Here is a 288,358-nt window from a genome sequence, read left to right on the forward strand (position 1 = left end):
TGGATGACAGAGAGTGATGAAAATAAGCTATACAAAACCATCATTTCTGTAAATGCTATTGTTTCACCTTGCCCAAAAGGTGTCTGTCAATGTCACTTTGTAGGATGACACTAGACCTACTCATTAACACCATGCAAACAAAAACTGGCTTGTCATTAAGCTTCAGAGCCGAGCACATTTTCCCCCATTTATTCAATTCCCTTATGTATTTCATGTGGAGATATATTATTAGGAAAACCATAACAATTATAATGTGAATGGTAGCTCCTCCACAAACAAAAAGGAAAGAGTTGTGGCTCAGTAGATATCTGCTTTCTCTGTTGACCAGAGAGAAAGTTTTGATTGTGTCAGTTCTGCCTGTTTTTCTTATGTGCTCTTTAAGCTGGCTGGAGTTGGCTGGAGCATTGGCTGTTGGTGACCAGACACTCCAATCACCACTGGGTGGAGGAGACAGGATAGAGAGCCAGTACAGTCTCATGGAGAATCTATAATTCCGATATCTGGCAGCATCTATTGTTCTACATCCATCTGATAGAGCTTTGATATGTACATAATACATGTTTTTATACAGTAGCCATTTTCAGGGCTCACCTTGCATAAGTGTAGGCTGATATATTGGAGGGAAATATAGATAATTTACATAAATGAAAATGATATGGAATTAGATACATTTAACAGCAAAAAGAAAATACAATATGTACTTACCCAGTATTTTTGTGACGCTGTCACAAAGTGGAGTCATGCAAAATTAATTTTTTTACAAAGAAATTACAAAAAATGTCAAAGTTTAATCTATTTAAATTACGCATCATTACAATTACAAACTGGAAATACCAGCAGAATTAAAGATTCAGGTCTACAGCAGCTCATTGCAGTAATAATAATAATAATACAACACTTGGACACTACGGATAATAGTAACACAGTCCATTAATTCAACTTGAACAGATATCATGTAGGGACTTCTGTGCAGAGACTGCAATCAGTTGATGAATTGTTCTTTTGAACTGTTCTTGAATTGTTCTTTGTTCTGTGATTTACATGGATGTCCATATGAACCAATTCACTCAAATTAATCAGACTTCCCAGTTGAGAGTGATCTTATGAAAATGATGTGACTGGTGACATTTTTGCAAAATTATATGTGGTTTCTTAAACTTATTGTGGCAGTTCTGATGTGAAATGTGCTAAAATGTAGTTACATATTTTTCCAAGACAGACAAGGTTTTTACGGGTAACGCTCTATCAAGTTGTAAATCAACAAAACCTACCTCCTTATCAAAAATGTTAAACATAAATCTAGGCTCACTTGCGTGCATATTAGAACTCATATACAGGTCCTTTACATTGGAAGTGCAACACTCTATCAGTTAACCTAACGTGAAATTTTATTTCACTCGAACAAGCTTGTTATGGTAGTTGGTTATAACATGCAAATGTTAAAAGTTTTTAAATGTCGAAAGATAGAGGTTGGAGGGGGGCATAGGTGCCACAGATTATAGAACAAGTGGTTGCCACTTGCGGAGGCAGCCTCATGCATAGGGTCTGCTTGAGGGATAGGAAACGTCTGAGAGAGCTGCAGGATAGGTAGAGAATGAAAGTGAAAGAGAGTGAAAATAGGCTAAAACACTGAAGAAATAGTGGTGGATACTGCTACATAGAAAAGAGCTACCACAGGAGCTGCTGTTGCGTTGTAGGACTCCACAGCACCTGTAGCTGGGAGGCCACCCCAGGGAGGGAGGGGGGTAAAATTCATACCTCCTGGACAGGTCTGCCCGTGACGAGAGTGGGCTCCTGCTGCTTTAGGACTGCCGTCCTAAGACCTTAATTTCACCTCCAAACACAAGTCATTAGACACGAGGGGACCACGCACCGAATGGGCAAACCCCACTGATCTGGTGCTCGAGCAAGTGAGCCCATCCTGCAATTGAATGGGGGCCCTCACAGCTCTTTGAACGGGAGAGTCCATGATACAAATAAATCCGAATGGGAATGCCCTCTTTTTGTACAGACAAGTCTAAGAGATGTCTAGATGATTAGGGCTTTGTGCGCCATTTTAATGTGGAGATGGTTGGGATGGATGTAGATATTGTATGCGTTGGATGACCAATGGCCCAGTGAATAGATTTGCTGTTCGGGCAGACTTTTTTGTCATCTGCGAAGAATGGGTACCATGGGGATTTAATTTGGGAGAGCTGGACAGAAGTTGGTAGGTTGAAAATATTGTAGGACTTTGATGCAAAAGATTGAAGTTGAAGTCAGAAGTTTACATACACTTAGGTTGAAGTCATTGTCATTTTTTAACAACTTCACAGATTTAATATTAGCAAACAAGTTTTTGCAAGTCATTTAGGACATCTACTTTGTGCATGACACAAGTAATATTTCCAACAATTGTTTACAGACAGATTATTTCACTTTTAATTGACTACATCACAATTCCAGTGAGTCTACATACACTAAGTTAACTGTGCCGTCATGCAGCTTGGAAAATTCTAGAAAATTATGTCAAGCCTTTAGACAATTAGCCAATTAGCTTATGACAGGAGGTGTACTGAATTGGAGGTGTACAGTGCCTCTTTGCTTGACATCATGGAAAAATCAAAAGAAATCAGCCAGGAAGTTAAAACTTTGTCGAAAATGGGTCTTCCAAATGGAGAATTACCACAAGCATACATCCACTATTGTGGCAAAATGGCTTTAGGACAAAAAAGTCAACATATTGGAGTGGACTTTACAAATCCTTGACCTCAATCCAATAGAACATTTGTGGGCAGAACTGAAAAAAGCATGTGTGCGCAAGGGGGACTACAAACCTGACTCAGTTACAACAGTGCTGTCTTGAGGAATGGGCCAAAATTCCAGAAACTTATTGTGAGAAGCTTGTGGAAGGCTACCCACAACATTTGACCCAAGTTAAACAATTTAAAGGCAATTCTACCAAATAATAACAAAGTGTATGTAAACTTGTGACCCACTGGGAATGTGATGAAAGAATTACTAAAATAAAGTAGTGATCCTAACTGACCTAATACAGGGAATGTTTTCAATGGTTAAATGTCAGGAATTGTGAAAAACTAAGTTTAAATGTATTTGGCTAAGGTGTCTGTAAACTTCTGACTTCAACAGTATATATATTTATATGTAGCGTATTTAGGGGTTTCAATAAAATTTCGCTAACTGGTTAGGTTAGTGGTGCTGTGTTATGCTATTAGCTTAGCTGTACTGTGTTGTAATATGGCATCGGCAGGTTGCGCATGTGCGGTTAGTTGCCCCGGAAGAGTTGTCCCGTTGTCGCCATCGCAACCAACGCCAGTGATTTGTGATCTGGGTCAACACTAATGAAAACAGTTTCATCGATGCATATTGTTGTGTGTTACAATCTTAATCAGTATATATGTGTGTGACAAATTTTAAACAATGTATGCCTGCTAAAAAATTATAAATGATGTGTTTAACTAACTAGAACAAATATGTTAAAACCAGAAACGCTAACAGGATAAGTGAATGTGAAGATGTGATAAACTGCAGCTGCATTTCTGACACAGGAAATTCTTTAGGCAGGGGAACCTGGAAACAGTTTCTACATTGGAAATTTTTTAGGCAGGGGAACCTAGAAACAGTTTACACATTGTAAATTCTTTAAGCAAAGATCTGATAAGAGAGAACCAATAGGAGGCAAAACCAGTAATCTGCGGCAAAAACGACCCAACGGAATGATTGAAACTTATCTCTTAGAATATTGGAGATGCCCCAGCGGCAAAAATAAGCCAATTAAAAGAGTAAAAACCTGAGAACAAAGGAATACACCCTGGGTCATAAATGTAGGAAAGAAGGGAACACAGGAGAAACCGGGTCTTTTTGAGTGGAGCTTACGGGTGAAGCAGACTAGATCCCCAGCTGGCTGAATGATTTTTGTACTTATTCTTTCTTGTTAATAAATACAATTTTTACTTTGAAAACTTGACTTTGTCTCCTCAAAAAAGAACATGACAGAATTTGGTGACCCCAATGTGATGCAGAGCGATTGAAAATGACACCAGGAGGCGGTGGCTGATTGATACCCATACGTGGGCCCATTTAAAAAGGTGACCAGAGCCTGTTAAATCAAAATCTGCATAGTTTAGATAATATTTTATTTAGGTGTGGGTGTCAACCAACTGATTGACACCCACCTGTAAGTAACTACATTTAAACATTTTTTATTGAGAATACAGTAAAGTAATGATCGTTACGTTATATCTATAAGAATGCAAATTGTTACATATGAAGGAATAAGTACATAAAATTATTTGTATGAATGCTATGTTTTTGAAGACCTCTGGGAGGCCCAGTTTTACTGGAATAAATTAATAGGGAAATAAGACCTCTGGGAGGCCTGCTCTAAGGAGCAGAATGGTTAGAACCAGTTTGTATGAATGCAAAGTGTTGTGTGATATGTCTTAGAAGACCTCTGGGAGGCCAGTTTTTACGGCAATAAATTAATAGTGTAATTATAAGACTTGGGAGGCCTGCCTTAACGCCTTATACCCGCAGGGGGGCATGGGTGGGCCGTGGGGGCGTGTTTATGATTTTATTACCTTTGTTTTATAACAAATATTCAATCAACTATCATAAACTATGCATCATTTGATAGCTAAAACACTCAAAAATCACGTTCTGAACTTGTTTTTGCAATCAATACACCAGAGAGGAAAGGGCTAAATTAAATGCTGACAGACCGACCCTGTAAATATGAACAAAATGAACGGCAATACTCATCTTTCATTTCCTATGGTTCAGATCAGTTCGGACGAATCCAAGAAACACCAGCATACATTTCAATGTAAGGGTCTACTCTTCAAAATGCATCCCACTTTTTAATCCAAAACAACAAAAAAATAGGGAAAAAAACGAAATATCCTCCTCAGTTTTCATGAGCGCTTCCAGTTAGAGTAATCCATCATGTTCACTTTCAATGAAATATCGATTCTAATTTGTATTCCAATGTTCAAAAACCATCTCTCCCCCGTAGCTTGGACTGTTTCCGATAAAATGAGCCATTCCCTGTTTCTCTCCTTCAATCACAGGCTCTGTAATGACCAAAATATGAAGGGAGCGCAACAACAGGCTGCGGGACCTGTCACTCTCGCACCTCGGTTTTTGATTGGATAAAAGCCACCCAATGTCTGGTCAGCAAAATTTTGATGGATGGGAGTATTAACTAACTAAAGCACGATTGCAGTGATTGACAGTTTGCTTAGTTTACCTCAGAAGATCTGTCTAATACATAGGTCTAATACAAGTGCGTCCACGTGCGCTCTTCGTCATTTTACGCACAGCGCGCACAGTTTTTACCATTGTTTTGCTACACGGAGCTCGTTTCAACGCGCGGATTTATTCTAACATTATATCTAACAACCTACATCATGGATCGTCGACTGAAGAGGAGTTTTTGTGGTGTTGAGAGTGTTTTGGAGGAGGTAATGAGGAGTAGCGATGAAGAACAGCAGAAAGACGCAGAAACAGACATCTTAGACAGAGAGAGCACGGTGTCGAGTGTCGATTCGGCTGAAGAGGAGATGTTTCTCCATGGACTCGATCCCGTATTAGATCGGTAAGTTGAAACACATCGTCTTGAGTTTTTATGTTTATGAAGTATTGGCAGTTTTTCTGTTCATATCATGTTTTTGATTATAAAATGACTAGCAAAGACACGAGGCTACACGAGTAGATAGGTGATAGCTGTATATTATACATAAAGACATAATATTTATATCACACACACACATTATATTTATGATGCATATAATATAACAAAAATATCTTTATCTTTATCTTTCCTGTCTTTCAGTGGCTTTGGTTTCCAGTTGGTAACAAACCTTGTTAGTGACTGCCTTGGATCAACATAAATACTGTAAATACTGTAATTGCTTTTTTTTCTTTAGTAATTGGATATTTATTATAATTATCAGTTTATTGTAATTTATTTGAGTAAAAAACACTGTTGCAATTACAAATGTTGTTTTCTTTTTATATAATTTATTAATTAGTTGTAAAACGATCACTTTTGAAATGCATACATGAAGTGAGTTTTTTTTTGTTTCACTGTTTTTGCTATCAGAATTGTTCAAAATAAAGAGTATTTTGTTAAAATGTTAAAATGTTGTGCTGAAATCATTTTTTCTTGTGTGGTTTGATGAGCAGAACAGTTCTGAATTGATATACATGTATGTAGTATGTAGTGTTTACTCCTTATGTCATTTGGTTACCAGATGTCCATTTGGAGTCTCCAAATGGCATTTTGGAAAGGACGCCTAGACTTTCCCTGAATAAAAGCTTACAGAAACTACATTTTTGGGAGTATCATCTTCAAATTTGAATCAGAACATGGTCAGACATTCAGTTTTATCTTTATGGTGTCTTCAGGCCTTTAACATAAAAGTCTGATACATTTTTCCCTAAATGAAGTTCATTCATAGAAATCGTGAGTCACTTTCATGTAAATTTGACCTTGTTTTACTCTGTTCCTATGCTACTTTTGAATTAATATGACTGTTGGGTAACAAAGTTTCAAGTGTCTAGTTTAAAAAAATATCAGAGTTATGAAAGTGGAACATATGGTTTAGGAGCTACAGACAGTTGTATTTGGGTATGTCATTTTCAGAAAATTCTCAAAAATAGGGGTGCTGGTTAAGAGGTGGAGACAAAGACCTGGGAGGCCTGTTTGGAACAGTGGAGCCAGTACCGGATTACAGGTGGAGTGTCTGACGAGTGCCACTTAGTCCCAGGACCCTGAGTTTCCGTCTCCTTGAACGTACTTAGCAATAAAATAGATTCAATTGGTAGGGACATTGTGTTTTGTTTTCGCGGTGGAAGAGTGAGTGGAAATCTCACTAAGCAGTGTGTTTTAAACTTGGGGTGTCTCTGTCACAATAAATCCCGAGAGTGGTAACCTAATGGTGTAAACAAACTCAAGGGTTGCGACAGATTGAGTCATTTGCTCGGGTGTAAACCATACAAACTGACCGGCCACAAGTAGTGAAGGGAAATGTGGGAGGAATTATAAAAATTCTAACAGAAGAGTGTGGTTGAGGTAAATAATCCCAATTTATGACTGCCCGCTCACTTGTGAGTAGAAGCTTGGCTGCTTAAAGAAGGATTTAAATTGAAACAAACACACGCTTGGAATCTACTGTTTGATGGGGAGGGAATATACAGGTCACTCAAATAGTGTGATTCTGGGGACACCAGATAGAAGTTACCTTCTTGCATCCCCTATATTGTCTGAGGAAGGGACCCTAAATAGCAAGAATTTCTCACAACTGATACTAAATGTTAATTTTGTATTATTTTTTATTTTAAATAAATAAATAAAAAACTAAAAAACCTGAAAACTCACTTAGGAAATTTCCCCGGCTAAATTAAAATAATGAAACCTCCAGAGTAAAAAAAAATATATATAAAAAATAAAAAAAATGGCAGAAAAGGTGAATAAGAACGAGAGTGCTAAACAACTTACCATGGCTAAAGTAAAAGACAAAACACTGGATAGAATACCAACAATGACAGACCCCAAGAACAGGAAAAAGATACAAAAAAAATGCTTAAAACCATGAATGACTGGCAACTAAAAGAGCTCTTACCCAAAGACTCTGAAGATGCACCCATTTGGGATATGCAAGTGGAAATTATACAATTTGAAAGAGCAGAACTCACCAAAGCTAGAACCTTATGGGAACAGGGTGGTCAAAGGAAAGTGGGAAGAACAAAGAAAAAATTTGAAAAGGCTGAGAAGAGGATGGCAAGAGCGAATAATATCCTGGCAAATATGAAAACAGTGACACCAGCACCAGTTTCAACCCCTGAGAAAAACAATGAATACATTCAAAAGAAACAACAAAGTGAGAAAGTATGACAGGCGCATCTGATACATTATGATAACAAACACCGTCAGACACAAAATGAAGGAGACGAGGAACTAAAAACCCTTACCAAAAGGTTACTGAAGATGCAAGTCGCAGAAAAGGATAACGAAGCAAATAAGAATAAAAAAGAGAAACGCCAAATGGCAATGAACACGCCCCAGAGCTATAACCAAAGACTAGGTGCCCAAATACAAACTTCACCCCCTATACCGCAACAACAGGATGAATGGCAAACATGGCAAGGGCCGCTTGCTGGAAGCGGGCCCCCTTACCTTCCCCAACCAGTAATTCCCAGCAACCTACACAATGTCTATAGAGGGCAATACAGAACAAGAAGAGGGAATATAATGCAATATGGTTTCAATTGTGGAGAATCTGGACATTTGTCCAGAGAACGCCCGGGAGAAAAACAGCAGTTCAATAGACATCAAAGGGGTGGCTTTAGGGGAAGAGGAAGATGAAGAGGAAGAGGAGGAGCACTAACCTTAAACGGTTATGCTTACCCACCACAGGAAAACAACCCTTCACATACTCATCAAATGATTGTGGAAGAGTGGACGCAGAGCCCTGGGACAACCCAGGAACAATGAGGAGGCCCAGAGAATTTAAACACAGGTGCAACAATACCAGCAGAACAAGAACCAATGGTCACCTGTGAAATAGAGGGGGAGAGAATGCAACTTATGGCAGACACAGAGGCAATGGCATCATGTATTACAGATTTGAGAGGGAAATCCCCCCCCCCCATCTCTGGCAAAAGACTAAAAACTGTAGGATTCTCAAAACCAAATATACAAAACCATTGGGAATGAATATTAGCAACCAGAATCTGACACATTAATTTTTTATTGCACCCAAATGCCCTGTGAACTTGATGGGAAGATATTTACTGATAAAAATAGGAGCTAGAATAATATGCTCCCCTGAAGGGCTTATATTAACATTCCCAGGACAGCCAGAGTAGTGAGAAAGGAGGGACAGCGGATAAAGTATATGGGAACAGATACGACAGCAAGAAATCAATGTGAGAGCACTAGAGTTTTTTGGTCACTGTTTTTTGGTTACTGTTCCCAGAAGTGAATAGTGCAAAAGTGCAACAAGTGTTTTTATCATGGAAAAAATGGCTACAGTCACTAAATGCCTATGGCCCTCCTATAGACCCCTTGCATTGCACGTACAACTACCTTAGTGCTCCCGATGAACAATACGAAGAGGCATGGGAAGAGGAGAAACAAGAACACAACGAAACACTCAAAGTTGGTGACATATTCGCAGGACCTCAAGGGGTAGCAGCACATGCACAACTGACCCCAGAACAAGCACAGTGGTACGTGCTGGGGGAGGACATGAGGCACGAACATTGGGGCCAATGATTAAAAAAGCTCTGGGAATACAGTGGCAACAAACTGCATCACCTACATTACAAATTTCACCAGACAGAACCATGTGGAAAATCATTCACGCCAGTACATGCATAGGCCACCTATGTGGACCTGAACAGGGACCATGGCAGGGAACTAACTAATCACGCTAACACAGAAGAATGACTCAAGTGTGTGCCTCACCACCTGTGGACAACCGGTCCATACAATGTGGGCTGTGTAACCTCCAAACCTGTTACGCTAATACTGAAAAAAGGAGCTGTACCCTGCTGGAGGCCACAATACTGCCTTAAACATGAACAAATAAAGGAAATATCTGAAACCACTGAAGGACTTCTGAAAGCAGGGGTGTTAAGGACTACACACTCGCCATGGAACACACCCATCCTCCCTGTACCAAAAGCTGAACACAAAGGATGGCGCATGGTACATGACCTAAGGGCAATAAATGATGAGACTGTGACTGAGAAGGTGCCAGTGCCAGACCCATACATAGCACTACAGAACCTTAACCCTGGGCATAAATATTTCACCGTGATTGATTTGGCAAATGCATATTTCTGCCTGCCCCTGCACCCATCTGTACAAGATATTTTTGCATTTACCTATAACGGAACCCAATACACCTACAACCGACTGCCACAAGGGTATAAAGATAGCACAGGAATATTCAACCAGACGCTCAAGAAAGAGCTGGAGAGATTACAGCTACCAGAAGGGTGCATACTTATACAATATGTAGATGACTTGCTGCTTGCTGCTCCCTCGGCGGACGATTGCTTAAAAGTGACCTGTGAACTCCTCCTTTTACTTGCAGATATTGAATACAAAGTTAAAAAGTAAAAAACACATGTGGCATGAAGAACAGTTACCTTCCTTGGAAGGTTAATTTCTGCAAACTCACTAACCCTCACTGCAGTGCAAAGAACCAACATACTCTCACATGGTAAACCCAAGACATTTCAGCAAATGTTGGGTTTTCTAGGACTTACTGGATAGAGCAGAAACCATGTACCAAACTATATGGAATTAACACAACCCTGAGGGATATGATGGCTGCTACCCTTTCAAGGACAACAGAAGCTGATGAGGCATTGACCCACACAAAACAAGCATTGGCACAAGCGGCACATCTCAGTACATCAGATATAAGAACCCTTTCTTCCTGGATGTTTCTGAAACAGGAGGGGTGGTGAATGCTGTTTTGTTTCAGAAAAAGGAGGGAGAAAGGAGGGTACTTAATTACCACAGCTCAAAGCTGGACCATGTGGAAAAAGGCCAGGTGGGATGCACAAGACATTTAGCAGCACTCTGCAAAGCAATAGAAAAAAACGGCCCACATCGTTATGTGCCATCCACTCATAGTGCACTAACACCTTGCATGGAGTGGTGGCATACCTAAACTCAGCAGCCTTCACATTTTCAACAGTAAGAAATCTAAAGATCGCTGAAATGTTGAAACAACCTCATATTACCTACACCACCACAGGGGTAAACATGTCAACAGGAATGAACTCTGAAGGACAAGAGACACATGACTGTGAATTCAGGGCAGCAAAAGTTCTGAAGATAAGAATGGAACTACACACCTGGAGCTTTACAGCAACGGATGTTGTTATAAGGGAAATCATGAGAATGTGGCCTCCTATGCAGTGGTTAAACAAGAAGGGAAAAATATCACCACAATGGACGCTTGGATTATCTCACAACCGGCCTCAGCTCAGCTGGCCGAAATCACCGCACTCACCAAAGCACTCGAAATAAGTGAGGGCAAAAGAGTAAATATCTACACCGACTCTGCATATGCCTTTGGAGCAGTACATGTTGATGAGCCACAATGGATGAGAAGAGGATTCATAACCACGCATAAGACCCCTGTGAAGCATGCTGAACAGTTCAATCATTACTAAGAGCCATACTCATGCCAAAAGAGGTGAAAAATGCAGAGGGGCCCGAGGAAGAGACCACGGAGCCTCCTGTCAAGTCTGGTGACTGGTACGGGTGAACAAGAAAAAGTGGTCTGAACTCAGGTGGACAGGGCCTTGGGAAGTGGTGGAGTGCACCCCCCATGCCCTAAAATTAAGGGGTAATATAGGAGCTAATTGGCACCACCTGACACATTGTTTACCCTCACAGGCCCCCTCACACACAACTGTGGAGGTTAGAACTGATTTGTCTGGGCTGTATGAAAAAGACAGATGTCTAAAATCTGCAAAATACTTCAGAAGAATTAGAAGCAGTGATAGGGGATGATTCAGAATCCCCATTTACTAAAAAGTGGGAGGAAAATTTCCCTTATCCGAGGTACCACACCCAAAGGGAGAGAGTGGAGCAGAAGAAGATAGCTGGTTAGCTTAAGTGCGGCGAAGTAGTGAAAAAGTATCCTGTCAAGAACAGTGACTGGCATTAAGACTGTATGACACTCCACGACAGTTTTTCCTCTTCACACAGCAGATATGAAAGCCTTAAGTTTTTTCTTTTATTTTGTAGCAAAATGGGATCCCAGGACCGAGGGGCCAGCTGATCGCTTGTATAGGCGGAGTAGATGGCCCTAAGGGAATGAGAGACCAGTGCAGGTTTAAGAGAGAAAAGTGCTAGAACGAGTATCACACCTAACAAGGTTTAAGAGAGAAAGAGTCGGCACAGAGTATCACACCTGACGAAGCATCAAAGGGACAGTGGTTACACCATGAATGGTGTAAAAGGAGGGAATTGTTGTGTGTATGCCTGCTAAAAAATTATAAATTATGTGTTTAACTAACTAAAAAAATATGTTAAAACCAGAAACGCTAAAAGGATAAGTGAATGTGAAGATGTGATAAACTGCAGCTGCATTTCTGACACAGGAAATTCTTTAGGCAGAGAACAAAGTAATACACCATGGGTCAGAAATGTAGAAAAGAAGGGAACACACGAGAAACAGGGTCTTTTTGAGCGGAGCTTCCGGTGAAGCAGACTAGATCCCCAGCTGGCTGAATGATTTTTGTACTTATTCTTTCTTGTTAATAAATAAAATTTTTACTTTGAAAACTTGAATTCGTCTCATCAAAAAAGAACACGACAATATGAACGTCAGCTCGTTCCACAATGCACAAATACACAGTAATCAGTTAAAGTGCCCAAATTCTCACACCAATATATGTAGAAAATTTGGTATGATAAATGTTCACTGCATGTGTTAAAGTGTCATGTACATTACCATTATTTGTAAGGGAAACAGTATATGTGAGCTAGGAATTGAATTAACCTGTCCTATTTCTACATTAGTATGTAAGGAAATGTATAATGGTATCAGTCATGTTTGACAACCGTTATAATTTAGATAAATGGCAAATAACTAGATTATTTGTCTGAATAAAATTCTCCACCATTACAATCGTAATACAGCATCTTATTGTATCAGCTCACAAGTTCAACTGTAGGGAATTAGCTTTAACTCTTTCCCCGCCAGCGTTTTTTAAAAAAAGTTGCCAGCCACCGCCAGGGTTTTTGCCGATTTTCAGCTAAATTTTAATGGCCCGCAGAATATTTTCTTCCATGAATATATGAAGATGCTATATATCACAATAAATATCTGAGCCTCTGCTTTTAGGCAAAAAAAACGATTTTATTTTATCTTCATTTGTTCTTTTTTTATTGCGACTTGAACAGAGGTCGGTTTTGTCAAAAAACAACATTTCAGACAAAAAGCTGATAAAAAGGCATGTTTATGTCTGATATTTTGAGCTTCTCAATACTCCACTTCTTCATGTTTGAGACGATCGCAGTCTGTTTCTTTGATCAAAGAGTTGCGTATTCTTTCAAAACATGCGGAGGGGTCTTCCTTACCGTATAACACCTAAAACACGGAAACCCGGAAAAGTCCGTGTTTGGCGGGGAAGCGTTTTTTCATAAAACACGGAAAATTCCGTGTTTGGCGGGGAAAGAGTTAATAAGAGAATTATGATTAATTCTCTTATTGGAATAATATAATTCTCATGGTTTATTGACAATAATATTACACATCTAGGTATAGCTTTGAAGCAAAATCTTTTAGAAACAGGAATGAGATTATTTATCAAAATATAACACAGTCAAAATGTCTTTAAAAGGGAAACATGAATAATTAATCATAACTCGTTATAATTAATTATGAACATTTGGATCGGTTAATACAATTAACTTGAGGTAGCTGAATTAATATTAAAATCAATGTATCTGTTCGTCCAGCGAACACTCAGTTTTGATCGTCTATTAATTCTCAGAAAGTATATTTTTCGTGGCCACACAAAAATAACTCTTTCATAGCATGTAGCTGTGATTGAATCATTACATTGACGTTGATTTACAAGCTGACCAGACTCAACTCGCAAGAATGTACACAAATGTTTATTTAACTAAAATACAAATACATAACTAATCTAAACAAAAACATACACACGAAACACTCATACATGGGAAAGGGGAAAAATTAAAATAAAGTTAAACCAGAACAGAATAGGGGAAATTAAGTTATTAAAAGAGTCACTTATTCATCTGAGAGAACCATCAAGTTCTTAATTTAAAAATCACCTTTTGTTACAAAGGGGTTTTCCTCTTATACTAAAGCTAAGTTCAGTTAGTTACTGGTACGATACTTGCAATTGCCTTGGCTGTTGAGAGAGCCCGGATGCAGTAGCATTAGAACGTCTTGATGGTTCCTCGAGTCGATGGTGTTCAAGTTGCAATCAATTTCTTCCATGTTGAATGAAGAAATTATGCTGAACTGTGGTGTTCATTGACTCTATGGTTGAGGTAGTTGCACATGGCTTGATGTGTTGAGGCCTGCCAGCCTGCAACCTCAGTGTCGGACCAGGTGGTCCCGGTCACACACGAACAGCAGGAGAGAGTAAGGGGAAAGAGAAAGAGGCAGGATGTATCTTTTAACTTCTGATGAAGGTCCCTCCTCTCGAGTCTGGCTTGACCAATGAGAAAGGTGCAATTTCCAAGCTGGAAATGTGGAGTGGTGGTTGTGTAGTGGTCTAATCCACATAACTGGTAATCAGAAGGTCACTGGTTCAATACCCACAGCCACCACCATTGTGTCCTTGAGCAAGGCACTTAACTCCAGGTTGCTCCGAAGGGATTGTCCCTGTAATAAGTGCACTGTAAGTCGCTTTGGATAAAAGCGTCTGCCAAATTTTTTTCAGATCCTCAGAGAGTAACTTGCCATGAGGTGCCATGTTGAACTTCCAGTAACCAGTTTGAGGGAGTGTGAGAGCGATGACACCAAATTTAACACACCTGCTCCCCATTCACACCTGAGACCTTGTAACACTAACGAGTCACATGACACCGGGGAGGGAAAATAGCTAATTTGGCCCAATTTGGACATTTTCACTTAGGGGTGTACTCACTTTTGTTGCCAGCAGTTTAGACATTAATGGCTGTGTGTTGAGTTATTTTGAGGGGACAGCAAATTTACACTGTTATACAAGCTGTACATTCACTACTTTACGTTGTAGCAAAGTGTTATTTCTTCAGTGTTGTCACATGAAAAGATATAATCAAATATTTACAAAAATGTGAGGGGTGTACTCACTTTTGTGAGATACTGTACATGTGAATTTATAGTTTGTCTATGAATGAATGAAGAAAAGTCTGTGTTCTTGGCTTTATGTCCACGTCCTATGGGGGAAAGGAGTGAATCAATCTTTCTGGATTATTTGCTCTAGCATGCAGCTAACCTCCCCCCTCTTGGAACGTTACTGGGGGTCCACTATTTGCTGGTCCATTGACAGCAAAGGCATTGTAAAGGCTTGATAATGGAGTCTGCTTGGGCCTACTTGGATCTTTGCTTGTTACAGTTGTAGGGCCTTGCCCCACTGAAAATGGCTGCATAGACAGCATGGCCCTTTGTTCTATGATCAAAGGTGAGACACTGAACTCGATTTCCCTGAATGCATCGAAGTCCCGCCCATGGACTCAATCTCAGACGTCATTGTTCAAAACCTTCTTAACAAAACTAGCGTGCTCATTTGAGATCTCTCTCTCTCTCTCTGCAACCAGCCTGACTGTTACAGCTACAGCTTCGCTGTGCTCTAAAGAGACATATCTCTCTCTGCATCCAGCCTGACTGTTACACCTACAGCTTCGCTGTGCTCTAAAGAGACATATCTACACCAAGGAATTTACCTCCCTTTGGACAAAGAAAGATCACGTTTTTCTAAACCTCACCATTTGGCCACGGTAGAGTAAGATTAACTTAGCTTTGTTCCAGTCGTGTAGTGTACAACCGGTTCATTTCATCTTCACTGTGAAACAACAGTGAATTTATATAGAAAACGGAAAAGGCGACCAGCTTCCCTTCTCAATCGTTTTCCCTCAACGTTGACTACCTTTCGCTGACGAGCTTTGAGACCAAGGACCGAATCCAGATTGTTTTCTCCTGACTGCTCAATGCAACAAGAATCCAACAGACAAACCTGATGAAATCACACAGGATTTCACAAGTAAGGCTTGATATCTGGGCAGATTTAGTTTAGAAACTGTGACTTTTCTTATAAACCTAAATCATATTGATTGCTGAATGTTTGATGTTTTGTTTTCATTTGTATGTTAACTACGATCACTGAACGTTTAATGTTTTGTTTACAACTGTACATTTAACTACGATCGCTGATTGCTGTTTGGAGTTATGAGATCGTCATTTTTGGGGAAATGTAAATTTATTGAGTGATCTGAATCAACGATTCAATCGCGCTGTTACCAGCGTGTCTCCTCTGTTAAATTGCATGAACCCCTGTTTGCTCGCTCTCTCTCTCTCCCTCTCTCACACACACACATTGAAATTCACGAAGCGAGCAGCACCGCAGTTTATGTGTGAATCAGGCTGGTGTTTTTCAAATTTTCCCGCCTGTTTCGTTCAGTTCCTTTGTGTGTCTGCTCATTACCACCCGCACGTGGTATTAGCTCTGTTGTGCTGGACCTGATCCAGCCATCTTGCTTTCCCTACACCTTCACATAATCGTTGGCTCCGCCCTTTCCGGCCTAGCCTTCCATTTTGACTAGTTCCTCACGAGGAGTTTAGTCTGTCATTTTGTGTCTTGGTTACTGACTCGAGACACACACCCACACACACATACACTAGCATATAGCTCCACCATTTAGTTAGGATTTCCATCTTATGTTTTGTGTTATATTCATTTAGTATTGGCAGTGTTCATTACTGTGTGATTATAATAAATCTTGTTATATTATAATAAGTATTTCTGGTTTGTTTGTTTGAATATTGTGTTGAAGCCAGCCTCTGCCACGTCAAGAACTCCTGCATTACTTCAGAATTGTTAAATTGTTGTTAGAAGCCAACTGTAACCAGATTACTGTTGGGTTCATATATGTCAACAATTTGACTAACCTCTTCCCCTTTTGATTATTTTGATTCTCAATCAAAATACTCAATCTGCAGGGTAGAATTTTATGAGAATTGATCAGTCACTTACTATCATTTTACTCTTGTCAAAGAGTGGTGCCCCGAGGATGGAATTTAACTAACTAAATTCTATTATTTAATTTAATTATTAATTAATAATTAATAAATATGAATTATTAATTTATATCTGATAGTAAAACTGATCTAACCAACCTGTGAGCCTACATAAATTGGTGCCCGTGTAACATTGATTCTAATCAATGTTCTATTAATTAATAATTGATAGTTGTCTATGATAATTATTAATTATTGCTAATAAACACACCCGCTCCAAAACTTGTGAGCCTACACAGTCTTGAGACATCCGTTGGCTTATTCATAAAATAATGAATAATTGTGTCTGATTGGTCCATATGCTATATATATATATATATATATATATATATAGAGAGAGAGAGAGAGAGAGAGAGAGAGAGAGAGAGAGAGAGAGAGAGAGAGAGAGAGAGAGAGATGTAGGCAAGTGGAGAAAATTCATGTATTTTAACTCATCATAAATTGGACGTGGCCCCTTTATGGACCTTTGTTTCACCCTCTGATATCAGTGCATGTATTGTGCGAGATAGCTTCCAGTTTTATTCATCGGTTGATAAATCTTTGGGTAAATATCAAAATGTACACAAACTGCTCAAAAGTGTTCAGAAGAGTTGTATGTTAAAATTGAGTGTTTGATGTTATTTTTGAAGGATGCATATGGATTGATGTTATTTTTGAAGGATGCATATGGATTACATGTGTGGAGTTTGACCACATTCTGGTACACACATGTGATGACTGTGTATGTAAATTTAGTATTAATCATCTACCACTTTTTTTAAACAGCCGTCAGAATAAAACCCCAAAAATATACATATTTTTTATCCAGTGTTGTTTCTTTACAACCACCGGCTGTATAGATACTGCATATTTACAGTATAAAAAGTTATATTTACGTTCTCCTTGATCATTCGGTGATGGCAATGTCTTCCACTGGGGCTCAGGGCCACATTACAGTGGGGAAGGAGCTATATTCCATCTCAACAGCCGTGGACATGAAGGAGATGAGGAATGCTGATCTCCTGGAGGCACCAAGAGGGCTCTTGCAATCTGGAACACGCAAATATACAGCCCTGTCCTGTCTGTTATTGTTCCCGAAACTTGAACAGCTGGGAATGCACAATGGAGAAGTATTATAGAAATGTGTCCTGTTAACAACCTTCTGAATGGGTACTCAGGACAAAGGTGTGGTTATCTGGGGGATAGTTTTATACCTTCCTGATGAGGAGTTTTCAGCATGATGCCTTCCTGTTTCAGGGTTATGACTGGCTACTGACATCAGAGGGGCTCACATAGTGTGGCTCACCCTCCCTTTTCTCTTTGTAACAAATTTTTATAGTCTAAGGTTCACATTTAAAACAGCGTCTTTAAAGATTTATCTATGCATTGTTCCTTTTACAAACCTGGTTCATTTAAACACAGATTAAATATTATGCATGCATTATTTATACCACCATAGTTCAGTTTGTCTGAACTTTTGTTCTAATTAAGCAACTGCAATTTACATAAACAGTTCTGTGAATAAAGTGGATATGTTGCAGTTGGAGTCCATGTTAAGAATAAAAGTGTGTGTGTGTGTAAAGATTTGTCTTTGTGGCTTCTTTGTTTCAGCTTTTGGCACACAGTAAGTTAATGCTGCTTCGAGAGGTCTTAAAATGTTTTGATGGTCCTTCTGGGGATGGGGGTGTTTGAGAGGTTGCTAAGAATCCTCTCATGTACCAATAATAAGTATTTTCCTATGTGTTGGAAGATCCGGGGCCTTACTTTCTGAGATATCTTGTAGTTGTCCGAGCAGCTTATCTGATGGCTGTGCTTGGTATTTTTTTGTGTTGGTCCTGCCACGATCCAATCAAAATGGAACCACTCTTCTTTGCCTTGAAAGTGAGGGAGGGGCTCTGCCATAAACAGGCTCCTGAAATGTCATCTGGTCCGATTTCATAAAAAAGTTTGAAAAAAAATTTGGTGCATATTAAAGTATCAACCTAGCTTTGATGGCTACATGCTGATATAATAATCAGCGGTGAGATTTGAAATGAATGAATAGCAAAGAGATATAAATGTATTCCTTTATATACATAACTATTGATTATTTACATAAAAGACATACATAAACGATTCTATGTATGTGAAGGATTATAAAGGGTTATAAAGAAAGCTTTGAATTGTGGAATTTAGCAGCCCCTCTCACAGGGCTCAACATTAGCTCATTGTCAAAATGTCCTTGACAGGATCGGCTTTGAACAACACGTGTGCTCAGATCTTCTGTCTGATGTTTATCGAGGGCTGATAAGAAGCCCAGATATTTTCATTAACAGATGTAAATTACATCAAGGCTATTTGCAGCACAAAGTCTCAGGTCAACTGTCCAACCCTTTTCTGACTGCAGGCAAAGGCAACTCAACATCATTAGTTCACACAGAAGTAATTTTACAGGGTGAGGGAAAAAAGAAAATCTGTGAAGTAAACAAAGCAGCAAACGTCTCGGGTTACATGTGTAACCCTTGTTCCCTGAAAAAAGTGGAACGAGATGCTGCGCTTTTGCTAAGCGCTACGGGGAACAATCTTGCATTGTGAGCAGCTGTGAATTTGTGTGAAACACGTCAATGAACATTGACCTGAATTTATAGCCTCGGCTGGTGAAGATCATTAGATGCACCTGTGGCCAGGCTATAAAATAGAGGCGTCACCAGCATGTCGACAGATACCTTTTTCTGAAGAGCAGTCCTGGGACGTCCCAGTGCGGCAAAAAAGTGCAGCATCTCGTTCCGCTTTTTTCAGGGAACAAGGGTTACACATGTAACCCGAGACGTTCCCTTTACAAAAAGCTTCACTTTGATGCTGCGCTTTTGCTAAGCGTTACAGGGAACGCAATACCCACGCTGCCGCACTGGGGCTGTCCGGACCCCTACGGTTGTGAATTGTGCTCACAAAGCGCGAGAGGTCTCAGACATGAGCTTGATGTCGACTCAAGGGCATAAGAGCCCGGAGTAGCATAAACATCTAAACCATTCAATTTTGATGAATGTGTGCGGAGAGGACCAGCCTGCCGCATCACAAACTTGTTCAGGCATGAGCTGAGATGTCGACTCAAGGGCATAAGAGCCCGGAGTAGCAAAGCATCTAACCCATAAAGTTTGATGAGTGTGTCGAAGAGAACCCTATCGCAACACAAAACTTGTCATAAAACTGATGAATGTGAGCGGAGAGGACCAGCCTGCCGCATCACAAACATGTTCAGACGTGAGCTTGAGATGTCGACTCAAGGACGTAAGAGCCCGGAGTAGCATGAACATCCAAACTATAAAATCTGATGAATGTGTGCGGAGAGGACCAGCCTGCCGCATCACAAACATGCTGCAGAGGGACCCCTCTAGCCAAGGCTTTAGAGGCGGCGACCCCTCTGGTGGAGTGAGCCCTGACACCTACTGGCGAAGCTTGACCGCGCGCCTCATAGGCCAGGGCAATAGCATCCCTCACCCAATGTGACATAGTCTGCTTGGTAGTGGCTGCCCCCCTGTTGCGGCCCCCAAAGCAGACAAACAATTGCCCAGACTTACGCCACTGGCTAGTGCAGTGGACATAAGTTTGAAGGGCACGGACTGGGCAGAGTCCGTGAAGACTTTCCTGCTCTGGCGTTAAAAACGGTGGGGAGCAGAAGGCTTCCAGAGTGACAGGGTGTAGTGTCGAAAAAGGCACCGTAGGAAGGTAGTCAGGATGAGGATGCAGGATAGCTTTGGCCATACCTGGGGCAAACTCTAAACAGGCCGGCAAAACAGACAGTAGATCCCCGATTCTCTTACGAGAGGTAATCGCCACAAGAAAAACCAGCTTGAGAGTCAGAAGTCTATCAGACGCTGACTCTAGTGGTTCAAAGGGGGTTTCGGCCAGACCCTCCAGGACTATTGCTAATCCCATGAGGGAGTTCTGGTCCTAACAGGAGGCCTCAGTCACCTGGCTCCATGAATGAAGCGAGCGAGTAGAGGGTGCCTCCCCAAAGGCGCCCTGTCCATCAAGGCGTGGCAAGCCAAAATGGCGTTATCCCTGGGCCAGTCTAATTGAAGTCTGGCCACAGCACGAGTAACCACATCGAATAACTCCTCAGAGGATTTTGCATCATGTTTTGAGTGCTCTGATGTGGGTAACTCGAAATCTATAGACCCAAGGGAATCGAGGTCCCCCTCCTGAACTGAAGAGGCGCCGGAGCGCGCTTCAAGAACACGAGAAGGACCAGCCAGATCTGGGGAGAGAGCGAGCGGAAGGGACGCACCCGTCTATCGCTCCTCAGCCAGATCCATACGAGAGCCCCACGAATGAAGTGCGGGTGCTGGCTCTCGGAAGTAAGCGAGGCGAGCGCGAAGCATCCCGACAGAAAGAAGGTCACAATGCGCGCACCCGCCCCGCCCCAACGCGAGAGACGCGTGCTCTTCCCCCAAACAAACAAAGCAAAACTCATGCGTGTCCTTGTCCGTCATGAGACGTTGACAAGGAAACACGCATCGTTTGCTCCGTTTCTCCGTCATTCTCTCTTTTATTATTTATATATATATATATATATATATATATATATATATATATATATATATATATAATCTCTTTCAGAGCAGAGAGAAAAAGTAAGAAAGTTCTGCGCACTGCCTAACAATTTCTAACTCCTAACAAAGAGGGAAGAAAATTTTCTGAGCAGGTTGTGAGACACACAGCATAGTATGCTCTGAATGAAAAATATCTGTCGACACGCTGGTGACGCCTCTGTTTTATAGCCTGGCCACAGGTGCATCTAATGATCTTCACCAGCCGAGGCTATAAATTCAGGTCAATGTTCATTGACGTGTTTCACACAAATTCACAGCTGCTCACAATGCAAGATTGTTCCCCGTAGCGCTTAGCAAAAGCGCAGCATCAAAGTGAAGCTTTTTGTAAAGGGAACTGTAGTCTAACAGTTTTAGTGTCTGTCCACTGTCTCGCTTTTCTCAGAGGGAGCTAATATGCAGGGGAACCAAAGCTGTAACAAAACAGTAAACTGTACAATGCAAACTTACTGCCTGTTCCCACAATCATGTTGAGATTTCGAAGAGATAACAGAGGAGGAGAGATATAATTATGTTTATTAGAAAACTAGGACCAGCTGTTTTGAACCTTGAGAACATTGTGTACTTGGCACTGTCACAAAATTGAAACAACATTTTCAAGTTTTTTTTCCTGCTTATGTTTTTTTTATACTGATGAAGGATGCTGTGAACATCTTTGCTGTTTTAGCATTCAATGTTTGCTTGATCACATATGCTGTTTCACTTGCCAAGTTTGTGCTGCCGATTGGATTTTTCAGGCATATGAGAAAAATTTAGATTTTTAGTCTATACTCGCATATATGTGGCCTGATTTTTATGGACGAGAGTTTCTATTAAAAACAGGCACTGTATTTGCATGTCACTGACAAAAGTCACTGTCTTGTGTTGACATCATGATATTTGTATCTGTTTTAAATAATCCTTTTTAAAGATTCATTTAACCCTTTCCTGCCTGAGCCCAAAATTCAGAAAATTCCATTCTGTGCCAGAATATGATATTCATATCCAAATTCATATCATATTCATATAATTTCACACACCTGAACTGCATATACCATATTGAAGAGAATAACTAGGGCTTTCAAATTATATGAATATATGTATGGTTATTTAAGGCTAATCATCCTTTATCAATACGACATTTCTACAAAAATCTTCTCCGACCACTATACTTCATCAGACATCTGCATTTTCAACCATTTTATTTACAAGCTAGAGGGGAAGAGTGTATGCAATATACATAATTTTGTCGGCAATGCAGAATAGCAGACAGATTAGAAATATAATCTATTGTTTAAAAGTTATGACCATTCTAGTGAAAATAAACATTTAGAATGTTAAGATACATTTAACATGACCACTCCTCAAATACTCCTTTTGTGCACCTGCAATAATAAATTGACATTGCATCTGAAATTGTAGGACACATTCACTGAAATATACATTTTATGTGTTCAATAAAACACATACTTTATTAGAATTACACACGAAATACACAGCAAAACATACAAAATCAAACTTAAATAAATGTACAGTAACCCTAACCCTTTTTAATAAAGAGTGCAGGAACAGAATATATATAAATTCATAAATACTCAACAACTGCAATACCTGTGGAGAGAAGAGAAGGAGAAAAGAGGGGAGGACAATAACACCAGTAAACACATCCCAACCTAGGCCTCTTCGCGAAACTGGTCACACTCAGCTGAGTGGCAACACTGAAAACAGTTCCTATCTAAGTTCCTACTTAAGTTTTATTTTCAGCCCTACTTTTCCAATAGCATAGACAACATCTCTTAAGCTGCATTCACACTGCCAGTGACAAAAGAACCTCAACTCATTCATTTTCAATGAGAGCTGGCAACTTCCGGCAACAAGAGCGACGGCAACCATTAGCGACCGGATGTGGGTGTGTCCAGCAACGCGACAATGTTGAGAAATTTTCGGCAGTGACAGCCAATATGTGACAGCCAATATTTCGGCAGTGACAGCCTCACATGATCCTAATATTTTTATAATAAGAGGCTATCTGCTAAATTATAGAAAGTTATCTAAAAAAACATTTATTACATGGGAAAATCAACAAGCTAGATAACTTATCTAACTAGCAGGCCAGTTTCCAGGCAGGTCTGACCAGCGTAAAAAAACAGGTCTGACTCATTACTACACATTACTTAGGATTTTTCACAAGTGAAAAAATTGGCAAAAAAGTTATTGATATTTAGCTAAAATACTATTTACATAGTATTGCTAGCTAATGTTTATTTAGCAAGTTTAAACTAGCTGCCTGTCCGATGAACGCTGATGGTCATGTCATTTTTTACTACAAACAAATGCTTCGTAACTAAAACATTTTGACTTTCAATAGACAATATTGACAACACATGTTAAAATATTAAGATCGCCTCAGTTTTCAATTTGAAGCAGTAATTCCAACACTGGAGGTAATCACAGCATCAAGAAATACAAAGTAAGATTTAAACATGTTTAATTGTGTTAAGTATAAAATTAATGTTAAAACAAACATACTTTCATCGCCCAAGACTATCTCTTCAGTCTTGGCTTCATAAAAATGTTTAAAAGTTAACGACATCCAAGCTTTGATGTCATCAAGACAACTCACCAGTGGTTCTATGGAATTTGTGCCCTTACGCTTCAGATATAATGAGATATTTAGATGTAAATTCTTTTAATTTCACTAGGTTTAAACAAATATGGATAAGCAAGAGTACTTACATAGTTTATTTAACTAACAGACATATCTTAAACTATGTTATTAAAGTTTATTCATCTCTCTACATTTCTACTCACACACACACACACACACACACACACACACACACACACACTGTGTTTTTCACAAGTTTCTACTGTGGAAAGAACTGCAAAATCTCTTGGTCAAAGGGGCCATATAACATGTTCCCCTTCCAGAGAGAGATTCAGGTTTTTACAGCAAATACTTCCTGGTTCCCAAGAAGGGTGGAGGGTTGCATCCGATCTTAGATCTTCGAGGCTTGAATCGCTCAGTCAAGGCGTTCAATTTCAAGATGCTAACTATCAAGACGGTCGTGTCAGAAATGCAACATCACGATTGGCTGGTCACGATCGATCTCATGGACGCATACTTTCATATAGAAATGTTGCCACAGCACAGGAAGTTTCTGAGGTTTGCTTTTGGGAGCGAAACCTTCCAATATTGGGTTCTTCCGTTCGGCCTAACCCTATCACCCCGCACATTCACGAAATGCATGGATGCAGCACTGGCTCCTTTGCGACTCCGGGGCATCTGCATTCTGAATTACATAGACGACTGGCTGATACTAGCACAGTCTCAGGAACTGGCAGTTCAGCACAGGGATACTGCAGTTCCTTCTGTCTAAGGCACAGGGGACGATATTTCATCCCCAGCCCGAATTGTGGAAACTTCATGTTTGGTCCCTGAAGGGTACCAACTGAGGGACACAGGGCTGTCACCTGAGGTTATCGAGACCATTCTTAGTGCTAGGGCTACCTCTACCAGAAGAATCTATGCCAATAAATGGGGTGTCTTTGGAAGATGGTGCAGTGCACATAGTGCAGATCTAGTTAACTGCCAGATTGTTTCAGTTCTGGACTTTCTGCAGGAAAAATTGCCCGCAGGCATATGCCCTGCCACTCTCAGGGTCTATGTGGCCGCCATTTCGGCATGTGACTGAGGCCTCCTGCTAGGACCAGGACCCCTTCATGGGACTTAGCAATAGTCCTTGAGGGTCTGGTTGAGACCCCCTTCGAACCACTAGAGTCAGCGTCTGATAAACTTCTGACTCTCAAGATGTTTTTTCTTATGACGATTACATCTCTAAAGAGAATTGAGGATCTACAGGCTCTGTCTGTCTTGCCAGCCTGTTTAGATTTTGCCCCAGGAATGACTAAAGCAATTTTGCACCCTCATCCTGACTACCTGCCTAAGGTGCCTTTCTCGACCATACATCCGGTCACTCTCGAAGCCTTCTGCTCCCCGCCGTTTACAACGGCGGAGCAGGAAAGACTAAACAGACTTTGTCCAGTCCGTGTTCTTCAGACTTATGTCCACCGCACTAGTCAGTGGCGTAAGTCAGGGCAACTATTCGTTCGCCATGGGAGCAGCAAAAGGGGCGGCCGCCACCAAGCAGACTATGTCGCATTGGGTGAGGGACGCTATTGCCCTGGCCTACGAGGCGCGTGGTCAAGTTTTGCCAGTAGGTATCAGGGCTCACTCTACCAGAGGGGTTGCCTCCTCTAAAGCCTTGGCAAGAGGTGTCCCTCTGCAGCATATTTGTGATGCGGCAGGCTGGTCCTCTCCGCACACATTCATTAGATTTTATAGTTTGGATGTTCATGCCAATCCGGGCTTTTATGTCCTTGAGTCGACATCACAAGGTCATGTCGGAGATCTCTCGCGCCCTTTGAGCACACCACACAACCGTAAGGGGTCCGGACATCCACAGTGCGGCGGCGTGGGTATTCTCGTTCCCAAAGCACTAATTCAGCGCAGCATCATAAGTGTAGCTTTTTGAAAGGGAACGTCTCGGGTTACTTGACTGTAACCCTTGTTCCCTGATAAAAACGGAACGAGATGCTGATTTTCATTGCTGCACTGGGATGTCCCTTCAGACAAAATACCTGACGATGCACCTGTGATGCATCTATTTATAGCCCTGCTACAGGTGCATCCAATGATGTCACCGGCAGAGGACATAAATTCCGGTAAATTTTAATTGACGTGTTGCACACATATTCACAGCTAGTCACACCTAAAGTTGTTCCCAAAGCGCTACTTCAGCGCAGCATCTCGTTCCACGTTTATCAGGGAGTTCGGAAGAAGAATGTAATCCTGCTGTGAGGATAGCGTAAATATATGTGGCTTGCCATCCCTGGCGGAGGGCTCGAAGCTCGAGACTTAACCTGAGCTTGAATGCCTGCCAAAAGAAACCAAGGAATGGAACAGAAAGCCGCTGGCATCATGGCCTTATGAGATGATGAAGTGATGTGTTGAAAGGAATAAGATGAATTTATTTTATTCGATGGTAGAAAAGTTGATTCTTGAGAAAGTGAATAAATGCTAAATATTAAAGAGCTCCCTATGTGAAACGAAACAGGCTGAATCCTAAAGCATGGGACCACGCGGCATTTAACCGGAGGAGCCTGTGTTTCATGCAAAAGGTTTATGCTGCATATACACAAGAATTCACTCCGCAAAACGAATTGGATGAGTCATCAAGCACGGTATTCAACGTGAGGGTGTATGGTAGGCTATGTTCGAATGAAATTGATTGGTGTAGAGGTGCGGACTTATGGTGAAATGTTTAGGGATGACCTGAAATGGACCGATTGTGTCACTGGGTGGTAATGGTTTGTTTCGTATGAGTGACACGATATAGGTAATGGGGCCGTGGATGCTTAGACGCATAGCTTAAAAGATATGCCGTGATTGTGGCCTGTGAACGGCGCATTGCACTGTTTGCAGTGTGGTAGGATTTTGTAGCGTGGCACTAAAGAAGTCTTGGACGGTGCATTGTGCTGTTTGCCTTGTAGAGGTTGTCAGGGCAGGGCACTTCAGCTGCAGTATAAAATTCAATTTAGGTACCGCTGCGGCAGTATCGAGTGTGGGTGGGTACAATATATATGCCTGTAAGGAAAGCAAAAGGTGAAAGAAAAGACGCTGTGAAGGCTAATCGGAAATGCTAAGAGGCTTTAAAGATTACTGTACCACCACTGGTGGTACAGTGGTGGTACAGTGGTTGAGGCTCAGGGTTACTGACCAGAAGGTTGGGGGTTCAAGCCCCAGCACCACCAAGATGCCACTGTTGGGCCCTTGTGCAAGGCCCTTAACTCCAGGTTGCTCCGGGGGGATTGTCCCTGTAATAAGTGCACTGTAAGTCGCTTTGGATAAAAGTGTCTGCCAAATGCATAAACGTCTGCCAAATGCATAAACGATTTCGGACAGGAGAGCCCACAGAGTGAATGACATGAAATCTCACACTGTATTTAAATCTTTCTCCCATAATCTTGAGAGTGGTTGAGTCTCTGTCCCCCAGACTCAGAATTAACAAGGAGTAATACACTGATGCCTCATGGCCTTTTCCAAAAGCAGTAATCACCTCTCCAAGAGTATCTGCTGCTTTGGGGGTGTATGCTATTCCAAAAATAGTCCAGAGCAAGTGGTGCAGCTGTAGATAACAAAAAAAATCAGACTTGGGGATCACAAAATGTTGAACCAAATTTTCAAAGGATCTCAACACACTACTCTTATATAAGTCTTGTAGGGTCATAGATGAATAATAAAATATAATCTGCATAAAGCAGAAGCTTATGCGCCACACTTCCGGCCACCACCCCTGGAAAAATCATCTTCCTTTCTTATCACTGCTAATGGTTCCAGGGCAATAATTTTAACTGCATTGGTGAGTAAAGGGCACAAATAGAGGAGGTATGTATACGACAAAGGGTCCTTGACCATTCCTCATCTGTAAAAACATGGTAAAGACCTGATTCTCAATTCTGTTTATTTTAGAAAGGTGTACAAAGTCTGAACAAAGCGCAAAAAATAAAATTAAAAAATGTAAATATTGGAGACAGCACCTTTAATAGATAATTTTGTTTCCAAAACTTGATCAATCTCTTGCTTAGATGGTGCCTGGGGAAAGTGAGGACATTTCTTATTTCCTTTATTTCTTAAAGGTTCTTATAATTTCGTATAATTTCATGTGCCTGGACATATCGAAAGAAGTGACTTTTTCTGATAGATATGCAAAAGTTAAAAATTAGTATTATCATGAGTTCGAATCCAGGGCGTACTGAGTGACTCCAGCCAGGTCTCCTAAGCAACCAGATTGCCCGGTTGCTAGGGAGGGTAGAGTCACATGGGGTAGCCTCCTTGTGGTTGCTATAATGTGGTTCACTCTCCAAGGGAGAAGAATATAAGAGTCCTGATTTTTTTTACTGTAGATTTGAAAAGCCCAATCTCACAACCAACAGCTGATCTGACCTTCACTTCAAAAAAACACCAACACCTTCTGCAACTGCCCCCTGCTACTCAATATGCACTTAAGATCTATGAAGAGGATGTGTGCCGGATCTTCCAGAAACAAAAGACAAGGAAAGCACAGGACCAAGATGGTGCGTCACCCACTTGTCTAAAAGCCTGTGCTAACCAGCTGGCCCCCATCTTCACACAGACCTTTAACACATCACTGGAGCAGTGTGAATTTCCCAGCTGCTTCAAATGCTACATCATGCAAAAATTGTATTCTTGATAAAAAAAAAAAAACAACACTGCATAAAATATTTAGGTTTTTCAGAGAATGTATTTTTATATTGAAAATTGACCAGTGCTGAAAAGTAATCCAAAGTATTTAGCATGTATTCTGTAATCTGTAGATGAATACATTTTAAAAGTAACCCTCCCAACCCTGGATTTAGATCTCTGTTCGTATAAGTTTTTAAATTTTTTTTGCTTAAAATGGTGTGTTTGTGTGCTTATCCTGGATGTCTCAAACTAGAAAAGAACGTGAGATTACATCTGTAACACGCCAACGCGAATGCGTCACACAAGAGACCAAGTGAACTCAGCTATCTTGTGAAGCTTACCAGAAGCGATGGATTATAGTTAAAAAATATTCGCACCACAAGCGATTTGATCACTTTAGAAGACATTCATTTAACTGCTGAAGTTGTATGAATGACATTTGTGCTGACTATCAGTTTTGGGGGTAACGTGTTACAAGTAACATGTGTTACGTAATCAAATAACTTTTTTCGAGTAATGAGTATAGTAAAGCAATATTTTTTTACATTTTATTTTAGACCATAATATAGGAGTTACTTTTTAAATAAAGTAACACCATAGCTTTTTTACACCTCATTGTGAGAAATCAGGAGTAAAAGTCTTCATACTTTGGGGAGGAGATGTAGTGCCTATATGAATTATTAGGCATTAAGTCGATTTGCACCAGCATTTATCACCCACAAACCGACGGGTTGGTCGAATGATTTAATAAGACTTTAAAAACATGATTAGCAAGTTCGTACACGAGTATGTTAAAAAGTGGGATAAGTGGCTCGAACTCCTTCTGTTTGCAGTACAAGAGGTCCTGCAAGCCTCCATCGGGTTTTCCCCATTTGAGTTACAGTATGAGTGCCGGCCGCGCGCCGTGCTTGACGTCATACGGGAAGGACCTTTAAATAGTAAAAATCTAATTCAATATGTTCTTGACCTTAGAGCAAAACTCAACACTTTGGGGGAGGTAACACAGGAGAATTTGCTCCAAGCTCAGGAACGTCAACGCCCCACTTGGATCACGGGCTGGTGCGTCCACAGGTTGACAAAACCACAGCGATCACAGCCTGCCCAGTGCCCAAGGCCAAAATGGGGGTAAGGCAGTTTTTGGGGCTGGCTGGCTACTACCGCAGGTTTGTGCCTAGTTATTCTGATGTCACCAGCCAACTGACAAACCATACTAAAAAGGGGGCTCCCGATCCGGTCCAGTGGACAGAGTCGTGCCAACAGGCCTTCCTTAAGGTAAAGTCTGCACTGTGTGCGGGGCCGCTTTTACGTGCCCCTGATTTCTCTCCCCCCTTTATTTTGCAGACTGATGCATCTGACAGGGTGCTGGGTGCGGTGTTCTCGCAGGAGGTGGTGGGGGGGGGGGGTCGGCCAGTGCTATTTTTTAGTCGCAAGCTCTCCTTCAGGGAGACAAAATATAGTACCATCGAGAAGGAGTGCCTTGCGATTAAGTGGGCTGTTCTGACCCTACGCTACTACCTGCTGGGGCGGGCCGTTGCCCTCTGTTCCAATCACGCTCCTCTGCAGTGGTTCCACCACATGAAGGATCTATACTGAGGTCCATACATTTCTTCAAATGTGTTCTGCTGAAGAAAGAAAGTTATATACATCTGGGATATCATGAGGATGAGTAAATGATGAGAGTATTAATTTTTGGGTGAACTATCCCTTTAACATTTTCTGCCTTACTTGTTTTGGTAGAAAGCCACAGAAACTGTCTACAAAAACTTTGAGCAGTTTTAATACAAAACTAATTTGAAGTTAAAATGGTCTCTTTTTATTAGTGGAATACATTTTGTAGGATTTTCTGGATAATTCTGGAAGCCTTGATGGAACAGAACACATATTATGCAAGAAATGAAACCATCAACAATGAATATTGGTCTGAGCTTGCTTTTTTCAGGCCAAATACACTAAAGTGTTCTGCAATTTCAGCAGCTGGCAGATGAATTCCATGTCAGTCTGCAGAATGAATATTAGAATATTTACACTTTTTTTTACCCCTTTCTCAGAGCCGGGGTATGTCTTTGACTGAATGGAGCTATTTGCTCTACCCCTATGATCTGTTAAACAAACCAGCTCACCTCTGCATGGGAGAGCAGACGGCCCCCTCTCTATAATGAATTTGGCCGGTTTCTCAGTGAATCATCAGAAGCAGATTGGCCCTGCCAGCCTCCATACAGGCAGAGATATTTCAGCCGGCCATCATCACTGTAGTGCCAGCAGATGTTTGAGCCTCTTTGGCTCATTTTTCCATCTGCCCACTGATTACATCTCTGTCCTTGTCAACCACATAACCTTAACCTATAAGCCAAACTGTTACATCTCAAGTGTTAAGAAGAACAAATGCATTGCACCATTTCATCTTGAGTGTTAAGAGGCATGCATGTTTACTCTTCCTGTCAAATCTCCAAAAGAGTAAGCCCTTTACATCAAGGGTCTGCATGTCCGTTGCTACACATTCCTACCAGACTTGACCTACAAACCTTCCCTACTATAGTGTACTGCAAAGTTGCACTGTAGTGCAGAATGTATCTGTACATATATAGGTTTCAAAGCATTGTGCCATTTCTGCTGTGACACATTTTAAAGAACGCCACGTGTGCATTTTCCTTCTGACGCTTGTCTTATCAATGTCAGTTAAAGCTGATTTTCTGCTCCATAATAAACCATTTAAGGGGAATTAGCAGGCATGGGAAGACTGTTGTTTTTGCATTATTAGTATGATGCATGACATTTTTTTTAATGTTTCCTATGCATGGTAAAAAGAGACCTCTTGCACATCAACAGTGTAGCACTCTTGTGCAATGTTTGTCATCAAATGCTTTAATTTAATGTAATGAATTGCCATACTTTATATTCTGTACAACATCAACAATATACTCAACATCGACCAAAACCTTTAAATAAATTCCAGCATTTCTTGTAAGGAAATTGTAATGGTATGTTATCTAGATAAAGGTAAAAGTCATACAGTAGTACTAAAAGAAGTTGTAATGCAACAAATAGTCAAACAAAAACTTATGTCACTTCAATGCGATAAAACCAAATCTTGTTACTGTCATTTAAAACCCTAACATTTTGTTGTCCTACACAATGATTGGGCCTATTCAATTAATAGTGTTAAATTCTGTCCAAATACACTGGACATGTATTAGTTTGCATGCTCTTTTAAAAGGAAGTGATCAATTTCATGTTCAAAATTGGTAGTAAAGATTCATTTTTGTTTTTTTGTTTTCTTCTTTATTGGTTATTTGTATTTTATCGTAGAACTTTTATCATATCAAAAAGATGGAAGCTATTCACAGAAATTGTTACGAATGAGGACGGAGGCAGACAAAGGTTGAGGATCCAAATGCAGGTTTATTGATGAACAGACACAACAGGAGCAAACAAAACAACCACGATGGGTAAAATGAAAGCAAAACACAAAAACGCTGGAACACTGGAACACTGGAACACTGGAAACACTGGAAACACTGGAAACACTGGAAACACTGGAAACACTGGAAACACTGGAAACACTGGAAACACTGGAAACACTGGAAACACAGGCATGGGAGCAAACATCAACATTCAACAAACGACAGAGAGTGGAAGGCAAACAGGGTTAATATGCACACGAGGCAGGATAATTACAAACAAGACACAGGTGAGAACAATGACAGTGAACACGAACGTTAACAAGGAGACTATGGAATTAAATAACGGACAGAAGTGAAAACTTAGGAGCAAGGTGAAACACGACAGGGTAATACATGACAGAAATGTTAACATGCAAGAGTGTAAGAGCAAATGACTGCCACAGTTGATTTAAGTGGTAAAATGTCACTTTCAAGCAATGTGTCTGTGGCAGCGGGTGCATTGTCAAGTGTCCGTCTGGAGAGAGAGAAAGCATATGTGTTGTTGGATTTGGAACTGGAACTGGTTAGCTCTGGTTCCCAGGGCTAAAGTTAGTTTCCCTGTATGTGAAAGCGATTGTTTGCACGAGACTTGTGTCGACCTCGGTGCCTGACTGCTACCTTCCTCTAGTCTGCTTGTGCCATGGGCATCTGTGGCTGTGTCTCGTTTGGAAGGCTGCATACTAGGTAGGACATGTCCTTTGAAGGCTGCAGAATACGGAGCGTCCTCCTTTAAACAAGTCTCATATAAATGAGACGGCCTTCGTAGGAGGAATGGAAGCAGAATGTAACATGGTTGCTATGACAGCACACCACTCTTTAACAAGTGCTAGGGCTCTGAGTGAGAAGGGAACAAAGTCCCTTTGTAAGGGAATGTATGAGGTAAATTTTAGGAGAGTTATAATGATGTAAAGAGAAAAGAAAATGTATTTTACAGGTGGACTTTTAGTCTAATACTTTATTTTAATTATATATTAATATAATTATACATGTTATATACTCTGCACCCATCTACTGAGGTATTTCAACTTGGGAATTAACATTCCTTGCGTTTGAACATCGCAATTACGGGCAAATTGGCATAATCTTTTTTTTTTTACGTTTCCGTTGAAGCAAAGAATTGTGGGTTGTGAGTGCCCATGAAGGATAGACCTCATGCATCCTCCAAATTCCTGTGAAAGAGGGTCGCATTAGAAGGCTGCATTTGAAGTGTCCTATTCTCTTTTCTGAAATGAGACAGCCTTGATGATGTATGCGGTCCACAAATGTGACCTTCGGAGGATGCAGCCTTCAAAACGAGACACAGCCTGTGTATTCGTAGCCGTATTCATGGCTGTTGCTTCAATATTTCCGGTATGTAAACTCGTTAGTCATATACTATGCCAATTTTAGCTTTTTGTAATTGTTTGTCCTTTTCAGGTGAAATAATCTGTACATCAGAATGTGTCTGTCTGCATTAATGTTGCAGGGCTGAAGTCCTGACACTGCTATTTTGTTTTGTTTTTCTGTCTGTTTTTGCGGTTTTGTTTTGTTTCTTGCATGGTTTCCCTTCAAAACCCTGTGCCTGACATTGTTTTGGGACTTGTTGAGAATTGTGATAATTCTCTCTGGACGTTTATGTCTGGGGCCTGTCAGATAGTCTTGAGTTTGGAAATGGTGTTTATTTTGTTCCGATTGGAACTATTTACTTTTGTTATTGTTTGTGTGAAATTGATCGTAGCAGGTTGATTTGTCATTAGCCTCCCTCTCCCTTGCTTTTCACGCTAACATATTATGTTTTGTGTGGGTTAAGACCCTCGTTTAAGTTTTTTACTTTTTGTTTTGTTGGTTTATTATGGTGCTCATTGTTTGTATAATTTCAGGACCCAGAGTAGGGGGCTAGCCGTTCGTCGCTTATGGTGGTAGTGCCCCTGTCACAGAGTACTATGTATTCACAACTGATTCACCTGTGTGAAATTTTACACCTGTGGGTGATGTGTCTTTATGGGGGGGATCATGCTGTTGGCTAGCCAACCTGCTCCTGGTAAGCATCAGCCCTCTGTGAGGTACAGCAAATATTTCTTTTTCTTGTTTTTTTGTCCTTTTTGAGTGTGTAAAGCCTATTGTGAACCACACAATAGATTGCCTGTACTCATTTTATATCACTTATAAATGAAGGAATGAGTGTCCAGTTTCTTTCGGTTTCATTTGTAGGTAAGATAATAATCCGGACTATTTTTGTACATTTGTATCCCCATATCTTGACCCTTTATGTTTGGAACTTTCGAAATTGTGTGCCTTTTCTGTTTTTCTGATTGGGTTAGTATTTCCCCATGTATAATAACAGTGTGGCGTAGTAAGCTTTCCTTTTGGGATTCCCTAAATTATTTAATTTCTCCCTCACATTGCTTTCCCTGTATGGTGCTACTTTTTCTCCCTTTTCTCTCCCTCTGCACTCAGCCACACTATTTTACACAAAATTCTTGCAGTCTCCAAATGATTATCAGCAATTGGTAAAAAAATATATATATATATATATGTAATTTAAAATAAAAATGTTATATAAAAACAGCAAAACTCCTAAACAGTGAAACATAATTCACTGTTGGAACATTCACTAAGAGGGAGATTATCCTCTCGAGTGAGTCATAATTGCACAAACACACATACCACAGACACTCTGAACTTGAAAATGAATCTACTAAAGGAGTGTCATATTATAGAAGAGTAGAGACTCCAGCCAGGCTATAGTGAACACATAAATTGGCCCGACACATCAATGCTTCATCCTAAAATTTCTGCATTTATATTCAAGTTGATTATGTCTCAGACTTCTTGAAATCTATGTACTGAATCCATTGTTTAAGGGCTTACTCTTTATGTGCTATTTGGTGGAAAGGGAGAGGCAACTAATTGGATATGCCAATGACGATGAGTTCAAAGAAGTGTTAATTACTCTGATATAAACAACATTATAGAGTCCTGCTGAGAGCCCCATCCCTATCATTCAAAGTGCGGCTTCTTTCTTCCTTTGAGGGCAGATATAAAGGACTATAGAACATGGAGGAGATATGGAATGGAGGCAAGCAGAGAGTGAGTGTGAGAGAGAGAGAGAGAGATACACTGGAATTACTAGTAAATGGGTTACAGAAGGGCAAGAGAGAGGATCAAGGTCTCAGAAACATTAAGCAAATCCTGGTGAAAATAAAACAATAAACGAGGTGGCTATTAAAGCACAAAATGATAAAAAGAGATGAAACGCAAAATTTGAGTAATGGCACAGAGTGATTGTGCAATGAATAGGGGAGTGGCCATAGGGTGACTCTGGGTTCTGTTTTCCTCCTTTCTACTTTTGCCTAGAGGATGACTCAGCTGTCGTTTTCTGTTGATTGACAGGATTAATGAAGCTCTTCACAGCCCAACCAGTAGATCAGCGCCTGCTTGTGAGAAGACAAAAGCTCATGGCACACAAGAAGGAAGAAAAGAGAGACTTAGGTTTATTATTCTCTAGCCCCCCATGTCAACCTCACTCTCCAGCTTCACTTCAGAGTGAAGAGTCATTTAGGCTCCATTCTTGGCACTCGGTTTGGGCATGGTACACACTGCCACATGCAGAGGGTTGCTTTAATGGGGCTTTCAAAGCTCCAGCTGCACCATAGTATGAAAGCAGAGATCAATTTCCCCTAATGATATGACAATTTCTATGTAATATCTAATTTCCACCTATTCTCTCTCATGCACATATCAGAGGGCTTGGGTGTGACAATAGGGAATCTCTGTGAATTTCTCCATTCTTGGCTTTTAAAGCCCACTATCATAATGCACACAGAGAGATCATTTTGCACTAAATTAGTCTGTTTAAGAGTCACTTGAGATAAGTTTATTAGGCTTGTTATTATTTCAATCTAATAAGGAATGTTGCTATTCTATAACAATAATTTTATTTAGAGTAATATATAAACATTTGTTTTGAACTTCCACAGAATTTCTCAATGCCAATGATGCCTTGTGAACCTAATCAACCCTTGTGCGAACTTCATTTTTGTCTTTTAAATGTTTGTTTTTTCCAACTGCCATTAATTTTGCCAAAGGTGTGTAATGTTTGGGGAATTTTTATATTTCAACCTCAGTTACTATATGTATCTATAATACACTGTGAACAGAAAATAGTTACACTCGGGATCATAAGGAAAAAAAGTTGCCATTGAAACACATTAAAACTGCAATATTTGATCCCAGTGCCATTAATGCATAATATCATGAATTATATGATATTATGCTTCAATTCCGGAACCCTGGCTTCAAAATTAAATTATTAAAAACTTTCCACCAGATGGCGCCATTTGGCTCATGGAGCAAATACATGCTTTTTTCCTATTTTCTGTTTGCAGCTAAAATTGTGTGGGTGTGTTTTGTATGTGTGTACTGAGAAATCTGTGTGAGTGTGTGTGTGTGTGTGTGTGTGTGTGTGTGTTTGTGTAATAAACAACAGTGGCATAATGTAAACAAACTGGCATCTAAAGGGGTAAAATCCTGAAAATTAATATTTGGTAGTTATGATCAGGACTGATGTTGCTTAAAAATAAAAGTCAGTGAAAGTGGAAAATAATATTAATATGTAATATTTTTATGGCAGTTTTGTGATGCAGATATTTTTTCCTCTAATTACTGAGTGTTTTTTTATTTTATTAAATTTTTTTAATCTGTCACTGCACAAAAAATAATAATGAATATTAGCAATATTAGCATTTAGAGGGTTAAAATCCTGAAAATGAATACTTGGTAGTTATGATCAGGACTGATGTTGGATAAAACATTTAGTAACTGAAATAATAATATTATTTTTATGCAAATATTTTGGTCTTCTAAGGACCTCTGTGTAACTTTTTAAATGTAAACTCTTCATTGTAGGCTTTAATAAGCTCAAAAACTTCCTCAAGGCTATGTAATGAAGATTTCTGATGTTTATAACCAAGATCAGTTCACATCATGAAATTCGGGGCACTGATAAATCAGTAAATGCTTCTGTTGGTTTCATTCTTTAAGGGTTAGTTCACCCAAAAATGAAAATTATATCATGATTTACTCACCTTCATGCATAACAGGTGTATGACTTTCTTTCTTCTACAGAACAGAAATTAAGATATTTATAATAATATTTCAGCTCTGTATGTCCTCACATTGCAAGAAAATGGGTGCCAAAATTTTGAAAAATCCACATAAATGGAGCATTATAGTAATTAATATGACTCCAGTGGTTAAATGTATGTATTCAGGCATGATTCTTGGAGTATAAATTCCAGTTATTTGTCATAAATATATGTAGGTTGAATAAGACATGTGCCAGATCATTTGTCACTTGTGAATAACACTTTTGGTTTATCAAAAATAAAGTCATACTTTGTCATAAGAGAGGGCACAGATTAATAAACAGATTTAATTATATGTGTGGAATAGATGCATTAGCAGCCATTCTTAATAAAGAAAATAAAAACTCATTACTATTTTAAATTATGCAAAACAAGGGGAGCCTAATAAATCTTTCATCGTAATCTGATCACCCCAGAGACAAATGGGGGATTATTACATTAATGTGACACACCAGATAATAGGAGAGCAAAAAATAAGAGAGAGAGAGCTTATTTTCTTGGTTTTCTTGTGCCGCTGTCACATATCCTTTTTAAAAAAAATTACATTTCCAGTATTTTAATCACGTGACGCTTTTCCACTAAGGAAGACACGGGAAACAGCGTTGGCTTCAAAGGTAAGATTCTTTAATTTGAATTCTTATAGACAATGTCACTATACACTATGTTCTCTTCTTTTGCCTTGGTGTCGGGTTCTCCCTCTCGAGGCTCCGTCGCTGCTGCTTTTTATGCCGCTCTCCTCATGCTACTGCAATTAGACACAGGTGTTAGACATAATTTAGCTCAGGTGTGAGCGCCCTTACCGCTTTTCTCTCCCGGACGGGCGCTTGACCACGCCCCCGCTGCCACATACCCCCACCGCCCTACTCAGGCCGGGGCGTCATCCGGCCTGCCTACCACTCCCCCCCCCCATTTCTGGAGAGGAAGTCAGCGGCAGCCATCTGCACTCCCGGTCTGTGGACCACCTTGAACTTAAAAGGCTGGAGGGCCAGATACCACCAGGTGATCCGGGCGTTAGTATCTTTCATGCGGTGGAGCCACTGGAGTGGGGCATGATCCGGGCAGAGGGTGAAGGCCTGCCCCAGCAGGTAGTATCGGAGCGTGAGGACCGCCCACTTGATGGCCAGACACTCCTTCTCTATGGTGCTGTACTTGGTCTCCCTCAAGGAGAGCTTCCGGCTAATGTACATCACTGGGCGCTCCTCCCCCTCCACCACCTGCGAGAGTACGGCCCCCAACCCTCTGTCTGAAGCGTCCATCTGTAATACAAAGGGGAGAGAGAAGTTAGGTGCATGCAAAAGTGGCCCCCCACAAAGTGCAGCTTTAATCTGTGTAAATGCCTGTTGGCACTGCTCCGACCATTGGACCGGATCTGGAGCCCCCTTTTTAGTGAGGTCAGTCAGCGGGCTGGTGACATCCGAATAATTAGGCACAAACATTCTGTAATAGCCAGCCAGCCCCAGGAACTGCCTCACACCCTTTTTGGTCTTGGGTAAGTCGTAATCACCGCGGTCTTGTCAATTTGGGGATGCACCTGGCCATGACCCAAGTGGAACCCCAGATACCGTACCTCCACCCGCCCAACCGCGCACTTTTTTGGGTTTGCCGTGAGCCCTGCCCGCCGCAGCGATCTCAGGACAGCCCTCAGATGTTGCATGTACCGCTGCCAATCGTTGCTATAAATGATGATATCGTCTAGATAGGCAGCGGCGTAAGCAGTGTGCGGTCTGAGGATCCTATCCTTGAGACGCTGAAACGTGGCTGGTGCCCCGAACAAACCGAAAGGAAGTGTCACGAATTGGTGTAATCCAAACGGCGTGGTGAAGGCCATTTTTTCACAGGATATTGGTGTCAAGGGGATCTGCCAATAACCCTTCATTAGATCTAAGGTCGAATAAAACCGAGCAGTACCTAACCGATCGAGCAGTTCATCAACACGGGGCATTGGGTACACATAAAATTTAGACACCGCGTTGACTTTTCTATAATCCACACAGAAACGTACAGACCCGTCGCTCTTGGGAACAAGGACGACCGGGCTGGACCAATCGCTGTGGGATTCTTCTATTACTCCCATCTCAAGCATCGCGTCCAATTCTTCCCGAACTATTTTCTTTTTATGTTCGGGCAAGCAATAGGGGCGGCAACGTACCAACACGCCTGGCTAGGTCTCGATGTGGTGCTGTATGATGTTTGTGCGGCCCGGTAGATGACAAAACACGTCTGCGAATTCGGGGTGTTAGGATTGCAGGATTTGTTTACCTCCGGTCCGAGCTCCGCCCTCTCCGGAACTACCGTTGCCAACGTCACAGAGGCCGCCTCTTCTCTCCACAATTTCAGGAGGTTGAGGTGATATATTTGACGCACGCCCCCTCTATCGGTACGTTTAACCTCATAATCGAGATCCCCTACTCGTCGTGTGACCTCAAAAGGTCCTTGCCACTTGGCGAGTAATTTCGAGCTCGATGTTGGGAGTAATACAAGCACCTTATCTCCCGGTGCAAATTCCCGTAGCTGAGTACCCCTGTCATACAGCCGGCGTTGGCGTTCTTGAGCCTGGAGCAAATTCTCCTGTGTTAATTGCCCCAGTGTGTGGAGTTTTGCTCGAAGATCAAGAACGTATTGAATTTCATTTTTACTATTAGAAGGTCCCTCCTCCCAAGCTTCACGGATGACGTCGAGGACCCCGTGTGGGCGTCGCCCGTACAGCAGCTCAAATGGGGAAAACACAGTGGAGGCTTGCGGAACCTCTCGTACTGCGAATAACAGGGGGTCCAGCCACTTGTCCCAATTCCTAGCATCTTCATGCACGAATTTACGAATCATATTTTTGAGCGTTTTATTAAATCGTTCCACCAACAGCGTCGGCTTCAAAGGTAAGATTCTTTAATTTGAATTCTTATAGACAATGTCGCTATACACTATGTTCTCTTCTTTGCCTTGGTGTCGGGTTCTCCCTCTAGAGGCTCCGTCGCTGCTGCTTTTTATGCCGCTCTCCTCATGCTACTGCAATTAGACACAGGTGTTAGACATAATTTAGCTCAGGTGTGAGCGCCCTTACCGCTTTTTTCTCCCGGACGGGCGCTTGACCACGCCCCCGCTGCCACAAATCATCATGCACCTCAACCATAGACTTTGAAGGGATCAGTTCAAACTATGAAGAGATGATAAACAAAGCAACAGAAGTGTGATATGAGTGTAGAATAGAGTGGCAGATTTTGTATTGAATTATGCAGTCCAACTCAAATTTAAGAGCACATGTGCATCTCAAGCCAATGAAAACCAATCCTATACTGACATACATTTATTGTAATCTATTACAATTTCAATCAGCCAATCAGTCAGTGATGGATGGCCCCTGAATTTGACATATGGCTAAAATTGGCTTTTCAGGGGGAAGGTTTGCCCAGAAATTAGCCCAATTAAGAGATGTCTATTGGTTTCTAAACAAGTGTGTTTGGACCAGGGATCTCCATGATTTCTGGCTTGTACACAACATTTTCCTGACATTCCCTGTGATATTATCATTCTGTCAATGAGGTCTGTATGTCTGCCAATGCGAATGGCAGGCAGACCTGGCACAGTGTTGAGGGCAATAAGACAAAGCAGGTTGCATGTAAAAAGTGGTGAGTGCCCTTGGGCACAAGAAGTGAGTAAACATGAAAATCCAGTGTATTAAATTTATTAAAATACCCAGAGTTGCATGTTGCTGTCAAAGACATAATAATGATTATTAGGTATAGCAGACCATTGCCCTGCTTTAAAAACGAAATCACTAAATATGCTGGGTCCAGGGCGACTACCCAAACACATTCAGAAAATGTAAACATTTTTAAAAAGACTAGGTAGTAATAGAAGTCATTTCTGAATCTAGCATTTGTTAAACTACAAAGAATGGTTTGGATGAAGCAAATGATTTGTGCCTGTGCCTAGTGGCACCAATGCTGTATGATGGTGTCACCTCGACTGTCTTCCGAAGCCCTGGCTCAGGAGCATGTTGACTCTTTTAACCTGGCATAATGTCTAAATAAATATACACTACATATAGAAAGCCACAGAGAGTCATTTATTGGAAAATAATAATAAACATAACATTTTCATAAATGGGAAAAATTGTGTCCAAGGGGAAAAGAGTTAAAAAATAAAGCTGAATTAGGCATCCTCACTGTGAAACAGTTGCTCAATGAAGGTCAGGGGTATGTCCATGGAGTGGCCCAGGCTTAGGTGGGGTCTGACGGCCGCTCCCTTCCTGTATTCATGGTGCGTGGGTCTGCGGCATCATTAGCGGCCAGTCTTCCCAGGCCCATGGAAGGTGTGAGGGGAAGCACCCTGGCCTCTTTCTGTAAAAAGCTGTCTGCAAGTTTACCCACAAGGCTGCTTAAAAATGTTAAGAAATCAAATGGAAAAACTATCCCGTACTAAGTTGCTTTATCTATTTGTTCAATTCTTGCTAATTTTCTGACCAAAGAATTGTGGTTAAGACCATTTAAAGCTTAAGGCAGATGCTATTTACACTGTAGTGCAAATAGTGGCAGATACTCTTACACCCCTTTTTAAATACAAACATACAGTAGAGTGGCATCACTGCAGCATTTTTATTGTGCTTATTTGGAGTCCCACCGACAACCTACACAAACTCCTAACCTTACAAAAATGAACCATGGTTTTTACAACAGTAACCATAGTATCACCATAGCCACAACCACACAATTAAACATGGTTACTATTAACAACATGTTACTGGAGTAACACTATGGTTAGCACATCAGAACTATACTGTTTCCACCAAAACACACTGTTACTACAGTAAAACCATGGTTCATTTTATCTGTATCAAATCCACCTCTCAACTCCACAACCTTCACTGTGACCAAACCACTGCATTTAATATTTTATTTATTACTATAAGTAGTATTATAGGAAATATTAAGAGTAGAGACATGGGGAAAAAGTACATCAATGTGTTGGATTTGAACCCGGATCTCCAGCGAGACAACTCAAACACTTACCGTCACTAAACCCAGAGCTACTACAGCTGCACAAGAGGGTACGTTTTGTCATAAAATCCTGTGTTTCCACCAGACTATTGGAGCACAAATAGTCACTTAGTTATCCAATCTTTTAATACACGAAATGTCTAACCCATTATACAGTTTAATGTCTCTGCCCCATTGCAAAAATTTTTAATATGCCTGCCTTAATTTGATCAGCAGTTGACCCCAAATAAATCTGTCATGGCTGCCTTCAGTTTGGTCTGAGCAGTAGTGGGCGGAGTTAGAGCTCAACCCTGAGCTACGATAGGAAACCACTCACATTTGCAACCAAATTTCCTGCTATGTGACTAAAGTGAATATATTTGGCAACTGACTGGTAAATGTTTACATTTTACTCATCAGTAATTGTGTAGTTTAGTCCTGAAGCGTTCAGTAGCAAAGATCCTTTCACAGCGTGTTGAGAGTAAAAGTTGTTCCATGTAATGTGTGTCAAAGACGAGATCCACGCAACCCATTTGTCATGGAATACTCACATAATACCATTTCTGTTAGTCAGCTGGTGATCAAAAACAACTACAAAACACATTTAATCCTAATCATGCATCGCACAGATGAGGTAAAGCAATTCAGATCCTCTCTTGTTAACATGAGCTCATTTAAAGGTGTTGTTTATCGAAATGCTTTTTTGTTTGTTTGTTGAGACAGGTTTTAACACATGTTCAACAAATCAATGTAAAAACTTGTAAATAGTACAAATTATGCAATTTAACAAATATGTAACAATAAAATATTAAATATAATATCTTATTTATTGATTGAATCCATGTACAGTTGAAATCAGAGGTTTACATACACTTAAGTTGAAGTCAATAAAACTATTTTAACCACTCCACAGATTTCATATTAGTAAACTATAGTTTTAGTAAGTCGTTTAGGACATCTACTTTGTACATGACACAAGTCATTTTTCCAACAATTGTTTCAGTGTACAGATTGTTTCACTTTTAGTTGACTATGTAAGGCGGGGTGCCAATGTGTTTACATTCAAAGGCAAAGAGTAAATGTATGATCTTTCAGAAAATCAACAAATGAACTCACAATTAGCAACTCCTTTTGAGGCATCACACCCCACTGAGCGAAGACTGTAAAATCACACCTCGTTGTTGCCCTTACACATCTGTCCCATTCTCTCCCCTCTTCTCCTCATCCATTCCCCTTCAGCCCAGAATCACCTCAAACTCACCTAAGGTCTGTATGTAACAAAAGACCATATCTGATGTATACAAATCATGTAACTTGTGTAACATGTTTGGTATCATTTAAAATATCTCGGTGTGTCTGGTATAGTGTTTTGTACCCAGGTTTGTAAAATTTAATGACAACAAAGTTATAAGGTCTTTGCCAAATACTGAATAATTCCGGAGGTCTAACCCATCCTTGAAGGTGTAACACCAGGAAGCCAAGAACCTTTTTACCCCCAAATTCTCATTGATCAAAGGATAATACCATTTGGTACACAATGTGTATTCCCTCTGGGTATTTAAGGAAAGCTGGCCCAGAGCTCAAGGTTCTCTGTAGTCAGATGATCCCACACCTCGATGTGTGTAACTGTAATAATAGGAATCTGCATTCAGATTTCCCATGCTTTGCAATTACATGTACTTTTCTCAACTGCCAGGTATGTTCTTTCACTTGTTTCTTTAACTTGTGTTTTAAATCCTACCTGGCAAATAAATTGTTACTTTTTGATTAATTCTGTATTCCTCTGAAATCATTTATAGCAATACTGGGTCTTTAAAATAGGAGAAACCGCTCTGGAGGAACTGAGCAGGAGAATCCCATTTTAAGAATCATTTCTATCATAACTGAAGCTTTAATGTAGGAGGAAGCCACTTAAAGACTATCAGTTTAAATCTCATTAGAAACTGATCAAAAGGTAAATGAATAGAAGAGGATTCAGAGTAATCAATAACTTAAATGATTAAAATAAAAGAATAATCAGAAATAATTTAGAGCTTTAATCTAAATCAGAGGTCAACTTAAAATTGGAGTCAGATTAATATAAAATTGGAGTCAGATAAAATTAATAACGGGATGAATTTGTAAAGTGCAAATTATTAACAATAATTGCTTTACTTCAGTGCTCAGAAAAGACAGAACAACGCAGAGACCTTCAAGAGGCAAATCTATGTATTTTTAGCAGTTTTGCCTGCCATTTTACAACTATCACAGTTCCAGTGTGTCAGAAATGTACGTACTCTAAATTAACTGTGCCTTTAAGCAGCTTTTTTGTATTAAACCACAAATTGATGTATTGTAAGGCCTACCTTCAAACTCAGTGCCTCTTTGCTTGACATAATAGCACAATTATCAGCCAAGACTTAAGAAAAAAAAATTGTCCTCAACAAGACTGGATCATACTTGGGAGCAATTTCCAACTGCCTGACGGTACCACATCATCTGTACAAACAATAGTATGCAAGTGTAAACACCATTAGGCCATACAGCCATCATACCGCTCAGGAAGGAGATGCATTCTGTCTCCTAGAGATGAACGTAGTTTGCGGCGAAAAGTGCAAATCAATCCCAGAACAACAGCAAAGGTCCTTGTGAAGATTCTGGAGGAAACAGGTAGACAAGTATCTATATCCACAGTAAAACCTATATCGACATAACCTGAAAGTCTGCTCAGCAAGGAAGAATCCACTGCTCCAAAACCACCATAAAAAAAGCCAGACTACAGTTTGCAAGTGCACATGGAGACAAAGATCTTGGTGAAATGTCCCCTGGTCTGATTAAACAAAAATTTAACTGTTAGGCCATAATGACCATCGTTATGTTTGGAAGAAAAAGGGTCAGATTTGCAAGTCAAAGAACACCATCCCAACCGTGAAACATTGGGGTGGCAGCATCATGTTGTGGGGGTGCTTTGCTGCAGGAGGGACTGGTGCACTTCACAACATAGATGTCATCACGAGAGAGTAAATTTATGTGGATATATTGAAGCAACATCTTAAGACATCAGCTAGGAAGTTCGGTCACAAATGGGTCTTCCAAATGGACAATGACCCCAAGCATACTGACAAAATTGTGGCAAAATGGCTTAAGGACAACAAAGTCAAGGTATTGGAGTGGCCATCACAAAGCCCCAAACTCAATCCGATAGAAAATGTGTGGGCTGAACTGAAAAAGCGCGAGTGAGCAAGGAGGCCTACAAACATGACTCAGTTACACCAGTACTGTCTGGAGGAATGGGCCAAAATTCCAGCAACTTATTTTTGAGAAGCTTGTGGAAGGCTACCCAAAACATTTGACCCAAGTAAAAAATGTAAATGCAATGCTACCAAATACTAACAAAATGTATTTAAAACTTCTGACCCACTGGGAATGTGATGAAAGAAATAAAAGCGGAAATAAATAATTCTCTCTATTATTATTCTGACATTCCACATTCTTAAAATAGTGATCCTAACTGGCCTAAGACAGGGAATGTTTTCTATGATTAAATGTCAGGAATTGTGAATTTAAGAGTTTAAATGTATTTGGCTAAGGTGTAAACTTTAGACTTCAACTGTATTTGTTAATTTTTAAAAAGCCAAAATGTGAGAAATGATGAAAAAGTAGTAAAATATAATTTGTAAAATAAATGTTTTCCTACTGTACCTAGTTAAAAGGTCCCCTGTATAATTAATAGCATTAGCTGGGAGATAATTTATTTTAATTTTAAGCAAAAGGAACATTATAAATGAAATAAATCCATATGAATTGATATTGAATCAAAAGCTTGTGAATCGGACAATCTATATCAATACACAACCCTTTTCAAAATAAATCAACATTTCGAATCTTAACCATCTGTTTAATATTTTTTTGTAAAATGAGGTTGTACAACAGGTGTTGCACAAATGAACACAGCATCAATTCATCCCTTCTAACAAAGTGTGAATAGAACCTTGATTAAACAAAAAACTAAACTTGAGAGCATTAAAGCATTACTTGTCTCTCCTTTGCTCTATCAAGAGAGACATCAAGTACTTCTATTCATGGATGGTTTACTCAATGAAGTCTGGGAATGACAGCCATGTTGGCCAGGTTTAACTTCCTTAATCACTACTGCTCATGTTAAGACAGCATGAGAGGTATGCACATTTTCTCTACTTTCCCCTAGGCACAGCAGATGTACAGATTTGAACCTCCAGCACCATATGATGCCTCTATATTAATAAAAAAAAACAAACAAAAAAACACTTTTACTCTAGATAAATCTGGACGAGGTGATGGAAATTTCTAAATTAGTAGTGAAACATTAATATCTGCAGTTTTGATGTTAAGACTGTTTGAATTTTCTTAAGCTTACAATTCATTATCTTTATCAAGTTTTACTTTATATTTGCAGCATTCTAATACTAGTCACATTCTGGTGATCTGTTTAAGTTTTAGGTGTAATTTTGGGAGCTAATATGTGTCCCTAAAAAGGCCTTTAAAAATGTGAAGTTTATATTGTTTGTGTGAAGCTTTTATTCAGTTTACATCTTAGAGCTCTTTCTTCTCACAGTTTATTAGGAATAGATTATGCAAGTATATTTTAAAAATCAATAAATATTTTATATTTGCTGTACTTAGGTTCCTATAAAATCTAGCTATAATCAAAAAATCGTAACAATCATCACTGCTTGTGAATTTATTCTTGTGAAAAAAGTATGTTTCACAGTATCACAGCAATCTGTCACCTTGAACATTGTATCATTGCTGGAGTTCTGCTGAAGTAATTACATTTTGTTCACCTACAAATGAAAAATACCCTGCTGCAACCATCCCTTATGAGTTTCTGCGGTTAAAAAATTTCCAAGGCTTTGACATTTTTCTCTTCATATTATGAGTCTATAGCGGAGATCTAATTTCCTCCTTATGTGGATTACCTACATTGCATAAAACAACCATCCCATGTAATTGTCAAGAAAACTTGATTTATATGTTGAGCCTGAATAAATAACACTTACGGAGGCTTTCTAGAAGATAAAATACACATTTATTTCTTACAATTAAACTTTCTTAACCACTTAGTCAATGTAGATAATTTGTGTCTGAAACAAGATGGGCAAAAACAGACCAGGAAAGAACAGATTCAGTGTTGATCATAGTTTTGGAGCATAGTCCTTTCCTTTATCCTACGATCACTGTTTCATCGTCTGGGAACTCATAGAAAGGCACCTCCAGATTGAGTGGAGCGGGTCCTTTTCTAATGCGACCAGATGCATCGTAATGTGAGCCGTGGCAGGGGCAATAATAGCCACCATAGTCACCAGCATTAGCGATGGGCACGCAGCCAAGGTGGGTGCACACACCGATGACGATTACCCAGGATGGGTTCAAAACTCGGTCTTTGTCATGCTGGGGGTCTCGAAGCTCAGCAAGATTAACATCAGCCTCAACTGCGATCTCCTTTTCTGTTCTATGGCGGACAAACAGGGGCTTCCCTCTCCATTTGAAGGTCATGTTCTTACCCTCAGGGATGTCTGATAGCTTAATTTCAATCTTAGACAAAGCCAGCACGTCAGCTGAGGCACTCATGGAGGAGACAAATTGTGTGACGACTGTCTTGGCAGTGTAGACTCCAATCACAGCAGTGGAACCTGTGATCAGATAAGAGAAGGCCCGCCGGGCCTCACCACTCTCTTGTGAGGACTTCTTTGGGTCCAAAACTTCAGGCCGACGGTAGTCAGAGAAATCAGGGACCTTGATGTCTGTGTGGGCGAAACGCACTCCACAGAGAGCTAAGAAGAAAATAATATGAGTGAGACACTGCATAGAAGAAAAATTTAATATGAGATGCATTGACACGGCTGATTATTCAAACAATATTTGGGCATTTCCAATTCTCAAATATTATTGAATGATTTTAGAATAAATGTTACGTATAATAAATGACCATTTAATTTTTGCAATTTTGCATATGCCTCGGATGTTATTACTCAACTGTGTGATATATATATATATATATATATATATATATATATATATATATATATATTTTATTGAAAAAAGTATTCAGTAAGAACGAGCTGAAAATTACAAACCAATCAGTAATATTTTTTTCTTCTATTTTTTGTAGAGAAAACGACATTTAATGGATAAAAATAAATGCTTGCAAATATGTAAGGACACATACAATATAAATTGCAATATAATGTTAAATGTGTTATAAATGTATATGTTATGTCAGTGAAGAGTTTATTATCTAGAGGGTACAAAGCTGAAGACTAATGGCAATGTGCAAATATCCACTAATTGTAGCTGTACTCTTAATTTTGTATCTCTTTTGACTTTTAATCTATTAAATACCATTTTATAACATTCACTACAAACACTAGTTTTACTCAAGTAAATTTCACTTGTCACAGGTCTGCCTATTTTTGGTAGGCAAGTAAGGTCTTGTAAATGCTTTCCAACTTTTTTTATAAATCATAAAATGCTATCATTTATTCTTAAACCCAAAATAACAGGTCTTAAAAGTGCAACTGTTTTACTCATCCACACACACCCCACAGACTGCAGCTACTCCAGCCAGCCATTAGCGAGACCTCGGCTACACAAACTGCGCTAGCATGTGAGCTGCTGCTGTTTGTAACTACAGATTAAATTCTGCTCAAATTAACAATTAGTCCAAATTTATTTCAATACAACACTACAAGCGCCTTAAACCTTTTTAGACACACACTAAACACAAAGTACATTGTGCCCTTGAATGCGCTCGCTCTAAACGGCCTGCTGTCGCTCAGATGAGACCGGGGCTCTCGATTTCACAGTGCGCCGCGATGACACTCACCGTTGATGCTGACGGACACGGCAAGCCCGGATTTAGCGCTCTGGCTAGACAAGGACTCGCGACACAGGAACGGTTTTTTTGTGTCCATCAAGAGTTTATCGCTCTTCGTGACGACGCCCGGAATCAAAGCCTTCAGTGGACCTGCCACGGCATGATTTGTAGTTAGAAGGTAAGGGGGAAATGCACCCGAACGGGCGGCAAGGGACATCATGTTTGTCGGCTAAAAGGGCTTCAATCGACCTTCCCGAGTTGATCTACCGGCGCCTCTGGCGCGCAGGCGCGCAGGCGTGCTTCCGCCGTCAAAGTAGCGCCTGCATGATGTCTCACTCATAGCTCATATTAGCTCATCGCTAATAGTTCTAAAGGAATATTCCAGGTTCAATACAAATTAAGCTTAAATGACAGCATTGGTGCCACAAAATGTATTACTGACAAATTAATTTCGACCACCTGCTTTTATTTCTCTTTTTTTTTATCAGAATTTAATATTCCTTTTAAAACTTTGTGTGCATTAAAGGGTAACTAAACCCTAAACCAACTTTTTTTGTTAATGATCTGTAAGAATGGGGCTTTATTAGTACTGGTCATTGATTCAAGTAATTTTTTTGACATTTGTGTATAAAGTGTTTTAATTCTACAATATATGGTGTAAAAACGTCTGAGTGCTGCCCTCTTCAGGTTGAACGGTGGCTACTGCAGTTGAATTTTCCTATTGGCTGTTTGCGGTACTTCGTGACGTTAGCGGTGACAGCTGACATAAGCAGGTTCCAGCTCACCACGCCCTTGGTACGAGCTACCACGCCCATGCCAGTATAAAAACCATCTCATATCGTCAAAACCACTGTAGCGAGCCAGGAGTTGGAATTGCGAGTATTGAAAACGATCAGGATAGAGTATTTTAGCATCTATTTAGCATAGCATTTATATAGTTATTTAGATTATTTCGTGTAGCCTAGGTAGTTAATTAGCATATTTGTTAGTGTAGTATTGTTAGAAGCATAGTTAGTTAGTAGCATAGTATTGCATCAGTTAGGATAGCTTCAAGTTAGCGTAGATTATCTGTATTTAGTACAGTGGTCAGGATGGTACGTAGGTGTAGTGTTTCTGGTTGCAACAGCACTGCTGGACTGTATAGCTTTCCAGCAGACTTGGAAATTAGGCACCAGGGATTGCACGTCCTTGTTCTGGAAGACCGCGAGTTCCCGCCTAGAGCTGGAGAAGTGTGCAAACTGCATTTTACGCGGGATTGCTTCTCCAACGCAATGGAGGTGGAAATGGGCTTCTCCAAACAGCTCGCGCTGAAAAGCGACGCAGTGCCAAACGCTGCTCCTCCTGCATGGACTCCACCACCTCAGCGGCGTCTTGAGGTGAGTGATCATATATATTTGAATCACAATTTATGGTTAGGCTAAAGTTAATCCTCTGGGGTCGACAAACGCGTTAGCGATGCGGGAGTGTTAAACATATTGCACCCTTATACATTGTATTACGGTATTGACTACCTGTATAGTTTTATTTGGAGGTATACGGTTTTGTACATGATGACGTTACGCTTTACGTCACATTCATCTAAGTTGAGAGAACAGCTAACTGATGTTATGTTCAAGTGAAGCTTGCTAAATAAAAATCCTGCTAAAAGGATAAACATCACTGAACAGCGTTTCGTTTGTTTGTCCTGCACGCGAGTGAAGGTGAATGCGCACTCGGATGCTCAACAGGGAGTTAAAACCGCAGTTTGAGCCAGCGGCTCGAATTGATATGGCTCTGGCCCTGTGTCCACAGACAATTCACCCTCCTCCACTTCAGGTGAAGGTGGGGGAGAAAGGTCCTCGACTTCAAAAGACCGCTCTGTGGCAATGCTACTTGCGTCACTCCAGTCACTCTCCATTTTAGAGTCTGACAGCAGCTGTCAATTAATCTGTCACTACGGGTCTCAGGTGCACGCCCCCCCCCCCGCTCAGCCCCGCCCTCGGTTCGTCCCCTCTATCCCCGCTGGGGTCTGCCCACTTTTCGAGCATTTTTAAAATATTGCTAGTGGGTGGAGTCAGACTCTGAGCAGGGGTTTAGTTACCCTTTAAATCCAAAACATTTTGACTTCACTTAAAGGAATAGTTCACCCAAAAAATAAAAAAATTCTCCCATCATTGACACACTCATGCCATCTCAGATGTGTATGACTTTCTTCTGCAGAACACACATGAAGATTTTTTAGAAGAATATCTCTTCTCTGTAGGTCCATACAATACAAGTGAATGGGTGCCAACATTTTGAAGCTCCAAAAATCACATAAAGGCATCATAAAAGTAATACAAAAGACTCCAGTGGTTAAATCCACATTTTTGTTGACTTCTCCCTGCCCATTGGGGGGCGTATGCATGAAGCTGCATTTCCATCCAACTAATTTTATGCGCATTTTGAAAATTGTAAGGCGCAATGGCAATGCACTCATCAGATGGTATAGGTGTGATGTGACTGGCTCAATGAAAGACCCAACCATGGCACGCAATTATTCAAACATTGCCCTGGTTAGTCGAAAGTGCTTCACCCACAGATCGTCGTTAAAGTGTGTCCTCACAATCCGCCAGAACTGTTTTGAGTGCGGGTGCTCCCAGGTTTATGGAGGCTGTCTGTGAATGGGAATAGCCATTTAAGCCCTCATTATGTGAGCTATTGCACTTATTCTGTGGCGTCTCCTGGCAGCATTTAATATCATAATGTGCAATTGCTTTATTACAGCAAATACAACTCTCTCTGAAGCAAAGAGGTCATTCAGCTGCCCCATATCAAAAAGGCTGGCTTCTTCAAGATAATGTGAATTTACAGTTCATGGAAACACACAATGTTGTGCATTTTCTTTAGTCTATTTTCAGAAATGTGCATTAAAAATGTTAAACATTTTGATGGAAACCCAGCTACTGTGAATCACAAAAAAACACAAGCAGAGTAATGTGAAAGTTAAAGTGGACACTGATTGAGCAAGGAAGATAATTTATAGTAAAAATCGACTCATATCTGGTTCTCACCCACACCTAAGATTTAGCTTCTGAAGACATGGATTTAACCACTGGAATCGTATGGGATATTTTTATCCCGACTTATGTAGTCAAAATTTTGGCTCCCATTCAATTATTCTAAAAATCGTCATCTGTGTTCTGCTTAATAAAGTAAGTCATACACATCTAGGATTGCATAAGGATGAGTAAATGATGAGAGAATTTTCATTTTTGGGTGAACTATTCCTTTAAGACTGTAAAGTGATTGCTTTACATAATTTTTTATAAGTGATGTACATTATTAAATGCATACCTTTATTTTCTGTTGTACTAGTCTGGTAATAACATTGAATACAAACACTAATAAATAAATACAAATAACTTTGGTTTAATATGCCATTTCATGAGAATAAAACATTGTGATTGATATCAGACCTCTAATTAATCATTATAGATTGAATTTATGTTCTGGATAATTGACTAATATTTCTCTGTAGAGATTTCTAAAAATGATTTAATGTGGTAAAAATCACAGGTTGTAAATATATGCTATTTGAGGCTGCAATTCCTTCTTATATAACAACTGAAAATATTGATATTTTTAATCTATGAGAACGCAGTTTAGCTCTGGCCTTCTCCATACTGTATCCGCTGTATAACTCTTTACATTTGGCGCTACTTTTTCCATAAGTCTGCCTATTAGTTTCATTAGAGAGGGAAGGGATGTCTAGACTCTGCTGTGTGACTTTGCCCTGCCAGTCAATATACTTCTTCAATATAAGACAGCAATAAAACCTTATTCCTTTTTAACGTCTGCAACAAACAGGGCCAATATGGTACAGTAGGCAAATAGATGAAGAAACCTACTGTTACTGTTTGATGTACAATGCAATTTCCCCCCATTTATACTGTGACCCTTGCACGTATACTTTATATAAGCCATGATCAGACACATGATAGAAGGACACGAGGCTGCAGTTTGTAATGCTGCATCTCTATAAACTAGGCTTCCAGAACATGTTCCTCCCCCAAGGCCAGGCTCAACTTCCTGTCCTTTAGTTGCGACAAGTTTAATCTCTAAGAGAGGTAATCCCAGAGGGCAGTATAGGAGAGCAACACTCAGAGCATAGGGCACTTTAGCGGAGACATATTAAGTCCCTTGTATCCTGCCACTGCTTCTACACTGCTAACAGCACATTAAAAGCTGACAGGTGACCACTGACCCCTTGCGTAAGACCCAGCTCTCCACTGATGTATTCTTCTAGCACAGCTGGAAACTGGCTCTATATGAAGGGGATTTTGTCACAGGCATTTTATTACAAATGCCATATCTGGTCAGTGCCAGAGTGAACACACACATTCTGAGATATATACCCACACACACCCACACAGAGAGAGTTTGCATTGATAGTGTCACTGCCAAAGCAAGTGGTTTCTTTAAGGTTTCAAATGATGTGAGGATTTCCAGTGTTAAATGCATACTTCAAAAACACTTTGCAATGCCAACATGAAGACACTGAGAGGGATATGCCTCTCCAAACAAAACTGCTACTATAACGAGGATAGAAATTAATGACAGAGTTCCCCTTCACTGACACTTAAGATAAAAATGAGAGTGAGAATCAGGTCAGTGCTGCTTTAAAGGTGCTATATGTAAGGTTGACAATGAGAGATGTCTGCCCTGCCCCAGACTCGATACTCATGCGGGTTGCCAGAATGTTGACACGCAAATCAACCAACTCAGCATCCGTTTTAAAGGATTTCTGGGCTTTAAGCTGTCTCCATCTTCGAAAGGCATCTCCAATATTTATCCTTGTTTTACTACGCCTCTGGTTATAGTGTTTTTTAGACAGATGGCGAAGATTTTAGGTAGTGTGGAATCTGTTATCTCTGATCCAGTTTGTTTGCTGGCTTCCATGGCTGCAGTGTTGTTTGCCTGCAAACTTGTTCAAATCTGGCAAACCGGCAGCAGGGCTGGAATAGTAATCTGGTATACTGGGTATTTTCCCGGTGGGCTGATGCACTTTGTTGGCGATCCGGGGAGGACTGGCCATCGGGAGAACAGAGAGGGCTGGTGGGTCGTCCGCGAAACGTGCCGAACGGGTCGCGATAAGCAAAAATGAGCCACCGATTTATGCAGAACGGACCACAAAACGGCGCCACGACATGCCGAAAAGGACAACTTTTGGCTCACCATGCGATAGATTGATTTTCTTATTCCAGCATCCACAGACCTAATGAAGGCCCTTGATTTTTTTTTATTGTGTAACCTTTCCATGTTAAATATGATGAATCATATATATCAGAGGACATAATACATTTTAATAAATTGCCTTTTTTTGGTATTGATTAGAATCAGAAAGGAAGAAGCTCTGGCATTTGGTCTTACAAAATTGGATAGAAATGGCATCATATTTGATTGTTTTGTACAATTAAAGGGTGAATTAATGAGTAGAGGTAAGACACCCTCCTGGACCATGGTGACCATATAGTTTGTGTCTCATCCACGCCCCTTAAGCTCAATATACAACTGCTGTGCCCTTGAACAAGTCAATAAGCCCTCAAATGTCTCATGGACACTGATGTTTTGTTGGCCTTGTGCTTTTATACAAAACCTGAAAAACTCCAGCCAACTCACTAAATTGTAAAAAGTAACAGAATTCAACAGTCCATGCCTCGAAGTTATAATTATTTGTAGTCATACCGGCTTGTGTTATCACAGGAAAAATTCTTGTCTTCGATCTTCAATTTACAGGAAACAGATAAACAGATTTCACTTTCGGGATGTTATTTGCCTAATACAAATGAACAAGGCAGTGGCAGCACAACAGCAAACGGCAGTAAGTATTACATAATTACAGTATAAGAGCAAATCAGTTAGATACATTCAGAGACAATACTGGATGAGATGAAATTGTAATGCTGAATGTTGTGGCTGTACAAGAAGTCTGACCTTACAGTGAAAAGATCCAATCTCCTTTTTGATAGAGACTTAGCCTGTCAGTTTACTCGAGAATGTGCATGTGCATTAGCTAGACCAGCCTGAAAAACAGATTTATATTATTGTAATTTTGTCTAAGCTAAAGAAACACAATTTATAGTACCATTGTTTTGAGATTTTACTGCTACTTTGAAAAATGTTAGTTGAACACAGTCTTGACTTACCATTTTGGAGATGTCAGTCTTTCTCTATTCAAGTAGATGGGAGCTCTAATTTTATCCTGCTTACATAGAAAATGGCTGCCAGGAGGCCTCACGAATAACCTTACTTGCAGTGTCCTGATATGCCTAAAAATGAATTTGGAAAATTACACTGCATGAAGAGTGAAAACGATTTCCCTGCACATATAAACACAAAGTACTGTATGTGTCATTCCATAAACAATGATAATAATATAGACTCACAGATCATGCTGACATACACAAACAAAAAAGTTGCCAGCTGCTACTTTTAAATAATCTCTACTCCTCTGCATTTATTAAGATACAGATACAGAGATTATGATCAAGGGCAATAATGTACATCTCTCCCTTCAATATCACATCACCCACAGACCCAATAATGCATTCACATCCTATTAACTGGGACTTAAAAGTGGCTTTGTAAATGACAGAAGGTGTGGCGACATCGAGATGGGATGCTATTATCTAAATGGAAATCTTAGAGACAAAGCTACAGCTAAAACAAAGATAGTGATAAAACAGTTGAGTTATGGTCAAACGAATTGTGATTTTTTTTTTTTTTAATCTCAATATGAATTATTCTCCCTGACCTTTTTTCCAACCCTATTATACTGATTAATGGGTGTGATATAAATTAGTTTAGTGAATGCACTGTTGCATCATAAAAATGTATGCAGTTGCATTGCCTCCATCCGTTATAAATCTTTAATATATGGCAGAATTGAAAATTCAGAGTTGTTCAGAGGCAATGTTCTTCTATGAATATTTATTATTATTTTTTTGTTTAATGTTTATTTTGCATGGACAGTTTAAAACATTACCATATACTGAATTAGTTATGCAGCTGATGCTGCTTCACTCATCTAATATGTTCTTCCTTTGTCAGCACAGGTGACCGATCAGTAACACAAGGACAATGTCATCAGATGCTCCAGGAAAAGAGAAAGCAAGCAGAAACCCAGATAATGTCATCCCTGCCATTCAACAATTTTGCAACATGCTCAATTCAGATGTCACAGTCCGATAAGCTGTCTCCGATGCCAGTTCTTTTAACTCTTAACCAGATGCTTGGCTGGTCCCTTCACTCCCTCCCCAATACACTCAGGATATCTCAAGCAGCACAGTGATGGGACAGGGCAGCACTGCCTCTGGGACTTTCTGCACTGAAGGGAAGCTGACGGCCTTATCTCAGGACAAAGGTCTTTGTCTTTAAGCAAAGTCTGGGAACTTTGTTCACTTTATCAACTCTGTCTGGGGATTGCAAAGAGACAAGGATGTCTGGTGAAGGAGAAAGAATAAACCACATATGAATAGCTGGAACAATGTTTTTTAGCCCTTGGGTTAGACAGGGTAGACAAGGATATGTACAGTTTGGGCCCATCCAAAGGCTTCAAAGGAATGAAGCATAAAATAAAGGCTTTTTGGTAATATTTCCTCATTGAATTTAGGTTCTAATTATTTTTATCTTGCATTAAACATTCTACATTTGTTAGAGCGACATGCTTTTTTTTTTTTTAGGACAACTTGCTTAGCACATCCAAATGTAGCAGTAGGTGGGTGCCATGCTTTTACTACAGAAGTGGATAGAAATTTTTTTTTGCTCCATGTGGGTATAAATAAACTGTATGTTTGCCACCTGGGAATGTGTTACCATCATCACATTACTGCGTTTCCGGTGTAGCATATGGGTGCTTGGTAAGAGCTGTTAGCTGCTTCGCTATTTTTCAGCTAGCTTTGGTGTCTGAATGGGATGATATGGATTATCTGTTTTAGTGGGCTGAGGAAATATCCTGTGAGGCATTTGGACTGTCCTTTTCCACACGGAAGAGTTATCATCTGCATTTGTGTAAAAGGTAACCATTCCCTCTATGTATGCTCTCTCTCTCTCTCTGACACTGAATTCCCTCTCCACTCGTGGCTGTTCGCTGAGTTAGAGTTATGTATTTTCTCTTCTATGTTTTCTTTTAGTCGAGATTGGGGTGTTCCTGTATGTCTAAAATGTCACAAATTGACCTTTGGCTGACTGTGTTGCTGATCTTACCAATTCTCTGGCTGTTTTGCGGGCTCACTGATTTACTGGGCCGATTAGGATGACATAGTGAATTAAATACACTTGTGCAGCATGTTCTTGTGCCCTGTTGGATACTCATCTTTGTCCAGAACTTCCTGGAATGAGTTTGCTTTTTTTGTATAATTATTTCCCATTTTTTCTGTTTGTTTTTCTGTATGTGTACTATCTCACCTAGGTGGCTCTGATTTATTATTTTGAGCTTTGTGTGTTTGTTTTGTTTTTGTTCATGATTCATGTGAATTGTCTGGTTTATGTGTTTCTCTTTTATTTGTCTTTATTTGGAAGCATTGTGTTTTATTCCAATTAATTTTCTTTGTGGCTTCCTTGATTATGTATGTGTTAGATAATTAATCATTTGGTTGATTATTTTTCTTTCTGTCTCGGAGTGTGTGTGTGTGTGTGTGTGTGTGTGTGTGTGTGTGTGTGTGTGTGTGTGTGTGTGTGTGAGCGTGTATTTATCACTTTGTGGGGACCAAATGTCCCCATAAGGATAGTAAAACCCGACATTTTTGACCTTGTGGGGACATTTTGTCGGTCCCCATGAGGAAAACAACTTATAAATCATACTAAATTATGTTTTTTGAAAATGTAAAAATGCAGAAAGTTTTCTGTGAGGGTTAGGTTTAGGGGTAGGGTTAGGTTTAGGGGATAGAATATAAAGTTTGTACAGTATAAAAACCATTATGTCTATGGAAAGTCCCCATAAAACATGGAAACACAACATGTGTGTGTGTGTGTGTGTGTGTGTGTGTGTGTGTGTGTGTGTGTGTGTGTGTGTGTGTGTGTTTCTCAGCACTAGGTAGTGCACTGAGCCCGAGGCCTCGGAAGACGATCTACGGGCCAAGAGCGAGCAGAGGAACTAGGGCTGGATGATTGCGTTCTAGCTCGAACTAGCTCGGCCTGTAGATCGTAAGCCAAGGCCTCGGGCTCAGTGCACTACTCAGTTCTGACAAACACACACACACACACACACACTCCAAGGGGAACAAGGGTTACAGCAAAGTAACCCGACATGTTTTGTTTTTTTGTGATTATCATACTTCTCTGTGATTCCCACATACATTGATTTTTCTTCATCATGTGAAGTCATTTGAGTATGTGGAGTGTATTGAGTATATGCAGGTACATGTGAGCAGTTTGTATGCATGTAATTGATTTTGTTTTTGCTGCTTACAATGCAGAATTGGGCCATTAAGAGTAGGGAGACAGGCTTCTCCCCCCTTGTGTCTCAAGTAAGGGCGATTCTCAGGTAATAGGCCCCTTGGGGTTGGCGTAGTCAGACCATTAAGGTGCGGTGTCATTGTTACACTTGTCACACTGTTTTCCCTCTTTTACCATTCACATCCCATCTCATCATTATTTTCCCCCCTTTTGTTTATTTTAATGCTATTATTGTTAATAATAGCATTATTGGTTTTTTGCTCCTTTTTCTATTTATCCCCCCACTCGCCACACATATATGCAGTAGATTAATCATAGTGTAATCCTGTAAAACTTGAAAGTAATGAGGAGTTGCCATACCATACAAGGCAAAGACATATCAGTTTATTGGATTAATGATCTTTCAGTAAATTCAGCATCTAAATTCAACAGATAATCTGATTCAGATCCCTTCAGCAGTAGTGCTTAAACCAGAGGATGTATTTTTAATTCCCTTTAATTGTTTGAATGTACAGATATATGATTAATTATGTTTATTATGCACTCAGGGACGAATATTTGTGCAAATGCACAAATATTCTGACACTATTGCAAAAATTGAGGGTATGTTGCCATACAAAGTCTGCCTGCATTTGTCACAAATTAATTTGATTCTATACACATAAATCACACAAAGCAATGTTTACATGTTAGGATCTTGGATTACAGAAAATAAGAAATTTCACTGCACAACACCTAATTGCGAAACTGACAGTAAATTTACATTTAGTCATTTAGCTGACGCCTTTATGCAAAGCGACTTACAAATGAGGAGTGAGTTAAAAACGAGGACTTCCAAAAAATGTACATGAAACAAATAATACAATTAAACTTAAATGCAGACAAAAAAACAAACAAACAAAAAACTACATTTATTTTATTCAAAAGAATAAATTGAATGGACAAAAGTACTGCAAGTCAAGTAAATTATGTTATGAAACCAGAGTTTGAATTGGTGTAGGCTGTGTGGGCCATATAACAAAACAAATTTAACTTAGAGGGTCCCGGGACCTTAGACTCTCTGAAAACGTTCAAATACTTTCTGCAAAACATTTGTTTGATTCTTTCTGTTTGGTCTAGCGAAAGTCCATTGCCAGTGCCAGGCATTAAGGCCCTCTCCACACAGATTATCCAAGCTATTAAGTACAATACGGCTAACATTAAAGCTGTAATTTCTTCCTCCCTGTCTAGTCATTTATCTTACTTCAGCTCTGCCCATTTAAAGCTCCTCGTCTGCATATTCTGCCTACTAATCGAGTAAAAATACACACCAATTACAGTCTGATTACTACATATCACCTCTCAAGAGCAGCTCTGTAAATCAAGTAAGATTGCTTTATTGCATTTCCAAATGTAAATCTTCCTATGCTTTTTCTTCTATGAGATTTATGAGGGAGTTCTCTGAATCATATGTAACAGGTTTGTTCCTGAGTGACTCTTCTTGCATCAGTTATATAAAGTTGCTTCACTTAAAAATGGCTGCTTAATGACAAGTTTTCAAGTACATGTGTAGGCATATATCACTGACATGTAAAATGTATTGCATCCTTTAAAAAACTAATAATAATAATCTACATCAAATATGTAGTAATTCTCAGCAGTACTTATGATGATGGTATGCTTGATGTAAAATTGTTCATTTGTGCAGTAAGAAGGGTAAGCAAGCAATTAGTAGTAGTAGTCCTTTATTGTCACATAGTAAACCAGTGAAATTGGCCATCAACCTTAAGAGCATGTTGGGAATGCATCTATACACTCCTTGCAATATTAATAAGGATAATAAAAAACATAATATTGTTGGGCCTCATGTACAAAGATATGAGACAAAGACAGGCCTACATACAGTCATAAAGCCTGACTGAGCCCTGCATACATTCATAAGTTAAAGTCAAAATCAACCACACCAAAATCAAACAAAGGGAGTCCTAAACAGACTACAGATCCATAGAGCATTGCTCACTTTACACCTATGTTTGAAATTCTGAAGGATCAAACTCTCAACTCCTATTGGATGAGGTGCACGACCATGACATCCTCCACCATGACATCATCGATAGTATAAAAGCCTCAGAGATGTTTCTGGGCGTTGCTTCCAGCGATAGTATGTGCTGCGACTAGTTGCAGCTCTGCTGCACCCAGGTGTAGCCTCGTTGCCCAAGGAAGTAACGTATGTACCTGAAACTTTAGCCATACAATCTCCATCTTGCTGGATGAGTTGAGATTTATCCCTACAGCACTGTGGCAGCAGTGGAGTCATTCATGTTCCTGGGCACTACCATCACACAGGACCTGAGGTGGGTGACAACATTGACTCAAAAAGGCCCATCAGCGTTTGTACTTCCTTTGCCAGCCGAGGAAGTTTAACCTGCCACAGGCACTGCTGATTCAGTTCTGCTCGGCAGTAATTGAGCCTGTCCTCTGCACTTCAATAACTGTCTGGTTTGGTTCGGCTATGAAATCAGACATCAGAAGACTACAAAGGACAGTTTAGACTGCTGAGAGGATTATTGGTTGGCACTGTTATGTGTATGTGTGTATGTATGTATGTGTGTGTCTGTGTGTGTATGTACGTATGTGTACAATTATTTTGTATTATTATTATCTGTTTTATTGCTGTTTTTGTACTGTTGAGCACTGGTAGCTCCTGTCACCAAGACAAATTCTTTGTATGTGTAAGCATATTTGGAAATTAAGCTGATTCTGATTCCACTGAGCACGCTAATGGATCCGAATGAGACCACAGAGCAATCCGAGTCTTCACCCTTTTGCCTGCAGTATTGAAGAAATAAGATTTCTCTTCCATCTTCAACTGAGTCGACTTCGCTGGTTTTCTCCGCTGACCCGCCAAGAATCAGCTGCTGTACTGTCTGACGTCAGAGCGAGGAACCGTCATCACCTTAGCTTCGAGGAACCTAGTCGGAGTCAAACGACGGCCGAACACACATTCTACCCACGTCCTCACATGACTCAAGTAAGAGGTTTACGTCTGGGCAGAGATAGATTATTATAGTGTGTTATTCTTGTGTATCAAGGTTATTGCTTGTAATAATACTCAAGGTATTACTGTAATGTACTGTTAACACAAATGAGATTTGCTGTGTTGTTGTCCAACAACGTTGGATTGTTTATGCATATCCGCAATCTCGAGTGAGACCGGCACAACGACTAACCAACGAAGAACCATCAACTGAGGCGGACAGATAACAAGCTGTACACCACATCTCTGAGTGATGTACTGACAGTTGCCTTCTCTTCCACAATCGCTAAAATGCTTCTGTGCTGTCACTCTGCTTTCTCTCTCTCGTCCTAACCACACACACACACAGACACGACCCCTTACAAACATACCCGCACACACATTTAAGAGACACACGTTAAACAGGCAGACGCCATTAACCAGTCTCTCTGCCCACATTCATGGCAGGACATTCAACCTTCTCTGGCAGGAAACCTTGTGTGACGTACTCTCCACGAAAGCCATGTCCTTAATTTTGTGTGCTCCACTCCTGACACACACACACACACACACACACACAGTTGTGTTTCCATGTTTTATGGGGACTTTCCATAGACATAATGGTTTTTATACTGTACAAACTTTATATTCTATCCCCTAAACCTAACCCTACCCCTAAACCTAACCCTCACAGAAAACTTTCTGCATTTTTACATTTTCAAAAAACATCATTTAGCATGATTTATAAGCTGTTTTCCTCATGGGGACCGACAAAATGTCCCCACAAGGTCAAACATTTCGGGTTTTACTATCCTTATGGGGACATTTGGTCCCCACAAAGTGATAAATACACGCTCACACAGACACACACACACACACACACACACACACACACACACACACACACACAGGACCTATACACTTTTATTAGCCCTGGTTCCAGTGGATGTGTAGGGGGGTGTACAGTGTGTGGTCATTGAAAATGTGTTCTGACCAATGTGCTATAAATGAGCCAAGGCCAATGAGTCTGAGTTTGAGTTTGAAAAAATAAGTAATTGTATAATTTTTCTTTTATTAAAAAGGAAAACGGGTCCCACAGACCCGAACACCATACAAGTTTTAAGTACTGCAGTGCATCTCCTTCTCATGGACTGCATCAGATTTGCCGTGAGATGTTATCCCACTCTTCCACTATGACACTTGCAAGTTCCCAGACATTTCTGGGGGGAATGGCCCTGAACGAGTAGTATGGCTGGTGGCATTGTCATGCTGGAGGGTCATGTCAGGATGGGCCTGCAGGAATGGTACCACATGAGGGAGGAGGATGTCTTCCCTCCCTCATGTGGTACCATTCCTGCAGGCCCATGCTGACATGACCCTCCAGCATGGGCCTGCAGGAATGGTACCACATGAGGGAGGAGGATGTCTTCCCTGTAATGCACAGCGTTGAGAGGACTTTCCATAGACATAATGGTTTTTATACTGTACTGTACTGATATATTCTATACCCTAACCCTAATCCCACCCCTAAACCAACCCCTCACAGAAAACTTTCTGCATTTTTACAATTTCAAAAAACATAATTTAGTATGATTTATAAGCCGTTTTCCACATGGGGACCGACGAAAGGTCAAACATTTTGCGTTTTACTATTCTTATGGGGACATTTGGTCCCCACAAAGTGATAAATACACACTCTCTCACACACACACACACACACACACACACACACACACACACACACACACACACACACACACACACACACACACATACCTTCCTGTCATGTATTATAGGCTTATTTGTTACCATATCTAATCATGTTACTGCTTAGTTTGCAGTTGGAAGTCAAAAATGTATTGACTGCATTGTATTGATTATTAATTGACATTACTGCATCAATAAATTATACTTTAAAGAGAAGTGTTTTGGTATTGTTCTGCATGCACCTGTGTCAAGGGCTGAATTTGATAATTGATGGTTATCTTCGATGATTGTTGATATAAAGGATTAAAAAGATAATATTGATTTTAATAATTAATAATTATCTTTGATAATTATTAAATATTGCTAACAACCAAATCCGCTCTGGAACGAAGTGACCAACAATATAATAAAGATTTATGTCGGCAAGCAACAACAAAATGTGTGCACAGAATGATGACATTATGGAACAAATAAAAGTGATGCTTATGAAACAAATGTATGCATTTCCCCTACATGTCCCTCTGATCTTCAGAGACATATGTATTACATTTATTTGTATACATGTTTATGAAATGGAAAATGAAATATTGTGCATATCGGCAGTACTATCAACTTGTAATATTTTTATAAATACTTCATAGTTTTGGATGTAATTGATTACAAAACAGTTAGTTACTGCCATCAAATTACTTTTTAAATAAAAATAGTAGTGCAACATACATTCTAAAATAATATTAATTTATGTAGAATACATTTTAAACATTAATTATGTTTATATGTATGTCAAGGGAGAAGCATGCTGTGCTAAGTGTATGACTTGCATGAGACAATGAATGAGAAGGAAATATAGATATTATTTTGAATTTGTTGAGTGGAAATTTTTGTAGAAAGTAAATTAAAAGTAATTCAAATAAAGTAATAAGTACAGTAATCAGATTGTAATTTTAAGTAATTTGTTGTGGATTAGTTTTAAAGTAATTTACCCAACACTGATCATTACATTATCTTCAAATCTTTAAGACTGACTCTTCCCTCTTCCAACACACTCCAAAATCACTAGAAAGCCTGAATTTCACTTTAATCATTTCAGCATTGACCTTTTCCAAATAAAACTGATATTCTGATGTTTGTGGCTCTTAAAGGAGACCATGTAGGTTATGTCTTTCTCACAAATGTGACTTTGCCTTCGGCTAAATATTTTTAAATGGTACGTACGATGATTTGGAGTGGGACACACTTCAAAGAGTTGTGCAGTGCTCTGAGTGATGCTTTACTCCTACACATGTATAAAAATTTCTCCATATCTCAATTTACTTCTTAATATTTGTTGGGTTTAAGATGCTTGCAGAGCCCTGGCAGAACACTGGTGATGAAAAGCCTTTTTTATCTTAAGGAGTGCTAATTAGTAGATAAACTGCCATGTGCTTGCATAACTCTTCGAACACACACACTTTGGTTTTCTCAAAAGTGCAGTGGATAGGACCTCCCTTTACAAACCTTTAAAGTCTTATACAACTCTGAGACACAATAGGGAACACTTTTAAAATTAACTTCACAAATTGATGTCTAAAGGAAATTAGATATTGGGGTGTGAATCTTCACCGGTCTCACGATTCAATTTGATTACGATTATTATGTCTTCGATTCGCCCCGCGACCCTGTACACAGGATAAGCGGTTGACAATGGATGGATGGATGGATGGATGTCTTCGATTCGATTCAATATCACGATGCGTTACATCCTCAAATTCAATATTACTGCACATGGCTACAATTTCGTCAATAAATACAAGCAGTCAGATATATTATCTCCCTTTTTAGTTTATCTGCTTCAAGAAAGTACACTTCCTGAATGTAGCACACATAAAACAAACCTTAAGTCTGAACACAGCAGACAACAGGAGCATTTAGAACTAATTGACACTAGTAAATACTAAAGTACAATACTTGACAGTTTCATGCGATTTAATACTTATATATAGTGCAGTGTACTTCTTCATAAAATATTTAAATGTTTACAACTGTATAACATTAAATTAAATTATAATCCAAAATAAATAGAGGCCGAGCCTACTTATTGTGTGAATATGGTCAATCTTCAAAAACAAAACATTCTGCAGTGCTCTAATATACAAAATAAAAGCAAATAACAAATATAAAATAACAGCACTGAGAACAGGGCACATCCTGAATGTGCCAAACATCACAAAGATGAGTCACTGCTCAGCATTTGGGAATTTGTAGGTTTTTCTGTAAGAACACTAATTGATCCACATGCTCTGGTTTGAGAGTTCTTCATTTAGCAGTGACCACATCTCCTGCAGTAGAGAAAACCCGCTCTGCAGACACGCTTGTGCCTGGGATACACAAGTATCCTTTTGACAGCCGAGAGAGAAGGGGAAATGTGACCTCATGGACCTGCCACCAGTTCAAAGGGTCCTCAGTAATGGGCAGAGATGGGGCTTTACAGTATGTCTCCATTTCCTCCTCAGCCATATATAGGGGGTCTTGGGTTCTACTGTACCTTCAGTGTCAGTGAAAGACTGTCCCAGCAAACTCACGAGCAATGAGGCCTTTCTTTTGGGAGCAGAGGGGCTGTCCTCCATGGGTGTTTCTTCTTCTAGAGTTCCTGTTCCCCCATGTGCTTCATCCACTTTTGTCCTCCTAGGTGTACACTCATGCTGTGTTTGAACTAAGTAATAGAAAATAGCATTAAACTAGTAGGCAGTGTACTCAGTCAATGCAACAGCTCACATATATTAGGATAACAGCTTTTTCAGTATTAATTTAAAAACAAATTAATAAATATTTTACTCTTTGTAGCTATTAACTATTAAAATTAAGAGTGTTTCAAGTTTGTTTTAACAATTTACAAAAAACATGATGAAATTAGCTCCAAGATGCAGCCTCCTCAGTTACTCCTCTGTATATCTCCAATCGCTCCTCATCTGCTATGGATCCCCATTTTAAAGGAATGCCTTTTCTCACAGAGGCTGTATGAAGGATCTTCTTCTCAGCCACACTGCTGTACCTCTTCAGGAGATCGTTTTTGATTGCATTCTGTCTCTGATTGTGTCCGACATATTCTGGACTAGTTGCACATTTAGAAGAGCAATGAGACACACTGTTGGATTGCGCTCTTCTGACATCAGTGTGGTTGTATCCTTCATAGGCTTTAACCCTCTGGGGTCGACAGACGCGCTGGCAATAACACGCTCACAATAACAACAAAACCTTGTGCTTTTGTAAAATAAAGAAAATGAAAAGGGTGAGCTATCAGACGTCTCTGTCTTCATGAGCATATTAACTGAAACTCCATGAATACTTATCACACAAACATGAAACATATGTCTAAAGAAAGCTTAAAATTTCTACTTTTAAATAAAACTATTCAAATTTAAAACAAGTATGCTCCTGCAATGTAATATGAATGAAATGAAGCGATGTACAGTTTTCCTGGCTCAGCTAATTATAGCTAATGTGATCCCACCCACCAGCAGAGCACGCCATTCATACGCTAAAGAGACAATCAAATCAAATGGTAAATGCCCCGACAGTGAGGTTTGATGTAAACACAATTCATTCACTTTTCTGCACATTTGTAATGATACACAGGCGAGGAAACTCCTGGATAGTAAGGAAGAGTTAACATTTTTCTCAGAAGAAGAGTGGCACTCCAATGAACGTTTGCATTTTGAAGAGAGACTTGATCCAGCCGAGGATACAATTTCGGACAAGTAAGTCATTTAGTTTTACTTACACTAGTTGACATGCTATTTTATATAAACATGTACATATTTTACTAGTGGGACTGTTTCCAGACTTGCCAGCCAGGATTCAGTATTGAAATTTGAAATATGACTCCTAATAGGCAATTTTTAGTTAAATGTATATGTTGTTTTGGCTAAAGCAGGTATTTAAATTGTATGCTGTATGATATAAATATGATATGTAATATGATATAAAATTATATGAATGTTTAGTATATATGTTATCTAGTATTTATGCTGCCACATTATCACCAATGATTGTGCTTGCAAATATCTGTTCAGATGTAAATGAGTAAAATTCACTTTAAATATGCCCAGATTAGAAAATCACCATCTTATAATGATTTCTGAAGGATCATGTGATACTGAAGACTGCAGTAATGATGCTGATTTCTATTTGATATTCAAATAGAAAACTGTTCTTTTAAATTGTAAAAAGAGTTCACACAATGTTTTACTGTATTTTGGATCAAATAAATCCAGTCTTGGTGAGCAGAAGGGACTTCTTCTAAAACTTTTATATGGTAGTGTAGGTATAAAATTAAGTAAAGTCTTTATGTAAAGAAAATGTATAGTCAGATTACTTTGTTTAACTTAAAACTTGATTTTGATCATCAAGTCTTTCTGTCACATTCCTCAGTGATAGGCCCAGGGGAGGTTCTTTGTCTCATCAGGTGTGAATCACCTCAATATTCATGATAGTTCACGCCTCCTCGCATATGACCTTTCTAACACAAAAATGGTCTTACATAAGTTAAATTAGTATATTGTTTTGTATGCATGAGTGATCAGGATGGTTTTCCCATCATTTTGTAGCAAAAACTCTAGGCTACAAGATCCAGTTATCAAAAGTATTGTGGACAAATGTTTGTATGTGTTATATGGCCTTATTTCAATGACTTAAATATATATATATTTTAAACCATTATTGTAGCCCAGTTTGTACTGAATGCAGTATTATCAGACTTTAGCCATTAATATGTTTTTAAGCAACTGAAAAAAGCACAAATGTCAGGGCATGTCAAACTTCTCCAGGGCCCAAAACACCCTCAGATCCCAGAAGGTCAATGCCCTCACAGCGTCCTCTGCATTTGTCACATCTGTTTTAGTGAGAGTGTACAGGTCTGACTCTCCCTTTATGACTTCTGGAGACAGCAAGGTGGCACAGATTGCAGGTTGTTGCTGGTTGTAGCTCTGGTTATAGTCTTCCCTTTCTCAGAGTTGGGCGGCAAAGTTGATATCGTTTGATCTATTTTTGGCTGAGCTGGGTCCGCCCTTGCACTGGCAGGCGATAGCATCTTAGGGTGAAAAAGGCTAACGTGGTTTCTTAAGTTAGTGGTATACACAACATTTTTTATTTGTGTGTATAAACCAGTTTGTTTATAAAAGCCAAAATGTGCCCAGATGTCGGCTTTTAAAATAGTGGGTGCATTTTTTATTACTCGCTTTTGTGTTTCGCCTCCCTCCGCCATTTTACGCTAGCGCAATACGCGCATATGCAACAAATGACGTCAGAGAAACGTCAGTAGGCTATAATCGATTATGGTCTATTACAGCATTGATGCAGAATCGTCCTCATCCATATCGTGATGTATCGTAGAATTAATTAATTTCTATTAATAAGTATTAATTTCAATACCCCTAGTAGATATAGTCTATAATATATGCCTAGTACATTGTGTACTGTAATTCAAGGAGCATCTTCAGCGTAAAACATTAGAGGCATTTCAGCAATGCACGTTAAAGCAAGTTAAAGACTGCTTGAACACACACACAGTTTTTTTCCCCCCTGTGAAATTAGTGTAATAGCATGTAGATACACCTGAGGTCCAAATGAAAAGGTGCAGGAAAAATGTACCAATCTCTCAAGTGAGATGAAAATGAATAAAAGAAAATGAAAAAAAGAAAGAAGGAAGGAAAGGAACAAAAATCAGAATGATCCATCAACATAAAAGGAATGCAGTAAAATGCTTTTAGATCCATGGAAGCTGGTCTTATTAGTCTATCCTCACTAACTGGGGAAGGTCTGCCTCTGACAAAGGCATACACACAATGTGGGAGATTATCAGATCTTACTACACCGGTGAGACTGTGCTTATTTAGAATCAGAATGAGCTTTATTGCCAAGTGTGCTCACGTACACAAGAAATACATTTTTGGTGATAGGAGAAACAAGTGCACACAGAATATTATGGTGAGACACAGAATATAAAACAAGTTAAGAGGATATATACATACACATAAAATAGGACATATAGAATGGCGTATGTACATGTGCAAGTGGTAATATATGTGCAAGGTATGGGTATGTACAGTTACTGAATTACACAATGGTTAGTCCTTACAGCAGTTTGATTGTTCATGTAGTAAATGGCCTGAGGGTAAAAACTGTTATTGTGCCTGGATGTCCTGGTGCTGAGTGCTCTGTAGCGCTGGCCAGAGGGCAACAGTGTAAAGAGGGAGTGAGGGGTCCAGAGTGCTTCTACTTGCACATTTCCTCACTCTGGTGACATACAGGTCTTGGAGGGTGGGCAGGGGGCACCAATAATCCTCTCAGCAATCTTGACAGTCTGTTTTAGTTTCCTTCTGTCTGATTTGGTCTGAAAGCCCCAAGTGAAAAGCTTTATAGACAACATGCTTGTTTTATGTGCACATACTATATTTGTACAGTTGTTGCATATGCATGTTTTAAATTTGGTAAGTATCTATAACTTCGAGAAAAACATAGCTAGAAAAATCCCCCTCTGTTTGAAGACATCTCCAGCCAACTGGTAATGATTTCAATGGAAAATCTTTCCTTAGTAAATCAATATCTGTCTAAGGCACACACTGCATACCAATACTTTCAGGTTTTAAAGCCAGCACTGCTCTCAGGTTTAAAAGCCAGCTCAAGGAAAGTTTTATTTGAAAGAAAATGTGTATAATGCAGAGGGCAGGTTATGTAAGGATACATACATACACACACACATACAGATGCGTAGTGGAAATCTAATACAAATCCATTATATAAAGTACAAAAATGCAGTATGTAATGTACAGTGCAATGTATTTAATGGCAGAAGAGGATATGTATACACTAAACTACATAAATTATAAACTATATATATAAACTCAGCAAAAAAGAAACATCCTCTAATTGTCAACTGCTTTTATTTCCAGCAAACTTAACATGTGTAAATATTTATATAAACATAAAAACATCAAAAGTAACAGTCAGTATCTGGTGTGGCCACCAGCTGTATTAATCCTTGATCAGCCAGTGTTCGTGGGTCTGGTGGTGCATTTTTGGGTTTTTAATTTCATAAATCAGAATTCATTAATATACTGCAACAGCATCACGCACTTACTTAAGGCTCTGCAGATGGTGGTTCTGTAGGTTGGGTGGATGGGGCACCAGCATTCTCCTGCTGAATCCTCATCATGATGGCTGCAGTGGCTGGGGTTCTTGGAACTTGTTGTCTTCTCTGGATTTGAGCTTTCACCAGTGACTTTCCCAGTTCCTCGAGAAAGAGGTGTCTCCTCTGGAGCTTCCCTCTGTTCCATTCTAGGTTCAGTGCCATCCAGATGACAAAGGCATTGTACACTGGCATTACAATCCAGGATGATCTCTGGTTTTTGATGCTCCTGGCCACATATTCTCCCATCCCTGTGCAGTGTACTCATTTTTGCCTTTCTTTGGCACATAGGATACCAGGGATGTGTCAGCCATGTACACAAACTTGGAAGATTTGACAGGCCTGTTCTTTGTAGTCAGCAGTTGATGTGGCAGCTCAGACTTGTTTTTCCGTATCGTTTCCACCATGGTCAGCTTCCTCTTTAGGAGCTCCTGTCCCAGCTTATGCAAGGTAAAATAATTGTTGCATGTGATGTTGTGTCCACTGAGTCCCTGAGTCCATTGAATGGCATTCCTTGATTTTTACAGGGGCTCGTCCATCAGGTTTCCCTGTGTAGACTTGTAAGTTCCAAGCATAAGAGGAAGTGGCATCACAGGCAGCCCAGATCTTTATACCATATTTTGCAGGTTTATGGATGGTATATACTGCCTAAAGGGGCAGCAGCCCCAACATGGCATCAGCTGCTCATCAATGGTGATATTAGGCCCAGGGTTGTAAAACAAGGGGAGGCGGTGCATCCATTTGTCCCACACTGTCCTGATGGAAGCTAGCTTGTTGGTTATTAAAGTTTTACAGAGACATTGTTGCATGGAAAAGTTATCTGCCAGTTTCGGCATCCCACAGGGTTTCTGTGGATTCCCCTTTGGACCGGAAAACTCCAGCAACCCGGAAGTAGGCATATAAATGGGTTTGGTCCATCTCCTTCCACTTTTCTCCAAAAACACGTTTTCCTTCTAAATTAGTGCAATCCAGAATATTTTTCTTGAGGGAATCTTTGATGAAAAGCTCAAAAGAAGACTTGATGTCCTGCAAATGAGTAACTGCCATCCGTATTGGCCCTGGTTGCATTCTTATCACATTGGCAGCAATGCGGGTGGCTCATTTCTTGGCCAAGAAAACCATTCAATTTCAAAAAATGTTTACATCCATATTTCTTCACTTGCGAGCTGCTGACAGGCTTGTTCTGGTCCTGGAGCTGAAGCTGACAGGCTTGTCCTTGGGTTAGCTGCTGACAGGCCGGTCCTGGAGCTGGCTGCTGACGGGCTGGTCCTGGAGCTGGCTGCTGACAGGCTGGTCCTGGAGCTGGCTGCTGACGGGCTGGTCCTGGAGCTGGCTGCTGACAGGCTGGTCCTGTGGCTCATCTTCATTTTGGAACTAGCTGATGCTCAATCTCATCTTCTTCTTCAAAGTCACTGTCGGACTCAGAATTTTCAGAAATGTGATCCTCACATTCTGAAACCTCTTCCTCTGCATCATCAAAAGCTTCTCTCTCTTCCTAAATCAATTGCAAGGCCTGCTGAACAGCAAATAATTTGGCCATCTTGATCAGTTGTGATAAGAAACCACACTGTCAAAGCTATATTTATTGTTTCCAACCCCCAATTTGCAGCTGGTATAGAGTATGAGAAAAAAAAAATTGGTTCCTGCAAGACAGAAGGTAAAATGTGTGAGAATTTGAGAGCAGATGGTGTTGGTGCTTGAATTTTGCAACACACACACACACTTACACTTACTAACAGCAGGCCCAAACAGTAGGAGGACAGAGTGAAGGTACACAGGACCTACACTTTCCACACTTTTATTAGCCCCGGGTACAGTGTACAGTGTGTGGTCATTGAAAATGTGTTCTTATATATGTTCTTTACAGAAAATAAGCTAAGGCCAATGAGTCTGAGTTTGAAAAAATAATTAATCATATAATTTTTATTTTATAAAAAAAATGAAAACGGGTCCCACAGACCCGAACACCATACAAGGTTTAAGTACTGCAGTGCATCTCCTTCTCATGGACTGCATCAGATTTGCCCATTTTTGCTGTGAGATGTAACCCCACTCTTCCACCATGACACTTGCAAGTTCCCAGACATTTCTGGGGGGAATGGCCCTGAACGAGTAGTATGGCTGGTGGCATTGTCATGCTGGAGGGTCATGTCAGGATGAGCCTGCAGGAAGGGTACGACATGAGGGAGGAGTATGTCTTCCCTGTAATGCACAGCGTTAATATTGCCTGCAATGACAACAAGCTCAATCCGATGATGCTGTGACACAGCACCCCAGACCACGGTGGACCATCCACCTCCAAATCGATCCCGCTCCGGAGTATAGGCCTTGGTGTATCACACATTCCTTCGACAATAAACGTGAGTCCGACCATCACCCCAGGTGAAACAAAACCACAACTCGTCAATGAAGATCTCTTTTTGCCAGTCCTGTCTGGTCCAGCAAAGGTGAGTTTGTACCCATAGGTGACGTTGTTGCCGGTGATGTCTGGTAAGGACCTGCCTTACAACATGCCTACAAGCCCTCAGTCCAGCCTCTCTCAGCCTATTGCGGACAGTCTGTGCACTGATGGAGGGATTGTGCAATCCTGGTGTAACTCCGGCAGTTGTTGTTGCCATCCTGTACCTGTCCCGCAGGTGTGATATTCGGACCCTGTGTTGTTACACAGGGTCTGCCACTGCGAGGACGATCATCTGTCCTCCCTGTCTCACTGTTGTGCTGTCTTAGGTGTCCTTATGCCTCCATGCAGCATGCCTAAGGCATGTACACACAGATTAGCAGGGACCCTGGGCATCTTTCTTTTGATGTTTTTCAGAGTCAGTAGAAAGGTCTCTTTAGTGTCCTAAATTTTAATAACCTTGACCTTAATTGCCTACCGTCTGTAAGCTTTTAGTGTCTTAATGACCATTCCAGTGTTCCAGCATATTCATTAATTGTTTATGGTTCATTGAACAACCATAGAAAACATTGTTTAAACACTTTACAATAAAGATCTGTAATGTTATTTTCTTTTAGTTTCTTTTTTTGCTGAGTTTATATACAGTATATGCATTAAACTGAAAGTGACCCGGTATAACTGATGTAGGATATTATATATATATAATTTAGAGATAGGTGTTGTGACGAGGCAGGTAAGGAATAAGGATCTAAACACAGGTTTTTTAAAACTGAAAAACAAACAAGTTAACTCGGAACAAAAGGAAAAGAAAAACACAGGGAACCTGGCACAGCGCATAGACAAAACATTCATACATGCAAGAACTGACACAGGAAACAGGGAAACCAAGGGCACAAATACACAAGGGAACAAACAAGGGAACGAGGAACATGTGGGGAATAAGAAATAATCAGGGAGAACCAATCAAGGAATACAACTACAAAGGACTACACAACTAACAGGAAACAGGAACAAAACAAGATTTTCAACATAAAAGTACAAAAACAAAAGACAACAGGGAATATGACAGGTGTAGACGGGGACATTTAGTGTCCGCATTCTCACCATAATATGTAAGGGAATTTGGGAAATATGTGAGCTATGAACTAAATAAAACTGTCCTTATTCTACATTATTATGTAATGAATTATATAATGGAATTATACCATTATAAATTAGGGAAATGACAAATAACTAATTATTTGTCTGAATAAGATTCTCTACCACTGAAACCGTAAAATAATGATTTCAAATAATAAGTCTAGTTTTATCCGCTCACACTTTCTATTGTAAGGAATTAGCTTTAATAATGGAATTATGATTAATTCACTTATTGGAGTAATATTATTCCCATGGCTTAATGAGAATAATATCACACGTATTCAGGTACAGCTTTGAAGCTAAATCTTTTAGAAACAGTGACAAGATTATACATCAAATATACCACAGTCAAATCATCTTTGAATACAGACAAACTTTATTGCTTTTCTAAACATAAATCTAATCTAACACATATATACATGAGACAGGTTGGTGAGTAGTGACAGAATGTGAAATGAAAGGAACTTCATTTAAAAACCATTTATCCTCATTTGAGACTACATCGATTTGCTATCGGATTACTCTGAATATTTCATCAATACACCAGCCCTTTGAGCACAAACTGGAGGTAGACTTGCGTGTATTTGGTATGTTCAGGCATTCTTTACGTCGAAAGTTTGTGGTTGAAAGGTTGTTCCATTGATGTGGTGAGTTCTGTATGGTCTAAATTTATTGTCTGGTATGAATGATGTTAGCTGTGAAGCGAGGCCTTCTTACTCCTTCTCGGGACGTCGAGTCCCAAGTTCCCTTGGATCTCACATGGGAGGAAGAGTGTTCAAAGAGCAACTGAAATGCAAGATGCTGCAAGAGGGTCCAGCAAGAGATAAGAGGGAAGCCAAGAGTGTGGGTTCTTCCTGTTTGGAACTATTTGAACTGAGATTCGGAGCATCCCCCAAGGGTGTCCTGCAGCAATCAGAAGTGACTTTTCAGAGTCACATGGCCGACTGGGCTGTCCTTGCTGACAGCTGATTTGTGACCCTATTTTTTGGAGTCTTACAAATCTCCCACTCAAAAATAGTGCATACTTAATCATGAACTCTCATATCTCGAGAATGGTACAAGATACATGATATTCGTTGTCATCAGCTTTCTCTGCATACACCCGTGAATGTTTACATACTTACTATGACATTGTTTCATGAATATTGTACATGTAGGTAACAAACATTAAAAATCCTTTGTTACAAAATCATACTGGTTAGTTCCTTGGTTATACAACATGGATAAACATTGCACATATTTTAAAGAGGTACTACAAGAGTTAGAAAAAGGGCTATAATCCTTAATTTGTCAGGTATGCAATTTACCACAGTTCAATGCAATTGTCAGAATTACCTAGAAAGATTAGGTATTGTATAAATCTCGGATTTGAATGCATTCTGTACATTTTAGAAGGTTAATCCTGTAAAGTACTGTGTCTTTCTGTAAAATGTTCCTGGATTAAGATGGAATGTCTTAGTATTCGAATGCAAATCTGATGGACATGCAAATCTGATGGACTTTTGGAAGCCTTACAAAGGTAAGTCTGCTTTAACCTCTGTGTGGGGGTTCCTGCCGAGGTCAGGCTACGGGGCCTTTCTGACCAATGAGGACGCTTGAGCAGCTTAATTTACCGACGGTGAAGAATTCCAGGATTGCAAAGGTTGGGTTTTCTTAGAATCAATCATGTCACTGCAATTCTTCTGCATGTATAATACTACACTGACATACTTCTTTATTAAATGACAATCACTATTCCATGTACGTATGTACTGTTTACATTCACACAGTACTGTCACAGAAACCACTAGATGCAAACGAAGCCTAGAGTTATTTGTTACTGTAGAACTAAAGAGATTTTGATGTTTAGAGGAAGGAAGTTCAGGGGAGCTGTATACAGTAAAATAAATTATTGATAATGTAAATGGTGAGAATCCTTTTTGCAGTAACAAAGAGCTTGGTTTCATTATCTCTGTAACTTTCTCTGGAATCTCTGTCCTGGATTGTCTCTGCACAAACATTTTCATCTCAGGCAGCCACACTGGAAATCAATACCATCCATTGCATAGCCAGTTGGCTCATTTATTTGTGGAAGACATACAGTAAGCCAACTGTATATAATCCCAATTCAGCTGCCAACAACAATTTAATCTCTTATACAGTAACTTAAATGTATCTCTTCACAGAAGTTTCCACTGCTCCAGTCTGGGTAGCATTACAGCTCCTTTATCCTACAGCACGTCTGTCTGGCCCGATTAACTGGCAGGCATGGAGGTTGTTATTGTGCTTTAATGCAACACTGCTTCAACTCACCTGATACCCTGGAACTCAAAGGTCAAGCCAGGGCCAGATATCTATTTGACCCGGGCACTCCTCAGAGCTCCTCTTCTGGGAGATCAAGCTGTGCACTGAATTGAAAATAGATGTGTTGCAATGGCTCAACGCTAACTTCAAAGCAGAGCCTAAAGGTTGAGTTTGACAAATCAGAAATCTCACTTTTTTTTAAATTGACAGAACAATGACAGGATGCCAAAGGGGCCGGAATGGAATACATGCTGGATTTCAGAGAAAAGGATGGGAGCCAGCAGGGATTTATGTTGCTATTCTGAGGTCAAGGGGTTACAGGAACACAGGTGGCAAGTGCTATGACTGGTGTTCAGGGCCAATGATACCTTTCTCTGTTTAGCTGTCACGTACCTTACTAGCATGTTTCTCACATCGGCTTACAATCATCATCCCTGACACCAGATGTTAGAGTGACATAGAAGAAACAGACAAATAAGTTAAATGCATAAAAACAAATCTTGTCCTGATTACAGGTTAAGACATTGTTAGATTTATTATTATTATTATTATTATTATTATTATTATTATAATGGTTAGACCAAGTAGAAATAGATTCTTAATGGAAAAATTGCACATTTCCACATTGTTAATTTTATTAATTTATTTTTAATTTTTGTAGATCTTTCTAAAATAAATAAACAAATGTGCATAATTGCGCAATATTTTACTTACTGTCTAAACTAATTCTTAAATCTATTTTAATTTACTTTAAATAAAGAGTATCTTTTCTAAATTAGAACTTGACAGACAAACTAATCAGTATATCATATAAATCATCAGGGGGATTTCAAAATTGCATTTTTTTAATTGCATTACCACTGACAATTGCTTTTTGCCTGTTTGCTGTGACTTAACAAATCTTTCATTATCAGGTAGTTTAATTGAAAGTGAAAAGGTAATCTCAAACCCCTGCCAAGTGTATTTAACTTGTTGGCTAATTAAATATTATACCATAATGCTTATTAATACTCACAATACTACCAAATAATACATTAGGTCTGTGATTCCAAAAGACAGACATAATTGTAAATTGGTACAGCAGTTCCTAATTGTACAGTAGCTGCTGCTCACTCCAACATTTTCTTTGTTCAGGCTTAAATGGACTGTTGGAAAGCTTTGTGAACACTACTGAATCCATTGTGTTTCATTCTTCTTTAAAATGTACAATCCATTCTCTCTTTGCAATGCTCTGTGAGGTACCAATTTAAAAACTAGCTTGGGAAGAAAGAAATTTAGTTCAATGAAGCATTACATATATTTTGTGATTGTTTCCTTTTCCATCCCGATGTGTTTGGGCTCATTTGCAGTATATAGTGGATGCGTCTTGTATTTTCTTTTGTTTACTTTTTCTCCATTGGCAAAGGGGATCATAACAAAGATATAAATATTGGATTAGAAAATAAAACAACATCCTGTTAAAGAATATTCATATATATTCTGTGTCATTTTTAATTGTTTTGTTTTACTGTCACTCGATATACAGTATAATGCTGTATTTAAACTATAGTACAGTCATTTGTGAATAATGTAACACCTGTTAAGGTTATCTATTAATATATTATGGTAAACTTTATTAATTATCATTTAATAATAAAAATAATTATTATTATAAATTGTATTATTATTATTATTAATAATGGAAACTGTAGTTGTACACCCTCATATTGTTTAAAACCATATGACTTTCTTCAATACAACACAATTAAAGAGATGTTAGATATAATGATAGCCTTAGTCACCATTTACTGAACTGAATGTTTTTTTCCTCCATATTTTAAAAGGGAATGATGGTGTGATGTTTAGCAGGAGGAGGCAGACAAGGAGTGAGGATCTAATCGCGGGTTTTATTGAACAGAGTGAAAACAAGACAGACAGGAACAAAGGAAACATCCACGGTGGGAAAACTGAAACCAAAACATGAAAACATCAGGGGTACACGAACAGGATGAATACGGCAAGACAGGCACGACATCTACTTCCAAACATGAGCAAACAACGAACGACAGCGACTGAACAAACAACCAGGGTTTAAATACAGAGACATGATGATAACAAAACGATAATCAGGTGAGAACAATGACACAGTGATGAGGGTCGGGAATTATGGTAATTGGAGTCCGTGACGGCGACACGAGAAACATGGGGCAGACAACCAGGGATCGTAACATAACCCCCTCTCTGAGGAGTGGATTTCAGACGCTCCTAAAAGAGAACAAAAAATACTAAAAAAAAAGGAGTGAGGGCGGGGCAGGCAGACCAAGGAGAGCACAAGGGGCAACCAGACAGTCCAAGGGGAGCACAAGACGGGGACTGGGTCAGGTGGCCTGCGAGCTGGCCACAGGGCAAGGACAGGTTGAGGAGGTCTGGGAGGCAGCTACAGGACAGGTACAGGAGGCCTGGGAGCTGGCCACAGGGCAAGGACAGGTTCGGGAGGCCTGGGAGCTGTCCACAGGGCAAGGACAAGGTCTGGAGGCCTGGGAGTCGGCCACAGGACAGGTTCGGGAGGTCTGGGAGTCGGCCTCAGGACCACAGCCATGGGGAACTCCGAGGGCGGAGCCGTGGTAGGTGGAGCCATGGAAGTTTCTGGTGGCGGAGCCATGGGTGGCTCAGGAGGCGGAACCGTAGAGGACTCTGGAGACAGAGCCTTGGTAGGCGGAGCCGTGGGAGGCTCAGGAGGCGGAGCCATGGTTGGCGGAGCTGAGGGAGGCTCAGGAGGCAGAGCCGTGGAAGGCGGAGCCACGGGAGGCTCTGGAGGCAGAGCCGATGGAGGCTCAGGAGGCGACATCGTAGAAGGCTCAGGAGACGGAGCTGAGAGAGGCTCTGGAGGTGACATTGGCTCAGGGGGCGGAGCCGAGGGAGTATCAGGAGCCAGAGCCAAGGGAGGATCAGGAGGCGGAGCCGTGGAAAGCTTTGGAAGCGGAGCCCTAGAAGGCACTGGAGGCGGAGCCCTAGAAGGCTCTGAGATTGAAGTCGTGGAAGGCTCGAGGGGCGGAGCCGAGGAAGGCTGGAGAGGCGGAGCCCTGGAAGGCTGGAGAGGTGGAGCCCTAGGAGGCTCGAGAGGTGGAGCCCTGGGAGGCTCGAGAGGCGGAGCCCTGGAAGGCTCGAGAGGCGGAGCCCTGGGAGGCTCGGGAGGCGAAGCCCGGGGAGGCTCAAGATGCGCCGACTCTCGGACGGTCGAGGCTACTGGCGCAGGCTCTTGGACAGTCAAGGCTACTGGCGCAGGCTCTTGGACGGTCGAGGCTACTGGCGCTGGCTCTGGGACGGTCGAGGCTACTGGCGCTGGCTCTTGGACGGTCAAGGCTACTGGCGCTGGCTCACTGACGGTCGAGGCTACAGGCGCTGGCTCACTGATGTTCAAGGCTTCAGGCACTGGCTCACTGATGTTCGAGGATACAGGCACTGGCTCACTGACGTTCGAGGCTACAGGCACTGGCTCTGGGACATTCTAGGCTACAGGCGCTGGCTCTGGGACACTGGCTACAGGCACTGGCTCACTGACGTTCGAGGCTACAGGCACTGGCTCATTGACGGTCGGGGCTGCAGGCATTGGTTTGTTGGCCGTGGTATGCGTCAGCTCTGGTTTGTTGAACATAGAAGGCAGAGCCATGGGAGGTTCTGGGGACGGAGCTGTGGAAGGCGGAGACTGGAGAGCAGAAGCCTCTCTGCTTCTCCTCCTCCTCGGGCGGATGAGGCTGACAACGCTGGGTGGAGCCGAGGGAGGCAGAGCCATGGAAGGCTCTGGAGGCAGAGCCGAGGGAGGCTCAGGAGGCGGAGCCGTGGAAAGCTTTGGAGGCGGAGCCCTGGAAGGCTCTGGAGGCAGAGCCCTGGAAGGCTCTGGGATTGAAGTCGTGGAAGGCTTGAGGGGCGGAGCCGAGGAAGGCTGGACGGTTATGGGACGGTCGAGGCTACTGGCGCTGGCTCTTGGATGGTCGAGGCTACTGGCACTGGCTCTGGGACGGTCGAGGCTACAGGTACTGGCTCACTGACATTCGAGGCTACAGGCACTGGGACGTTCAAGAATACAGGCACTGGCTCTCTGACTTTCGAGGCTACAGGCACTGGCTGACTGAAGTTCAAGGCTATCAGACCATAAAGCCGAGTTGCCTGCTGAACAACTCAAGTATCTCTGGGTTTTTGTTCACTTAAATACATGTCCTCTAACAAGGTGGGGCTATTTTTTTATTATGAACACATCCTCAACACTATCCAAGTGTTGAAGATGGCACAAAATATTGGGAGATAGCACACACCCTTTGAACCTTTACTTCGAGTGGTTGCCCCTTGGGCGGCGTTTAAGGACAATCAGGTGTTTCACAAACCATTACAAATTTACTTTTGTGCCTGAAGCAATTAGTTTATGTAACAAACATCATTGACTATTTTATTATTTATTTATGTATTTGTATTTATTTATTATTAATATAATTTTTTCTCTACATATTTTATGTATTTAGATTTTTTGTATGTATGTGTATTCAGTGTTGTCCGTATATGTGAAGCACCATGACAGCCTGAATGAATTGCCCCATGGGGATTAATAAAGCTCTAAACGTTAAACGTTGTATGGAAGCAATATCACACTCGCAATCATGTTGTTGTGTCACATTTCAGCATGATTGTGATTACCTGCAGGCTCATGCCTATAATTGAATCACAGACGTGCTGATACAAGGAAAAACAGCATCATTGCGAGTGTGATACTACTGAATTATTTTGTACATCACTCCTTTACTTAATTAAGGGAAACTGCCCAATCAAATGATCCATGAAAGCAATTGTGATTAATCTTTGTTTGCACTAAATAAGTCAAGAACCAACCTGCTGGCTCATTTAAATTTGCTACATTTAAGTCTATGTGCCAATGCATTCAGTTGTACTTCCATAATCTCCTACCACTGTCCATGTCATTGCAACTGATTTCTACTCAAACTAACATTAACTGTACCCTGATACAGGCACAGTTATTCCACAGTCCACTGTGTCTCATAACAGGGCTCACTGACCATCATCTCATGCACACACAGTTGGGTCAATCAGTTGTTTGATAGGGAGCTACACAATGGCTTTTGATTATGCATTGTAGGAGCACTGTAGCTCTCACTATAATACACTCACCTAAAGAATTATTAGGAACACCTGTTCAATTTATCATTAATGCAATTATCTAATCAACCAATCACATGGCAGTTGCTTCAATGCATTTAGGGGTGTGGTCCTGGTCAAGACAATCTCCTGAACTCCAAACTGAATGTCAGAATGGGAAAGAAAGGTGATTTAAGCAATTTTGAGCGTGGCATGGTTGTTGGTGCCAGACGGGCCGGTCTGAGTATTTCACAATCTGCTCAGTTACTGGGATTTTCACGCACAAACATTTCTAGGGTTTAAAAAGAATGGTGTGAAAAGGGAAAAACATCCAGTATGCGGCAGTCCTGTGGGCGAAAATGCCTTGTTGATGCTAGAGGTCAGAGGAGAATGGGCCAACTGATTCAATCTGATAGAAGAGCAACTTTGCCTGAAATAACCACTCGTTACAACCGAGGTATGCAGCAAAGCATTTGTGAAGCCACAACACGCACAACCTTGAGGCAGATGGGCTACAACAGCAGAAGACCCCACCGGGTACCACTCATCTCCACTACAAATAGGAAAAAGAGGCTACAATTTGCAAGAGCTCACCAAAATTGGACAGTTGAAGACTGGAAACAGGTAGAGTCAGAATTTGGCGTAAACAGAATAAGAACATGGATCCATGCCTTGTTACCACTGTGCAGGCTGGTGGTGGTGGTGTAATGGTGTGGGGGATGTTTTCTTGGCACACTTTAGGCCCCTTAGTGCCAATTGGGCATCGTTTAAATGCCATGGCCTACCTGAGCATTGTTTCTGACCATGTCCATCCCTTTATGGCCACCATGTACCCATCCTCGGTTGGCTACTTCCAGCAGGATAATGCACCATGTCACAAAGCTCGAATCATTTCAAATTGGTTTCTTGAACATGACAATGAGTTCACTGTACTAAAATGGCCCCCACAGTCACCAGATCTCAACCCAATATAGCATCTTTGGGATGTGGTGGAACAGGAGCTTTGTGCCCTGGATGTGCATCCCACAAATCTCCATCAACTGCAAGATGCTATCCTATCAATATGGGCCTACATTTCTAAAGAATGCTTTCAGCACCTTGTTGAATCAATGCCACGTAGAATTAAGGCAGTTCTGAAGGCGAAAGGGGGTCAAACACAGTATTAGTATGGTGTTCCTAATAATCCTTTAGGTGAGTGTATTGTGCTTTCTGTGTGCATGACAACTAAAATTATTAGCCAGCTTTAGGCAGGCATGTATAGTAGTATTATATACAATATGCCATACGATTTAATATGAGCCAACTGTCAGGTATGGATTCAGCAACACATTTTATTATTACATTTTTTTTCTGTCTTCAATGTCATAGAAGGTCACTGACGTAAAACAGAGAGTGACAGATATATGTTACGTGTCAGTTTATCTCACATCAACAGATGTTTATTTTATATGCAGAATACTATTATTCTACCTCTGCTGCACTCCTTTTCCTTTAGGAATTTGTAAATTGTTTCCTCTAAGGACAAACATTTAACTTATTAACTGTCAACATTCTTCAAGGTGAAGGTACATTCATGTATTATTCTGACTCAAAACCATGTTTGGTCCTTTCACAGACTCTGAGTGCTGTCTGAAGTGTCTCTCTTCCAGGTGTGGGAGTTTGTGTGAGTATGTGTGTTTATGTGTTTATTGTTGGTAATATAAGAGTACGCATTGTCCTTTAAAAAAAATAAGAATTTGGGAGGCAGAGCCAGCAAAACTCAAATCTGCCTTTTCTAAAACCTCTTTTCATAAAGATGAAATTTGTAATTACTACATAGCAACACAAAAGAGAATTGCAGAAATAGTTGCTATGTTGGTGCGGCTATCCATATGAGGACTCTCCATAAACATAATGATATTTATACTGTACAAACAATAGATTATATCCAATAACCTTGCCCTTAAACCTAACCTTCACAAAAAACTTTCTGCATTTTTACATTTTCAAAAAATACTTTTAGAATGTTTTATTTTTTGTTGTATATTTATTAATTTGTTTGGTTTGATTGTGTAACCATTTTTATTGTCTAGTATGTTTTTTTTTAAGTCATTTGAATTATGGGGACATTTTTAATGTCCCCATAAACCAAATTTATAGCATAATACACTTGTATTTACCAGTTTGTAACCTAAAAAAATTCCTCGAAAACCACCCAAACCCGCCCACACACACACACAGACACGCACACACACTATAATAATATACACACACACTAATATATTTTACTATAATAAGTTTGAAATTGCAAAATGTACTCTTCTGTTTTGTAATATTAATTTTCTTGACATTATAATGCATATACTTAGATTATTAAATTTAATGTTTTAAATAACTGATTGGTAGAAAAATGCTTATTCTTTGTCTTCTCCTAATAACACCATGGTCAGGTTTGATTGCAAGTATAATGACACTAACTCCAAAAGCTGACACTTCAAATATTTTAAAATGCTAAACTTTGACAAATAAAAGTTTGATAATGTTTAAATATATATAGGTAAAGGGATTAAGGGAAAGGAAGAGGTGAGACCTGGCTTGAAAATATAAATAATATTTTTATGTAAAACTAAAACCAAAAGACACAAACACACACACAGGACGGACAGCAGCCCATAAACATTTTCTCTCTGTCGCACCACCATCCGCAGTCGACCTTTATCCCTCTCGGAGCCTTGATTAGCCTGATAAGGGACCGGGTGTGTAAAATCATGACCCGGCCCCGCCCTCTGCCCTGTCACAATATCCAAATGCATATCTTGTGATAAAATATAAAATTAGTTTACAACAAGCCATCAGACTACACAATAGGTGGTTACTACAGGCATGGGCTGTTACTGGCATGTAATGGTTTTCAAGTCATGTTTTTTTATCACCAGATGGCAGCAGTATGCTTCCAATTCATGTAACATTCTCATATTTCCATCTTGTTTCAACTTATTGTAGGTTCTGAATTTTATTTTATTTGTTTAAAAAAAATCGTATTTGTATATACAAATTATTGCTAAAAATGTATAAATGTAAATCATATAGTTATCTGAGAAACAGTGGGAAGTAGACGGCCCAGATACACAACAATAAGACAAGTAAATCACAGTCTCTAGTTTGAGAAAGACTCCTCACAGGTCCTAAACTTGCAGCTTCTAAATGCCAAAGACCTGCATTGCTGCAAGAGGATTCTTGGACAAACAGGACATTTTAAAAAACATTTATTTTAAAATAAATAACGATTTGTAACATTTTAAATGTCTCTAAATCATCTCTAAACTTCAGAATGTGCATTGTGACTGAAACACATTCCTATTTCAGGTTTATTCTCATTCATGTATGTCCAAGTATTTTGGCAACTAAGTTAACATACTGTACAACACTAATATAATGCAATATCTTAGAGGAGGAAATGTATCCTACATGCCAACTGAATAAAATAAGCAAAAACAAACATTTCATACAGTGTTTAGTGAGATATATGATTGATTCAAACACTATAAGAGGTTGTTCTGTATATGTATTATTGTATTACATTTGTAATAATAAAGTCTTGACTTGACATATGTTTGACTACTAATCGGAAATTTTGTAACACATATGTCACTTCCCTTAACAAATGACTATGCTTTGAAATGGTTTATGAACTGTAAATAATGTCTCCATGTGTTTGTTATAAAGTAGCATTGTAAATATTGCATTATTCATTGCATGAATCAGATTCACTGATTCATTTGAGCAGCTACACAAAAGTCACTTTGCAGCATTTTATGTCTTCTTTTTTGTAGTCAAATAGTTTTGCTTTTGTTCATCAATATGTTTTCTTCTCAGTTATATTAATTAGTGTTTCTAGTTTTACACATGTGGTGTAAATGTATCTGTTCATGTTTAAAGAGATAGTTCAACCAGAAAATGAAAATGCTCTCATAATTTACTCACCTTCATGCCATCCTAGATGTGTATGAATTTCTTTCTTCTGCAAAACACAAATTAAGAAGATGTGAATGATGTGCAAATTATGTTTTGATGTGAAAACACAACATTTTTACAGGTTACAGCCTTTAAAGTTTGTTGTTGTTTTACTGAAAAGCAGTTTTAATGTTCTGTGAGAGGAAGGGTTGAATGAAGGATACAGATAATTCACTGAAAGACTGAGGGAAAAAAGGGAATGAAGGGAAAGGAAGATCCTCCCATGTTGCAATTTACATGACATGCATGGTGACAACATACTGACATCACACACCAATGATCGTCATTTAAACAACAATCAAGTGTTTCCTCTCTCTCAGTCTCACTCCTCTCATACATCCAAACCCTGTGTATAGGGCATGGCAAGCTTGCATTTTTGAAGAAAAAACTCCCACTGCAAAACACACCATTCATTCTAACACCCACTTCTCCTTCCCAATCGCTCCCTCCCATGCTCTGCCATACTATGCTGCCTCGCTCTTTGCTCCTTTCATTTTCCCTCAATGCTCACAAGATCCATCAGTCCTTTTTTTGGTTCTCCATCTCCCCCTTTCTCGTTGTGCCTCCTGCACTCTCTCCATGTCCAATTGTTTTTTTTCTCTATTTATTTCCCTCAGTCTCAACTCTTTCTCTCTATCTCCATCTTCCTTTGTCTTTTTCTCTCTTGTACCTGCAGCAGAGCCTCTGTCTGGCTTGTCAGGATCCCTACACTGGGAGATAAGTATCTGCTGTGTGCTTCGGTGACTGTGACACAAAGTTAACAGAGGACCACAGCAAGAATGAGAAACAATGAGAAATCTCAGACTTAAAATACAACCTTTAAACATAAATTTATGCCTCAAGTTATATACAATTGATATAAATAAATATATACTGTATATAAATAAATATTGTATATAAATAAATACAAATTTATTTATATATAAATACTAATATAATTTAGCCACACAGCCCAAAGAAGCAACATGAAACCCCCCTCTACATCCCTTGGGCCCACCACCCATTGGAGAAACTGCAGGAGTCAGGTGCGCTGCCATATGTGTGGCAGTGAAGGCCGTGGGCCTCGACGGACCAGACCCGGGCAGCAAAGGCTAGCTCTAGGGACGTGGAATGTCACCTCACTGGGGGGAAGGAGCCGGAACTGGTGAGGGAGGTGGAGCGTTACCAGTTGGATCTGGTGGGGCTTACTTTGACGCACAGTTTTGGCTCTGGATCCATACTCCTGGATAGGGGATGGACTCTATTCTTCTCTGGAGTTTCCCAGGGTGTGAGGTGATGGGTGGGTGTGGGGATACTCACGAGCCCCCGGCTGAGCGCCGCTAAGTTGGAGTTTACCCCGGTGGACGAGAGGGTCGCCTCCCTACGCCTACGGGTTTTTGGGGGGGGGGAACTCTGACTGTTGTCTGTGCATATGCACCAAACAGCAGTTCAGAGTATTCAGCCTTCTTGGAGACCCTGAATGGAGTCCTGAATAGGGCCCAGTAGGGGAATCCATAGTGATGCTGGGTGACTTCAACGCACATGTGGGAAATGACAGGGACACCTGGAAAGGCGTGATTGGGAGGAACGAACACCATGTTCGAACATAAGGATGCTCATAAGTGTACATGGTACCAGAGCACCCTAGGCCGAAGGTCGATGATCCATTTTGTAATCGTGTCATCGGATCTGAGGCCATATGTTTTGGACACTCGGGTGAAGAGAGGGGCAGAGCTGTCAACCGATCACCATCTGGTGGTGAGTTGGGTCAGGGGGTGGGGAAAGACTCTGGAAAGACCTGGGAAGCCCAAGTGAGTAGTGCGGGTGAACTGGGAACATTTGGAGGAGGTCCCTGTCCACGAGATCTTCAACTCACACCTCTGGCGGAGCTTTTCAGGCATCCCTGCGGAGGTTGGGGACATTGAACCGGAGTGGGCAATGTTCAAAGCTTCCATTGCCAAAGCCGCGGTGGAGAGCTGCGGCCTCAAGGTTTTAGGTGCCGCAAGGGGTGGTAACCCTTGAAAACCGTGGTGGACACTGGTGGTCAGGGAAGCCGTCCGACTGAAGAAAGAGGCCTTCTGGGATTTGTTGTCCCGGAGGTCTCCGGAGGCAGTTGCAAGGTACCGACAGGCCCGAAGGGCTGCAGCCTCGGCCGTGAGAGAGGCAAAGCAGTGGGTGTGGGAAAAGTTCGGAGAAGCCACGGAGAAGGACTTTCGGTCCGCACCAATGTGCTTCTGGAAAACCTTAGGAGGGGGAAATGGGGAACCATCCAAGCTGTATACAGCAAAGATGGGACGCTGTTGACCTCAACCGAGGAGGTTATTGGGCGGTGGAAGGAACACTTTAAAGAACTCCTAAATTCCAACACGCCCTCTATGCTAGAGGCAGAGCCGGAGGCTGATGGGGGTTCAGATTCTATTTCCCTGGAAGGAACACTTTGAATAACTCCTAAATCCCAACACGCCCTCTATGCTAAAGGCAGAGCCGGAGGCTGATGGTGGATCAGATTCTATTTCCCTGGGGGAGGTCACTGAGGTAGTCAAACAACTCAGCAGTGGCAAAGCCCCGGGGATTGACGAGATCCGACCAGAAATGCTGAAAGCTTTGGATGTGGGGGGGGGGTGTCATAGATGACACGCCTCTTCAACACTGCGTGGAAATCTGGGACAGTGCCTAAGGAGTGGCAGAATAGGGTGGTGGTTCCCCTCTTCAAAAAGGGGGATCAGAGAGTGTGTGACAACTACAGGGGTGTCTCACATCTCTGCCCCCCTGGTAAAGTTTACTCCAAGGTGCTGGAGATAAGGGTTCGGCCGATTGTCAAGCCTCGGATTGAAGAGGAACAATGCGGTTTTCGTCCTGGCCGTGGAACGATGGACCAGATCTTTACTCTCGCAAGGATCCTGGAGGGGGCCTGGGAGTATGCTCATCCGGTCTACATGCGTTTTGTGGATCTGGAGAAGGCGTATGACCGGGTCCCCCGGGAGAGACTGTGGGAGGTGCTGCGGGAGTACGGGGTGGGGGGGGTCCCTTCTTAGGGCAATCCAATCCCTGTACGTCCAAAGCAAGAGCTGTGTCCGGGTCCTCGGCACAAAGTCGAGTTCATTCCATGTGGGGGTTGGTCTCCGCCAAGGCTGTGCTTTGTCACCAATCCTGTTATGTGATATTCATGGACAGGATATCGAGGCGTAGTCGGGGTGGGGAATGTGTGCAGTTCGGTGGGCTGGGGATCTCATTGCTGCTTTTTGCAGATGATGTTGTCTTCATGTCATCATCGGTCCGTGACCTTCAGCTCTCACTGGATCGCTTGGCAGTCGAGTGTGAAGCGGCTGGGATGAGGACCTCTAAATCTGAGGCCATGGTTCTCAGCAGGAAACCGATGGAGTGCGTACTCCAGGTAGGGAAGGAGGTATTTCCCCAAGTGAAGGAGTACCTCGGGGTCTTGTTCACGAGTGAGGGGACAATGGAGCGGGAGGTTGGCCAGAGAATCGGGGCGGTATTGCACTCGCTCTATCACACCGTTGTCACGAAAAGAGAGCTGAGCCGGAAGGCAAAGCTCTCCATCTACCGATCAATTTTGGTTCCTACCCTCACCTATGGTCATGAAGGCTGGGTCATGACCGAAAGAACTAGGTCAGCGAGTACAAGCAGCCGAAATGGGCTTCCTCAGAAGGGTGGCAGGCTTCTCCCTTAGAGATAGGGTGAGGAGCTCAGTCATCCGTGAGGAGCTCGGAGTAGAGCTGCTGCTCCTTTGCGTTGAAAGGAGTCAGTTGAGGTGGTTTGGGCATCTGGTAAGGATGCCCCCTGGCCGCCTCCCTAGGGAGGTGTTTCAGGCACGTCCAGCTGGGAGGAGGCCTCGGGGAAGACCCAGGATTAGGTGGAGAGATTACATCTCCACACTGGCCTGGGAACACCTCGGGGTCCCACAGTCAGAGCTGGTTACTTTGGCTCGCGATAGGGAAGTTTGGGGCCCCCTGCAGGAGCAGCTGCCCCCGCGACCCGACTTCGGATAAGCGGTTGAAGATGGATGGATGGAGATATATATATATATATATATATATATGTGTGTGTGTGTGTCTCTTTTTACATCTATTTGTTTAACATTACATATGTTAGCCAGCAGGTGGGATCATTTTTGTGCGTAATATGAGCCAGTTGGTGATGTGAAGTGAATCCGTTAACAAATGTTTACATAGAGCAGTCGTCCGTGATCACTTGTTTCCTTTATTTTAACCAGGAGAATCACATTGAGATATTACTATCTCTTCTTCCAGAGAGACCTGGTCAAGACGGTGACACATAAAGTTTCACACACAAAAATCATAAGATAACAATGCCACATTTTACACAATTAAGAACTAAATAGATAAAAGCGGATCAAGAAAAACAATTACAAGTATCCTTTAAAACATTGTGCAGGAGACGTTTAAAAGTGGCCAGGGTTGGAAGTGCATCTAGATTAAGTACATTTTGCAGTTCATTCCAGGCACAAGGAGCATAAAAAGAAATAGCACCTTTACCAGATTCTGACAGTACCCTTGGGACATTTAGTCGAATGTGAGAGCCAGACCTAGTATGGTAACTGTTTGTGTAATAAGTTAAAAGATTTGATATATAGGAAGGTAATTTACCTAAAAGAGCTTTAGCAATAAATAAATACATATGTAGCTTTCTCCTTTGATATAAGGATGACCAAGCTAGAAAATCTTATAAAATACAATGATGCGTCCGTAACACTGCACCCGAAACAAAGCGTAAAGCAGCGTGATACACAGAATCTAATTTTCTAAGTAGAGAAGTAGCTGTGTGCATATATAAAAGATCACCATAATCAATAATAGATAAGAATGCACTCTCTACTATTTTCTTTCGGGCCTCATGTGGAAAACAATTTTTTAAACGATAAAGGAAACCTAATTTTGGCCTGAGCTTCTTCAGCAATCTATCAATATGTATGTCAAATGCTAATCTTTCATCCATCCATATACCTAAGTATTTATAAGAACTAACTCTTTCTAGATGTGTACCATTTAAAGTTGTAATTGACATATCAGTTACCTTAGAGCGACCACGACTGAAGATCATGTATTTTGTCTTTTTTGAGTTTAAAACCAATTTTAACTACTTAAGCTAGGTAATAGCTTTAAATGGCTTTAAATGAACAACTTCAGCATTAAGGCTCATCTCTGCTGAGAGACACAGCAGACCGATTGATTACAGAACTCAAGGCACTTACCGGATTTTCCACATTGGATACACACTGTTTAAAATGGTGTAGGATAAAATTTTATTTTATCTTCATTTGTTATTTTTAATGCCATTAAGGCATTAAAGGTAGGCTTTGTCAAAAACAACATTTTGGACAAAAAGCTGAGAAAAAGGCATTTCTATCTACATTTTGAGCTACATTCTCAAAACTCCACTTTACGTTTAAGACGATCGCAGTCTGTTTCTTTGATCAAAGAGTTGCGTACTCTTTCAAAACATGCGTCGTGGTCTTTCTTATCAGTATTCCACCTAAAACACGGATACCAGGAAAATTCCGTGTTTGGCGGAAGCTTTTTCATAAACCCCGGAAAATTCCGTGTTTGGAAGGGAAAGAGTTAATATAATTATCATTTAATTATTTTTAAACCATTAAAATCAAATTTTGTCTAAATTACACAATGATGATTAATCGACTTTATGGACGTTGCAGTTTTTGTCGTCTGTTAATGCTGATGTTCTGTGAAGCTGCTTTGAAACGATGTGTGTTGTGAAAGGCGCTATACAAATAAAATTGAATTGAATTGAATTGAATTGAATTGTAGGACATTGCGGTTCATATAGTGAATGACTCTTGCGTACCGGCTACCGCTACATAGAGAGGAATACCCCCGCTTGGACGCTATTTTTCCACTGAGAAAGCTGATCTTCAGAAAGCTGACATCATCTCTGCTTGGGAGTGGCAACAGGTGATCGCAAACACTCCATCTCTCCCTCTCATACACACACACACGCACATCCATCCATCCTGCAGCCGAATCACAGCATTGCTGATGTAGGGCCATATCGCACTGTTGTGTGATATTGCTTAAACATCTATCTATCTATCTATCTATCTATCTATCTATCTATCTATCTATCTATCTATCTATCTATCTATATATATATATATATATATATATATATATATATATATATATCATGGTTGTAGTTAATTATATCATTAAGACTATTACATCATTAACATTGAATATTAACAATTAATTTAAAAAGCAGTTATTTTATGTTTGAAAAAACTAAAACAATCATGACTTCTCTGTTCTTTGTTGTGGAACAATGTGACCTGTTTAATTATTTCCAAGAATATAAAACACTCATTACCACAATTATTGTAGTAAACACTGAATATTGTTGATTATTTGGAGCACCAAAATATATGTGACAAACATGGTAAACAGAAATAATAAGCTCTGCGGCATTCAGTGTTCTTTGTGACTGAAATGTTCTTGACATGTTTGACTTCTGTGAGGACAGGAAGAGCTGCATAATGTAAAGACACCTGTGCCTCCACTGGATATGTAGCTGCAATGGAAACAACAGGACTACAGCCCACCAGTCACATATCAGCCAGATATAAACAAATTGTGTTAGAGCGATATATAGAGAGAGAGAGAGAGAGAGAGAGAGAGAGAGAGAAGGGAAGAAATAAAGAGAGAAAACAAGAGAGCGAGATAGTGAGAGTGGTTGGTGAGGCTATTTCTTTATCTTTCATATCCAAAGCAGGCAGTAGCTGTACTAATTATGTTGATTCATGTGGTGTGCTCTTGCAAAGCTTTTGTTGACAGTAAATATGCAAATGCACACCCTTGTTCTCTAATGCAGACATCAGACCTTATTGATGGAAAGCCCCTGGTGGATTTGTCCACTTATTAAACCTGCAGGGAGCACCTCCCCCATACACTGCACATCTTAGCTGCTTCCTAGATTTCCTAATAGAATTGCACTACATTGTAGGTTTTTACACTGTACTTTATGCTATGCAAATGAGTTCCACGCTAGGATGGGCAACACCGTGGCTACTTAATACACCAGTGACCAATCACACTCCAGGATCGGAAAGGCACCAGATTTCAATCTCCTCCTCATCAGAAAGGGATAAATATGTCCCCAGGGTAGAGACACCCTTGTTCTGTGTTTCCAACTCAATGGGGAAGGAGACATCAACAGACACACCACGTCCTAAATTTCTGACTTGAAGAAGAAAGAGACTACAAGTTAGTTGAGGTTAGGCTTTTTCGAGCAAAACCTTTTATATTGCTTTCGGCTGCACTCTAGCTTAAAAAATACCCCAGCATTGAGAGATCTTATCTGACCCAACAGCGCAGCCCAGTCCACAAAAGACCTCTGCATTGGCACACATTTCACATGTTCAACATCTAAGTTGAACAAACAATTCTATCCCTGCAATCCCTACAGGTTCCAACATCATAGACTAAGTGGGGCCAGTGGTAGCTCAGCGGTTAAGGCTCTGGGTTACTGACCGAAAGGTTGGGGGTTCAAGCCCCAGCACCATCAAGATACCACTGTTGGGCCCTTGAGCAAGGCCCTTGACCCTATCTGCTCCAGGGGCTCTTTCATGGCTGACCCTGCGCTCTGACCCCAGCTTAGTTGGGATATGCGAAAAACTGCATTTCATTGGCTCTGTACCTGTACAATAAAAGTTGAATCTTAATGTTAAGTTCTATGTAGTGCATATATCCTAAATGTTTTACCAAACCCACCAACTTTTATTTTAAAATGTGTATTTATGATAATGAATTATCAGATTCAAAGTCATTCTCACTTAAACTCAAATATCTTTTCAAACATGTATAATCTTGTAACCCAGTTAAGGATGGGCAAGGAGGAGGCGAGAACCGGCTTGTCAACATAAATCACAATTTAATGCAAACTTAAACCAACAGCACAAACATAAACAAACACACATTACGGACATGCCCGTAATTCTCTCTCTCTCGAACCATTGTCACCGGCCGCTTTTATCCCTCGTGCGCCTCATCAGGCCGATTGGGGACCGGGCGAGCGATATTCCGACCCAGCCCCGCCCCCCTCCACTCCACAAATCTGTTTTTACAGAGATATGAATGGCATGATTTAAAGCTCCTTGATCTTGAACTACAAAAATAGTTTATAAAAATGACTATGCTTGGATAACTGCCATATTCTGTAATGTTAAACTTACCAGAAGATCTCTCAGCTTGACCCCCAGATGTCTGTGTGCAGAAAATAATTACATATCTCTTCAGCCATCCTCATTAAGACTCAGATGGCTACTTTATGACAAAAACTGGGTGAAAAAAATACACCCAGTTATTAAGATTGCTGTCTAAGACATAACTACGACATGTTGTTTCACACTAGTAGATGGTGGTTTTCCAATGTGGTGCCTTACAATCTTATTAATTTAGAAAATGTTAAATCTGGGCCAATGCAATTTTATTTCTGAAATTAGAGATGACTTGTATTAAAATTAATGAGAGATGAAGAAATTGGATTGCCCAATATAGCGGGTGTAGAAAAGGAAGTCTGCCTTACATGTAAAAGAGCCAATCACAGAAATACAGCACCTGTCAGGTAACCCGAGAATGTGCATTAGCTGTGTCAGCTTTAAAACTAGCATTTTCTTTTAGCAAAAGATCCACAATTTATGATACAATTGTTGTCAGATTCGACTGCTGATTTCATATATCTTATTTGATAGTACTCTTGACCTACTGTTTTGGAGATTTCAGTCTCTCACCATTCAAGTAGATAGGAGATGTACTTAAAGGAATAGTCCACCCAAAAATGAAAATGTATTGACAATTTACTTATACTCAGGCCATCCAAGATGTATCTGAGTTTCTTTTTTCAAAAATATCACTGCAGTAAATAACAATCCTTTATTCTAGAGCTTCAATTGCTCATCATCATGTATAGGCAATCGTCGAAAAGTTAATATTTGTCCCGGCATGCATTTTCTTTGGGGTCTCTGAAGGTTGAAGCATCCAGGATACACACACCAAATTTCCATGTTGAACAATACACTTACAAATACAAATCTACAGCAAAGACAATTAAACTTTTTTAACAGTGCCCCTTCTCTTGTAAACAATGACGTGCTTCCTGCCTCCTACTCCACATGATGCGTGATTATACCAATGAGCTTACATCATCCCTCTCATGAGGGTACATCACAGAGATGTACAGAAGCGGACATTTGTAGTTAAAAAGTATGTAAGTATTGTTTTATTTCTAAAAATAATCAAGCGTTTAGGTTCAGAAGAACTTTTTTTGTCGACTGGAATCATGTGGAATATTTTGATGCACCCTAAATATGCATTTTGGACCGTCAAATAAGTTAATTAGTGAAAAAAGTAAAAAAGTAAATTCACTTGCATAAGAAATACAAATAAATCCTAAAAATCTTAAATTCAGATTTTTTTAAAAGAAGAAAGACACTCAGATACATCTTGGATGGCCTGAGGGTGAGTAAATTATCAGCAAATGTAAATTTTTGGGTAAAGTATTCTTTTAAATGGCACTTGTTTCCATAGAAAATAGCTGTCTGGGACGATTCCCAAGATGGCGCAGAGTGAAAATAAACAGGGAATTTATTATTAATTAATGAGAAAACAAACATAAACTACCCCCCGATTTGGACAAGTAAACCGCTAAATGAGAACTAGCATCCCAAAGACCACAAAGAGTCAACTTGTTTCACTTCTGCACTTCCCACAGGTGACACTTACCTCTGATCTTGTTGAAGGTAGATCTGAAGGCCTTTAACCACTCAGTCTGGGATCCCACTGAGCTTGTGAGGGTGAAAATAAGATTGCAGGGCAGGCCAGGCCAGACCATACAAGGATTGCAGTTTGGCAAAATAGTTTGGCAAAATAGACTAGAGCTCTTGGATAAGATAGCCTGTTTGAGGAACACAGGATGAATATTCCACTAGGAGATATGTGACAGATGTGCTGAAAGAATCTTTTCAGATAAAAATGACATACAAAAGTTGTCACAGAGTTGCTGCTGGGCAAAAGTCACAATGGATAAAAAAAGTGTTGTAGCAATTAGGGTTGTGGCTCATGAGAAGCTCACTGTGTTGTCACCACTAATGCATGCTGACTGACTGCTGCAATGGCAGCACTACAAATATGGAGGTAAAAGTGTTATATAACTTGAGAGCTTAGATTCTGATCTGAGCACTTGTACAATATATATATATATATATATACAATATTTTACAGTCATAGCCCTGTTGTAATAATTTTAATAACTTGCTGTAACGGATAATGTCCCACAATTTTACATGGGGTGGCATGGTGGCTCAGTGGATAGTACTCATGCCTTACAGCAAGAAGGTCCTGGGTATGAGTCCCTGCTCAGCTGGTCCTTTCTGTGTGGAGTTTGCATATACTCCCTGTGTTTGTGTGGTTTTCCTCCAGGTGCTCTGGTTTTTTTTATTGTAATTAGAAGTTAGTAAACTCTGGCTGCAGCACATGATGCTGATAAAGAATCCCACTGTATGTAAAATTGTAAATGTTTCAATTAGTAGTATGTTACAACACCTATCCCACTACACTGCAATTGAGAGATAGTATAAGGAGGAGGCCTCCTACGTGCACATGCACACACAAAATAAATAAATAATGTTATTTTTTAATAAGATATAAAAATGGTGGCTTTAGGAATGGAAATCCTACTTTTCAATCCCGCTTTTCTGAAGTAATCATGCCTTTTGTTATACTGTTTTAGCATGATTTGAGATATTAAACATTATTGAAACACAATCTTGACAAACTGTTGTGGAGATTTTGATCTTTCCCATTTAAAGTAGAGAGCAGTTGTAATTGCATGACAATAAAATATTGCCTGGGGCTGTTGCCAATATGGCCATCATGTGACTTTCCATAACTTAATTCAACCAGTGGCTGAATGTCATGGAACAGTCAATAAGGGAACATTGCATTGTGGCATACAGTTTTTCACACAGTGTTTGGTTGTATACTGCACATTTTGGCAAATGCAATTGTGTAGGTAATTTGGGTATTCCATGCACACAGAATATGTGCATACTGTCCACAGTATGTATACATTATATGGGGTTAAACTGGGATTTATCCATGCTTGTTGCAAGTTTAAGGGAAAGCACTGTTTATATATTATATATATATACTCACCTAAAGGATTATTAGGAACACCTGTTCAATTTCTCATTAATGCAATTATCTAATCAACCAATCACATGGCAGTTGCTTCAATGCATTTAAGGGTGTGGTCCTGGTTAAGACAATCTCCTGAACTCCAAACTGAATGTCAGAATGGGAAAGAAAGGTGATTTAAGCAATTTTGAGCGTGGCATGGTTGTTGGTGCCAGATGGGCCGGTCTGAGTATTTCACAATCTGCTCAGTTACTGGGATTTTCACGCACAACCATTTCTAGGGTTTACAAAGAATGGTGTGAAAAGGGAAAAAACATCCAGTATGCGGCAGTCCTGTGGGCAAAAATGCCTTGTTGATGCTAGAGGTCAGAGGAGAATGGGCCGACTGATTCAAGCTGATAGAAGAGCAACTTTGCCTGAAATAACCACTCGTTACAACCGAGGTATGTAGCAAAGCATTTTTGAAGCCACAACACGCACAACCTTGAGGCAGATGGGCTACAACAGCAGAAGACCCCACCAAGTACCACTCATCTCCACTACAAATAGGAAAAAGAGGCTACAATTTGCAAGAGCTCACCAAAATTGGACAGTTGAAGACTGGAAAAATGTTGCCTGGTCTGATGAGTCTCGATTTCTGTTGAGACATTCAGATGGTAGAGTCAGAATTTGGCGTAAACAGAATGAGAACATGGATCCATCATGCCTTGTTACCACTGAGCAGGCTGGTGGTGGTGGTGTAATGGTGTGGGGGATGTTTTCTTGGCACACTTTAGGCCCCTTAGTGCCAATTGGGCATCGTTTAAATGCCACGGCCTACCTGAGCATTGTTTCTGACCATGTCCATCCCTTTATGGCCACCATGTACCCATCCTCTGATGGCTACTTCCAGCAGGATAATGCACCATGTCACAAAGCTCGAATCATTTCAAATTGGTTTCTTGAACATGACAATGAGTTCACTGTACTAAAATGGTCCCCACAGTCACCAGATCTCAACCCAATAGAGCATCTTTGGGATGTGGTGGAACGGGAGCTTCGTGCCCTGGATGTGCATCCCACAAATCTCCATCAACTGCTGGATGCTATCCTATCAATATGGGCCAACATTTCTAAAGAATGCTTTCAGCACCTTGTTGAATCAATGCCACATAGAATTAAGGCAGTTCTGAAGGCGAAAGGGGGTCAAACACAGTATTAGTATGGTGTTCCTAATAATCCTTTAGGTGAGTGTATATATAGACACAATTTTTTATATAATTATAAAAAAATAAAAAAATCTCACATTTTGCTCAATTAACTAGACAGAAAATGGAATCCTCAGAGGAGGAGGTATATTACTTGCTGCCATAGCAAAACCTTGGGCCAGGCCTGAGGATCCCTGGTCACAGTAAGAAAAATTTGTATTCCTTATTGCTGTGTTGCTTTGGGAATGAAGCCTGGAGGTTGGTATTTGTATTTTTACACTCAGAAATGTAAATAGGCCCTTTCCCACTGCCAGTACTAAAGCCTGTTTAAGGTACATTTCCCCGGGACTAGAACTTTTCATTGCTTTCACACATAAGGAACTATAGTTTCTCAAAGCCGCTGATTGGGCAACTCAGCGTCTGGTGTGCATCCTCTTCCTCATCACAGTAACCCTGGTTCCCTGAGTAGGAAACGAGACACTGTGTCAAGCTGATGCATAGGGAACATGCAAGTGGTCTGAAGCCCTTATACAATCACGCCAATTTATTGGCTGATGACACTTAAGTAATGCCCACTAAGGAGCTATGTCATGCATGAAACTATAATAATAACAAATGTCTTTAAAAAAAAAAAAAAAAAAAAAAGCACACTGAATTTTACTCATTGAAAAATAAAGCATATAATTTAAAGTGCTTTCATTTTTTGTGGATACAATTTCATATGGTTGTATACAGTATTTAGCCCTTTCGCACATACAAACAAACTAGCGTGATTACACTAGGCTGCTCAGATGCGTTCTGATCAAACTGGTGCGATCTGCATTCGTGCTGCTGTTTACCAGCAAAAGAGGGAATAAAGCGGTAGTCATAATGAACCAGCTGCTCAAATAGTCTTTTCAGCATCACAATATCTTTATTTTTATGTTACAAACTTTCAAACATTTATTAAATAAAAGTATAAAGCCATTACCGTCAGAGCGCACTGGTTTGATGCGGCACTGCAGCCATGTTTTCTGACATCAAACAAATATTATACAAACTAATTAGTCCACTTGAACCTTCTCTCATTCTGTCTGTCACAACGTTCTGGGGCTTTCAGTTTTAGAACCTTCTATGCTCTTCCTTGAATGCTTCTATTTTGAGGTGAACTTAGAATCTCATCTAGCATTACAATGAAAATATGGCGGTGCACATAGCCGGCAAGGACGATTGCATCTTATCTATCATAATCAATCATTATAAGCATCTAAAATCTACATTACATTTCATAATCGGGAAATGGAAGTCCTTGCGGAATAGAAATATATGTGACCATACAATTGGGCGAACTGAAGTATTTGGAGAAACTACGAAAAAATTATTTTAGCCTATACAGTTATGGAGTTATTAGCAAAATATGTGAATAAGCTTATTTTAGTACCAACCTGTGGCGATTCTCACAGAATTTGATATACAGCTTCATGTCCACACCCTGCTTGTGAATAATAAGTTTCATCACCATTGGTCAATCACAGTTCAGTTTATTAGGTGCTGAAATTTGAACCCCTTCGAGGACCCGGAAGGCTCCCAAGCATTCCTGAGACGGATGACCCAGGGACCAAGATGTTTGCTCCGGAGCTGGAAAGCAGACCACTCCGTCCCCCGGTGGAGGGCTGGGAGGAGAAGTTTAAGTTAAGTTTATTTACTTTGATGCACCCCCTTCGGGCTGTGGTACCCACATTCTCAATAAAAGAGTAATTCCCTTTGTCTCTGAGTCACCTGGGCCGCAAATGCCATTCTCACGGCACTCTGCCGCCACACCTCAACAGTCCCTGCACATTGGACGCAGACCTCTCGACTCCAGCCCCGCGACTGTTGTCCCCCGGCCGGCTGGTTCTGACAAGTCTAGAGGATGCCTCTGCGAAACCTCCTCCTCAGTCACTAACCCGCCCCCTGCCGGGTGTGTGGAGCAAGGTAAGTGCTTCGAGTCTTCTCTCAGCACCAGAGCCTCGGGACGCATTTTTGCCTCCCGACGCTGCATTACCTACTCCGCCCCGCTGCGAAGCCCCGCCGGGTACAACAAAAATAATCGTCCCCTTAGTGCCCCTAGCATGGAGCTTTGACGCGTTGCTCTCGCTTCCTTATGCAATTCAGGGTTTCTACAGCCCTTACTTCATCATACCCAAGAAAGGTGGCGGCTTACGACCGATCTTGGACTTGTGAGTTTTCGACCGGGCTTTGCACAAACTCCCGTTCAAAATGCTCATGAAAAGACACATTCTAACTTGCGTCCGGCATCTAGATTGGTTCGCAGTGGTAGACCTGAAGGACGCGTACTTCCACATCTCAATATTGCCTCGGCATTGACCCTTTCTATGGTTAGCGTTCGACGGCCAGGCATATCAGTACAAGGTCCTCCCCTTTGGCATGTCCCTGTCCCCTCGTGTCTTCACGAAGGTCGCAGAGGTAGCCCTTGCCCCGCTTCGTGAAGCAGGCATCCGCATGCTCAACTACCTCGACGACTGGCTCATTCTGGCCCAATCCCGAGAGTTACTATGCGCCCACAGGGACCAGGTTCTCAGGCACCTCAGCCGTTTAGGGCTTCAGGTCAACTGGGAAAAGAGCAAGCTCACCCCGGTTCAGAGCATCTCTTTTCTCGGCATGGCTGTGGTGACCGGCGCGTCCTGGTCACCACAGACGCCTCCAAATTGGGTTGGGGTACCATGTGCAAAGGCACATCAACTGCCTAGAGTTGGCTGTATTTTTTGCCTTGCAGAGGTTTCTCCTGCTAATTCAGTGCAAACACATCTGTGGCAGGGCGGAGGGCGGGGCCGGGTTGTGATTATACACACCCGGTCCCTTATCAGGCTTATTAAGCCTCCGAGAGGATAAAGGCCGATGGCAGACGGTGGTGCGACAAGAGAGAGATAGTTTACGGACATGTCCGTCATGTGTGTTTTGTCTTTTTTTTCAGTTTACCAATTAAACTATAATTTATATTGCCAAGCCGGTTCTCGCCTCCTCCAACCGAGGGATGCCCGTCGCGGAGTCTTTGACACTGCCGTCCACCCAGGGGAGCGCCACTGCCATCCACCGGGGGAGGGAGTAGACCGACCGCCCAGACGCGGTGAATGGCCGCCATCTGCGAGGCGAGTGGGGACTGGACTCCCCTACAGCCTGGAGCGATGGAGCCACTGCCAGGGGCGGAGGAGATCCCTGCCACCCCCAGAAATGCAGAGGGGTCGAAGGAAGACCGCCATCTGCGAGGGGAAGAGGGAAGTGTCTCCCAGACTGCCTGTAGCAGTTGGGCCGCTGCCAGGGGCAGAGGAGTGACCCACGAGTCGCCGAGAACGCGTAGGGGCGTTCTGATCGCCGGGGTCGTTAGTCTGACTCCGGTCCGCCCGGAGAGAAGTGGCTGTCGCTCCGCCTGAGAGGGTGGAGAAGTGATCGAGGACCATGCGACGGTGAATCAGAGAACCGGTGAGTAGGGTTTTTTTTTTTTCATCTCTCGCTCCTCTCTCTCTCTCACTGCCACTCTGCGTTTGCCTTTTCCCTCTCGTTTAATTTTACAGTGTTTTTTGGGGGGTACTACACTGTTACAGGAAGTACCCCCCATTTTAATTATTTGTGTTTCCCTCTTCTTGTCCCCTCCTTCGTCCAGGTAGATGGAGATGACCTGCGGGCAGACCTGCCTTGGGTACTTGGACCACTAATGATAATAATAATTAGTAAATAAATAAAAATGCACCTTTCAATCATGACAATGTATTAATTATTTTGCAAAGACTAAATATTAAATCATTTCTAAAACTAGGATTTTCCCATCAAGATGACAGTCCCTGGGAATAGAAAGCCAACGTCTCTTATACTGCATTGTGCTATTTGCATAACATCTTCATGAGACTGACCTTTAGCTTGTAGGAAATTGTAGTTTCAAGCACTCAGAAAGCTTCATGACTTCCACTGCCCTTGGCATATGCATCTCAACACTATGCAGAAAGCATACAAAACTTGTGTGACATGATAACAAGGAGCACTAGAGGCTGGGCTGCTTGTCCCTGAGAGAACACATGATTATCAGAATCAGAATCAAAATGAGCTTTATTGACAAATATGCTTACACATACAAGGAATTTGTCTTGGTGACAGAAGCATCCAGTGCACAGACAATACAACAACAAAAATAGATTAAAAATAAGTGAATAGAAAATATAAGTATATATAGAAGTACACAATGTGATTCAAGATGGTGCCACGGTGTGGAACTTTCAAATTGTTTTTGCTGTTTTTGTTTATTTGTCCTGTGTTTAGTATTTGTTTCCAATCAGTTTTACCAGGCACAAACTGATGAACATTTAGCAGCACATACCAGACAATCTTTTCCTATATTTTGACTATTCAGATGTTTTGCTGGACATTTTAGTCAGAGTTGCAGCTGTGTTGTTCAAGTGCGCTATAAGACGCAAGCGAGGGAAGCAAGCCGGTGTGCTGGTCAAGCTTCAGGCTTTTGAACAGCGCTGCCAAGTATTTGTAACCCTGTGTAATTTAGCTAATTAATTATTAATTTTTTAATATATATTTTATATATATATATATATATATATATATATACACACATTAGCAAGTATAAAATGTTGGAGATTTCAACATACACCAAGACAAGCCCCAGACCACTGAACTTCATGCTCTTCTGGCCTTGTTTGACTTGGAAAGTCTAAGCACTACAGCAACTCACAGATTGGGCAACCAGCTGGACCTAATTTGTACACGTAACTGAACCAACTCTACTTTAACACCCTGTCTACACAGCATCTGCAAATTGAATATATGGAAATGCCTGTGTCTCTGGAGGAAATGTGTGCAATGGTCAATGTGTCATATGATGAGGCAAGCAAGCAAACTCCAGTTATAGACACAGATACAGACAGCAACAGCACAGAGTGACAGCGAGGAAGACCCAGAAGGAGCGGTAGGTGATCCCAGCTAAAAAGAGAGGATGAGGAGACAACACTGGAGAGTGTAGAGAGAGAGAGAGCAATTTTTAGTGAACACAGGTAGAGTGAATAATGTGTTCATGATCGATGAGTTGTATAGAAAGCTTCATGCTCTTCTGACCTCATTTGACTTGGAAAGATTAAGCAATACAGCAACTCACAGATCGGGCAACCAGCTGGATTTTTACACGTTACTGTACCAACTCAAATATTCTTGTTACTCAATTACATGTCTCTGATCACTACTTTGTTCAATTCAACATGACTTCTCACATCTATATTAAAACAGACTCCACCTTTGGTTTCCTTTTGCCATAACCTCTGTTCTCTTTCACCCTCACACCTTTCCACTACTGTCTCTACCTCTCTTCCCACACAAAACTTATTTTCCACCCTGGATGTAAATACTTCCACAGACACAATAAGCTCTACTTTAACATCCTGTCTAGATAGCATCTGTTCATCTCCTCTAGACCAATGCATATGACACCACCCTACCCCTGGCTCTCTGACGTCCTTCGTCAACATCGGACAGACCTCAGGGCGGCTGAGAGGAGATGGCGGAAATCTAAAGATCCAGCAGATCTGGGTAAATATCTGTCTCTGCTTGCAGCTTTTTCAGATAACGTTAAATCTGCAAAAACTTCCTATGACCTGAACAACATCAACAGCACCACAGACACTCACAGCATGTTTGGAGCATTCAATACACTTCTCTGTCCTCCCCCTCCACTGCCTGACATATTACTGACAGCAGATATCTTCGCCATATTTTTTTACTTTAAGGTTATAGCCATCAGCAATACATTCTTTTTTATTTATTTATTTATTTATTTATTTATTATTACAGGGACAGTGCATATAAATTAACATTGCTACCAATATGCCAGAATTAGCCAGAAGGCTATTTTTCGTCTGCAGTCCCAGGACAGATGTTAAAAGTCACCCTAAAAAAGACTAAAATGACATATTATTATTTTTTTATATATATAAGTTGTACAATGCATTTAGTAAAAGATCCTATTATGTTAAAAAAAATTAAATAAAAAATACAGTCGAATTACAGCAAACCAACAATCAAACAAACATCTGACAAAGACATAACATATACATACACACAAGGCAAGAAGACTAGAGAAATGTGTTAATGTTGACAGCTCTGAAATTCAAGTAACCATTTCTTTAAATGGTTCTTAAATGTACAATAGGTTTTTAGATTTCTGATTGTTAAAGGAATGCGGTTCCATTCAGTAGCAGCTCGAACAGAAAAAGAAGTATGACCAAATACACTTTTTCTAAAGGGAATGACACAATCTCCCTCACTGCACCTCTGGTTCTGCTCTGATCAGCTGTACGGATGTTAACAAACTGGTGGAGTGGAGGGGATGATAAACCATGAATAATTTTATATATGAGACATAGATTTGAGTATTTGACCATGTTTTCCCAGCTAAGTAATCTATGTTTTTGTAATATTGGACAATGGTGAGAAATAATTAATCTCTTATCCAGAATTTTAACAGATCGTTTGTAAAGTGACTGCAGAGGTTTCAGAGACGTAACACCAGCTTTTGACCAGATGGGTAAACAGTAAGTGATATGTGATAAGATCATAGAGTGCATGTACATTTTTGCTGCCTGCAAAATTCTCGGTACCAGACCATGTCAAACACCCACCTCCTGTATGCAGATCTACTATCTCTGTCCTCTCTTCTGACTGACACTGAGGTCTCTAAATTCCTCCTCTCCAACCACCCCACCTCCTGTTCTCTTGACCCCATTCCTTCCCACCTTCTCCGTACATCCTTCCTGCACTCACACACATAATTACCACATCTCTTCTTACAGGCATTTTCCCCACAAAACATTTAAGCAGGCTTGAGTAATCCCGCTGCTAAAAAAACCTGTACTTAACCGCACACAAGTAGAAAACTTCAGACCAGTCTCTCATCCCATTCATGGTGAAAATACTTGAAAGGGCAGTTTTCAATCTGATCTCTGCCTATCTCTCAGAGAACAAGCTGCTGGATGATGATAAGTCAGGCTTTAAAAGTGGACACTCCATCGAGACTGCCCTGGTGTCTGTCACTGAGTCGCTGAGACAGACGAGAGCTGGATGCAGATCATTCGTCCTGATTCTGCTGGAACTTACTTAAGCCTTTGACACAGTCAACCATCATTCAGGCACATTGTTTCTCTTACCACTGCTATGCACATGAGACACAGCTCAATTTGTCATTCCAGCCCATGGAAATGCAGTAGCACTTCTGGACATTAATGAACCAAAGAGAGATGGTCTCTCGTCACTAGCTGCTGGTTGATGCACATTTCAAATTCAAGGATCTGATGCTGACATACAGAACAGTCACTGGCTCTTCTCCAGCATACCTAAAATAATTTATGCAGAGCTATGTTCCCACCAGAAGCCTGTGGTCAGCTAAGGAACATCACCTTGTTGTACCAACACAAAGGGGCACCAAAACACTTTCCCGGACTTTCGGTAAACTCCATCCATGAAGCTGACTCACTTTCTGTCTTCAAAAATGGCTAAAACAAATCTTTTCCATGAGCAATTAACCAGTCACTTAAAAAATCAATAAAGGATTGAATACATTTCTGATGCTAGTGAAACTTTGTAATACAGCAAATTTTGTACCACCGTCTTTTTAAGATGATTCGCTTACACTGTATTCCTCTTTTGTAAGTCGCTTTGGATAAAAGCATCTGTCAAATGAATATATGTAAATGCCTGTGTCCCTGGGAGGAAGAACCAGAAGGAGGGGTAGGTGATCCCAGCTCAAAAAGAGAGGATCAGGAGATAACACTGGAGAGTGTAGAGAGCAATTTAAAGTGAACATGGGTAGAGTGAATAATGTGTTCATGATCGATGAGTTGTATAGAAATTGATATAACAATGTGTAATGAGTTTTAATGAGTGTTGAATGGATAGATGGGCACATTTCAATGCAGTTGTCAGTGGACAATGTAGACATACACAGTAATCTTTTTTTTATGTTGTACTTTTTAAAATTCCCATTATGGCATTGAGGATGACACAGTTGGAGGAAGAAAGCACAAGAATGAAAGTAATTGGAAGAAGTGTGTGCAGAGAAGGAGAATAATGATGAGACAGTCCTACGTTGGGAGGAGCAAGAAACAAGAGTTTACCAAGGAGCCCCGGGTGATGGGACCAATAAGCCAGTCAGCTGCATGTGTTAAGTCCTCAAAGCATCACTGCAGTAAAATTGGAAAGGAAGACATGGATAAGACTTTTAAATGCTTTTGGAGAACATTAACTGGGAAGAGAAAAGAATGTATGTGTGTGATTTGGTAGATGTCATCCCAATACAGAGGAGAAGGGGGTCTGAAAATTCAAAAAGGTAATACACTCCTATATATTTTTTAACAGTTGATGGACAGAGGAGGACGTGTGCAGGAGTTTGTTTTTGGCAATGCTTGGAATCGAGGAACAGTCTGCCCTTAACTGGTTGCAAGGCACAGGAAATATACAGAAGAATGCAGCATCATGCCACAGAGGTTAGACTCATGAGTTCATGATGAGCTTTCTATAGGATCTCCCTACGATGCCCTCCCACTACTGTAGGTCATCAACATCAAAACAGTTCCTGGAGTCCATGATTGACCTGTATAAAGTGTACCTTCATGCTGCTGAGGAGAAGGTGCTGAGACCATTATTAAGGCAGGTGTTATCACAAGAATTTAAGCGGCAGAACCTGGTTCCTTACCATCCAGAGAAGGACCAGTGTAATACCTGCTGCTCCTTCAAAGCTGGTAGCTTGCCAGAAAATGTGTGGCAGGACCAAAGGAAGAGGCCTGTGCAGCAAATGTGCAGGACAAAAATTATGCGAATGACAAGTCCATGGTTGTCTGCATGGATCTGCAAGCCCTCCTCAGATTGACAGCATCTGCATTTTACTACAAGACAAAACTCTCCATCCACAACTTTACAATGTATGACATGTCTATGCACAATGCTGCTTGCTGGCATGAAGGCTCTGTCTGCCAGTGAGTTTGCATCCTTTACCACCGATTTCCTCTCTGAGCATAAAGTGTGATTGTTGTGGGTACCAAAACCGCAATTCGGTGCTCGGAATGCTCTTCTGAATTTTTCCACAGAGTTGATGAAGGTAGTCATTCAGAAGTTCCTGGAGAAGGGGCACACACAGATGGAATGCACAGTGTCATAGAGAGGCATCTGAGAAACCAGGAAATCTATGTCCCAGCTGAAAACATTGCCCTGATGAAGACAGCGCGGTGCAAGCCCAACCTATATGAAGTCAGATATGTGGACCATAACTTCCATGACTTCACCATACTGAGGCTCTGCAAGTCTATCCATCCATGGATCAAACCCGGTGACCACACTGTCCATGATGTCAGAGCCATCAGGTACGTAACTATCAAACTAAAACCCTGTCTCTCTCACCAGCCCAGGTCAAAAGTCATGATGTTGCACATTTACTTGCTGTTAAATCTGTAATGTAAAATTATACTTTGGATTGTATGTCAACTGTTTAATGATGCTGTGTAAACTGTTGTGTTCAAATTCCGTAAACGTATTATTGTTATTGGTACATCACTGGGAAGATGGACTTCAAGATCCAGCACTCTGGACTCCATTTCCAAAGCATCAGCTCCGACATAAAACCTCAGCCATACCTGCAGTCTCCCAACTATACACAGAGAGCCTGAAGATCAAGGAGAGGAAATACAGACACCTCCAAGACCTCAATGATGTCATATCCAAAGACTTCCACAGCTTTTATGACAATCTAAAATGCTAGGAAATACAAACACACACTGTCACTCACTCACATGCAGGTATATACACACAGTGTTAATAAATTGTTGATTGTAGATAAACGGTTGTGGATAGATCAATTGAATACTAAAATATTAGAAAACACATACACACAGATTAATTGTTGTAGGTAGTTGTAGATAAATTGTTAATGTTTATTGTTTGGTTGTTATTGTTAGTGCAGCATCGCTTAATTTTATGATGGACTCCCTGTTTTTTATCTATTTAATTCACATTTAAAAAAATTATGTCTGCCCAATGCATGTAATCAACTATCTAACAAGTGAACACTACAATACCTGTAAGTATTGTGTTAGAAAAGGTTTTAAATATTATTATTCTTGCAAGGGTAAATAAAGAACTGTTTTTTTGAATGAGTACAGCATTTTCTTTACTCAAGAAACACTATAAAGGCTAATGTTTTATGTTTTAGAGGCCTAAGACATGTGGAGCGCAGAAGAGTGCAGGCAAACCACAGTGGGTTGGAGTGCAGATTAGTCTAGCATTTGCCATCTAGTCATAGCCAGCACTGTCTTTAAAAGCCTGTGCACAGCACTTCATTTTCTATAACATGAGATTTGGGCCAAATGTATTCAACAACAGGAAAAATCAGTTTCTGTGAGGCTATTTGCACTCCTACAAGGACTTATTTAATGTTCAACAATGACAAACCATGGTTTACAGCAAAACTCAGGCAGCTTCATCAGGTCAAAGATTATGCTTAAAGAAGCGGAGATAAAATTGTATACGATCAGGCCAGAAACACACTGACCAAAGAGATTAGAGTGACTAAATAAAGCTACTCTGAGATGCTGGAATACACGTTTTCAGCTAACAACCCTGCATCAGTTTGGATAGGCCTAAAATACATTACTAACTACAAAACACCATCCCCAACACTGTAGGGAATCAACAACTGGCTGATGACCTGAATGTGTTTTATTGTATATTTGAAAAGCCCAGTCTCACACCCCACACCCGCTCTGACCTTCACTTCACACAAACATCAACACCTCCTGCAACCCACCTCCTGCTACTCAACATGCACTTAAGATCTGTGCAGATGATGTGTGCCGGGGGTTCTGGAAACAAAAGACAAGGAAAGCATAGGGACCAGAAGGTGTTTCACCCACTTGTCTAAAATCATGTGCTGACCAACTGGCCCCCATCTTCACACAGATCTTTAACAGATCACTGGAGCAGTGTGAAGTTCACTGCTGCTTCAAATGCTCCAGCATCCTCCCTGTCCCAAATAAACCCCAAATCACAGGATTTAATGACTACAGACACGTCGTTCTGACATCTGTGGTCATGACATTTTTTGAGAGACTGATTGGCCCACCTGAAGGACACCACTGGACCCTTTCTGGATCTCCTTCAATTTACTTATCGAGCAAACAGGTCTGTGGATGATGCAGTCAACATGGGATTGCATTATATCCTGCAACATCTAGACAGACCAGGGACATATGCAAGGATCCTTTTTGTGGACTTCAATTTGGCTTTCAACACCATCATCCCAGCTATTCTCATTAAATCAACACTCTGTTCCCACTTCTATCGGTCAGTGGATCACCAGCTTTCTGACGGACAGGCAGCAGCTAGTGAGACTGGGAAAATCCCTTCCAGCACTTGTACTATCAGCACTCGTGCTCCCCAGGGCTGTGTCTCCACTGTTCTCCACTGTTCTTCACCCTGTAAACAAAGGACTGCGCCACCAAGGACCCCTCTGTCAAGCTCCTGAAGTTTGCAGATGACACTACTATCATCAGCCTCATCCAGGATGACGATGAGCCTGCATACAGAAGGGAGGTTGAACAGCTGGCTGCCTGGTGCAGTCAAAACAACCTGGAGCTAAACGCGCTCAAAACAGCGGAGATGATTGTGGACTTCAGGAGGAACACCCCAAAATTGACCCTGTTCACGATTCTGAACAGCACTGTGGCAGCAGTAGAGTCATTCAGGTTCCTGGGCTCTACCATATCACCGGACCTGAAGTGGGAGACCCACATTGACTCCATTGTGAGAAAGGCCCAGCAGAGGTTGTACTTCCTTTGCCAGTTGAGGAAGTTCAACCTGCCACAGCCGCTGATACAGTTCTAGTCAGTAGTTATTGAGTCTATCCTCTGCACTTCTATAACTGTGTGATTTGTTTCAGCTACAATGTAGGACACCAGAAGACTACAAAGGACAGTTTGGACTGCTGAGCGGCTTATTGGTTTCACCCTACCCTCCCTTCAAGACCTGTACACTTCCAGAGTAAGGAAAAATCACTCTGGACCCCACTCACTTAGCCCACTACCTTTCTGAACTGTTGCCTTCTGGACGGCAGTACAGAGCACTGAGCACCAGAACTGTCAGGCACAAGAACAGTTTTTTTTCCCTTCAGCTATCCCTCTCATGAACAGTTAAAACTGCCCCATTGAGCAGTAATTATGTGCAATACACAGCTTAGTCTGTTTATATTTATCCAACATATCCTGCCTGTTCTGACATTACATTCACTTGCACCATCTGTATATAACAGTGTAAAGGGGTTAAGATGGGCAAGGAGCAGGCGAGAACCGGCTGGACTTTCTCTCTGTCGCACTGTCATCTCCAGTCGGCCCTTATCACTCTTGGGCAAATCAGCCTAATTAGGGGCCAGGTGTGCGGAATCACGACCCAGCCCTGCCCTCCGCCCTGCCACATTCCTCCCCTTTTCTCTCAGGCCGGGGAGCCCCTTTCCCTGGAGTGGGGAGGTGTTTTTTGCCGCGCCTGCCGGCAGGTCATCCTTATCTACTTAGATCAGGGGAGGGGACAAGGGGAGGGATACAAAAAAAATATGGCACCTACTCTTATCATCGATCGTGTCAAATTAACTAAACATTTAAAAAGAGAGGGAAAAGGCCAACATGTAGCGGCAGTGAGAGAGAGAGAGAGAGAGAGAGAGAGAGAGAGAGAAAACACTTACTCGCTGGTTCTCCGATACACCATAGCTTGGTCCTCGGCCACTCCTCCACCCTCTAATGGATTACAGCCATGCCTCCCCAGGCGGATTGGAGGAAGCCCGGGGAGGCGCTGGATGGTAGTGGTAAGAAATACACTACGGCACATACCTCCTCCTTCCCGGGTTTCGGCACCAGTTTAAAAGGGGTTAAGATGGGCAAGGAGAAGGCAAGAACCGGCTTAACAATATAAATATTAGTTTAATGAAGAACTGAACCAAAAGACACAAACACACACAGGTGTCGGGAAGCTGCCCATAAATCTCTCTCTCTGTCGCACTGCCGTCTCCAGTCGGCCCTTATTCCTCTCGGGCTAATCAGCCCAATTAGGGGCCGGGTATTCGGAATCAAGATCCGGCTATGCCCTCTGCCATGCCACAAACATATTTGTATTTGTATGTTCCATAATTGTATTTGTATTATGTTTCATAATGGCCAGCCATAAATTGCAATGATCTCTCTACTTGACATTACTGCAGTTGTACTTAAGTATATAAGAACCATGGCTTTGAAGATCTTTCTTTATATACTGTCGGTATGTATATTATACACCAATCAGCCATAACATTAAAACTGCCTGCCTAATATCATGTAGATCCCCCTCGTGCCACCAAAACAGCTCTGACCCATCGAGGCATGGACTCCACAAGACCTCTGAAGGTGTTCTGTGGGATCTGGCACCAAGACGTTAGCAGCAGGTCCATTTAAGTCCCGTAAGTTGCGAGGTGGGGCCTCCATTGATCGGACTTGATCTAAAATCAGCATGGGCACTCTGAAAGGTCTGTTGATACGCAACAAGCTGCGATGCACTGTGTGTTCAGACACGTTTCAATCATGGCCAGCATTACTTTTTTTCAGCAATATCAAAAATGATGCGAAAGCAAAGGACAATGGGCGCCCATGACCCAGTAGCCAGTATGTGCACTGCAATTAAAAGAAATCTTACCTAAAAATTCACAGTAGATGCACTGGAGGACAGATTATATCATAGCGGGTGCACTGAAGGTCAGTTTATATATTATCAATGTATATACATGTTACAATATTTATATATATTATCAATAATATACATGTTTAGAATGATTGACTATGATAGATAAAATGCGATCGTGAATGCACTTGCTGGATATGTGTGCCGCCATATTATCGATGTGATGTAAGATGGGACTCTGAGTTTGTTTTGTCATAGAAGCATACAAATGGAGGATCATAGAAGGTTCCAAAACCTAGCCCTTCCACTCTCCCAGCCACGGAAGTGGTTGTGATGGACGGAATGGGACAATGCTTGAGTGGACTGACTAGTCTGAATCTTCTTTCATCAGAAAACATGGCTGCAGCACTGCATCTAAACAGTGTACTTCAAAAGTATTGGCATTATAGTTTTATTTAGTGATTGTTTGAAAGTTTGTAACATATAAAAATAAAGATATTGTGATATTGAAAAAACTATAAAGATTTTGTGATGTTGAAAAGACTATTTGAGCAGCTGGTTCATTATGACAACTGCTTCAGTCATTATGACAACCAATTTTGCTGGTAAACAGCAGCATGAATGCAGATCAAACCGGTTTGAACATATGCATCTGAGCCCAGCCGAGTGTAATCACACCGGTTTCATCTTACGTGGGAAAGTATTAATGTTGTGACTGATCACACACATCAAATAATTCCACCGCTACATCTATAAAGCAACAGCACTGTTGATCAATACATTGTTTTACAATACATTGTACATAATTTTATTGCCAAAAACAACAAATGTTCTCATCTTCTCTCATGCACACATGAACGTGCAACCGACGTCAAGATTTTCACTGAAAATTTACTTAAATTTTGAGTTTTTAACCAACACTTATCATATGCTTTCAGAAGACTTGGAATATGATGGAGTCGCATGGAGATATATATATATATATATATATATATATATATATATATATATATATATATATACATTGTAACCTTAACTCTCTAAACCAGCACAGTGAAATTGTGGGCTCAGAATCTCATTAAATCCTGCTTATCCAATAGTCACAAAACACAATAATCATTAGAGTAGGCTGGAGCATACATAAACCACAGGACTACTTTTGAGTATAAATATCCTAGTAATTTTGTGTCAGCAGATCCTTCAATACACCCTCTAATTTATGGCACATGTGGTGATGGCTGCCTTTAATTCACAGCAGATAATTAATAAGCCTCTAATATATGATGGGCTATGAAATGTCTCAATGGTAAGTGCTTCTATTTCCTGTCTCAGCTGCAGCAAGGCTGGGGATTGCTGCAGTAGTTTTAACTGCTTGGTCTGCAGCTTGAATTGTAGTCTCCTGCGTTAAATATTTAATGGTCAATATGGAGCCTGCACCAGCTCTCCCTGTGGACTCTGCCTGTGCCATGTATTAGGTTGTATATAAAGTCATTTGAGCAAAGTAATGAGTTCTATTGTCACTGCACTGAGCCTGGTTTGGGAATGCTGCAAGCCATTGGCTGAAGAGTGCTGTGAAAGTAGACTGAAAACACAGGTGATGTGTTTGAGAGCATGTCTTTGCAAGAGTGTTTATGTAGTAGAGTAGCAAAAGACCAGACCTGTGTTAGAATTTATGTACTGTCAGAGTATGCACTGCATTTGATGAAGAACATACCTATCGACCATTAAAAAAGAATGTTCTTTAGGTTTGCAGGTTGGTAGTAGGAATATATTCCCAGACATACTTCATATAGGAACATGGGCATTGTCCAGTAACACCAACAAATCAGTTGCAAAAGTAATTTGCCCTTGTTTTGTAAAAAGTAATTTAACCTCAAGGAACAACTTTAACTGGTATACTATATATAGAGCTTGAAAAGAGCCGTCCTACTCAATGTTAACTTGACATTAAACTAAGCTTTTTGCATACTATGTTGTGTTTTGAATGCTGATATGCTGGTGTCCCTGCTTCTAAACTAAATTAACCAGCAAGTCTTTGTCAACCATAAATATATTTATAATTTGTCCCAAAGCATAGAATGCACCAATTTACTAATTGTTTTATATACGATTTACATAGACATTTGTGCTGATCATGTTTTATAAATAAGGTCCCTTGTGTGTCATTGTTCGCTTAGAAATATGTCCTGAAAATAGATACATCTCACAGTAACACCATATCTAGATGTGTTTGTGATAATGCATCAAGTGATAAGAGGTATCTCTTCCATTTTAATCAAGTCCTAACCAGCCATGACCACAACAAGCCGTGATCATTTTTATATGTCTGCATTGATTCTCCAGATAGCACAGCCCACTGTTTAATCTCATTGGTCCAAAATCCTGCTCCTCACAGCGTACAATAAACATCCAAATTGTTCTGACTGGCTGTGATTGCAGTATATCATACCACCTGTTTGCATTCTGCAAAGACGTATTTCATCAAACATGACTTAGTGATAGCAGCACTCCTTACAATAAAGCGTGTACAGAACATATCACCATAGGTGGCAAGTTTAATTATTGCTAGTCGAAATCAAGTCAAGTCAAGTCACGTCAAATTTATTTGTATAGCGCCTTTCTCAACACACATCGTTTCAAAGTAGCTTTACAGAAGATCAGGCATTAACAGACAATAAAACTGTAATGTCTATAATTTTGATGAATCATCATTGTGTAATTAGATAAAATACGATTGTTAATCATGTTTAAAAATAAGTAATTACATAATAACTGTATTAATAACCCCAGTGAGCAAGCTGAAAGCGACTGTGGCAAGGAACACAAAACTACATAAGATGTAGATTAATGGAGAAAAATAACCTTGGGTGAAACCAGACTCACTGTGGGGGCCAGTTCCCCTCTGGCTAACATCATGAATATAATGTAAATATTACTTATGTATAGTTAAAGTCATGGTTTAAAATTATTAAACTAAGTAAGTGTTAAGGGTCAGTGTTTAAACATCGATTTTGTTTGAAATGTAAGATTAATGACTAACGTCTTTGAAGTCCATCCTGGATTAACTGCAGAAGTTCACATAGATGCAATTGTCCTCTTCAAAAATGCTTTTCCTTTTGTAAAAGATGAAGTAAAAGGACAGGGTATCTAAAAAACACAAAGAAAGAGTGACCTTGTGATAGGAAAAAAAAAAGAATAAAAGATGGTTTGTGTGCATGCGTGAAAAGAGAGAGGGAAAGTGTACTCTTAATTCTCCATGAAAAGAAGTGTCACTGGGAACCCAAGAGATAGCAGTGGTCTTGTGCTGCACCTGAGAAAGGCATTGCTGGTAGTGCTTTAAGCTGGTTTTATTGGACACACATGCAGGATTCACTCTCCCTCAGAAAAAAACTCCACACTATTCCTGTACTAAGCAGCTAGTCAGTCAACATAGGCCTTAGGCCAGAGAGAGCAGCTGTGGAAGATGCAGTGAAATTAGCACTGAGGGCTTGGGTGAGACACTGTACAGGTTTGAGCTGCTCTCCTTGAGCTGGACGACCACTTAAGACCGCTATCCAGCCCGTCAGGGAGGCGTCTGTCGTTAGCAAACTGCGACGACAAGACACACCTAGAGTGGGACCCAAAGTGAGGAACCGGGGTCTGAACCACATAGAAAGGGTACATAGCATGCGGCGCGTAACCCTTATCAGCCTAGGGGATTGGCCCTTGGATGAAATCGCCTGGCTTTGAGCCACAACTGAAACAGTCTCATGTGCAGAAGGTCCAAAGGGATCACTGAGGACGCAGTTGCCATGAGACCTAGTAGTCGTTGATACTGACGAAGAGTGCAACCATGGCCTAGCCTGACTTTGCTCAGGGTGTTCTGAATGGACTCGATTCGAGCAGAGACAATTGTGCCCGCATTGTGATCGAATTCCATACGATCCCCAGATAGGTAATTTTCTGAGTGGGAGAGAGGACGCCATTCTTGGCGTTGAGTCTCAGACCCAGAGAAACCAGATGAGCTAAGACGATATCCCTGTGCTGTAAAGCCAGTTCTTGTGACTGTGCTTGTATCAGCCAGTCGTCAGTGTAATTCAGAATGCAGATGCCCCGGAGACACAAAGGAGCCAGTGTTGCATCCATGCATTACGTGACTGTGCAGGGTGATAAGGCTAGACCGATTGGAATAACCCGATATTGGAAAGCTTCGCCCCCGAAAGCGAACTTCAGGAACTTCCTGTGTTGTGGCAGAATTTCTATATGAAAATATGTGTCCTTGAGACCGATCGTGACCAGCCAAACATGATGTTGGGCTTGTGACACGACCGCCTTGATAGTTAGCATCTTGAACTTGAACACCCTGATTGAGTGGTTCAAGCCTCGAAGATTTAAGATTGGACGCAATCACCCACACTTATTGGGAACCTGGAAGTATCTGCTGTAATAACCTGAATCTTTCTCTGGAAGGGGAACGTGTTCTATGGCCCCTTTGACCAAGAGATTTTGCAGTTCTTCCCACAGTAGACAAGCCTGCTCCGGTTTTACGGTAGTGGGGACCGCGCCACTGAAACATGGATGGCGGCGAGCGAATTGAATTCTGTAGCCTTTTTCTACTGTTCATAGGACCCACAGAGAAATACCTGGCAGAAGTTTCCACACTGCCAAGATCTCTGATATGGGTATTCATTTTGACACTTCCTGTTGAGGGGATGTTGGGTGTTCCGCGTCCTGGACTAAGGCAGGAAACAGCGGTACACCCAACTTTTCATTGGAAGCCTCTAACTCCCGAAACACAAGAGGCGGCAGGAATGGAGAGGTTTCATAGGGGTACCGGGAGGGGCAAAGTGGATTATACATGCACCCGTCCTGAGGGGAGCTACCCCCACATGGCTGGGCGCAAGACCATCAGGGTTTCTTCCTCTTAGAAATGACTTCCCTGAGGTCTTGCTTTGGGGGCTTTTGAGGGCAACGAGCCTGTCCCCAGTCTTTATGAGGGGGAGCATGACTCGCCACGCTTTGTTACTGAGCCTCCCTTCTAGCAGGATCGGGGCGGGTCTGGGTGGCCGACGGCCGCACCCCCTGAGTGCGATGAGGAAAAAACTGCACAAATTTTTCCTCGTGGCTTTTCGCCTGCTGGGACCTGGAGATAACTGTATTCATAGCGTCCCCGAATAGGCCAGAAGGCGAAACCGGGGCATCAAGAAGGAAAACTTTGTCCTTATCTTTGATACCCGATAGGTTGAGCCATAGGTGTCTCTCTGTGCTGACCAAAGCAGACATAGACCGGCCAATGGCAAGGGCTGTCTGCTTGGTCGCATGGAGACAGCCCTTGAGACAGCTCAGGGAAAGCGTCCTCTTTTTGAAAAAGGGAACATTCTGTGTAACGTCATCAGGAAAGTACAGTGCAATTTTTTATTTCTCCAGAGGAATGAAAGGGCAGAAGAGGTTGTATGTGTTGTATAAAAATACAAAACTGAACTGTGTATTGCACATAGTTATTGCTCAATGGGGCAGTTTTAACTGTTCATGAGATGGATAGCCTGAGGGAAAAAACTGTTCTTGTCCCTAATGGTTCTGGTGCTCAGAGCTCTGAAGCATCGGCCAGAAGGCACCAGTTCAAAAAGGTAATGGGCAAGGTAAGTGGGCTCTAGAGTGATTTTTCAAGCCTTTTTCCTCACCCTTGAAGTGTATAGTTCTTGAATGGGGGCAGGGGCAACCAATAATCCTCTCAGCAGTTCGAACTGTCCTTTGTAGTCTTCTGATTTCGTAGCTGAATGAAACCAGACAGTTATTGAAGTACAGAGGACAGACTCAATGAATGCTGAGTAGAACTGAATCAGCAGCGCCTGTGGCAGGTTGAACTTCCTCAGCTGGTGAAGGAAGTACAACCTCTGCTGGGCCTTTTTCACAATGGAGTCAATGTGTGTCACCCACTTCAGGTTCTGTGAGATGGTAGTCCCCAGGAACCTTAATGACTCCATTGCTGCCACAGTAGAACTGTTTAGAATGGTGAGGGCGGTTAGTGTTGGGCTGTTCCTCATCAAGTCCACAATCATCTCCACCGTTTTGAACATGTTCAGCTAAAGGTTGTTTTGACTGTATCAGACTGTTCAAACTTCCTTCTCTATGCAGACTCGTCATCATCTTGGATGAGGTCGATGACAATGGTGTCATCTGCAAACTTCAGGAGCTTGACAGATGGGTCCTTGGCGATGCAGTCATTGGTGTAGATGGAGAACTGTAGTGGGGAGAGAACACATCCCTGGGGGGCACCAGTGCTGATTGTACAGGTGCAAGAAGTGAGTTTCCCTTGTCTCACAAGCTGCTGCCTGTCCATCAGAAAGCTGGTAATCCACTGACAGATAGACATTGGAGCAGAGAGTTGGTGTAATTTATTCTGGAGTATATCTGGTCTTTTTGAGTATGATGCTACTAGCTTGGCACACCTATTTTTGGGCAGTTTCTCCCATTCTTCTTTGCAGGACCTCTCAAGCTGCATCAGGTTGGATAGGGAGCCTCAGTGCACAGCCATTTTCAGATTTCTCCAGAGATGTTCAATTAAGTTGGAGTGGTGATGGCGTAGTGGCTAAAGCACAGGGCTGTTAATCAGAAGGTTGCAGGTTCTAACCCCACGGCCACAACCATTGTGTCCTTGAGCAAGGCACTTAACTCCAGGTTGCTCTGGGGGGATTGTCCCTGTAATAATTGCACTGTAAGTCACTTTGGATAAAAGCGTCTGCCAAATGCATAAATGTAAATGTAAATGTAAGTTCAAGTCTGGGCTCTGGCTGGGCCACTCAAGGACATTCACAGAGTTGTCCTGTAGCCACTCCTTTGTTATCTTGTCTCTGTGCTTAGGGTCGTGGTCCTGTTGGATGTTGAACCTTCGCCCCAGTCTGAGGTCCAGAGCGTTCTGGAGCAGGTTTTCATCAAGGGTTACTCTGTACATTGCTGCATTCATCTTTCCCTTGATCCTGACTAGTCTCCCAGACTTTTAAAACACAGTCTTTGCGAGTGGGTCATTGGACGAGTGTGTGATACTGGGCAATCTGGAGAGGATGTGATGCTTTCTGGTTAGCCTATGCTAACGAGCTGTTTTCCCTCCGATGGCTAACGTGTCATTGTTGAGTTCGGGACTAAACTGTAGCTTTGCTCTGTATTCCCAAAACCGGTGGCTTTGAGGGCAGTTCAAATTGCACGAGCAAGACGAGTGGATTATGCTGATAAACCAGAGTCACCATCAACCACCCATGCTGTTTGTTTGGTGTCTTCCTTACATTCTCACAGACGTACTAAAAACTGTAATTCTAAAATACACACTCACACATCCATTACAGCCCATTTGAATGAATGTTAGGAGATAATTTACTGGTTTAAAAGAGTTTTGCTTTAATAATTGAAGAACTTGTTTTGCACAAATTGATGAGTTATGTTTTGTTTTTGGTTTTTTGTTTGTTCTCCTTATTCTGTATTGAACTATATTCCCAGATGAGTTAAGAATTAGTTTTTTTCACATGTGCTAAATCATTAAACAAAAAATAGGAAAATTGCATACAACCTATTTTTTCTTTTGTCTCTCATTGTATGTGTAGCAGTACTTTCTACCCTTGACGTAATCTGCTATTAAGAGAGGGGAGTGCGTTTCAATTACACTCTTGTTTGGCGCATATAAATGTGGCAGTAGTGACGCTATACATGCATGCTTCTTTGCGTCAGTGAAAAAGTCACCGTATTCCCAGTGTGGCGTGTGAATGCCTGAGAGGTAGGAGCTGCTAGCAGTGATTATATTGTGGTCCGTTTGTTTGTGTCATACAGTGTTACATGGGAATTTTTGTTAAAAAGGTGGACTGAGGAGCTTTGTGGGATGTTTTTTGGCAACATCTGCCTCCATAGAAATGCTCAATACATGAAGTTCCTGTGCTCTGTGAGTCGACAATAACAGGTATGTTGTTGTTTTGATTATGGGCTCATAACCGTTTTATCGGTAGCGGCCTGGCGAGTTAAATTTATTCCTTGTGTATTTTATAATAACAGGTGCAGGCCAACGTGCAAAGGACGTTACAGTGGGTTTTGGCTCTCATCCAAACAGCCATTTGGATGCCGGTTTTGCATCTGCTTCGTTGTATATCATTGCTGGGATATCGGACAGTGTTACTGTGATTTTTGTTGTCCAGTTTTCGGGAGCTGAGGGATCCGGGACTGTACGAATACACTGAGGGATCCGACCGGCATATTAGCTCATGTGATGTCGTATGGTGCTTTTGGGTTCTCTAACCTTTTTATATTCAGAATGGTTGACACTCACAGGATCAGCTGGACTGCTGGTTTGGGCCTGCGATGGGATGCCTTTATATTTTATTGCATATGTGTTGTAGGTAACAACTTTAATGAAAGCATCAAGGGGCATGTAATAGATGGTAAGCCACATAGCTGTCACCAGTCAATTCTGCTGTCTTTCTCGTGTGTGTGTGTGTGTGTGTGTGTGTGTGTGTGTGTGTGTGTGTGTGTGTGTGTGTGTGTGTGTGTGTGTGTGTGTGTGTGTCACATGGATTGCTTTTATGTGGATTTTGTGGCTTCAGCATTTTGGCACCCATTCACTAGCATTGTGAGGATGTCCAGAGATGAAATATTATTCAAAAAAATCTTAATTAGTGTTCTGCAGAAGAAAGAAAGTCATACCCATCTGGGTTGCTAGGTGGGTGAGTAAATCCTAAGATAATTTTCATTTTTGGGTGAACTATCCCTTAAGTATTTTCAACCACAACTCCAATGTAACCGGTGGGATGTAAAGAAAAAACACAGGATACAAAACATTATTTTTGAGGTTTTATTCTGACTGCTGTCTCAGAAAAGGACAGTGATCAATTGGGGAAATATAGGAAAAGGGAATAAAATAAAACATATAAACGGTTTCTCTATACTTAATTGAAGAATGAAATATGACTAAAAAAGAACATTGTCCCAAATGAGAAAAAATATTCAATGAATTCCAGCCCAATGATATATGACAGAACGAAATATGGTAGAGGCTAATATCCAAATGAAAGGAAAACAGGGCATTAGCTTACCCATATATTTAAATTCAACATGCATACCTTAATACATGCTTAAATCACTTGCAGTACTTTTCTTATTTTTAACCAGGATTAAAGGACACATATAATATTTTAAACATTAACATTTTAATTTCACTCATCTGGAAAACACTGAGCTATAAATCATTAAATGAGGTAGGATTAATAATAATTTTACATACCCAGTCCTCCCACATGTACAAAACGTGGTCAAACTCCACACATAAGATCCATATTCATCCTTCAAAAATGACCCATCAAAAACATTAATTTTGCACATATGACTTGTGAACACATATTAAAATCATTTTACTGATTTTGCATGCACAACGTCGAACTGTCCAACTTAAAAGAATGAGCCGGTCTCACTGACTGTTGAAGTTTGCAGAGGATTACAGAGGACTTGGTGTGTGTTGAGACATTAAATGGCAGTAGCCGAATAATACATTTATAAACCTAGAAATGTTTGTATCTGTGTTATTTCTGAAGATTTGTTATTCTTTGTTATTTGTTATTCTACTCTGTTATTGCTGAGAAAGCCCCTCATATAACAATAATTCAATATTTAATGATGAAATAATTATGTATAGTTATCTTTAAATATTTAACAATTTTATATATATATATATATATATATATATATATATATATATATATATATATATATATATATATATATAGAAGACTGTCAAATGATGGACATTTTCAAGAAATCTGAATTTCATTCACTTTTGTATGAGCAACAACATACTAAAACGATGCTTAATGCAGACAACTAGTAAGCCTGAGTCCTGAGACAGAGTTTGAAATTAACAAACTGGTCTCCAACAAGATAGGAGATTCTTATGCGTAACTAGACCAGTTGCTTTGAAATCGTGTTTGAAATGAACAAATCAAACCTATACAGAATCTGAAGTCAGCTTTTCGGTCATGTCCGACTCAAAAAGAACCAAATGAGCTGGTCCAAATGACTGTCAAAGTTTGCATAGGATTACAGATGAGTTAGCTGCTTATCGCGGCACCGTTTTGTGCTCCGTTCTGCATAATGCGGCGGCTAATTTTTGCTTATTGCAGCCCATAGGCCTACGGCACTTTTCGCGTACGACCCACCGGACCGCTCTCTCGCTGGCCAGTCCGCCCCTGATCGGCCAGTGCTTGGTTATATGGCTTGGATATTTTTTACATTTTAGAGATGACACATGCTTCTTAATATCAGACAACGTGGCACAGAAATCTGTGTGACATGTTAGCTTTTTTTTAATGTGTGTGTAATGTCCAAGGCTGCATGTATTTATATGTGTATTTTTTGTATATAAGTTTAATAAAGTCACTAAGTTGGCAACACTGGGTCATTGTGATGACATAAAATATTAATATTTTTTTTAACCTGTTTAATGAAACGAACCGTCCGAAACCAGTTTGTAGAAATTAATTTAATTTAAATTAAATTAATCAGACTTCTCATCACTAACCAGCACATATGCACAACAGGAGAGAGAGAGCCAGGACAGCAGGTTTCGCAAAATTATGTATCTTAAAGGGGCCACGTCCAAATTATGACAAGTTAAATTTAATTAAAAATTATCCACTTGGCTACACCAAAATAAAAGCAAATAGCTTTGATAATTTTCTGACTCTGCAGTGCTTTATTTTCATGTTATGGTGTTCATCAGTCTTGTCAATCAGCTGTTCTGATTGACAAGAGACATTTTTATGGAATAGCTAAATACAACTTAGTATTCTGCCTCCAATGAAGTGTGGACACAATTCTGTACCTTCTTGTAATCCACATTTCACATGTAGTGGTCATTATAACCAATGGGCCAGCAGTGGTGTCAGAGCTGATTAAGGTTCTACAGGGAAAGGACAGTGTGTCAGGGCCTCTGGGAGTTAGTTTTAGGGCAATTTGAGGCTGGGTACTCTTACAGCAGGCACAGTTGTCAGTTCTGTGTCCTGCCAAATACATTTCTGACACTTGGCCCAGAACACAGTATGACACTGTATTTCACCCAACATGCCCACTGTCTAAACACTTAATCTATTCCTCTCCTGTCTCTTTCTCACTGTTTGTCTTCTCTCAGGATCTGATTTGTATTGATAAGTATAATATGACTTTTTTTTTGTTTGTTTTAGATTGGGTTCAGACTCATGTTGCTCTAAACCTGTATAACTTGCTTTCCTCCATGGAACAATAGACAGAATGTTAGCCACAGTCACCGTTCACTGACATTGTATGAAAATAAAATATGCAAATGAAAGTGAATGGTGACTAAGACTAAGGTCTCCTTTTGCGTTCTATGGGTTTGGAACAACACGAGTTGAGTAAATGTTGACAGAATTTTCCTTTTAGTTTTTTTTTTTTTGGTTTAACTGCATTCCCTTTAGGGCTGTGTAGACTGATGTGAACTTTTAATTCAACAAAAAGCTGACACATGGATCAGGGCAGTCTCACATCCCTTTCACACTGGACTCAGAATCGGAGCATAAATGGCATATATTTTTCGCACATATTAACAGGTTATAGCATTCACATAGGAAGTATTAGCAGCACGTTGGAGCGGTGAGTGAGTGGCAGTGCAGTGGGAGTTTGGCGTCAAGTCTATTTTTGCTGCACTGCTCACGCTGAATTAAAGTGCCAGTGCACTGTTGATGGACTTCATGAAGATGTCCATCAATCATAAACAGAATAATACGGAGCCCCCGAAGTGACCTGTGCAAAAAAAAAAATCAAAGAGACTTTCGCGTGTGCACGCGTTACAGTTTCCGGTGTGTGTATAGCTCTTTTCCGATTGCGTCATTGCCATCATTCATTTACTCAAAGATACTGAGAGCATGGATGCCCATGAATTTATAGAGATATATTTTAAACTTGGCCTTCAATACAAAGACATTACTGTCTATGACATTTGTAATACTGTCATGGCTGAGACACGCTTTGATCTTCTAAAGGACACTAATCAAGCAATAGACTTGTACTTGCATTTAACACTAGAACTACCGGGATTCTATAACTACTAGAATGGCCATAGCGGTCATTTTGACCGTTCATACTAGACTGTACCAAATGTTATGTCATATTTACATTCGAATCTTCTATTGAGGTTTTAGAATGAAGCTTCTAATGTCTGTCGTCATATTTTATGACGTCATCACCCTAAAAAATTTTAAAATCCTCGAACAAAATCCTCAATTTGAATAAAATAGAATAATATGGATCAAATGGAGCATGGAGCGCCAAGCGAACGCAGATAGTCCAACAATACAATCTTTCTTTGTAATATATAATAGTGCTAGACTATACAAATACATAGGCCTATATATATATATATATATATATATATATATATATATATATATATATATATATACAGTATATATATATATTAGCTGCTAGACTGCCCCGGAAGGTGCGTGCCTCGCTTTGTGTCCAGCAAGTTTTTTCACCACAGTGAAAATGGTTTTGAATGTCTAAATGCCAAGAAACATGGATTGAGGCAGAATATTTCGTTAGATAAAAACATGTTGTGAATTTGGAAATTATTACATCTATCCTTTTTCAAAACATGTTGATTTTTGGACTTTACAACGCTCTGGATTTATTGGAAATCGGAAACAATCCCATGCAGCCACCACTGGAATCAAAATCCATGAATAAATGAATCTGTTATATTAATAATAAACACCAGGACACGAAATTTAAATTCTAATGAATGTGAAAATGTATTAGTTCATCGACAACCACAGAACTTGCTATTGTAGCTAATTACAGATACAAATTTGATTATTTATATTAAATTATTCTCTTTGTAAAATAAAAACAAATCAATACAATAGCTTATAAAAACATCACCAATGTGTATTTCAATGCATAGTAAAAACCTTAGACATGTATGAAACACATATAGGCCAAACTCAAAATGGCCAAAGCGGGTCACTTCGGGGGCTCCGTAGAATAAGAATGTATTTGTAGCATAATATGTTTTTTGTATTAAATACAGTTTGTAGGAAAACAAAATAAATAGTGTTTTATTATTTAAAACTACAGTATACAACAAGTCATAGCATTAAACAAAATAAAAAACTATAAACTATTACATAAAGAGCAGGTCTAAAGAGTTAACAACAACACACAGCACAGTGCTAACAGCTGAGGTAAACAAATGCACGCGATAGCACCTGTGGCTATTAATTCAAAACTTACCTCAGTCTTGTATTGAATTGTAGTGCTCTATTACTCTCAACTTTTTACAGGATTAATTAACAAAGGAAAAATCATGGGATGCTGTACCTGGCTGCTGGAGAAGATGGTGTGTTAACATATCGGAAGTGCATTTTGTGAGGGAAGTACTCAACACTCAAACGTTTTGGATGATCTTTGAACAAAAAGATACAGCTATTAAATGGTTGTGCGTATTAATTTATTTCTGGCTATATTATTAAGGTATACATTATTAGTAAGTGTGACTGAGCCAAACTGTCTTCTCTTTTGCAAAACAATGTTCAGGCTCATCATCCTCCCCCTTCCACTAAATAATAATTTTTAAAAATGAGCAGAGCTCATTGTGTTGACTGTAACAACATGAAATAATTCTAAAAGACTGCATTAGATTACACCAGCGTCATGTCAATACGATTTCATGACGATCACGTTTGTGACACTTAAAAATAGCTCACTCCTGATAACCATTTTATAACTTTATTTTTCATGTAGAGCGCAGCAGTTTCTGCAGCAGAAGCACTGCTGGCGTAAAAGCACACACTTGTTTGCTGAACTGCTTCAGTTCGGCTCATGCACTGCTTTGGCTTGCTATGTGAAAGAGGTGTCAGGAGGAGCAACTTTTTGCCGGTATCATGAAAATGTCCTTGTGATTCCGTTCTCACCTCAGTTTGGACGATTACAATTTAACCTCATCAATGTTTGGATTTATTTTGCGTGTTAAACTGCAATATGTTTTATTACTTGTAAAGATATTAGTGAAGTTACATTATACTATAACATTGATAATGGATGCACACAGATACAGTAGTCTTTATACAGTTAATGTGTTAATGGATAAATATGTAATATTGTTATTCATTTGACATGTTATTTCACATCACTGAAGTCAGAGCTGTTGGCATGTAAGAGACGGATTGTTGCATAAAAACGTAAAATTTGTATCTGCTGCTCATACAAAGGTATTACACGGCAATGGAATGGCATTTTTTTTCTCTCTTCCAAAAATTTTTTTTCTCTACAAAAACATATATTTTTTCTCTTCAAAAAAAATTTAAATTATTATTTTCTTTTTTTAAGAGAGAAAAAAATTAAAGAGAGAAAAAGAAATTAGAGAATGTTTTTTTTCACAGTTTTATTTTCTTTCACCTTGCGGTTCAGGGCTTCCGTAGTGGAGAGATTAATGGTGTTGATCTGCGGTCATGGCCATCTAATGTGGCACTCTGGAGAGTGACAAAGAACAGGGTCCGGGCAGAAACCCCGAATTTCACTCCTGATGGTTCTGCATGAGCAAACTAAATGATAAAATGTCATGGGAAGAGGGAAATAGATTTTGACAATCTTTGGTTAAAGGGTAACTAAACCCTAAACCAACTTTTTTTAGTTAATGATCTGTAAGAATGGGGCTTTATTAGTACTGGTCATTGATTCAAGTAATTTTTTTGACATTTTTGTATAAAGTGTTTTAATTCTACAATATATGGTGTAAAAACATCTGAGTGCTGCCCTCTTCAGGTTGAACGGTGGCTACTGCAGTTGAATTTTCCTATTGGCTGTTTGCGGTAGTTTGTGACGTAAGCGGTGAGAGCTGACGTAAGCAGGTTCCAGCTCACCACGCCCTTGGTACGAGCTACCACGCCCATGGCAGTATAAAAACCATCTCGTTTCGTCAAAACCACTGTAGCGAGTCAGGAGTTGGAATTGCGAGTATTGAAAACGATCAGGATTGAGTATTTTAGCATCTATTTAGCATAGCATTTATATAGTTATTTAGATTATTTTGTGTAGCCTAGGTAGTTAATTAGCATATTTGTGAGTGTAGTATTGTTAGAAGCATAGTTAGTTAGTAGCATAGTATTAGCGTCAGTTAGGATAGCTTCAAGTTAGCGTAGATTATCTGTATTTAGTACAGTGGTCAGGATGGTACGTAGGTGTAGTGTTGCTGGTTGCAACAGCACTGCTGGACTGTATAGCTTTCCAGCAGACTTGGAAATTAGGCGCCAGTGGTTGCATGTCCTAGGCCTGGAAGACCGCGAGTTCCCGCCTAGAGCTGGAGGAGTGTGCAAACTGCATTTTACGTGGGATTGCTTCTCCAACGCAATGGAAGTGGAAATGGGCTTCTCCAAACAGCTCGCGCTGAAAAGCCACGCAGTGCCAAACGCTGCTCCTCCTGCATGGACTCCACCACCGCAGCGGCATCTTGAGGTGAGTGATCATATATATTTGAATCACAATTTATGGTTAGACTAAAGTTAATCCTCTGGGGTCGACAAACGCACTGGCGCATTTTGCTGGATTTTTTCACATAGCGGCAAAATATGAATATGCCTACAGAGCGCGCGCTATTGACATCAACTCGATAAAACTCATCAGATTCATGTACATGTCGTCTTGCTACCGTGTGAGGAATAATAATAACATAATAGTAATACAATTCACCCTCCTCCACTTTAGGTGAAGGTGGGGGAGAAAAGTCCTCGACTTCAAAAGACCGCTCTGTGGCAAAGCTACTTGCGTCACTCCAGTCACTCTCCATTTTAGAGTCTGACAGCAGCTGTCAATTAATCCGTTACTACGGGTCTCAGGTGCACGCCCCCACCGCTCAGCCCCGCCCTCAGTTCGTCCCCTCTATCCCCGCTGGGGTCTGCCCACTTTTCCAGCATTTTTCAAATATTGCTAGTGGGTGGAGTCAGACTCTGAGCAGGGGTTTAGTTACCCTTTAAATATATTTATATAGAATTTATAGTTATGAAATATTAGTGAATGATTTCTTTTGCTCTGTTTTTTTGTTTTTGTTTGTTTGTATAAATGTTAAACGTCAAGTTAATATTTATGTTAATATTTATCCCCTATCCCTTGTGTTTAAGTGGGCCTGCCATCTTCCTTATAAGCTTGGATGTTGTCTCAGTAAGGAGGTCAGTTTTACTCTGTTCAGTTCTCTTCAGTAAAAAGCAACAGTTTGAGTTTTTATCTGTTTGACCTCAGTGTTTCAGTCTAGTTTAATTATGTTATTTGACTGAGTTTATTCATTTTGTATATTTTCTGATTATTTGTTTGAAAGGTTGTGGGTTAAGATAACCCATTTTTTTGTTGAAAAGCTTGTGTTCTCGTGTCTGCCTGCTTGGTCCCTCACACGGCCAGCTGTGTTGTGCACGTTCACAAGTGTGGTGTTCAAACTGCCGTGACGTAAGCGCATTGGCATGTCGATATTGTTGGATCCCTCAGCTGGTCTGAAATCAGCAGGGGAAAAATCTTCACTGCACACCCAAAATAATTTGAGTGACTCAATGTGTGTATTGAGTCAGCAAGCAGCCATAGTTTCAGTTGCTCAGGATCAATTATAGAGAATCTATGAAAAGTTAGTCTTTCCGCTTGTATACCCACAGATATAATCAAAAAATTCTGTAGGTTGAGGCATCCAGGATAAGCACACACAAGCACCACTTTGATACAAATACAAATCTATAGAAAAATCAATTCAGCTTCTATATAATACTCCTCCTCTGTTGTAAACAACAGTGTGCTTCCGATTTTTTTTGTATTTCATGCATCAGTTCTCGCATGAACTTGCCAAAACACTTACATCACGTGAAAGGCTGCGTGACCTCGACCATCCATTCCAGTGCACATGAGAAAACGTTTGCTTGCTCACACGTTACAATTTCTGGTGTATGAATATCTAATTTCCTTTAGTGCCATCTCACGGAGAAAGCAAGTGCATAGGTGTGCATGAATTGATAAAGAACATTTTTTTACTTGGTCAAAAATGACAATACACTTGCATAAATTGTATGGTGCCCATTTATGAGAACTTGTATGTGGATAATGTGGCCATTTATATGGATTCACGATAATCCTGAGGTAACTGATGTAATGATGCATTAAACCAGGGGTGTCCAAACTTTTTCTACAGGGGCCAGATCCAAAGAGAAATAATGTAATGTTTATTATGTGTGTTCATGTATTTCATGTTTTTTATTTTGAAAAGTTTAGTTCCTGTTCATGTCATGTGGTTTCCTTATCCCTCCATGTTCATGTGTCTTGTTTTCATTGGTTTATTGTTTCATTAGGTTATTATCAGTTCTAGTTTGTCATTGCTTTTAGTTTATTGGTTTAGTTATATTTAGTTCTGTCTGTTCATTGTTAACTTAACTGTTCATTGGTGTTTTAATTGAAACAATAGAGCGACTGCTAATATTTTTAAATTCTTCTTTTTTATAGTGTTTAACTATATTATTATTATTTTTTTTTTGTATTTGTGTTGTTGATATGTGATGTGTCTTATGTTACAGTGTCAAAGAAAAATTTCCACTCTGTGAAAACAGACTGGACAATAAAGTAAAGTAACTTGTTATTTTTTACACAATGTCTGTGTATTTAAGCCCTCATGTTTGCCATTGTCTCTTGTCTAGTTATGTGAATGTATCTTTGTTGTTTTGTTCTAGTCTAGTCAAGTCAAGTCCAGCCAAGCCAAGCTAAGCTAAAGTTTATGTTTAGTTTTCGTTTATTGTTAGGGTTTTTGGAATTCACGTTTTGTTTAATAAACTGCACTTGGGTTCGTCATTCCCGCGTCAAATTCTTCATCATTGACTATGCCAGCATCATTACAAATATGGTGTAGTGGCCTGCAACATTGTAATAATAATAATAAAAAAGCTATTGATAAAAGCTATTGATAGCTATTGCATCATCTTTATATTGTATGCCTAATAGTATGCTAGTTTTAGTCACATTTGTGTTAATAAAGGATATTTCTTTCACCAAGAACACTTGTAATAGAACAGTGATGCAGGTTCAGAAATTGCCCCTGAAAATTAAATCCAGTGGGCATTTACCTGCCCATTTATGGAAAATTTCATTTCTGACAATGCAGTAATGTAACATATTATAGCCATTAAACATTAAAAAAAATCTCTGTATACATTATATAAATAAATGGTGTTTGCCTGGATGTAAAATGTTTAATAATTGTCAAATGCAATGTGAAAACATTAATGGTTTACAACAAAATGGGGTCATTTTATTAGTCAATGACACAATTTAATTCTGGCATCATCTGACAGAATAAGATTTACAGAATAAATTAAAACTGAAGTGCACAAGAAACTGGTCTAAGTCTTAATTTTAATTATAATCAAACAGGAATAGATTTTCCTAGCTCTACTGTTGGCTAAAGTGTACAAGCCGTTTTTTATATACGTATAAATAGGGATGTCCCAATATCACTTTTTTGAGAACCAATAATGTACCAGTACATTTTACTGATATCGTTAATGGGTCTTGTACTGGAACTCAAGTGACAATGACATGTTAAGTGAGGGCACACAGGAGCTTTCAAACCTGTTCTGTGCCATTTACTCAGAGGTAATTAACATTACCAATGCTTTGCCTCTCAAATGGCCTCGTTAATTAATTTCCACTCACTCTCATGTGACTAATGTTTGCTAATTTGATGGCTTAGTTTAATTCATTATCTTGCAAATTTAGCATTGTATTTATGAACCATCATTCTTGCGGTTTTTACCGAATTTTTAGGTCTTATTTACTTATTCTTGAGTACATTATTTTTCTCTGTTGATGTTTATATATATATATATATATATATATATATATATATATATATATATATATATATATACTGATAACCTTGAAAACAACTCTTACTATATATATATATAGTAAGAGTTGTTTTCAAGGTTATCAGTGTCAGTGTTGATTCAAAGGATGAGAGAAACCCTGTGGACAACCCAATATGCGCCATCATTAAGATCCGAGGGACTGTCCCGAGAGGTGAAAGAGAACAAGAGAGAGAGAGAGAGAGATTGGTAAGGGAGGGGGAGTGTGAGAGAAAGGATCCTTTTTGACATGCACAGCATGTAAGAGTCTACCAATCTGATTACCTCCCAAATGCCACTGAGAATGCAAGAGGGAGCAAAGGAGGAAAAGGAGGAGGAGAAACATCATGCACACATTGATCTATAACTGGCTGGGTGAGCCTCCGTTTTAATTTCTCAAGCACAAGAAAAATCCATAATCATTTAGTTTTTCCACCAGCCTCTAATAAAAAAATGCTTTATTGGAGCAAAACTGATAAGGTCACCTTAGAAGCAAGTATTTTTTTCCTAGGACAATTCTAGTCTCATCATGATTTTGCCTCAATGATTACTGTCATTCTAATAGGTTGTTAATATGCACATTACACATAAATGCACAATGCTATATTTTAAGTGTGGCTAGCTTTGCATAGCAGATGTTGGAATCAAGAAGTGTGAGCAGTTTTGATGCGCATGCACAGATTTATATCCTTATTTCATCACACAGATTGCATCAGGCTAAAACAGAGATATTAAAGGTGTACTTATGCTTAAAAAAACATATATACATGCAACACGTTGGTGCAATCGACAGTTGTAAATGTGTAAAAGTGCATTTCAACTGTACACGTTTCACTTTGTATTAAAATCCTTTCAGTCACCTTGCAGTTCAACTGTAACACACAAAGAGAAAGCACATTTAAATGTTATTATTTAAAATGAAATATAACTTATATTCCTGATTGTGGATTGCATTCATTAAAATGTGTCATTTACCACACTGGAAACGGTATATCTGCTTTCTGTCTTCTAAGTGTTTCACTCTGTTGGTGGATGGGGAATGTTACCATCGTCATTTAAAAATATATGCTTAACATTTTATAACATTTAGTTTGTCACATAATCATTGAGCTTAAACAAAGGATGTTATATGTCTGACTTGTATACTATCACATTAAACTGACATGATGCAGACAGATTTAAGAACTTTAGTCATTGTGTTTACTGCACCTTCATTGGAAATAAAGTCAAAATAAAAACGTACATAAACTCTGTGAATTTAACAGCTGAAGCAAGGCAACAATTTCAAAAAAACTTGTAAGAAATATGTTCAAATAAGTAAAAAGAAAAAAAAACTTTTTCACAGTTTTCTGCACTCCCTGCTTAATGTCAGCAGAATACAAGGTTATATTACAAAAAAACTTCAGTCTAAAACCAGTGCATCCTTTTGAAAATGTATTTAATTAAAAATATATCTTAAGCGATGGGATTCGCTCTAGTAAGATGTAGAGTGATTATTTAAGATGCAATTTCCTGCTAGGAAGAGCACTGTAGACAGAGATGAATGGAACTTCCGAGTTGTCATGTCAACATAGAGATGTAAAGTGCTCTCAACTTTAATCTGTGTCGTCATGTGGTTGCCTTCAGAACTGATCCCAATAGGGATAGGAATTCTGTTTGAATGAAATAAATTACATTACTTTTATTTGTTAGCCTATAATTTCTGACCACTGCACTAAAAGCTGGCTGTAATTGTGTAAAGAAAATGTATTACTTACTCTGGATGCTAAAATATGTTCTTAAAATTTTAAGAACCAACAAAGACCATGATATGTTATGTTTGTTTGTGGGCAAATAATGTAGTAACAAGTAGTATGAGTAGTCCTTCCCATAAAGCTATCACTTCTCCTCCACACCCTTCTCCCTCTTTTCTATCACTAGCTCAAGTCACTTAAAGTTCACAAAGAATGTTCAGTCTATATGTTTTGTAGCATCTGGACCAATCAGACACACAACTTTTCTTATTTAATTAATAATTCAACAGATGTCTCAAGACCGTAACAAGCAAAGGTCCAAGTAGGCCCAAGCAGACTCCGAGATGTTTGCTCTCCCACTGATCATTATCAGCTTTTACTCTAACTTTGCTGACACTGGTCCAGCAACTAGTGGACCTCAGAGACAATCCAGGTGGTGGACGATAGCCACATGCAAAAGCAAAGGGAGTAATTTACTCCATTCCCCCATAGGAACGACACATCCTTGAGTGAAACCCTGCACATTGGTGTAGTTCACCTCCTTATAACATACATTGTATGTTTGTTATATTAATCAGAGCATAAAGGGGCACAGACAGCCAGCTTACTCAAATCATGCAAATGAGTCAGCATCCAAACAAAAACTTATCCCAGTGGAAAATTGCAACTTTCTCATTGGTCATGTCAAACTCGAGAGGAGTGACCTCCCTCAGGAGTTAAAAGGCACTGCCGGAGTGACCTCCCACTGTCTTCTCAGTGAGGTCGTGGGCCAGCAGGCCTCAAACGCATCATGCCATGTGTAACTTCCTCGACCATAAGGGAGTCAAACTTACAGCGCAAGTTCATCATCATTTCTACATTCAACATGGAAGAAACTGATTGCAACTTCAACACCATCGACTCAAGGAGGTTTAGTATAAGCAGTGAACCCCTATGTTAACAAAGGTGCTTTGAAGTAAGAAACTGATGGTTCTTTTAAGATGGTTAAATTACACTTTTCTTAGATTAATTCCACTGCTCCGTTCCGGTTTCATTCACTTTCACTATTCCATTTCCCATGTATGCGTGATATGTATGTATGTGTGTGTTTAGATTAGTTATGTGTTCATGATTTTGTTAAATAAAGCTTTTGTGTGCATTCTTGCGAGTTGGTTTTGGTCTGATTTTAAATCAATGTCAATTTAACAATTTGATCCCAACTGCATGCTAAGAAAGAGTTATTTTTCTGTGGCCACGAAAAATATCCTTTCCGAGAGTTGATAGACGATCAATACTGAGTGTTTGCTGGATGGACAGATTAATTGATTGTAATACTAATTCAGCTAGATCATTCTATTAACTGATCCAAATATGTATAAGGAATTATAACAAGTTATGATTAATTATTTATATTTACCTTTTAAAGATAATTTGACTGTGGTATTGTCACGAACCCCGCTCCCTCGCTCCGCCCCTCAAGCTTCCACGCTCGTTCCGCCCCCTCGAGCTCGCACGCTCGTTTTGCTCCCTCGAGCTTCCACGCTCGTTTTGCTCCTACGAGCTCTCATGCTCGTTAGCATGTCTCCCTCCTCGGGCTCACATGCCCGCTCCCAATCGCCAGAACATTATGTACACCTGCACTCTCATGTGTAGTCTCAATCTCCACATTAGTTTCACCTGTACTCGTCTCATCACCTTTCATTGTTTACACCTGCACTTTCCCCTATATATATCACTGCCCTTTCGTCTCACGCCTATTGGTTATTGTATTTAGTTTCCCGTGTCTTTTCCCCCCGCTAGTCTCGTCTAGTTTTGAACTCCTCTTGTCCTCCTCTTAGCTTGCCAGCTCCCCTTGTTCCCCTGTCTTTTGCTCCCCACTAGTCCCGTCTAGTTACTCTGATCCTGTTTCCCGGCTTCGACCCCCCCACTCTCGTTGAACACTCTCTCCCGGATTTGCCCCTTTACTGCACTTTGATTCCTCGGCTTTTGACCCTACGCTTCCCTCGACAACTCTTCTCTGGATTTACCCTGTTTGTACTTTTGCCTGCAGTGCTATTAATAAAAGCAGTTTCCTCCGACATTGTGACTGTCTCATCTTGTGTGTATGTGTGCGGGTTACAAAATAACCAACCTCACCGTAGACAGTCACAATGAGCCACGCGGAGGATTCGCGCAGCTCACTAGAGCGGAGATGCACGTCACATTCGGCGCGAGGAGCTACAGTTTGGAGGCAGGACCAAGCGCTCGCGGCCCAGGGGCAGCAGGTATGTTCTTTGTCTGATTTATGTCACCCTGTTTCACCTGTGTCTGCCCCTGAGCCCGTTTATGCCTCCATTGCATTTCTGAGCGCCGTGAGCCTTCAACCCCCCGAGAGGTTTGACGGCTCTTCGGGCGCTTGACAAGAGTTTTTCGTGCAAGGCAGCGGTGGTGTAACGCATAACCCCGTCCTTGACATTATGGAGCCAGCGGCCCGACTCTTGGTTTTGTGCCAGGGGAGCCAACCCTTGGAGGCTTATATTATGGATTTTTGTGCCCTGGCCAACCAGGTGAATTTTGATGAGGTGGCTCTGAAAGACATTTTTCAATTTGGACTGAATGAGCCAGCCTCATCATTCATGCCTGGTGGTCGCTGCTCTCTCAACCTGGCTCAGTTTATTGACCTCACCCTACTGTATGCTGGTTCCTCGTTTACTGTGGGGGAGGCAGAAACTGAACCAGCGTTCCATACCACGGCCCCCGTCTCGAAGCCTACCACGGCCCCTGTCTCGAAGCCTTACACAGCCCTAGCCCCGAAGCCTGACACGGCCCTAGCCCCGAAGCCTTACACGGCCCTAGCCCCGAAGCCTTACACGGCCCTAGCCCCGAAGCCTGACACGGCCCCAGTCCTGAGGCCTGACACGGCCCCAGTCCCGAGGCCTGACACGGCCCCAGTCCCGAGGCCTGTCACGGCCCCAGTCCCGAGGCCTGTCACGGCCCCAGTCCCGAAGCCTGACACGGCCCTAGTCCCGAAGCCCGTCACGGCCCCAGTCCCGAAGCCCGACACGGCCCCATTCCCGAGGCCTGTCACGGCCCCAGCCTCGAAGCCTGGCACGGCCAGCGAGTCAACGCCCATGCCCGCCACGGCCAACGAGCCAGTGCCCATGCCCGCCACAGCCAATGAGCCAGCGCCCATGCCCGCCACGGCCAACGAGCCAGTGCCCATGCCCGCCATGGCCAACGAGCCAGCGCCCATGTCTGCCACGGTCAGCGAGCCAGCGCCCATGTCTGCCACGGTCAGCGAGCCAGCGCCTGTAGCCTCGACCGCCCCAGAGCCAGCGCCTGTAGCCTCGACCGTCCCCATGGCCACATCCCCTGTTGGCGAAGACGTCCGAGAAGGAAGAGGGCCCCTTCTCCCCAGTCTCGTCTTGTGCTCAAGACCGCAGAGGTTCCCTCAGAGTCTTCCACGACTCTGCCGGGCTCTGCTCCGCCCCCAGAGTCTTCCACAACTCTGCCGGGCTCTACTCCACCCTCAGAGTCTTCCACGACTCTGCCGACCTCTGCTCCGCCCTCAGAGTCTTCCACGACTCTGCCAGCCTCTGCTCCGCCCTCAGAGTCTTCCATGGCTCTGCCAGCCTCTGCTCGCCCCTCAGAGCCCTCGCGGCCTCCGCCTCACGAGCCTCCCAAGGCTCCTCCTCCCAAGCCTCCCAGGGCTCCTCCTCTCGAGCCTCCCAGGGCTCCTCCTCTCGAGCCTCCTAGGGCTCCGTTTCTCGAGCCTCCCAGAGCTCTACCTCCCAAGCCCTCCGGGGTTCTGCCTTTCAAGTCTCTCGAGCCTCCCAGAGCTCTACCCCTCAAGCCTCCCAGAGCTCCGCCTCTCAAGCCTCCCAGGGCTTCTCCTCTCGAGTCTTTCAGGGCTCCACCCCTCAAGCCTCTCACGGCTCCGCCTCTCGAGTCTCTCAGGGCTCCCCCTCTCGAGTCTTTCAGGGCTCCTCCTCCCCTCGAGCCTCTCAGGGCTCCCCCTCTCGAGTCTTTCAGGGCTCCTCCTCCCCTCGAGCCTCTCAGGGCTCCGTCCCTCGAGTCTTTCATGGCTCCACCCCTCAAGCCTCTCACGGCTTCATCTCTCGAGCCTCTCAGGGCTCCTCCTCCTCTCGAGCCTCTCAGGGCTCCACCCCCAAGCCTCTTGAGCCTTCCAGGACTCTGCCACTAGAGCCTCCTACGGCTCCACCTCCCGAGCATCTCACGGCTCTGCTCCCAAAGACTCCAGAGCTTTCTATGGCTCCGCCTCTCGAGCCTCCTACGGCTCCGCCTCTCGGGCCTCCTACGGCTCTACCCCCGAGACTAGAGAGCCTGCCAGGTCGTCGCCTCGGGGACCTCCCTTGTCTCCACCGCCAGAGCCTTCCAGGCCTACCTCGCTAGAGCCTCCCACGGCGCCACCGTCATTGGCTCCAGTTCCTGAGCCTTCCAGGCCTTCACCCCTAAAGCCTCCTTCGGCTCCACCTCCAGAGCCTTCCAGGCCTCCAACTCCAGAGCCTTCCAGACCTACCCCCCTAAAGCCTCCCTAGGCTCCACCTCCAGAGCCTTCCAGGCCTTCGCTCCTAAAGCCTCCTTCGGCTCCACCTCCAGAGCCTTCCAGGCCTTCACCCCTAAAGCCTCCTTCGGCTCCACCTCCAGAGCCTTCCATAACCCCACCTCCAGAGCCGCCTACAGTGCCGCCTCTGACGGCACCGCCTTTCACGGCTCAGCCCGGACTTCCTGACACCCTTCCTGTCCTGTGGCCTCTTCCCTGGCCTCCGGACCCTATTCCTGTCCGGTGGTCACCTTCCAGACCCCCGGACCCAGTCCCTGTCCTCCAGTCGCCTTCCAGACCCCCTGACTCAGTCTCTGCCCTTTGGATGCCCCCTAGATCTCCTGACCACCCACCTGTCCGCTATGTTCCCCCTGACCTTGCCTTGAAACTGCCCATTGACCCCATGGACTGTCTCATTTCCCTCTGTGCCCCTTGGACTGCCCTCAATTTTGTTTGTGTGTTTTGTGGGTTGTCTGTTCAGGGTTTTTTGTTTGTTGGATCATCCAGCACCACTTCCCAGAGGTCGCGCTCCTCGCAACAGAGCGCGGCCGTCAGGAGCCGTCCGTTTTAGAGGGGGGAGTACTGTCACGAACCCCGCTCCCTCACTCTGCCCCCTCGAGCTTCCACGCTCGTTCCGCCCCCTCGAGCTTGCACGCTCGTTTTGCTCCCTCGAGCTTCCACACTCGTTTTGCTCCTACGAGCTCTCATGCTCGTTAGCAGGTCTCCCTCCTCGGGCTCACATGCCCGCTCCCAATCGCCAGAACATTATGTACACCTGCACTCGTCTCAATCTCCACATTAGTTTCACCTGTACTCGTCTCATCACCTTTCATTGTTTACACCTGCACTTTCCCCTATATATATATCACTGCCCTTTCGTCTCACGCCTGTTGGTTATTGTATTTAGTTTCCGTGTCTTTGCCCCCGCTAGTCTCGTCTAGTTTTGAACTCCTCTTGTCCTCCTCTTAGCTTGCCAGCTCCCCTTATTCCCCTGTCTTTTGCTCCCCACTAGTCCCGTCTAGTACTCTGATCCTGTTTCCCGGCTTCGACCCCCCCACTCTCGTTGACCACTCTCTCCCGGATTTGCCCCTTTACTCCACTTTGATTCCTCGGCTTTTGACCCTACGCTTCCCTCGACAACTCTTCTCTGGATTTACCCTGTTTGTACTTTTGCCTGCACTGCTATTAATAAAAGCAGTTTCCTCCGACATTGTGACTGTCTCATCTTGTGTGTGTGTGTGTGCGGGTTACAGGTATATTTTGATAAATGTACTCATCCCTGTTTTTAAAAGATTTCTCTTCAAACTATACCTAAATATGTGTAATATTATTCTCAATAAGTCATGAGAATAATATTACTCCAATAAGAGAATTAATCATTACCGGATAAAACAAGATGTTGTATTATGATTTTAATGGTGGAGAATATTATATGTCTGAATAACAAGACACAGGACGTATTGTCAAATCGGCCATAAAATATGTTGTTCATCAGGCAGTGACAAGTTATCACAGATTATTTCTTGTAGCCTGTGATCTTCTGCAGGCCTTTCTATACCCCATGAGTGTCATTGGCTTTGAGTTTATTTTCCACGTTGGTCTTGTCCAAGTCGTATTTCACAGATTTGTACAGTTCCTTGTCTCCACTCTTGAATGCCGTATGCTTGTTTCTCCATAAGCATTTTATCTCTTTACTAAACTATGGCTTATTGTTCCTGTATATGATTACTGTCTTAGAAGGGATACACACAGTCTCCACACAATTTATGTAGGAAGTGACTACATCTGTATACTCATCCAGATCATAACAAGATTACTTAAAAAAGATAGTCTGTACTCTCTAGGCAGTCTGTTAGCAGTTATATTGCCTGTGGACAGCATTTTAAAACATGCTGTAACATTGGTCTAGAACACTATTGAGCCTAATGGCAACGTTGATCTGCTGTTTATATCTTGGCATGGTCTTCCTCATGTCTACATGATTAAAGTCTCCAAGTATCAGTAATGTAGAATCTGGATAAGCATTTTCTAACTGCATGACATGGTCAGTTAACTGTGTTGCTGCATCAGCAGCTGATGCTTGAGGTGGAATATAGACAGCAACTAAAATAATATAAGTAAAGTCTCTGGGTAGATAAAATAGTTTACACTTAACTCCAAAGTGGTATTGCATGATGTTGAGATTACCTTTGTGTCTGTTGCCCACCATCGGTTTACACAGAAACACACACCTCCACCTTTGCTTTTAAGTGAATCTGATGTGCGGTCAGCCCAGAACAAAGAGAATCCCGCCTGATGTACTGCTGAGTCTGGGATGTTCCCATTCAATCAGGTCTCTGTGAAACACAATACCGATCAGTCAGCCATGTCCTGTCTGTTGTTTAGAAGAAAGGTCAACTCCTCCTTTTTGTTGATGAGGGAACAGATGTTGTAAAATAAAATACAGTTTTCTAAGCCGAACTAATGCCTGGTTCTTCTCCCTCTCTTCCTTGAACCGGTCTGACGCATTATGCGCTAGCCTCTCTGCTCACACTGTACAAGTTCCCAATGACAAAGTCATCCGAGTAGAAGTTTAACTTGGGCTGATGCTCAGTCATATAGTCTCAAATGTGCAGTAACTCCAGTATGCCATATGACAACACACTCTCCTTGTGATCCACACAAAAACATGAAAACACCACACAAAAGATTGAGTAAAGCAACACCATGTTGCCATAGGATGGTGCCATCTTTCCTTTAAGTTCTTTATAATATTAGTAAAAACTTTATCCTCTGTCTATGATTGGAATATAGAGTTTGTGACCATGAGATTCATGACACCGGATGGTGTGAGATGTTGTGTGGCACAGGGTACAAAAGGAGCGAGTATAGCTGTGACTATAAGAATACCTAGAATATTCAAATATAAAAAAATAAAAAAATAAATAAAAATAATAATTATAATAATAAAATAAGATAAATAATAAGATCAGCTGCAAAATGATCAGTCAAAATAGAATCTCTGAGAAATGTTGACGTTCTTTGAATCAGAGACAGATGCATAAATAGATGAACACATAAACCATTTATCAACAAAAATCTTATGATTTGAAATCAAAAATGCAACTAACTTCACATTTTTATTCTTTTATTTTTTTATTTTTTCCTTAAAACAATATTAGCACTTATTGGAATCTCAAGGATGATGGAGTATGTAAGTCCACCACTATGAAACAAGTATCAGTTATAACATCCTTTAACCTTCTAAACTAATTTCTGCTAACACTAACCACTGCATAAAACATTTAAAGAGGAGAAATTGGCACTTAAATGATAACACTTCATTTCATATCCATTTTAATTGACACTTCTTTGATAGTATAGAGCTCTAAAGGGCATGAAACACCTCGAATTATGATGGAATCTGCATTGTAGAAGATAAAATGTAATGCTTGGTGTAGAGTAATTACTTTTTTTTGGTGAAATCACTTGTTGAGGTACCAGGCGCAACATAAAATACATGTCTCTTTTACGCGCTTTGGGAAGAACTGTGAAAGTAAGGAAAAGGCTTAAGATCACATTAAAGATCTCCAATTGGTTGCTAAAAAGTTGTTAAAATTGGTCAAAATGTATATTTTGACTGAGTAAGACATGCTTCAATGTAAATGTGAGGGCCTTTTTATATGTTGAAAAGAGAAGTGCCTGATCAGTTTGTAAATGTACTGTATATTGAGGGACACATTTAGATAACAGCCTGAAACAGAGTTAAAAGGTTAATCATCTAATCTCTTTCTGAGACTGACATGAAACATGACAGGAATTGTGCTGAAGGACTCATCTATTGGAATGCCATTGCTGATGGAATTGTTCAGATATGACAAATATGAGACAGGTAAATGGCCCACTGAAAATCCATCTCTGTGGGTTTGTGTACTAGTAAACAGTGTCTGTGGACATCAGTCAGAGAAGAGAAATGGCTTGCAGCAGCATTGACTGCTAATAATTCACATTGTGATGGCATCTGGAGCCAACCATGTCTGTGAAATGGACAGCATGTTTATGAAAAACAGCTTGCTGCTCATCATGCCTCTTTATTATGCAGAATGATAAAATAAGGGTAATTTCACTGATGATCAGAGAATATGTATACCTAACATGTAGGATTATCAATCACTTGTCAAACACACACTTACAATAAATATACAGAGTGACTATTTGCACTAGGTGTAAATACCACCTGCCACACAGCACGGCTATTTGCACTCCAATAGTCTGGTCAAAAAACAGAACCTGAATACAAACTGTGCCCCTAGTGTCATTGCCGTGGCGTGGGGTGTAATTACGTGTGGATGTGCTGTTTTATTTTTCGTGTGGACTACCTGGGTTCGATTCGACCTTTTGTCCCACCTTTTCTCATCCTGTTTCCTGTCTTCACCTTTAATATTTCCTTTAATACTACTTGTAAAAATATAAGAAAATTTATATAAAGGTTGATTTCCTTGCAGTAATTTGGTTACAATGAAGGTTTGATCAGGGTACAACTATGGCTTTGACATAGTAATAATGTAGTAACCATGTTTTTTGTAAGAAACCACAGTTTTCCTCCATGTTTTTCGGAGGAAACCAAAGTTTTAATGCAATTAACCATGGTGTTACTTGTAGCGTCTGGAGGAATCAATGAAGGATAATCATGGACTCAGCTATTTTGGGACAAAGGACCCCTGTAAGATCACGGAAATGGTCTGTGATAGTACAAAAGAACTGTTGACAGAAAACCCTCGTGGTGCTCCCTCGTGGTGCCCCCCTCCCCCGCACGTGACACCCGCGTGCTTACCATGAGAAAAACCATGTGGAACTTTGAACGTAAAAATGTGTGTGCCTTTCCCATAAAGCCTAAAAGGGCTTATTTTTAATGAAAAATGTTTTAATCCCTGTGTGCTGTGTATGTTTGGTGTTAGATCAAAATTAGTAGAATTGTTTCGTTTGTGTAGAAAACTCTGAGGATTTATATGTAATAGCCTGAGAGTGTTTAACCATTTTTTAAGTGTCACAAATAAATTTTTCTTGATATCAAATTAAACCTTACAACTTGCCCTAGCCGAATATAAATATGAGGTCACCTTAGAATTGTATCCTGCTAGGTTTTCACCATTTTTTGAGTCATTCAGCCCAAAATCTCTTACCGTCATAAACCCAGCCAGAAACATGCAAATGCAAATGAGCCATGACGGAACAAAGGAATCATTCTCCTGCCCAAAGATAGGGGACTTTTACGACCCCCCCAAAGGAATGCTCAGACTGCTGAAGCTCACTCAATCCTTACTGAGAAGGAGAAATGAACCCCTTTTAATCCTATATATCCTATATATATCCCTGTGATAAATGTATTAACATGTATCTAATGTTCCATCTCATAATTTTCCTAAATGTTGTTTGGTCTATGTTCTCTTGCAAACTCTAATGGGTTAATGTTTCAGACTTTGCATACTATGGTTAACCTGAAATCATATGTGTGGCATATTTGGTCTCTATAACTTGGTATTTTGAAGATCAAAATGACTGTGTACATGATATGTCGATAACAACAACATATTAGTATTACAAGAATATTTCCTAGTTTCTTCATTGGCTACCACCCCTCTTAGAACAAAGAGCCATAAACCAAATTCCCGCCTGGAACTCAAACCCTTCTTATTGGTCGAGCCAATGAGAGGTGGGACATGTTTCCTAAGGTTATAAATTGCTTCTCTCTCTCTTGGTTCAATCTCTTCTTGCTCTCTTAGCCTCTCTTGCTTCCTGCCTCTCTTGCTTTCTGGTTCTCTGAGCCTTGTGCTCTCTTACTCTCTTGGGCCTTCCTGAGAAGTCCTAATGAAGATGATGCTGAACTAGAGGGCCCCCAAGGACTCCCAAGCGTGCGCCAGGCTACGGCCTTGTCTTTCCATTCACCAAAGATCCTCTGACTCCCACTGGTTCTCTCTCATCAAGACAACATCATCAAAGATCAACTGGAGCCTCAACAAATTGCATCAGGACAGTTTAATTCAAGTGGGACATGCAAGTATCAAACTTAGTCTCATTATTTGATACATTAAGTATCCTCACCCCTTTCTAAAAAGGGCGTGTCAGAACTAATATGATGGTTTGCTCAGGCTGTTGATCTGCTGAATTTCAAACAATGCTATAACTTCTTGCCTTCCTGTATTCTGCTTCAGCCCTCTTTCCCTTGGTAAACTGTATGCATGTATGTATATGTATGTTAGAGTAGTTTAAATGTTTAGTCTAGTTAATAAAGTCTTGTTCATGTCACATGTAAAGTTGTCTGTGTCTCAAGCTCATATCTAAAGTCACTAATCATAGATTTTGACTACTTGCTCTTAATACTTAGTAAGAAAGACATTTTCCATGCCCCGGAAATGTACCTTTCTATTAATTAATTAATTAATAACCAATATTGTGTGTTCACGGGATGAACCGAGTATTTGGTTGTAATGTTAATGTAGCTACATCAAGTTAACCTGATTAACTGATCCAAATATTCATAATCGATTATAACAAGTTATGATTGATTATTAATATTTCATAGAGCTGATTCGCTACACTACATCAATATGGTGTTTATATAGTAACCATGCTAGATTTTGTGGTAATTATGATTTTACCACAAAATTCCATGGAGATACTATGTTTACTGTAGTAAAAAATCTCTGTAACCCTGGTTCCGAAAGGGAACGAGATGCTGCGTAATCGCTATGGGGACATGCCCTGAGTGTCACATGGTCTGAAGTCCTTATACAATTATTCCAATTTATTGAATGTTTGTACTTAGCAATGCCACTAGGGAGCTACTTCACAAGCTCCATAAAGGTGCTCGCTTCACGCTAGGGATGTCACTGTGGCAGCGGGGGCGTGGTCAAGCGCCCGTCCGGGAGAGAAAAGAGGTAAGGGCGCTCACACCTGAGCTAAATTATGTCTAACACCTGTCTCTAATTGCAGTAGAGCGAGGGGAGCGGATAAAAAGCCAGCAGCCACAGAGCAGAGGGAGACGGACGTACAGCAACCCAGCGTTTCTGTGCTTACGTGTGTGTGTGTGTGCACATTATAAAAAAACAACTAAAAAGGCTTACCTTGTGCCAGACCCCTGTTTTCCTGTCCTCCTTGAGAAAGTCACTACAGTCACGATGTGAATTTTTTGTTGGGTATGATTATTGTCTGATAAAAAAATCATGATTTCATGATTTTTACGATTATCTGCAAATTGACCTATTATGCAACAATAAAACCCTCATCAAACATATCACAACTTAAGTTTTATTGCAGCATTTGTTAGTACATGCAGTTATATATATATTCCTACTTTTAACTGAAAACAAATAGGTAAAATACTTGTATTTAAGTAGGTGCATTATTCTCTATCTGCCCTCTGACATCAAAACGTACTGTACCTTTTAAACAAAAAAGTATGTACACCCTTTCAAAAAATAAAAATAAAATTAAGTACAAATTAAAAAGAAATAACCAAAAACAACTATAACTTAAACCTTATAAAATAAAATGGTGTCAGGTTAGGATAACCTTCTTTCTTTATTCAGTAATATAACGATCAGCCAGATAATCACAGTACTTTTACACTCACTGAAATCTTATTCAAGTAGGAAAAAATATTTTTTATAATTATAATATTTGCTGTGATTGTAAAATTATTACCTTCATCTGGGCATGAATCTCTGGATGGTGATACCTCAGGTGCTGGAACATGTTAGATGTGTTCACTGCTTTTGTTGACACTTTTCATCTGCACGTTTTGCATACTGGTTACATGTCTTCAACAACTTCTGTGTCATTTTTTAGATAGCAAAATGCTCCCAAATTATTTAATTTGCTTCTTCGGCAGATACAACTCTGGGAGATCACGTTGTTCTCCCAGAGTTGATATTGTGTTGTTCTGCCATGTTTTGAGAGTTGCACGTGCGCTGAAAGTTCACGTTCTCATAGTTCTCATGTTATCATAGTAACAGCCTCACAGACCAGCCAAGCAGAGGGCAGGGCACACGTGCAGCGCAAGTAGTTAGAACCACACTAAAAGACTAATTTTCAATACATTTCTTTAAAATAGACAATGTGGTTGTTTTTCCGGTTTTTAACCACAGCTTCCAAATTCTTACAGTTTAATAACAGTGACCATTTTAATCGCGGTTAATTGTGAAATCCGGTAATCCCTACTTCATGCAATTGCTTCAGATTTTCTGCAGGAAGGCACGAGCCTATGTAGCTACAAGAGAGTATGGCAAGCTTAAGCAGCGTCTCATTCCCTCTCAGGGAACGAGGGTTAAACGTTCCCTCTCGAGGGACTCAAGCTGCATAATCTCTATGAGGAATGATGTACATTCATGCCATGCGAACAGAAGCTGCCAACTGTCTGAACTAAATAAAGTGTCTTAATAAGAGAGAAGAGAACAGAGAGAATCTGTGAAGCAGGAGTTAAACTGTCATTCAGATTATAAAATCTCACAAATGTATGTGGAGAAGACCACCCTGCCACCATACAAATGTCTTCCAATGATGCACCTCTAGCCAAAGCCCATGAGGATGCAATGCTCCTCACAGAATGGGCTCCAATACCCGAACGCAAAGGTAAACCATGCACTTCATAAGCACTTGTAATTGCATAAACAAGCCAATGACACAGTCTTTGCTTGGACAAAACACCTCTGTTGTGGCCACCAAAGCACACAAACAACTGCTCCGACTAACACCACTGGCTAGTGTGGTACAACATAAACTTGCAGTGCCCTAATTGGGCAAAGCATACTGTATGTAACCTTTCATGCTCCTCCAACTCAAATGAGGGAGGACAGAAAGCCTGAAAATTAATAGTCTGTGACTGAAAGGTTTTGACATTGGTAAAATTGCCCAAGGGAGGTCTTAACACCACCCTTGAATACCCTGGTGCAATATCCATACATAAAAGATTGACCGAAAGGGCATGCAAATCACCAACACTCTTAAATGATGCCAATGCCACCAGCAGGGCCATTCGTAGTGTCAGAAACTTATCAGCAACTGTTGCCAGTGGCTCAAATGGGGCTCCCTAGAGCACCTACAAAACAACAGATAAATCCCTGAAGGGAATGCGAACAGGACAAAAAGGTCTATGCATTTGTTCCAACAGGGCAGTGAACTGGAAGCTTTAAACTGAAGTATAAAGCTTCCTGGTTGATTGAGCTCTAGCATTCATAATGGTATCAACCACTGCAGGGGATATGCCATCATTCAAAAGAGCACCCCATTAAGGGGCCATTCTGGCCAATATGGCGCCACTAACAGAAGCCGGACCTGATCCTCCTGAACTCTGTGCTGAAATATTTGCAGCAGACTGATCAGTAGAAATATGTAAAGACACGTTGTCTGCCACTGATGCGGCAATGCAGCGGTTCCGGGGACAAGGGGGAAAACCAGAGGGGACAGTGTTGTAGGATTATCCATGAACGAAGCATCAAATGAACACAACACCACATTCCACAGATCAGAGGGATCCCCCACCAAGCCATTAGAGAGTCATAAAAACAAATCCATGGCCAGTACTTGTGATTTAACCCTGTAAAATATACACCATACCTAGCTTTGCTAGATAATTCTGAAAATGGAACTATGACCTGTTATCACTTGAATAACTGACAAATGAATGATTATGGCCTTTTAAAATATGTGTAGTGATTTGTAATCACTTCTAACAAAAAAATAGATGATTATAATCTTAAATGGTAAATATTCAAAGCTTAACTTGATATTATACCCCGACAATCAGGTAAAACCAACAAATTAACAAGTATGATTTGTAACAAGGGATTTTCATGTTTTGTTACTTACACGTGTGATATTCATGAAAGCATGTCACATTTAGTATGTAAATGCTTGCTTGTTTAAGAAGAGAATGTTGATGACAACAAATGTCGTGTCTCTTGCACTGTTTTCAAGATATAAAAGTTCATGATTAAACATGCACTATTTTGAGCAGGAGTTGAAAGAATCCTCCACACAAAGGACTGTAAAGCCTAGTGTAAGCTGGCATATGTATTGCATATGTATTCTTTATATAGGTTATAGTAGTCGCATGTGTTGCATGTGTAAGTTGATATGTTTTCAATTATAAGCGTGTTAGGAAGTTATTTTAAACTGCTAGGGTATGCTTAAATACATCCTGCAAATGTACTCATTCAGAGAAAGACTGTACACAGAGAAAGACGAGAAAGACCAATCGAGACTGGGAAAGATGATGAAGAAAAAGAGAAAAATGGTAAAGAGAGTGAAAACCATAACATAACATAATTTTAATTGAGATTTGCTTTTTCTCCTGTGTCTGACAACTAAATTAATTAGTACATTTGTTATTACTTGGCAAGTAACTGGTGTTTGGCTCCAATATGTCAAAACAGGGAAACAGAAATACATTTAAAGTCTTCCTCGTGGAGTTCATCTAGAATTGAAAAGGTGTTGCATGCAACATGCTCAGGGGATTGATAGCGGAAGCCACAATCATGAGCCCCAAAAGCCTGTGAAAATGTTTTTACAGGGCGAACGTGTCCCACTTCTAGACACCGGCGAAATGACAGAACGCAAGCTAAAGACAGCCGCACCCTTATCGTCCACAAATCCATGCATTTTGCGAAAGAGAAAAAAGGCAAAGGCTGCTACTCCATTGCTTTATTCATTTGCATTCTCACAGAATGACACAGAAAAAGATAATAAGGACAAGGGGCAAATTTATTCCTTACCTCCCGACGACGAATTCTCTATACAGCATTTTTAAATAGCGATGGCTCCAAGATGCGCATTTTAAATCTTTTGCATGCTTTGATCATCATAAAATGGCCGCCGAGCTAAGCTTTAGAGCATGTTCAATGAGACTTGCGCAACAAACACAAAGAAGGAACTGCTGTCCGTTCGCACTCAAAATGTTCAGACACAGAGCCAAAAATACCCAAACAGCTCCTGCAAACAGAGCTGCAAAATTTGCTGGGGATAACACCTCATTAAAATACATTTCAAACTGTCCTGGTTGGACCCCTGTAAAAAGGTTCTACATTAAATTGCTCTGAAATTTATGCTGTAAAAAGACATCCTTTCATTATTCTCAATAAATTGGCGTGATTGTATAAGGACTTAAGACTACGTGACACTCAGGGCATGTCCCCATAGCGATTACACAGCTTGAGTCCCTCGAAAGGGAACCATGGTTAATTGTAAGGGAAGGCTAGGTTTAGGTGTAGGGGTTGGTGTATGGTGTCTGTGGGACTCTAAATAAACACAATAAACACTCTGCAGTGATGCCTCAATACTTTATGTTAGTACATAGTGACAGAGCAACATGCCTAAAGACATAGCCCTTTGTCATTTCTCATTAACAATGTGCACTTCATGCACACCAAAATGTTTTTTCGATAAAAAAAAACAATGCAAGAAAACAATGTTTTCATGACATCTTAAATTATCAGGTTTTTCTCTGGTTCCTGACCATGTGACATAGAAGTTCATTTAAATGAATAAAACAACTGAGAATGTTTCACCCTTATTGGCACACATATGCTCATACAGTAAGATGAGAGTAATGGCCCAATACTTGAAATAATAATCTAGAAGTTGATAGGATTTGTGAGCAATTTTTTCATAAATTTGATAAATTTGAAAGATTTTAGCCTTTATAAAACACAGTCACATATGGATTGTAACATATTGCTGCACATATAAAATGTCTTTGGGGTTTCCATAAGCAGCTGTGCAGACATGTCTCTGAACAGGACTCAGGAGCAAATACATATTTGGATTTCTAATCTAAATCCTAATCAATATTACATGTAACTAATTGCATCATAATCCATTTTTGGAATGGGAACTAGCCAACATATAATTTAATTAAATGGATTTCAGGTTATGGGTCAACAAATTGCTTTTAAATTGGCCATTTATTGAACATGTTGCTATTGCAGCATGATGCCAGATCTATTCCAGCAAGAACAATCATGTCATATTACAGTTATACACCTGACTCTTGGAGCTTTTATATCACTATCACTTTATTTCCGCTCATTAGAGAAGTTCATTGAATGGTGATTGATCAAATACTCAACAATGATTTTTGGAGTAATAGAAATTCAACTGTGTAATCATTGCAGACATATGGAGGCACAAAAAGAGCTAAACCATTAGTTACAGTAGACCCATTGTACAATACAGTGCTTACATTGTACAAGTGCACACACGCACACACAGGTTTGTTTCACTATATAAGTGAGGACATCTCATAGACTTCCATTGATTTCATAGCAGGCTATTTATATTTTCTATTCCTTACTCCTAAACCTAAACCTAAGCCTCACAGAAACATGTGCATATCAGTAGACTTAAAGCTAAACATGATTTGTCTGATGTCTGAGCCTTTTATTTATTTATTTTTCACTAGTGAGGACCACCTAAAATGTCCTCACAAGTGGGTTTTCAACAAGTTTCACCATATTAGTGTGGACATTTAAAACAATTTGGCACTCACAAATATAGTGAAACATGTACACACACACACACACACGCATGCTCACACAATGAATAACAATGGATGACAAGAGTGTCAAGCTTCTTTTATACAGTTACAGAAGCAGCTCATGACCACAGCCCTAAGCGCTGTAGATTATGTGTAACCACAAATAAAATTTGTCACATTATTCAGCTTGTTCAACTCATTATTCATAACATATTGAATATTATGATAGAAATATATGAATACCATTTACATGTTTTCACAGTACTAAAAAACTAAATACTGAATAATAATGATATATATAAATATAGCCGCTAAATAAGCGGCAATCATTGGGGTCCAAGCACCCCACAACCAATAATGCCACCCTCCTAGACGAACTGAACACATTTTATGCTCTCTTTGATAGTGGAAACACAGAGCCACCCATAAAAGTTAAGCTCCCACCTGATGAGCTGCCGCTCACATTTTCCTCCAGTGATATATGCTCCACCCTGAGCAGAGTGAATGCACATAAAGCTGCTGGTCCTGATGGCATCCCGGGCCGAGTGCTCAGGGCCTGCGCAGAACAGCTGGCTGATATCATATATTGTAGCATCTGAACCAATCAGACACACAATTATTCATTATTAAATTAATAAGCCAACAGATGTCTCAAGACTGTAACAAGCAAAGGTCCAAGTAGGCCCAAGCTGACTCCGTTATGTCTGCTCCACTACTGATCATAATCAAGCCTTTACACTCTCTTTATAAGGTCCAGCAACTAGTGGACATCAGTGACATTCCAAGCGGGGGAGGTTATCTGCATGCCAGAACATTCTTTTTTCCCATAGAAAATGGACATAAAGCCCAGAACACAGACTTTTCTTCATTCATTTATAGACAAACTATAAATTCACATGTATATCCCCAGGGTATTGTGTATATGATCATTACTATCTTGTTAAGTGTCTTTGTTTACTGTATATTGTTTTATGCATGACTTATGACAGGACAACCAGATAATGTAAAATTATTTAGTATCATGTTCCCTATCAAATGAATCCTTGTGTGACACTCTGCAAAGTGGTATATATATAATTCTGATAGCATGCATTGTATGCTTGATATATTAATCAGAGCATAAATGGTCACACATTAAAAGTTTACCCCCCCCAATGACGCAGGCTGGCAGGCCAAAACACCTCAAGCCATGTGTAGCTTTTTCTAACATAGAGTCAATGAACACCACAGTTCATCATAATTTCTTCATTCAACGTGGAAGAAATTGGTTGCAACTTCAACAACATCGACTCAAGGAACCATCAAGCCTTTCTCCTGTGACTGCATCCGGGCACTTTCTCAACAGCCAAGGCATTGCAAGTATCGTACCAGTACTGCTGTGCAAAGGCAAAAACTTCGTTTTTGGTCGAAAATGTTTTATTTATATTTTTTAGATCCTTTATCATGTGGATAAGTATCTTAAGTCAATTTCGTTGTTTTTTGAGAAATTAATGGGTTGTCTTAACAGTAACTTCCAAAAACCCAGGAGAAACCAAGGCAGAACTCCGTAACTCAAATTACAGCTCTTTGACTTTGTTTTGGAACGCTCAAATAATTATTTATATAATTCGTTTCCCGGCATTTGGTTCTGATGAGCTGTTCTGCAGCACACCTGACACCACCCTTGTTGCTCTTATGTAGTGTCCCCTCACTCCAGTCACAGCACCACTGCCAGCACCAGAAACCGCCCAAATCTATGTCCTGTTATGTTTCTGGTGTTCACTGCCTGTTAGCAATGTTGTGGAGGATGACCAGTAAGAACACCATGAAACAACAAGAAATTAACAGTATTCCAAGTTAATTACTTGTACATGATTTATTATCTCTTATTCCAATCCCATGCATTTTAAATTTGTACATGATTTGTTATATCTTTGCATTCCATTATTAGTAAAATTATTATGTTTACTCATTAGAAATATGCTTATCTTGTATTTATTCATACAATTCAGTGTTACCTATCTGCAGTCAACCTGTTAGTTTTGCTGCACACCAATTAAAGATATTCTTTACCACTATGGAGGTATGTGTCATGTCTAATGTATTAAAAATGCCATCAAAATACAACCAAAGCACAGGTTAGCAATACCTACATGGCTATAAGTAAGTGTATATCATCCAAAATAAATGCAATGATCACTAGATTTTATACAGGTGTTATTATAATGATTTTGTAAATGGAGATCAGCAACCAAATATTGATAATGTGGACGTAACTGCCTTTTGTCTTGGCGTGACTTCTCACTTTTTGCAGACAATTCAAAGGCAGAGTACAGTAACTTCAAAACAGGGGTCAAAAGTCAAGTTTGAGCTCAATATTTTTTTATGAAGATAAATGTCATTACTAAAACATCTAATTGGCATATTTCCAGTGTCTTATCTATAATACGTTTGCCTGGACAACTAAAAAACTTTAAAGTATTTTTCTCAGTTCCACACTCAAGCGAGTTAAGGTCTTTTGCCTTTGTAGGGCAGAGTAGCTAAATTGACATATGTTTAGTATAAGATGAAAACCCCTTTGTAACAAAGGCTTTAAATAAAAAAACTTGATGGTTCTCTCAGAAGGTCAAGAGTACTTTTTCCATAACTGCATTTCCCCTATTCTGTTCCAGTTTCATTTTATTTCCACTTTTCCCTTTCCCATGTATGAGTAATTTTGTGTGTATATTTTTATGTGTATGTTTAGTTTAAATATGTTGTAACGCAGTTCAATGGAAAGGAGGACGCGAGAACCGGCTTGGCAATATAAATAATATTTTAATGATAAACTGAAACAAAAGACACAAACACACACACATGCCCGTAAACAATCTCTCTCTCTTTCGCACCATCTTCCGCAGTCAGCCTTTATTCCTCTCGGAGGCTTGATTAGCCTTATAAGGGACCGGGTGTGTAGAATCACCACCCGGCCCCGCCCTCCGCCCTGCCACATTCCTCCCTCAATCTCTCAGGCTGAGCCCCTGGCATGATGTACCCCCCCCCCCCCGGGGCGTGCCTTCCGGCAGGTCATCCCCATCGACCTGGATGAGGGAGGGGACAAGGGGAGAGAATAATAATTAAATAATTAAAATAAGGGGGGGGGTTCTTCCTGTAACATCGTAGTACTTCCCAAAAAAAACACTACAATTTTAAGAGAGAGGAAAGGCCAATGTGGAGCGTCAGTGAGAGAGAGGAGAGAGAGAGAGATGAAAAAAATTACACTGTCGCATGGTCCTCGATCACTCCTCCACCCTCTCAGGTGGACGACAGCTGCTCCTCCCCGGGTGGACCAGAGTCAGACCCACGACCCCTGGCAGACAGAACACCCCCATGCGTTCACAGTGACTCCTGGGGACACTCCTCCACCCCTGGCAGCGGCCCTACCGCTCCAGGCGGTCAGGGAGTCACTTCCTTCCTCCCCTAGTGGGCGGCGTTCTTCTCTCGACCCCTACGCGTTTATGGGGGATGACAGCGGCTCCATCGCTCCAGGCAGTCGGGGAGTCCAGTCCCCAATCGACTCGTGGACAGTGGCCGTTCACCGTGTCCAGGCGGTCGGGCTACTCCATCCCCAGCGGATGGCAGCGGCGCTGTTGACATGTTGTTCTTCAACAAACTATGCAATCTGAGCAGCATTTATGTTGTAAAACTGTATATTATCTTATATATTACAGTCTTGTAAACAAAATGAGCTTGTCTCCAAAGTCTATTTTTAAAAATGCAGCATAGTTTTATTCATAATAGCCAAGCAGTGCAGTCAGATTTTGTGTCGTCTTGAAAGGCAGAGCCTTAATTTTATTCTGTATTCTGCCCAGCGATTTTACAGAGAAAAAAGCTTACAGGAACCTCATTTTTTGTTAGATCATCTTCAAATTTGAAACGTAAATTCTTTAGACTATTGGCTTTGAGAACATTGTATTTCTGCTATTGTATGCCGTCAGGGAGCACATCGAATGCATCACACTTTGGACAACTTTTGTTCTGAATTAAGCTATTTTTCTGAATAAATTATTGTGATTCAATTTATCTGCCTGTTAAGTGTTCCCTTTACAAAAAGCTTCACTATGATGCTGCGCTTTGCTAAGTGCTTTTGGGAACAATCCTGCATTGTGACCAGCTGTGAATATGTGTGTAACATGTCAATGAACATTGACCGGAATTTATAGCCTCGGCTGGTGAGATCAATAGATGCACATGTGGCCAGGCTATAAATAGACGCGTCACCAGCGTGTCGTCAGATCCGTTTTCTTCAGAGCATACTGTAGCTGTGTGTCTCACAAGCCTGTCAGAAACTTTCTTTCCTCTGCTAGGATTTAGAATTTGTTAGGCAGTGCGCAGTGAACCTTTTCTCCCTTCCCTCTTTCTATATATATATATAAAATAGAAAAGAAAAAGGTGGAAAATGTCGGAGAAGCAATGCAAACGATGCGTGTTTCCCTGTCAATGTTCTATGACTGTCACGGACACGCATCAATTTTGTTATGTTTGTTTGGGGGAAGAGCATGCTGCTCTCGCGTTGCGACCTACTTTCGGGCAAAATGCTTCACGCTCGCCTCGCTTACTTCCGGGAGTTAGCGCCCACTCTTTCATTGTGTGTCTCTCTCATATATCTGGCTGAGGAGCGAGAGACGGGTCCGTCCCTATCGCTCGCTCTCTCCCCAGATCCAGCTGATCCTTCTCGTAAGCTTAAGCGCCTCAGTGCCTCTTCGTTTCACGAGGGGGGCGCTGAACCTCTGTACATTTCACGCATAATAATAAAGCGGATGCAGCACTGGCTCCTTCGTGAATCAGGGGCATCCGCATTCTGAATTACATAGATGACTGGCTGATCTTAGCGCAGCTCCAAGAACTGGCAGTTCAGCACAGGGATATTGTCTTAGCTCATCTGGTTTCTCTGGGTCTGAGACTCAACGTCAAAGAGCGTTCTCTCTGCCATCTGGGGAATCACCTATCTGGGGGTTATATGGAATTCGATCACGATGCGGGCTCAGTTGTCTCCCGCTCGTATCACGTCCATTCAGAACACCCTGAGCAAACTCAGGCTTGGTCAAGGTTGCACTGTTCACCAGTATCAACAAATACTCATGGCGTCTGCGTCCACGGTGATCCCTTTGGGCCCGCTCCATATGAGACCATTTCAGCTGTGGCTAAAAGCCAGGGGATTTCATCCAAGGGCCAGTCCCCTAGGGCTAATAAGGGTTACGCACCGCATGCTTCGTTCCCTTGCTATGTGGTTCAGAACCCGGTTTCTTACCTTGGGTCCCACTCTAGGTGCGTCTCGTCATCACAGGCTGCTAATGACAGATGCTTCCCTGACGGGCTGGGTAGCGGTCTTAAGTGGTTATCCAGCTCAAGGGGATGGGAGGGTTTTCAGCTCGGTTGTCACAATAACTGTCTCAAGTTGATGGAGGTATTTCTGGCCTTGAAATACTTCCTCCAGAGGCTACCATGTCTTGGTGTAGGTGGGCAAAACAGTGGTAGTCTCTTACATAAACCATCAAGGACGTCCACGTTCATGTCAGCTAAATTTCTGGCACGTCGGATTCTCCTTGGGGCCCGGGACAAGCCCCTGTCACTCAGGGCAATTTATATCCCTGGATGCCCGTATGTGGGAGCAGATTTAATGTACAGACAGAAAATACCGACGGGTGAGTGGAAACATGGCCCTGAATGCGTCTGTATGCATTTTTCCCCGGTTTCTCTGCTCCCAGGAGTCTTGGCCAGAGTTTGCCAGCAAGGGTCTTGCCTCTTACTGATAGCGCCACGCTGACCGAACAGGGTATGGTTCTCGGAGCTAATATCTCTCCTCGACGGCTCACCTTGGGCGATTCCGGACAGGAGGGACCTTCTGTCTCAGGCGCAGGGGATGATATTTCATCCCCGGCCCGAATTGTGGAAACTTCATGTTTGGCCCCTGAAGGGTACCATCTGAGGGACACAGGGCTGTCACCTGAGGTTATCGAGACCATTCTTAGTGCTAGGGCTCCCTCTACCAGAAGAATCTACACCAATAAATGGGGTGTCTTCGAAAAGTGGTGCAGTTCACATGGTGCAGATCCAGTTAACTGCCAAATTGTTTCAGTTCTGGACTTTATGCAGGAAAAACTGTCAGCAGACATATGCCCCGCTACTCTCAGGGTTTATGTGGCCACCATTTCGGCTTGCCATGCCTTGATGGACGGGGTGCCTTTGGGGAGGCATCCTCTACTCGCTCGTTTCATTTGTGGAACCATGCGACAGAGGCCTCCTGTTAGGATCAGAACTCCTTCATGGGACTTAGCAATAGTCCTGGAGGGTCTGGTTGAGACCCCCTTTGAACGTCTAGAGGGGATCTACAGGCTCTATCTGTTTTGCTGGCCTGTTTAGAATTTGCCCCAGGTATGGCCAAAGCTATTCTGTATCCTCATCCTGACTACCTTCATAAGGTGCCTTTTTTTGTCACTCTGGAAGCCTTCTGCTCCCCGCCGTTATTAACGCCAGAGCAGGAAAGACTTCACGGACTCTGCCCAGTCCATGCCCTTCAGACTTATGTCCACCCCACTAGCCAGTGGCGTAAGTCAAGGCAATTATTTGTCTGCTATGGGGGCCGCAACAGGGGGGCGGCCACTACCAAGCAGACTATGTCAAATTGGTTGAGGGATGCTATTGCCCTGGCCTATGAGTCGCACGGTCAAGCTTCGCCAGTAGGTGTCAGGGCTCACTCCACCAGAGGGGTCGCCTCCTCTAAAGCCTTGGCTAGAGGGGTCCCTCTGCAGCAGGTTTCTGATGCAGCAGGCTGGTCCTCTCCACACACATTCATCAGATTTTATAATTTGAATGTTCACGCTACTCCGGGCTCTTACGTCCTTGGGTCGACATCTCAAGCTCATGCCTGAACAAGTTTGTGACGTGGCAGGCTGGTCCTCTCTGTGCACATTCATCAGTTTTTATGGCAGGCTCATGCCTGAACAAGTTCGTGATGCGGCAGGCTGGTCCTCTCCACACACGTTCATCGAACTTTATGGGTTAGATGTTTATGCTACTCTGGGCTCTTACGTCCTTGAGTCGACATCTCAAGCTCATATCTGAGACCTCTCGCGTTCTTGTGAGCACACTTCACAACCGTAGGGGTCTGGACAGCCCCAGTGCAGCGGCGTGGGTATTGGGTTCCCAAAAGCGCTTAGCAAAGCACAGCATCTCGTTCCGCTTTTTTCAGGGAACAAGGGTTACACATGTAATCCGAGACGTTTTATATGCTTCTTAAAACCTTATGGTTAGGTTTAGCGGCTGTAAAATATCCATCCATCCATCCATCCATCGTCAACCGCTTATCCTGTGTACAGGGTCGCGGGGGGCTGGAGCCTATCCCAGCTAACATTGGGCGAAAGGCGGGGGACACCCTGGACAGGTCGCCAGTCCATCACAGGGCTGTAAAATATATAGAAATTAATATATTTTAACAAAAATTATTGCTACTATACATTAATCTACATGTTACATGTGTTTATTGTTGAAATGTGGTTATGTTTAGAGGTTGGGGTAGCGTTAAGGGATCTAAAATATCAATGAAACAGTTAAAATGTACAAATATATATATATATATATATATATATATATATATATATATATATATATATATATATATAATCGTTTCACGTATTCAAATATAGTTGTAATGGATTTGTCAATATTTTACACTTCTAAAGCTGTAAAAATGTAAACATGTTTACGTTTTAGATATTTTCAAACGTCCATATTGTACGTTTTAGTTTCTATTCAAACGTAAAAACATGTATGTTTAATGTTACAAATATAAACTTACAAATAGATATGTATATTAATGAGATCATGCTGAATGAAACACAACACTGGTGTTTCGAGATGCAGTTGTAAAAATTTAAAGGGATAGTTCACCAAAAAAATTTAATTATCTCATGATTTACTCACCCTCCTGGCATCCCAGATGCGTATGACTTTCTTTATTCTGCAGAAAAAAATAATATGATTTTTTGAGGAATATATCAGCTCTGTAGGTCCTCACAATGCAAGTAATGGGTCCCAAATGATTTAAGCTCAAAAATCAACAGGGAGCATAAAAGTAATCCACATGACTCCAGTGGTTAAATCCATGTGTTCAGATATGATTTGATATGTGTGGGAGAGAAAAAGATCAATATTTAACCATTTTTTTATCATAAATTCTTCTTCCTGCCCATTTGGGGGCGATATGCACACATAATGTGAATCACCAAAAACAGATGAAAGAGAAAGGAAACGTGAAGGGAAAATGACATAAATATTGATCTGTGTCTCACCCACACCTATCATATCATGTATAAACACATCTTGTGAAGTACTTTTATGTTAACTTTATGTGGATTTTGGAGCAAAATCTCTAAACTTTGGCACCCATCCACTTGCATTGTAAGGACCTATAAAATATTGAAATAATCTTCTAAAAATCATTGTCTATGTTCAGCAGATGAAAAAAAGTTATATACATCTGAGATGGCATAAGGGTAAGTAAATTGTTTTTTTATTTTATTTAATTTTAAAGTTCTCTATATCTTTACTTGGTGTCTGAAAATGCAGCGTTCCTCCATGTTATGCTGAAACTAAATGCAGTGAATTTCAGCCAACAGTCAAAGATGTCAGTCCAGTGCTTGTTAATGGTAGTGTCACATATTCCTGTTGTCTTTTGTTTTTGTCCTTTTATGTTGAAGTTCTTGTTTAGTTCCTGTTTCCTGTTAGGTTTTTGTAGTTCTTTGTAGTTTAATTTTATGATTGCTTCTCCCTGATTATTTCTCATTCCCTGATTGTTTCCCCAGGTGTTCCTCATTCCCTTGTGTATTTAAGCCCTTGTTTCCCCCAGTTTATTTGTCAGTTCTCGATGTTTTGTTATGCTCTTTGAAGTTTTTGTGTTTATTTTAATAAAGCTGCACTTAGATCCTCATTCTTTGCCTGCCTCATCACTGGTAGGGTATATAGAAAAACAGTGCAGACGCACACAAAAGCTTGTCTGAAGAGCCACTTACTCGCCCTATGCTTAAAAAACTGACAGTTTGTCAGAACTTGTCATGTTCGGGTCGGGTTGAAAAATCTATATTGAACATAGAATAACTGAATAGTGATGTTATTTGGTATTTGTATAATGGTGTGTCAAATGGTTAATTGAATGTTGAATCTCCTTGCACATCACTAATTCTTGAAATTCAAGATGGCGGCCATTTTTCAAGATGGCCGACACCTTAGTGGAGCAGTTAAGTGATATAGTGGTTTATTTGATGATACAAGCATGAAAATTGGCATGAGCAGTCTCTGATGGTCACTAAGCCATCAAAGAGCATGCCAAACGTGCTTCTTATGAGGCTGGATACGTGTGGGGACAGGCATTGGAGCGACATCCACAAATGCCGAGACCATCCGACTGGGGATGGGTTAAAAAGGACGAAGTGTGGAAAGTCTTCTGGACTCCACTTCCACCTATTGCAGAGAGTTGTTGGGAGTTGACCAAATGTGGGTGCAACAAGGCATGTACTGGAAGGTGTAAGTTCTTCAGATATGGCCTATGTAGTTGCCCCTGCTAGAACCTATTTGCATGTTTCTTTTGCCAGTGTTAGCTCTCTATGTTTTCCGGTGTAGGCCTATGGCTCGGCTTCCCCTCGCCACATCGGCGCATCATGTTTTATTTTGTCACCAGATTATCACTGTGACATTTTCAGTTTAGTTCCAGTTTAGTATTGTTTGAGATACTTTCTGTTTGTCATGGTTCCATGACTGTGTCAGCCAGAGTCGCTGTTGCCTCTGGATCTGTTCTTATTGACATTCAGTATTAGTCATTGCTCAATTTTTTGTTTGGTGCACTATCCGTTCAGCACCACAACTGTGCTAATTTATTAATCTTATTTTTGTTTCCCCACCTCTCAGTATTAATTTGACATGTTTAATAACTGTTAGTTAAAAAATAAATTAAAAAAAACCTCCCTTGTGACTGTTACCTTGTCGTGGTAAGGGAGCTTGTGTACCTCAATGAACCCTGAGAGCTATGCCGGTGGGAGGCAACTCCTGACATGCTTTACCAAACTGGACAGGTCATGGGTGAGGAGTCAGACAAAACACAGTCAAACTACCTCTCTTGACAGAGTCTCTTGAGGAAAGATCCACATAAAGATCCACATGGCGGGCGGCAGTAATCCTGAAAAATTGCCGCAATCTTGAAATGTTATGTTGCTGTGGGCGGTTTCTTGTCAAATGACCCTTTGAGACAGCTCATAGCAATTTTCATGCTTGTATCACCAACTAAATGATTTCTTAAGCCTAATTGCTCCACTAAGGAGGTGGCCATCTTGAAAAATGGCCGCCATCTTGAAATTTCAAGTGGCTCGGACAATTTACTTGTCAAGTGACCCATGGAGACTGCTCATGCCAATTTTCACGCTTGTATCATAAACTGAACGATTCTGCCAAACATAAGCCGCTCCACTATAAGGAGTATTGTAACATGCAAACCTTACATTGATAACGTTTTTAACACCAAAAAGGATTTGTGGTATCCACAGTAACAATTTGTGGACACCCCCATTTTAAATACTTGGTAAAACAGTTCTTATAAGTCAAAATCAAAACAAACCCAAGCAACATAGCAGTATGACAATTACAATAAACATCTGATTTACACAACATAACGTACACCTTGTTACACAACAGAATATACACCTGATAATATACAGTATGCACAAAATAAAAAAAGACTGTATACAACAAAAATACACTGTTACCCCATTTTTTACATTATTATAATTCTTTTTTATTCATGTGAAAGATAGAAGACTGTTGTATACAGACATTTAAAATAATTATGGATGCACCGATACCACTTTTTGTCTTCTGATTCGGATACTGGAGATCTCAGTATCGCCCGATACCGAACCCGATGCGATACCAGCATTGTTTTTTTGCATAATCAGTTTAGAATATCTTTACATTTATTGTGTGGAACTAATTGGGAGTACTCTTTAATATGTAAAGAAACACAAACCTCTAACTATACATTATTTCAAAATAAATGTATAGCTTATTAAGAAACACTTTATTATTTACTGGTATACTGGATAATGTAGCAGCAAAATTAACAGTAATTCCAGTCTTCAATCTTCAGTAGAAATGGAACCAGTATTTTATGTTTGCCCTTTTTTTCTTTTCTTTTTTTTCCAAAAATGTTTCAACTAACATCTGATCTTTAAAAGATTCAGTCCACTTTTCATTCACACAGTTATTTTTTGGAACCCATTCAATTTTAATATTGTTATAAATTGTAAACAAATACTAATAATGATAATAACAATAATAATAATAATTTTTTATAATTATTATTATTATTGACTTTTAATGTTAAATATAACAGTAATATTTACATTTACATTTATTAATTTGGCAGACGCTTTTATCCAAAGTGACTTACAAAAGAGGAAAAACATCAGCGAATCATCTTAGGGAGACAGTGATACGAAAAGTGCCATATTACAAAGTTTCACTATCATTAGAATAGTATACAAAACAGATTAAAGTGCAACAAGAAATGTAAATATTTTTTTTTTTTTGAAGATAGAGATTGAGTTAGCTTCCGGGATTGAGTTGTATGATGAAACTGAAAGTCCGGGAAAGTGTTTTGGTGCCTCTTTGTTTTGGTACGACAAGTCAACGTTCCTTAGCCGACCGCAGGCTTCTGGTGGTAACGTAGCTCTGCATAAATGTTTTTAGGTATGCTGGAGCAGACCCAGTGACTGTTTTGTATGCCAGCATCAGGGCCTTGAATTTAGTACGTGCATGAACCGGCAGCCAGTGGAGAGAGACAAAGAGTGGTGTAACATGTGCTCTATTAGGTTCATTAAAGACCAGACATGCTGCTACATTCTGGATCATTTGGAGAGGCCTAATAGCACATGCAGGAAGGCCTGCAATGAGAGCGTTACAGTTGTCCAGTCTAGTTATGACAAGTGACTGAATGAGCAGTTGTGTGGCATGTACAGAGAGGAAGGGTCTTATCTTCCTGATATTGTAGAGTGTAAATATACATGATCTTGCAGTCTTTGAAATGTGGTCTGTGAAATTTAGCTCATCATCAATGGTTACCCCTAGATTTCTGACCATTTTGGAAGGTGAAAATGTAGTTGGATCCAGCTGCATGGTGATGTTGTGTTCAACAGCAGGGTTGGCTGGAAAGACAAGGAGTTCGGTCTTGGCTGGGTTGAGTTGAAGGTGGTGTTCCTTCATCCAGGCTGAGATGTCTGCCAGACAGACATGTCATCAGCGTAGCAGTCGTAAGAGAAACCATGTGACTGGATGATGGGTCCCAGTGATGTTGTGTATATAGAGAAGAGAAGTGGCCCAAGCACTGATCCCTGAGGTACCCCAGTAAGTAACTGATGTGGCTTGGATACCTCCCCACTCCAGGCTACCTCAAATGACCTTTCTGAGAGATAAGAGTTGAACCAGTCAAGCACAGTTCCAGTGATGCCCAGTTTAGAGAGGGTGGAGAGTAGGATCTGATGGTTGACTGTGTCAAAGGCAGCAGAAAGGTCCAGCAGAATCAGAACGGATGATCTGGATTCAGCTTTCGCCTGTCTCAGCGACTCAGTGACAGACAGCAGGGCAGTCTCAGTGGAGTGTCCACTTTTGAAGCCTGACTGATTGTCATCCAGCAGCTTGTTCTGTGAGAGATAGGCGGAGATCTGATTGAAAACTGCCCTTTCAAGTGTTTTTTGTCATGAATAGGATGAGAGAGACTGGTCTGTAGTGTTCTATCTGTGTGGGGTTAAGTGCAGGTTTTTTCAGCAGTGGGGTTACACGAGCCTGCTTAAATGTAGTGGAAAAAGTGCCTGCAAGAAGGGATGTGTTAATTATGTGTGTAAGTGCCGGTAGGATGGACAGAGAGATGGCCTGGAGAAGGTGTGATGGAATGGGGTCAAGGGAACAGGTTGTGGGGTGGTTGGAGAGGAGGAATTGTCAGTTAAAGGAGAGAACATAGAGAAAGAAGAGTTGCATACAGGAGCCAGATGTTTGACAGGGTGTGGTGCAGTGACTATATTGCTGATGGCTGTAACCTTATTAGTAAAAAATGTGGTGAAGATATCTGCTGTCAGTGATGTGTCAGGTGGTGGAGGGGGAGGGCAGAGAAGTATTTTAATATATTTAAATCATGCACTTTTTAAAGCCTCACACTTTGATTTTGACATTTTAAACTCTCCAGGAAGTCCTGTATGTCTCTGTTTGTAGGCAAGTTCACAGTAGTTTAATTTGCTTCTTATTACAAATTCTGGTAAAAATGCTCCTCCAGTGCCATTCTAAATGCATATTATAAGTGAACTGAACTATTGAGCATCTACATCTGAGATGTTGTTCTTGAGTAGCGGTCAAATATTCAGCACCGCCGTGAAGGCTAGAGCAGCGCCATTCACTAACGTGCTGGTGCTGCACATGCATTTTATATATTTACTTTCACAGAGATATCACGTGTCTTCAAGAGGCTTTGAATAAAATGCATGAGCCATACGAAATGTAATGGTGTTTTAATGGTTCTTCTAAATCATTTTTAGAGCTTGGCAGTAACGAACATGACTAACACAGTATCAGATACCCGGTCAGGGCCGCTGTCAGGGGCGGAGGAGTCCCCTACCAGCCGCTGAAACATGGCGGGGTCTGAGACTGCCGGACGCGAGTGGGGAGGGGCTCGCTGCTGACTGCCTGGAGTGGGAGAACCGCTGCCAGGGCCGGGGAGACCCATTCTGTTCCCAGAAAATGCATCGGGGCGTTCTGTCCACCAGGGGCTGGAGGACTGCCTCTGATCCGCTCGGGTAGGCGTGGCTGTCGTCTGTTAGAGGGTGGAGGAGTGGCCGAGGACCAAGCTACGGTGTATCGGAGAACTGGTGGGTAAGAATTTTTTTTTTCATCTCTCTCCTCTCTCTCTCCCACTGCAACTCCGCATTGGCCTTTTACCTCTCTTTTAAATTTTACAGTGTTTTTTTAGGGGGTACTACACTGTTACAGGAAGTACCCCCCATATTTTAATTATTTTTGTTTCCCTCTTCTATCCCCTCCCAGATTCAGGAAGGTGGGGATGACATGCCGGCAGACGCGGCTTAGGGCACGCCCTCCCCCAGGGAAAGGGGGGGTGGGGGTACATTATGCCGGGGGCCCCCCAGCCTGAGAGAACAAGGGAGGAATGTGACAGGGTGGAGGGCGGGGCTGGGTTGTGATTATACACACCTCGTCCCTTATCAGGCTAATTAAGCCTCTGAGAGGGATAAAGGCCGACTGTGGATGGTGGTGCGATGAGAGAGAGATTGTTTACGGTCAGCTGACCGTTCTATGTGTGTTTGTGTCTTCTGATTTAGTTCTTTATTCAACTATTATTACTATTACAGCTGGTTCTCGCCTCCTTTCCATTGTATCCCTTTACAAAACCATAATATGATTATTGTACCTCTTGGGAGTGAAAACTACTTGTCAAAAACATGCAGGATCAGGGCAATTCACAGAAAAATTCTGAATTTAATTTTTGAAAATGTAACTGAATGTAACAGGTAGTTTTGGCCCTGTCTTTGAATGGGAGACTACAAAACTACTCTGGATGGTTAGACAGTGAAAGAATCTTAGTACTCAACACATTTAATCTCTGTACATACGTTGGTATGAATGTGGAAGCTTACCTTGTTGACAGTAGCAAGGCTGGAACTGGCCTGAACTGGATGTTCTCTGTGGTGATTAGTGTATGCTTTGTGGAGCAATTAAAGCTAAACCTCAACACAAACCCTCTCTTTCCAGCCTGAACAAGGTAATTGAGATGCCCCTACTCCATTATAGCATTTAAATAACTGTTAATATTTATTCTCTTTTTTTCAAGGGGCCTGGGTAGCTCAGCAAGTAATGACATTGACTACCACACCTGGAGTCGCAAGTTTGAATCCAGGGAGTGTTGACTGACTCCAGTCTGGCTTCATAAGCAACCAGTTGGCCCAGTTGCTAGAGTCATGTTGAGTTAACCTCCTCGTGGTCGCCATAATGTGGTTCTCACTTTCGGTGGGGCGAATGGTGAGTTCGGCGTGGATGCCGCAGAGAATAGCGTGAAGCCTCTACATGCACTAGTCTCAGTGGTAACACGCACAACAAGCCATGTGATAAGATGTGCGGATTGATGGTCTTAGACGTGGAGTCAACTGAGATTCTTCCTCTGCCACCCGGATTAAGGTGAGTCACTACGCCACCATGAGGACTTAGAGTTGGGCATTCCAAATTCTCATGGCCATCGAAAATAATAGCACAAATATGTTGAAATATTGTACGAGCATCGAGCGTAGATCGATATGAATCAACTGATGAGATTATTTATCAAAATATACAACAGTCAAATCCTCTGTGAATACAGACAAGACTATTTCTAATCTTTAATATTTGTATTTAAATAAAACACTAGCACTTTCTAGCAAAAGTCTGGAGGTGTACTTACATTTAGTTGCATTTCCTTGCATTGCTTTGGTTCTTTGGCTGGGTCTGTAGAAAGATATGGTTGCTCCATCAGTGTTTGTTTTGGACCTCTGTTAAGATTGTGGATGCCGGGTAGTTTGGTGCTGGAATGATCAGGAGGGCTTTGAAGCGAGGCCTCCCGCAAGGGAGGCTCATGACTCCCCGTCATGTGTGTAAGTCGTAGAGCAGAGAAGAGCCGCTCCTCAGAACTTTGCGTTTCGAGCTTTCCTGAACTCTACATTATTCGGAACCTGGGCAGAGGGGTGCTGAAGCGAAGCCAGCCGAAGGAGGGCTAAGAGAAGAGCAAGAACCAAGAAAGAAGCATTTGTCCTAGGCAGGGAGGTTTTGTTGAGTTGAGGTTGGAAGCACCCCAAAGGTGTCTTGAGCCAATTAGAAGTGTCTTTTGCTGGGTCACATAGTCATTTCTGTCCTCCCCTCAAGATAATTAATTTATAATTTGGCCTTTGTTCTATGTTTGTCTGTTTTCCCACTTAAAACGTTGAACATAGAAGACTTGTATAGAATACTATCGGTGCAAGAGACATAACATTTGTTAACATCAATGTTTTCTACATAAACAGGCAAACATTCAGATACCGTATGAAACATGACATACTTTCATGAATATTCACAGTGCTAGTTACAAAATATGAAAATACCTGATTAAAAATCAGAATGGTTCATTGGTTTTACAACATGGATAATACATTACACATTATGATAAACATACTTGTCAGGGTTATCATTTGCATAGGATGCATTTGTCTATATTTTTAGTATAATCCTACACATGGCTATGTATTTAGATTTAAGTGGAATGAGAAAAAGTCCAAAGTCCATGTGAAATGTTCATGAATTAAGCTTCATGTGAGATGGTAAGCTGAGAATGTGCCTTCTGATTAGTATAATCATTTTAAGTGTAGAGTGTTGGTTATGTTGAAAAACAATGGAAGAGCTGTCTTCAGCAAATGATCAGTCATGTGATGACCATTAATGCTTAGGGCATTTCTGATTTACAACATGGACAAGGAGGGGTCTTGGTGCATCTACAGAACTCTCTTTGTTCTCAAGACGGTTAAGGTAAGGCAGCTGTGCATTTTGTCTCATTTGCAAAGGGTTGCTTCAGACATCAGGGCACCGTCTTTGGCAGAGTCTTTAAATTTATTGCCCGGAGGAATTTCAGTGTGACAGCGGGCCTCTGTTTCTTAGTTTTAAAATTTCTGTGTAAACCCTGCCCATAAAATCATGAATGTTGAAGTGGAGACAATCATCTGCGATCGTTGGAAAACAAGAAGAAGAAGAAGAAGAAGACGCACAAACAAACAACAAGACAACACATTTATCAAAGCTAAAGTACTGGTGCAGAATAATTCATTATTCAGTTGGTATTCTAGCGTTCAGATGAATCTTAAGATGTTTTGGTATTATTTGGACTCTTCTACGATTGTTCAGGTTTTAGAGTCATCTTTAATTATCCTTAGTGGTTCGCAAACAAGTAAAGTGTCATTTTGATTTGTTAGGGGTGAATATGAGCGTTCATTTGTGAAATTGTCAGTTGAGTCAGTTCAGTTAGGTGAATTCCTTCCGCCTTGTTTCTGTCACGATTCAGAACCAAGGTTAAAGGAGTACCCATTTAAAACAAAACAGATTAGGCTTAGTTTGACACTCTTCACTCGGGAAGTACCGAAAGGCTAAGTCATAAAAATGAAGTGCTCTTATGGAAATGGACCCAAATGGTTCAATTGTGTAGCTTAACCTGGGAAGTTCCTTCAATTTAGTTGGGACTGTTTCTTATCCACACTTTCATAGCATTTCATGGACAAATGTCTTATTCACACAATACTTTCTGAATGCTCTATGAATTCATGGTGGCTTGTGAATGAAAGGCATAAGGAGTAAATCCTGATATAATGTCATTGACTTTCTTGCTGGCTAATTGGATTAGCTTTAGCATTTTGCCTATTGAAGAGGAATATGAGTGTATCCTTTCATATGTGTGGTAAATTAACATAACTAGTCTTTACTGGTTAGTGTGTACTTGTATGTACTTAGTGTATGGTAGCTATGGTTTTCAGGCACCTTAAAGAGGCTCTATTTTGCTTTTTGGGATTTTTACCTTTCCTTTAGTGTGGAAAAACCACAAAATTCAGACAAGACAACAGTGTTGTCTTTTCTCTCACAGACAACACTCCTCAAGAACTACAAGAAATGGGTGGATTGTAGCCCAGCCATTTCTTATGTAAAGTATCTGACAGTATGTAACACATTTGCACAATGCCTGCCTAGGGGCTACTTTGGCCCACCCTCAAACAAAGGTAGTTATTGCCGAGGCTAGAATGTGTTGGGTTAGTGTTGTCGCCATGTCGTGAAGATGCTGTTTTCTTCACTGCAAAAGCAAAACCTCTTTGTTTGGACTTCCAAAGGCAGACAAATTGAAGAATCAGTTGTTGAAATAAATTAAAATTATTTATTAGTACAGCCTCAACCAATGCAGGATTTTCAATTCAGTTACCCCAGAAAGATGCCCACTTTGTTGGGACAATCTGGCGCTTAAGGATCACATCCTGTAAGTAGGCTTGATCATTTGTGAATTTATCTGCTACTGAGAGTTAAAATTTGTTTTGTGTTGTAGCTATGGTGTACACTCAGTGCACAGCTGTAGGCCTCTGCTAACCTGTTAGCTAATGTTATTATGTTGAAATAGTTTTGCTAATCAGCTGCGGGCCCATTTTTACCTACAATTGTGTAGAATTATAAGAGATTTTTTCTCATTCTTACTATCATGTATAGTGATAAAGTGTGGAGATAGATGTATTTTTACAAAAAGTTGTTTTATGTCTGCAATCCACGGTAGTGCTTGGAAAACTTGCTATATACCGTAATTTCCGGACTATAAGCCGCAACTTTTTTCCCACGCTTTGAACCTCGCGGCTTATACAATGACGCGGCTAATATATGGATTTTTCCCGCTTTCAAATTTTATATAAAAAAAAAAAACATTCTGTGACGTGCTCAGTTTTTTGGCGGCGTGAAGCTTTCATTAGACCAATGAAATTGCCGAACGGGTTAAGGTCAAAACAACTTTTTTGTTTACTGTTTAGATTAAATCGATTAGCTCAAACTTCCCATCATTCTGATTACTGATAGTAATTTTGTCACCCTCACCATGGCAAAGACATGGAGAAACGCATATGATGCTGCTTTCAAGTTGAAGGCGATTGATCTGGTTGTTGGAAAAGGAAATAGAGCTGCTGCACGGAGCTTGGTCTTAATGAGTCGATGATAAGACGTTGGAAACAGCAGCGTGAGGAATTGACTCAGTGCAAAAAGACAACTAAATCTGAGGCTATTCAACTCCGAAACCGAAGGAGATGACTTCAGTGGTTTCAGTGCACAGGACGAGGAAGATAGTGACCAATGACTTTCTTGGTAGGCTACTGTTTACTGCAAATGTTTTATTACAAGCCGTGTGTGGCAGCGGGGGCATGGTCAAGTGCCTGTCCGGGAGAGAAAAGCTGTAAGGGCGCTTACACCTGCGCTAAATTATGGCTAACACCAGTGTCTAATTTCAAGTGCCCTGCTTCACGTGTCCTTCTTGGGAAAACTGTCACACGGGCACCAGTGTGACAGTTTTCAGCAGGGCACTTGACGTTCCAGGTAAGGCTTTTAATGGCCACAGCAATGTTTACAATCAATTTTATAAAGTTTCTCAATTCTTCTATGTGCCAACACTAGACTGACGTGTGTCACTCTCTCAGCTCTGTGGCTGCTGCCTTTTTATGCTGCTCTCCCCATGCTTACTGAAATTAGACACCGGTGTTACACATAATTTAGCTCAGGTGTAAGCGCCCTTACCGCTTTTCTCTCCCGGACGGGCGCTTGACAACGCCCCCGCTGCCACACCGTGTTTCGTATATATTTTTGTTACAAGCCGTGTTTCGTTAAAGCCTATTTATTTTTGTTACAAGCCGTGTTTCGTTAAAGCCTATTTATTTTTGTTACAAGCCATGTTTCGTTAAAGCCTATTTATTTTTGTTACAAGCCGTGTTTCGTTAAAGCCTATTTATTTTTGTTACAAGCCGTGTTTCGTTAAAGCCTGAGTAAAGTTCATTTGTTTCAATGTACCGGTAGGCACCTGCGGCTTATAGACAGATGCGGCTTATTTATGTTCAAAATAATATTTTATTTAAAAATCAGTGGGTGCGGCTTATATTCAGGTACGCTCAATAGTCCGGAAATTACGGTAACATTATAGTTTTGGTAAGGGTTTACTATTCAGCTGTGGCCGGATCTTACCTTCAGTGTGCAGAGACACAAGTGAAGTGTAATAACAGCTAAGTGTTGTTTTCAGTGAATGTTGGCAACTAGTGAAGTGTAATTACATTTATTTTCAATCTGTCATCTGTTTTATGTAGTACAGTTGAACTGCTTACCGCAGAGGCCTCAAAGGCATACTCGGGGGCATTGATGGTTACCTGGGGCTTCTCTCTGCAATTTATTTCCAGATGTGGTTGCTTTTTGATGCCGGAATTGGGATTGCATTGATAAACACAAAGAGAGTGTAGTAGCATGAGACTAGACAAGGGAGAATACACAACATTTGGTTAATGATTTGACATTTCATGATGTCTTTTATTGATGACAAATATTTTAATGTGAATTGTCGGTGGTTCAACAGGCTTGGTCTCTAGACAGTAAGGAGTTAAAAGTCAGCAGAAGACAAAGAATTTAAATTGAAATGGAAAATAAACAAAGACTAAATTAATAAACTCCACCAATACATTTTGTGTTGTTATGCTTAATGGCAATATCAGGGATTCTGACTGAGGCTTGGTGCTTGTTGACCATGATTGTGTAACAGAAAAACTGGCCACTTCTCATGCGATCTGACACAAACTTGCATGTACGTGACAGGAAACAACATTTATTTTTTAATAAATGATCTTTACACTTGAAACTCACAGCGCGGTTGACTCTACAGTAAACCATTTGGAGTTTAAAACCATTTAGGGCATATTTTATTCAGGCAGTCGTGTAAATAATGAATTCGTTTCTGAAGCACCACTCAACTCTGATTTCTGCTTGTTTATTGATGTTGACAAACATTACTCATTAAACAAGATTCAAACAGTTTAGAATGGCCCTGGAATGGCACTGTTCAGAGAGAAAAAGACTGAATTTGTTCAAGAGCCTATAATGGGTCTATGCATAAATATGGTTTTACCTACTTATTAAAGGCATTGATTACTTGCAAATAATTAATAGTATATGCTGTCTTCAAAATGGCAAGACCATACAAGCTCACTGCTTGCATTTATGAGAGAAATATAAAACATAAATTCCAGAGATGTGTAAAATTATTCATTGAATACAATGTGTTTAAGAGAGTGCTATGAAATGTAATATTTGCATATCATCCTTTGTGGCAGGACTCTTAAAATCCAACGCTTGGTGGCGGAAAAGACGAAGAGCTAAGAGGAGAGAAGCTAGACACATTCAATGTCATAAAATCACCTCTGGGGAGAAAAGAAAGAGGAACTGTTGTTTATCACTGACTAGGGTAATAGTCAAGTCAAGTCAAGTGGTTTTATTGTCGTTTCAACCATATACAGTTAGTACAGTACACAGCAAAACGAGACAACGTTCCTCCAGGACCATGGTGCTACATAAAAACAACAAAGGACCAACATAGGACCACATGAGACTACACAACGAAATAAAATACCTATATAAACTACCTATATATACCTATATAAAGTGCACGCAAACATGTGCAAAAAGTACAGGACAGTACAACAAATTACTGACAATGAACAGGACAATAGACAGTGCAGCACCGACCAGTACTCAGTAGTGCAAAAAGATGACAGTTTCTAAAATGTAAACATAACATACTATGAGATAATGTTCTATGCACATAGCAGTTATTGAGGTAGCAGACAGTTATAAAGTGACAGTTATTAAAGTGCAACTCAGGACACGTGTGTGTCAAACCAGTCTCTGAGTATTGAGAAGTCTGATGGCTTGGGGAAGAAGCTGTTACACAGTCTGGCCGTGAGGGCCCGAATGCTTCGGTACCTCTTGCCAGACGGGAGGAGGGTAAAGAGTTTGTGTGAGGGGTGTGTGGGGTCGCCCACAATGCTGGTTGCTTTATGGATACAGTGTTTTTTGTAAATGTCTTTGATGGAGGGAAGAGAGACCCCAATGATCTTCTCAGCTGTCCTCACTATCCTCTGCAGGGCTTTATGGTCCCAAACGGTGCAAGTCCCAAACCAGGCAGTGATGCAGCTGCTCAGGATGCTCTCAATAGTCCCTCTATAGAATGTAGTGAGGATGGGGGTGGGAGATGTGCTTTCCTCAGCCTTCAAGAAAGTAGAGACGCTGCTGGGCTTTCTTGGTGATAGAGCTGGTGTTGAGGGACCAGGTGAGGTTCTCCGCCAGGTGAACACCAAGGAATTTGGTGCTCTTGACGATCTCCACAGAGGAGCCCTCGATGTTCAGCGGAGTGTGTTCACCTTGTGCTTTCCTAAAGTCAACAACCATCTCTTTTGTTTTGTCGACATTCAGGGACAGGTTGTTGGCTCTACACCAGTTCGCCAGCCGCTGCACCTCCTCTCTGTATGCTGACTCGTTGTTCTTGCTGATGAGACCCACCACGGTCGTGGTCATCGGCGAACTTGATGATGTGATTCGAGCTGTGCATTGCTGCACAGTCGTGAGTCAGCAGAGTGAACAGCAGTGGACTGAGCACACAGCCCTGGGGGGCCCCAGTGCTCAGTGTGGTGGTGGTGGAGATGCTGTTCCCGATCCGGACTGACTGAGGTCTCCCAGTCAGGAAGTCCAGGATCCAGTTGCAGAGGGAGGTGTCCAGGCCCAGCAGGTTCAGCTTTCCAATCAGGTGCTGGGGAATGATTGTGTTGAATGCTGAGCTGAAATCTATGAACAGCATTCGAACGTATGAGTCCTTATTGTATGTCTAATATACAATGAACACAAGATTGCATGGTTCCAAAAGAAAGCTAAACACAATTGGAATATATTAAAACCATTCAAATAATCTATTCAATCAATCTATTGACACTGTCTTCCAATACCTCTATGAAGACACAGCATGTTAGGCCCAAATCCAAAGTCATGGGAGGTATACAGACAGGGTCTTTGGACAGCTTTGAACCCATTTTTTAGGGAAGCATAGGGAATTATCCAGATCAGGTCCAATTTGTTGGGGATCTTTGGGCTTCTAATAGACTCAGATCCCTGCAGGTCTTGGGCAAAATGTTACTTAATTTCTGCCTTTGTGCTGATTTGAGAATTTGGCTTACTGGTTCAAAAATACTCACCAAATCAACAATTAGATTTTCTTCAGAGCAAGCTGTGGGAACATTGGACTGGTTCTTACACAGTCTTGATCAAACACATAATTTTACATTTCAGTTGATTTTTAACACAGCATTATTCAACTAATGCTGTAAAGAGAAAAAGAAAATATATATATTGTAAGTCACCAATTGTTGTATCCTCTGAAATGTGAAGTTTGGATTTAAAACAGCAATTTGCAAGAGCCACAAACCATACACCACAAAGTAACACTCCATGTCCAATCCAGTTGTTTAATATTCCCAAATTCATTAGTTTCACCCAGCATGCAGACACAATTCCACTACACAATACGATTAAACATGAAAGCAATATGAGAAAGTACATTCTTCTCTGCGTTAACTCCTATACGGGCCATTCTACAGAATTGGTGCAAACTGCTGTCCCTCATCCAAAAAACACATTTGAAAAGCATTTAATTATTAAAATCTTAGATGTTTACTAAGATCCTTCAATTATCTATTGAAACCCACAATAATATTTAAGATATCAGTAAGCTTTATATATATAAAATCATCATTTATGGGCTACTTTCAATTAGGAGGTGGCTGTCCCAAACCCTAACCCCTAACTTTCAACCTGTGAAAATTATATTGACATTTTTTTGCACATTTTTCCATTCTTGTTTTAAAAAAATATATTTTTATTTATTTTTTTAAAATGAAGTTAAAAAATTATTTATTTTATATTTTATTTTTAAATCTTAAACTTTATCTAAAAAAAACGTGTCCTGCATTTTCATGTCACTACCAAAACAGTGAATGTTGTAGTCCATTGGCTGAGACTGATTTTAACCACACCCCTACATTTTTAATCATGAAATATTCCTGTGTCCCTCTCTCTCATGTGCTATATGGTGAGTAGATTGATCCCATCATTTTGAGGTAAACGTGTTCTAAAGTCTAAAAATATGTGTGTAACTTTAAGGAATGTCACTACCAAACTAATTTTTTCTGCTATTGAGAAAACTATTTTGGATTCCATAAAATTTTGTTGTTATATGTGTTCAACTGTTCTGACCAGTGATTGCTAACCATGTGCTGATTAGCATCTTCGAGCTAGGCTCAAAAGTCTCTAAAATTGTCACTACCAAAACAGTCACAACCGAAACATGTCTTGAAGTTTCGGTTGTGACATTATTGTTTTGGTAGTGACAAAAGGGAACACATAATCCTTTATTTGGAGGAATAAACTACATTTTAGTACAGTTATGCAAATAATTACTACTGTAGTATGTTTTAGTAGTGTTTTAGTATGCAAGATTCCATTAAAATTCTGTAATGTGATGAGGTTACAATTACTTAAGGTTGCAGTCCATGATACTAGCTTAGGTGTAAGGTTGTTGTCAGTAATGTTAATTTCTATGATTAACTTGACAGGGAGAATGACATAAAACACCAACATGCCTAAAAAAAATAGAAAAACTACAACAGAGAGACAGAGAGAATACAAACAAAGGTTGAGGGAAGACCCAGTGAAGTACGAGGAATACTTAAGGAAAGAAAGAGAAAGAAATAAGAAACGAAGGGAAGAAGGAAAGTTGAAGAGTATCAGTGAATTATCTGACAGGGAGCAAAGACATGTCAGAAAAGCATGGAGGAAAAGACAGAAAAGACACAGGATGATGGTGAAAAGACAAAAAGAGGTAGAGACATTTTGCAGGGCTTCCACACCACCTAGCACTTCCAGTGAGGGTGATCAGACACCAGTGCACATACACACTGGGGGAAAAGGGAGAAAACGAGCAAAAATCAGTAACTATAGAAAATGTCAGAAGTTAGAACAGAAGATCAAAGAAATCCAGAGGAGAGAAGACAAATATAGAAAGCGATATCAAAGGTTGAGGCAGAAGTTGACACCAGACCAATGTTCTCCAAGGTCGAAGATTCAGAAGGATGTAAAGAAGCACAGACTTCCCAAACAAGTCAGAAAGACTCTTCTTTTTCACAGCACGCTTATGCACCAAATACAGGATAAATACAAGTCTGCAAGTTATAAAGACAAACATTCACTCAGAAGAGCTTTCACAAACGGGCTTCTTAGAAAATACAAACTTGTCTCTATGATAAGAAAATGTGTTGGTATCTCCCACAAAGTGTTCAACAAGTCTGAAAACCACCAATGTCTTGGGTTCACCTATCAGAGCAATCACAAACAAAATAACATGAACATAGTCAAACATTTTCTAAGCCGAGATGACAATAGTCGAGTATCAGCAGGGAAGAAGGAAACCATCACAAGATTTAAAACAAAGAAACAAAAGAGGTTTCTCTCTGACACAATGATGAATTTGTATCAGAAACTGATGCTGGAGATGCCCGACCTGAAGCTATCCTATTCACTTTTCTGTAGAATAAAGCCGTTTTGGATTGTTGCTCCAAATATCAATAATAGGGAGACATGTGTCTGCAAAGTGCATGACAACGCCCAAATGAAAGCAGATAGGCTCAAGCAGCTTGGCATCATTTACTCCCAGAGTTTGAGCAAAGTGGCAGAGGAGTTGTGCTGTGACACAAAGGTCAAGGCTTGTATGTACAGAGAATGTATTTCATGCAGGAAGAAGTCGCTCACACATACCCAAATGACATCAGAAACAGGGGTCACATGGTGGTACCAGTGGCTAACAAAAAAGGAAGACTATGAAAAAGAAAAGGATGGGAAAAGAGAGAAGATCACTGTGACAAAAACTGTTAAGCAGAGATGTGAGGGTAGGACAATGCACCTATTGGAAGATTTTGAAAAGGAAATGAAAGACAAAGTGTGCAAGCACCTATTCAACATCCAACATCAATACACACAGCTACAGTGTTTGCATAGATCTCTGAAAGATGATGAGGTGATTCTTCACATTGACTATGCAGAAAATTGGCAGTGCAAATATGCAAAGGAGGTACAGCAAGTCCATTTCGGAGCGTCTCATAGACAGACAACACTGCACAATGCTGTTTTGTACACCACAGATAACACACAGACATTCTGTGCCTTGTCGCCCTCAATGAAACATGATCCTGCTGCCATTTGGGCTCAACTTGAACCAGTTCTTCAGTTCCTGAAGGTGAACCACCCAAGGGTTCAAAAACTCTTCTTCATCAGCGATGGGCCAACTATGCAATATAGAGGCAAGAAGAACTTTTACTTGATGAGCACTATTCCTTTCCAGATGGGGTTTTCTGCTGTAAACTGGAGTTTCCTGGAAGCTGGTCATGGTAAAGGGCCTGCTGATGGTGTTGGAGCTACCATTAAGAGAATGACAGATTCACAGGTAGCCAGAGGTACTGACATACCAACAGCGAAAGCACTCTATGACACACTCCTTCCTCTCACCAAAGTCAACCTCTTATATGTGGAAGAAGAACAGATTTCTAGAGTAAGTGCACTCCTGCCAAAAGAGCTGACCACCATCAAAGGCACATTAAGCATTCATCAGATAATCTGCACTACTCAGGCACAGTCTATTCTAGAGTGCTCAGTTGCTTTTGCAACAGAGAAGCCATTTGCTCCTGTTTCCACCCAATGTCCACCAACATTGCACCACAAGTACAGCCTGGGAGAAATGTAGTTTCTCCTGAGCCACCAACCCCTGAAGATAGAAGCCATTCTACCTCAAACTCTGGGTGTAAAGGGACTCTCTGTCCAGTCGAGGATATCACCGAAGAACTTCTTGGAAAGTGATGTATTGTCACATATGAAAATGATCCATATCCTGGAATCATTGAAAATGTGGATGAAGGTGAGACATGTTCATTCTTCTTACACTTATTTAAATAAGTGGATTTTTTTTAAATCATTGCATTGCATTTCTATTCCATTTTAATATTCCATTATCAGGTGTTCACTTGAATCATCTTTTGTAAGATTAACTGCCATGTCATTTACACATTGTCTTCAGGTGCCGTGGAAGTCAAAGCCATGCACAACATTGGGCGAAACAGATTTTATTGGCCACGAATGGAGGACAAGATCTGGTACACGATAGACAAGGTCATCACCTTAATCTGTCCCCCGGAGGAAGTCACAAGTAGGCATGTCCAGATCAACCCAGCAGTATTCGAAGCAGTGTGTGAAAAGTTAAACTGTTGAAAAAGTTAAACTCTTTTTTTCTCTCTCTCTCTCTCTCTCTCTCTCTCTCTCTCTCTCTCTCTCTCTCTCACACACACACACACACACACACACGCACACACGATCGCATGTCTAGATCAACCTGTTCAAAGCAGCATGTAAAAAGTTGTAATTTGTAAAACTGTTGAATACTCCTTAGAACAAAGGAAAATTATTCTGAAATTAATGTTTTATGTAAGCACACACACACACACACAGTTCAGTGGTTCTGGAGATTTATCTGAATGAGGAAAATTATTCTGAAATTAATGTTTTATGTAAACACACACACACACACACACACACACACACACACACACACACACACACACACACACACACAGTTCAGTGGTTCTGGAGATTTATCTGAATGACTCAAACAAAATGTTGAAAATTTGAAAATAAAACAAAGTGGTTCTGAAACAGTCTACATTGTAAGTTGTTGGTTTTTTTAGGAAGAAAAATCTCTGAGCATACCTTTTCTCACTTGCACCTCAAGACCCAAAGTATAGAATAGCTCTAGGTGTTCTTATAAGATATTTACTGTCAGATGTGTGTCTGCTATATGTACTGACTGCATATGTGCATCATAGTTATTTATTTATATTAACATAAAACGTGGACAGTCTGATTCAGCCATGGCAAACTCAGTATTGTGGTCACTACCAAAACATTACTGTCACTACCAAAAATGTGCAGTCACTACCGTAACATGGGATGTTTTGTCAAAAATAAAGTATATTGAATTATCAACTAAGATGTTATGATAGTGTTTGGTTCAATGCATATTCAAACTAATGAATCCTTAACTTTGAAATCAGTACGATAAACTTTATGCCTTCTACAAAGAAAGATTGGGTTCAAAATACAACAAATCTCATAAATTACACTTCAAATATTATTAAAATTATAATATGTATTGATTCAACCTGTAAAAATATTTTTTAAAAATAGAAAAAAAAATAGATATTTATAAGGTAGATGTAAACAAAATCTTAATAGGTCATTATAAGCCTTCTTAATAAATTATTTAATATTGTGTTTCGGTAGTGACAAATTTGGGGAGAAGGAAAATATTCCAGCATTTTCTGAAAATACAATATGAGAATTAACTGCACAATTACTAGAAAATTATACAATTTGCATACATGCAAAATTTGTGGGGAAAAAACAAAAAAAATTCAAGATGTTTCCAACTCTGACTTTGCACCAATTCTGTAGAATGGCCCATACACATCTGTTTAGCTGTGCATTTACTGAATGAGCACTGTGCCACTGTGTGTCCGACTGTTTGTACTGTATTTTATTTTATTTTATTTTAATTTCTAAACTGTTTTAATTATTCTTATTTTTTATTCTTATTTTAATCTCTTCTATGTAAAGCACTTTGAATTACCATTGTGTATGAAATGTGCTATATAAATAAACTTGCCTTGCCTTGCCTATATTCTCTGCAATATTTAACTGTTTTCCATTGTGGTCCACCTTTAAACAAATGCTCTCTGCCATGCAGAAGAACATAACTGTACTATTATATGTATAAGTGAAATTGCTATCAGCCCTATGTGTCCTACCATTTCCTTGCCTTGCCTAATGGGACCACAGAGTGATTTTTCTCCCTCAAAGACAGTGCCTTTGATAGAGTGATAGCAGCAGAGCACTTTTTCCAAACACAGTCTGTTCCTTGTCAAAAAGCTACACTTTGATGCTGCGCTGACTTAGCACTTTGGGAACAACTTTAGGTGTGACCGGCTGTGAATATGTGTGCAAACGTCAATGAAATTGACCAGAATTTATAGCCTCTGCTAGTGACATCATTGTATGCACCTGTAGCAGGGCTATAAATAGATGCATCACAGGTGCATCATCAGATCTTTTGTCTTAAGATCACTCTGTGTGTTTGTGCTTCATGAGCCTGTCAGAAACGTTCTACTTTCCTCTGTTAGGAGTTTGATTTTGTTAAACAGTGCGCAGAAACCTTTCTCTCAAAAAAAAAAAAAAAAGAAAATGACTGAAAGACAGAGCAAGCGGTATGTGCTCCCTTGACACACATCAGTTTTGTTTTGTATGTTTGGGGGAAGAGCATGTTGCTCTTGCATTGGGGCGGGACAGGTGCGAGCATTGCAATCTGTTCTCAGTTCTCATCAGTTCTCATCAGTCCCTTCCTTTCTTTGATTACCTCCATGACGAGCTCTCTCGTTCATGGAGTAAACCTTATACTTCCCGTGTCTTTGTACCCTCGACGTCAATATATTCGACTATCGTGGGTGCTGAGGCATGGGGTATTCAATGATGCCGCCGGATGAAGAGACACATGCAGGTTATCTCTCGCCTGGCTCAGCATCATCGTTAAAAAGACCCACTCTCCACACAAAGCCATGCAGGACCACATCAGGCAGCAGGTCAGGCTGGTGCTGCCCTGCACACTATGGCAGTGTTACAGGTATACCAGGCTGATCTGCAGAAGGACCTGAGTGCGGGCACCACGGTCGACGAGAAGGCTTTCTCTGAGCTTTGTCGAGCCACAGATCTGTCTCTCAGCGTGACCAAGCAAATGGCCCATGCTATTGGCCGGTCTACACTCACCTAAAGGATTATTAGGAACACCATACTAATACTGTGTTTGACCCCCTTTCGCCATCAGAACTGCCTTAATTCTACGTGGCATTGATTCAACAATGTGCTGAAAGCATTCTTTAGAAATGTTGGCCCATATTGATAGGATAGCATCTTGCAGTTGATGGAGATTTGTGGGATGCACATCCAGGGCACGAAGCTCCCGTTCCACCACATCCCAAAGATGCTCTATTGGGTTGAGATCTGGTGACTGTGGGGGCCATTTTAGTACAGTGAACTCATTGTCATGTTCAAGAAACCAATTTGAAATGATTCGAGCTTTGTGACATGGTGCATTATCCTGCTGGAAGTAGCCATCAGAGGATGGGTACATGGTGGCTATAAAGGGATGGACATGGTCAGAAACAATGCTCAGGTAGGCCGTGGCATTTAAACGATGCCCAATTGGCACTAAGGGGCCTAAAGTGTGCCAAGAAAACATCCCCCACACCATTACACCACCACCACCAGCCTGCACAGTGGTAACAAGGCATGATGGATCCATGTTCTCATTCTGTTTACGCCAAATTCTGACTCTACCATCTGAATGTCTCAACAGAAATCGAGACTCATCAGACCAGGCAACATTTTTCCAGTCTTCAACTGTCCAATTTTGGTGAGCTCTTGCAAATTGTAGCCTCTTTTTCCTATTTGTAGTGGAGATGAGTGGTACCTGGTGGGGTCTTCTGCTGTTGTAGCCCATCCGCCTCAAGGTTGTGCGTGTTGTGGCTTCACAAATGCTTTGCTGCATACCTCGGTTGTAACGAGTGGTTATTTCAGGCAAAGTTGCTCTTCTATCAGCTTGAATCAGTCGCCCATTCTCCTCTGACCTCTAGCATCAACAAGGCATTTTCGACCACAGGACTGCCGCGATACTGGATGTTTTTCCTTTTCACACCATTCTTTGTAAACCCTAGAAATGGTTGTGCATGAAAATCCCAGTAACTGAGCAGATTGTGAAATACTCAGACCGCCCGCCTGGCACCAACAACCATGCCACGCTCAAAATTGCTTAAATCACCTTTCTTTCCCATTCTGACATTCAGTTTGGAGTTCAGGAGATTGTCTTGACCAGGACCACACCCCTAAATGCATTGAAGCAACTGCCATGTGATTGGTTGATTAGATAATTGCATTAATGAGAAATTGAACAGGTGTTCCTAATAATCCTTTAGGTGAGTGTATGTCTGCCTTAGTCAGCACAGAGAGACACTTGTGGCTCAACCTGTCGGGCATCAGAGACAAGGACAAGGTTTTCCTTCTCAACCTGTTGGGCATCAGAGACAAGGACAAGTTTTTCCTTCTCGATGCCCCGGTTTCACCTTCTGGCTTATTTGGTGATGCTATGAATGTAGTTACCACCAGGTTCCAGGAGGCGAAAAATCATGAGGAAGCCTTCGGGCAATACCTTCCTCACCGCACTCTGGGGGAGGGTCCATCGGCCACCCAGCCCCGCCCCGGTCCTTCTAGAAGGGAAGCTCAGAAAAAAAGCATGCAAGTCATAGTCCTCATTGTAGAGACTGGGGACCGGCTCATCGCCCTCAGCAGCCCCCAAAGCAAGACCTCAGGGCAGTCATTTCTAAGAGGAAAAAACCCTGACGGTCTTGTGCCCAGCCTTGTGGGGTAGCCCCCCTTCGGGACGGGGGCATGTGTATCATCCACTTCGACCCTCCCGATACCCCCAAGAAACCTCTCCATTCCCGCCGCCACTGTGTTTCGGGGGTTAGAGGCTTCCAGCAAAATTTTGGGTGTACTGTTGCTTCCTGCCTTAGTCCAGGATAAGGAACATTCGACATCCCCTCAACAGGAAGTGTAAAAATGAATACCCATCTCAGAGAACCTGGCAGTGTGTAAACTTCTTCCAGGTATTTGTTCTTACAGTTCAAACACAATCGATGTTTAATCACTGACCCTTAACACTTAGTTTAATGATTTTAAACCATGATTTTACCTATACATAATTAATATTTACATTACATTCATAATGTTAGCCAGAGGGGAACTGGCCCCCACAGTGAGTCTGGTTTCTCCCAAGGTTATTTTTCTCCATTAATCTGCAGCTTATGGAGTTTTGTGTTCCTTGCCACAGTCGCCTACAGCTTGTTCACTGGGGTCATTTAATTATTTTTAAACACTATTAAAAATCGTATTTTATCTAAATTACACAATGATGATTAATCGACTTTATAGACATTACAGTTTTATCATCTGTTAATGCTGATATTCTGTAAAGCTGCTTTGAAATGATGTGTGTTGTGAAAGGCGCTATACAAATTAAATTGAATTGAATTGAATTGAATTGAATTTCTATGTGGGTCCTAAGAACAGTAGAAAAAGGCTACATAATTCAATTTGTTTGCCGCTCTCTGCGTTTCAACTGCGTGGTTTCCACTACCATGAAACCGGAGCAAGCATGTCTACTGTGGAAAGAACTGCAAAATATCTTGGTCAAAGAGGCCATAGAACATGTTCCTCTTCCAGAGAAAGAGTCAGGTTATTACAGCAGATACTTCCTGGTTCCCAAGAAGGGTGGGAGGTTGCACCGATCTTAAATCTTCGAGGCTTGAATCACTCAGTCAGGGCATTCAAGTTCAAGTTGCTAACTATCAAGACGGTCGTGTCCCATATCCAACATCACAATCGGTTGGTCCTGATCGATCTCATGGACGCATACTTTCATATAGAAATTCTGCCACAGCACAGGAAGTTCCTGAGGTTCGCTTTTGGGGGCAAAGCTTTTCAATATTGGGTTCTTCCATTCAGCCTAGCCCTATCACACCGCACATTCACGAAATGCATGGATGCAGCACTGGCTCCTTTGTGACTCCTGAATTACATAGATGATGGGTCTGAGACTCAACATCAAAAAGAGCGTTCTCTCTCCCCCTCAGGGAATTACCTATCTGGGCGTTGTATGGAATTTGATCAAGATGCGGGCACAATTTTCTCCCGCTCGAATCGTGTCCATTCAGAGCACCCTGAGCAAAGACAGGCTAGGCCAAGGTTGCACTGTTCGTCAGTATCAACGAATACTAGGTCTCATGGCATCTAATTCCTCGGTGATCCCTTTGGGCCTACTGCACATGAGACCATTTCATTTGTGGCTAAAAGTCAGGGGATTTCATCCAAGGGCCAGTTCCCTAAGACTAATAAGGGTTACGCGCCATGTGCTTCGCTCCCTTTCTATGTGGTTCAGACCCCGGTTCCTTACTTCGGGTCCCAATCTAGGTGCGTCTTGCTGTCGCAGATTGCTAACGACAGATGCCTCCATGACAGGCTGGGGAGCGGTCTTAAGTGGTTGTCCAGCTCAAGGGGAATGGGAGGGTCATCAGCTCGATTGGCACATCAACTGTCTCGAGTTGATGGCTGTATTTCTGGCCCTGAAATACTTCCTCCAACATTTGAGAGGCTTCCATGTCCTGGTGCGGGTGGACAACATAGCAGCAGTCTCTTATATAAATCATCAAGGAGGTCTACGTTCACACCAGCTGATCACTCTGGCAAGTCAGGGCAGTTAATATCCCTGGATGCCTGAATGTGGGAGCAGATTTACTGTCCAGAAAGAAAATGCAGACGGGGGAGTGGAAACTCCACCCCGAGGTAGTGGAACAAATCTGGGTGAGATTTTACAGGGCAGAAGTGGACCTCTTCGCCTCTCATCAGACAGCGCAATGTCCCCTCTAGTTATCTCTGAGTCACCCAGCCCCCCTGGGTCCGGACGCGATGGCGCATACATGGCCCAGAATGTGCCTGTATGTGTTTAACCCAATTTCTCTGCTCCCGGGAGTCTTGGCCAGAGCTCGCCAGCAAAGGTCCTGCCTCTTACTGATAGTGCCGCACTAGCCGAACAGGGTATGGTTCTCGGAGATAATGTCTCTCCTCGACGGCTCGCCTTGGGCAATTCCGGACAGGAGGGACATTCTGTCTCAGGTGCAGGCCCGAGATATGGAACCTTCATGTTTGGCCCCTGAAGGGTACCAACTGAGGGACACTGGGCTTTCGCATGAAGTTATCGAGACCATTCTAAGTGCTAGGGCTCCCTCTACTAGAAGAAGTTACACCAATAAATGGAGTGTCTTTGAATGATGGTGCAGAGCACATAATAGAATGGTCACTGTTTCGATCCCCACAGCCACCACCATTGTGTCCTTGAGCAAGGCACTTAACTCCAGGTTGCTGCAGGGGTATCGTCCCTGTAATAAGTGCACTGTAAGTCGCTTTGGAAAAAAGCATCTGCCAAATGCATAAATGTAAATGTAAAAGATTGCTTCAGTTCTGGACTTTCTGCAGGAAATATTGTCAGCAGGCACATGCTCCACCACTCTCAGGGTTTACGTGGCTGCTCTATCGGCTTACCACGCCTTGATTGACGGGGTGCCGTTGGGGAGACATCCTCTGCTTGCTTGCTTTGTTCATGGAACCATGTGACTGAGACCTCCTGCTAGGACCAGGATCCCTCCATGGGACTTAGAAATAGTTCTTGAGGGTCTGGTTGAGACCCCCTTTGAACCTCTAGCGCAGGGGTGTCCAATACGTTGATCGCGATCTACTAGTCGATGGCAAAGGCAATGCTGGTAGATCACACAAAATTTAAATGTACTTTCGTTAAATTTTAATAAAAATAAATATAATGTCTTTCCTTCTTTTAGTTTCTGTCTGACTTGAAATTGTGATGCTACTGCCCGGATTAGGCAAAACTGTCTGATTCCATTCAGTTTTGCCTAATCCAGGCAGTAGCATCGCAATTTCGTGCTCTGTTCTCAGAAGTCCTTGGAAGGCACGTATGCGCAAACCTAGTTGTCATGGCAACTGAATAAACAAAACCTCGCCTGGTCAATATTGACTCGTTATCAGAATAAGGTAAATGCCCTGGCTATTGTAATCTATTGTGCTGTAGGTGTTTTGGGTTTAGTTTTAAAACTGAATGATATCAACATTGAACATTATATATTTTTTTATTAATTAGAAGATGAATTCCATGCAGGAATACATGCAGTAGTCCCAACAAGCATTTTCTTATTTTAAATGAAACTGTGTTTTTTTAGTTGGTAGATTTATTGAGTTGGTCATTTAAATGTAGATCATCACACAAAAAAGTGTGGGCACCCCTGCTCTAGAGTCAGCATCTGATAAACTTCTGACACTCATGATGGTCAGAATTACTTATGGCAATTACTTCTCTAAAAAGAATTGTGGATCTACAGGCTCTGTCTCTCTTGCCAGCCTGCTTAGATTTTGCCCCAGGAATGGCTAAAGCAATTTTGCACCCTCATATTGACTACCTGTCTAAGGTTCCTTTCTTGACCTTATATCCGGTCACTCTCAAAGCCTTCAGCTCCCAGCCATTTACAACACCAGAGCAGGAAAGACTTCACAGACTTTGTACAGGCCGTGCCCTTCAGACTTATGTCCACCGCACTAGCCAGTGGCGTAAGTCAGGGCAACTATTAGTTTGCTATGGGGGGCGAAAATGGGGGGCGGCCGCCACCAAGCAGACTATGTCGCATTGGGTGAGGGACGCTATTGCCTTGGCCTACGATGCACGCTGTCAAGTTTCTTCAGTAGGTATCAGGGCTCAATCTACCAGAGGGGTCGCCTTCTCTAAAGCCGTGGCTAGAGGTGTCCCTCTGCAGCATGTTTGTGATGCGGCAGGCTGGTCCTCTCCGCACACATTCATAAGATTTTATAGTCTGGATGTTCATGCCACAGGCTGTTATGTCCTTGAGTCAACATCACATGCTCATGTCTGAGACCTCTCGCTCTCTTGTGAGCATACTACACAACCGTAAGGGGTCTTGACATCCACAGTGCGGCGGCATGGGTATTCTCGTTCCCAAAGCACTAAGTCAGCGCAGCATCAAAGTGTAGCTTTTTGACAGGGAACGTCTCAGGTTACTTAACTGTAACCCCTGTTCCCTGATAAAACAGAACGAGATGCTGCGCTTCATTGCCGCACTGGGATGCCCCAGGACTGCTCTTCAGACAAAATACCTGACGATGCAGCTGTGCCGCATCTATTTATAGCCCAGCTTCAGCTGCTTCCAATAATGTCACCAGCAGAGGCTATAAATTCTGGTCAATTTCATTGACGTGTTGCACACATATTCACAGCTGGTCACACCTAAAATTGTTCCCAAAGCGCTAAGTAAGCACAGCATCTCGTTACGCATTTATCAGGGAACAGGGGTTACAGTTAAGTAACCCGAGATGTTTTCATTAAACTGCTAATCTAAAATCATTCAAGCAAAACAGATTTAATGGCCGAAGAGGCTTTTCCTCTCTCTCTGAATCACCCCCACACCCCCCACTCTATCACATTCATACACATCATAGAATACTTTTGGTCTTCCTTATTTCTGTCATTTCAGTGGCTTCACGTCTTAAAGGTGATGCGTGTACTTTGTTCAATGTTAAAATACTTCACAATAAGCCACTAAATCTTATGACCTTTGACTACTTCACTCTCTCTTTAATCCCTCATTGCTGGTGAGTGATATATATACCCAAAAGTTTTCATTAGCCTGCTGCTGCTCTGCTGATTGGCTGCTGGATTATTGCCCAGGTGTCTTCAAAATCAAAACTTTCCTTTAAGATGCTTATCTGTGTAAACTTAATTGCATATAAATCAGACACCCTCTGTTCTGCCCAAGTCCTATGACATGAAAAGTACTTCAGTTATCTGGCAGTTATTAAATATTTACCTAAAAGCAGGCAAAAATATCTGGACATTGGTTTAACCCGCTGGGGTCTGAGGGTGTTTTGGGCCTTGGTAAGTTTTGACATTCCTTGACATTTGTGCTTTTTTCAGTTGCTTAAAAACATATTAATGGCTAAAGTCTGATAACACTGTATTCAGCACAAATTTGTCTACAATAACATGTGAGCAACATGTGTGTAAATGTTTGTATTTTTGAGAAAATAACATTTACGCATGGTTTTTGAATTTTTTTTTTTTTTAAGTCATTTAAATAAGGCCATATAACACACACTAAACATTTGTCCACAAGCCTTTTGAGAACTGGATCTTGTAGCCTTGAGTTTTTGCTACAAAATGATGTAAAAACCATCCAGATCACTCTCATTCATACAAAACAATATAGTAATTGAACTTTTGTAAGACACTTTTAGTGTTAGAAAGGTCATATGCGAGGAGGCTTGAACTATCATGAATATTGAGTGTAATTCACACCTGAGGAGACAAAAGACCCCTCCCCTGGGCCTATCAATAAGGTTTGAGAATTAATTATCAAAATCAAGTTTTAAGTTAACCCTCTGGGGTCGACGGATGCGCCGGCACGTCCTGCTGGATATTTTTGTCATTACAGCGGAAACAACTTAAAATATAAGTGTAAGACATCATTAGAGACTATAAAGGGTCTACTTTTATTTGTGTATACTCACAATAACAACAAAACCTTGTGCTTTTGTAAAATAAAGAAAATAAAAAGGGTGAGCTTTCAGCAGTCTCTGTGTTCACGAGCATATTTCTGAAACACGTCACAAAAATGTACTGAAACTCCGTGAATACTTATCACACAAACATGAAAATATGTCTAAAGAAAGCTTAAGATTTCTACTTTTAAATAAAACAATTAAAATTTAAAACAAATATTCTACTGCAATATAATCTGTATGAAACAAAGCGATGTACAGTTTTTACCTGTTCATCTAATTATAGATAATGTGATCACACCCACCAGCAGAGCATGCAATTCATACGCTAATGTGCTGAGACCAGGGCTTAAAGTATTCCGGCACCGTGCTGGATCTCCGGTGTGCAGCCGTTAGGGAAAAAAATAAAATAATATTTGGGAACCTGCGCATGCGGTTTAATATTTTCTAGTCAATTTATTTCACCTACCAATCATATGAGAGGAACGCAGCTCTAACTAACGTTACAAGCCTATCAGAAGCAGAGAAGGGCGGGTCCTGGCAACACAGTATGATTGACACCCATACGTCAATCTCACGTTAGCATTGTCGGTGAAATGGAGCACAAGTTTATGAAGCCTGGGGATGATGTCCTAGCAATAGATAAAGGACTCAAAAATAAATGGCGCTGGGCGTGGATTGAAGAAAGTAGAGATGGCGAGCCTTTTGGCAGTTGGTGCCAGAAACTGAGAGAGCCCGATTTGCTCGAGGAAGCTACTGTATGCCAGCAGCGGTAAGAAAGTGCTTGCTCATCATGATTTAGACTCCGGTCATAGAGCCGCTGCCCGTGCACTCAAACTTACCACGACGTTGCCGGAGCAACTGTTACAGCTGATTGTCTGCAATTTAAAAATACGTGCAGAACATGATTTGTCATTCAGAATTTCGCAGCCACTGGTCACCCTGTGTAGAAAACTAGCAGAAGACAAAAAAGCGTTAACTAGCCTGTCGGTTTCAAATCAACATGCGAGTTACATGAACACTCCATCTTCTGGTCCAAATGTCTTAAAAAGAACGAGTTTGCAGGACTTTGCTTACAACCCGGAAAAAAAGAAAAAATAAGTGACAATGGCCTTGACTTTCACTTCTAATCTTCAGTTTAGCAGTTCAGTTCTTTAGCACTTTGAGCACTTGTTATTTAAGCACTTTAAGCACTTGTTATTGTTCAGAAGAAAACACTTTATTTGACATAGTACTTTTAAATAAATGGTGCAAAGCATAATCATTGAAGAGAAGTGAATCTGTCCATCTCAGTCTCAGTTTACCAGTTTTTTAAGCACTTGAAGCTCTTGTACTTTTGTTATTATCGTCAATATTTGAAGATAAGTCTGTCTGTGCAGTCCCCCAAAAAAAAAGTTCAGGCTCAGGATTTTCAAGGCAAATGGTAAACGCCCCTGACAGTGTTCAGAGGTTTGATGTAACAATTCATTCACTTTACTGCTCGTTTGTAATGATACACAGGTGAGGAAACTCCTGGATAGTAAGGAAGAGTTAACATTTTCCTCAGATGAAGAGCTTCAAAATACAAATGTTCATTGTAGTCCCGCACTACTTCTGAGGAAATTGTAACTCTTTGTCACTATCCAGGAGTTTTCTCACTTGTGTATCTTGCTGTCTTTCAAACGCGCAGAAAATGAACGAACTTGTTGTTTTTAAGACAAAGTCAGGGCCGTTTACCATTTGCATTGATCGCCTCAGCACATTACAGTATGAATGGCGTGCTCTGCTGCTGGTTGGGATCACATTAGAGATAAATTAGCTGAGCCAGGAAAACTGTACATCGCTTTGTTTCATACCGAGTATTTTGCAGGACAATATTTGTTTTAAATTTGAATAGTTTTATTTAAAAGTAGACATTTTAAGCTTTCTTTAGACATATGTTTCATGTTTGTGTGATAAGTATTCGCAGAGTTTCAGTTAATTTTTGTGATGTGTTTCAGATATATGCTCGCAAACCCAGAGACTGCTGACGGCTCACCCTTTTTATTTTATTTATTTTACAAAAGCACAAGGTTTTGTTGTTATTGTGAGTGTACACATATAAAAGTAGACCCTTTAAAGTCTCTAATGATGCCTTACACTTATCTGTACGCCCCAAAATGACAGAGATATTTATGTTGTTTCCAAATCCAGCAGGATGCTCTCAGTGGTGGACAAAGAGTAAAGCCATCCTCGTGGAGGAGAAGTGCATGTGAGGAGGTCAATTGCACAGTCCTACAGTCGATGAGGAGGCAAAGAGGTGGCCCTGGACCGACAGCACTATAGAGAGTTCCCCCGCTTCCTCCTGTTAACCCAAGAGAGATGAGACAGGAGAAGAGGCAGAACCAAGACATTGAGACCAGTCAATGTGCGGGTTGTGCTGGACAACCAAGGATGTCCCAGGACGATAGGAGCAAACGGTGAGTGCATAAGGAGAAAGGCCATCTCCTTTCAGTGGTTTCCGGAGATAGTCAAACTCACCAGAGCTGTGGTCTTGGAAACCTCAGTGACTGACTGGCCGTTGAGTGAACTGGCCACTTGTATGGGGAGGTTCCACTTGGTCGCCAGCTCAGCATCAAGGAAAGAGGTCAGCGCTCGCCAGTTTTCCCCAAACTACTGGCAGGCTTTGGCTTTTACCGATCAGGTTCTTGAAACGTGTCCTGGTCCTCCACAGTATAGGCAGAGACCATTGAACAACCGGCACTGTCTCTCCTCAGTGGTGAGGCTGGTTGTACCCAACTGCATGGGCTTGGGATCAGGTGATGGATTAGAAGGAGAGGAGTTTGGATGGAACGATGTTCTCCAGGATGAGTTAGTAGAACGATGACGATGGCGAAGAGATTGAAGAGTCAATGGTCCATTCTGATCGCCATATCCACCAGATCATGGAAGTGAGTGGGAAGATCATGAGCGAACATATCATCTTTCATGTGCTCCGTTAGCCCATGCCAAAACATGTCCACCTGATCTGCCAATCTCCAGTTGATAGTGTACCAAAATACCACAGAGCATTGAGTAAGAAATGAACTACATGTAAAGGGCTCACCAGAATAACAGGGAAGAGGATTAACTCATGGTTCAGGTGCAGAGGGAGGAGCGGTCGTGGCAGTGGCCGTGGCAATGGTAGTGGAAGCAGCAGCAGGATAGAACAGCAGCAATGGATAGAACTCGTCCCAATCCTCGTCTGAGTCTCAGTCCAACAGGAGACCGTGGAGCTGTTTGATGATGTCGGTGATCCGAGCGGCCAATGCATCCACAGCTTGTCTGGCTCCAGCTATTTATTCCTCATACTGCCCCAATAAAGTGCCTTGAAGCTCCACTGCCGACTTCTCTGACGATTCCTCCGCTGAGTCCATTTTGGTCGAATTGTTCTGTCAGGATATCAGAAGACTCAAAAACAGAGGTGGGTGAATTATAAGTCTTTAATGAAAAAACAGTGGTTCAGGGGAACAAAAAAAACAAAACAGAATAATATCACTGTAGTATGCTAGTTGGCAGTGGTGTCAATTACATCTTTGCACTGAGGTATACTCCTGTTGTGCAAATACATAAATAAACAAACAAATAAATAAATAAAATCTATGTAATTTAGTTTTTGCTGCAGCTGCAGCAGTCAACTAATAACAGACATGCAATAACAGACAGGCAAAACTGTCCATAAGTTCTAATTCACAGTAAGTAGAAAAACTGTAATATCTGCTTGTTTTAGGGTGACAACATGTCCTTTCTCCTGAAGGGTCCTTAAAGTCAGACAGGGATTTTTAAAAAGCCTTAAATGCCTGGTATTTGCCTATTTTTATCGTGATGTGCTCTCTGTAGTTATAAATGAATACATGTCATAAATACGATGTTCCCAATAAATAAGTCTGAAAATATGTGTTTGTATCTTACCTTAGTTTCAGTGAACTTGTTACATTCAGCTGATCTATTTGCACACTGAATTTAGTTTGAGATATACTTTTTGATATAGATATACATATGTACCTCGCTCAGGCTTTCAAGAAACAGGGAAAATTACCAATTTTAAATAATTAAGTACATGTGTAGGACGTTTGCCTTGTATGGATGAACATGTAGATTTCAGATATAAAATCAGTGATTGAATGACTAATGCTAACAATGAAATAACTATAACTAAAATAATGAATAACTATGCTCTCTGAAAATAGATGATTTTCTATTAAATCAATAGGCACAGTGGAATGTTTGGGCAAAGCAATATGGCAATGATATCAGTGAAATTATCACATTTTCATTTTTTGGTGATCTAACCCTTTAATTAATCTCACTGTATACAATATCATCCCTAAAGGCCACTACATTATTTTGATGCAAAAGATGACCAATGTAAACTGTCAATCAACTTCAGTTGCATGTGAGCCTGTTTCTTCAGACCTTCTCAGAAGGATTTTCATTAGGTTGTGGCAGTTAAAATGAGTGCTGGAACTTCCATCTACTGTTGCCTGCACTTGTCCCTCTCATGACAGCCATCTGCTGTATTCTTTGAAGTTCTGCCCTAACCCACGAGCTACTGGGCTTTAGCATTTTCCATAGTTGACATCACTCAACCATAACGTCATAACTTGTATGACTCACCTCTCCTGAGATTAAATCATCCACAATAACTGGGCCAAAGATGAATAAATGTTTTCCACCTGTACTACAGCATCCTCCTTGGCCTCTTCCTTTGTGAATATATTTTGAAGATACACTCCAATCAGTTACTCTTGTTTTGTGTGGTTGTCTTGGAAACAGGAAGCTCTGTCAATCCGGTTTTCTTATTGACAGGACTGCAAGCTGGTAAATCACCCCATATAAATACAGCTTACCACACAGAGGAGCAACAGTCACATTCGATGTGCAAGGTTTAGTTTACTCAGAGAAATTTTAAAAGTCTTTCATTGAAGAAATTGTTCATAATAAAACATACAAATTCCATCATCATACTCCCATTATATTCCTTTTTCCAAACCCGTTTGATTTCTTCTTCTGTGTTACAAAAAAAAAATATGTTACACAGTGTTTGTTTCAGTCACCATTTACTTTTTTGCATCTTTTTTTTATATACATGGAGTGTGTTTACAGGTATGAACTTATCGATAATGCTTAAAAAGACAAAAACATTTAAGGCCACGTAAACACCTTAATTGCATTTCCTACTGTATATCAGGGTCATAAATGGTACCTCAAAGCTGATTTTTTTTTGTGTGTTCAGCGTGTTGCTGTCCATATAAAGCACTTAATGAGAGTGAATGGTGACTGAGTCTGTCATTCTGCCTAACATTTACTTTTGCGATCCATGGAAGAAAGTAAGTCATACAGGTTTGGAACCACACAAGTGTGAGTAAATTATGACAAAATTTTAATTTTTGGGTTAGCTATCTCTTTAAGATATTGGAAAGTAACTGCTGCTTGATAATGTCTTTACATAAAATTACCTGCTCTTCATTCCTTAAATCATACTCTTAAACAAATGCTTATCCATACATGTGGCAACATTTTTATTAATAATTTGATGGATTTTAATAAATTAAATTAATTAAGAAATTGGTGTTTGTCATCATATTTAAAGGATGCTCCATTCGTTCTTGTTGAATAAGACAGATTTTAGCACATTCCAGCATACAGTATATCAGCCTGGCTGGGTCACTTACCTTTAAAGACAGCAGCTCATTAAACTATAGCTATTTTCACCAAAAGTCGGTCTTACTCAATAATATTCACCTTGCATCTTTCTGTAAAATTCTTAGCTCTCGGATAATGAGAAATGACTATTTGAGAATGACTTCATAATTGCTATGCCAAAAAAAAAAAAAACATACAGACTTTAGTTTTGCTGTCATTAACAAAAGACAAAATAACTATTATTTTCTGAAATGACAACTTAGCATTTTTGGCATAATTAGGTCTATTAGTAATTTAAGGTAGCTAACCTGGTAATATGCCAGCACTGACACTGTGGAAAAACTCACACAGATAACTGAAAAATTATGTAATTTTAATTGTATGTCTTTTTAAGAGAGCATTTCAGTAATAGCTGGAGACAGGCTGATCTGGCAATCATGACATGTTATGAACACAGATTTAAATGCAGTAATTTATATATAAGAAATCTGGACCATTCTTGATGGGGAATTTAAATACAAGATCTATATTTTGTATAATTAAGGTTCATGCGAGGATCAAGTGTGTCCCTGCTTTCAAATGTGTAGGAAAATGCTTTTGAAAGAACTGACCTTTACTGAATTCACTCTCTGAGTAATGCTGAATTATTAATATTCATGAGTAAACAGAACAAATGTTTTTAAAAAGAAAGTGTGCATTTTTGGGGAAACAAGGAGATGAGCATATTAAGGTTAGCAAAAGAAAAAAAGAAGAGATGACACATGAGAGTGGGTGATCTGAGGTCTCCTTCGATTTAGCCAGAATTCTTCCAGGATAGTAAATGTTTGGTGGAGGACATTTTACACACAAAGTCACCTCATACAGACACAGGGAGAGGAAGAGAGAGAGAAAAAGAAATGAGAGTGCAATCACAACCTCTGAATCCACCAGTCAATCCCTGTAGAGCCTCTAGCATTTAACCCCTGACTCAGACAGCAGTATTATGCTGGCAATGAGATTGATATTGCAGAAATGAGGAGCCAGCACACATCATGGTATAAAGAGAGATGAGGGGCCATGGGGAAGCCTGAGTCAGGGGGAGATCAGACTGTTTTGTGCTGTCCAAAGGCACCACACACTGAGAGCTGCATATGAATGAGGGATGCAAAACATTTATGAGGGTTGATTACCAGACAATGCATGTGACTGTTTTAAAGACAAATAGGAGTATGAGCTGTGGGAGGATGCAAAATCAAAAAGAGTTCCAGGATGCAGTCAGTGTTAGTCAGAAATTTGATTTCTATAGTAAAAAGATATTGCTACTGTTCAGCATGATCTATTTCATTGGAGCATATTTGGCCCAGCTATTTAGTGCTGAACTTCCCATGATTAAAAACATAAAATGGGGAGTAAAAAAGGGAAAACACATAGAGTAAACTTAGCCTGACTATCGGCCACCTGATAATCTTTTAAAGGTATTACATGTAACAGTCAATATCAGATCCCTTCATGTCTTAGTTGAAATGTCACTTAATCTCTGGCATTGTAGTGATTTGAGAATTTGGACTGTGTTGGCTTTGATCCATTGAGGAGATTGGTTTGCTGGCTTGATAGAACACAAAATCAACATTGACATTTTCCCCAGTAGACATTTCCCCATGCAGTCCTGATCAAACACAGAAATGTACATTTCAGTTGATTCTTGGCACTAAAATTACTATCTTCAACATTAGATTGATATAGTCTCTTTAGTATTTATAACCTGATCATCAATTATTTAAAGACGAATAAAAGGTATTTTGTAAGTCACCATATCATGGTGGAGATTTTATATACATTTTTTATTAAAAACACTGCAGAGTCAAAAAAAAATGAAATAGTAGCTACAGAAGTGTGAAGATAGCCTTCAAAATCCTTTAAAGTAATTACAGTCATCATTCAAGATCAATCTCTATATTACAGTCAATATCAATCTCTTCTCTTTACAAGATGAAATGATTAATGGACAGTGTTGGCATTACAAAGTGATTTAAGACAATCAATCTTTTAACAACCATTGACTTTGGAATTCCCTAGTTGCTAAATGCATAATTGAAAGAAAAAAAAATAAATAAATAAATAAATAAATAAATATATATATATATATATATATATATATATATATATATATATATATATATATATATATATATACACACACACACACACACACACACAGACACACACACACTTTGTAAAAAGGACAATAAATACATGAGGATTGAGCATTGCTCAAATTAGAAAACAAAACTGCTTAACTCAGTGAAAGTAAGGCTTTGATTATCATCCCACATGTATTGTGGATTACCTTTTGTGGTGGCTTTTCTAGGGCCCTAGTCAGACTAGCAATTGAAATGAATTATCAAGAGAGAAGATTTTTTGAGAGTTGACACTTGGGTGTCATGTTATTTCATGCGAGGGAGGGATGTGTCCTTGGTAGACGTTTAAATTCACGTGCTCCTTCATGGAAGTGCAGCCCCTCCCCTGGGGAGTGAAAGCCACATTCTGTATTATTTAACTCCTAAGGCAATCTCCTGTCTCATCCGCTTTGTCATTAAAACTATGTAAAGGTTAGAACCAATCCATGGGTGATTGATTGTAATTACATTGCTTTATTTCCAACTGTTGATTATGTCTTATGTGGATTTTTTAAATTGTGAAGACAGAGGAAGAAGTTTTATGACTTGAGAGGGTAAAGGAAAAGGTGTAGTAATCATATATAGCCATGCTGGGTGTCCACTGCGGTTGCACGTACACAGAGCGAAAGCCTCACGGATGCAAAACCTATAATTGTAATGTCAATCACAAAGGGAACATCATGAATAGCAGGAAGAGATTCATATACACAGACATGCATTCAGTGTAGGTGCAATATACCCTAAAACCTTCTCAATGGTGCTGTGTCCACAGTTAAGAGTCACAGTGCCCTCTACTGGCTTTTTTCCTCTCTTTTTCTTACCCTGAAACTGCTTGTAACACACTTTGGCAAATGGGAAAATGCAAAATGCTAAAATGAAAATGCTAAAAACCTGGTAAAACCAGTCATCCTTCTGTCTGCTCTGTCCCTGAAGATCTGATGTCCAGTTTCGGGGCAAAGTTCAATCATGGCCAATGCAAGCTGACAGTGTGTCTAAAAGCAACCATTAATTTGGGGCAAACGGAGAGAAAGTCTAATCATAGAGATTTTAAGCAGAATTTACTGTGCTATAGTTCTATTGTTACTAGCCATTAGTGTTTACACATTTGGATCCCAAGCAATTATTTTTCACTATGTCAATCCACTTTCCACAACACAAACTCCAGCCCTATTAGAGATTTGTTGATCTTTTAGTTTGGTTAGTTGGCTTTATTTTGAAGTTTTGTTTCATGATCTTGTCAACTATTATAATCCAGTTTAATCATTAGGGAAAAACATACTCTACCCAAGTATGTGACACTTCTAGCTACACAAGTTCGATTTCGCACATCCTTGTGTTCCAGAATCAGTCATACTACAATTTATGACTCAAGTACACGTTGCATTCTCAAAACAGTCTGCTTTTACAGTGTTGGTTTTATCTTTCAAGTAATTTAAAGTCAATATATTTACTCCCTGAATAATAACACATCCAGTTTTATGGCACAAACCTTTAAAGGTAACTCTTCGTAAGAATGCATACTTGTGAAAAGTATGTTGCTGGCCTTAGTTTGCCTATTGTCCGTGTGTAGTATTGCTTGTTACATGGTTCATTTTGTGAGTATCTTGGGTAGTTTTAACATTAGTTTTTTGTTTTATACTTTTCAAATATTTTATTCAATAAATCACTGCATTTGGGTCCTTACACTACTCTCCAGTGAGCATTTGTGACATTTCAAAACTTTTACATCCTGGGTCCTGGGTAACCACAGATAAGTAACCTTGTCAGCCTGATCTCATGAACATTTTGTGACTGTGGCAATTTTTGCTAAATTAATTTACACGCCTTATTACACATTTGGCTGCAGCTTCCCAGTCAAATGTCCAGTGGACTGCACCAAAAGCAAGTGAAATGGTATCATAATCCGAAAAGTTTTTAAGGTGAATATTAGATGGAGGATTTACTGAGTAAAATTGACCTTACTAACTTAAAACTTTAACCTAAACCTAACCAATAGTGATCTAACATCACATAAGAGGTAGACACCAAACAGACATCCTTACCCTTAACCAATGCACTAAACAAATTGAGAAAAGGAAAACCCATTTTCTGAAGCAACCATGTCATCTTGTGTTCCTTCTATGCTCATGCAGAATATATCACATTGGAATACGTGTGTACATGAAGGAAAGTCTGTAATACAAGCATTAAAAAGTATTGTTTATTAAATAATGCGTTATAGTAAAAGTGTTTCAATATCATAACATAGCAGTGTGTTAGTAATAGTGTGAGAAATGTGTTTATAAAGTCATAATCGGCCACTGTAGTCGTGATTTGTGTTAGAGTGAATAGAACGCACAGTTGTAATAGAACCTCTAGTATTAATTTCCCCAGTAAACTGACACGAAATTTTGAATTTGGCACTTAAAGTCAGCTAGCAAAAATGTAGTTATAACATTCATCTATAAGACTAGGTTGAATCGAGCTCTCCACAGTCTATAAATGATTCCACTTAACATTAGAATGAAGTTTGTGATTATGGATGCTTGTGGAGAGAATAAAGACCATGTAATTTTGTCTGTACAGAATCCTGAATCACATAATATCCCACTGGGTCAGTTTCATTACTTGTCATTGTCTGAGAATCACCTTTTACTTCTCTATCATTAGCAAATGGACATCAAATGGTCCCAGGCCCTCTGAAATCTGGTATAAGAAATGACAGCTTATTGAGATTGAGTAGAAAATGTATCTATCAGAGTATAATACTGCCTTCAAGTGCTATCAGAATTATCCCACTCATAAGTTGCACATTAATGGCCCATCAAGTTCATTCATTTTGATACCCGAGTTTCTGAGATGGGCAGAGTCTTAAAATTTCAACATGGTGGAAAAGAGGACAGTTTCTGTAGTGAATGACAGGTTTTGTTAATTGTTAGTACTTGCAGTTTTGGTCATAAACATTTATGTATATCAGCTACAATTTGATGCATGTTAAATTTTTTCACTGTGAAAATATCTTGTATTTGACAAAATATTCCATTATCTTCAGAAAGCTGACTGAGTAATATGTCAAAATAAAAGTTCATCAAAACTATGTTTGAATGAACCTGGTGTCGTCCATGTTTCCTGTTCTTTCTGACAACAAAGCATGTGAACACGACGTACTCGGAATTACCACTTCTGAAGTGGGATCATTCCGATTATGGTAAATGGCACCATTTGCACTTATATAGTGCTGTTTTCAAAGTGCTTTACACAATGACTCATTCACCCATTCACACACACTCACACACCAATGACGGCAGAGCTGCCATGTAACGCGCTAGCCTGCCATTGGAAGCAACTTGGGTTTCAGTGTCTTCTTGCCCAAGGACACTTCGGCATGTTGAGTCATGTAGGTCAGGAATCGAACTGCTTAACCTGCAATTAATGGCCGACCCGCTCTACCACCTGAGCCACAGCCACCCTTGAAGCACACAAAGGCAGTATATATATAGCTATATGTAGCAGAGGAGTTAAGTCCCACCTTGTATTTGAGGTGTAAACGGTAATCCTTCCTGTATGTATAAAACAAAAATGTAAACCTTGTCAGTTATGAGTGGTTTATAAAATGTTCTGATCTAATGCTTATTTTCTTTAAAGCGGATACATACACAAACATGAGAACTTCACAGATCTTTTTCAGTGTGTGACCATCATGGGTCTTAAAGTCTGTCCAGAGGCCACCGCCACCCAGTCAGACCCCTGTCCTGCAGCTGTTGACCAGTCTGTCAAATCCTCTGGGGCCCCTGCCTGGTCCGACCTATTGCCAAACATTATGACACATTCCAACCCCCTGCGGTTGCCTCAGACCTCACACTCTGCTCAGCAGCTGCCCAGTCTGACCTTAACCTCTGTCCAGTGGCCACCATTGACCTCAAACTCTTCCCATTGACCAAAAATTATCTCACCATCTTCCCAGTGGCCGCTGCCCCTTTTTTACAGTTCCCAGTGACCGCTCACTCTTTTGTACAGTTCCCAGTGGGCACTCACCCTTCTGTCCAATCCCCACTGATAACCTACATGTTTTTCTTGTTCTCTTTGGCCACCGCCCTGCCTGGCAAGCTCCACATGGCCGCCACCCTGCCTTTTCAGACCCACGTGGCCACCACTAACCACACCTTCTGCCGAGTGGCCACCAACCAGTCAGACCTGTCTACTATGGCCACTGCCCAGTTTGCCCCAGTTTCCTTGTCACCCACCCAATCTGTTTTATCCCCCTGACTGTCCTGGGTCCCTGGTCTCCATCCAGATTCATCCCAGCCTTCCGGACCAGATCTGGTCACCAGCCCTGCTGAATTCCCGATGGTCTCTGACTCTTTGTGGCCATCCACCTAAATTACTCCACCCTCCCTACCTGTGTCGTTTCCTTTAATTGTGACAGTGGCTACACTTTCTCTGTTTCCTTTCTGCTTTGGCTTCATTTTATAAATACTTATTTGAAGTAGACAGATAGCAATTTGATTCAGCTTTATCATTTCAGCTATAATTTATTATTATATTAAATATAATAAACAGCCTTTGCCCTGTCTATAAGCGAGGAATGGTGGGGAAGGAAGATTTGCAAGACAATATGGAATTAGTCCATTTTGGACCTATAAAATCACATGGCCATTCAAGCATTGAAGAATGTCCCATTGATCCTATTTCCAGAGGTTGGCTCAAATAATGTGGTGGTGTTATGACTGTCACCCAACCTGAGTATCGGCAGTTGGAGAAGTCAAGTCAAGTCAAGTCAATTTTATTTGTATAGCGCCTTTCACAACACACATCGTTTCAAAGCAGCTTTACAGAATATCAGCATTAACAGACGATAAAACTGTAATGTCTATAAAGTAGATTAATCATCATTGTGTAATTTAGATAAAATACGATTTTTAATAGTGTTTAAAAATAATTAAATGATAATTGTATTAATAACCCCAGTGAGCAAGCTGTAGGCGAATGTGGCAAGGAACACAAAACTCCATAAGATGTAGATTAATGGAGAAAAATAACCTTGGGAGAAACCAGGCTCACTGTGGGGGCCAGTTCCCCTCTGGCTAACATTATGAATGTAATGTAAATATTAATTATGTATAGGTAAAATCATGGTTTAAAATTATTAAACTAAGTGATAAGGGTCATTGATTAGACATAGATTGTGTTTGAACTGTAAGATTAATGACCAAAGTCTTTGAAGTCCATCTTGATTAATTGAAGAAGTTCACATAGATGCAATTGTCCTTGTTAATTGGCTGATGAAGGCTTTTGTTGGTAATAGTTAGTCTAAGCATTTCATTTCAAGATCGTAGTCCATAAATAGACCGAGGTGATGCAGGTTGGAGTTGGCATCATTTCATCCTCTGAAGTCCGTCATAATAGATTGAAGTGATGTTTGGCTGGCACCGGCTGCATTTAGTCATCATCATTCTGCGACATGTAGCAGTGGAGTCCAACATGAAGCAGGAATGGTGCTGGATCCAGCCGGTTCTGGTGACCTCAGGATAGGAGTCCCGAGGTTGAGACAGGGAAACAAATAAAAAGATGTAAGCGTAGATGCCATTTCATTTATTGCAGAGTTAGAGATCATGCTCAATGTTTCTGGTTTCTGGAGAAGGATTACTTTGGAGCTCTTCTGATAAGCATGGGAATGTATTCTTTTGAGTTTGCCCAGTTCTTTCCTCCTATTCACCTATAACCCCAATGAAGATTTTAGCCTCCTAAACTAAACTGAAATGAAAGATGGTCAAGGCAGATTCACATCCAAAAGAAAAAAAAGAGAAATGAGAGCAAGATATGTGTAGTATGTGGTCTTCATTTTGTTTCCCCCTAGGTTTCTGCCTGGTGATCTCAAGTGTAGTGGAGCACAACATCAGAACACTGCCAAATACTGTTTTGTAACACAGAATATGTAGTTCAGAGGGCTATGGGAATTTAAACTGAATTAGATTTTGAATAAATCTGAATACAGCACAAGCTGCCTTGTTGTGTGACAAAATCATGAACAATCTGATACAAGACATGATTGTTATGGATTTTTAAGTGGGCTATTTACTCGTCTGATTAACTTTTAGACAATAGCTAGAAAGGACCAAAGCAATTCTGGCACTCCAGATTCAAACTCACTATGCTGTCTTCGCAGCTTTCTGAGCCAAAACTAAACTACTTCGGTTCACAGTCACGTCTGTGCCAAAATGTTTCAAGCATTCACTAGATATCATCTTCACAATCTATGCTTCATCATCATTCTACATAGATATATATCTGAATTGAGTTGAAATTAGATTAAATGATAACTGAGAGCATCACTAAATTTGAGAAAAGTCCCAATAACAGTGGAAAATTCGATTTTGGACAATTTTGATTTTGAGTTTTGATTGGACTTTTTTATTGTGGTCTGTTTGAGTCTAAAGAGTTGGAGCAGAAAACCGAACAATCACAGATGATGTGATTGAATTCTGCTGTGTGGGTGTGTGCCTGTGTATGTCTGCTCATGCCCATTTTAAGGGTGTATTAGGTGAAGACGTTGGCGTATGTGTGTATACTACAAATACATTATTGTATGGACAGCCACTATCACAGCCACATGAATTTGATTTTATTCCACAAGTAAATTGCAAATTGATTTTCTTTGCACATTTGCCTGCCATAGGCAACACTGAATTGTACTGTACTTCCACTCTTAAGCTCTCACCAAATCTCGCAGTTAGAATTGAGTCACTAATAATAAAATCGTGGGGCAGTGGTGGCTCAGTGGTTGAGGCTCAGGGTTACTGACCAGAAGGTTGGGGGTTCAAGCCCCAGCACCACTAAGATGCCACTGTTGGGCCCTTGAGCAAGGCACTTAACTCCAGGTTGCTCCGGGGGGATTGTCCCTGTAATAAGTGCACTGTAAGTTGCTTTGGATAAAAGCGTCTGCCAAATGCATAAATGTAAATATAAAATTATTGAGATCTGAATTCAAGCACATTGTTCATTTCATTTTGTCCAAAAGAAACGCAAAGTTTGTTGAAGTTAGCTTATTTTACCATTTTTGGTAACTTTTGTGAATAAAACAAAATATAAATTGTATATACATTTTTTACAAGTATGTTATATATATATATATATATATATATATATATATATATATATATATATATATATATATACACTCACGTAAAGGATTATTAGGAACACCTGTTCAATTTCTCATTAATGCAATTATCTAATCAACCAATCACATGGCAGTTGCTTCAATGCATTTAGGGGTGTGGTCCTGGTCAAGACAATCTCCTGAACTCCAAACTGAATGTCAGAATGGGAAAGAAAGGTGATTTAAGCAATTTTGAGCGTGACATGGTTGTTGGTGCCAGACGGGCCGGTCTTAGTATTTCACAATCTGCTCAGTTACTGGGATTTTCACGCACAACCATTTCTAGGGTTTACAAAGAATGGTGTGAAAAGGGAAAAACATCCAGTATGCGGCAGTCCTGTGGGCGAAAATGCCTTGTTGATGCTAGAGGTCAGAGGAGAATGGGCCGACTGATTCAAGCTGATAGAAGAGCAACTTTGCCTGAAATAACCACTCGTTGCAGCAAAGCATTTTTGAAGCCACAACACACACAACCTTGAGGCGGATGGGCTACAACAGCAGAAGACCCCACCGGGTACCACTCATCTCCACTACAAATAGGAAAAAGAGGCTACAGTTTGCAAGAGCTCACCAAAATTGGACAGTTGAAGACTGGAAAAATGTTGCCTGGTCTGATGAGTCTCGATTTCTGTTGAGACATTCAGATGGTAGAGTCAGAATTTGGCATAAACAGAATGAGAACATGGTTCCATCATGCCTTGTTACCACTGTGCAGACTGGTGGTGGTGGTGTAATGGTGTGGGGGATGTTTTCTTGGCACACTTTAGGCCCCTTAGTGCCAATTGGGCATTGTTTAAATGCCACGGCCTACCTGAGCATTGTTTCTGACCATGTCCATCCCTTTATGGCCACCATGTACCCATCCTCTGATGGCTACTTCCAGCAGGATAATGCACCATGTCACAAAGCTCGAATCATTTCAAATTGGTTTCTTGAACATGACAATGAGTTCACTGTATGATTCACCAGATCTCAAAACAATAGAGCATCTTTGGGATGTGGTGGAACGGGAGCTTCGTGCCCTGGATGTGCATCCCACAAATCTCCATCAACTGCAAGATGCTATCCTATCAATATGGGCCAACATTTCTAAAGAATGCTTTCAGCACCTTGTTGAATCAATGCCACGTAGAATTAAGGCAGTTCTGAAGGCGAAAGGGGGTCAAACACAGTATTAGTATGGTGTTCCTAATAATACTTTAGGTGAGTGTATATATACACACAGTATATAACTAAGCAAAAAAAGAAACATCCCTTTTCCAGGACACTGTATTTTAAAGATAATTTTGTACAAATTTTTATTGTAAAGGGTTTAAACCATTTTTCCCATGCTTGTTCCATGCATAAACAATTAACGAACATGCACCCGTGGAACAGTCGTTAAGACACTAACAGTTTACAGATGGTAGACAATTAAGGTCACGGTTATAAAAACATAGGACACTAAAGAGACCTTTCTACTGACTGAAAAACACCAAATAAAAGATGCCTAGGGTCCCTGCTCATCTGCATGAAGGACTGCAGATGTGGCCAGAGAAAGAAATTGCAATGTCTGTACAGTGAGATGCCTAAGATAGCACTACAGGGAGACAGGAAGGACAGCTGATCATCCTTGCAGTGGCAGACTATGTGTAACAACTCCTGCACAGGATTGGTACATCCGAATATCACACCTGGGGGACAGGTACAGGATGGAAACTGCCCGAGTTATATCAGGAATGCACAATCCCTGCATTGTTGCTCAGACTGTCTGCGATAGGCTGAGAGAGGCTGGACTGAGGGCTTGTAGGCCTGTTGTTTTATGGCAGGCCCTTACCAGACATCACTGGAAACAACATCGCCTATGAGCACAAACCCACTTTCGCTGGACCAGTCAGGACTGGCAAAAAGTGCTCTTCACTGACGAGTCACGATTTTGTCTCAACAGGGGTGATGGTCGGATTTGTGTTTATTGTCGAAGGAATAAAAGTTACACTGAGGCCTGTACTCTGAAGCGGGATCAATTTGGAAGTGGAGAGTCCGTCATGGTCTGGGGCAGTGTGTCACAGCATCATTGGACTAAGCTTGTTGTCATTGTAGGCAATCTCAATGCTGTGCATTACAGGGAAGACATCCTCCTCCCTCATGTGGTACCCTTCCTGCAGGCTCATCCCGACATGACTCTCCAGCATGACAATGCCACCAGCCATACTGCTCATTTTGTGCATGATTTTCTGCAAGACAGGAATGTCAGTGTTCTGCATGATTTTCTGCAAGACAGGAATGTCAGTGTTCTGCCATGGCCAGCGAAGAGTCCAGATCTCAATCCCATTGAGCACATCTGGGACCTGTTGGATCGGAGGGTGAGCACTAGGGGCATTCCTCCCAGAAATGTTCGGCCTTGGTGGAAGAGTGGGGTAACATCTCACAGCAAGAACTGGCAAATCTGGTGCAGTCCATGAGGAGGAGATGCACTGTAGTACAGCTGCATTGTTACTTTTGATTTTTGAAGCTTACTGAAAATTAAAGCAGTTGAAAGTGAGTTTATATAAATATAACACATGCAACATAGGTCAGAATTCTACTGACTAGAAAAATAACATAATTTGCAATACATATATTTTCAACAAAAATACTGAAAAGATTGAAAAGATGCAATAAAATGCAACTCTTCAAATACCGAGATGGTGAGCCACCCAGTGAATGATTATTGATTAGAGAGGAGAAGAGAAGTACAGATTCTATAATTCATCACCAGATTAGTGCCTCTCTACTTTTACAAGTGGAACCCATTCCATTCCGTTGGTAATTCTCATCGTTAGGATTTAACTGACTATTTTCTTTATATCGGTTAATATTTCCATATCAGTGTTAAATAATACAGCAGTGTGGAATAAATACAATCCAAAAGATTAACAAAAGCTCTAAACTCAGTTATTAAACTACAAGTTAATACATTTAAATACCTATAAAATCAATATAGAAGAAAAATGTAAACCTTAAACTATACAATTAAAATTTAAAGATATTAATAAGTCAACCAAAGAGCTTAAAATAATATCTCAAGTATATAAAAGGGAATTCATAAGGGATTAGGAGGAACAAAATTTTCAATTATGTTTTTTTTTTTGTTGTTTTTTTTTCATTGCTACATTGTAATTTAATTTCACATTCAATCTTTCGAGCATAATATAAATTGGTTCAAAACATTTCCCTAGTTTGTGTGTTTATGTGAGTCATATCTTGCCTTCCGTAATGAACCTAGACTACTGGTCCATTTCCTGGTGTTCTGAAGTTCAGTGGATAAGCCAAGGTAAAAAGAGTAGTTTTACTTTTTTAGCGTTAAAGTGAATCAGTAACTGCAGTAACTGGTTGTTCTGTTCTGGGGCAAACTCTCCGCCAATCCATGCTGTCATGCATGGAAAGAGCAGGGGGTGCAGCGAATATCTACACATACCATTGCACTCCGCTTTCATTTTACATTTATTTAGAATAAAATAAATCCCTGTTTTTATGTCCCTCACTGCTCTCCTTTTATCAGATGTCCTTCTTGCAGAAGAGCTTTGTTACTTTTCTAGGTAAGTGTGCCATTTAGCATTACAGTTGGGAGCTAGAAACTAAATTTTTAAATCTCTCCATTGGGTGAAAAGGGCTGAACGCACATTCAGCACTCTTCTTTGGACTGAGATGACAGGTGCTACATTTCATTTTGAGGATTGCCTTTCCTGAGCGCAGTTTGTTATTTTCATCTGGATGTATGTATGGAATGATATTCCGGACATTATTCAAAAGGAATTGCAAATTGTATTTGCAATTGCGTTTTCAATTTGTGGACGTATAAAATGTGACATAATCCAAACGCAATTGCAAATCGCGCATTACGGTTTGCATTTTCGTTTAAGCGAACGCACAGTGACTGCCAGATTTCAAATGGAAAAGCAAAGTCCGTTTGCAACTGTGTTTCCCATATCTTACAAGTTTTGGCCCTGTCATATTTAAATAGCAATTTCAATTACCACGTCTGCTTTTTCACTTTCTCAGTGTCGCGTATGTAGCCAGCCAAAACTCAAATGGAATACTATTTTTTTATTTTTATTTTTTATTTTTTATTGCAATATTAACAAACAGAACAAGACGATACATACAAGAAATATAAACAATCTTTCAAAACAAAAGAGAAATTATGGTTCAGAAAGGAAAAGTTAAGAGAGGAAATGTGAAAGAAATTTAAATATATTCAACAATAGTCTAAAAAGAAAAGAGAGTAAGAGAAGAAAGAAAAAAAAAAAGAAGAAGAGGGCACAAAAGAAAAAAACATTAAGAGAGAATATTAAACATGGCACTAATTCTGATTGTTTTCATTGCTTTCTTGTTAACAGAAGTTGAAATTGTATTTAAATACATCTTCAATTCTTCTTTGAAAAAGCTAAAGTGGGGTTTACTTTTTATATATTTTCATTTATGGATATGAAACTTTCCAATATATAAAAGAAGGTTTATACAAAAACATGCATTAATTAGATTCTTGTCTTTAACATAAAATCCAAAAAGAATGTGTCTATATGATAAAGAAAAGTTACATAAAACCTTTTGGACAATCAGAGCATCAATATTGTTCCAGAAAGACCGAGTAAAAAGACATTCCCAAAACAAATGATCAACAGTTTCAGAGGAGGCTTCACAAAAAGAGCAGGAAGTATCAATATCATTTCTAAATTTCTTTAAAAAAGTATTTAACTGGATAAAATCTATGAATAATTTTATAGGATATTTCTTTAACTTTATTAGTTAGAAAGAATTTCTGAGGAAGTGACCAAACATATGACCATTTAATATCATCAAAAGGTTATTCCAATAAGAAATGGAGGAAGGAATTGAAGTAACAGGGTCCAAAAATAATGACCTAATTTTATAATTGGATTTATGTATTGAAAAACAAATAGAACCAACCACAGTAGATTCAGGGCTAGGGGAGAAACAGAAGTCACTGTAGCACTATTATTGTTTCTAAACAGCATACAGATTTCCAAAGAGATGGCCTTGAAAACTATATTAAATTCTTTACTAGATACTGGGAATTGGTATCCTGAAACAAAATCGGAATAATTAAATAAATTACCTTCACTATCAAATAGCTGGTTTACTAATATCACCCCATTATTGAACCAGTTTTCAAGAAATAAAGATTTCCTCTTATGAAGAATATTACAGTTGTTCTGTGGTATCCTACATTTCTGAAGATACTACATGTTCCAAATTAAAAAATTGTGTGGCGAGAAATTATGCTTGTAAATAAGTTTCCAAGCCATAAGCATCTGCTGATGATAATTGGAAAGTTTGACAGGAAGTTTACTAATTGAATAATTGCACATTAAAAGAAAATGTATACCTCCTAATTGAGAAAAAATATATCTTGGGATTATACTCCAAATAGAAGATTGATTGTGAAGGAAACGTTTAAGCCAATTAATTTTTAAGGTATTGTTAAGAGTTTCAAAATCAATGAAATTTAAGCCACCTTTATTATAAGAATTCAAAATAACTGATTTTCTAATACTCAAATGGAATACTAATTCCCTTAGTATTTCCATTTCCGATGCCTTACACAGAAACCTGTCAATCAGGGTCAAGGGTGGGATTATGCTATGGGGCGTGTTTGTCTTGGGAAGTGACGTCACTCACAGTCGACGGTCAAGAGGTGATGCCCTGAACAGACGCCGGTTTATCAAATCAAATCACTTTATTGTCACACTACCATGTACACAAGTGCAACAGTAGGTGAAATTCTTGTGTGCAGTTCCGAGCAACATAGCAGTCATGACAGTGACGAGACATATACCAAATACAGTAAACAACATACTTACACAAAACAATTTACAAGTCAAATGTACACATACTTACACAACACAATAATTATATACAATGTACAGTAAACAATACACACAATATACAATACAATAAGTAGGAGTATATGAAATTATATATATATATATATATATATATATATCTATGAAGCAGTATATTGAGGAGAATGTGTTGACAGTCCAGTGTGAGATTATAGATGAATAAAGTGCAGTGCTAATTATTGATCCTGATAGACTGTGAGTGATGTCACTTCCCAAGACAAACACGCCCCATAGCATAATCCCACCCTTGACCCTAATTGACAGGTTTCTGTGTAAGGCATCGGAAATGGAAATACTAAGGGAATTAGTATTCCATTTGAGTTTTGGCTGGCTACATACGCGACGCTGAGAAAGTGAAAAAGCAGACGTGGTAATTGAAATTGCTATTTAAATATGACAGGGCCAAAACTTGTAAGATATGGAAAACACAGTTGCAAACGGACTTTGCTTTTCCATTTGAAATCTGGCAGTCACTGTGCGTTCGCTTAAACGAAAATGCAAACCGTAATGCGTGATTTGCAATTGCGTTTGGATTATGTCACATTTTATGCGTCCACAAATTGAAAACGCAATTGCAAATACAATTTGCAATTCCTTTTGAATAATGTCCGGAATATCATTCCATATGTATGGGTAAATGTTCTGCTGAAGTATTGCTCTACAAATGTTGATATTTTTCTATCTTTATAAAGGCTAAGCATAATTACAAATTATTTTATCATCTTTACTTTCCTGGTAATTTATTATACAAATTAACACACTCTCTACATCAGGGATCAGTATTATAAAAAAATTAACAATATTTAAAAAAAAAATATTATAAAAAATGTCACTGTTTTATTCAGTATTAAATATTAATACTTTTAAAGTTACTCAAGTTATCTGGCCAAAAGTAGTGAGTGGTTTTCTCGTTTCCTTGTTAATGTTGTTTGATTAATAGCCTTTATATGACATAGCCTACTAGACAGGATACATGTACGCTTTTTGTCCCACTGGTTAAGTTCACTTTAGACATAATCAACTGTATTTACATTAAATCCTCACCAAGACGGGCATTGGTGGAATTATAAAAAGGTAGTTGATCATTTAGGCGTTAATCCGCATTAGCGCTCAAACATTAGCCGCCTGTCAATCAAACAGTGCGCAGATAGATGTCAGGAAATAAAGAGTCAATCTTTTATATTTCATCTAGATCAACCAACCAGTGGTGCTCTTGCTATTGAGGTTGATTTAATGAAATCTCTCTTTTTTCAGATAAACATCTAGATAATTGTATTGCCCATCCCTATTGATAACATTGCAATAATATCTCACAGCAGCCCAATAATCTCAGTGATATATAGTTAAATTACAGGCTACATTATAGACACACAGAATCTAGTAAGCAGAAATTTTAAATTTACCTCGATATGTTTCTTCAAAATAGAGGCAGGATTAATACTGATATCTGGCTTGAGGAAGTTAAACTCACATGACATGGTCAAGCAATTGGCCTTTTTCAATGCGAAAAGCCCTTTCAGGCGCAGAGGAGATGTTCAGATGTAAACTGTTCTTGAGGAATTCTCCACAGTTGTTGCCAGATCTGCAGCTGCCGTTCAAGTTTTTTACATGTGATTTGATTTGACGGGAGTCACAAGACTCTCCCTAGCCAATCATGTTGATAGAAAAAAATAAAATCAGGACAGGGAAGTAGCGAACACAGACGGTGGGAAAATAGTGCAGTAAAAGTACAGTTACAGCACTTAACTCAAGTAAAAGTATAAAAATTTTAAACTACTTTAAAATGTTCAATTCTTGGGAAAAAGTAGTTAATTATAGTAACATGAGTATTTGTAATTTGTTACTTTACACCCCTGGTGACAGAAAAGGGAACAAGCACAATTTTCAGATGACTGGCTGCATGTCAGCAACTGAAGCTTTAATAAATGTCATTTTCTTACAACATGTTTGGTTGGAGATACAAAAATTCCATTGATTCCACATGGCTGGAGCACTGGAGGAATATAGTAATGGATCTTTATTTAGAAACCATTTGACGGCACACTGCATTCATTTAAACCTCTTGTGTCTTAATGTACATTTTTGATGTTGGAGGATCCTTGCTAATGGGCAACATAGTAAACACATAGATGAGTCACTTGTCCATTACTGAACATTTATTGTGATAGATCAAATGTGTTTATGGCACTCCAGACACCATTCATCATTTAACTGGATGTGGGACTTTGACTTCCTTTTTTCCCACATATGTGTGAAGCGAAAGGTTAATAGAAGCAGCATTTTCCTATGGTCTCACTTTCCACATTTCAGCAGCCATCAACACAGTGCTCTTCTCATACCTTTCATAGCTGGTTAGAAAATAAATGAAAGCTAAATGACTACATGAGATTTTGCAGCATTACTTGTCTACTGTGCAAACACACTCACTTTCCTCTCACTCCGCTCTCCTGAGTATTACAAACCTATCTGTGGGATGCCAACCTCACTGCCACAATGAGCGCCTCTTCACTCAGCTTTAGTTAAGGGATGTCTGCCATGATAACAAATGCCTTCTCTACCTTTGTACTGTGGAAGCGCTCAAGTTCTGGCTTAATTCCCAACACAATAAGACCTCTGGGCTCCTTTCTGCTCCCCTTTGCAGAACTTCATGGGGCTGAAATTTTTACTTTCTTTGCAGGGCATCAGCAAGTTACTGTAACATGGCAGAGGATGTAATTTTCCCTCTAAAACCTATGCCCCCTCCCAAATGATGCACATGTAAAAAAAAACTGATTTAAAACACACATTGTCTCTACTGTTCTGTATATTCCTAATCGGTTAGGATTGGATGTATTTAAAAAGCAGTGGTACTCAATAGCATACAGTCATGAATCAACTAAGAAGTAATGGTGAAAACTTTACAGTGTCTGTCTTGTATATATTTATCATAATTTTAAAGGGATAGTTCACTCACAAATGAAAATTCTCTTATGATTTACTCACCCTCTTAGCATCCAAGATGTGCATGACTTTCTTCTACAGAACAGAAATTAAGATTTTTAGAAGAGTATTTCAGTCCTCAAAATGCAAATAAATTGGTGTCAAAAATTTTGAAGCTCCAAAATCCACATAAAGAGAGCACAAAAGTAATCCATATGACTCCAGTGGTTAAATCCATATTTATGATAGGTATGGGTGAGAAACAGATACATTTTTAGGTAATTTTTTATCATAAATTCTCCTCCCTTCCCAGTAGTCGGCAATATGCACGAAAAATGTGAATCACCAAAAACAGAAGACGAATGGGAAAGGAGATTGAAGTGGAGATTTACTGAGCAGGGAGGATAATTTACGGTAAAAAAAAAAAAACATACACTCTCTTTTGCTTGTCAGATTTGAGGTAACACTAATTCCTCCCACTGGCTGATGTCTGCTGCCCAGAGTTAATAGATTTCTTCTTAACAGTTTAATATAAATTTTACATTCTTGTTCTACTTATTTTTCTTGTAAAGTTGCCAAATTCTAATTTCACATCAACCTCCCTGTGTCAGAATTGAGTGCAAAATGTTTGTCCCATGCACAACATGGCTAGGAGTCTTTAAAGGAATATTTTGGGTTCAATACAAGTTAAGCACAATCTACAGCATTGTGGAATAATGTTGATTACCACAAAATGAATGTCATCTCTCCTTTTCTTAAAAAATATAATGTACTTACATTAATACATTAATGTATTAATGTTGTTTAAAGTGTCATTTTTAAAGTTGTTTTAGGGTTTGTTACATCGTCATGGCAACAAAGTTGTAAAATTGGCTGTAACTTTACAAAGATAAGTTAAGTAATTTTATCATACTAAAAACATCCATATTGCGATGCTATTAGCCTAAAATGATGTGCGGAGCTGCCGTAGAGCGTTCCAAATCGGTCTATTATGAGGCATCCTTTCTGTTAAAAATGCAAAGCAAACAGAAAAGGTTTAAGGATATTAAGAATGTTATTTACTGATTCGTGGTTAATTAACAATCCGTTGTATTCCTAAGATGTTTTCAATAAAGCAGGTCTGGAGGAAAGATTTTGTATTGATCCTTCAGAATCATCTTTATTGCCAAGTATTCATACACACACACACACACACACACACACACACACACACACACACACACACACACAGGAATTTGTCATGGTGACAGAAGCTTCCAGTGCAAAGAAAGTGGAACCATGAATACATACATACAAACATATACATTTAAAAATATACATATAGTGACATAAAAATGAAAAAAAAAAAAGAAAGAAATAACAGATATAAAAAAGAAAAATATACAATAGAGCAATAATGTTGTTCGAATATTGTATATACAGATACACAGTTACAGTATGTTCAGGCGATGTAATGTATTGCAGAATAGGTGGGATATGTTAAAGAATATAAATAAAATATGGATATAAGTAAAAATGGATGGATTAAATATTGCACATGGTTGTATTGACAAAAGAAACGTATTTGGGGGCAGTTTAAATTTGTTCATAAGGTGGATGGCCTGAGAGAAAAACTGTTCCTGTGCTTGGAAACTGAAGTCAAGAGTGATTTTACAAGCCCTTTTATCACTCTGGATGTGTGCAGTTTTGGCAGGGTGGGTAGGGGTGTGCCAATAATCCTTGCAACAGTCTGAACTATCTTTTGAAGACTTCTGATGTCTTGACTTGGTAGCTAAACCAAACCAGACAGTTACAGAAGTGCACAGGACAGACTCAGTGACTGCTGAGTAGAACTGTATCAGCAGTGCCTGTGGCAGGTTGAACTTCCTCAGCTGGTGAAGGAATTGCAACCTCTGCTGGGCCTTTTTAATAACTGAGTCTATCTGGGTCTGCATCTTCAGGTACTGTGAACCTAAACGACTCCACTGCTGCCACAGTGCTGTTCAGAATGGTGAGCAGGGGTAATGTTGGGGTGTTCCTCCTAAAGTCCACTATCATCTCCACTGTTTTGAGCGTGTTCAGCAACAGGTTGTTTTGACTGCACCAGACGGCCAGCTGTTCAACTTCCCTTCTGTATACAGACTCATCCTTGAAAGTTTTCTTCCTTGCTCTCCAGAAACTCAGTCTAAAATGTCCTTTTTCATAGTTTAAAGTGCTATATGAATATGTATATGCATATGAAATGAAAATGATAACATATAATTAAAACATTTATTATTATCAATATTAATAAAGACAACCTAACTATTTGTATAATGCCATTTTTGAACACTTTGTCACTTTAAACAGCCTGAAAAAAAAAGGAAAATAGCATGAAGAGTAATAAACTGCACAAAACAAGACAAATAAAACAGGACTCAGCTTTGGAACAACAAACTCAGGGGCTGGGGCTGGAAGTCTGAGCAGTTCTCTTCTAGCCTGTGTCTTCTTCAACAATTCGTCAGAATAAAAATTCTGAACTGGACTGCATCATGACAACTTAAAAGGTCATGCACCAGAAATGGAGAATCTCAATGCCAATATGATTGGCATGTGAGAGTGGATGCCAAAGGCAAGTGGTCTGTCAGTGAATTAAATCAATTTCCCATCACAATATCACTTTCTCATGCCAAACTGCAAAGACTATATCTTGGCAAATAAACCTCCCAAACATCTGAGGCACTGTTTTTTATTCTGTATTTCATGCTAGGTGGAGGAGCCTTACACTAGTCCAACAGTCTATGACTAGTCCTTGCATTGTGTGGGTGGGTAATTACCAGGAATGATCAGAATTTAAGAATTTAGGTGATAAAACAAATGCTTCAGAAAATTCAGTATATTTAGTCATTTAGGAATTTCTCTTTTTGTTTGAGTGGATTAATGGCTCTTTATCTATAGAGTTGCCTGAGGCAAATGTTTCTGTTAGCATTTTTAGGATCTCCTTTCATCTCATCCACCCCTTTTAAAACCTTATCAGTTTGCATAAGACTCAAGCAGATACGAGAGAAAAAGTGAATATCTCAAGCACGTTGTCAGATTTAGGATGATATTAAGTCAGGCCCTGCTTGTTTCTGTCCTGATGCAGGAGATGACTAAAGGGAGCTAGCACTGCAGAGGCGTTCCCAGACTATTGCGTCTCAAATATGACTACCACAAAACAAGGAATTTCAAATAGTATTTTGATTCAAAGACCAATTTTGTTAAGCACCAGGGGTAAAAACTGGAACTCACCCTAAATACAATCAATTAAGGGCCGAAAAGATTATTACGAGACTACCATAATAATCTTTCAGATTACCTTTTTGAATGTCTTACAAAGGGTACATATTCTTTAAACTGATTTGTCTGGCCAGTGTTCTTATTCCAATAAGAACGAGACTGTGTTTGTGTTTTAGTAATCTTAGAGTGGAGCAAGGCATCCAGAAAACAAATCCATACTCATCACCAGTAAACACATGACTAAATTGTGACCAATTATTGAAAAATCAGTAGAACTGTGTGAGGGCCAGCTGCCAATCATTTACAGATTACATTCCACAGGCCGACACAATTGACAGAGCTCACGTTCAGCTGTACATTTGTCTATATATTTCAGGCCTAGATTGTATTTATTTATTTATTTTTCCAATGGGAAAAAAATAAAAAATAGGAAGTTATTTAACATAAGTGAAGCTTTGATATCCAGCCGTTTTTGCAAGACATAATCTCAGATGATGTTATAATTGCCTACAACAGCTGTATGTAACCAATTTGTCTTCATACTAAGATTCTGCAATACTACTTTCATGTCTTCCATTATTTAATCTATCAAAGTAATGTTAAAGAAAAGTTTTACTTTAAAGACATTTTTGTCAGTAAATATATGTCAAGTGTAGACAGACACACATACACACATAGACACAAGCACCATCACTTAAGGTTACAGACAGGTGCTGCCACAACACCACACTAGTGAACTGAAAAAAGCTGACAGCATGGTGGAACAAATTAGTTATTCTTAAAGTGAAGTTTGATGTAATTGATAAATAATGAAGTGAACAGGCTTAATCTAAGATATGTCTTTTTTCTTTGAAAGAAGACGTCAGCCTTTGCATTTGAAGATCAAGAGGGGTAGTTCACAGTGAAATTAATTTGTTACAGGTTTTTGTCTTACTAGTGAGTAAATTACCAAGCATCTCAAAACTTTCATGAATGTATAAATAAAAATAAAATAAAAAAGTAGAAATAAAAAATTAAATGATGAACATAAAAAAAGAAAAACAAGATGTGCTTTTAATTAAAAGACCATAGTGTAACTAATTGTAAAGACTTTGTTCTGTCATAGAACTTTTAAAAAGAGTAAACATATTTTTGCTTGTTTGCTTAAAGTGAAATTACTAGAAAAAAGTTTTTGTCTCATAACAAAAAATATCACATTATAATATTTTCATTAGCTTGATGAAGGAAACCTCAGGTTTAAAATAAAAATTATAATATTTATTATTTTTATTTTACTCATATTTTAAGAATTGTGTCTGTTGAGTGTTGATTTCACCCTACATTGTTACCTAGTTGGTGAGACGCAATGCTGGTCTATCTTTTACTGTCTGAGACAACGAGCTTATAGCTAACTAGCTAACCACGTAGCTAATTTCATTGCTTGTCAGCTGAGTGGAAGCTAATGTGTAAACATGTATTCACCAAACAGTTTTTTTCAGGATTCACAGTTTGGTACCCCCTTAAACTGAACAATTCCAGTCATTGCATTTATAAATTGTAATATGTCAAAGTCTGTTTTTCCACCGTTGAAAGTTTCCCCTGAACTTGTATAGCGGAATACGGTGTATCACTGCTGCTGCCGTTTATTTCTTGTCTCGGGAGGTGTAAATGCTTCTTTTTTTACAACCTGCCAATTATTGCCCGCCAGTATTAAAATAGTCAGCAACTGACTGATTCTAAACATACTGTACTGATGTTTATTTAGTCATTTATTTTATTTGAATTTATTATTTATTGAAATGGTCAGCAACTGACTGATACCGAACATACAGTAATGATGTTTCTAAGCTATTTATTTTATTTGTATTCTTTATTTTCTCAGTGTTTATTTCTTGAATTTGTTGATAATGTATAATAATTTGTGTACACCCCACCCCCGGTAAAATCGGTATCGGTCTCAAAAATCCCATAGATTCAATGCTCTGAAAAAGAACTAAATTAATGTTGTTTTCTAAAACTGAGAAATACTAGTATTTTGTCAGGTCAGAAAGCATAAAGTAAGTGTGAAATACTGAATTATTCATCCTCATATAAACTATTCAGATATCTAGAGCTACTGCCTCTCCTGCTAAAACTAGTCCAACAATTTAGTGGACAACAGTGCCACACTAGGAGGCAGCAATAGTGTGGAGCCCTACCCAGGCACCAAAATAATGTATCAGTGCACAATGTTACATTTCTATCTTTGTAAAGAAGTAAATCAAACACCTGCTGTCTTGCTCTCTACTATTTCACCATCTCATCCGCTCACATCAAACCACCTGCATGCAGGTTGTATTGGCAGTGGTGGCCCTCGGTAAACTGCATAATAGAAACCAAACACATTCAGTCATAAATCAAGTGTATAGGCCAGCTGGTCATGATGACAGGCCTTGGCTTCAGCAAGGGGAAGCACATTGGCTAAGTAATGTTTTGATAGTTTCTGAAACTCCTGCTGTGCTATTTTCTCCCTCCAAAACTGAACATAGTTAGTTAATAACATCTAGTACAATAAATGTACACTTAATGGCCCTGATGGTGATGAAATGCTTACAGAAACATTTTATGGTTTTTTCAGCACCATCAAAAATTCTTAGTGAAAGTAAACAATAGAAAATGAGTTGTGACTTTCCATTCTAGTACTACACCTGCACACCATATAGCATGGGTATACCAGGCTCATAAGAAGAAATAAGTAAATAATAAATAAATATATATATATATTGCTGGTCAGCGGCTCGCCACTCACTGTGGGCGTGGCAGAGGAGGACCCAACCTCACCTCCCGCAGTGGTGACTTCCCACTCGCCCATGGCTCTTCCCATCACGCCTGCCCCACCTGCCAGCGAGCAAACCCCCACACCAGTCGTTTCCCATGAGCCTGCACGGTCCACTTCGTCCGGTCAACCAAACAATGATTTCTGGTCATCTGCCAGGTCACAACCAGACCAGGTGAGCTTGATTGGGAGGTGCCTGTTGTGGTGCCCCAGTATCCTTTGTGGAGGAAGACATAGCGGAGCACAGAGGTTTAACCGCTGGTATGGGATTGGGTTTTGCCGGCGGCGGGGGAGGAGGGGCCGGGTGGATTGGAGTTTGGGTTGGTGTCTGTGTCGGGCGGGTCTGTTGGATGTGCTCGCCGGCGGTAGTGGAGAGGCTCCCACACCTAGAGAGTTTTCGTATATCGGCAATCATTTTATTTACTAGTCTAAAATGTCATAAAGCTGAGATGATATTATTATCACTACTGCTATTATTGTTTTTATTATTATTACTGCTACCACTACTACTACTATTATTGTTATTATTATTATCATTATTAATAGTATTATACTACTACTACTACAACTATTATTATTAGTATAACTTATTGTTCCATATCTATCTATCACTCAGCTAGTTAAATCTATATCTTTCTTTTTCTCTCTCCCCACAACATCACCAGAAAAAAAATAAAAAATAATAATGATTACTATTATATGACATTAAATTAACCTAGTTCTTAAACTTATCACAGTACCTGTATACACTACTATATCTATACATCTATAATTGTGTTTTTTTTATTTTATGTGTGTATGTATTGTAAAGGGATTCAATGGGAAGGAGGCGGCGAGAACCGGCTTGGCAATATAAATAATATTTTAATGAATAACTTGAACAAAAAGACAAACACATACACATACACATGACAGTTATGTCCGTAAACTAGCTCTCTCTCGTCGCACCACCATCTGTCATCGGCCTTTATCCCTCTCAGAGGCTTAATTAGCCCGTGTATAATATATATAAAATATATATATATATATATGTGTGTGTGTGCCATTGGTCCCTAACTTGTATAAGCTGCTATGTCTTGTTAATTTGTGTTTTGTTCAATTAAAAAAATAAAAATAAAAAAAATGATTGAACTACAAATAAACTGGGGTTGTCATCTAGTTCATTCCATGTCACAGCAATGTAACAGATAGCTGCTGATAAGCATTGAGACATTAAGGGTTTGCGATGCAATCGGTTTAGCTTATGGACCCAACTGTAAATACCACAAACAGAGCATAAAAGAAGTAGGTAAATGCATGGCAATAATCTCCACTATGTTTGTGAGATAAAGCAGCTTAAGAATAATTGCTCAGCCATTGTAAAGAACTCTTCATAATTCTCAGATCATTATGAAGAAGTTAATCTCTTTGGTAATGGAAATATAACATTGGGATGAACGTAAAGTTCAGCAGAAAAGCAAGACAACAGGAGTCAATAAAATGTAAACATGGGTATATCTGTATAAACTAATCAAACAGAGCTGGAAAATGTGCAAGCTTATTGCTAACTGTAGCATGACATAAAAGATGCATTGGCCCTGTAATGAAGTCGAGTCAAAACCTGTGCTCCAGGAGTCATAAAGAAGCAATCATGCCACATTATCTCATAAATTACATCTTGCGGCATTCATCAGTCGCCCTGGGCCATAATACCATAACACATATCTCAGGGGTTGCTAATTAAAGTTACCTGTATTGTGCATGAGGTAATTACACAGTTCACCGGTTCATTACTCTCTTTTGGGTGAATGATTGCCCAGTGTGAAGATGCTGTGAGGTTCAGACACAGATAGTCAGTGAAATCGACAATTTGGAATAATTGTGTCTAAACCAAAGGATAGGTTAAGAGTGAAGTCTCAGGGCTTCAGTCTGACAAAATAAATGGAAGGAAGAATATTTTTCTAAATGACTCAAAGGTTTAAATTGGTCAATTTCAGTGTTGTTATCCTCTGAACCCTTAGAGCCACTTCCTCTCACACCTCCTAGAAACACAGATTTGCTCCACTTTGAAAGTTCCCATCACTTCACTTGAGTTACTGTATAATTTATACTGTACACCATACAGAGGGCCAAATGTAGCCTATAATTCAGTCCCAGCCAGCTCAGAGGACCCTCTCAAAATGAACCTTTAGACACTCCTTCCTAAAATTGGGATACTTCGGATGTGCATCCTAAGTTGGAGCTTGTTGCAGTGATGATTCAGACCATAAATTACTGCTGAAAATCATGGCATAATCAATCTCAGATTGAAAAAGTAAGGCCCCGCTTTGACACATTTGTGAATAATTATCACTGAATTTCGAATATAGGGAAAAGTCACATCATGCATGATCATTATTGATCATCATTGTCACTTACAAGTACTTGAGTAAATGAACATTCCTCCCCATTCCTAATATTTTGTAGTACATATGTTAAAGTATGTGACTTTTAAATCAATAAAAACATGTTACATACAACATTTGTTTTGCATATATTGTGATTTATCAGATTTCTGTTTAAAATTATTCACATTGGATTAAAAAAAATTCATAAATCCACCACAATTAATTGTTCGATACAGGATATGTTTACTTTTTATTAAACATGATGTATCATATCATTTTTGTTCTCTTCAGTCAAAAGATTAAATGTAGGTTGCATGTTTAATAAAAAATCTGTTCAAGTTAACAGATGAAATTATTGTATGCACAGTACCTTTAACATGCACTAGGGAGTAACTATTAATTCCACATGGCCTATCTATTGAAAGTATTTTTTCCAAGATAAGTAAATAAATAATTCTTAGCAGGATAAATTGCATTTAGCTATACATCATCTTGGCTTTCTCCCAAGCATTAGCATTACAGATGGCTAAATGAAAACCAATGTACCTAATTTTCAACCGTTTAATGAAATGTCTATTTGTGCCTGTAAACATCTTCATCTAATACACATATCAAGTTCTTCTCTCAACTGGAGGAGAGCCTGATCAGACATTCAAGAGAATTGCTGTGAACATATTGTTGTTGTGAAAATGTTTAGTTCACCTGGGTTTGGTAAACTAATTTATAATATGCATGAATTGTGCATGAATTATATAGTCTGAGTATCAATACCTTTGATGATACATACATCCTCTCCTATCTCCAAATACCTGTGTCTTTTAGGAAACTATGGAAATTCATAGGAAACTATGACAAATAGTTTTTTAGGGCACAGTTTTTTAAAGCTGATGCGTCTGTTATTATTTTGGGCTCAGGCTGGTGTGTAAGAAATGCTGATTGATACAATATACAAAGACATGTATCTGTTGTCCTCCTTTGTGTAATACAATGTTATTGTTTTGCTTTAAACTATATCAAACAAATATGCCTGTCAGCAGAAGTGAAATCTCTAAACCAGTATGCTTTAGAAAAGATGTCCCTCAGAAAAAGGGAAACAATTATGAAAATACTCTGTGCCTTTGAGATCACCAAGGCCAGACATGGGGTTTATGAGAAGCAGGGCTCTTAATCATAAGAGGAAATTCTTTAAGTCTTGGCTGCTTTTTCAAGGCATTCAAATTAATTACACCTCAGGCTTTACACTCCCAATTTTTGAGGAAGTTTAGTTACACACTGTGTACATATAGTGTACAAAATATTTTTTTGCATTGGGCCCAATTCATCATTGGTGAGAGAGGACATATGGAGGTGTGGCAGTGCTGTGGCTCAGAAACATAGTGTCATGGAACCACTATTGGTGAAATCAGGCACTGAGGCATGGCTGTTAACCAATTCCCATAAAGTAATTTTACTCTTCTTTATCAGGCTACAAGGTCAGTGACATTGAAGACAATAACAATGGATGACAAGAATAAAAAAACAGTTTGTCTTTTTGACTCCAAAAGGAGACAATCATCAGGTGTGACAAAGCTAAAACCCCCACATGTGGCTTTAATGACTGAGCTGATAATGCAGTACAGTTTTACCATATTGAAACTGCACTCATGCTCATCTGACAACAAGATAATCTATTTAAGATAAAAGATTTAAGATAATCAGGAAGGGTAAGATTGTAATCAGTGTAAAATTACAACAGCAAGCTATTCATTGCCTCTACAGCAGTATGAAGATGCTCTTTAACATTCAAGCTAGTCATCGCAATCAATGCTTCACCACCCTCAGCCCCTCTGCTAAAACAATACATCAAAGTTGCTCACCAAATATTCATTAGTAGCAACAAGGACTAAGTGAAAGAAACTCTGACCATGTTTACACCTGGCATTAAGATGTGTCTCAGGTGATCCGATCACATGTGGTCGGGTGCGATACATCACTGTTTACACCAGGTCTCTTAAATGCGTCTCCTGTGACCACTGATCGGATTTGGAAGGGAGGGACTTTGTTTCATGAATACATGCATCACTGTGTTACTGCGTGACATTAAAGCATAAAAGTCAGAAAAGATAAAGAGTGAAAACAAATGTTGCGCTATTTTTGCCAGATACAGCTGAATTTTAATGTAACCAAAAAAGCAACATTTTGAGCAAAGTGTTATTTTAGTGGATTGCCTATATTACCTCGAGCTTCAGACATACGTGGTTCTCATAAGTGTCCAAGCATATTGGTATCAAAGACACTGAAGAAGATCCATGTATGCTTGTATATCCACTTTTTAAATGTTTTGATGGGATGGTTATTCTTTTTAAAGTCGCTTGTAACTGGCAAAGTAACTCTTGTTTTACCGCAGCGATTGACTGACAGGTGAGGGGATGCGCTTCGCTGCTGCCGGGATAAATACAGGATGGATTAGAGTATACACCTCAAATGTGATGCGTTCACATGCATTTTTGACCATATGACATATTAGACCCCTTTTAGACTTGTATTTAGCACTGACCACATGTTATCAGATCATCAAAAACGCATCTTAATAGTAGGTGGAAACTGGGTCTTTTTGCATACAGAATACTTGACAAATGTTGTCCCCATACTCGATTTCCACATATGTATATATATATATTAGGGCTGTCAATCTGTATATATGTATATATATATATTAGGGCTGTTTTTTATCGAATTAATTACATGGTGGTCCGATTATATATATATGTATGTATTGTATAAATATATATATATATATATATATATATATATATATATATATATATATATATAAAATAGAAAATTTTCAGATAATTAAAATGCATTACATTCTTGTGGCAGAAGCGTTAATCATTGATAAGACAATGTATTTTTTACTACCATATTATTGAACATAAGCCAATCATTGGCATACAGTTCACAGCAATCCATTTCGCAAGTGAATTTGTCAATCAGTTGGAGATTTATTATGAGGGCTTGTTTATGAACCTGTCACACCTGCGTCAGACATGCTTATGTAGTGTCTCGGGTGCGTTGCGTCATAAACAAACATTTTTAGGTCACTGTGTCAAGTTAAATATCTAATACTTAGAACACATCTTGAGATCTCTTTGCTCTTTGCTCTTTACTAGTTCCAGTTTGCTCTCCATCAATTGTGTTGAATGCAAGAACGTAATGCATGTTTGTGTTGTGCTGCTGCTGGATAGTTGTTTTGTTCACTGTATAAACTGCATGTTGCCCATACAGCTGAAGTTTCACTTACTGCCCTCTGGAGTAAACAGGTGGTACTATGGGCTTGCATTTCTCAGGAATTTCCTTAATACGGTCCGTATTAATTGCGATTAATTGCGTTATTTTTTTTAACACGTTATTTTTCATAAAATTAATTGTACGGAATTAACGTGTTCAATCGACAGCCCTAATATATATATATATATATATATATATATATATATATATATATATATATATTAGGGCTGTTGATTTAACACGTGATTTAACATATGTATATATACATATTAAATGCCACCGGAGTTTATACAGTGAACAAAACAACTATCCAGCAGCAGCACAACACAAACAAGCGTATATATATATATATATATATATATATATATATATATATATATATATATATATATAAACATGTGTGTATATATATATATATTCTATATATATATATATATATATATATATATATATATATATATAGTGGCAGGGCGGAGGGTGGGACCGGGTCGTGCTCATACACACCCGGTCCCTTATCAGGCTAATCAAGCCTCCGAGAGTGATAAAGGCAGACTGCGGAGGATTGTGCGGGAGAGAGATGTCCGTCATGTGTGTGTTTGTGTCTTTTAAGCTTATCATTACAAATATTATTTTAATCGTCAAGCCGGTTCTCGCCTCCTCCTTTTCATTGAATATGTTACATATACACACACACACACACACACACACACGCACACACACACATCTCATAAAGATAAAAGTTTAACTTTGCAATAATATGGCGAGTCAGTTGTAGACCAATGGCTAGATATCTCCATGTCTGTGCCAAAGTAAAATCCATATTCTTGGATTTGGATGAACTGCCTATTCTTTTTCATTATCTAAATTGACAGGTAAAAAATTATCACAAAGCAGACAACATTTTTATGGTGAATGTGAAAGTCAATAAACACAGATCATTGAAACCATACTCCTTAAAAACTCACCAGACAGCCAGCTTAATAATTGAAAGTTAATAAAACTTTTTATTTTTTTTCCCCTTGGCTTATCACTTTTAGTTAGATCAAATTCATAATTCTTCAGAGTAGAGTCTCTCTCAATGTTTACAAGCACACACATGCCATCACTGCAATGTCTCCACAAAATCGATCTAACACCAGAGTGCTTGAGTAAACCATTTAAACAATGTATTATAAATTATGGGTGCATAAGAGCAAGGAAATAAGGCTTGTTTGATTAATTCTGAAGTCAAGGTGAGTAGGACAATTAAGATTAATTCTAAACCCATTGCTGTTAGAAAAATCGGCATTGTGACATTTAAACCATAAAAAGGAGGGATCCTGGAGGCAAATCTGTTGTCCTTGGCAACAATGTGAAGTGAACAGTCATCACACCAAGAATCTTTTCTCAGCTTAAAGACACCTGTCCTCTTTAGTCAAAGTACTCATCTGACAATAACTGTAAGGCCCTACTGAAATGACAGCATGTGAGAGAGTGTGAGATGCCAGTGGAGCTTAATCCTTTTCCTTGCTCCAGGGTCATACATGTTATCACTGGGTGACAATTAAATGGGCCCTCGTTATAAAAACAACAGTGTAGTAATTAAAGGAAATCTGATGTATTAACTCAACCCATCATTCTGTGCTGCTGCAGGTTAGGAATTTCTTTAACTTGCTGATTGCTCATACCTCACAAAAGTTCTGCAAATGATTTATCCTTGCCTCACTCTGCTGATACTTAGAGCAATACAATACTGACAAGGAAAAAAAAAGGTTTTAATCTACTGTATATTGAGGTAAGCACATCCTTGTGGATTTTTCCCATATAAAAATTTTATAAAGACAATAAACAGCTGAATTTTTTTTTATGATCCCTTGTTAATTTTTTCAAATCTTTTATTTGCTTGCTTGTAATTGGGGATGTCTAAATGGATTTGTGGAAGGAAATTGTTGCATTAGACAAAGCAGCTGTTCAGTACATAAACTATTTTACAGCCAACACAAACAAAAGAGCATAATTGAAGTGTGTCATTGTAGCATTTGCAGATGCAATCGTACAGATAATGAATTACTTTATTTTTGCATTACAATCAACAGTTTGCTGTTTCCTCTGCTTAGACTGGGTAGCCTATGAGCCATAACATTTTAATACATTGTGACCTGGCAACCTTGCATGGATAAAAGTGGCTGAGGAATATAAATTAGGCAGATTTGTCCTGTCTCTATTGATTAGATGGTGGTGTTGTGAACAGCACATGACTCCACTCAGTAGGGCATGTGCAGAGGTGACACTTTTTAATTTAAAAAAATTAATGCAAAGTAATAAGTGCTCTCCAAGATGGCCGGTCAAAGATTCAATTCTTTAGAAAGTGAATAAAATGTATTTGTTCTTTTGACAGTGAAAAGGAGAGCTTGCCCATTATTCATTTAGCCAATTACGCCATGTTGAAACCAATATTCCCCATATTTAAGAAGCTGTCCCCTGTGTAGTTTTGCTCATTTCAGAAAAACCAAGCCCTCTCAAACTCATGGATGCACCAGATAAAGACAAAAGATTACAACAGAAAGTTGACCTACTCAGAGATTTTGTTTCCCCAAGGCCTCTAATTGCAATTAGAGTGGTGCTTTAATGGCTAACATCACATCTTTAAATTGTCTGATTGTGATTAGTTTAAAAAAGAGTGTGTAATTTCTGCACCACTATCAAACAATCAGATAGTTCTGCACCCAACGTATGCCATTGGTTGAGCCCATGTTGTTGTTTCAGGCTGGACAGGGCCCTCAAAACAGATACATTTTCATACTGCAACAGAGACACAATGTTTACAATTTTCAAGTAAATTGAATAAATGGCTTAAAGCAGAAAGTATTTTAACACTTTTGCGCATACTATCATAACGGTGTGATTACACGAGGCAGGCCTTAGACTCGTACCATCAAACTGGTGCGATCTGCATCAGTGCTGCCGTTTACAAGCAAAGGAGGGACTGAAGCGGTTTTCATAATGAATCAGCTTGTGAAATATTGTTTTCAACTTTATAATATCTTTATTTTGGGAACCACTGACACCATGCAAGAAGATGAAATGTGAGTGTCGAGCTCGCCGCACTTTGCTAAATTTTTTATTATTCTCATGATATAATCTGGTGAAATTCAATGCACCCAGTTCCACATTTGCTCTTTGGCGTAAAACATGGCAAAGAAGTAAAAATCCTCGCGCTCTGGAGATATTAAAAGACACTTACATGTTCAGGATGAAAGCCCCGACAGGCCTGCAGACCAGGGACTCGATTTGGAGGGTGTGGCAGGAGAGGAGATCCAGTGTTAACTGTCCAACATGTCGGTGATAATATGTCGATCGATTACATCAATGGGAATAAAATTCTCTGCGTTAGTGTCAAGAGTGGCAGATGTTGAGAAACAAGTTGATTATCTGGAATCATCGGAGAGGGATTTATCCGCTAATCTCCCCACGACCAAAGTTAATTTGAAACATATTCTTGAAAAGCTTGAAGATTTTGAAAATAGAAGCTGCATAAATAACGTCCGAATTGTTGGAATTCCTGAGCACGAGGGCAGTGAAATGATGAATTTCTTAGATGAGATCTTCCTGAGTTTGCTCGACATAACAGGCCATAAAATGGAAATCAAAGTGAGCTCACAGAGTCCCGGCTCGGAGATCTGTTGAGGGAGATCCTGGCCCAATTTCTGAGATCATCTGATAAAGATATTGTGTTGCCCTAGGCGAGGAGCAAAGGAAATCTTTCTTAAACGAAAGATCACTTTTGCACTGATGTTTCCAGTCAAACTGAGAATAGACACCAAAGATGGTCGCAAGGTATCTTTGTGCTCAAAACAAGCATTATCGTTCATAAACACAATGAGTGAGTAACCATTAGGTGTTTCCCTTGTGAGTGGATTGACTCGATGTTGAGTGACTTGATTTTCGGAGGAAGCTGGGCATCATTTTTGTTTATGTTTGTGTTGGTTCCGCCTAGCAGCTGGAGTTTGATTTGTGGAATGACACTCCAAGGGACTTGTGCATTGATGGAAGATGACTTTTACACTGAAGTTTTCAGCTAGATTTAAAATGGTCACTATGGAGGACCACAACATTTATACATGCCTACACAAAGGTTGTCTTTTATAAAGTTGACAGACTGAGTAAGTCATGGTGTATTTTTTCACCCGGCCTCAGAGTGACTCGCTCAATACACTCTTGAACATCTGAGGAACCGGGAAGCCTGTTTTTGTGCTGTTTCGCCTAGCGGCTGGAGCTTATTTTGTTGAATAACACTGATTCTGGATGGTTCCTGATGGATCTGTTCATTCCTTGTGCTTATGCCTACTGTTGGCTGGAGTATAATTTGTGGAGTATTTTCATGGGATATTGGAATGATGACATCATCTGCTACACTCATGGATAGCCGGCTCACTGAACATTAATTTGTCTGTTTGAGGACACTGAACAGCTTTATATCGGCTGGGATATGTTTTGTGGAGGGACACACTTTCAAGACAGTTTTGTGAATGCATCTACACATTATTTGTGTTTACTCTGCCTACTGGCTGGGTTTGCTTTATAAAGTATTTTCTGTTGTGTCATTTTTCAAAATTGGCAAAATTGAGTAATCCGATGGTAAAGTTGTCACGGGGGCTCTCGTAGGAATAAATGGACCAAGAGTCATTATTGTTTTAGCTGACATTCAGGGGCAAAGGATGAATTTGGCTAATATTTATGCACCTAACATTGATGATCAGGTCTTTTTTATAGATCTTGAAGGTATGTTGCAAGCCACTAGCACCCCTCATGTTATAATATTGGGAGGAGACTTTTGACGGACTCAGTCCTTGATCATAGTGAAGCAAAAGTGTGTAAGCCCCCTACAGCAACATTGACGCTTCACAGGATGTGTAAAAATCTTGGTCTTATAGATGTTTGGAGACTTTTGAACCCATCTGGTAGGGACTGTAAATTTTTTTCATCAGTCCATAAGATCTAATCTAGCATAGATTTTTTTTTAATATAAAAATCCCAAATTTCATTTTAGTCTCGGATCACGCCCTGGTGAGTTGTTGCCACATACAGAGAAAAAGGAATCATATAGTGTAATCAACAAATAAACATGCAAATACATGATACATAACAAGAGTTGTGACAATCAGACGTTGTGTTGAGTGATAGAGACTGTTTGAGCAATCATGAGCTCTTTTATCTTTACTCTCTTTAACATGAGCGCTCTCTGTGTCTATCAAAGACATGCACTCTTCAGGTGCTCTCAATATCTCATCATCAGTCACTCATCCCAAATTAAATTAGATTAATGTTGGTCACAATACCACCAATAATAACTAGAACTGTTTAACCTTCAATAACGACACTGCGTCTTCATGCATTTGCTTAATAATTAGTGATTTATGTTGCAGCAAAACTCATAGACAGTAAACAGACCATAGATATGAATGATTTCTTGCTGGAGCAGTTTTAGAGCTTGTTTATTTCTTTTGAATGTATCTCTGTGGTATGTGATGCTTTCATGGTTTTTACTGATTGTCAGTATGTCACAATGGCATTTTGATATTGACAACAGAACTATTAATAACTATTTTATTATTTTTGAACTTGGGCCTGTTCAAGTGTATGCACTTGTAAGTGGAATTGCAAAATTTAGAATTTTTGTTGTAACTATTCAAGTCAAGCTGTTTACACCATTTGTAAGTGTATGTAAGATTTCTATTCATCCATACAGAACTCATTGGATTTTGGATTATTTTTGTAACCAAACAAAAAAACAGTCTGCAGCTCTATTATCTAGGCAAATACAAGTATCGGATCAGGACTCAATCGGCAGATATTTCATATTTAAATATCGGATCAGGGGCCAAAAATGCTTATCGGGACATCTCTAATAGATATAATACTATTTTGTTGCGGAAGGTGGAGTTTTGGTTATTGAGGGCAAGAGCCAAAAGTTTTCTTGCTTTGTCCCCAGATTCAAATTATGACTGTCATACTTTGAGTCTGGGGACAAAGCAGTAAACCTTTTGGCTAGATATATACAACAGAGAGAGTCTGTTTCTACAATTCCCTCAGTGAATTGTTTCTACAATTCCCTCAGTGAGGTGGTGAAATGTTTACCACGGCCACTAATATTAATAATGCTTTTAAAGAGTTCTATCTTGATCTTTCTAGTTCCACGTCTTCGTCTACTGATGAAGATATTAGAAAAGTTGTGGAACCATTAGAACTCCTTAAACTGACGACTGAGCAAGGGGCAGTGGTGGCTCAGTGGTTGAGGCTCTGGGTTACTGACCAGAAGGTTGAGGGTTCAAGCCCCAGCACCAACAAGATGCCACTGTTGGGCCCTTGAGCAAGGCCCTTAACCCTATCTGCTCCAGGGGCGCCGTATCATGGCTGACCCTGCACTCTGACCCCAGCTTAGCTGGGATATGTGAAAACTAATAAATTTCACTGTATATATGCAAAAAACTGTGTGTATAATGTGTGACCAAAATAAAGGATTCTATTCTAAACTTCTCTTGATTCTGAGATAATCTTGGAGGAGCTTGATGAGGTAATTAAGGCATAGCCTACAGGTAAGGCTCCAGGGCGTTGAATTTCCCTGATCCAGTTAGAAACAATTCTGGCTAACCGATTAAGTAAAGTTATGACATCTCTTATGCATATAGATCAGATGAGGTTTATTCGAGTTTGTAGCTCTTCAATATCATGGTGTCAGTAGAGAATGATAATTCTCTGGTCACTGTCATCTCACTTGATGCCAAAAAGGCATTTGATATGGTAGAATGGGATTTTCTTTTTAAGATTTTGGAAATATACTGGTTCAGGAGTACTTCTATTGGTTGGATTAAGTTACTATATAGTCACCCGTAGCAGCGGTACTAACAAATGGACTAATTTCTGATTATTTTACTCTGGATAGGGACACACGCCAGGGTTGCCCTCTTTCCCCATTATTGTTCTGTCTTGGCCTGGAACCATTAGCAGCCACGATAAGGAAGGAGGATGATTTTCCATGGGTGATTGCGGGAGGTGTGGCACATAAACATTTCCCTTACGCAGATGATATTTTATTATTCATCTCTGACCCTACAAGATCTATGCCTTGCCTCCACAGAAATTTTCCAAGTTTCTCAGGATACAAAATCAGTTGGTCTAAATCCAAAGCTTTGGCTCTCAGCATACTGTCCAGTAACGGCCTTCCATCCGGGCTCTTTCCAGTGGACCAAACAGGGCATTAAATATTTGGGAATTTTATTCCCAGCAAACTTGTCTGATTTAGTCAGAGTTCATTTTGATCCCTTAATAAAAAGGTTTTCGAATGATGTGGACAGGTGGGATTCATTACATTTATCGATGATTGGGAAGGTAAATGTTATTAAAATTAATTGTATTCCAAAATCTGTTACAGTCTCTCCCTGTAGATGTCCTCCTCTCTTATTTCATGCAATTTGATAGTATAGCGAAGTTCTTCATTTGGAATGATAAGCATCCCATGTTAAATTTCAATAATTTACATAGGCCAATTGACAAAGGTGGATTACCCTACCCAAGATTTTGTTTTAATATTATGCATTCGGTGTCAGACATTTGGCTCATTGGTCGCTTCCACTTGAGAGAGCCCCTCCCTGGTTTTGTATTGAAAAGGAAGTTCTTGCCCCTATCTCGCCACAGCAAATCCTCTCAATCAAACTAACCAGAGAGTTTAAGTTACACCCCATTATTTTGCATTTGCACTCAGTATGGACAAAGGTGTCCAGAGCGTTTAATTCAGATATTTATCTACAAATTGCCTCAAACTTATGGCTAAACCCCAAACTATGCATTAATAAATCCCCTTTTTTTTTTGGTCAGAGCGAATTGGGAGGTTTGTTAATACAGTTGGTGACCTATATGAGAGTGGTGTTCTGAGATCCTTTGAAAATTTGGTTCAATATTTTGGGATCCCCAGATCTCAGTTTTTTAGGTATTTACAGCTGCACCACTTGCTTTGTACTATTTTTGGGAATAGCATACATCCCCCTAAAGCAGCAGATGCTCTGGGAGAGGTGATCACTGCTTTTGGAAAAGATCATGAGGCATCAGTGTATTACTTCTTGTTAATTCAGAGTCTGGGGGATGGAGTCTCAACCACTCGCAAGAGATTAAATTGGAAAAGATTCAAATTTGGAATTGGAGTGAGAATGGTCTAAGATTGAAAAAAAAAACAACAAGAAAACTGCATCTAGAGATGCAAGGGCACGCCTTATACAATTTAAGATTTTACATTGGTTCTATTTGACCCCCTCTAAATTGTATAGGGTTGGTCTTAAAGACACACCCACATGCTGGCGATGCCGACAGCTATATATTCTATCCCCTAACCCTAACCATACCCCTAAACTTAACCGTCACAGAAAACTTTCTGCATTTTAAAATTTTCAATAATACATCTTTTAAATTATGGGGACACTAGAAATGTCCTCATGAATCAAATTTATAGCATAATACCCTTGTGATTACCAGTTTGTAACCTAAAATATTGTCCTCATAAACCACATAAACATGCCCACACACACAACCCACTGCAGGGCTGATTCGTCACTAGAGTTCATTGTGGCCAGAAAAACAATGGCCCCTTCACTCTGCTGAGCAAACAAAATAAAATCAAAGTTACCTCAGACTCCTTATGCTATCACATTACAGTGATTGTGAGCATGGATCTGTGGATGGATCTCCATCCGTGAACTTGAATTCCAGCGCTGTCTGAGAAACTGATGAGTTCACAGCACTCACAAAGCTGTATCGTGATGCATTTAATTGGTCATCCAACGTTGCCAGAGGACCTGTTGAGCTCACAGAACTCACATGGCTATCTGGTGATGATCTCCAACTACGTGTGGTTTGAAGCCACTCATGTCCCATTTATGCTGTCAGTTTTTATCAACTCTTTGAGTTAATTATACAACATACAGTGGTGAACCTGAGGCATAAAACAAAAATACAGCATATTGATACTGCGTAACTTCAAATAATTCTACATAAACTCTTCACATGTACTACTACAGAGTGTGAGTGAGAAAGTATAAGTAGTACACCTAGCATAAATGAACACTTATAAATGCTGGAACATTAAGGTTTTATGGTCTAAAACCCCTGTTTCTGATTGACATCAAGCTTCAATGCTATCCGGATATATTCTCCCAAGATTTCTCCTTTGCCCCCACTCCTCCCTTTCAAGTCCCACCCCTCCTCACACATGAGTGGAGGAATGAATCTATACACTCTAATTTGGCCAATGTGCTATAATTAACACACTAACTTGCTGTTAAGCACACGTTCGACCAAGTACAATACAACCAACTCCCCGAGTAAGCGAGTTTCTAAAAGTAACACTACATATTACAAAAACATATATTTGCACCCATTTCAGCACATACTACCCCCAAATAACATTGTACAAGGTAGTTACTTGTAACAGGGTTACACAAATGTATTGACACGATAGACATACTGTAAATACAGAGACCTAAAGAGTTACCTCTGTAAGGTTCTGGCTCTATAACTTGGTTCAACTCTTCTTAATTATAGTTTTTGGAACCCTTTTGTGCCTCCCCCTCTGAACAGCCAGTGTGTGAAACCAAAGAACATAATATGCTGCAGATTGCTTTACCCTACCAAAATGTAACATCTGTTCTTTGATATCCCTTCCTCCTGCTAGATATTCAAAGACTGTGCAAAAAAAAAAAAAATTACCAATGAGAAAAAGAGAAAGATGTGTCTGTGCTCAATACACACACACAACAATCCTGTAGCAAGACTATTCAAATTAAATTATGGTTCATTTAAACTCAAACCATGTATTTATATAAAAATCAAATACAGATTGGATTTTTAACAAAAAAATTTGCAGACATTGTATTATTATGGATGCTTAATATGTTTGTAAAAACCCAAGAGTGAAAGTGGATGTGACCAGTTACTATTAATGTAAAAAAATAAATACAAATTATGTAAAAATGTATTTAAAAATTTAAGAGGGAAGACTCATATTTATAACCTATAAATAATTGATTTTAAAACGTTTGCCATTGGTTGAACAACATTGTAACAATTGGTCGACATAACTTTCATTCAGTTCTCTGGAGTATAATTAATTAAATATGAATAAATTGCAATGCAGTTATGTAACATGTATTTCATACAAATACATATTAATTTAATTTTATATTAATTAACTTATATCAAGTTTAACGCAATATTCAAAGACATCCCTTCCCATGTCAACACGCTCATCTACAATACAGAACATACACAAACAAAAACATTAAATTACACTGTAATTGTGTGTGCATGTATTCGCTGAAAATCACCACCTTGCCAATATCATCAATGTAGACAACTTGGCCGTTCACTAGTCTATCATTTTCAGCTGGACAGTAATGAATCTTTTCTTTTTTATTTCTGGCGACTGTGTACATGTGGTTAAGAAATTATGGTCAGGCAAAATTTTTCTTCTCTTTGTATTATTGATTTTTGTTCAATATGACTTGCATTCTGGGATAACAAGTTCATTGAGCAGGGTTATCGCATTGGGACACACACTGAGTGTCACATGGCATGAAGCCCTTGTACAATCACGGCAATTTATTGGCTGGTGGAGCTTAAGCGACGCCCCTAGGGAGCTATGTCATGGGCTCCATAAAAGCGCTCGCTTTGGTGCCATCGATGCACATTTTCTGTTCTTAAGTGCACAATCTCGTCTGGCCCGTGTTGTATCTATGACTCACATCAAAGTGAGGATCATTATTACTCACCCTTTTGAGTGGCAACACAGGATGGAATTTAAGAAGTGCTTACCTCAAATTCGAATACAGGGGGTGCTGAGTGCCTTGGGTAGGTAGAGTCACGTTGGGTTAACCACCTCGTGGTCGCTATAATGTGGTTCTCGTTCTTGGTGGGCACGTGGTGTGTTGTGCGTGGATGCCGCGGAGAATAGCGTGAAGCCTCCACATGTGCTATGTCTTTGCGGTAAAGCGCTCAACAAGCCATGTGATAAGATGCACGGATTGACATCTCAGACACGAAGGCAACTGAGATTCGTTCCTCTGCCACCCGGATTGAGGTGAGTCTCTACGCCACGACAAGGACTTAAGAGCACATTGGGAATTGCGTATTCAAAACAGGGGACAAAAGAGGTGAAAAAAAGTGCTTACCTCCATGTACAAGGTTCATCATCGGGGAGCATTCTCTTCGAAGCCGAGCGGTCAATGTTCATTGAGCTGAATTCCCATGGCTTCAGTTCAAATACCACGGCTTCTCCCCCTCTGCACTGGTGCACTGCAGAGATCGCCCCTGGGTGCTTCGGCAGAACAACTAAAAGAGTATATTCTAAAAGAGAATAAATCCTAAAAGAGTATATTCTAAAAGAGCAGTACACACTGAAATGTCTTTTTAAAGATGCGTCTTTTTAAAGATGCCCTTCCGTTTGTGTGTTATTCCTGGTCATTATCTCTCACCTTCTGATGGCCACAATCGCTGTCTTTCGTGTCTGGGCGCTGCCCACACAGAGACATCGCTTGTGGATGGGTCATGTTCTTACTGCGAGAACATGACCATGGCAACGTTTATATTTATTTATGAGACGCTTTTATCCAAAGTGACTTACAGAGCCCTTATTACAGGGACAATCCTGCCTTGCTCAAGGACACAATGGTGGTGGCTGTGGGGCTCGAACCAGCGTCCTTCTGATTACCAGATTACCAGTTATGTGCTTAGACCACTACACCACCACCACTCACTTGCTTTCTTATTCGTTGCGACTTGCCTTCGTAAGAAAGCAAGACACCCCAGCTATGGGTATGAGGCCAGCGCGGCTAGCACTGGAGGCGATTTGGGGACCTCAATGGGACCACCTCCGCTGGACATTACCCCATGGATCTCCCCTTCCCAGCATGCTCGTTTGCCCCAGTCAGGCTTCCGGATGAGTGTGCCGGCTTGTCTCAAGATGAGTTCGACCTCTTGTTCAGGGCTGCGTAAAGTGATAAGCTCTTAAGCGCAGCATCGGAGAGCGGGCTCGTCCAGTCGGATGCAGAGGCCTCGGCTGGGCACGGGGTACGGTCTCCCAGGCTAACGCCAAAATGACGGACATGCATACCCGGGCAGCTGCAAGCATCAGGCTCGAGTGGAACCCTCTGCTCTCCCCTGAACCCTCGTGGCTCGATGATTGGTTCCTGGGCCCACGGCACTGCTCATAGCCATGCCCCGCCTCAGTTCCTTTCTTCCCAGAAGTGCACAAGGCGCTGACAAGTTCGTGGGAGGCACCTTTTACTGCCCGGTCCCGATCTTTCAGCTCCCATGCCCTCACTACACTTGATGTTGGAGCGGCCAATGGACATTCGGTGATGCCCCCAGTGGATAAGGCACCTATGCCCTCAGAGCATCTCCACCTGGCGTGGGCCCCCGAAGCTTCCGTCCAGTGCCTGTAGGTTTACATCATCCCTGACGTCCAAGGCCTAAGGTGCCGCTGGACAAGCCACCTCCGCCCTGCACACCATAGCTCTCCTGCAAGTACACCAAGCCAAGGCCCTAAAAGAACTGCACGAGGGTAGTTCCACCCCGGAATTAATGCAGGAACTGCGCTCGGTGACCGAGTTCACCCTCCATGCGACGAAGGTCATGGCGTGGTCTCTTGGGGGGGTGATGTCTACCTTGTTGGTCTAGGAGCGCCACCTTTGGCTCAACCTGTTCGAGATGAGAGAGGCCGACAAGGCACGGTTCCTTGAGACCCCCATTTCCCAGGCTGGCCTGTTCGGCAACACTGTCGAGGACTTTGCTCAGCAGTTTTTGGCAGGTAAGCAACAGACAGTGGCCATCCAACACATCCTGCCCCGGCACGGCTCAAGATCCCACACCCCTTCTGCTCATTGCCAAGTGTGTCCTCCTGTGGTGACTGCACCAGCTCTGCCCCTTCCCACCCCCGTGGCCCCACCCCAGCATCAAGCCCACTGCAGGAAGCAGACACCACCCGTCTCAAGGCCAGTCAACAACAACCCGAAGATGGCTTCGAAGCACCTCTGAGACGGCGACCCAGGGACGAAGAAACCTGCTGTTCCGGAGCTGGTGAACAGCTTATATTGTCACGAGTATCTGGCAGTTTTCCGAAATAAAATCGGTGATTGGATGGTAATGATATTGAGACAGGAACCATGGGAATAATTGCTCCCAAATTTGAACACTCCGGCTGGAAAGGGTTAAAGACTGCCCTCCTGACTGCGCACTTCCTTCAAGAGGGTATGAAAACTGGAAGCCTTCACTGTCAGCGAAAAATGTCTGGATTTCAGTCCGGGCTACTCTCACGTGATCTTGAGACCCCGACTGGGCAATGTGCCCAAGGTTCCCACAAAACCCATTTATGGATTATGTTTTGAATCTGCAAGCACTGCCACAGGAGAAGGCAGACCCAGCCTTGTCATTACTGTGTCCGGTGTGCGCGTTACATATCTATTTGGATCGCACGCAAATCTATTTCGATCTCTTTGTTAACGTTGGTGGACAGGGAAATGAAGCAATGTCTCCAAGCAGAGGATCAGCCACTGGGTCATTAACGCAATAGCGATGACATATCACGCCCAGCACGTGCCACCTCCCACAGGGCTATGAGCCCATTCTACCAGGAGTTTGGCGAACTCCTGGGCCCTGACCAGTGCTCCTCTCTAACAGACATTTGCATAGCAGCAGGCTGGGCAAAACCCAACACCTTTGCAAGGTTCTACAATCTCCTGGTTCAGCCGGTTTTGTCCCGTGTCTTGGCAGGAACGAACAGCTAAGTCTGGGACAGTTGGCCGGGTGTATCACTTGAGCATAGTGCCTTTCACCTCCCCTGAGCTGAAGACGTGTGCTGTTGTCTCCCAGTAGTGTTCAAAAATGTGTTCCCTGGATGACTACCTCCTAGCCCTAGATGAGTTTGCGGAGAAACTCACTGCCAGCTCAGTACATGTGCTAACTAAACCCTGTACTGGGGTAGGTGTTCCGCATGTGCTGGTTCCCCATAGGTTACCCCATGCAACGTATATTTTCCACTAAATCGTATCCCTGATGGTAAACTGTGTCTGCCTTGGACAGAGGCCCCTCTGCCCCAGTCACCATGTTTGTAGAAACTCCACCCCCATTGTTTAGGACCTACCATGGGACTTCTCCACATGACTTCTAACAAGGCTCGGCAAGACCATGTGATGTATTTCCACTCAAAATCCACTGTGGGGTGTGGTCTTCGCGGTGTCTTCCCCTTGGGAGTGTGTCCCTCCTGCCACAACACTGGACTACCTGCTGAAATGGCCAGGACTTCTCTCTTGGCTCCACAACACAAAACCTGAATTAGCGGTTTGTACGCCAGCTCCTTTATACCCGTATGTTCAGGAGAGTGGCATGCAAACACCACTCGCCAATTCCCATTGGCCTTTTATCAAATATCAGAGGTGACTCGGGCTCCTAAGAGTGACCCCTAGTGTCATTTCTTTGGCATAACTTCTCATTCCCTCCATCAGGGAATGAAGGTTACGGAAGTAACCCGGACGTTTCATAATACTTTTAAGTTTTGAATGGATTTTACAGGATGTATATTTACGTAATCTAAAATTATCTCACATTTTCTGTCTTGTTTTACAGAGGTCATTACAGTGTATTTTGGGATTGCCTTCTGTGTGAAGGATAAATACAATGCAACCTTAGAAGTGACCTTAGAATTTGGCCAAAATGAGGTATCTTTAGAGGTAGCACAATTATAAGTTCTCTCTGAAAATAGTTTATTTATTTTAAAACCTTGTAGCAATGTAAAAGATGTCAAGAGAATTTACAGGCTACTATCCATCTCTCCAAATAAAGGAACTAGGGCTGGGTATTGATACAGATTTCCCGATTCGATTCTAATTTAGATTCAATATGGATTAATTTGGGTATATTTCAGATATAATGAAACTTTTGCTGCCATATGAAAAATAAATATACTGCATGTTTTCCAGATAATGCTAACAATTAGCTCAATTACCACTGTGGCTGGATCCATGACTTCCTGTCTAACAGGAAGCAGTGTTTTAGACTGGGAAGTAACATCTCAGATCCGGATTTTCTCAGTCCTGGTGCTCCACAGGGCTGTGTGCTTTCTCCACTACTTTACTCACCAGTGATTGTGACAAAGTTATTAAGTTTGCGGATAATACCACCTTGGTTGGCCTCATCTCAAACTCCAATGAGTCTAAAATGTAGGGCTACCCATTATCAACACAGATTCTTCCCTCAGGCTATATCTATCATTAACGGGGACAGTTCTGCATCAAATTCAAATTCAATTCAATTATAAAGGGGACATTCTAACTACGTAGGTATATTATGAAAATATTAATATTACTTATTGTATTTTATTAGTTTTTCATCATTTTGGTCACATTTTGGCTTTTTAAAAACTGAACAAATCCATGTGTTCAACCATAAATACAATTTTAAATATATGTATATTTAACTGTTAATCTTTACAAGTATTTGCATTGATTTGTTGAACACATGGAAAAACTGGTACGGTCTCTTTAACAAAACCAGCACCCCTGGAGTCGTAAGTTTGAATTCAAGGTGTGCTGAGTGACTCCAGCCAGGTCTCCAAAGCAACCAAATTGGCCCGGTTGCTTGGGAGGGCAGAGTCACATGGGGTAACCTCCTTGTGGTCGCTATAATGTGGTTTGCTCTCGGTGGTGTACATGGTGAGTTGTGCGAGGATTCCGTGGAGAATAGCGTGAAGCCTCCACTAAACAAATCAAATCAAATCACTTTTATTGTCACACAACCATATACATAAGTGCAACAGCAGGTGAAAGTCTTCATAAATCAGAAATCAGAAAAAAGCTTTATTGCCAAGTACATTTTTTACGCATACAAGGAATTTGTTGTGGTGTTTTAGGTGCGTTCACAGTGTCTCTAAATATATGAACAAGAATACAAACAAAGCAATATAAATATAAATATAAATATGTCCCCGCAGTATCAATTAAAAGTAAGTATAAAATAAAAGAGAGCAGAGTAGTGCAGTGAAATGTAGAGCCAGAGGTGGAGTGTGGAGAGTGTCAGGGTGGGTACCGGGCATTGTTGATAAGGCAAGTGGCGGATGGGAAGAAACTGTTCTTGTGGCGTGAGGTTTTTGTCCTTATGGACCTCAGCCTTCTGCCGGAGGGGAGTGATTCAAAGAGATTGTGGCCAGGATGGGAGAGATCAGCCACAATCTTTCCAGCACGCTTCAGGGTCCTGGAGTCGTACAGGTCCTGGAGCGGCAGCAGATTGCAGCCAATCACCTTCTCTGCAGACCGGATGACACGCTGCAGTCTTCCCTTGTCCTTGGCAGTAGTAGCAGCGTACCAGATAGTGATGGAGGAAGTGAGGATGGACTCGATGATGGCTGTGTAGAAGTGCACCATCACTGACTTTGGCAGGTTGAATTTCTTCAGCTGCCGCAGGAAGTACATGCTCAGTTGTGCTTTCTTGATGAGGGCGCTGATGTTCAGCTCCCACTTGAGGTCCTGGGAGATGATAGTTCCCAGGAAGCGGAAAGACTCCACAGTGTCAATTGTGGAGTTGTAGAGGGTGATGGGGGCAGGTGCAGGTGAGGCTGAGTTCTTCCTGAAGTCCACAACCATCTCCACTGTCTTTAGAGCGTTGAGCTCTAGGTTGTTTTGGTTGCACCAGATCACCAGGTGGTCGACCTCCCACCTGTAAGCGGACTCGTCACCATCAGAGATGAGTCCGATGAGGGAGGTGTCGTCCGCAAACTTCAGAAGCTTGATGGACTGGTGACTGGAGGTGCAACTGTTAGTGTACAGGGAGAACAGCAGAGGAGAAAGAACACAGCCCTGGGGGGATCCAGTGCTAATGGACTGTGAGTCGGAGACATGTTTCCCCAGCCTCATGTGCTGCTTCCTGTCAGACAGGAAGTCAGTGATCCACCTGCAGGTGGAGTCAGGCACACTTAGCTGGGAGAGCTTCTCCTGGAGCAGAGCCGGGATGATGGTGTTAAAGGCAGAGCTGAAATCAACAAACAGAATCCTGGCGTAGGTTCCTGCGGAGTCCAGGTGCTGGAGGATGTAGTGGAGGGCCAAGTTGACTGCATCGTCTACAGACCTGTTGGCTTGGCAGACCTGTTGACTTGTGTGCAGTTCCGAGCAACATAGCAGTCATGAAAGTGATGAGACATATACCAATTTACAATAAACAACAGATTTACCTACACCACCACCTCTGCTTTTACCTGAGAGGTCTTTCGCTCTGTCCACTTGGTGCACGGAGAAACCCACGGGTTCAATGGCAGAGTCTAGAATCTCTGCTGACATCCAGGTTTCTGTAAGTCAGATAACGCAGCAATCTCTCATCTCTTGTTGGAAAGAGATCCACGCTCTCAGCTCGCAGAGCTTGTTGTCCAGAGACTGAATATTTGCCAGTAGTTTACTGGGAAGCAGGGGTCGATTTGCGTGACTTCTTACCCTGATGAGAACGCTGGCTCTTTTTCCCCTTTTCCTTCTGCGTTTCCGCGGCCGGGCAGCCCAGACAAAGGGCTTTGCTGGCTTGTTTGTAAACAGCGGGTCGGCATTGAGGAATTTGAAGTCTGGTTTTCGGTGTGTAATTGCAGAACCAGTGTCCAAAAGCATTTGTCTGTCGTATACAATAAGGCAGACACCATCCAAGACAAAAAAAACTGTAAACAAAACAAAAAATAAACTGCAGTGTTGTGTTGGAGATCGCAACGAAGCAGCCATACTCGGTGCTATCTTGAGTCCAAAAAAAAAAACTCTGCATTAACACACTCTACAAGCCACGTGATAACAAGAGCAAATTGACAGTCTCAGATGCAGAGATTTGTCCTCCACCACCCGGATTGTGACGAGTCACTACACCACCATGAGGACCATTGGTAATTGGGCATTCCTAATTTGTTATTATTATAAAAAAAATTATAATAAAATTCTAGAGCATCTGTAGAAGAGTGCATGTTAATGAGAGAGACTCGAATGGGTTTATCTCATCTGTGCTATGCAAGATTAGGATTAAATGTTGATTTCAACTGACTGTTGAGAACAGAAATGTTATTAAGAGACATTATTCAATGACAAATGCGTCATGTGGATATTGTCTTTGGACACAAATTACATGGAAATCTTTTACACTCAACACGCAGTGAAAGGATTTTGATGCAGAATAATTCACCACTATACTACACAATCACCAGTGAGTGAAATCTAAACATTTACCAGCCAGCTGTCAAATATATACATTTTAGCCGCATAGTGTGACATTTTAATGCAAGTGATTTCCTCGCATTGTCCTGGAAGGCTGCGCATAGACTAAAAGATCGATCTTGTAATGTAAGAATTTGATATCAAGATAGCTCAAATGAAGATCACGATATATCGGAAAATCTATATTTTACCCACCCCTAAAGAAACCATTAAATACTGACTGCTAATTAGAATGATTTACAATTAATTAGTAAACAAGAAGTGCAGTGTGACAGGGACTGCAGTGGGACAGGCAAATATGCTTCAGCAAGTTAGAACAACAGCACAAGGTGCAGGCTTAGAAACAGACAAGATAAAAGGGCGGAAAGGAGTAGAAGAGAGAAGGGAGTCATGACAGAGAGCTTAATTAAAATCCTGTTTAAGCAAGCATTATGCCTAAACAAACAGAGCTTTGGTGTCCCGCGAGAGAGTGAGAATGTGACAAAATGTGAAGAAAGCTGAGAACCATTTTGATAAGCATGAACCAACAGTAGCTTCCACTTGAAGGGCAAATGTAATATTTTTTCTTGTGTTCAGTTTGTTAGGTTTGTATTTTAGTTTTGTTTTGTACACAATCAGTGAGTTTAATTAACCTTTTCCAGATATTGTCTGGTTTGTTGTCTTTGCATGCACAGTATGCTGAAAACTATTGGCATTAGCAGTAATTAAAAGTGATGAGCCAAACAACATAGTCTTGGTACCTTTATATTTGAGAAACTAAGCATGCATTATGTCAATAACATCATTGATATGTCAATTTATTTAACTGTACATTCTGTTTAATTCATGCTACATAGTCACAAAGGGACACAAGTTCAGCAGCGAGACTGTGGTGCACTGACAGCCTTACCCAACATATCTTTAGGATATGCTCTCTTGAGTTTCTCTTGACATGGTTGTCAACCTTTGGAGCCACTGCCGTTCCATAAAGTGTGATAATGTTTTGCATTAATTCTAATGTCAATCTCAAAAAAACACCCTGCTGTAAAAAAAGAGAAACAAAAATGTGGCATGCTTGTTTATGGTGGTTTAGCTGGCTTCCCAGGTGGTCTCCAAGCCTATCCAACTGACAAGTGCAAGAAACCTCTATTACAACATATGTGCTACAAAAATGCTCATTGCACATTAATGATGCTCAACAATGCCCAAATCAAGACTCCTTTGTCATGATCCATGGTATAAACAAAAGTGTTTAAGATAAATTAGGCCAAGTATCTCCAAAACACTTTTGAGCACTTACTGTAAAATGATAATGGCGCATATTCTTCCACAGATCCACTGAACAGTTTTTATTATTAACCAGACAGACTGCATGCAGCATCTCCATCATAGCAACAGTTTTTCCATAGAGACACAGGTACATGAGGGAATGAGGTTTTGCCCCAAGTGAAGGAGTTCAAGTACCTCGGGGTCTTGTTCACGAGTGAGGGGACAATGGAGCGGGAGGTTGGCCGGAGAGTCGGGGCAGCAGGGGCGGTATTGCACTCGCTCTATCGCACCGTTGTCACGAAAAGAGAGCTGAGCCGAAAGGCAAAGCTCTCGATCTACCGGTCAGTTTTTGTTCCTACCCTCACCTATGGTCATGAAGGTTGGGTCATGACCGAAAGAACTAGGTCGCGAGTACAAGCGGCCGAAATGGGCTTCCTCAGAAGGGTGGCGGGCTTCTCCCTTAGAGATAGGGTGAGGAGCTCAGTCATCCGTGAGGAGCTCGAGTAGAGCCGCTGCTCCTTTGCGTTGAAAGGAGTCAGTTGAGGTGGTTTGGGCATCTGGTAAGGATGCCCCCTGGCCGCCTCCCTAGGGAGGTGTTTCAGGCACGTCCAGCTGGGAGGAGGCCTCGGGGAAGACCCAGGACTAGGTGGAGAGATTACATCTCCACACTGGCCTGGGAACGCCTCGGGGTCGCCCAGTCAGAGCTGGTTAATGTGGCTCGGGATAGGGAAGTTTGGGGCCCCCTGCTGGAGCAGCTGCCCCCGCGACCCGACTTCGGATAAGCGGTTGAAGATGGATGGATGGATGGACACAGGTACAATAACAGTGAGAGCAGCACCAGATCTGTTGAAAGAATACGTCCCCCACCAAATGTATTGCAACTCCATCACACCTTTTCATAGAACACAGGACCTTTGGCCCCACCCCCCTGCGTATACCAACAAGCAGCGTGCTGTAGGGTTGTTTAGATCAGTTTCACTATCAGAAATAAGTAATATAAATTCATTATTAATTAATTATTAAATTAAATAATAGAATTGAACTCATTAAATTACATTCTCTGGGCACCACTCTTTGATAAGAGAATAATGATAGTAAGTGACTGATCGAGGCTCATAAAAATCTACCTTGAAAGTTGAATATTCTGATTATTAATCAAAATAATCAAGAAGGGGAGGAACTAGTCAAATTATTGCCATACGAATCCAACAGTAATTTGATTAAAGCTGGCTTCTAACAACAACAAAATAACAATATACTGAAGTAATATGGGAGTTCTTGACGTGGCAGAGGCTGGCTTCCACACAATATTCAAACAAACAACTAGGAGTACTTCTTATTATAATATAACAATATTTATTATAATCAAACAGTATTGAACACTGCCAATACTATATGAATTTAACAAAAACATAACAGGGAAATCCTAACTAAATAGTGGAGCTATATGCTAGTGTATGTGGGGGTGTGTCTAGATATGGTAACAAAGAAAACAAAATGGAGAACTAGTTTCAAAATGGAGGATCGGGTCCACATGGAGAACTAGGCTCAAAATGGCGAACAAGATTCAAAATGGAGGATTAGATAAACAAGGGCAGAGCTAACGATTATTTGAATGTGGAGGGAAAGAAAGATGGCTGGACCAGATCCAGATGATGGAGCTAATACCACGTGGGGGTGGAAATGAGCAGGCACACAAAGGAACTGACGAAACAGGAGGGAGAATTTGAAACACCAGCCTGAGTTGACATAAACCGCAGTGCTGCTCACTCTGTGAATTTCAGTGAGAGAGAGTGAGCGAACAAACAGGGATGCATGCAATTTAACTGAGGATAACCACTGGTAACAGCTGGGCTGAATCACTAGTTCACATCACTCAATAAACAACATTTCACCCAAAACTGACGATCTCACAAATCAAAACAACAAAACAGCGATCAGAGTTAAACATACAAGATTATACTCAAAACATCAAACATTCAACATCAAATATACGATTTAGTTGTACAAGTCTAAAATCTGCCCAAATATCAAGCCTTACTTGGGAAATTCTTGAATTCCTGTTACGTTGAGCGGTCAGGAGAAAACGATCTGGAATTGGTCCTTTGTCTTACGCTTGTCAGCGAAAAGACTCGTCTCTGTTTTATTTCTCGGTTCCGGTGATGGAGAGAAATGCAGGAGATGGTCAGCGTTGATCAGGCCTGGAGTGAATCGGGAGAATTCCTGGGTGGGCCGTGCTGTCTGCTCATAAATAAGGCCGGCAGACTCACCCGCTATCTCTTTGTTTTTTGACGCATGCATGCACACACGCACACCGACGTGACATGCCGTGGCGAGCGGTGAGTGAGCTAATCGCGGGAATGATAAATGGCTGGTAAAAAGATGTCAGGAAGAGCTGAAAAAAAGCCAGGTTAAAAAAGAAAGGCATTGGAGGATGACGTGGCCAAATGTGCACACAGGAACTGGCGACTCAAGGTACACTGACTAGTCTAGTACATTTAAATGCATGCTTTTGGCAAACGCTTTTATCCAAAGTGACTTACATTGAAGGAATTATTTTTGTTCAGTTTCATCATTTAAATTTTAATTTTGTATTTTGTATTATTATTATCTGTTTCAATGACATTTCAGTGCTTTTAGCCTTTTGACTTATTTTTAATATGATTGTGGTTTAATACAGATAAGCTTAATGATGAGGGAAGTGAGAAAAGGAAAGAGACAGGCCCAGGGACAGAGATCTTCAGTGAGACAACAGCAGCCAGGCAGAAGGTCCCTGAGCCACAAGCAAATGCTAGTAGTATAGATGAGGTGACTGATAAGTTTGATTATTTTGGTTATCCTCAGTCAAAGGACTTTGACAAGTTTTTCAGTTATCATCCTCAACAGCCACCAACACATCACATAGCAAAAGGTTATAACAGAAAGTATGGAACCAACTGCAAGTGGTTGACATACAATAAAAAAACTAATTCTCTGTACTGTTTTATGTGTTTGGCATTTGCACCTGTTGCAGGTAATAGTCCTTTCATAAAGGGATGTATGAATGCATGGAAACATGTTCATCAGAGGATTGAGGAGCATGAGAAATGTCATGTCCACAGAGATAGTGCAGATGCTTACTTTATAATGGCTAAAAAGGCAGATGTGAAAAGTCTATTGACTGGAAACCAAATGTCTTTACATTATGAACAAGTAAAAAAAAGCACCAGGTAATGGAGCACATAGTAGATGTCACAAAAGTAATTGGCAAATGTGGACTTAGTTACAGAGGAGATAAAGCAAAGGCTGTGTATACATTGGAAATCACTGCAGTCAATCATGGCAACTTACTAGAGTTGATAATACTCTTGAGCAAGTATGATATGTGTCGTCAACCGCACTTGAACACTTGTATTGAACAAAGCAAGAAGCACAATGACACTGGGGAAAAGGGCAGAGGCTCTCTTGTGACTTTCCTTTCAAAATATTCTTTAAAGTTGTGGATGTCATTGGCCAAATTATAAAGGGCACAATTGCAGATGAGGTTAAACAGACTGTTTTCAGTCCAAATAGATACCACCCAAGATATCACCTCAAAAGACCAATGTGCAGTCATTTTGAGATATGTTACACATGCCATTCATGAGCGATTGGTTGCTGTGGTAGACTGTGTAGCATCAACTGGAAAATATTTCACAGAGATGCTCAAACAGACATTACACAAGCTTGGTATTGACATTGGCACATGTGTGGGCGACTCCACTGATGGTGCAGCTAACATGCAGGGACAATATCAAGGGTTCTCTGCATTTCTCTCTGAGCAGTCTCCTACACAGATTCATGTCTGGTGTTATGTACATGTGGCGGGTGATCCGAGGGCAGTAAGGGGGTTTCCTAAAGAATTAGAATAAATTAATAAGATGTACCATTTACACTCCAACTACGCCACCCTGGGAATTTCACCCAAAGAATTAACACTAGACCCTATAGAAAGCATACACAGGTCCGTATCACCGATATGAGTCAGAGACATTTTCATCGTACAAAAATATACTTTATTGACATTTCTTAAAAAGAGAACGATAGTAAAACTGGTTATGGAGCATTTTGTTACAGATCAACCGGCCCCTACTAGTTAAGAAACATCAGGGCCAAGGACGAGGCTTACCAAGAGGCAGAAAGTCAGGCCACGCCACCCGCAAATGAAGATCACTGCACTTCACGGAGCACATACGCACGCACACACACGCACACACACACACACACACACACACACACACACACACACACACACACACATACACACACACACACACACAGGGGTTAATACCAATCACAGCACATGGTGAGGTGGTCACAACACACGGTGAGGAAGATACCACCACCTAATAAGCCCGTCCTCTGCCCCAGTGCTCTAGTCCTGCCAACACACAAAAAGATGATCAAAATAAATAATCACTTATTATGGGTTGCGTATACAACTCTTAATCAAACCCAAATAAAGAAAAATAAATGTTTGCCACTAAGTGAGGTAAATAACCAGTTGCTTAAAGCAAAGACAAATGGCAACCAAAAATAAACAATTATATTTCAAAAGAAATGAAGAAAAAGCAACTTATACAAAATAACAGTTCAAATAAACAAATATAATGCAATGGGGAAAAAATTAAGTAAAACTAAAGGAAACAATAAACAATTCAGATCTCCAGGAAAGATCCTAAAAGTCAAAAAAGGTCCACTACAAACAAAGAAAACAAAACAGTTGAAAAACAAAACAAACAATAAACTCAAATTTTCTTGGAAACAGAACAGCACTGCAGCCGTGATAAAACGTGAAGCACCCTGACTGGAATTCAGATATGGGCCTTCACAAACCGATCGTCGAGGAGTTTAGTGAATGGTTTACCAAAAGACAGTGAAACCGTAGCTTTCACTGGTTTAGAACAGAGTAGAGAAACAGCATTTATGACATCGAATTCTCACAGCGTCTCCAGGGTCCTCCTCCAGTTCACGCAAACAGCGACCACATAGAAACAAGCTCGTACAACGGGAGAGACGACAGCACGCTCTCCAAAGCGCGTTAACGACGCAGCAGTTCAAAAGGTGACGCATAACAAGCAGCATAGACGTTGCGGCTTTTATAGCCCAGGGATGCAGATAATAGGCTGGAATGGCAAATACAATGACGAAAGCAAAAATCGCCCTGCCTGCCACACACATATTCTGAATCTGGTACTGCAGACACAACAGGCAGTGTTGTAAAAATTACATCTCTTTTTTCATTGCTTAACAATGTTGCAGTTTTCCTCAGAGAATCATATAAGTGTATGCAGAGTTGGGAAGAGACAAATGTTGTCAAACGTCACAGGAGACTGTGACCAATAGGGGAAACCAGGTGGTGGGCCAAAGACCAGGCTCTGACTAAGGTCTTTGGGTGTTTTGGTAAGCCTGAGGATGCTCTGTATGTTGACCTGCTGCTGACTCTCACCTTAATTGAGGGAGATAGGAGTATGAAGCCAACAGTGAAGGTCAAAGCAATGGGATACATTGAAGCCCTTCTAAAGGATGAAACAATCCTCATTGCTCAAACCTCCCCTCTCCAAGTACCTACAGATAAAGGGTATGGATATTCTAGCAGCTCAGCATCTGGTTGAGGGGACAAAGGACAGCCTTAACAAATTTATCTTTGAGGGAGTGAAAGTAGCAGCTCATGAGTTTTGGGTTGGGCCAATCAAAAGCTGCAAGAGGAGGATAGCTTTGAGCTAGAAGTGCAGACTTCCAGAGAAACGGGTCCGAAAAAGAAACAAATGCCTGGAGACCTTTCAGAAGATAACCCTCTGGCATCACCAGATGCTGACTTTAAGGTCAATGTACACAATATCATTCTGGACACTGTGATAGGTAGCATACATAGAAGGTTTTCAGCAAATGCAAAGCTTTTCACAGATTTTGCTTGTCTGGACCCTAAAAACTTTGTTCAAATTAAGGCAAATGGGCTCCCAAGCTCAGCTCTCCAAGAAATCAAGAAGTGTCTGCTAAAATTTGATGATTGAGCCACTGTTGGCACATTGCATGCTGAGCTGTCTAGCTTGGCATTCCAGTGGGAAAGACTGAAGAAGTCCCCTCTGAAGGGTTACATTGTAAGGACAGGTATGCTGGTAGGAGATGAGGAGGATACAGGTGGACCATTGTATATGGAACCAGAGGAAGAGCTGGAGAACAGGACCTGTTCCTGCTGCAAAAACTGTGCCATTTGTGTTTATCTCATCCTCTCACAGTACAACCTTCTCACTGATGCCTACCATGTAATTGGGTTGGCTTATAAGTTTCTGTTGACAATCCCAATCACTCAGGTCATCTGTGAGAGAAGCTTCTCAACACTGAAGTTTGTCAAGAACAGGCTAAGACGCTCAATGTCTCAGTAGCACTTAGAGTCATTCATGCTAATGAGCACTGAAAAGGAAATCCTCATGTCTATAGACAATGAGACAATTATAAACAAAGTTTCAGAAACCAGTGCACTGCTTAGATGGTTGTTGATGCTGTAGAAGGCCTTTTTTATTCTTTCTTTCTTTGTTTCTTTCTTTGAGATGCATATTGATTTTCTATTTTGTAGTTTATGACTTTAAGGGCTTTGCCGTTTTCAATTTTGAATGCAAATGTGTTTTTTTTTTAATGTTACAGTTGGATGTTTTGTAGCAGAAATCAGTACACATTAATGTTGCATATAATTTATTTCATTATTTTATTTATTAAATTGATATGGATATAAACAACCAATAGTGGAAAAAGTATATTTCTTACTGAAATACTTGAATGCAAACCAAAACATTTTTCAAATGTAACATTTGGACTCATTGTAGCAGAAAGCTCAGGATGTAATTTCTTTTAAATTATATTTACATTATTGTTGAAACATGTCAGAAATAAATATAACGGTGTAGTAAGAACAGATCGGGTTCCATCATGGGTGGCTGATGGGCTGGTCATGGGCACTAGACTCCCGGGCTGAAAATGTGTCCCACAAAAGCTGGTCGCCTTTCTGTTTTCTAAATAAAGTCACTGATTTCTTGTAGTGAAAATGAATGAACCGGTTGTAATAAGTATACTACTAGACTGGAACAAAGCTAAGTTAATCTTACTCTACCGTGGCCAAATGGTGAGGTTAGAAAAACATGGTCTCTCTTTGTCCTTTGTCCAGAAGAAGGGAAAACTCCTTTGTATGTGTAGATACGCATCTCTTTAAACTGCTGGCTTAGAAGCTGGGCACAGAGAGGCTGAACTCAACTATGTCCACTGGTTTTGTTGACATGATGACATCATCGGTCATAGGCCGCTTATTGACCAATGGCGTTTGAGATTGGGTCCATAGGTTGGACTTCACATCCAGCTGTGAAACTGTGAAAGACCCTGGAAAACTGAGTTCAGTGTCTCACCTTTGATCATAGAATAAAGGGCCATGCGGTGTCCGCTGCCATTTTGCTTGGGCAATGCCCTACAGTGTCTATGGACAAGACAGGCAGTAGGATAAATTGCTGGCAATTTCCTGACATCTGTACCGTGCTGGCATCACATTAGAGAAGATACATAATTTCATCACCACACTGGTGCCTTTTTACTTCACGTTATCATCTTCTAAACATTTAACCAGAGTCAGACTCATCTGCATCTGGTCTCTGATCTGCAGCTCTAACCTGCCCACTGAAGAAGAATCACAATGTCAAATGGAGAGCACATTAAACTTGCAGAGATTGTTATGGTACCTTTTGATTTCCCTAGCATCGAGTTTCACCTTTGGTCTTTCACCCTTCTTGTGCCAACAAGCTCTTGGTCTTTTGTTTTATTTTAAATTTTAATTTTCTCACTCCTCAGAGCCGAGGCCCATTAAAGGGATTGTTCATGGGGGAAAAAAATTGAATTCTTTCATTTACTCACCTTCATGTTGTTCCAGACAGGAACAATCTGGAAGAATTTGAAACAACATGTAAGTGAATAAATGATGACAGAATGTCAATTTTTTTGGGGGGTGAACTGTCCCTTTAAGTACATTGGCTTGCATATGCATTCCATACTCATTTAACCTACCGTCAGTGCTGAGTGATGAAGCAGGAGAATGAAGAGACATGCCGGTTGCTAATGGCCAAAAGCAGCAGAAAGAGTCTGCTGAAAGAGCGAAATTCAGAAAGTGCAAAAGCTCTAAGATGCATTGATCAATTCAGAGCACATTACTGTCAGCTTGCTAGAGGAAGATTCCACAGAGCCAGGTCTGTTTAGACTCAATGGCAATGGAAGCTCCCAAAGAGCTATGTGAGCTCCCTCTCGTCTTTTCCTCTCACTACAGATCAATGAGAGCTGGCATGGCATCACCTCACTCAACTTTTCTGAGTGATCACTGTGTCGCTTTTAATATTGATATCAGTCCTTAGATCTCTCCTCATCATTTCCTTCAAACAAAGACACATCATCAAGCATATACACTTAAGGAAGCCCTTGAGAATAAAGCACTCTTACACAGGATATTGATCGCTGTCAGCAAAAATGAGGAAATATATATATGGAAAAGTTACCATAGTCCAATGAAAGGACTCACACATAATTAAGTCTTAACATTAAAGACTTGCAGGGATATTCCAGGTTCAGTATAATTTAAGCTCAATTGACAGCATTTGTGGCATAATGTTGATTGCACAAAAATGAATTTGGACTTGTCCATTTTTTTCTTAAAAAAAAAAGAAAAAATCTGGGTAAAAGTGAGGCACTTACAATGGAAGCAAATGGGGCCAATCCTTAACCCTTGTTCCCTGATAAAAGCAGAACGACATGCTGCACTGAATTAGCGCTTTGGGAACAACTTTAGGTGTGACCAGTTGTAAATATGTGTGCAACACGTCAATGAAAATTGACTGGAATTTATTGCCTCTGCCGGTGACATAATTGGATGCACCTGTAGCAGGGCTATAAATAGATGCGTCACAGGTGCATCGTCAGGTATTTTGTCTGAAGAGCAGTCCTGGGGCATCCCAGTGCGGCAATGAAGCGCAGCATCATAAGTGTAGCTTTTTGAAAGGGAACGTCTCCAGTTACTTGACTGTAACCCTTGTTCCCTGATAAAAGCGGAACGAGATGCTGGGATAAATTAGCGTTTGGGAACGAGAATACCCATGCCGCCACACTGTGGATGTCCGGACCCCTTACAATTGTGTAGTGTGCTCACAAGAGCACGCGAGGTCTCAGACATGAGCTTGTGATGTTGACTCAAGGACATAAGAGCCCGGAGTGGCATGAACATTCAAACTATAAAATCTAATGAATGTGTGCGGAGAGGACCAGCCTGCTGTATCACAAACATTTAGAATGTCTCTACCCCCTTCTTTTAAAGTGCACGGTTGTACAGTATTACATGCTGATGTGAAATCCATAAGAAGAATCCTAACATGAGCATTCGTTTTATCTAAATGGTGCTGGTCCTTAAGTAATAGGGTCAGGGTGGCATCCACTGTATTCCAATTGGCCATATAAGCAAATTGTAATGGATCTACAGAGCCATTCATTTGTGCTAAATGTTCTTTTTATAATATACACTACATGCACTTGCACAGAACAGATGTAAGGGCAATTGGGCGAAGGTCTTTAAGAGATCTGGCATGAGGTGTTTTAGGTACTGGAATAACAGTAGTGTTTTTCCATGTTACTGGTACAAAACCATCATCTAAAAAGACCTGAAACAGCCTAGTACATACATGCCAAAGTTGTTCTGCACACTGTTTTAGAACAATTCCCTTAAGGCCATCTGGACCAGTAGCCTTATTTGGTTTAATTCTACAGAGCTCTTTGATAACCTCCCTTACCTCTATTCTCATAGTTTCAGATTATGTCAGAGTATCATTATCCACAACACCTGCAGTATTGTCAAATCATGAATAAAAAACATTTAAATTATTTACAAAACTATAGGGGTCATCATCTAACAGTTGTACCCATTTCTGTTGTCTGTCCATCATTGTATTTAATCCCCTCCATGCATCTCTGACATTACCGGTTTTAAATTCCTTCTCAACTTTCCCTTTATACTGTATTTGTGCCTCCTTTATATTACATTTAACTTCTTTATTTAGCTCTTTTAACTATGTGACATTGAGGAGTATGTGTGTCTGTACATGTACATTATGTCTCAGACATGTGTTTCAGCATCAACCCACACTCCTTCTGGGTAATCACACACAATGCTGAGACTAAATAGCTCTAACACATTTCTCAACCACTTACTCTAAGCTCATGCTGTGAAATCCCCCCATTTAGCTGCCCTAAACAAAAGGTCATTGCCCCTTGCAATCTGTGCTAGTGATGAAAGCCATTTTCTGAGTTGCTGATAAACACTTCAGATTATTTTCAGGTTGAAAAAAGACAAAGTGAAAGAGCTCAACATAAAAACATCACTCCACTTTAATAAACAAGCCTGGAAAAAGGTGTAAGGCAATTATACATTTTACATACTTTACTTTTTTATTTTTTTACCATGGACTATATATAAATAAGCTTTCTTTTTAAGCTTTCATATTTTAGGTCATTCTAAAGGAATGGAAACATTGACTTTAACAAAGGACCATCTAATAATGCTTTATTGAGGTATGAGTGCTAGTGGTAAGTGAAATGCTTGGGAAAATGGGCATTTACGTGACTTAGTGGTCACTGTCGCAAGTGATCATTTGACATCAGTGTTTCCCCTAGTTAAGGATTTTTTTTCAGCAGCAGTGCTATTGTGTTTGCATCCATGAGCCCGTAATAATTGACATGCTTAAAATGCTTTAGTAATGCATATTCATGCATTACTAAAGCATGAATATTTACTACAACCTTACCTAAATCTGTAAATCCTACAATTCTTATCTCTTGTTTTATTTAGAATCATTTTTAAAGTATATAGCCTAATTATGGTCCTCTGCTTCAGTCACTTGTTTCTCAGCAAGATGTGATACAATCATGTACCGAATTATATTTGTCATTTGTGTGATTACATTTACTCACCCCAAATCTGTATGAATTTCTCTCTTCTGTGTTACTAGATGTTAGGTAGAATGTTAATTCCAGTCACCATGCACTGTAACTAATTTTGTTTTTCCCCATACATTCTCCCTAACATCTCCTTTTGAGTTTCACGGTAGAAGGAAAACCACAAACATTTGCAAGTAATTACATAATTGCATCACTGGTCAATACTGGTCAATACTCACCAGTTAATGTTAACAAAATGTACTGCCAATATTTTAACTGATGAATTCCTGAGAAAACCTTGCTTATATTATACGTAATAATCTATTTTCATATTATGTATATTATTAATATTATAGTATTTATATTACTTTATTATTATGTATGAATATTTTACATACTAATTCAAACTGACTGACAGGGCAGAGAAAATACCTGCAGGTCAGATAGTGCTCCAGATAGATGGAGATGACAGATGTAATAATAGGTGTTTAATTGTTTCTCTTCTCCTTGCAATTGGTTCTCTTTACACAGAGTAGTTCTGGTAGCAGTTTACACAAAGCATTTTTGCTGTCTCTGCCTTTCTTGTCAAAGGTTCTGTAATATTATACGAGGGAGCAATATAAAAGTGCGGTGATGTGAAAGTATAGTTACCCTCATAATCTAGATCGCTCTGACGTTGCGCAATTGCAATATATAGATGTTGACAGCTTTGCTTTTTTTTATTATAAACAGGAGCTATCATTTTAATGAATCGCTCGCTTACAGAGGCACGGTACCAGGGGCATTGGTACACATAAAGCTCTGCTGGGGCACGCGACATTACTCATATCGCTTTTTTTTTCTTTTTTGAAAGCCTGCTACATGAAAGAAGTGTGCAACACAATGCACTATACAAACTTCCCTTGCTTAACCCACTATTCCTACACTGCAACAAATACAGGGAAAGGTAAATATGTAGAGATATTAATCCTTATGAAAATATTTAAGTATCTTCAACTGTACATGAACAATCTCAAAATGTTTTACAGCATAAAATGCATACACTGTATTTGCAAATAACAAAACCGGAGAAAAGTATTCCAACCATTACTCCTGGTCAGAGGCTTACATAAATATTTAGTTCATACGTAGGGTTGTGTTCTACTCAAGTTTAATGGTGCAACGCACAAATATTTAGTTGTGCGCAAATTGAGACTTGGTGCTAATTAGGCTAAATTGTACATATAGCTGGTGCAACCAGCCCCTTGACTTGTGTGTAAGGCTGTACACGCTGCAGTGTCTTGGTTATAGCAAGTGCAGATGCGAGCACCACACGGACATGGATTTCTGCACACATGCATCAGATTTGTGTTTTCGCTTAAACTGCATTGCTTTTACAAGCGTTGATTGGGTGGGTTACTGCATTGCATTTATTTAGATCCATTTCTTTTTCTTTTTTCCAGGATTATCAATCTAAATGAATGCACTGACAAATGAAGTAAATTGTTAAAACTCAAACTTGAGATTTTACTGGGACACAGCAGATTTATAATGGGGCACGTGTCCTAGTAAAAGGGGTCTAGTTATGCTCCTGCTCAATACAATGCCATTCAAACACCTAATCTTAAAGGGTTTGTTCACCCAAAAATGAAAATTATCAAATGTCATGCTCTCCTGTTGGGCTTTCTCCGTGAATGTTGCTGTGGCTTCACCAGCATGGAGTTCACCTTGCGTGGTCTAGATATATTATGTGTGACTGAGACTTGGCTAAATGTAGGGGATTCTAGCACCTTCTCTGAACTGGTGCCGCAAGACTGTCATTTTATCAACTCTTCTTGTATCACAGGATGGGGTGCATGGTTAGCCACTATCTTCAAAAACTCATTTCTCATTTGAACCATGCTGACTGAAGTTCATCATAGTTTTGAACTGCTACAAATCCGATGGCTGTTGCTCTGATTTATCGTCCACCAAAATTCAATAGGAACTTTATTGATGAAATTGTGGATTTTTTAGGGAGTACTGTACCAAATTATGACAGAATTTTACTACTTGGAGATTATAACATTCATGTGTGTTTTTTATCTAATTCATTATCCAAGTAGTTTTAAAATCTTAACTTTGAACAAATGGTTAAAGGCCCTATGCATACTCAAGGCCATACTTAAGATCTGGTTTTATCCCACGGCCTATCTATTAATGATATTGACATCTGTGATATCAACTTATTACAAGCCAGTTATTTTGAATGTCTATCTTCCTGTCCAAACTGCTAAATCTTGTTCCTCTGTTCATTGTCTCAGATGATCTGCCCTGCTACTCAGGGGGTGTACTACTCTGCGGCATTCATAGATGCCTGCCCATTTTTATCCTTTGCTTCATCTAAGCTCTGATGACCATCTTACATCATTTAATTCAACCTATTTAAATATGTTGGACTCAGTTGCCCCACTGAAGTCTAAACATGTGAAACCTAAGTCAGATTCCTGGTTGAATAATCCTGTCCGCACTGACAGATTTGTAGGAGAGCCGAACAAAAATGGAAGAAAGATAAATTGCATGTTTCCTATGAAATTCTTAGGGATGCTCTTAACTTTCAGAAAGCGGTGAAGGATGCAAGGAATAAATACTTTTCAGATATCATTGTTGCAAACAGTCATAAGCCAAGGTTACTTTTTCCATTATCAATGCTGTTAATAATCCTAATGCTTCTTCTTTCCCAGTTTTGTCGTCAACAACATGTGAAAATGCTCTTACATTTGTTGTTGATAAGACTGCAAATGTAACACCATACAATGTTCTACCTTATCGGACTGCTACTGATTCACTGATTCATCTGTGAAGAGGTTTGGAAGGAGTTTAAGCATCTCTATTGCTATGCGTTACGATATTATTGGTCAGTTATAGTCTACAACCTCCCCTCATGAAATTAATCCTACACATTTTCTTAAACAGATTGTTGATACTGTTGGGCCTAGCATTCTTTCCATCATAAACAAATGTCTTTTCACAGGAACTGTACCTGATTACTTTAAACATGCTACAGTTGTGCCCTATCTCAAAAAACAAACATTGACCCCACCGTCTTAGCAAATTTTAGACCTATATAAAATGTGCCTTTTATTAAAAAAATTATGAAAAAAGTAATTTTTTTGCAACTACAACTTTTTTCAGCATTAACAAAAAAAATTCAACATTTCAGTCTGGCTTTAGAGCTCATCAAAGTACAGAAACTGCCCTGCTCAGAGTGATAAATTACATCTATCCATTTACTGATACTGGCGACTGTGATTCTCATACTTTTAGATCTTACCGCAGCATTCGATACAGTTAATCACTCCATTCTTATTACTTGTTTGGAGCAATGCGTTGGAATCCAGTGCAACACTCTCAATTGGTTTAAATCATATTTTACCAACAGAAGCTTCTCGATTAGCATTTCAAATTTTAAGTCTTCTTCTGCTTATCTTACCTACAGAGTGCCGCAGGGCTACAGGTACTGGTCCACTACAGAGTTTACTTTAAAATACTTCTACTGGTTTATAAATCTTTGAATAACTGTATTCCTTCCTACCTCACAGAGCTTCTATCTGCTCATAATCCATCCAGAGATCTTAGAGCATCTGACCAAGCATTGCTATCGGTTCGTAGATCTAGACTGAAGCATAGAGGTGATCATGCTTTTGCCGTACCTGGACCTAAGCTTTGGAATAGTCAGTCCAACACTAACTATTTTTAAATCTATCAATTTATAATTTTTGACAATTTATAATGACACTTCCTTAAACTTGCATATATTGATATTATTTTCTGGTAACACTTTGTTTTGATGGTCCCAAGTAGATATTTAATTGACTATAAGTGACTTATCAACTGTCTTGCTATAGCAGGTAAACAGTGTTTCAACAAACATTCAGTAGACTTTCAGAGGCCTGCATATAGATCTCTATTAATTACTTACATTATTGTTGAAAATATCAGTTCATTAAAAGATCATTAATAAAGATCTATATACAGGCAACTGAAAGTCTACTGAATGTTTGTTGAAACACTGTTTACTAGCTATAGCAAGCTATAGTCACATATATTTAGTTAAATATCTGCTTCGGACCATCAAAATAAAGTGTTAACTATTTTCTTACTCTATTATTGTTATTACTCAAATTTGTGAATCACTGGTCAACTTATGTTGGTTTTAATGGTGCTATACAAATAAATATGACACCATAGTTAATGTACAGTAGTTGGTAATGTAGTGTAGTAATGTAGTGTGCAATTTCCAATGACTTATCTGTGGTTGAATGCTTAATAAATGTCCCTATACACAAGGAAACAATAATAATTCCAACCTCACATATATGTGTTTGTATTCACATTTTCACTTCAGCGCCAGCTGAAGATCAAAAGAAAAAAATGGCAAATGGATAAACAGACTGTGTTGTCCAAGCCTTCTCCTCGTCAACCCCTTGCGTTTCAGTAAGATCATGTGAGGATCAGAGTTGAGCCCTTGCAGTGACACTATCTTCCTGTAGTTAGAAAGAAATTTATGTTCAGAGCTCAGCAAACCCAGATGAAATTTGATGATGGAAAGATTTCTTGGAGAGGGCACGACTGAATACCTTCCATCTCTCAAATTACAGATTTGAAATTTGAGAGGTTTACTAACACTTTGTGTTTTCTTACTTCTCTCCTCTTTTTTTATCTGACACTTTTTGACATGCTTAATGGATGATGCCAGCAATTCCCAACAAGTAAAAAAAAAAAACCTTTCTTCCAAATATAACCTTTTGCCTTCCTAGCTTAAGCTTCCATCCTTCCTCTAAAGATGTAAATTCAAAAATGTTATGTGTGAAAACTTCTCTAAAGCAGATCACTGTGAATGCATAAGCCGAAAATGTCAAAAAGAGAAGTCAAATGCCTTGGGTTCTAATATTTGCTGAAAATGGGGATGGAATGTGGTCTTACCCTTCCTGCTACACTGGCATTTTGAAAAATACATTGCATACAGCAGGCCAAAGGCCCTTTTTCTACTATTGATGTATGATAAATAAATTCCGCTCAGAAATGCACAGTGTCTATTTTCATATTACAGCCAGCAACACTCTCATCTCATCATCTTTGCAGCCACTGATATAGGAGACAATCGGAAACCAAAGAATTTGGTGATATGTTCTCTGACTTCCCTCTGCTGAGTGGGTGGGATATGCCTACAAGGCTGGGCCACCAGTACGTCATCCACCAGTTGAATCTCATGTTGCACTTTGTCAGTAAAACCGAGGTCTTCCTTCTTGAGAGCAAAAACATCACAGTAATTCATCAACAAATCATTCAGCTCTGCCTGCTGTTCAAGAGTACCACAAAAATGTAGCTTGTTAAGGAACTCTTTGGAGCTGTCCTCGATTAACTGACTGTCTTTTGTGTTTACAGTGATCTCTACGATATCATCCAAATTTCTCTGAAATCTCACCTCACACATCTCATTGGACTTCACATTCTCGACACAATCTGTTAGGGATGTTCATGCCAATGAGGACTGGTAAAGCAGAAGAGTTTTGTCAGTCACAGACTACTAGAAAACCACATTCTGGTAGGGTAATACATATGGTTCTAATCTCCAACTCAAGATAACCTAGGTAAGGTAATATTTAGACAACCAGCTGTGAATAACATCTTGGGTTACTTAACTGTAACCCCTGTTCCCTGATAAAAGTGGAACCAGATGCTGCACTGATTTAGCGCTTTGGGAATGTCTTTAGGAGTGACCAGCTGTGAATATGTGTGCAACACGTCAATGAAATTGACAAAATGTATAGCCTCTGCCGGTGACATCATCAGATGTGCCGGTAAAGGGGCTATAAATAGATGTGCCACAGGTGCATTGTCAGGTATTTTGTCTGAAGAGCAGTCCTGGAGCATCTTCAGTGCGGCAATGAAGCACAGCATCTCGTTCCACTTTTATCAGGGAACAGGGGATACAGTTAAGTAACCCAAGACGTTCCCTATCAAAAAGACACAATTAGATGCTGTGCTGATTTAGTGCTTTGGGAACGAAAATACCCATGCTACCGCACTGTGGATGTCCGGACCCCTTACAGGTTGTGTAGTTATGCTCACAAGAGCACGAGAGGTCTCAGACATGAGCTTGTGATGTAGACTCAAGGACATAAGAGCCCGGAGTGGTATGAACATCCAAACTATAGAATCTTATGAATGAATGCAGAGAGTAACAGCCCGCGCATTACAAACATGTAGCAGAGGGACACCTCTGGCCAAAGTGCCTGTAGATCTCCAATTGTTTTTAGAGAAGTAATTGCCATAAGAAAAACCATCTTGAGAGTCAGAAGTTTATCAGACGCTGACTCTAGAGGGGCAAAGGGGGGCTGAACCAGACACTCAAGGACTATTGCTAAGTCTCATGAAGCGATCCTGGTCCTAGCAGGAGGTTTCAAACGCATGGCTCCGTGAACAAAAAGAGTAAGCAGGGGATGTCTCCCAAAGGCATCCCGTCAATCGAGGTGTGGCAAGCTGATAGAGTGGCAACATAAACCCTGAGAGTGGCAGGGCATGTGCCTGCTGATAATTTTTCCTGCAGAAAGCCCAGAACTGAAGCAATCTGGCAGTGAACTGGATCTGCATTATGTGCACTGCACCATCTTTCAAAGACACCCCATTTATTGGCATAATTTCTTCTAGTAGAGGGAGCCCTAGCACTTAGAATGGTCTCGATAACTTCAGGTGACAGCCCAGTATCCCTCAGTTGGTACCCTTCAGGGTCCAAACATAAAGGTTCCACAGCTCGGTCCAGGGATGAAATATTGTCCCCTGCACCTGGGACAGAAGGTCTCTCCTGTCCAGAATCACCCAAGGCGAGCAATCCAGGAGAAACATTATCTCCAAGAACCATACCCTGTTCAGCCAATGCGGTGCTATCAGTAAGAGGCCAAGACTCACAGGAGCAGAAAAACTGGAGGAAATGCATACAAGTGCATTCTGGGCCATGTATGTGCCATCGCGTCCAGACCTAGGGGGCTGGGTGACTCAGAGAGAAGTAGAGGGGGCATTGCTCTGTCTGTTGGGAGACAAAGAGGTCCACTTCCACTCTGTAAAATCTCAACAAGATTTGTTCCACTACTTCGGGGTGGAGTTTCCACTCCCCCGTCGGTATCTTCTGTCCGGACAGTAAATCTGCTCCCACATTCAGGCATCCCGGGATATAAACTGCTCTGATTGACAGGAGCTTGCCCTGGGCCAAAAGGAGAATCTGCCATGCCAGTCTGTTGAACTGGCGTGAATGTAGACCTCCTTGATGGTTTATGTAAGAGACTACTGCTGTGTTGTCCACCTGCACCAGGACATGACAGCCTCTCAAATACTGGAGGAAGTATTTCAGAGCCAGAAATACCATCATCAACTCGAGACAGTTGATGTGCCAATCGAGCTGATGACCCTCCCATTCACCATGAGCTGGATGACCACTTAAGACCACACCCCAGCCCGTCAGGGAGGCATCTGTCGTTAGCAATTTGCAAATCTTTTTGATGTTGTGTCTCAGACCAAGAGAAACCAGATGAGCTAAGATGATATCTCTGTGCTGAAAAGCCAGTTCTTGTGAATGTGCTAGTATCAGTCAGTCATCTATATAATTCAGAATGCGGATGCCCCGAGTCGCAAAGGAGCCAGTGCTGCATCCATGCATTTTGAGAATGTGCGGGATGATAGGGCTAGGCCGAATGGAAGAACCCGATATTGGAAAGCTTCGCCCCCGAAAGCGAACCTCAGGAACTTCCTGTGTTGTGGCAGAACTTCTATCTGGAAATATGCGTCCATGAGATCGATTGTGACCAACCAATCGTGATGTTATATTTGAGACACGACCGTCTTGACCGTTAGCATCTTGAACCGTTAGCATGCCTTGATTGAGCAATTCAAGCCTCAATGGTCTAAAATCGGATGCAACCCCCACCCTTCTTTGGAACCAGGAAGTATCTGCTGTAGTAACCTGACTCTTTCTCTGGAAGGGGAACATGTTCTATGGCCCCTTTGACCAAGAGATTTTGTAGTTCATTCCACTTTAGACATGCTTGTTCCGGTTTCACAGGAGTGGAGACCACGGCGTTGAAACGCGGAGGACCTCAATCAAATTGAATTCTGTAGCCCTTTTCTACTAATCTTAGAACCCACATAGAAACATAGGTTCTCTGAGATGGGAATCAATTTTGACACTACCTGTTGAGGCGATGTCGAGTATACCGCGTCCTGGACTAAAGCAGGAAGCAACGCAACACCCAAAATTTTGCTTAAAACCTCTTAACTCCCGAAACACCAGAGGTGGCGGGAATGGAGAGGTTTCGTGGGGGTATCGGGAAGGTACAGATGAATGCATCACACGCCCCGACCCGAGGGGGATACCCCCACGAGGCGGGGCGCAAAACCATCAAGAAATATATTTGCTTTGGGGGGCTGGTGAGGGCGACGAGGAAGGAATTGCCCGAAGGCTTTCTCATGATTCTTTGCCTCCTGGAACCTGGTGAGAATCGAATCCATGGCGTCACCAAATAAACCAGAAGGCAAAACCGGGCATCGAGGACGAAAACTTTGTCCTTATCTCTGATGCCAGACAGGTTGAGCCATAAGTGTCTCTCAGTGCTGACCAAGGCAGCCATAGTCTGGCCAATGGCACGAGCCTTCTGCTTTGTCACGTGGAGAGACAGATCTATGGCTCCACGAAGCTCTGAGAAAGCCTCTTCCTCGACCATGGTGCCCGCACTCAGGTCCTTCAACAGGTCAGCCTGGAATGCCTGTAACACTGCCATATTGTGCAGGGCAGCACCAGCCTGACCAGCTGCCTGATAAGCCTTCCCCACAAGTGTAGAGGTGGTCCTGCACGGCTTTGTGGGGAGAGAAGGTCTTTTTAGCGATGATGCTGAGCCAGGTGAGAGATAACTTGCAAGTGTCTCTTCTACTGGCGGCATCACTGAATACCCCCATGCCTCAGCACCCACAATAGTTGAATATGTTGACGTCAAGGGCACGAAGACACGAGAAGTATAAGGTTTCCTCCAAGAAGGAGAGAGCTTTTCATGGAGGTCATCAAAGAAGGGAAGGGACTGATGAGGCGTTCCCTTCCCTTGGCCACCAGACAGAAATCTGTCATCCAGTTTGGAGTGCTTGGGGGTCTCTTGTTCGTGTGGCCAGTCTAATTTAAGCCTGGCCACAGCATGATTAACCACCTTGAGTGTCGCTTTATTATCATGCACAGAATGCTCAGAGGTGGGTAGCTCAAAGTCTGCAGGCTCAAGAGATTCATGGTCCCCCTCATGAACCAATGAGGCGCCGGAGCGCACTTCAGGATCACGGGAGGGACCAGCTGGATCTGGGGAGAGAGCGAGCTATAGGGATGGACCCGTCTCTCGCTCCTTAGCCAGATCCATATGAGAGCCCCACGATGTAAGGGTGGGTGCTAACTCTCAGAAGTAAGCAAGACGAGTATGAAGCATTTTTACTGAGAGCAGATCGCAATGCTCGGACCCACCCCACCCCAATGCAAGAGCAGCATGCTCTTCCCCCCCAAACACACAAAACAAAACTGGTATGTGTCCCTCAGACATAGAGAGCCGCTTGCTTTGTTTATCAGTCATTCTTTTTCTTCTTCTTTTTTTTAAAGAGAAAGAGAAAGTTTTCTGCGCACTGCCTAACACTTCTAACTCCTAACAGAGGAAAGTAGAAAGTTCTGACAGTCAAGAAGCACAACACACACAGAATGATCTGAAGACAAAAGATCTGACGATGCACCAGTGGTGCATCTAATTATAGCCCCTTTAACGGCGCATCCTGATGATGTCACCGGCGGAGGCTATAAATTTTATCAATTTCATTGACGTGCTGCACGCATATTCACAGCTGGTCACTCTTAAAGACATTTCCAAAGCGCTAAATCAGTGTAGCATTAAAGTGTAGCTTTTTGATAGGGAACATATTTTTATCCTCCCCAGACTGGTGTTCTCTGTAGAAACTCTCAGAAATAGTACTTTCTTGGCTCCTGTATCAAGTAAACAAGAGGCCATTACTCCACTAATCTTTAGATTAGCAACAGTACATTTTCCCACAGCACGTGCGAGTAGTCGGTCACGACACGTATCGATATTGGCTGAGTCTATGTACTGCCCTCACACTGCCTGGCTCCAAGTTTCCCTGCTACATTGACAATTTAGCATTCTATGTGACAGTCTGTTTGTTTTTCTTAGCAATGACGTCCTACACCATTACACCAGAAACATATTGGCTGGCCATCATCTGTAAACCTTGGATGCATTTTTGCTTTACTATGAGACATAGGTTCTGACTTAGTCACTGCAAAGTTAGTTTCTTGACAGCTTGTGTTAGCTCTCCTATAGCTTTTCCTATTTCTGTTACAATTATTAAAACTTCTTCAAGAGTAGCTGGGTTTTTCTCAGACATACAATCAGCAGCGCACTGAGCTTATGCTGTCAGACACAACACTTCTGTTGCTGACTAATTTTGTGACACAAGGTTTAGGATTTTCTAGAGACCACATAAGGGCTTCATCTCGCATTTCAATAAGTGTTGATTTTGGCTTGTCTCTCACAAGCTTACGAAGCTCCCTTCTGAGGCCTGCGTCCCTAATCTACTAAATGAATTGATCTCGGATTGCCAAATTCACAATTGACATTGCATTTGATGATTGTTTCAGGATAGAACTCAGAATCTCAGACAAAGCATGAGAGTAAGCAGGAACATCCTCGCCTTCCATTTGTTTACAGCTACAGAATGTTTGTAAACACATGGTGCTTTTCTCGAAAAGCTTCTCTCAGATACACAGAGGTCACATGGTCACTTTAGTTCATTCCTCTTGGGCCTCATGTATTCAGATACAAGACAAAGCCAGGCCTAACACAGTCGTAAAGCCTGACTGAGGCCCACAAAAACAAAGGGTGGGTCCGGGTCGCGTTCCTACACACCCGGTCCCGTATTAGGCTAATTAAGCCTCCATTAACGATCTCTCTCTCCCGCACGATACCCTGCAGTCGACCTTTATCCCTCACGTAGGCTTAATTAGCCTAATACGGGACCGGGTGTGTAGGATCCTGACCCAGCCCCGCCCTCTGCCCTGCCATATCCATTAGAGGACCAAAGGCCGCGGGACGGGTTACGAGGCGTTCACTGCGTCTCTGAGTGATAAACTAACAGTTGCCTTCTCTCCCATGATCGCGAAACCGGCTTCAGAGCCGCCACTTTATTGTCTCTCTCTCTCTCGTACTAACCACACACACGCGCGACCCCTCACAAACATTCGCTAATAGATCACTTTGTGATAAAGCTCAGCTTTGTCCCCAGGTGATCGTGCAAGCGGAGACACGCTGTAAACGGGCAGACGCAATTAACCGGCTTCTCTCCGCCCACATTTGCGGCCATAATCTCTGGCCGGAAATCTCAAGTGACGTACTCTCCACTAGAGTCACATCCGCCATTTCGTGCATGTCACTCCTCACAAACACACACACACACACACACATACACATACTGTCCTCTCATGTGTTATAGGCTTATTTTGGTTACCATATCTAATCACGTCACTGTTTAGTTTGTAGTTGAATGTCGGAAGTTTATTGACTGCATTGTATTGATTATTAATTGATGTTATATTTTCAATAAACTTCGTTATAATTAAAAGAGAAGTGTTCTGGTTTGTTTTGCGTACACATGTGTCAAAGGCTGGCAGGGGATGCCAGTGCTCGAATTCAACCCTTCGTTGTTCCTTTTTTAATCTTGATGATCTGTGGACATCAATTTTCCTAAGAGAACAATCTAATACTGAGACTGTTATACTGTCTGGTTATTAGTCCCTGATTCCAGGGTGGTGCCCCGTCAACATTAATCCTAATTAATGTTCTATTGATTTTGATAATTGACAATTATCTTTGATGATTGTTGAAGTTGAAGGATCAATAAGCTAGTGTTAATTCTACATTTACATTTATTCATTTGGCAGACGCTTTTATCCAAAGCGACTTACAAAAGAGGAAAACATAAGCGAATCATCTTAAGGAGACAGTGGTAAGGAAAGTGCCATACTACAAAGTTTCACTATCATCAGAATAGTATACAAAACAGATTTAAGTGCAACAAATTTAATAAATATAAACAATATTTATTTTTTGTGACTGGTTAAGTGCTTTTGGAAAAGTTGTCTTTTTAGCAGTTTTTTGAAGATAGAGAGTGAGTCAGCTTCATGGATTGAGTTGGGAAGGTCATTCCACCAATGTTGTATGATGAAACTGAAAGTCCGGGAAAGTGTTTTGGTGCCTCTTTGTTTTGGTACGACAAGGCGATGTTCCTTAGCCGACAGCAGGCTTCTGGTGGGAACATAGCTCTGCATAAATGTTTTTAGGTATGCTGGAGCAGACCCAGTGACTGTTTTGTATGCCAGCATCAGGGCCTTGAATTTAGTACGTGCATGAACCGGCAGCCAGTGGAGAGAGACAAAGAGTGGTGTAACATGTGCTCACTTAGGTTAATTAAAGACCAGACGTGCTGCTGCATTCTGGATCATTTGGACAGGTCTAATAGCACATGCAGGAAGGCCTCCAATGAGAGTGTTACAGTAGTCCAGTCTAGTTATGACAAGTGACTGAACGAGCAGTTGTGTGGCATGTACAGAGAGGAAATGTCTTATTTTCCTGATACTGTAGAGTGTAAATTTACATGATCTTGCAGTCTTTGAGATGTGGTCTGTGAAATTTAGCTCATCACCAATGGTTACCCCTAGATTTCTGACCGTTTTGGAAGGCGAAACTGTAGTTGGACCCAGCTATACGATGATGTTGTGTTCAACAGCAGGGTTGGCTGGAAAGAAAGTCTAATCAATGTTTAATTCATTTGAATAATTAATTATTATATTTGATAATAATTTATATTCTATTGAATTTGGTGATTGTTGATTTAAAGGATTTAAAAAGCTAACATTGAGTCTAATCAATGTTCTATTGATTTTAATAATTGATGGTTATCTATGATAATTATTAATTATTGCTAATAACCAAACCCACTCCTAAACTGTGAGCCCTACATTCCCCATACGTAATCTGACTTATTCTAAGACTGCACCCTTTAAGCGGGAGAGTATAAGGTTTAACTGGTCCTCTGTGGCCTGATTTCTAGCAAGTAATACCCTGTATACTTTGTCAATGAACTCATCAACATCTCTCCCATCTTTGCTGAAATCACCACTGAATGTTTGAATGTGACGTTCTCTTTACATATACATAAGACATGTTAGGCTCTCTACTCAAATTGGTGATAGCTGCCATGGTCTCGTCATGCTTTTTGTTGAGTTCTTGAATCTGTCCCTGAACATCATTGCTGCACCATGTTCATCATCAGTGTTTTCTAATACTGCATTGTAAAGGGATCAATGGAAAGGAGGAGGCGAGAACCGGCTTGATAATATAAATCATATTTTTTATATAAAACTTAAACAAACACACACATGACGGACATGCCCGTTAATGATCTCTCTCTCCCGCAAGATCCTCTGCAGTCGACCTTTATCCCTCTCGGTAGGCTTGATTAGCCTAATACGGGACCAGGTGTGTAGGATCACGACCCGGCCCCGCCCTCCGCCCTGCCACATGGATACTGGACTATCATCATCAGATTGTGACATTTTGAAAAGTTCAAATTATGTCAGTTCAACTCAGTAAAAAACAGTGTCAGTTCACTTGTTGGCAAAACAAAAAGTGAATCAGTCTGTAACATTGAAACTAAAGGACAAGTTGCTGAATGTCTGTAAAATAAACTTATTATCTTGCTTGTAGAAAGTCACTGGAAAGGTGTCTCATCAAACTGTAACCCATTAAATCAGCAGAGCTCAAGTGCTCTCTCTCTCATCCAGCAGTCTTGTCACCTGGCCATGACACCTCTGGCTGACATCTGTTCAATGCGCAACTACACTAAGGAAGTCAGCCAGCACTCTGTGTCCCACTGGCACCTATCTTCACCTCCACCGTACCCCAAAAAGAACAAAACATTAACCTATTGGCTCCCAACAGCCAGATACCCCACTACTGACACCAAAAATGTAGACGGTAGGTTGTAAATAACAACTCAGTATACAAAACTCTTTTTTCAGGGGTTTAATATGATGGCTGATCATAAAAAAGAAAAAACAGAGGTCGATTGGGGCCGTATTTAAAAAACAAAATATTACAAAAATGAAATGCAAACATTTTACAAAATACGGTAGAGGCTAATTTCAAAAGAAAATACAAAGAGGACATTAACCTACCATATGCTTCAGCATATATCACCATACAATACATACTAATTAATTCACAGCAGTTTATACATTTAAGTACTTTCTTAAATAACTCAAAGCATTCTTTGAATTTAACACATGCTTAAATCACTCAAAGCATTTTATGCATTTTTATCAGGCTTTAAGGACATGTTTAAATGTCAACAGTTTAAAAAATAACATTTACATTACACATATTTTCACATAACATGTATTACACTTATTCACTAAACTGTAAAACACTTTCAGCTATAAATCATTAAATTAAATCTGATTACATTTCCAGTGCTCACATGTGTAAAACGTTGTCAAACTCCACACATGCAATCCATATGCATCCTTCAAACATTATCCATAACAAACACTCAATTTATGAGTCCTGTGGACACATATGTAATGCAATTTAACAACATTTGGTGTTGATGTGTTTTTTTTTGGCGGCTCGCATTACACATTTCCACCTACTGGGCTGCTTGTGCAATCTTTATCCTTTATATTATTTCCTTTCCTTTATCCTTCTGTTTCCTTTTCCATAAAAAAATTCAAACTTGGATCCTTTCCCCCCAACTCTACAGCTGGCACTGTGTTCAGCTCATCCAGCTTCCATTCAGAGTCCCTCTGTAGTAGTACATCATAAATATATAATAAACATTTAAATTCCCCTCCTGAAACATGTACTATGTATGTATTGTATTAAAATCCTATATCATATCTGATCTCGATTAAACTCCATTCCAAATAAATACTCCAAATCCTTATCTTTATGACCACTTTTATTTAGATACTGCATTAATTCCCTTATCTCCCCAGTATACCATCTACAATCAAATATGACATGCTCTACTGTTTCTTTTTTCCTTTTTTCCCCACAATACTCGCAAAAACCACTTTCACGAATTCCTATTAAATTCCTGTTTCTGCCACAATTTTATTTAAAATTTTATCCTCATTCCAAATATCTTGATATTCCATCCATCCATCCATCTTCAACCGCTTATCCAAAGTCGGGTCGCGGGGGCAGCTGCTCCAGCAGGGGGCCCCAAATGTCCCTATCCCGAGCCACATTAACCAGCTCTGACTGGGGGACCCCGAGGCGTTCCCAGGCCAGTGTGGAGATGTAATCTCTCCACCTAATCCTGGGTCTTCCCAGTTCGGGAGATGAGAACAGTAAGGGTCATCACCTGTCAATTATTGTCTCTAACAGCTGTTTGTCATTGCATTGAAAGTGGAGACGGAGTTAAGCCAATAGAGGGGAGAGAGAGCCCTGCACATGCCCTGCTGAATCTGCATGATTTTTTAGCTGAAAAGCAATTTTTTTGTTATATTTTGTGTGATAAATAAAACTTACCATTTGAGTTGAAGTTTCTGTTCTCCACTTACTCCTTGTCAACATGTATAGAACCCTGTTACACTGGTGCCAAAACCCAGGAATTTGGAGGAAGAGCTGCTGCCATGGAATCCTCACCACTGGGTGAAGTCATCCGAGTCCTTGTAGACATACAACAGATGCAACATCAGGCCCTCCTGGCCCAGGAGCAATGCTTCCAGGAGCTCCTCCAAGCTCAAATGGAGGATCGGCGGGCATTACGGAGCCTGAAACCCCAGAAGCCATCACCTGCGACCACGGAGGCAGTGATGACCATGTCTCAGCACATGTTGACCAAGATGGGGCCTCATGATGACCCCGAGGTGCTCCTGGAGCTCTTTGAACAGACCGTGACTGCATCTAGCTGGCCGAATGCAAAGTAGGCAATTTTGGATGCTTCTCTTACCATCGCAAGTCACAGGCGTGGCCCAGTTGCAAAGATAATTCTCAGACATGTTCTTGCCCCTTATCGGTTGTGCGAACCTCATAGAATACCATATCGAACCCCAGGGGTAGTGGTACACAGCTCTTTGGGCATGGCTCATTTTTATTCAACACAGGGTTTGATAAAGGGATCCCCTTAACGACAATGTCCCGTGAGATAACGGCATTCTCCCCACCATTTGTCTTACACCAATTCGTGACTCTTCCATTCAGTTTTGGAGCCCCGGCTATGTTTAATTGCCTTATGATGCCTATCTGGATGACATTATTATATACAGTAATGATTGGCATTAGCACAAGCAGCATCAGATGACAGTTCTCGAGGTTGCTGCAGCAGGCGGGACAAATGGCAAACCATAAGAAGTGCACAATTGAACCGGTGGAGTTACCATCTGGGGTTCAACTTGTGTCAAGAGCAGGTGCGTCACCCAAATTGATAAGACTGCAACAATTGCGGCCTTCCCAAGACCAAAGACCAAAAAGGAGGTGAGACATTTCATGGGACTGGCTGGCTACTGTAGAAGGTTTGTTTCTAATTCAGACGTCACCAGCCCACTGACTGATCTCACTAGAATGAGTTCCCCAGACCTAGTCCAGTGTATGGAGCTGTGCCAACAGGCTTTTATGCAGGTGAAAGCTGCATTTTTGGTGGGCCATTGTTACATTCTCCTGATTTCTCTCTCCCTTTTGTTTTACATAGTGACACATCAGATAGGGGGTTGGGAGCCATCTTGTCCCAGCAAGTCTAGGTGGAGGAGTGCCCGGTGCTTTACATCAGTCAGAAGCTCTCGGTGAGAGAGGCAAGGTTCACCATTGAGTTGGAGTGTCTGGCCATCAAATGGGCAATCCATACCCTTCAGTATTACCTCCTGGGACTGGCTTTCACCCTCTGTTCAGACCATGCCCCACTCCAGTGCCTCCATTGCATGAAGGATACCAATGCGTGGATCACCTGTTGATATCTGGCTCTTCAGCCATTTAATTTCGAGGTGATCCACAGGGTGGGGGCGCAGATGGCTGTTTCATACTTCCTCTCTAGGAATGGGGGAGTACTGGGCAGGCCAGATGGCTCCCTGGCCTGAGACGTGCTGTGTGGGTAAGTGATTGTGGGGGCGTGGTTGAGTGCCGGCTTGTGAATGGAGAGCGAGATCGGAAGATGAGAAAGGTCAATGATTGTCTCTAACAACTGTTTGTCTTTGCTGTAAGAGTGGAGTTAAAAGTGAGCCATATGCAAGTAGAGGGGAGAGAGAGAGAGCCATGCACATGAAGCTGCATGATTGTTAAGCTGAAAAGCATTTTTTTTCTTCGTTTGAATGTGAAAATAATACTTACAGTTTGAGTTTAAGTTTTTGACCTCCGTTTCCTCCTTGTCAACACATATAGGACCCTGTTACAATCATATTCATGTTCTCCTCCACATTTTGCACATCTCATTTTCCCTCTACAAATTGCTGTTACGTGCCCTATGCGCTGACATCTGAAACCACTTAATGGCATTGGAACCTATTCTGGTATTGTATAACAGATATATCCCATTTGTACTTTTTACGGAAGTCTTCCTTCAAATGTCAACAGTATAATCATACTCTCTTGTCGCTGCCCCTCTTTGTTTTTAAACAATATTCTAGCATTTACTATTTTTCCTCCTTTGAAATGTTCCTTAATTTATTCTATTGATATATCAGTTGGAATTGCAGTGATTACTGCCTTGTCTTCCCTAGACACACCAATCTTCCAGGTTGAGAGCTTCTCCCCATTCAGTTTTTTAAGCTTGAGTAATTTGTTTCATTGTGAAACATCTTTAACAATTATCAGTACTCTTCCCTGTCCCAAGCACTGAGCCATACTCACAGATCTGATAATTTTGTCTATAGCCTTCAACAATCCTATTGGGCTCATAAGTATACCTGAGTATACCTAAAAGTATACCTAAAATATCACTTTATATACATTCAACTCTCCAATTTGTGTATTTCCATCTCCTATACTATTCTGGTTTTCCCTTTTCTTTTTCTTTTTATGCACTTTTTGTACCGCCGGCAACATATCCTCACTATCTTCCAGGTTCTTTGAAGATCCCAATTTCTTATGCTTTATACTTTCTTTTGGCATACTTCTGAAAATGTTGTGATGTCCATATGAGTCTTCCTCCATAATTGCACAAACAGCCATGTTGAATTTTCATTTAACCCAAAGAATTATCAACCAATGAACAATACCGGGAGCTCTCTTGTGCAATAACAGTCCTTATGTCTCTAACCAGCACACATGTGAAACACCAGGAGTGCAGGGAAGCAGGTGTGGCAAAACTCTTAAAGGGGCAACGTCCAATTTATGACTAAAGTTAAATAGTTTCTCCATTTGGCTATAATAATAATGACAACATGGACAGATACATGGAAAAATAGAGGTAAAACGTGTATTTCCCTGTTGTTTCCAAGTCTTCACTGAATGAATATTAGATATGATATATCAACAGAGATACAGTACTATGTATGTCAGCGTTGACCTTTAATTACGATAATCAGTGCAGTGTTTTCTTAAATTATTTGAGGCCTTACTACCTGTTATGTTTGCTTTCAAATGGCTTATTACAAAGGTTATACAGGATTTATCTCTTGAAAAACATGGCCTGTGCATCCACTCTCCATCCATGGGCAAATCAAGGTTTAATAAATAAAACAAATTAGCACTTTGCACTCCTGCTTCACATAACCTGTCATTATTAATTTTAGCATTTTAGAAAGTGTCATCTTTTTGCACTACTCGATTACAAATGTGTACTGGTCTCTTACTGTGCCTATTGTCCTGTTCCTTTTTGCACACGTTTGCACATGCACTTTATGTAGAAATGTTATTTAGTCTGTGTATTCTCGTGTGGTTCTGTGTTTGTCCTATGTTGATTTATGTAGCACCATGGTCCTGGAGGAACATTGTATTGTTTTGCTGTGTACTGTACTAACTGTATATGGTTGAACGACAATAAAACCACTTGACTTCACTTGACATAATTTGTTTCTCTTTTCATCCTTTATTTCTGCTCATTATGCTTTATATTGTGATTCATTCATTGATTTTAGATTGACAGTTCTATATTTGAAAATATTTTAATTATTATTTGTAAAAGGATATAATTATTGAAGCAAGATTAATTTTATATGGAGACCGGAGCTAATTGTTATATAAGAAAGTTGTCAAAAGGGCTTTATTTTACTAACTACATGGACAGTTAAAAGTCTAATTACACAAAAGTGTTTTTTTTTCTGAAGTAGTGGTTTTGTATATTGGTTTCAAATAACTAGTTCAAAACCCTCTTAAATTACAATATATATTTTGTGAATTAGATCAGGGATGATCACATGAATGTTCTCATGCTTCCAACACCACTGGTTTCATTACAGGTTCCAATTAACCCCTTGTGGACAAAAGGTGAATGTGTGTTCTGTGAACTTTATATTTTCTCCTGAGCAATAATGGTGAATGTTGATTAGTTTTTTGTAGCCAAGACTTCACTGTATACATATACCTGTATATGACTTTACAAAATAAATCTACTGCTCTGAGAAATATTTACAGGAATAAAATGTGTGACAACTAGCATCAGTCAATCTATGGAACATTTAGAAGATGTGTTTAAAAGATAATGTATTGTTGCTGTGGGGTTTAATTTTTTATTTATTATTAATGTTATGTAAGAATTAAAAACAAAAAATATTTTAGCAAAACAGTAGCAAAAGTATTACTTTGTGGCCTCTCTGTGGTAATGCAAATATCACAAATTCGTTGGCATTTGTAATTTCATAGAGACTTCAATAAATAAACTAGTACTTGTTGCAATGAAGCTTGGTATCTTAATCCAGAAGAACTATAGATGTGCACTTACTTTGTTGTTGTCACCCCTCATGGCCCCATGCCAGGTCTTTGCCACCCAAAAAATTATTTTCTAGATCCGCCCCTAAATATAAGGAATCATACTTCGGGGGCGACATCTGCAATGTCAGATATCCGCCCCATTTCTCCACAAACAAACACAAATTTCCTAGTCTTCTAAATTACCCTTCTACATAGGCCGTCATTCTCTGAAATGAGGACACTCCAGCCGACCTCCAACCTCTTGAAATAATCTGTCTGGTGATCATGACACTGGTTAAGACCCAACTCTTTATGTGTCTATTCTCAACATCGATGACCACCCCATCTCCCAAAATACAGAGCCTGAAGGAAAAGGAATCCTGAGTGCCCAATACAACACACACAAAACTCTGAACCATCAACCAAAACATATGGATCTTCCATCCATCCATCCATCCATCCATCTTCAACCGCTTATCCGAAGTCGGGTCGCGGGGGCAGCTGCTCCAGCAGGGGGCCCCAAACTTCCCGAGCCACATTAACCAACTCTGACTGGGCGACCCCGAGGCGTTCCCAGGCCAGTGTGGAGATGTAATCTCTCCACCTAGTCCTGGGTCTTCCCCGAGGCCTCCTCCCAGCTGGACGTGCCTGAAACACCTCCCTAGGGAGGCGGCCAGGGGCATCCTTACCAGATGCCCAAACCACCTCAACTGACTCCTTTCAGCGCAAAGGAGCAGCGGCTCTACTCCGAGCTCCTCACGGATGACTGAGCTCCTCACCCTATCTCTAAGGGAGAAGCCCGCCACCCTTCTGAGGAAGCCCATTTCGGCCGCTTGTACTCACGACCTAGTTCTTTCGGTCATGACCCAACCTTCATGACCATAGGTGAGGGTAGGAACAAAAATTGACCGGTAGATCGAGAGCTTTGCCTTTCGGCTCAGCTCTCTTTTCATGACAATGGTGCGATAGAGCGAGTGCAATACGCCCCGCTGCCCCGATTCTCCGGCCAACCTCCGCTCCATTGTCCCTCACTTCGTGAACAAGACCCGAGGTACTTGAACTCCTTCACTTGGGGCAAAACCTCATTCCCTACCTGGAGTACGCACTCCATCGGTTTCCTGCTGAGAACCATGGCCTCAGATTTAGAGGTGCTAATCCTCATCCCAGCTGCTTCACACTCGACTGCCAAGCGATCCAGTGAGAGCTGAAGGTCACGGACCGATGATGACATGAAGACAACATCATCTGCAAAAAGCAGCGAGATCCCCAGCCCACTGAACCGCACACCTTCCCCACCACGACTACGCCTCGATATCCTGTCCATGAATATCACAAACAGGATTGGTGACAAAGCGCAGCCTTGGCAGAGACCAACCCCCACATGGAATGAACTCGACTTCGTGCCGAGGACCCGGACACAGCTCTCGCTTTGGGCGTACAGGGATTGGATCAGCCCTAAGAAGGATCCCCCACCCCGTACTCCGCAGCACCTCCCACAGTATCTCCGGGGACCCGGTCATACGCCTTCTCCAGATCCACAAAACACATGTAGACCGGATGGGCATACTCCCAGGCCCCTCCAGGATCCTTGCGAGTAAAGATCTGGTCGGTCGTTCCACGGCCAGGACGAAAACCGCATTGTTCCTCTTCAATCCGAGGTTCGACAATCGGCCGAACCCTCCTCTCCAGCACCTTGCAGCGTATGGATCTTAACACACCAAAATACATGGGTTATGTCTCCATCCTCTGATTGGCATCGCCAGCAGGTGGGTGGGTCTTTAAGACCAAGCCTATACAATCTAGAGGGGGTCCAATAAAATTTATGTAAAATCTTGAATTGCATAAGGCGCACCCTTGCGTCTCTAGATGCAGACTTGATGATTTTTAGAATCCTAGCCCACTCTCCCTCCTTCAGTACTAAGTTTAAATCTTTCTCCCATAATCTCTTGAGATAAGCTCTATCCCCCAGTTTATAAATTAGCAAGGAGTAATACACAGATGCCTCAAGACCTTTTCAAATCAGTAATCACCACTCCCAGTGTATCTGCCGCTTTAGGGGGGTGTTTGCTACTCCCAAATATAGTACAGAGCAGGAGGTGCATCTGTAAATATCTAAAGAACTGAGATCTAGAAATCCCAAAATGTTTAATCAAATTCTCAAAGGATCTCAAAACTCTCATATAGGTTACCAAGTGTAGTAACCCCCCCTCACAATTCACTCTGACCAGCAGAAAGGAGACTAATTAATACATAATTTGGCCTTCATCCATAAGCTTGAGGCAACACTTAAATAAATGTCTGAATTAAACACTCTGGACTCTTTGTCCATACAGAGTTTAAATGTGAGATAGCGGGGTGCAATTAAACTTCTACGGTCAGTCTGATATAAAGGCTTTGCAATGGCAAAATAGGGGAAAGAACTTCCTGTTCAATACAAAACCAGGGAGGGGCTCTCTCAGATGGAAGTGACCTATAAGCCAAATATCTTAGACAGAATGCATAAAAATAAAACAAAATCTTGGGTAGGTCAAGCCCACCTTTGTCAATCAGCCTATGCAGCTTACTTAAATGTAATATGGGACGTTTCCCATTCCACATGAAGGACTTTGCTATGCTATCAAATTGCTTGAAATAAAGAGAGGGGGACATCTATATGGAGAGACTGTAGCAGATATTGGAATTCTGGAATACAATTAATTTTAATAACATTAACCTTCCCAATCATCGATAAATGTAATGATGCCCACCTGCCCACATCGCTGGAAAAACTTTTTATTAAAGGGTCAAAATGAATTCACACGCACTAAATCACACAACTTTGCTGGGAATAAAATTCCCAAATATTTAATGTCTTGTTTGGGCCACTGAAAGGCACCCGGCTCAAAAGCTGTTATCTGGCAGTATGCTGTCAGAGCCAAATTACCCAATTTGTGTCAGACCAATTAACTCTGTATCCTGAGAACTTAGAAAAGGAATTCATAATTCTGTGGAGGTAAGGCATAGATCTAGAAGGTTCAGAGATGAATAATAAAATATAATCTGCGAAAAACTGAAGTTTATGCGCCACAACTCCCGCCATCACCCCTGGAAAATCCTCCTCCTTTGTTATCGTGGCTGCTAATGGTTCCAGGGCAAGACAGAACAATAATGGGGGAAGAGGGCAACCCTGCTGGGTGCCCCTATATTGTTTGTACTGCCGCTATTGTGTCTATAAAGTAACTTGATCCATCCAATAAAAGTATTCTCGAACCCGTATATTTCCAAAATCTTTAAAAGATAATCCCATTCTACCATATCAAATGCCTTTTCGACGTCAAGTGAGATGGCTGCAACCAGAGTCTGATCATTCACCACTGACCACATAATATTGATGAAAATGTTATCAGAAGAGCTGTGACCCCATCTGATCTGTATGTATAAGATATGTCATAACTTTACTTAATCGGTTAGCCAGAATTTTTTCAATATTTTTACATTTAGCTGGATCAGGGAAATTGGACGGTAACTCTTACACTCGCTTGGATCTTTGTCCATTTTAAGAATCAGACTGATCCATGCTTGTGCCATGGTTGGCCGAAGCTTTCCATTCTTTAATGACTCTGTATAAACTTCTAACAAAAGTGGAGCCAGTCCTGTAGCATAAGATCTAAAAAACTGCAAAATCATATGGCCCTGGAGCCTTGCTTGTGGGCAAGGCCTTAATTACCTCGCCAAGATCATCCAAGGTTATCTCAGAATTAAGAGAATTTTCAGAAAATGAGTACTTTAAAGGATAACAAGACTGTAAATCAGAAAATACATTATAGTTATTCATAGTTTTAGCCGAATGAATAATCATGACATATTTTTTCTTCTAAATAATTTCACCTGCTGTAAATTTGAAGTATTGAATTGTCTTTAGAGATTACACTTAATACATTAACCAGGGATATCTGTTCATTTTGCATCCAGTTAAAAAAAAAGCTTATGTGACAATCAGCTATATGTAAAGGCAGAGAAGTGTGAGATCCACACCACAACCACCACATTCCTGGGATATACAGGTGAAACTCGAAAAATTAGAATATCGTGCAAAAGTTCATTAATTTCAGTAATTCAACTTAAAAGGTGAAACTAATATATTATATAGACTCATTACAAGCAAAGTAAGATATTTCAAGCCTTTATTTGATATAATTTTGATGATTATGGCTTACAGCTTATGAAAACCCCAAATTCAGAATCTCAGAAAATTAGAATATTACATGAAATCAATAAAAAAAATGGATTTTAAATACAGAAATGTCGGCCCTCTGAAAAGTATAATCATGCATATGTACTCAGTACTTGGTTTGGGCCCCTTTTGCATTAATTACTGCCTCAATGCGGCGTGGCATGGATGCTATCAGCCTGTGGCACTGCTGAGGTGTTATGGAAGTCCAAGATGCTTCAATAGCGGCCTTCAGCTCTTCTGCATTGTTTGGTCTCATGTCTCTCATCTTTCTCTTGGCAATGCCCCATAGATTCTCTATGGGGTTCAGGTCAAGCGAGTTTGCTGGCCAATCAAGCACAGTAATACCATGGTCATTGAACCAGGTTTTGGTACTTTTGGCAGTGTGGGCAGGTGCCAATTCCTGCTGGAAAATGAAGTCAGCATCTCCATAAAGCTTGTCTGCTGAAGGAAGCATGAAGTGCTCTAAAATGTCCGGTAGACGGCTGCGTTGACTCTGGACTTAATAAAGCACAGTGGACCAACACCAGCCGATGACATGGCTCCCCAAACCAACACAGACTGTGGAAACTTCACACTGGACTTCAAGCATCTTGGATTGTGTGCCTCTCCATTCTTCCTCCAGAATCTGGGACCTTGGTTTCCAAATGAGATGCAAAATTTGCTCTCATCAGAAAAGAGGACTTTGGACCACTGAGCAACAGACCAGTTCTTTTTTATTTAGCCCAGGTAAGACGTTTGACATTTGAAGCCCATGTCCAGGACCCGTCTGTGTGTGGTGGCTCTTGATGCAGTAACTCCAGCCTCAGTCCACTCCTTGTGAAGCTCCCCACACATTTGAATAGCCTTTTCCTGACAATCCTCTCCAGGCTACGGTCATCCCTGCTGCTTGTGCACCTTTTTCTTCCACACTTTTCCCTTCCACTTAACTTTCTATTAATGTGCTTTGATACAGCACTTTGAGAACATCCAACTTCTTTTGCAATTACCTTTTGAGGCTTTCCCTCCTTGTGGAGGGTGTCAATGATGGTTTTCTGCACAACTGTCAGGTCAGCAGTCTTCCCCATGATTGTGAATTCAACTGAACCAGACTGAGAGACCATTTAAAGGCTCAGGAACCCTTTGCAGGTGTTTAGCTGATTAGAGTGTGACACTTTGAGCCTACAATACTGAACCTTTTCACAATATTCTAATTTTCTGAGATTCTGAATTTGGGGTTTTCATAAGCTGTAAGCCATAATCATCAAAATTATATCAAATAAAGGCTTGAAATATCTTACTTTGCTTGTAATGAGTCTATATAATATATTAGTTTCACCTTAGGATCAAACCAAGGTACATGCTGTTACAGAGTGGCCAAACCCTACCACAGTAAAGGAACTTCAAAGATTGTTGGGATTTTCTTCAAGTTCGTTATACAATCAAGAAAACCATAGAGCTGCATGTGGAACTCTGAGACCAAATATTTTGGAGGAAAACAACTGGGAGAAGACACTACTGAGATCAGGCCATCCACTAAATCACTTTAGCTGAACAATTGTCTGTAAAGTAAGTGACCAAGTAACCATCTACACCACAGTAGAATACATTTAATGTCTAAAAAACTGTTAGCTGTTAACTAAGTCGATAAAAGTACAATACAGTTGTGAGAATGGCCTTTTGAGATATGTTTGCAAGTTCCCTTTTAAAATCAGCTGTTATTCTGATGATGCTTAGCTGAGCTCTTCAATATGTGATGCAAAATAAATACAGCCCAACATCCAGGTAACAACACCAACATCCAGGTAACAACATTTCTACCATTAAGCATGATGGAGGCATGCTGCTCTTCATTTGTTTTTCAGTGGAATCTGGACAGCTTGTTGCCATGATGAAACCCCAAGCAGCAAATAGGGTTTATGTAATTTACAATACATTAATTGCACCAAGCATTAAAATGTGTGTCTAACTGGATACAAGCTCAGTCTTATTGAAGACTTTTATTTCTTGAAGGACCCTTGTCTTAATACATTAATAACAGAAAAATTGTTAGGGTAAAGTTACATTTATTTCAATTTATTTTATTTATGAAGAATGAGAGAACGGTTCAGAGCTGATGATCTTGTTATTCATAAGGTTAATTCCTCTCTCATCTACCTTTAACCAAAGGCTGCAGTCACTCTAAAGCAGTCCTTTTGGCTGCCTCAGTGCCCATGGAGCTGTTGCTTATGGAAGTAGTTTGTCTTGTCTTTTCTGTGTTAATCTCTCCCTTTTTGCCCTTTTATGGATTTGGATGTAGTTATGTATTACCTTCAGGAGCAACATGGAGAAATGAACAGTCATTTTTATATTACATCATGAGATGTATTATGTGTTCTCTAGAAATGCTGGCACCAATCACAGAACTCCAAATACACCAAAAAACAAAACAACCTCCCCTGAGGATATTCTGGGTGCTGTATTGTGTTGAGAGACAAAGCGAAATGCTGGCAGATAGGCAGCACATCTGCACTGCAGTTGCATTTATTAGACATACGATAATAAAATTGAGGTGTCTTGTGTGTGCACCTAGTTTACAGAGTGACTGGCACACATCATTTGTAGAATGGCTTTAATTGATCCATGTTAGAATTAATTGGATTTAAAGAATGATTGAAATGGAGTTCTAAACCCTCACCATATGGTGTGTTGGCCTAAATTTCACTCAGATACATTGTGTTATAAAATTCAGAAGCACAGACTGGCATCTGTCTGGATAGGAAGAGGGCAATGGTTTTTATCGGTTGAGTAAATGGCTTCTGGTCAGTCATCAGACCCAGGTGACTGTAGTTTAGGCAGACCTAAAAAATGCTCCTCTGATGTGTAAATTGAACAATCAGAAAGGAAATTCAAATTGAGAGACATAACTTGGTTCCAGCACTGATGCAGCAAAAAGGAAGAAATGAGGAAGAAACCAATAAGCTTTCATTATCACGTTTATCAAGCCAGGTTCAAGCTTGCATGAGGTCAGCACAACATATGGAGTGACACTAAAATTCTGCTAAAATATTTATGTGTTAAAAAATCATTCAAATAAGTGCTAATTGCTGAGCACAAAGTTCACATAGTGCTAGTTGTTATTCACTATTCACAACATGGCCCACACTGAGTCCCACAGACACCCACCCCTACCACTTAACCTAACCCCAGCCTTACCATACAAGAAATAACCATGGTTTTACTACAGTAACCATAGTATTGTCATGGTATTTTGTAATAAAATCATAGTAACCTCAAAATTAAACATGGTTTAACACCAAAATCACTGAAGTAATACCATGGTTAATTGCATTGCTATAGTTGTATCTTCTGCAAAAAAAAAAAGAAAAAACATGGATATTACAATATTACTATAGTAAAAACATGGTTTATTTTACCCAGATCAAACCTTTCAAATCCCGACTGCCCCCATGACCAAATCACTGAAAGGAACTCAATATATCAATTTTTTAACTTATTATTTATTGCTTTTTTTTAAGAATACAGAAAAGAAAACACAAATAACAAAAGTTACCAGACATCACATACATTCAATTCTACAAAACATTACATCTATACGCAACCAATCAAGCTTTTATGTACAATCTTCTTTTCCTACAGAGAACATAGCAGTCCATTTGTTCTTAAAATCTTTTTTTTGAAGATGCAGTATATATGTGAGTCTTTCCATTTCTTTGACCTCTGTTATTATTTGAAACCATTGTTCCTTAGTAGGTGGGTCTTCTGTACACCATTTCCGGGTTATGGCCTTTTTACTCGATGCCAACAATATCTTAAACATATAGCTGTTTTCAACTTCTTCTGGAATGTCCCCCAAAAACAAAATACAAAATGTCTTTGGGATATGGAGAGTGAAAATTTTGTTAATAGTAGACCACAACTTTGGACATTGCCAAAAAATATGTACATGGTGTGCCCCCTCCACCCCACAGTTTCGCCAACATGGATGGGAAGCTCCCGTTTCTAAAGTCAGATTCTTCCAACAAAATTCATGCCACAATCTTGAACTTGTGGAATTATGTGAAACAGGACATATTTTATTTCACTGGTCAGTAGTCATGATAACATCTACCTCTTTTTCCCATTAAAAGTTAGCTTTTTTGCCTATTAATGCTTTAACTGGAATTCCTTGGTTCTTAGTCTCGATTTCCTACCATTTTGTCTCTACATCTAAGACGCATCAACCCACCAATGGTCTTAATTGTGTGGCATAGTAATAATTTTTCAAAGTGGGGAGCAACATGTATTCTTGGCTTTTTTCCTTTCCAGATGAATCTCGAAATTTGTGTATCCATTCATGAAACTAATTAAGGAGTATTTCTATGGTAAGTGATTGGAAAAGTTACAGCAATCTTGGGATTTAATTCATTTTTATACTTTCGATTCTTGAGCTAAAATCCAAATAGGGTAAGGTCTCGGGAGGACCATTGTTTGAGATCTTCTTTCATTTTCCAATTTATAATATTACTGTTTTTATGGTACAACTTTGTTAAATCATGTTTTATCCATATTCCCAAATATTGAGTTTTGATTCCAATTTAAATTTAAATTCTGCCTAAGGTCCTTTGTTTGTAGCCGAATTACAAAATTAAAGAAACGTTTTCTGGATGTTTAATTTATATCCAGAGAACTGCCCATATCTTTCAAGAAGATCAAACGAATTGAGAAGTGATGTATCTGGGTTAGAGAGGTAGACTAATATATCATCATCATCATCATCATCATCATCATATAATGCACTTTTTTGTTCCACATTACTGATAGTAATCCCTTATATTGTCCTATCAAACAGACAGGGCACATGGTGATGAATAAACAAACACAGTCATGTACACTCACACAACACACAAGACTGACAGAAGAGTGAATGACTTAGGGTTCATTTCAGGTCTCTTGTCATGCACTCTTCTGTCAGTCTTGTGTGTTGTGTGAGTGCACATGGCTGTGTTTGTTTCTTCATCGCCATGTGCTCTGTCTGTTTGGTCTTGTATGCTAGCACATGGCTTTGTGTTTGTCTTGCCATGTGTTTCCCTGACTCCATCTGCTTGTTCCCTCATCACAAATATGAGTGTAGTTAAAGAGTCATGACCCAGACATCACTCTCTGAACATGAAAACAAAAACACAGAATGTGGATGGCAGGATCCTTTCACCACACAATAAACATGAGCAAAGTGACCGGATCATGCCAATTATTATTAAAAGTAGTTATAAAGGAAACATTTAAAGTAGAGAAAGGAAACAGAATGGGGAAAAGTTAGACAAAGGGGGGAATCAAACCAAGGACATCCTCTTGATAAGTGCACATGCATACTGTCTTTACACACTACGCCATTGCAGCAACACTTGCCATTTGTCTTTAATTTCTGTGTTTCCACCTGACTATTTGAGTGCAAATAGCCACACAGTATGGCCACTGAAAAACAATCTCACAAAGATTTTCAAGTAAAGTATTTTTTCTTGTTTTCCTGTAAAATTAGTTAAACATTCTTAAAATGTGATTTATTTACTTGTTAAGCAAAATAGCATAAGACACTAAGTCTTGTTTTAAGAGAAATCTGACCGAATTTGGTGAACGATAGACTTAGAAAAATCTGCCAATGGCTTTAAGAAAAAAATAGTTTTCCCTTATTTTTCGTACCCCATTGGCAAACAGTTTTCTAAAACAAGACTTAAAAATTTAATGACAGTTTGCGTGTTAAGTATATCACGATTTAAGAAAGTTTAGATATTTTTATTGGAAAACAAGACAAAGATACTTGTCTTGAAAATCATTTATGCAGTGCATAAAATATTTATATCTAAAATTATTAAATGATCTCAAAACAAATGAACAATTGTAGAATAGGGACATCTATACATTAGCCTTAATGAAGAAGCAGATGAGTTCCTCTACACATACAGTACTGTAGGTGAAATTTTAGATGGAATGGGGCTCTCTGGTCATTTTCAAATGTTTAAGTTGGTTATAGTCTGTAGATCACTGCATCATTTGTTCCTAAATTCACAAGTGTTGAGTTGGTAATCGGCAATATGATATACCACACCATTAATCAAGGCTTTTTCAAGCTATTAGGAGAGATCTTCTATGTGCTAGATTTGTGTGCAAAAAACATGCTAGATTTGATGGTAAATTATAGGAAGGTGTATTGGGCATGAGTACTCGAGGACTCAGAAGTGACAACGCTGATCGATCATAAAACGATGATCGATAATGAAAATCCGTATTTGACTTTTCACTTAATTAGAAAGTCAGTGACAAATATAGCTGCAAGCAGCGATACCGGAGTCAAGCCAATTATTGTCACCATTAGCAGCAAAAGAAGCTTTGTGATATGTTTTTTGGTTAGAGTCCGATTAACAGTGTATGAGGAGTTAGAAAAAGTAAACTTTCAATCATAAAAACAACATTTATTTTAAAAATGACTTAAAATAGCTATTTCTTAGAATTTTTGTCCAGTATGTGGCACTGTTCTGAAACTGCTGAGGTACTATCTGGGCATGATGGTTATCATGCAGGAAAGCATTCACGAGTTATAAGCCAAAAAAGCAATTTTCCTATCTCCTGACCAGTAGGGGGCAGTGTGCCAAATTGTTGCAGGAAACCTCAGGGCCTAATGGCCATGACACATACCATTTCATCCCAATCCCTCAAAGTGTTGCGAGATACAGCCTTGTTCTTCGTCGAATTCTTTGAAGCGCAATTCGAAAACGGTATGGTTTATCAAAATTCTGTGTATATATATTTTTGTCATGAGTGACTCCAGATGATGCAGGCCAATTTTCATGCAAATCAGTCAAACAGTCTAGGAGTTCGAAAAAGTATGTTTTCAAATATTTAAAAAAGGTGGACAGGAAGTTTGTTCGATCATGACATAATTGGTATGTTCTCGGCATGAACCACAGAATCTATCAAGATCAGTCTCATGATAGTAGGCAAAAGGAGTCAATAGCTGTTATTGTAGAACATGGTGCCAAAGAAATGTACGAGTTTTGTAACGATATACCTAATTGTTCATAAAATCCAGCATTTTTGACAAAATTCAGAATGGTCGATGTTCAAAATGGCCAACATAGGATTTTTTGGACTAGTTGGACTCTATATACCCCTTAATTTGATGATTTTATGACAAACTGTTCAGAAGTTATAAGCAAATATTTGCTTTTTCATATCTCGTGACCAGTGCGCCAAAACGCTGCAGGTAACCTCAGAGCCTAATTCTGATGACACATACCCAAGTTTCGTCCCAATCCCTCAAAGGAGATGAAGCCTCAAGTTCAATTTTGTTCATTCTTTGTCAAATTTGTTGAAGCGCCATTCAAAAACGGTATGGTGTATCAAAATTCTGTGAATAACCTTTTGTCGTGAGTGCCTCTAGATGATGCAGGCCAATATTTGTGCAAATCAGACAAACTGCCTAGGACAAGTTTGAAAAAGTAGGTTTTCAAATTCAAAATGGCAGAAAAATGTTCATAATGGAAAATGACGTAATAGGGTGCAATCGAATCATCTCGAGCCAAGGAATCAGAGGAAAAATTATTGTTCAAAATTGCTCATGGTTCAGAAGTTCTTAATATAAACGTGAGTGCAAATTTGGGCAGTTGCTGGCACTAGAAGGTTTGAGATAGAGAAGCCAAATTTGCTGTTGTAACAGATCAGACTGTCCTCTATCTGTGTGCCAAATTTCATAACTTTCCTGCAAGTGGTTCAATGGGCTACCATAGACTCAATAGTGGAATAATAATAATAACATTAGGAACACTAACGGAAATAATAGGGGTCTTCGCCCCTTCATCCCCTTACTACAAACAAACACGTCAAACAGGGGCCTTTTTTTAATGAAGAGATTGATTGCATTGTGATTTTTTGCGGTACCTTGATTGTCAACAGAGACATCTCATAGCAACCAAACTTATAAATAATGCTGCAATGCTAGTGTTTTAAGTATATTATTTGATAAAAGTGAAGGCATTTCTTTAACTCTTGCACAATTAATTTTTTGCACAATGTCACATACCTGCATCTCTGTGAAATCAGAGTTAAAGATTTCTGCACGAGTTTCCAAGTTGGAAGTTATAAAGGGTGTTGGAAGTTGGAAATTCCGAGTTGAATAAAAAGCAGAATAAATTATCACAGCAACAAGCTTACAGCAGAGTGCAGCAAAACTTTCTGTCCAGAACAGAGACATCTCTCAACACTCTGGAAAAGCACACACTCAACAGGTGAGTTCTTCCTTTCAAATGAAGGGAAACTGTTTTCACATTAACACAGTGTTTTAAAATGTGAAGTTTGTGACGTTTCTGTTGAAAATACACAGTTCAGACAGCCATGTTGAAAACAGTGGTATACACTTACTAAGATAATTCCAGTAACCTGATGGAAAGCAGTAATTACTTTGAGTACTCAAGTAGACAAAATTATCAAAATGCCCTACCTTAGTAAATTACTACAATAATGTATTGTTGCACTGTAAGGAGAGCAGGTTTGATCAAGATGATTACTCATCAGCCTCCCTGAAAAATGCCGTTACAAACTTCACCTGTACTATAGTAAGTGTGGGTGGGCAGAGTGATGTTTTAGGCCTCTTACAATTCTTGGGCAATCTGATTCAACACAGTGCATTCCACAGTACAGCATTGTCTTAGTTGTAATCCTCAGCAGTGTCTCCATGAGAGCAGAGTGTTAATACCTCATGTCAAATGCCTCCGCCTCATCCTAGATTTTCCCCACCTCTGCGACCAAACACAGAGGTGAGTACAGCCCTTTCTGATCTTTGAGTCTATATCACTCAGTCATCTGTCTTCCAATAGTTGTGGGATTTAGTACCACAACCTCTGACACCCTGCCTACTTCATATAATGACATTCGACTATTTGCAACTTTTCATCTTTTTTGAAAATGTAGAGAACAGCATAGTGTCACATCACCCCATTCCATAACATTGAATTTTCACTTCAAATGTTGTACACAATGTTTACCATTACACAATACACACAACTCATCTTGTACTTGGTTGTGTTGTGGAAGAGGCCTGCTGAAAATAACTCTAAGATTTGGCTGAGATAAGAAGTGTAAATAGTTAAAAGTAGGCTACATGAAGGAAGCAATGCTTGGGAGGTCTTTGTATTGTTATTTTACAATGTCAGTGAATCAGACACCTCTCGAGTATGCTGTCTATTGTCACCTTTCAGGTCAATTGCCTGGGGCACATTACCTCAAGACAGAAACAATCAGAGAAAGGTCATCGATTTTCAGGTGGTTTCAGGACATTGATCCAGGTAGAGTGAGCTGCACTCTGCATCCATGTAGGTTGCTGAGCTGAAGACAAGCATATAAGATTTTGGAGGTTTTAAAAATGTACACTGAGAGTAAAATGTCTTCATTCAAGAAATGGCAGACCTGTTTATTTTAACCATTCCACAATTTTGCAGTCAGCTGTTGTAACACGTTATAGAATAATTTATTGGTAAAGTATAGAAATAAATGGTGGAATGGAGTCAGTTTCACACTGTGTACTAATCCGATATGACACAATAATGCAACAAGCGCTTGGTTTCAGTTTTTATGGCATCATTCCAGTTAGCCCAAACCACTGCGAACTCTCTCATTTGCCCAAAATTCAGCTTCTCAGTACATAATACATAAAATATGGTATTTTATGTATTATGTACTGTGTATTATGTAATTGGCTGTGATTGTGCTGTATTTTTGTTTTGTATTCATTGTGTACAGACAAATTGCTAATTGTTGAACTCTTATTGCATCTGATTAGTATGCTGTTTTAGACTTAAATGTACTTATTTTGTCATAACTGCAAGGTACTTCAGACCAAATATTTGCTTCCTTTGCATTTTGGCCTTACACTGCCAAAAATATAAATGTAAAAGTTCACCTCATTTTCCATGCAATAGACAAACCCCATAGCATAAAAGTATCTCTCAGGGAGAACAAAACGTATTATGTTAAATATGATAAGTGCTGAGCTGAGAATATCTGCATTATGGTAGAGAGGTTAGTGGGCCAGGTTTCCTCATTTGAACTCAGTTTCAGTGTCTACAGTCTTAAATCTGATCTGAGACACCTACAGTATAACATGAGAACAAAGATGAAAAAGTCTAACCTTCAAAATCAGATTGAATTGTTTTTTATTTCCCAAATAGAATTACAAGCAAATTTGAAAATCCCATTTGTTTTTGGTCCAGAGGATGGTATAAATATGTGCACGTGTGAAACCCTGTGGATTACAAGCAAATGCTTCTTTCTTCAGTTCATGTTAATGAGACCACATGACCAGGCCATGAACCTGAAAATGAATCATTTGGAAAGACTTAATAGCATTGAGCCCTCTGATAATTAAAAGACAATGACACAGCATTACCAGAGGGCTTATAATACATTTGCTTAGTGAGGCAGAACACAAGATACAATAGATAACACATTTCATAAAACAAAATAAATAGATTTTGAGAATTAGCACAAGTTAATGTATTTTCTGGGTCAATCTTTTCATTTTCAATCATACACTTTCAAATCCACTTGAGGATAAACCAAACAACAATGGTGAAAGAGTGTCAAGTAATTTCACTCTTTGCATACATGATGTCTGCTTGAGGTCTGTACCACATGGAGCAGATAAATCACAGCAATAGCAAAATATTGTTATCCAAGTAGGATTTCGCTTAGGGCCTCAATATGCTCGGCCCTGCAGCCAAGCCATATTTTGTGAGAACTCCAATTTAAATAAGAGATGTACAGTATGTTTGTCACAGTACCACTAATAATGGTTTTACCTTCAACAATGGCACCACATTTTCATGCAGTTGCTTCATAATTAGTTATTTGTTTTTCAAAAAATGCCAAAGACTGCAAACATATCATAGATATTATTTATTTTTCACTTAAGCAGTTTTGGACCTTTTAATAGATTTCTCTTATATGTGAACATATCTCTGCTGTATATGATGTTCTTATGGTGTTTACTGATTGCAGTATATCACAATGATGAATGAATGAATGTTACATTTATATAGCACTATGGTGTTTACTGATTGCAGTATATCACAATGATGAATGAATGAATGTTACATTTATATAGCACTTTTCTGACACTACACTCAAAGTGCATTACACAGTGAACAAGGGACACTCCTCAACCACCACAAATGTGCAGCATCTACTTGGATGATGTGACGGCAGCCATAGTGCACCAGTACGCTCACCACACACCAGCTATTGGTAGAGAGTAGAGTTATAGAGCCAATTAATGGATGGGGATTATTAGGAGTCCAATGTGGGGAATTTGGCCAGGACACCAGGGTTAAACCCCAACTCTTTATGAGAAGTGCCCTGGGATTTTTAAAGAACACAGAGGGTCAGGGCCCCGGTTTAACATCTCATCTGAAGGACGGTGCCTTTTTATAGTATAGTGTCCCCCTCACTGTACTGGGGCATTGGGACCCACACAGACCTCCGGGTGGACACCCCCTGCTGGCCTCCCTAATACCTCTTCCAGCAGCAACCTTAGTTTTCCCCAAGGAAGTCTCCCATACAGGTATTGACCAGGCTAAACACTGCTTAGCTTCAGCGAGCAACTGGTCATATAGCTGCTGGCAATGATAAATGATTGTGACAAGGAGGAATGCGGGGCTGAGCTGGGCTGGGCCATGAGTGTGCACGGCCAGCCCCCTAATCAGCTAGGAGAGGAATAAAGCCCAGCCGGATGCAGCAGTTCGAGAGAGAGAGAGAGAACCACATGCAGCTGACGTGTGCGTTTATGTTTGTGTCTTTTTAAGTTTTCATTAAAAAAAATTTGACTGTTCTGCCGGTCCCCACCTTCTCCTTGCCCATCCTTTAACCTTCCTGTAGCACATTCCATAGATGTGGCTGTCTTGTCGGGCACTTCTCGCGCACCTTACTGTCTAGATGATCCTACAAAATCTCAATGGGGTTAAGATCCATAACACACTTTTCCAATTATCTGTTGTTCAATGTCTGTGTTTCTTTGCCCACTCTAACACTTTCTTTTTGGTTTCTTTCTCTGCTTTTTTTTGTGCAATTCTTCCCATAAGGCCTAGACTCCTTAGTCTTCTCTTTACTGTTGTACATGAAACTGGTGTTGAGTGGGTAGAATTAAATTAAGCTGTCAGCTGAGAACATGTGAGGCATCTATTTCTCAAACTATAGACTGTGATGTACTTTTATTCTTGTTTATTTGTACATCTGACCTTCCACATTTATTCTGTTCTTGATAGAAACAGTTGTTCTTTGTCTTTGAAGACTGTAGAAAGAACAAAAAAGAAAGAAAGAAACAAAGCCTGTATTATTGTCACACATTACACATTTTTCATATATACATTGAAATTTCTTTGTTTTCACAT

At 40.4% G+C, this 288,358-nt stretch overlaps 1 protein-coding gene across 1 annotated transcript; it reads right to left on the reverse strand.

Annotated features, from left to right (window-relative positions):
• Window positions 1-46,000: 46,000 nt before the first annotated feature.
• On the reverse strand, window positions 46,001-49,252 carry LOC127647539 (cytochrome b-c1 complex subunit Rieske, mitochondrial-like). The gene is made up of 2 exons (XM_052131832.1): window positions 48,991-49,252; window positions 46,001-47,938 (listed from the first exon to the last, which is right to left on the reverse strand). Exons 1-2 carry the CDS (start codon window positions 49,199-49,201, stop codon window positions 47,328-47,330), a joined length of 822 nt encoding a protein of 273 aa, XP_051987792.1. The 5' UTR covers window positions 49,202-49,252; the 3' UTR covers window positions 46,001-47,327.
• Window positions 49,253-288,358: the final 239,106 nt, after the last annotated feature.

Source organism: Xyrauchen texanus, chromosome 1 (genome assembly GCF_025860055.1).
Source record: "Xyrauchen texanus isolate HMW12.3.18 chromosome 1, RBS_HiC_50CHRs, whole genome shotgun sequence".
NCBI classification, from domain to species: Eukaryota; Metazoa; Chordata; class Actinopteri; order Cypriniformes; family Catostomidae; genus Xyrauchen; species Xyrauchen texanus.

Excerpts from the sequence above, each read along its gene's own strand:
- LOC127647539 (XM_052131832.1), bottom strand. The coding sequence starts at position 49,201 with ATGATGTCCCTTGCCGCCCGTTCGGGTGCATTTCCCCCTTACCTTCTA. Across the intron at positions 47,939-48,990 it reads CGTGTCCGTCAGCATCAACG|CTCTCTGTGGAGTGCGTTTC; the intron begins GTGAGTGTCATC and ends TTTTCTTCTTAG.